The 288,358-nt window shown below is 40.0% G+C and overlaps 2 protein-coding genes, 1 long non-coding RNA gene and 1 pseudogene across 33 annotated transcripts; 2 read left to right on the plus strand and 2 right to left on the minus strand.

Moving 5' to 3' along the window:
- Window positions 287-243,582, minus strand: MLLT10 (myeloid/lymphoid or mixed-lineage leukemia; translocated to, 10). 29 transcript variants are annotated; one of them, XM_021064934.1, is made up of 25 exons: window positions 243,227-243,579; window positions 242,934-243,093; window positions 239,290-239,369; window positions 229,145-229,359; window positions 174,043-174,097; window positions 155,523-155,632; window positions 155,377-155,427; window positions 131,021-131,124; window positions 128,306-128,399; window positions 126,034-126,129; window positions 97,918-98,013; window positions 77,080-77,332; window positions 73,200-73,769; window positions 65,355-65,399; window positions 64,504-64,536; window positions 32,200-32,378; window positions 19,272-19,389; window positions 17,843-17,915; window positions 13,735-13,889; window positions 11,326-11,514; window positions 10,820-10,908; window positions 10,323-10,684; window positions 9,194-9,290; window positions 4,168-4,377; window positions 287-2,038 (listed from the first exon to the last, which is right to left on the minus strand). In XM_021064934.1, exons 6-25 carry the CDS (start codon window positions 155,568-155,570, stop codon window positions 1,994-1,996), a joined length of 2,907 nt encoding a protein of 968 aa, XP_020920593.1. In that variant the 5' UTR covers window positions 155,571-155,632; window positions 174,043-174,097; window positions 229,145-229,359; window positions 239,290-239,369; window positions 242,934-243,093; window positions 243,227-243,579; the 3' UTR covers window positions 287-1,993. The 29 variants fall into 29 exon arrangements, 26 of the variants coding, with proteins under 26 accessions (XP_020920593.1, XP_020920581.1, XP_020920596.1 ...); XR_002336387.1 differs by lacking the exon at window positions 229,145-229,359 and adding an exon at window positions 3,377-3,503 and having other exon boundaries at window positions 1,904-2,038; window positions 243,227-243,580; XM_021064922.1 differs by lacking the exon at window positions 229,145-229,359 and having other exon boundaries at window positions 243,349-243,580.
- On the plus strand, window positions 139,534-140,369 carry LOC100521145 (annotated as a pseudogene).
- LOC102158457 lies at window positions 254,205-258,192 on the minus strand. The gene is made up of 3 exons (XR_001299330.2): window positions 258,043-258,192; window positions 255,627-255,700; window positions 254,205-254,344 (listed from the first exon to the last, which is right to left on the minus strand). It is a non-coding gene; the product is annotated as an uncharacterized LOC102158457 (long non-coding RNA).
- SKIDA1 (SKI/DACH domain containing 1) lies at window positions 258,372-266,590 on the plus strand. 3 transcript variants are annotated; one of them, XM_021064948.1, is made up of 2 exons: window positions 258,372-259,264; window positions 260,153-266,590. In XM_021064948.1, exon 2 carries the CDS (start codon window positions 260,266-260,268, stop codon window positions 262,987-262,989), a length of 2,724 nt encoding a protein of 907 aa, XP_020920607.1. In that variant the 5' UTR covers window positions 258,372-259,264; window positions 260,153-260,265; the 3' UTR covers window positions 262,990-266,590. The 3 variants fall into 3 exon arrangements, with proteins under 3 accessions (XP_020920607.1, XP_020920606.1, XP_013835725.2); XM_021064947.1 differs by having other exon boundaries at window positions 259,135-259,264; window positions 260,156-266,590; XM_013980271.2 differs by lacking the exon at window positions 258,372-259,264 and adding an exon at window positions 259,593-260,058 and having other exon boundaries at window positions 260,156-266,590.

Raw genomic sequence — 288,358 nt, forward strand, 5'->3', positions numbered from 1 at the left:
ACAAATTTCCAATTATAAATTAAGTACTGGGGCTGGAATGTACAATTTGATGACTACAGTTAATCTGCTGTACATGGTACAAAGGAAAGTTAAGAGAGTAAATTCTAAGACTTCTTTTCTCATCTCTAGAAAAAACCTTTCTTGTCTGAGATGATGGATACTAACTTATTGTGGCAATCAGTTCACAATATATGCAAGTCAAATTATTAGGCTCTACACTTTAAACTTACACAGTGCTGTATGTCAACTGTAGATTAATAAAACCGGAAGAAAGAATGGCACAGAGTTATAAACATTATTAAATTTTATTAACAAAAACTTTGTACATTTTCTTTAATACATGTGGAATTTTACATCTAAGTAAAATAACAACACATTCAAAATTTACCATTTATACAAATTGTTACAGAATAACAACCAGCGGGTTAAATAAGTAAAATAAACCACACCGATTTTTTTTAATTATCTACAAAACATCTGATTTTCTTTAAAATTCCCCTGAACATATAAAAATAAATTAATTTTACTTTTCAATTAAATCTACCAATTAGAAATATTACAAATCAAAATATCAATGTTATCTTATGAATTTTTCACAATACAAAACAGATTCACAAAACCTTATTTACAGAAATGAGGTAAGAACTGTGCAATGTTTAACCAAGAGACATATTGCAGAATTAACATGTTCTTCCAGCTAAGTACACAGTGGAGGTCTAATTACAGCTGGGTCTTTTCCACTAATAATTCACACATTTAAGAATAGTTCAATGATTACATCCCCAATTGTTTAATTCATACTCTGCCGTACTGTCACACCAGGAGTGAGGCTCCCCAACGTGGAAGGGCTGTAATACAGATTTCACCTGTTTCAGGAACTGTAGTGGCGGGTTTATTGTCTTTTGTTTGCTTGAAATCATTGTCAATAATGGGAAGTTGTCTAACTTAAGAAAAAAAAGAAAATGCTTACCAAATCCACTCGTTTTTCTTGTGACTCATTAGTGGATAAATACCCAGAAACAGTTTTGCCTGAGCTATCTAGAGTGGCATAGAATGTTTTTTAATAAAGGCAGAACCATGGGGAAGGCTGCGGGTGCAACACTGACTACTCCTACTACTTACAAGGACTGACTAGCACAGGCTCAGCCGTCCAGAGCCATTTCAGCACAAGGCAGGTACTAACAGGCACTTGATTCAGGCCAAACCCTACCAGCAGTTTCACTTTGAACTGATCTGGTTCCCCCAGCAGCCTCAGAACTCACTTAACTCAAGGTTTCTTTAAAATATGAGTACGTCTTAACACTAAAGAAAAGGCATTTTAGCAAAAGAAAATTACCTTTAACAGAAGCAGAAATCTGTCATCCTAACTGGATTACCAAAATTGGCCAAATCCCATTAGAAAGGAAATTTTTATAACAAAGATTGCCAAGTCCCAGTGGATGACCTATTTATTTGTAATATTTAACCAACAAAACTCCAGTAGAAGAAATTAGACAGTTCCTTGAAATTTGTTTTAAGATCTGACTCACAGAGCAAGCATACTGTAACCCAAACGAAAGATCACAGTTCATATTCCAACTTGTACAATAAAATCAAATAGTTTATAAATGGTTAACAAGTCTTTAGTTTTGCTATTCACCTCTCCGATTTATAACAAAATTAGTTGTGCACCAACTATATTAAATTTCTCTTAGGTTGATAAACTCATTGCATGTAAATTATTTCATTGACAAAAGTTAGTTATTAAATTTTCTTTCAAAGTTCAAAAAACCTAGGTGAGGGGTAGGGGATAAAGGAATTCCGTTTCAGTGCAACAAAGCAACAAGAAAATCAATCAAAGCCTCACAAGAATGTTCTTGTGGCGATTCACCCTTTGTCGTGCAGCTAGTTTCTTGTTGCATTTCTTCATAGCTGTGGTTGAAGACTGCCAGGGCAGCAGCCAGATGAAGTGCTAGAACAGCAGGATAGGCAATTTCTAGACGTTTCTCAAATGTCAACTTTTCTCTTGAGCAACAGGCCCAGTTTTATCACTAAGTCTCTGCAGTTAAAACAAAATCAGATGCACATGAGCTAAGTCAATTTCTGGCCCACATTTGAGGAAACCCTCTTAACTGAATTTAAAACTGAGATAAAAGGTGGCAGATATAGTTATTCCTTTTTTCTACAAGTCAGCACGGCTACTTCCAGCATAAGCTAAAGGCATGAATTTACTGGTAAACATTCAGTTGGTTTATTTTAAATTCAGCAGCATAAAGGGACAGAAGTGCCCCTCTGAGGGAAGACTCATCAAGAATGAATGTAGCAATCATCCCCCAAACTGACTTTTCCACCACAGTAATAACACAGTGGTAGTGTGGAAAATAAACTAAGAAAGTCACTGGCGTTCCCTCTGTGGCACAGTGGGTTAAGAATCCGACCGCAGTGGCTCGGGTTGCTGCGGAGGCGAGGGTTTGATCCCTGGCCCGGCGCAGTGGGTTAAAGGATCCAGCGCTGCTGCAGCTGCAGTGGGGATTGCAGCTGTGGTCTGGATTCAGTCCTTGGCCCGGGAACTTCCACGTGCCATGAATACAGCCAAAAAAACAATAACACAAAACAAAAAGCAACAACAACTAACGAAGTCATGGGTTCTGATCCCACATGTGCTATCTGTCCTTGGAGCTTTAACCTCTTTGAATCCCCTTTTACTAATCTATTTCTAAAAATGGGGTTACAGCCTATCATTACTTTAAAAGTCGGAACCACACATACTATTGTAGCTAACAAAGATGCCTGCCACATAGCCGGGTACTCATAAATGTTATTTCCCCGCCTTGCTTTTTTCCATTAGTTGATTAATATTGTTTAATGTTTACTTCTGTGTTTTTCCATTAAAAATACATTTCATATTGTATAACTTAGAAAGGTTAGCTTGGAATTAACTCCCTGTTTTTGGCCGTGCCCATGGCACGTGAAAATTCCCCAGGCCAGTGACTGAACCTGTGCCACTGCAGTGACAATGCTATGTCCTTAAAAGCTGCTATGCCACAGGAGAACTCCTTAATTCATTTTATAACACAAGAAAAAAACCCGAGGAAAAAATGGCAACAACAGCAAAAAAAGTTTCTAAATTAATACAGAATCACTGAAATTTCCCATGTCAGCAAACGTAGGTTTGTGATAACAACAGTCTTCACAATCAGAAGTCAGAGGAACAGCAGGGTAAACAAAAAGCACTGAAAAGTTAATGAAAATCAGTAATTATAGTTTAAACAAATTCTTGTTACTAAATACAATCTTAAGTTTCTGAAAATCAAAAGCACAATAAACAGTAAGCTTTCAAAGTAAAGGAAAGAGCAAACACTGTGCCTTGAGCACCATTACTGGCCAAGTCTCCCACCTCATTCTTTCCCTTCTTCCTTTTCCTGACGTCCAGTCTCCATTTTATATCCCAATAGCCTTCCTCTAACAGGGTTCTGCCCTGAACTGGAATTTAGGGGAAACATTTATACGCCAGTAAAGTAGACCTAATTGAAGGGGAGAATTAATAGAAAGAAACAGCCTTAAGATGTGTGCTACTGTTTCTGCATCCATTTTCATTTATCTTAACTTGTAACTGAAAGGGTAAGATGCTATCTATCACTTACATGAAATTAGTAAAGAATTTAAAGTTCATTACAAATGTGATTATGACTTACTTTCTATCTGGTAGAATAACTGGACTCCGCTAAAGTTTACATATTAATTTTATTATAAATATAACTCAGTCTTAGCACTTCCGAGCAAAATAATAAAAATATTACTAAATTATCTAGACTATTTCTATAATTACACAAATTAAAGATTCTCAAAACACCAACTATCATCTTTTGACTGCACTGTCCTGTATCACTTACTGTAACTAAAAATTACTTTCATTTTGAAAAATCGCTGAATTATAAAACAGCCTTCCAACCTTATGTGCAAATTCAAACTGATATATATACTTAGAGGATATACACATTGGCTTAGGTCCTTTGTGTTTACAATATCCAGCTGTTGAAACAACTGGTTTTTAGAAAAAATTATCAGGGGGGTAATATATTTTGAGAGAGAGAGAGAGAGAGAAAGGCTGGAGAGACGGTCATCTCTGATTAACCGATCACACTCATTTCACTACTTCACTAGCCGTAGTAACGCACGGATACTTACTGTCACCTTCTGACTTGCGTTATCGCCATGGATGGTGAGGAATGGGTTGCTGGTGGCTGGGTGAAGCGGGGGCGCCTGCGTGCCTGCCAGCAGGTTGTTGATGGGTATCTGCGTGGGTCCCGGGATCTGCAGCTGCTGGAGGTCAGGCTGGTGGTGCTGCTGGTGGTGGTGCTGCTGCACCAGCTGATACAGAAGGGCCTGGTGCTGCTCCTGAGGGAAGACCACGAGGGGGAAGGTGAGTCCCGGTCACAGGCCCAGTGGTCAGTACAGTCGGCTTTCTCCCTGCTCTTCTTTACTTTGATATTAGGTATTTAAGTGACATCAAAGTCATACCACTAAGAAAGACAACAAAGATCTCTCCTGGAAAAACACGCTGCCCTAGATGACAACCATTGACTGTAAAATGTCAGGATCATCAGAAAATGGCTTTATCTTCAAAATGGGACAAACCAATTGCAGGAGACCCCTATTCAAGTAAGGTTACTCGTGGTAACCAAGGAGACGGGCAACTCAGAGAAGCCACAGTGGTCTGAGTTTGGCTTCAGAATGCACTGCATGGTGGAACCCTCCCATCATTCTGGGAACCTGAGATAACTGCCAAAGTTCTCGTTCGGGCCAACAGAGAGAGTGCTCTCCTCTTGTGGTTATGAGTCTTGAGACATTCCGGGGCGGGGTGGGGGGTTGCCCTTGTGTGGCTTACCCTGGGTTGGGGGCAGGGGGAAATGAGGACATGATTACTGCCAGGGGTCAGGGGAACTTGCGTGAGAGAGAGCGTGGCAGGGTAGGAGTTGGTCAGGGGGGTTCTTACTGGGACAGAGACGCAAGCAGACAAGGGGATCCTCTGTGTGGATTTGGGGTGGGGGGTTCTGGGCAGAGAGAATGCTAGCCAGTGCTAAGGGGCCCCACGGGCACGCACAGCATGGCAGAGGATGAGCAAGGAGCGCTGGAGTGTAGTGAGCAGGACAGAGGCTGGAGAAGGACGAGGGCCTGCAGCGTCAGTTGTGATCTTTGGCAACCTGGCCGAGGACTTCTTGATGGATTCCGTGTGATGTGTCAGGGAGAGAGAGGAGTGAAGGAGTAACTGAAGACCTCTGGCTTGAGCAGCTGGCGGGATGCAGCTGCCTCCGCTGAGGCGGGGAAAGCTGTGAGGAGGACCACAGTTCAGGCCGGACACGTTTTTGCCTGACCTGCCTGTTCAGGTAGCCAAGGGGTGGCCCTGGGTAAGCAGCAGACACAGGAGTTGGACATTCCAGAGCGAGGCCTAGGCTAGAGACATCAGTATCTGCCCAGGACAGGAAGTATTTAAGGCTGTGTGGCTGGAGGAGACCCTGAATTCGAGGACACGCTCAAGTGATGAAGAGGACCCTGGAAAGGAAGCTAAAAAGCAGAACCAGTTAAGTTACTGTGGCATCCTGGAGCTGAGGGAAGAAGGCGTTTCCAGGAGGAAGAAGCTGCTGCCAAGTCAGGTGAGCTGGGAGATGGACACGGGCAGGCTGAGCACCTGCGGCAGCTGGTGGGGAAGGAGAGAGGAGGAGGGCCACTCCAGCCAGGAGGAGAGCTGCCGCTGCCTTGGACAACGCTTGCCCTTGTGAAGTTTGATGTCTGTAAAGGAACAACCTCACCCCTGCCACCCTGGCTGGCAAAGGAACATGTCCAGCTTAAACCACTCAGTCTTTCTGGTCTCTGGGCAACAATCTGCACTAAAAATTCCTTAATCAACCATATTCTAGAAGGGAGACATCTATATGTGCTATTATTAGAGTGAAATCTTAACAGGAAGGACCCCAAATAAACTGAATTTTTCGTATTGGGATGAGGCAATAGATAAGAAAACAAGATCTCATTTTAGTGTAAACACTTATGAATTTATATACAATCTCTGTTTTTTCCTCCCTCTTTTTTGGCTGCCCCGAGGCATATGGAGTTCCTGGGCCAGGGATCCAATTTGAGCTGGAGTTGCAACCTACTGCCACCAATGTGCAACCCTTAACCCACTGCACCAGGCTGGGAATTGAACCCGAGTTCTGGCACTGCAGAGACACTGCCAATCCCACTGCACCACTGTGGGAACTCTATACCACTGTAAGATCAGTGACAGTGAAAATGATGACCCAGAATCAAGACAAACATTTTCAATATGTTTTTGACTAAAGCAAGAAAATAGGTGGATGTATTTTAGAAAAAACTTACAAAGCCCAACTGAATAATAGAGTGTTCTCCTAGCGGTCTAAGCCAGTGAGGTGTGCTCGAGGCATGGGGCTGGGGCAAGGACACCTATTGACCTGCTCTCCCTTTGAGATGACTTGGGTGGTGGTGGGGGGGCACACTGCTGTGCTGGAATGCAAGCCATTCACCCCACAGGGCTCTCAGTGCTCCCCCTTCTCTGAGCTCTCTGCTCCCCACCTTTTCTCTCTCCTCTGACCACAATATCCCTACCTCCCTCAGCTGATTTATTTATTCATTTGTCTTTTTGCCTTTTCATATGGAGGTTCCCAGGCTAGGGTAGGGGTCTGATTGGTGCTGTAGCCACCGACCCCACACCACAGCTCACAGCAATGCCGGATCCTCAACCCACTGAGCAAGGCCAGGGATCGAACCCACCACCTCATGGTTCCTAGTCAGATTCGTTAACCACTGTGCCATGACAGGAACTCCCTCAGCTGACTTAAAAGCCACCGGCAATAAAAAAATTTAAAAAGGGAGTTCCTGGAGTTCCCGTCGTGGCGCAGTGGTTAACGAATCCGACTAGGAACCATGAGGTCGCGGGTTCGGTCCCTGCCCTTGCTCAGTGGGTTAACGATCCGGCGTTGCCGTGAGCTGTGGTGTAGGTCGCAGACGCGGCTCGGATCCCGCGTTGCTGTGGCTCTGGCGTAGGCCGGTGGCTACAGCTCCGATTCGATCCCTAGCCTGGGAACCTCCATATGCCGCGGGAGCGGCCCAAGAAATAGCAACAACAACAACAACAGACAAAAAGAGGCAAAAAGACAAAAAAAAAAAAAAAAAAGGGAGTTCCTGTGAGCTGTGGTGTGGGTCACAGACGCAACTCGGATCCCACGTTGCTGTGGCTGTGGTGTAGGTCGGCGGCTACAGCTCTAATTCGACCCCTAGCCTGGGAAGCTCCATATGCCACGGCCCAAAAGCGGCCCAAGAAATGGCAAAAAGAAAAAAAGAAAGAAAGAAAAAAAAAAAAAAAAGCCACTGGCAGCCTCTCTGCCTTCCTCTCATCCCAGGAGACGCTGCTGGCTGCTACCGCCTGCTACCTCCCTCTCTCTTGCACCAGAAAATTCCCACTGATGTATACAGATGCTGTCATTTTCAAATTGAACAGAAACCGCCCCCTTAGAATATGGCTTTCTGACATTAGCTGCCCACTGCTCTGCTTTTCACAGTAAAATATTGCCCGTACCCCATCTTCCCTTCCTTTCCTCCTGTTTTCTTCTGAACCACTCTATGTGGCTCTTCATTTCTCACCCAAACCGCATTCTCAAAAAGCTCCAGACACCCATATTCAATGGGCAGTTCTTACTTATCCAACCAGAAGCATTTCACTCAGCTGAGTCCTTCCTTTCTTGAAACATCTCTTCACATGGATCCTAGGCCACCTAACTCTGTTTTCCCAACTCACTCCTAACTCAGATTCCCCTCTTCTTCCAGGGTGTCCAGGGCTCAACCCTCAGACACCAGTCTTCATTCCCTCTGACCTCATGGAATCCTGTGAATCTAAACATCACATATGCAGCAAATTCCTACTTCCAGCTGCCTCCTTCCCTCGAACTCAGACTGTGTAACTGCTTAGCACACATCCACCTGAACATCTAAACAGACATCTTAACCTAGTATGTCCATAACAGAACTCCCATTTTCTCTCCAAAACATGGTGACCCTCCCAGTCCTCTGAATCTCAGTGGAAGTCAACATCCACGTGAATGTCTGACAAACCAGTCTTGCCGGTGGTTCACCTGCAAAAGAAACAGGTTTTCCCTACTTCCGTCGTGCTATCTTAAGATCCAAGCACCCCGACCTGGACCACTCCAACAGCATCCTTCTTGTACTTCTGCCACCATCTCTCCTCCCAACACATGCATTATTCCCCACAAGCAGCTAAACTAATCTATTAAAATGTGATTTACTGTCACGGTAAAACTCTCCAATTAATTCTTTAAAATACTCCTGAAAGAAAAAATAAGTACACATGAATGAGATTTTTTTTTTCTTTGTAGGGCCACACCCACGGCATATGGAAGATCCCAGGATAGGGGCTGAATCGGAGCCACAGCTGCCAGCCTATGCCATGGCAACACAGGATCCAAGCTGTGTCGGTGACCTATAGCACAGCTCATGGCAATGCTGGATCCTTAACCCACTGAGTGAGGCCAGGGATCAAACCCACAACCTCGTGGTTCCTAGTCGGCTTCGTTTCCGTTACACCACAACAGGAACTCCAAGATAAATTTAAATTCTGTATCACACACAGCACAATATGTGCCTGCACATCTGCCCACTCCCCTCCTCCCCAGCCCCATCTCATCCTGTGGTCACAAAGCACACGTGCCCAGCTGAGGGCTTGGACAACTGCTCGTGCCTCCAGCTTGAATGCATTTTCTCTCCCATCCCCTGTGTCAGAAAGTCATGCCCCTTCCACTTTTATCCAGGTCTATGCTCAAAAGTTACCTGTTCTGAGGCTGGACTATCCCACCTACAACAGCTCTCTATCCCCTTATCCTGCTTCATCTTCCTTCTCAGTACTCATCACTGCCGACGAGGATGGACTCATCATCCATCCACCCCATCAGAATGACGCTCCATGACAACACGAAGACTTGTTCACCAGAGGCTACAAGAGCCGCACAGCACATGTTCTAATATTTGTCAATGAATCAACACAATGTCACTGCAGGTATCACAGACTACACCATGATGTCATTTTACAAAGTGACCGTGATCGATGCCCACACTGAATTATCTGTTACAGCGTAGATCACTTGCTCCTAAGAAAGATCAAATATTATCAAAAGGAAGAACTTACTGGTGTGAGCTGTTGCGAATTTAACAATTGCTGAAATTGCTGTTGATGAAGAAATATCTGTCTTTGCTGGTCAGAAAGTAATCCTAGTCCTGAGGCACTGAAAAACAATGAAAATTCTTACTTTCTGCTATATGCCTTTAATGCTTTTTTTTTTTAATGTAGAGTGACTTCTCAATTTGACGCTTCATAAGCTAGCAAGTCAAGTTTCTAACCTTAACACTTTCTGAAAACAACAAAGTACAAATTTCTTATTTCTCTCTCTGCACATATATAGGTAACAAGAATTCACACTGTCAGGAAATGTTTTATTTTCCTTCTAACCTAAACCAAGAAGGCAGTAAGTCATTTTACGAAATAGAAATTTACATGTGTTTAGAACATGCACATGTAATAATTTAGTTTTACTTATTCAAGGATAATTTAACCCACACTAAGTAATACCTATTTAAAACAAAGAAAGAATCCAAATACACTACTAATTGATTTGACTTATTAACCTTTTTTTAACAGTCCCAATGACCAGTAAAATTAAGCTCTAATGAAAAGAGAGCCAGTAGAGACAGTTTACTAGTATTCACTTCAAATACATTTTAAATGATTTATTCCTCCAAAGTATGTGCAATAACACATGGCTTTGTCATTCAACTGAAATTCCGGTGCAATGAAACACTAAGTCTCACTCCCTGAAAACTCAAGATAAATGTTTGACCTTCATCTTACACCAAAATCTTTGATTATAAAGCTAACAAGATTACACAGTAGAATTGTAAGAAACCAACACTCATGTGTGATCTCCATTATAATACTACTTCTCAGAATTTGTGATACGTGAAGGCAATATAGAAGGGAATAAGAAAAATTACAATTTAAAACAGACATCACAGATTAAGACTGAAATTTTTAGTACAGAATATATTTAATGCTTTGCTTACTAAAAGTGATTTGTTTTAATTTGAATTACTTAAATTTCAAAAACAAATGGCTCTTGGTACAGTATACTTGGTTTAGTAGGTTTTAATTTTGGAGTACATCTACAAGGAACATAATAAAGCTCCCAGTCTAAAGTGTGAACAGCATTGGTGCCACGCTGGACTAAAAAACCCACAAGCTATTTAAGTAAGTTTCTTACCTGTTAGTCAGTGTAGCTGGCATTGGATGTGTTGCATTAGGTGGTACAGTTGTGTGGGTAAGGGGGGTAGGGTTCTGGGATATTGTGACAGGGGTCTGAATAACCCCATTTAAAGCTCCTACAATGCCATTAATTGCCAGTTGGTTACCTGGCAAAGCTCCAATTATTCCACCCACTCCAGGCACGGCAGGAATGGTGGATGTTACAGTCTGCATTCCACTAGCCAGTGCCCCCACTGTCACACCATTGACCTGCTGAACTCCGCTAACGCCTGGGCCCTGCTGAGCTGGACTCTGCCCAGCAGGAGGTGGAGTAGAAAGAGCCGATGAGCTGCTGGTGCTTTGTCCACTGGAGGTTAAGTCCTAACATAAGACAGAAGAGGAACTAAGCTGTAAACAACACAACAAAACTGTTTAAAATAATTTTATACCATTTAATACAATATACTATTGTCCGGAAGTAAAACGCACAAATAAAACTAACCACACCAAAATTACCTGATTTAATATAGGAAGAGAATTATCAGGTAAAAAGCTGTTTCCTAGATGAGGGCTCTTACTGCTGTTCAAGGAATCAGTAGTAGGAGCTAGAATAAAAAGACAAAAAGAAACCTATTTACCCTATTAAATTATATTATGAGTAAGATTAAAAGCTTGTCTAAAAGCTTACTCTGAAGCCCACATTAAAAATACTTAAATATTAGGTCTTGCTAGTCTTCAGGCCAATTTAAATGGAAAAATCTATATCTCTATTGAATATCATAGCTTTAAATCAATAAAACAATCATTACATATTTAGATTTCATCATTAAATTCTGTACTAAAGAAGTGAGAGCAAATTCAAATTGAACACTTAACAGGATTATTTATGTTCCTCAGAAATAACCTATCATCCACTTTCTACCTCTTCATATAACTTGTGACCAGTTACTATTCACTTACTATGAAAAAGATATTGAAAGTCTATCCTACTTTCCTTAGAGCCACAATAAATCCATACTTACCATTCTGTGCTGAAAATGCATGAATTTGATGAGATGGGCTGGGATTTGTTGTTATTGTTGGAAAAGGCACTGAAAGCTGTGCATTCAATAATTGAAGGCGCTCCTTTTTGGCAGTCAAGTTTTTAATCTGTTCCTCTAATCTTCGATTTTCTACTTGAAGTTGGTGCAATGACTTCAGCATTCCTAAAACTAACAAACATTTGGATGGTTTGCAATAAAGACAAGTTCACACAGAGACTATGTATTTCATGGATTTAGTGTCAATAACTTTAGAAATAAAATGGCAAAGTAGAAATTCGGTAAAGCATTACTAAATGACTAGGTTTTATTCCTAAATTTATGTGTAGATATAAATACACCACTATTTTATAACTATATAAGCATAAAGGGATACTGTTCCTAGATGTACCGTCCAGAAATTAGGCTGCAAACAACACAGTAAAACTGTTTAAAATAATTTTAAACCATTTAATATGGTTGCCACATACCAAAAAAAAAAACCTCACCTGGTTCAGGTAATTTCCATCCTCAAAGAAAGATCATGAGAACATTTTATGTTCGTCAAAATTAAAACTTAAAAATTCAAAGTGCTTGCAATGATTTTTTATTAAAATCATATTTAAAATGATGAAGAATCAAACCAATATCCTTCACCATAATAAAGCACACAAGCGTGGGATGCTTGGTTAAGCTAACTAAGCAAGCCGCTCACTCCAGAAGAGGAACATTGGGAGCCAGCAGCCAGGCCTGCGGATCCACACACCCCCAGCAGGGGGCAGTGTGTGCGCACCACAGCCCCAATCCCTGCTCATCCTCCGCAAAGAGGCTCAGCTTCTGTCCTGCCTCATCACCTCAAAGAGTTCCCACTCCTCCCACAGCTCAGACCTCTCTAGACTGACAGAGAAAGGGATGTGTGATGGTGCAATGATGGACACTTTAAAAGTTCTATGTATTAAAAAGTTGTATTTGTTTAACATGCCCTCAGGGCCTTCAAAAGACACAATTCTACTGGTACAAACACATACGGTCATTTCCCAAGGATTTAACTTTTATCCCTCCTCTTCAAGATCCCACAAAGAAACCCTTAGTGTACTCAAATGAGATGCAATAAGACTAAGCTAAATCTGTCCTCCAGCTATGATGTTTAAAGGATTATCCTGGCATAAATTTCCTCACAATTAGCATTTTTGGTCAGAGCACCATTCATAAAAATACCAATTTATGGCACCTGTCTAATAACAAGCAAAATATATTGTTTTGTTTTTAAAAGTAAAGCAGTAAAGCTTAAACTCTCAAGTGATAAAACACACACACACACACACACACACACACACACACAATTATTTCCCTCAAATACATATCCTTAACACTAGACTACTTCTCTAGCTAACACCACCTGAAGTAATTGTTTGTTTGTTTGTTTATTTATTTTTCCTTTTCTAGGGCAACTCCTGCGGTATATGGAGGTTTCCAGGCTAGGGGTCGAATTGGAGCTGTAGCCGCCGGCCTATGCCAGAGCCACAGTAACGCGGGATCCGAGCTGTGTCTGTGACCTACACCACAGCTCACGGCAGCAATGCCAGATCCTCAACCCACTGAGCAAGGCCAGGGATCGAACCTGCCACCTCATGGTTCCTAGTCGGATTCGTTAACCACTGCGCCACGACGGGAGCTCCTGATGTAATAGTTTTTTAGTTTTGGCATTTTACCCCTGGCCCTCTCTAATACTTAAAATTGTAAAGATACTAAAAATACGTATGTGTAATATATACGATATAACTTAGCAAGTAAATGACAGAGTGTATATACATATAAATTATATGTGTAATTTATTATTATTCTTTCTCATCCTAATTACAAAATAGAGTTGGCCATACCTAAGGCATTTTAAAAAATAAATTTTCCAGGTGAGCAAATAAGCTAAAAGAAGCTATAACTCATGTATTTTGGTAAAATTTAAAAACTGATTAAAACAAAGGACAATAGAGAAACAAAGTATAATGTTCAATAATTATAAACAGTAGCAAGAGCCAGTGAAGTCTACGAGCCAGGCAATGTTCTTTACATCTTTGACGTCGTTCAACTCTCAAAACAACACTGTTATATAGGTACATGATTATTCCCACTCTACACCTGGAAAACTAAAGCACACTGACTTTAAGAAACTTGCCCAAGAGCACAGTGTTAACAACAGGTAAAAACAGGATTCCAGTTCGAGCAGTAAAACTTGCAGCATTTGTTCTATTAAGCCAATACATCACACTCTCTCACCGTATTACACAAAACGTGTATCAATGTTTCAATGCTACTCTTAATGAAGTGTGATTCTACATCTATCCACCTATCTGCTTTTTCATTCATCCATCCGTCTACTGATCTTTCTTTAAAAGACAAGAAGAGAATACTTACTGTCACTAGGGGTGCCCTGTTCTAGTAAAAACTGTTGTCCTTCACTCCACTGCCTCTCCAGAAGCTGCTCTATGCTGGCTGCTACTGGAGGCAGGTTTTCCAAACCGCTGTTGCCCGGTTGATCATAGCGGATCTGTAAGCTGCTTACCGGGGATCTGTTGGAAACATTAATCCTCAGGTTAAACAGAAGGAAGACCCTTTAAAGGAGGTGCATTCACATTTCTCATCTTATACTGACCCTTCACCTGTACAAGTTTTCTAGCACCTGGCTGCCTATGCTAGAACAATAAAACCATAACCAACCCTAAAATTTAGTAATTACCATCCTTTTTCCTCAAATGGTAAAAATCAAGGGATTTATTTTATTTATTTATTTACTTATTGTCTTTTTAGGGCCACACCCAAGGCATATGGAGGTTCCCAAGCTAGGGGTCGAACTAGAGCTGTCACTGCTGGCCTACGCCACAGCCACAGCCACAGCCACACCAGATCAGAGCAGCTTCTGCAACCTACACCACAGCTCACAGCAACGCTGGATCCTTAACCCACTGAGCGGGGCCAGGGATCAAACCTGCGTCCTCATGGATACTAGTCAGATTCGTTTCTGCTGAGCCACGACGGGAACTCCTCAAGGGAATCCTGGCCATACTCAATAATTAAAAATGACTAGAAAATATAAACACATCACCAATAATCTGAAATGGGCTGTAAAGTAACTTGCTTCGGCTTTATAAGACAAAAGGGAGAAAGACAAAATTAGAAAGATTTACACTGCATAATTATAATTATGTAGAGAGTATTTTAACTTACAACCACAAAATATCTAATATCAGTACAAGGAATATTTAACAATTTTGAAGGAATCTTTTGTTATAAAATAAAAAATATTTATTTTCAAGTATTTTCAGTAGTAGGGAACATCATCAAGACAAAGCAATTTTTATTTGAGCCCTTTACACAAATTTTTTCTAAAATGTCTTAGATTGGTACTTGAAATAACAACTCTTTCAAAACAAAAACTGCTTACATTAAGATGAACACTGTATTTTCTCTCATCCACTCTTTGTTATAAATTAGTAAATGTGGCAATTTTTGGTCTCCAGCCTCCGCACTAACCTAATACATTCGTAAAGGGCTTCAGAGTTTCCAAAGTGTTTCCACATAATTATCTCCTATGATCTTTACCACAAGCCTAGTGAGAAGTCAAAACCTGCCTTGCTGGCTCCATTTCTATCTGAGGAAACGAGATGGGGCATTAATGACTTGTCCAAAGACATGAGGCTGCTAAGTGACAGAGCTGGGTGAGCACTCTGCCATGGCCCTAACACACTTCTCCGCAAAAATCTCTTTAAATAAGTTAAACAAATGAGGCTTTTTATTCCATATGTAAACATCGTGTGCTACATATAGTGTATGTGCTGCATCCTTTTCCAAAGAGTACATTATTGTCAGGATAATTTAGGCCATTACAGTTCAGGCTGATTTTTAAAGAGAAATATAAAGACGGAAATATGTGCTAAAAATAGGTCAGTGCCATTTAGTGTGTTAAATCCCATTCAGCTAATGAAACACAAAGAACTATATACATAATACAAAATAGCACTAAGGAACCTTGAGTAATTTCTGGGTAGCTTGTATGATATTAAGGGGAACACAGAGCTGCTTTCTCCACTAAACATGAGCCAAAAAACCCATAAACTTTCTTCTTTCAAAAAAACAATACAACAGCACAGAGGTAACAGAGCACAAATTACATATTGGTCAGATGGTGTTATCTTTGCGTACTTCGTATTCCTAGTTTTAAAAGAAGAATATTTAATTTTCTGTAGGTTTAAATTAGGAAAAATAATAATAGTATTATTTTTCATTCACCTAGGAACGGTACAGGAAAGTCACTACTGACACACCACTAGCAAATAGCAAAATTAAAGGTTACTGGACAAATTGCTCTAATGTTAAAGACATTCTCGCAGTTCCTGTCGTGGTGCAGTGGTTAACGAATCCAACTAGGAACCATGAGGTTGCAGGTTCGGTCCCTGGCCTTGCTCAGTGGGTTAAGGATCCGGCGTTGCCGTGAGCTGTGGTATAGGTTGCAGACGCAGCTCGATCCTGCGTTGCTGCGGCTCTGGCATAGGCCAGGGGCTACAGCTCCAATTCGACCGCTAGCCTGGGAACCTCCATATGCCGCGGGAGCAGCCCAAAGAAATAGCAAAAAGACAAAAAAAAAAAAAAAAAAGACATTCCCAAAGGTACCAGCAACAGAGCAACACTGATATTCATGGCAGTCACCACATAAAATTTTTAATTTTTAATATAATTTTTAAATTCCCAAAGTTGAAAACAGATTCTTTTTTGTTGTTGTTGTCTTTTTACCTTTTCTAGGGCCACTTCCCACGGCATATGGAGGTTCCCAGGCTAGGGGTCGAAGTGGAGCTGTAGCTGCCGGCCTATGCCAGAGCCACAGCAACGTGGGATTCGAGCTGTGTCTGCAACCTACACCGTAGCTCACAGCAATGCTGGATCCTTAACCCACTGAGCAAGGCCAGGGATTGAACCTGCAACTTTATGGTTCCTAGTTGGATTCGTTAATAACCACTGCGCCACGACGGGAACTCCAAAAACAGATTCTTGAATGGGCTTCATTCTCTTTCTGCTCCATTCTCACCCAATCTAATACCATGCTTGAGGCAGTTTACAAAATTAGAAGACAGAAAATAAACTAAAAAAAGGTATAGAAGTTGAGAGTGAAATAAGATTAATAAAAAGATAGGAGTTCCTGTCTTGGTACAGCAGAAACAAATCTGACTAGGAACCATGAGGTTGTGAGTTCGATTCCTGGCTTCGCTCAGTGGGTTATGAATCTGGCATTGCCATGAGCTGTGTGGTGTAGGTTGCAGACATGGCTCAGATCCCGAGCTGCTGTGGCTGTGGCGTAGGCCAGCAGCTGTAGCTCCGATTAGACCCCTAGCCTGGGAACCTCCATATGCCACAGGTATGGCCCTAAAAATATAAAAAAACAAAACAAGACAAAAAAGATAGCCATAGCCTAAAGTTCCATTCTGCTCCATAAGTGACTCAGTAATCCCCACTACTCTTCCCGTATCAAGAGGAGAAGACGTGAGGCACATAGACTGTGCTCAGAGAATTTCAACCCTCTCAATCGAACTCTGGCTAATGTCCAGCTAGAAAGAATAACCGCACATAAATGATATATCAATACATGGTTTACGAACTCTTTCATATAATACCTAAGATAATACCACAGAACAATGTAATATATATTTGCTATACCTTACTTCAAACAATTTTTTCCTCTTTTGGCTGCCTCCAGGGCATATGGAGTTACTGTGCCAGGGATCAGATCCAAGCCACAGTTTCAACTCGTATTGCACCTGCGGCAACAGCGGATCTCTTAACCAAACTGTGCCAGGCAGGGGACTGAACCTCCAGCCCAGTGCTCCAGAAGATACCACGGACCCTGTTGTACCACAGCAGGGACTCCTCAAACAATTTTTTTTTGGCCCTACCCATGCAAAGTTCCCAGACCAGGTCTAGAAACCAGACCACAACAGTGACCAGAGCCACAGCAGTGACAGCACCAGATCCTTAACCCACTGAACCACCATGGAACGCCCTGCTTCAAACAATTTTAAAATCTAGAGGAATTTTAGAGATAAGCTACAAGAGCTTAATTTACTGAATTAGAAACTAGAGACTAAAAGATTACTTGCATTGCCCCCCAACAGAGCTAAAATTGGAACCCAAAGCCGAAAGCCTGGAGTCTACAGCCTTAAGAGACTTTATGCCTGTTATATGACCGAAAGTAATTATCCAAATTAATGCATTAATTGTACTAAATAGCAGCTAAATATACGCTAGAGCTTAAAATAATTAGAAACCCAAGAAAAGGTGTGTCTTTCACAACGCTTACGAATCTAACCGTATGTTTAAATTAATATTCAAATTAATTTAAAACCACTTTTCTTGACTGTCCAGACACGCCTCTTATCTACAGAATGCTTTTATAGCCTCACAAATATACTGTTATGAGATAAAGGAGTTTCCAAATGTTTCCTCTGCAGTACTCTGCAGTGCAAATAACGCTTACCTTGGTGAGAGACTTCCTCGGGGTGAGCTTCCTCTGCCAACAAGGCTGCGGCTATTGTCTCCAAGATCTTGATCTGCAGTGTAAATATTTCATAGCTGATAAAGCGACTCTCACTAGATAAGAGGTTTTAAGCTTTTGCCCTGTTTTTTTCTAGAATGTACATAAAACCTTTACCATTATCTCTGCAGTTACCACAAAAGTGGAAGATCTAGTATGTTGTTAGTTTAGGATTGCTGAACTGTGGCATGTAAGGCGTTGTCCCTACACGTTTTTTTTGTGGGTGTAGAAGGCCATGGATTATGTTCTGTTCTTTCATTCCATTCAATTTTACAGCACAGAAGCGTGGTTTGCATTTGCAGTACCCTCCCCTCAGCCACTTTTAATTTCTACGGTTAAAGTAATGAATCACAGCTGTGGACAGCTAATCTGTATGCTTATCACAGCAAATCCTTATGCTTTGTATATTTTAACACTTTGCAGCCCAAGACAAGTCATAAGATACATATGTATTACATAGAGCCACACACCAAAGTTAAATTACATATATTACATGGATCTTCATACCAAGAATAAAGCTATACATAATACTAAATATTCAAATTGACAAAAACAAGTAGGCATACAGAATTCTGTATGTAAAGGGAAAAAGAAATTAATTTCTTCAAAATAGTCCTTAGGTAATACCAAATATCCCTGCTTGAAAAATTACTTGCATTTCCTTAGAGTTTGTTCCTTATAAAATCACCCTACCTAGCCTCTTTCAAGGTTATCCTCCCCTTATTTTGAAGCAGCTAACCTCTGACCCTTAAAGGGTAAAGACATGACTGATCCATTCTTGGTACACTGCTAAACCCATTCCCTTCCCCCAAACAAGCATGACTACTTGGACATGTCAACAAATCCTTAAGGATAGAATGAAACAAAGCAAATCCAGTGGCTCATTAAAATGGTACAAGAGGCATATACTACAAAATGTCAACTGGTAAAAATTCACAGGATTACTAAAAACTGTAGAAATTCTCTAATAGGATTTTTTTAAAACCAAGTTTGTGTAATGCAATTTCATGAATTATGCAAATAAAGGTTGCGGCTATTCACAGAAAAGCCCAGTGTTATGTTACTTTCATTGCACAGAACTGAGCACTGAACACATCAATCACAAAAGTCACAGGAGACACTAGCATTCCTGCCTGCTGATGGCTCTGCTTAAACATTTACATTTCAGACAGTAAAAAAGCACATTACTATTTTGCAGCACAGCATACTATTTACTTCCAACTGTGATTCTTTTGATTTTAAAAAAGGCGGGGGCAGAATCTTGTATTAAACACACCTTTAGATTTTTCAAATGAAATGAGCTGATGGGGATAAAAATTACACTGTGGGAGAGGAAAAGAATTTTAGACTTTAAAAATTCTTTAAAACATACCTGTTTGATTGTTTTCAGACTGAGCTATGAGAGCTGCCATTGATGAATTTGGATTTAATCTACTGCCATAGATATGAGATGGTGCCTGACTAAGAGAAGATCCAGATAGGGTATTTGCCTAAATGAAAAGAAAAGACAAATGAGTTATATTTTAATACCATAATATTTTCTTCATAAATAGACCTGCTAACTATTTTCTCCAACCTAAGAATATAAGCAAAAATTTCCGACTTTCTGAAGAGCAAACCTCATGCTTACTTGTTTTACCATTCCAACACTCTAGCTTCTGAAAATTTATATACCTCTAAATAGAAAGAAAGAAAGGAAGGAAGGAAGGGAGGGAGGGAGGAGAAGAATTGGCACAAAGTTAACTATTTATGCTTTAATTTCAACGTATCTAGTTGATACTAAATCAGTGGCATGGTAACCATATGAACATATGACTCGTTATTTAATCTTATTAAACCATTTACAAAATAAGGGCAGGTAGACAACAGATGTCTAACAAATGCCTCAGTCTCTTACATCACAGGCTGGCTGAGGAGGTCCAAAGGTCCAACCTCTACTTTCAGTATTTTAACTACAGAGAGCTATATTTCCATTGCTTAACTCTGTCATTAGTAAAACCTGCACACTATTCTGTTACTTCCTATTTTGATAGACTTGGAAGCCTGCTGCTTTTTCTGTTTTGTTTTGTTTTTATTTTAAAAGAAAGCAAACAGGCATCACAAGTATGTTTTCTATACAATGCAGGGCTCAGCGAATCACAGCTTTGCCCTGACCCCACATAAGGCACTGTCTTTTTGGCAGTAAGCCAGCTCTAGGAACTGAAGAGCTGGTCCACAGTTTGTAATTCATTCATGTTGCTAACCACAATTCTGAAGGCCTCTACTGGGACCTGTGCCAAACAAGCGAAAATGAACCCTTAAACAGATGAAGCTAAGGAGGCTGGCCAAAGTCTTGCGTAATCCAATGTAATAAAAATGCCTTCTTTGATGTGAATACTTTCTCCCACTTTCCAAGAATATTGTAAGTTTAAAATGTGGCATTTTGGAAGCAAATCTCTTGTATACAAAACACTGTTACTCACAGAAGGCTATTACTAGCCTGAAATACTTTTCAGATTTAAAGAACCATAAATTTTAAAGTAGCTTTCTTTTTCTTTTTCATGAATGAAATCAAACTTAAGCGTTTATAAAATGAAATCATTGCAGAACAAAATTCTGGAAAACAGTTTCAAAGAATGGAAGCACTTTCAAAATAAAGAAGCTGAGTAACGGCAGAACAAAAGATGTGGGACATTTTGACAGGTGTAACTGCACACAAGAGACCAAGATGACATAGTAGTTCTAACAAGCAAAATATTACAGGGAATAAACTGTGTTTCTGGAAAGACTCAGACCTTGACATTATATTTGGCCTCTGGCCAACTTATTAAGCATAAAAACTGGACTTTACAATTCACAGAACAGTCCCCATGATATAGAATCCTGTCCTTGCTTTCCATTGTTTCAAAGGGTATATTTCATAGTTCATACTGTAATATCTAAGTTCAGTTGGTCAGCTTCTGCTTTTCATTTTTCCTCTTATTAAAGACATGTATACAGAGTCAATAAATTTGGATTATACAGTCCAGTTTAACAGTCAATTAGCCCTCAGTAAAATCTAAGTCATCACTTTAACCTGAAGACCACACCAGACACATACTATGTATAGAATATATTAAATGAGTCAAAAACAGAAATATGGGACTTTTTTTTTTTTAACCTCTCCAGAATTTCAACTACTTGGGAATCTTGGCTACTCATACACTAACTTAGAAGAAGGAATATTCAAACAGAAAGACCAGATGTTACCAGTCCGCCGTGTTAGTTAAAATCTTGCGCACCTTACACTTTAAAAATGCCCTTCTCAGAGCCAATTTACTCTTACTCTAGACGCAATTCTAAAAAGATCAACTAAGCATATAACAGATTAGAAGTGGAAAATTAATTAGGAAGAAGAAGAAAAAGTAATATCTTAAGACATTTTGTTGGCAGCAAGAAGTAACAGCTGACAGCAAGAAGGGACAGAGAAAAATATGAGCAAGATGGACTGCATTCCCGGGTGTGGGGGGCTGTGCTCCAAGCGCTCAGCCACTGCGGAGCCTCCACACCTGCATCTTGGCCTCTGACCCTCCGTGTCTGTGCAGTCATCCACTGGCTGAATCCAAACTATCCAAACTATTATTACACCAGGTGAACTGCTTTTTAGTTCCAATTATCAGTTTCATGAGCTGCCTTGTTCTCCTGATAAGAATCAAGGGTCCTATACTCTCCTCCAGAAAGGGTTCCTTCTGTCAAGGGCTTTATATTTATCCTTGTTAGCTTCCGATTTCTTGATGTAGTCTCCAAGTTGTCTTATTTCCCAATCACACACCATGCCCACTATACTAAAGGATCAAAATGCAAAGCAGCACAGCATCACTGATTTACGTAATGACTGTCATCAGGAAGGGGATAAATCACTGTTAGCATAATTACAAAGCAGGAAAATATATATATTATAAAGATGGCAGGCAAAGGTAAAATTAATAATAAAATAATAAATTAGAAATACATTTTCATTATCCTGAACAACAAACTTCCCAAATCTTCTAAATGTTTAAAACTTATCTGGTAGTTTTGGTTTTTTTGTTTGTTTGTTTTGTTTTGTTTTTAAGTACAGTATTTATCTAAACAATAAATTTCCAAAAGAGATTGAAAATAAGTTATTAATTTTACCAGGTAGGATTTTGCGGCATATGAAAACATAAAAACCACTCTACTTTAAAATCCAAATCATTACCATCATTTTAAGCAGGTAAGATGAGTTATCAGAGACTCCACATGTATCTTGACACTGCTTGGCCAACACTTCTGAAATGATACTTACAGTGGTTTGTGAACTCTTGATAACTCTGTTGGCACCTTAGGGCCAAGAGACTCCCAACATTTCAGTGAAAAGATTCTACATAAAGGGCACTGAAAACTTTTATATGAGAGAAATGTGGAACAAGGAATAAAGGAAACAATATATACACACTTCTTCCACAATATACTTTGGACATGGAGTTTTTTGCAGTGCACTAAAAGTAAGTTACTAATGTACCATAGGTCTGCTTCAGAAGACCTGGTATAAAAACTGGCAACTGTTTTTGGAAAGACAGTAACATTTTAATTCAATTTTTGCTCAGGTAAGCAGAATGTCTATGTGGGCAAAGAGTCTTCTTGGGTCTATTGGCACTATAAGAATATAAGCTGTTGGAGCTCCCATCGTGGCGCAGTGGTTAACGAATCCGACTAGGAACCATGAGGTTGCGGGTTCGATCCCTGCCCTTGCTCAGTGAGTTAACGATCCGGCGTTGCCGTGAGCTGTGGTGTAGGTTGCAGACGCGGCTCGGAGCCCGCACTGCTGTGGCTCTGGCATAGGCCAGTGGTTACAGCTCCGATTCAACCCCTAGCCTGGGAACCTCCATATGCCGTGGGAGCGGCCCAAAGAAACAGCAAAAAGACAAAAAAAAAATTAAAAAAAAAAAAGAATATAAGCTGTTAAATGCTGGGGAGTCTGAATAAAGGTATCTATAATACACCTGAATTCTGCACTGTTTTTGCAAATTTTCTATACACCTAAAATTACTGCAAAATAAGAAGCTAAAACAAAAAAGAATATGATTGCTTTACAGTGTCCTGCTGAAATTATCTAGTCGAAATGTAAAAACAGGAGTTCCCATTGAAGTGCAGTGGAAACGAATCCAACTAGTATCCATGAGGATGCGGGTTCAATCCCTGGCCTCGCTCAGTGGGTTGAGGATCCAGCCTTGCCGGGAGCTATGATATAGGTTATCCAGCAGCTACAGCTCTGATTGGACCCCTAGCCTGGGAATTTCCATATGCCGCAGGTGTGGCCCTTCAATGCCATAAATAAAAATTAAAAAAAAAAAAAATGTGAAAACGGGAGTTCCTGTTGTGGCGCAACAGAAACAAATCCGACTAGGAACCATGAAGTTGTGGGTTCGATGCCTGGCCTTGCTCAGTGGGTTAAGGATCCAGTGTTGCCATAAGCAGTGGTGCAGGTCACAGACGTGGTTCAGATCTGGCGTTGCTGTAACTATGGCGTAGGCTGGCAGCTCTATAGTAGCTTCGATTGGATCCCTAGCCTGGGAACCTCCATTTGCTGCAAGTGTGGCCCTAAAGAGAAAAGAGAAAAAAAAAAAAAAAAAAAAAAAAAAAAAAAAAAAAAAAAAGTAAAAAACAGGTGTGAGATCAAGATATCATCATCTTGGGAGTTCCCATTGTGGCTCAGCAGGTTAAGAACCCAACATAGTGTCCATGAGGATGCAGGTTCAATCCCTGGCATTGCTCAGTAGGTTAAGGATCTGGTGTTACCATGAGCTGCAGAATAGGTCACAGATGTGACTCAATCCAGCGTTGCTGTGGCTGTGGTGTAGGCCAGCAGCTGCAGCTTCAATTAGCCCCCTAGCCTGGGAATTTCCAATATGGCAATATTAACTTATAATTTCATACAAGTGGCTGTAAAAAGAACAAAAAGAAAGATAAAAAATATCCTATGAAATTTTAAGTTAATACTGCCATAATAAACCTCAGCTTTCACTTCCTAATGTATGATATCTTCAACAGTTTTTTTCCATCCCCCTCCCCAAGAGTAATAGTTGAAAGGAACCACTTCCATGCAAGATGTTATGTTATACCTATTCCAACACTCTAGCAAAAGCCTCATTAGGTATAATAATTATTTTACAAGATATACTCAAAGTCAAGTTGAATAAAAATAAACTAAATAAACTGAGGTAAATCTGAAGTCACTTTGAAGCAAAATATGCTCAGGTATCTGAGTCAAAGAATACCCTTAGCCAATTTAGAATAACTTACTATGTAAACATCTAGAAAGATATACAGGTTTCTACAAAGGTAGCATTCAAACTATAAATAAATCAAAGAAATTTAGTGTTTCCTCAGTAGACTGACATTCCTTATTAAGATATTAAAAAGATTAAAATTACATTTCAGAGTGAAATTTTCCATTGATAGGTAACTTCTTATATTTCAAATGTCTGCTCATGTCCAAAGAAAAGGTTTTAAAGAGCTGGAGTTGTAGAGGGAAGTCAGCCACCCAAACTCCTAGCCACTTGGTTCATTCTAAAAGAGTTAGTTATGGGAGTTCCCGTGGTGGCGCAGTGGTTAACGAATCCGACTAGGAACCATGAGGTTGCAGCAGGTTCGGTCCCTGCCCTTGCTCAGTGGGTTAACGATCCGGCGTTGCCGTGAGCTGTGGTGTAGGTTGCAGACGCGGCTTGGAGCCCGCGTCGCTGTGGCTCTGGCGTAGGCCGGTGGCTACAGCTCCAATTCGACCCCTAGCCTGGGAACCTCCATATGCCGCGGGAGCGGCCCAAGAAATAGCAAAAAGACAAAAAAATAAAAATAAAATAAAAGAGTTAATTATGGAGGAAAAAAATTTCAGGCTAAATCTACTCAATTATCGGAGTTCAGACTTAAAAGAGGGTAATGTATTGGTAGATTGTTTTTTCTCCCTTATGTTGGTAAAAGCAGAATAATAAAGTATAAGAAGAAAAATTAGGTTTGAAAGAATAGTACCCAACAAAATTTCACCTTTGCAAAGTTTCATAGCAATACATCATCTAGAGGCAGATATGAAACTTCCTATACTTCAATCATACAGGAAAAGTTATAGCAAGCATTTTTTAAATGCGCAATTCATCTGTCGATAAACATTAAAATCAAATGATTCAGACAAGATCTAAGATGCAGTAGCTTCTTCAAATTTTCCAACTGTGACACGATTTAAAAATACATTCTTTCAGGGAATTATACCCAGTCTCTTGGGATAGATCATGGTGGAAAATACTATAAGAGAGAATGTGTGTGTGGGGGGGGGGGGATATAAAAAAGCCAGGTCACTTTGTTGTACACCAAGGTTGACACAACTTCGTAAATCAACTATACTTTAATTTTAAAAAAGCACAAAAAAATAAAAATACATTCTTCCAAATCTTGGCAGACTCATTAAACTGAGTATTATTTTTAAAAATTCCTACTCCATACACACCATTAGAAGGAAATTATTTTTTTTTTCCTTTTTGGCCACACCTGAGGCATGTGGAAGTTCCTGAGACAGGGATCAAACCCATACCACAGCAAGAACCTGAGCCACAGCAGTGACAAACCAGATTCTTAACCTCCTGAGCCACAAAGGAACTCCAAAAAAAAACCCTTTTTATTATCACTATGTCTGCCATAAGCCAACTATCTCACTCTGGGTGAGGCACCAAAGCCCTGCATCTTCAGTTTCCATCTGTAAAAATGGAGATAGAAATAGCACCTACCTTGTTAGACATTTGTGAGAATTAATCGAGTTAATACATTAAGGGCTTAGTTGAATGTGCGGCACATGGTAAGCACTCAGATTTTATTTTGTTATTTTAAAAATAATTTTCATAAGCTATTATGATTTCCACTTTTCCAGTAACTTCATTAAAGAATATAATTCACCAATTATATTCTGATATTAACATGGTTACATTTCAAAGAGTAAAACATATTTCCCTAAGAAAAATTAGATGGAACCATTGTCTCATTATGCAAAGACACTTTAATCTATATATTCTATAATAACATAGCAATATTGCAAATATAATGTAAGGATTCAAATGTTTTAATGTCAACTTACACACGTTTGTTTGACTAGAAAAGTTTCCATGAAAAACTAGAGAACAACGGAAAATTTCACATATTCTCTAACTTTATTCAAACTTTGTACTATAAAACGTATCCTGATTACAGACCTATTTCTGTGTCAGCTACCACCTTCAGGCTTTAATACTCAGCGTGTGATGAGAGAAGAAACCAAGTGTGAACAACTTTCAGGTCCCATGAGTAGGCGGACTGTTAAAGCTGTCAGGTTCAATTGCATCATTCCACTTTATTCAATGCCCCAAACTGCTCACTAATTGTTAGGAGCTTAACATATTCAAAACCATTGTTTAGGTTAATACTGAAATGCCCCACAATTGAGTTTCTATAAAGTAGTGGGAGGGATTAAATTGTAGTTAAACCATCAATGAACATTCTTGATTGGACAACAGATTGTACAATCACCACAATTCTATGCAAGTTTCTTAATCGGTTAAGATCTAATCAATACATCACCTATCTTTGGGGGGGGGGGAAATTAAGTCCCTAGGACTAAAATGGCTATTAAAATAATTTAAGAATACAAAAGACCTTAGTCAAAAGCTAAATCTGAAATGACTAAAATTTATCTATGTTAAGATGGAATTCTGAGTTTTAACAGAAAATTTTAATACTGTTTTTAGTGCTTCTGTATAATTTTCTCACAGTAATCAGGCTGTTAGGTGAAATTAATAATGTCCTATAATAACTGTAACATCAGTGTAATAGCCACTAGTTTCAAAGTACTTCATGGTCTGCAAAGTACTTATTCTCAAATGAACTTCAAAAGATACCTGTAGAGCAAGTATTCCATTTCACGTATTAAAAAAAATGACATCCACAAAATAAAAGACCTACCTACCCACAGCCACACTAGTGAGTAGCAATGCTCCAGGAACCTACGATTTCTGACCCAAATTTCTGCTGTTTTGCACAGTGCCAGTAAGACGCCTAACAATGCTTTTTCCAAAGAGATAACCTCGACATAGGGGTTCATAATGGGAAATTCATTTGTAAGTCACTGATTAGTAAACCAGAGAGCAGGTGCAGGAGTCAGCCTCTCACTAGACACTGACCCTGCACAATCACTCAACCTCTTCAGCATCCAATAGTGACATTACAAAACCCTTATAAAAACTTATTCTGGGAGTTCCCATCATGGCACAGTGGTTAACAAATCCGACTAGGAACCATGAGGTTGCGGGTTTGATCCCTGGCCTCACTCAGCAGCTCGGATCCCGAGTTGCTGCAGCTCTGGCGTAGGCCAGCAAGCGGCTCTAGCTCCGATTATACCCCTAGCTTGGGAATCTCCATATGCTGTGGGAGCGGCCCTAGAAAAGACAAAAAAAACTTACTCTGCTCAGAATGTTAACTTCCTTAAAATTAGAAGTCATTATGTAATGATTTAGAATAGATGAAACTTTCATTCTGACCAGTCAAGTCAGAGATTCCCCCAAAGACAAGTGACTCTGCCTGGGAAACCGAAGCATTTTTCCAAAAGGGAATCAAAGTATCCTATCAGACATCATCTGAAAGGAAATCAAGGATAATATCTAAGACAACACCCCAAAGTTAGGATATTTGAAAGTTAAAGTCTCACAGCAAGACATCAGTCACTAAATTATACCTTTAAAATATTAAATTTATCTGCATTTACTAAATATCACATCAATAAACCTCGAAGTTTCCTTCATTTAAATTATTTTTAAACCTATATTATTTTTATTAGAGTAATACAGAGTAAAAAAGGAACCAAGATAATCTACCTGCAGACTAAAAGCAAAACTCAGAATTTAGGCTATATTAGACTACAATTATTTTCATTACATTTTTGTCTTAAATTCTTCTATTAAAGCAATCAATTCCCTTTACAAACAAAAACACTAGAATTCTGTCAAAGACAAAACAGAATGAATCTAGAACTAAGGAAAAGTGGAATTTTAAAGCCAAAATGAAAAATTAATAACACATCTACAGAAACTAATTTATACCTCTACTCATGATACAAAAAGACAGAGCACGTCATTAAAACATAGTAGACTAGTTTTATCTTCCAATAATGCTAAGGAACTACAACTGTAGCTATATTGCTAATATCCATGAAGGAATAGCTTCTCTAAAAACAAGTATATCAAATAAAACAAAAGGATTGGGAGTTCCCATTCTGGCGAGCGGAAACGAATCTGACTAGGAACCATGAAGTTGTGGGTTCTATCCCTGGCCTCGCTCAGTGGGTTAATAAAGATCTGGTGTTGCCATGAGCTGTGGTGTAGGTTGCAGACGTAGCTTGGATTTGGAGTTGAAGTGGCTGTGGCATAGGCCAGCAGGTACAGCTCCAATTCGACCCCTAGCCTGGTAACCCCCATATGCTGCGAGTGCAGCCCTAAAAAAGGGGGGAAAAAAGGATTGAAAATTAAACAATGTAAAAACTGGATTACCAAACAATTTTTAAAAGTTTTTTTTTTTCAAATCAGGGGTGCTAAGCATCAGATTCTCCCTCCAACCCCCCACCCCACATTTTTACAAGTGTCTCCTTTTTGCCCTATTAAAGGCACAAATCTACTTCCTGTTTTTTGGGTTTTTGTCTTTTTTTTTTTAGGGCCGCACCCACAGCATAGGGAAGTTCCCAGGCTAGGGGCTGAATTGGACCTACAGCTGCTGGTCTACACCACAGCTCACGGCAACGCTGGATCCTTAACCCTCTGAGCGAGGTCAGGGATGGAACCCACAACCTCATGGTTCCTAGTTGGATTTGTTTCCACTGCGCCACGATGGTAACTCCCAGTCCCTGCTTTAATCTCTATTAGCTCTTCCTGATCTTACTTTCCTGGGAACAATCCTTAAGACAGCAAATAAACCAAACAAGAGGCCTGTCTATCTTACTTAAAACCAAGGCCAGAAAGATCAAGAATGACCTCTGGATTTTAATCCCGCTGGCACCAAGCCCATCACTAAAAATTACTATTTTCATTAAATTGAGGGGAGGGTGGGGGAGAAGGAAGGCAAAACATCATTCAAATTAACAATTCTATTTTATGATTTATATTTTTTAAAACACTTGCGGTATGATAGCTTTCTCAATAAATAGTAACAAGGCTTCTACAATTACATTTTAAATATTGATAATTTTAGTTTACACATTTAGGCACTACTATTCATTTAAAAATCAACCATCTGGGAGTTCCCGTCGTGGCGCAGTGGTTAACGAATCTAACTAGGAACCATGAGGTTGCAGGTTCGGTCCCTGCCTTGCTCAGTGGGTTAAAGATCCGGCGTTGCGTGAGCTGTGGTGTAGGTTGCAGACGCGGCTCGGATCCCGAGTTGCTGTGGCTCTGGCATAGGCCGGTGGCTACAGCTCCGATTCAACCCCTGGCCTGGGAATCTCCATATGCCGAGGGAGTGGCCCAAGAAATAGCAAAAAAAAGACAAAAAAAAAGTAAAATAAAATAAATAAATAAACTTTAAAAAAATAAATAAATAAATAAAAAATAAAAATCAACCATCTGTAAAGAAACTAAATAAAATGTGATTATCTAAACAAACTGAATTGCATGATTGGAAAACAAGGCCTATATGAAAGTTCAACACAAACTTTTTGTTTTGAAAAGATTAAATTATAAGTGTATCACAAATTTTAGGAGTTCCATCTAAACATTCAATTTATTCTAAATATTTCTGAATCCGTTCCTTTGCACACCACCAAGAAAATTCACTTTGCACATTCAATACCGATACTATTGACTCAGACAGTGAAACTGAGTAATTTTGTACTCGGTTCAATTCAGAGGTCAACCTGCCTCAGTTGCCTGGAGACTGATGGTTGCTACAGCAGCACCAGATAAGCCAGGCTGAATAAGCTCCCGTGTGAAGGCAGAAAGCTACTGCTGGACAGAAATACAGATGCAGCTGTCTCAGCATGCAGCATATGCGTCTCACTGGATGATCATATTTAGAATAGACCCATCTTACTGAAACATGGAAGGAGGATACACAGTAAAGATTTTAATTGGACTGAATCCTGGATTACTTGTGACTATGATTTCTTTGTTCTTCAGCTGAGTCATATGTTAAGTGGAATTTCCCCTCTAGCTATAAATTTCTCTTCACCACCACTTCCACTTCCCCCATCCACCTCCCTAATGTTAACCCTCAAAACCACAAACATAATGAATGGGAAGAAATGAGATTTTTGTTTAATTCAGCCTGGAATTAACCAGAGAGTAATTAAAACAGACTTTTATAAAGAAAGGAAAGAAAAATGCACATTGAAAGTGTTCATGTGACTCTTTCCAAGGATATGAAGCTATCAACAGCATATGGTTACACTTAATTAAAAGAAATCAAACTATTTATAAGAGCCACCCTCTCATTTATTTCCTCACCCTCTCTAACCCCAAACCCCTATTATTGTGCCTACCTCACCATGTCTAGTGAAATGAACTAAAGAAAAACTCTCCTAAACTCCTCTTATTCAGGTTGAGAAGTTCACCAAATTGTTAACTTTCATTTTCAAAGACAATACCACTAATCATGCCATTGATTTTCTGGGCTGAACTGTTTATTCTAATTCTTAACCCAATTATAATGATGATGATCTTCACTGCACCATTACATACTTTAAAAATAACTTAATGTGGAGTTCCCGTTGTGGTGCAGAGAAAACGAATCCGACTAGGAATCATGGGGTTGTGGGTTCGATCCCTGGCCTCGCTCAGTGGGTTAAGGATCTGGCGTTGGTCACAGACACGGCTCAAATCTGATGTTGCTGTGGCTGCGGCATAGGCCAGGGACTACAGCTCCAATTCAACCCCTTGCCTGGGAACTTCCATATGCCGCAGGTAAGGCCCTAAAATGCCCCAAAAAACACAAAAAACAAAAACAAAAACAACCCCCCCCAAAAAAAACCTTAATGCTATGCTTTGATACAGAAAATGCTGGAGAAGTGTAAATATATTCTAAAGGCCTGTACAATGGAAATTACGAACACATATGTAAAGCATACGTTTATAGCAACGTACATCAACTACCTGACTGGCCGTTTATAATTAGACATTTGTCATTGTTATAATTTTCTCAAAATGTTGAGAGATTTACTATTAGAGCTTCAGGTAAAATAAAAATAAAATTATACAGAATTGCAAATAAAATAAGATATACATACTTTAGGAATTTTAAATTATTACCTTTGGGGAAATGCGGGGCTTGGGGATGAGGGTGAGAGGGGTGCAGGGTGAGTACGGGTATATATACAGCTTTGCCCATTCACTGCCCTATTGATAGAATTCAAGATTATGGTTTCTCTGGTTTGACTCTGGCTCTTAGAACATTCCTATAGACTAGCTCACCTATCAAGTTCCAGACCTAAAATAAAAGAAGGGGAAAAATAAAGGCAAAACCACCAATGCAGTCACCATTATTTATAATATTTATAAATATTCCTTCTTTCCAACAAGGAAGAAAATCATATAGTACTTAAATAAATCATCTACTCTTAATCCTATATCTCTCCTTCACAGTTTTTTTAGACTATAGATATTCATATATTACTTCTATGATTTTTAAAATTAAAAACTATAAAAGGAATTTTTAAAACCATAGCAGTTCAAAACTGGTTCATACTTTGTTAAGTCCTGCCTTTAAAAGAAAGAATAAACGCTCTTCCAAACTACTATTTTACACCATTAGGACAAGATCAAAAACTCAGAAATTGAAAAGAATCAGTTGGCGCCAACATATTCTTTTGAGTTCTCTCATGAGTATCACGTAAAAATGTGTGAGATTACTTCCACTCACGCCAGTACAAGTTGAGATGTTTCATAAATTCCTATAGGAAGCCCTTTTTCATTTCTCTCCCCTCCAATCAAACTTTCTTTCAAAAAATGACAAAATACTGGAGTTCCCGTCATGGTGCAGTGGTTAACAAATCTGACTAGGAACCATGAGGTTGCAGGTTTGATCCCTGGCCTTGCTCAGTGGGTTAAGGACCCAGCGTTGTCATGAGCTGTGGTGTAGGTTGCAGACGCGGCTCGGATCCCGAGTTGCTGTGGTTCTGGCGTAGGCCGGTGGCTACAGCTCCGATTCAACCCCTAGCCTGGTAACCTTCATATGCCACGAGAGCGGTCCAAGAAACGGCAAAAAAAAAAGACAAAAAAAAAAAAGACAAAATATCAATGTTACTTGATAACACTGTCATAATTTACCTGAGTTGTTGCAACAGCGGAGGGTGCAGATGATACTGCTGATGGGGAGAGTGCTCCCACTTGCTGTAAATGCCCAGAAGACTGCTGAGGTAAATGAGAACTGGAGACAGGGGTACTAGATCCTGAGCCAGATACTACATTTGGAAATGATACTGCTACATCACTGCTGTTATAAATACCTACAAGAAAAAAATAAGGATCTTATTTAAATATTGCATAACTCAGGAGTCAAATTTGTCACAGACCCACAATATTAATCAATTAAGTTAAAATACCCACCTTTCCTCCCAGATCCCTCCCCCAATGATGAATTTAGTGGTGGCAAAAAAAAAAAAAAAAGGACCAGTAACTAAATAAATAAATACTGACCTTTCATAAAGCACCATCAAAGATAGTTTGTTAAAAGACAGAGATCAAGAAGTGCTTTGTAAAATAATTGTAAGAATTTTAGGAATTCACAAGAGCAATGAAATGTTTCTTAAACAAAAAGAATAAAGCAATAAAAATCACTTGGAAAGCCTTTCAAAAATGCAGATATTCGGGCTCCAGAACTCATGACTGAGAAGGTCTATAATGGGAAGTGGCTTTGTTTTACAAAGGTAATCCAGGTTACAGTGCAGAAAATGAAACAGATCTAGACTTGATATTCTGAGACCAGTAAGGAGCCTTCTGCCATTGTTAGACACTAAAGTGACAATAAAGGATACAGGATTCTACAAAAATTCAAGAGGCAGAATAAACAGAACTTTATGACTGACAGGATGGGGTATCTAAGTAGGTGCTGGGGTGGGCCAGGGGACAGAGGGTTAAGAAGATGACGAGGATGTGGTATACTAGGTGGTGGTAGATTCACTTCAAATAACATAGGAAAAGAGGATGGAGACTTCAACGCCTTTTCAGTGGCACCATGGGAGTAAAAGCCCTAAGGAGAGAGAGTGGAAGCAATTCATTTTAGAAAAGTGGATGCGAAGAGGACAGAGAGAGAAAATGAGCAGAAGTTAAAAGCAAACAGGAGTTACTTTATACCCATGGCATATGGAGGATCCCAGGGTAGGGGCGAATCAGAGTTACAGCTACTGGCCTATGCCACAGCCACAGCAACAACAGATCCAAGCCACATCTGCGACCTACACCACAGCTCAAGGCAATGCCAGATCCTTAACTCACTGAGTGAGGCCAGGGATCAAACCTGCATCCTCATGGATACTAATCAGATTCACTTCCACTGAACCATAATGGGAACTCCTGGAGTCATTTTTGGTTGTCAAAATTAGGAGGTGCTAATGGTATCTAGTAGGAGGAGGCCAGAGATGCTGCTAAACATTCTACAATGCACAGGACAGCCCCTCACAACTAGCAGTTACATGGTCCATAGAGTCCCCAGCAGTGGAAGCTGAGAAATCTTGTATTAAACCGGGGCTCTTGGGAAAGTAGGAGGGAATAAGATCCTAAGAACTTGACACTATAAACAGGACGAAAGCAGGAAAAAAGAACCTAAGTGAGTTGCAGTCATAAATTTTTTTGAGAAAATATAGCTCTTGAAGGCAACAATAATTTTATATTTATTTTGATATCAGTAATACAATTTTCTTTGTTCTAAAGAACACAAGCATAACTGATTCATAATAAAAGTACCCATAATCTTCAAACAAGGGGAATAAAAGAACTGGGACATTTTTAAAGGCTTTACAACTATAACTGAGGCTCCTAAGGTCCTTTTTATATCTATAATTTCTTCAGAAAAAAAGGTAATTTATTCATTCAACAAATGCATTCATTCCACGACCATGTGAGAGCTCACCATTTACCAGACATTATTCTAAGCCCTGGAAATACAAAGCCATTCAAGGTATGTGGTCTTCCCCTTCAAGAAGCTCAGTGGAAAAAAGAGACAATTACAAAAGAGTGTGGCAGAGCACTAAGACAGAGACATCGGTGAGAGGCTATGCATGAAGAGAGGTATCTAAACAGGACCTGGAGGGACAGAAGGTGGGGTCAAAAAGCTTACTGGGAGAGATAGGTGCCGTATAAAGCTAATTTCCTTTTCTTTTTGTCTTTTTGCCTTTTCTAGCGCTGCTCCCGCGGCATATGGAGGTTCCCAAGCTAGGGGTTCTAATCAGAGCTATAGCCGCTGGCCTACACCACAGCCACAGCAACGCAGGATACAAGCTGCGTCTGCGACCACACCACAGCTCACGGCAATGCCGGATCCTTAACCCACTGAGCAAGGCTAGGGATCAAACCAGAAACTTCATGGTTCCTAGTTGGATTTGTTAACCACTGAGCCACGACGGGAACTCCACAAAGCTAATTTCTAAGGGAGCTGCAGAACAGAGGTGAAAGGCGTCTGAGGAAGAAACATGCAACAGAGAGCAGGGTAGATTCTGAAAACTTAAAAAAGTACTGTCTGTGTAGCTTAAGCAAGAAATGAGGCCATAAAATAAGCAGGATCAGATCAAGAATACTAAAAGTTAAAATGTTAACCAAAGTTAGAAATTTAGAGATAACAGGAAGCCACTAAAGGATTCTAACTAGAAGTTTAGTGTGATCAGATTGGTGCTTAGGCAAAACCAATCTCTGGCACAAGGCTGAGAACAGACTGGGGAGGGATTTCAACAGAGACTGAGAAAGCTGCTAAGGGCTGCTACAAGGATACTGATAAGCAAAAATAATATCATTTTTAACAAAAACAAACTTAAGGTAGCAAGTGTGAAGATATTATAAAGACAATGCTCATAGGAATGGTAACTAATGAGACTCAAAGAATAAAAGAGAAGGAAGAGTCAAGAATGACTCTCCAAGTGTGAGAGTGGTGACAGCACTCGCTGAGGCAGGAACAGCGACAGATTATGTAGTATCTGTTACTGTGTGTAGGTCACTGAGAACATCCACCTGTTACTGTGTGTTGGTCACGCAGGCAGAGCAGACAATGAGGTAACTACTGCTCCCCTTTTACATATGAGCAAAAAGAAGCCTGAAGAAAGTAACCTATTTAGTGACCTAGAAGATGGTGAAAACCAAGAATCAAACTCATAGCTATCTGACTTTATAACTGAAATCATCTCCTAATTACATGTTTGAGGTTCAGCTTGATCATCCTGGTCTTTGAGACACCTGCGGGACACAGAACTCAGATCATTTACAACAAATTGAATGAGCCAGGAGCCCAGCAGAAAAAATCAGGCCTGGAGATACACAAATCAGGAGCCAGAAGAATATCAAAGTTAAGAATAAGCAAATGGGAAAACTCAAAAAGGCTTCCTCTTGGACTGTTAATAACTAGTTCATATTTAGAAACATGGAAACTTCTCATTAAAAAGTCTAGATGCTAATTTCTTCTGAAAAGCCTGAAGTTCTGTCAACAGCAACAATTCAGTGGAGCTCTGGACACAGCATTGCTTCTTTTTTTTTGGTCTTTTTGCTATTTCTTTGGGCCGCTTCTGCGGCATATGGAGATTCCCAGGCTAGGAGTCGAATCGGAGCTATAGCCACCGGCCTACACCAGAGCCACAGCAAGGTGGGATCCGAGCCACCTCTGCAACCTACACCACAGCTCACGGCAACGCCGGATCGTTAACCCACTGAGCAAGGGCAGGGACCGAACCCGCAACCTCATGTTCCTAGTCCGATTCGTTAATCACTGCGCCACAACGGGAACTCCCAGCATTGATTCTTTACTTCACCAGGTTCCCACTATTCCCAACTCTGCACCTCTTTTTCACTCATTTATGTTGGCCATCTTGCCCCTGTGAGTATCTGATCAACAACCTGTGATACGGAGGCTAGTCAAAGGCAAGAAATGGAAAAAGAAGATCACCCAAGGAAGTTCTCAGTATGATCAAGAGAAGAGGACTAAAAACAGAACCTGGGGAACATTACCATTTAAAGGGTAATCAAAGAAAGACCACAAAGAACAAAATAAGGAAATTAAGAGAGAGAATCCTGGAAACCACTTAAGAGAATTTCAAAGGAAAAGATCACATGATTCTATTGGTCATTTAAGGCTGGGCTAAAAAAAAAAGGCTGGGCTAGAAAAAGGAGGCAGGAAATATGACAAGCAATGTTGGCAAGACAACCCTTCTAGGAGGACAGAAAAGAGCACATAAATAAAATGAACATTTATAAACCTTATATTCCAAAGGACAGGCACATAGATGAGAAAAAATTTTAGGTTGTTTACTTCATAGTTCATTCAACAAATATTTATTGAGGTTCTTATTATAAAAAAGGCAGTGAAGATGGCAAAGAAGGGAAAGGAATTCTACCTTCAAAGAATTTATAGTCTCAAAGCAGAGCTAATAAGTATTCATAAGCTACTAGGATACAAGAGGGAAATGCCAGGTACCATAAGAAGGACTTAGGACATGAATAACAATTTAAGTTCAGAGAAGAGACTGGGCTGGAGGAGTTCCAGAGAGAAGTACTTGAACTCAGCTTTTTCAAAGTACATTAAAAGGTAGACTGCTGATTTTTTTTTAGGTGAAAAGCGTATTATACATGGAATCTCCAATTCCTAAAACTAAAAGACAAAAGAGAGCTGGAGGCAGCAGGCTGAAATCACAACAGCCCAAGTTTTTGACTCAGAAAAGTCCTGGCTCTCCCAACCATGTGATCTTACTTTTAGCCTTTCCGAGCCTCCATACTGTTCTTTCCGTACCTTAAACGCTTTCATTTGAGAATACCCGTGTAAAGGCTCTAACAATGCCTAATACACAGTAAGTTTCCATAAATAGTAGCAAGAGCTATTTTGGAGTTAGTGCTCTAGTTAAAAATTATCTCTAAGTCAGGAAAATATAGTATTTTAATTGTCAGATCCTCTAATGTCTCTACTATGCTTTGAAAAATATAAATACCATTACCACATGCAATAATATGCCATGAAAGTATAATACTGATAAGCAAAACTGGTGATTGAGGACTTTCAATCTCTAAACCTGAATCTGTTTTTATACCGCATTAATGTGTACTTAAATGGGAAATTGCACAGCTAAACAAATAGGCAGCAATCACACTTTGAAACTGTGGTTCTCAGGTTACTGCAGTAAAACAGAAGAAATCAAAATTCTCCTTTTCTATCACGGTAAGAAAACATTAAATTCTAAATATTTTTGAAAATGAAGATCATTGGCTCACCTCAACTCCCTCAGACCTCAGGTATGACTGGTATAGCATGAACCGTTCACTAAGATCTCTAGATCTTTTTTTCACAAGTCAAATAATCCTCCTTAGATTGTTCTGTACCTGCTTGCTATTTATTTTTGCTCTGTTTCCATCTTTTACAGTTATATGTTATTTTAATCCAAATTAAGGTGCCATTCATCATATTAAACAGAACTGAATCCTCTAATGCACAAGCTCTAGGAAAATACCCTGAAATTCACCTGTTCAGGAAAGAGTAGAAATAAAGATGCAGAGTGATACAGAGGGTGGCAGTGACACACTGATTCATTTATCAATCCACCCAAGACATATTTATTTCATATCTACTGAAAAACAGGCACTGCGCTAGGAACAGGGAATAGAGTAGGGAACAAGACAGAAAAGATCTCTACTCTCCAAGAATTTACAATTTAACTAGGGAGGCAAACAGTAAAATAAACACATGACTATAAATTGTGGCAAGTGCTATGATAGAAGAGAAAAGAGTGTCATGAGAGTAAAAAATTAAGAAGCAGAAAAGACCTGTCTGAACAAATGATATACCAAGACCTAAAGGTTAGGTTAACCAAACAAGTAAAAAAGCTTGTTCAAAGGACAAGGGGGTGGCGGGTAAAGGTAATATGGTTAAAGCATAGTGCAGGGAGTGTTGGAAGACAAGGTTAGAGGGGAAGGAGCAGACCTTAAAGGCCTTGTAGGCCATGCAGAGCTGCTTAGAATTTATGTTAAGATCAACAGAGAGACACCAAAGGCAAATAGCAAGAACCAGTTTTTAAAAATATCACCCCTTTAACTGCTTTGTAGCAAATGAATAGGAAGAGGGGAAAAGGAGAAACAGAAAGATCATTCAGGAGGCTATAATCTACATGAAAATCATGATCCTCTGAACTAAGGTAGTTGTGTAACTGACCAAGGAGACAGATGAACCTGAAGTGCATTTAGAAGTTAGAATCACCTAAACTTGGTAACCTGTATTTGGTAGATAAAGTAAAGTATTATGCATCAATCCCAGCTTCTGGGTAGTGCCACTTACTGATGTGGCAACTGGAACAGGAAGAGTGAACTTATTTAAAAAAAAAAAAAAAAAAAAAAAAAAAAGCTGGCCTAGGACTAAGTCCTGAAGCTTCAGCACTTCAAGGATAGCAAGTGGGAGAGTTCCCGTCGTGGCTCAGCAGAAATGAATCCAACTAGGAACCATGAGATTGTGGGTTTGAACCTTGGCCTCGCTCAGCGGGTTAAGGATCCGGCGTTGCAGTGAGCTGTGGTGTAGGTTGCAGACGCAGTTCAGATCTGGCATTGCTGTGGCTGTGGCGTAGGCCGGCAGCTGTAGCTCTGATTGGATCCCTAGCCTGGAAACCTCTATATGCCACAGGTGCGGCCCTAAAAAGAAAAAAGAAAAAAAAAAAAAAAAAAGATGGCTAGTGGAAGAGGAATTTGTAAAGAAAATTGAGATGGGTAAAGTAAGAAGAAAACCCTGAGTGCAGCATCACTGAAGCCAAGAAAAGAAAGTCCAAATATTGGGGGGGAGACTATCAACTGTATCAAATGATGCTGAAAGACTAATTAAGACACAGAATGATAGGAGTTCCCTTGTGGTGCAGCAGGTTAACAATCCAGTGCTGTCACTGCTGTGGCTCAGGTTTGATCCCTGGCCTAGGAACTTCCATGTGCTGCAGGCGCAAAAACAAACCCAAAAGACAAAACAAAAGAAAAAAACACAAAATGAAAATGCTCACTGCATTTAGTAACACAGAGACAGATGATGACCTTAGGAAGAACAGGATAGTGTGGGCAGAGCCAAGAAATCATTGTTTAGATCTAAGCTTTTATTAGTGCGCCCAACACAGTTATATGAAATTGAGACAGAAGATACAAGTGCAACTGTCCAGGGACAGAAATACTAGTGTTCACCAACCAGAGTTCCTGCTTTGCAGTTTCAGTCTAAGAGGCCAAATCAATACCACACTGAGATACTTGTTCAGCAAAGAACCAGATTAAATGAATAGGATAACCTTGAGGAATATTAGACCAAGTAAATAATTAAGTCTGTTAAATTATCCCTAAACCACATCCCAAGAGACTTCATATTCTTTTCTAGAGGTTAAGACAGTATGAAAGTAGTTAAAAGTCCAAACCTAGCTCCCTCATACAAATAACTTAACCTCTGAATCTAATATACACCTCATTATAAAGTGAGAATGGTACTAATGATTTCATAGGGCTGGTGTAAGGATTCACTAATACACACACACACACACACACACACACACACAAAGCAAATTACTAGTATGCTGCCTACCACATAGTAAGCATTTGATAAACAGTAGCCATATTATATAAAGGAGTAATAATATCTATTATTGTTAAAAGAAACGGGATAATATATACAGTAAGAGAAAGTTTTCGTTTTCTTTTTAGGGCCACACTTGTGGCATATGGAAGTTCCCGGAGACTTGGAGCTGCAACTGCTGGCCCACACCACAGCAATAGCAACTCGGGGTCTGAGCTGCAGACCTACATCTGCGAGCTGTACCACAGCCCACTGAGTGAGGCCAGGGATTGAACCCACATCCTTATGGATACTAGTCAGATTTGTTTCTGCTGTGCCACAATAGGAACTTGTTGTTAATGTTGCCTCTATGTTTCTACCCTTTGGTAGAAACTAATGAATAAACACTTAGGCTATTCCTTTTTATTTATTTATTTATTTAATTTTGGCTTCCCCGAAGCATATAGAGTTCCCAGGCCAGGGATCATCAGATCAGAGCTGAGAAATAAGCGGCAGCTGTGGCAATGCCAGATCCTAACCCACTGGGCTGGGCTGGAGATCAAACCCATGTCTCAGTGTTCCCAAGACACTGCTGATGCAGTTGTGCCACAGCAGGAGCTCCAGATATTATTTTGGCTTTTCCTTCCTAGATTGTGGAATATATCCCCAAATGATTAACACATTCATTACTTAGAGAGGGTAAAAAATTTAGAGAAAATAAAGTGAACATTTTGATGTAAAACAGGCATTCCCAAATCTCTTCAGGCATGTATTAACTACTGCTCAGGCTGTTCTATTTTTACACAGAGATGAACAACTTTGTTCATTATGTATTGTTTCTTTTGAATTTACCTATAAAAACAACACAGATTTGTTATTAAAAATTTTAAATAGATGAAAAGGTAAGAGAAAATCAACCATAAACACTTCATATTTTTACATATTTTCAAACTTTTTTGGTGCACAGTTTCTGGTTTTGCTTCATATAGCTGCCTATATAGTGGGTATAAATTTTTTAATACTCTTACACCATACGTATTTTCTGCTTTCATTATAAAATATTTTAATATCATTTTGATATCAACTGAATATTGTAGAGCCAACCTGATTTTACAATATTCTATAAATATCTATGTGCCTATTATGCCCAGACACAAGAAAATAGCATCCTTGTACTCATGGAGCTTAAAAAGTGAAAGAGCCACACATTAACAATCACAAGGATCAGTGCTAGGCTGAAAAAGTACAATGTGCTATGGCAGAGTATGAGGGGGAACTTATTACGATCAGCACTACAGGGTAGGCCTTTGGGAACTGACACATAAACTAAAAATTCTTTTTTTTTTTTTTTTTTTTTTTTTGTCTTTTTGCTATTTCTTGGGCCACTCCCGCGGCATATGGAAGTTCCCAGGCTAGGGGTCAAATTGGAGATGTAGCTGCCAGCCTATGCCAGAGCCACAGCAACGTGGGATCCGAGCTGCGTCTGCAACCTACACCACAGCTCATGGCAACGCCGGATCCTTAACCCACTGAGCAAGGCCAGGGACCGAACCTGCAACCTCATGGTTCCTAGTCAGATTCGTTAACCACTGCGCCACGACGGGAACTCCTTTTTTTTTTTTTTGGTTAAACTAAAAATTCTTAGGGGCCATTTCTGTTTTTTACCTGCCTAGCACTTTCCCATTTCTTTTCTTTCTTTCTTTTTTTTTTTTTTGTCTTTTTGCCATTTCTTGCGCCACTGTCGAGGCATATGGAGGTTCCCAGGCTAGAGGTCCAAATGGAGCCGTAGCCACCGGCCTACGCCAGAGCCACAGCAACGCGGGATCCGAGCCACCTCTGCGACCTACACCACAGCTCACAGCAACACCGGATCATCAACCCACTGAGCAATGCCAGGGATCAAACCCGCAACTTCATGGTTCCTAGTTGGATTCATTAACCACTGCGCCATGAGGGGAACTCCCCATTTCTTTTCTAATAGCACCTTATTTTCTATCGGGGAAGCACTCCCTTTTCCATTTCATGCACTCTTGGCCCAGGCATGAACATGTGATCCAACGTGAGGTGAAGTTTTTCTCCTAGGAGCTTACACCTTGAATATATGCTCACAAGGGCAGAGAACGGTCAGACCTAAGTCAGTCTAATGGTAATAATACTAGGAGTCTCTTAGTTCTTGATCACCGGGCCCTTGAAACTATCCTTCTCTCCTCCCAGAGGTTTAGAATAAGGCTTTTTTATTAATTCTCCAAAATAACTGTATATGGAAATTCCCTTGCAGTGCAGTGGGTTAAGGGGTCTGGCATTGTGGCCTGTGTCACAGCTGTGGCTTAGGTTTGATCCCTGTCCCAAGAATTTCCACATGCCACAAGCTCAGGCATGCATGCATGCATAAATAAATAAAATGACTTTACATAGCCAATAAATTATTTTTTTTTACTTAAATCTGACAGAATCTACTTCTGTGGCTTATGTATAATGAGTGCTAACTGATACAGCCAATGTGTTATAATAAGCAAAGAAAGAAGATGCTCAGAAATGAAGCTAGAAGTCAGTGCAAGAGCCAGTTCTGGCAGAACTTTGTAGGCCATAAATGACTTACCAATTTCATAGTAATGGAAAGCCATTAGAGCATTTTTTTAAAACCACGCCAACAACATGCAGAAGTTCCAGGACCATGGATCAAACCTGCATCACAGCAGAAACCAGAGGCATTGCAGTGACAATGCCAAATCCTTAACCTACTGCACCAGGGAACTCCTACTGCAATACTTTAGACAAAAGATTTTAAGCAGCTAATTTGGTGAGAAAAGCAGATGCTCAGGACTGAGCCCCAGGGAATTTCAACACTAAATAAGGATAAAGGAGAAGCCACAAGAACACTAAAAGAAATGGTCAAAACACTAGGACAACCAAGTTAGGGGGGGGGAAAGAAGTCATGTAAGGAGTTCCCGTCGTGGCTCAGCGGTAATGAACTAGACTAGTATCTATGAGGACCGGGGCTCGATCCCTGGCCTTGCTCTGTGGGTTCAGGATCCAATGTTGCCATGATCTGTGGTGTAGGTCACAGACGTGGCTCAGCTCCCACACTGCTGTAGCTGTGGGGTAGGCTGGCGGCTACTGCTCTGATTTGACCCATAGCTTGGGAACTTGTATATGCTGTGGGTACGGCCCTAAAAAGACCAAAAAAAAAAAAAAAAAAAAAAAAAAAAAAAAAAAAAAAAAAGATGGTCATGTAAGATGAAACCTGAGAAATACCCACTTGGACTTGGCAATGTGAAAGCTATTCCTGACCTGAGTGGAGTAAGCATTGGTTTAAAGAAAAAAAAAAAACCAATCAACGGGGAATTTCTGTTTTTGACAATGAGGAAGACTGGACAACGTAAAAACCTTCCTAAGTTAAAAATTACCTAAAATGAATAGCTGAGCCCACAAGAAAGTCAGAAAAAACCTTAGGGGTCAAAGTGAAGTGGAAAAGCTTTAACAGCTACTCTAGAGCAGCCAGCATGTGTCAGAAATCTAGAAGCCAAATCTGTGTCATTGGCTTTAATGCCCAGGAGGAAAAGAGACAAAACCTTGGGTATCCAGTGGAGGGACAGTTGAAACTGATGACACCTTTTTCATATAGTTTAAACTTTCCAAAGACTACACTTTTAGGGAAAGCTTAATCATCTTTCCCCATTCCACCCCCAAAGACCCCACAAAGGGGAAAGGGGAAGAACAGTTGGGAAAAAAAAAAACAACTGCGGCAAAAAGTCAGCAAGTTTCCGAGAGACATGTATTAACACTACCAATCAATTTAAATATAGTCAATGCTAATATCATTAATCTATAATGATAAACATCTGTACGTGGTGCAATTTTCTCTCTAGAAACACTAGAATAAAAAAATAGGTGGTCACGTTAATGAAGGAGAGTACTTCACTAAGAAGGGATAAGACACACCTAAATTAGTATCAATCATAAGCCTAGATGAGAAACATCATCAAGTTCATGACATGATTTTTTTTCTTGTTTCTTTAGCTTAAGGAAATTAAAGGGAAAAAATTGCCAATTAAAACGAAGAACACAATCTTATTAGATGTGGCAGCTATTAAAACAAACCTGCCATTCTTGGTTTATTTTCCCTTTTCTAGGGCCGCACCCATAGCACGTGGCGGTTCCCAGGCCAGGGGTCCAATAGGAGCTGTAGCTGCCAGCCTACGCCAGAGCCACCGCAACACGGGATCTGAGCCGCGCCTGCGACCTACACCATAGCTCATGGCAACGCCGGATCCTTAACCCACTGAGCAAGGCCAGGGATCGAACCCTCAACCTCATGGTTCCTAGTTGGATTCGTTAACCACTGCGCCACGATGGGAACTCCCTGCCATTCTTCATTAAAGATTTTTTTTGTGATTTAAATAAAGATATAAAAGTAATGACCATGTTAAGTTTTAGAAAATGAAGATAAAAACTCTTAAATTTACAATTTAACATAACCACTATGATCATTTTGTCTAACATTTTATTCTGTAATTATTCATTTTTGACTCTTCCAACAAGAATCTGAGCACCATAAACACAAGGAAATTCTTTCCTTGTCTTTGGTATTCCTCAATTCCCCTGTAATGCATCCAGATGAGGATTTTTCCCTCACTCTCTTTCCTTTGGCACTCTATGGACTATTTCAATCCAAGATCTTTCTTTTTTGCACATACTTGGAGGTGGGGGGTGGGCTGCAGCATGCAGCTGTTTGATATGGGGTCTCAGTTCCCAGACAGGGATTGAATCTGGGTCGTAGTAGTCAAAATGCTGAGTCCTAAACACTACGCCACCAAGGAACTCCCTAAGATCTATCTTGTTTTTTAAAAAAGAAATTTACCTCCAGTATTTCCTCCTCTCCATTTCTCTCTCTCTCCCTTTCTGGAGCTCCTGTTATTTGAATTCTACTTCTATCTTTCATGTTACATAGTTTTTATTTTTTATATATAGATCCTCTCCTCTCTAGGGATTTTCTTAAACTGACCTACTCATTAATTATCTTCTTCCTCAACTATATGCACAGTGTTATAGTGTTATTTATCCCATACACTGAGTTCTTTACTTCAACCATTACAATCTTCCACACCTGAGCCTTCCATACTTACTTCTATTTTGGTTTTTGTTTGTTTGTTTGTTTGTGTTTTTGTCTTTTTAGATCCGCACTTGAGGCATATGGAGGTTCCTAGGCTAGGGGTCGAATCCCTGCTGTAGCTGCTGGTCTATGCCACACCACAGCAACGCTGGATCCAAGCAATGTCTTGACCTACACCACAGCTCAGAGCGAAACCAGATCCTAAACCCACTGAGCAAGGCCAGGGATCAAACCCACATCCTCATGGATACTAGTTGGGTTTGTTAACCACTGAGCCATGACGGGAACTGCCATACTTACTTCTTTATAATATTTTATTTCAAATTATTGTTTTCCCTCATGTCTTTTATATATTTATTACACTGATTTCTTTTCTCTCCATAGTTCCTATAGGATTGATCTGGGTAGTAGATCATATTTTCTATTGTTGCCAAAGTGGATTAAGGATTTTTTGGCTCTACATTCTTTTTGTTGTTGTTGTTGTCTTGTCTTTTGTCTTTTTAGGGCTGCACCTGCAGCATATGGAGGTTCCGAGGTCACGGGTCCAATTGGAGCTGTTGCTGCCGGCCTACACCAGAGCCACAGCAATGCCAGATCCGAGCTGCATCTTCGACCTACACCACAGCTCACAGCAACCACCGATCATTAACCGACTGAGTGAGGCCAAGGATCGAACCCACAACCTCATGGTTCCTAGTTGGATTTGTTTCTGCTGTGCCACGACGGGAACTCCAGGCTCTAAATCTTGATAAACCCAGAAACAATTTTCAAAGTAAGTTTCCTAATACATATTTTGAATAAAAATATTAGTTGCTCCTAATATTAGGATGGAGAAAAATCTGAGAAGCATAATTCCAAATACTAAGTTGTTATTGTATAAATATACCATCCTGTTGGGAATAGGTACATACATAAATTCAGATATCCTAAAATAAAATGCCATCTAAATGTAAAACAAGTAATATCAGCCATCTATAGAAATAGCTCATCATAAGACATGGTCTTTTAACTCCAGGTTTAACCAAGAAGATGAGTTTGGATTCACAGTTTCAGTAACACATGACTAGATATTAATGTGAAAGAAAGCTACAAAGTAAAAAGCTGCATTATAAAGAAAAAGAATGTTATTAACATGATGATCATCTTTAAAAATGTTCTAACTCCTTATTCTATTATCAGATTCAGTAAGCAAGTAATTCCTCAATTGTGACCTGTTTCCCCAAGATTACTTGAAAGAAGAATAAGATAAGCAACATTTGGCATTCTTGACAGTTTATACTTTTATCATTCATGATTAAATGACATTCTTTCCCACCTTCAATTCCGAGATATTGCCTTGGGTCAGCCCACCTGACCAATTCTAGGTATATTGACAAAACCAAAAGGAGGTTAATATGATAATCTGAAAGAAGTAAGGATCTGAACCAACCTAGAGCCATGAAGAAGAAAGATGGGATGTGAAAATAATAAATTAGATATAAAAGTCATGTCCAGGAAGTTTCAAATTAATTAATTAGACAAAATATTGCCTTTGGAGTGGATAAGCAGTGAGATCCTGCTATATAGCACAGGGAACTATATATAGTCACTTGTGATGGACCATCATGGAGAATAATGTGAGAAAAAGAACATGTATATGTGTGTGTGTGTGTGTGTGTGTGTATGTGTATGTATGACTGGGTCACTCTGTTGTACAACAGAAATTGACAAGACATTATAAATCAACTACAACAGAAAAAATAAAAACCTTAAAAAAAAGAAAAAATATTTAGAAGATATCAATTCATAGATAAAACATTTTCTGACATAAAATGTTTTCTTAGATCAGTCTCCCAAGGCCATAGAAATAAAAACACAATAAAGACATGGGACTTAATCAAACTTACAAGCTTTTGCACAGCAAAAGAAACCATCAACAAAATTAAAGGACTACCTATAGAATGGGAAAAAATATTTGCAAACGATGCAACCCATAACGGCCTAATCTCCAAAATATACAAATAGCTCATGTAACTCAAAAACAATACCAAAAAAACAAACAGTCCGAGTGAAAAATGGGCAGAAGGCTTAAATAGACGTTTTTCCAAGAAGACATACACATGACCAATAGGCACATGAAAAGATGCTCAACATCACTAATTATCAGAGAAAAGCAAAACAAAATGTACTACCTCACACCAGTCAGTATGGCCATCAACAAAAAGTCTACAAATAACAAATGCTAGAGAAACTGTGGAGAAAAGGGAACCTTCCTACACTGTCAGTGGGCATGTAAGTTGATAAAACCACTATGGAAAACGGAACAGAGGTTGTTCAGAAAACTAAAAAGAGAATTATCATATGATCCAGCAATCCCACTACTGGGCACATATTTGGACAAAACTACACTTCAAAAATACATATGCACCCATATGTTCACAGCAGCACTATTCACAATAGCCAAGACTTGGAAAAAACTGAAATGTCCATCAGTAGATAAATGGAATATGAAGATGTGGTACACCCATACATAATGGAATTATTACTCAGCTATACAAAAAGAACATAAATGCAACTAGAGATTATAATACTAAGTGAAGTCACACAGAGAAAGACAAATACCATGACTATCACTTATATGTGGAATCTAAAATATGGCACAGATGAACCTATCTACAAAACAGAAACAAACTCACAGACACAGATAACAAACTTATGGCTGCCAAGCAGAAAGGGGGAGGGAGAGGGATGGACTAGAGTTTGAAGTCAGTAAATACAAACTATTACATTTATTTTTTACAGCTACAGTTGGGGGAATGTGTAAGTTCCCAGGCCAGGAGTCCTACTGGAGCTGTAGCTGTGGCCTATACCATAGCCATGGCAACAATGTATCCAAGCCACATCTGTGACCTATGCTGCAGCTTGGGGCAATGCCAGATCCTTAACCCACCGAGTGAGGCTGGGGGTCAAACCCACATCCTCATAGAGACAACATCAGGTACTTAGCCTGCTGAGCCACACTGGAAATTCCAACCACTACATTTAGAATGGATAAACAACAAGGTCCTACTGAGAGTCTGGGGTTAGGAGATGCAAACTACTACATTAAAAATGGATAAACAACAAAGTCTTACTGCAAGGCACAGTGAACTATATCCAATCTCCTGGGCAATACCATAATGGAAAAGAATATTAAAACAAATTTGTATGTGTATATGTGTACATATATTTACGTGTGTGTGTGTTTGAGTCACTTTGCTGTGCAGCAGGAATTTATTAAACAACACTGTAAATCAACTATACTTAATATGAATAAACGGACAAAGGTATCACTTGGTGACTGATTTAGTTAGAGGCCAGAAAATACAATGAAAGATAGACAGTACTCTTGACAAAGGAGAGATAACTTCTTAGGAGACAATGAGAACTACAAAAAAGAAAGAAAATACTATAGCTCAGAAGCATAATCTTTACATATATAGGTATCATTATTAATTTATTATTCCTACAATAATCAGTAAATCATTATTCTGAAGTACACTAAAAGGACAGTGCTTTTCTAGTAAACATGTTCAAGTTATTACATATACCTAAAAGTAACAATCATTTCGTTTGGGTGGAAAGAGCCACCTTCATCAAATGAGACTTGTTTAATGAGCATGGTTCTGACAAACTATAAGCCTCATAACTAAAGGAAATTTAAAAGCACAGTAAATGGGGCACAGAAATCAATTAGCAATATACTTCAGTGAAACATGGATCTAAGCTCTTTAGCCACGTTGATCCACTATTTCAAAAGTATATTAAAAGTGAGAATTGTCAAGATGAACCCATGAAGGAACTCCATTACTGCAGCAAGGAACTAAGTTACTACTCTGACAGAAACAAGACTGCCTAATACAAACTTTAATTCCCAAAGAAAATAAACACACTACTAGGAATACATAAAACCTATTCAAGGACTGTGTGGCAACTAACAGCAACTTATTCATTCAACATTTATGGAGAGTCAGAGTTCTCTTGTGGCACAGCAGGTTAAGGAACTGGCACTGTCACTTCAGCGGCTTGGGTCACTCCTACAGCAGAAGTTCCATGACTAGCTGGGGAACTTGTGAATGCTGGGGGTGTGGCAAAAAAAAAAAAAAAAAAAAAAAAAAGGAGTTCCCGTCGTGGCTCATTGTTTAACGAACACAGCGAGTGTCCATGAGGAAAGGGGTTCCATCCCTGGCCTCGCTCAGTGGGTTAAAGATCCAGCATTGTCGTGAGCTGTGGTGTAGGTCACAGAAGGGGCTCAGATCCAGCATTGCTGTGGCTTTGGTGTAGGCTGGCAGCTACAGCTCCAATTGGACCCCTAGGCTAGGAACCTCCATATGCGTCAGGTGCAGCCCTAAAAACACACACACACAAAAATTTATGGAGAGTATATTAGATGATAAACTAAAATACCAGTGAAATGAAGAATAAAACCCAAGGCTTAAGATAAATGGCCTTGTAATCTAGTGAGAAAGAAAAACTACAAAGAAATGGCATAAATTATTAAACCACCTAGAAAGCACTAGAGCAAAATCATACCTGAAACAGGATGATGAAAAACCAAGCTGATGATATGCTAGTTTTCAAACGAATTATAAAACTAAACTGCAATACCTGTCTACCTGTTTCACAATTTTTTAAAAGGATTTTAAATGCACCAACTAAATGAAACAGATAAGTTAAACTTACACTGTAGTAATATCATGAATTCTAAATACTCTTACTCAAGCTGGCTAGTCCCAAGGTACTGCTACAAAACAAAATGTTATGAAATGCAAGGCACTTCACTTCACAGATATCTATTTAAAGGTTAATCTCCACATATTGTTTTTAAGTAGTCAAATGACTTCTGTGCCTTTCCAAATTGCCTTAAAAGTATCCAAAATTTTCTAGGAGATGGGACTAAGATGGCAGAATAGAATGACTAGAGCTCAACTTCTCTCCTAAAAACAGCAAAATTTACAACCAAAAGCTGTGCAATCTTCAGCCAAATGGACCGGAAACCTTCAAAACAATATCCTCCTCCAGAAGACAAAGAGGAGGCCACATCAAGAGGTAAGAGGGGCGATTACATGATATAAACAACCCTATACCTCCTGGGTGGAAAGCCCCACAGACTGGAAAGTAACTGGTTCACAGAGACTCACCTATAGGAGTGAGAGGTGTGAGCCCCACATCAACCTCCCACGTGTGGGGATCTGGCACTGGAAGAAAGAGCCCCTGGAGCATCTGGCACTGAAGGCCAGCAGGGCTTGTGTGCAGGAGCTCCACAGGACTCGGGGAAACAGAGACCCCATTCTTAAAAGGCGCACACGGACTTTCACATGCACTGGGTCCCAGGGCAGAGCGAGGTCTCCGCAGGAATCTGGGTCAAACCTGACTGCAGTTCTTGGAGGACCTCCTGGGAAAACAGGGGTGAATGTGGCTTGTTGGGGGGGAAGGACATTGGAAGCAAAGCTCTCCGGAATATTCAGCAGCAAGCCTTTCTCTGGAGGTGGCCATTTTGGGAAAATCTGGCCCCACCCATCAGTCAGCTCTGAGAAGCCCCAGGCCAAACAACAATCCAGGTGGGATCACAGCCCTGCCCCTCAGTAAACAGGCAGCCTAAAGACACCCCCCCCCAGGAACACAACCACCTCTAATCTCAACCAGAGATAAAGCCCCCCACCCACCCCACCAGAGGGATAGGAATCAGCTCCACCTACCAGTGGGCAGGCATCAGTCCCTCCCATCAGGTAGCCTACAGCAAGCCCCCCTACCAACTTCAGCCACAAGGGGGGCCAACACCAGAAGGAACAGAGGCTACAACTCTATTACCTGTAGAAAGGTCACCACACCAAAAACCGATAAAAATGAAAACACAGAGAACTATAACTCAGATGAGGGAGAAAGAAAAGTCCCCAGAAAATCAGCTAAGTGAGCAGGAGATTCTCAGCCTCCAGGAAAAAGACTTTAGACTGTTGATGCTAAAGAGGATGCAAGACATTGGAAATAAACGGGAGGCAAACATGGACAACGTACAGGAAACACTGAGCAAAGAGATATAAAACTTAAGCAAGAAGAGATGCAACGTACAATAACTGAAATAAAAAATTCTTTAGAAGCAGCAAACAACAGAATACGGGAGGCAGAAGAAAGAGTAAGCAAGGTGGAGGACAGATTAGTGGAATATACGGATGCAGAACAGAAAAGAGAAAAAAGATTGAAAACGAATCAAGAGAGTCTCAGAGAACTCTGGGACAATGTTAAACGCACCAACATCTGGGGAGCTCCCGTCGTGGCTCAGTGGTTAACAAATCCAACTAGGAACCATGAGGGTTCGATCCCTGCCCTTGCTCAGTGGGTTAAGGATCCGGCATTGCCAGCGAGCTGTGGTGTGGGTCGCAGACGCAGCTCGGGTCCCGCCTTGCTGTGGCTCTGGCGTAGGCCGGCAGCTACAGCTCCAATTCGACCCCTAGCCTGAGAACCTCCATATGCTGCCGGAGTGGCCCAAGAAAATGGCAAAGAGACAAAAAAAAAGACACACCAACATCCCTATTATAGGGGTGCCAGAAGGAGAAGAGAGAGAGAAGGGGACAGAAAAAACATTTGAGGAGGCAATAGCCAAAAACTTCCCTAACATGGGAAAGGAACCACTCACCCAAATCCAGGAAGCACAACGAGTACCATGTAAAATAAACCCAAGGAGGAATACCCCGAGGCACATGTTAATCACACTGACCAAAATTAAAGACAAACAGAAACTATTGAAAGCAGCTAGGGAAAAGAAACAAGTAACATACAAGGGAACCCCGATAAGGTTACTGGCAGATTTTTCAGCAGAAACTCTGCAGGCCAGAAGGGAGTGGCATGATATACTTAGCGTGATGAAAGGAAAAAACCTCCAACCAAGATTGCTTTACCCAGCAAGGCTCTCATCCGAATTTGAAGGAGAATGCAAAACCTTCACAGATAAGCAAAAGCTGAGAGAACTCAGCAACACTCAACCAGCTTTACAGCAAATACTAAAGGAACTTCTCTAGGCAGAAAAGAAAAGGCTGCAACAGGAAACAAAAACACCACAAACGACAAGGCTCACCAGTAAAGGTATATATATATATACAGTACAGATGTGAAATCATCCATGCACAATTATGCCAACAAAATCAGAAATCATGACAAGAGGAGGGTACAAATGCAGGACACTGGAGATGAACTTGCAATTAAGAGAACAACAACTGCAAACAATCTCGTGTGTGTGTATATGTATATATATATATATACTCCTATATCAAAACTTCAGAATAACTGCAAACCAAAAATCTACAATTGACACACAAACTAATAAGAAAAATCAACCCAAATACAACACTAAGGAGAGTCATCAAACCACAACAGGACAGAACAAGAGAAGAAGGGAAGAAAAAAGAGCAACACAAACAAATCCAAAGCAATTAATTATTGATATGTATGTTCTTATTGCAATTTAATTATCTTCAATGTTAATGGACTAAACGCCCCAACCAAAAGACATAGACTGGCTGAATGGATACAAAAACAAGACCCATGTATACGCTGTCTTCAAGAGACCCACTTCCCTTCTAGGGACACATACAAATTGAAAGTGAGAGGATGGAAGAAAATATTCCATGCGAACAGGAATCAAAAGAAAGCTGGAATAGCAATACTCATATCAGACAAAATAGTCTTTATGACAAAAAATATTTTAAGGGACGGTGAAGGTCACTACCTAATGATCAAAGGATCAATCCAAGAAGAAGATATAACAATTTTAAATATCTACGCACCCAACATAGGTTCACCACAACATATACGGCAACTGCTAACAACCTTAAAAGGACAAATTGACAATAACACAATAATAGTGGGGGACTTTAACACCCCACTCACAGCAATGGACAGATCATTCAGACAGAAAATCAATAAGGAAATACAGGCCCTGAATGAAGCATTAGACAAGATGGACTTAATAGATATTTATAGGACATTCCATCCAAAAGCAACAGAATACACATTCTTCTCAAGTGCACATGGAACATTCTCTAAGAATGATCACATCCTGGCCGAGAGCTGTGGAGTAGGTCGCAGACACGGCTCGGATCCTGCGTTGCTATGGCTCTGGTGTAGGCCGGCAGCTACAGCTCCAATTCAACCCCTAGCCTGGGAACCTCCATATGCCGTGGGAGTGGCCCAAGAAATGGCAAAAAGACAAAAAAGTGGTGCTGGGAAAACAGGACAGCCACATGGAAAAGAAGGAAATGAGAACACTCCCTAACACCATACACAAAAATAAACTCCAAATGGATTAAAGATCTAAATATAAGACCAGATAGTATAATACTCTTAGAGGAAAGCACAGACCAAACACTCTCTGACATAAACGACAGCAACATCTTCTTAGATAACCTCTTAGAGAAATGACAGTAAAAACAAAAATAAACAAATGGGACTTAATTAAACTTAAAGTTTCTGCACAGCAAAGGAAACCCTAAACAAAACCAAAAGACAGCCCACAGAATGGAAGAAAATCTTTGCAAGTGAATCAACTAACAAGAAATTAATCACCAAAATTTATAAACACCTTCTGCAGCTCCATATCAAAAAACAAACAGGAGTTCCCATCGTGGCGCAGTGGTTAACGAATCCGACTAGGAACCATGAGGTAGCGGGTTCGGTCCCTGCCCTTGCTCAGTGGGTTAACGATCCGGCGTTGCCGTGAGCTGTGGTGTAGGTTGCAGACGTGGCTCGGATCCCGAGTTGCTGTGGCTCTGGCGTAGGCCGGTGGCTACAGCTCCGATTCGATCCCTAGCCTGGGAACTCCATATGCCGCAGAAGCGGCCCAAAGAAATAGCAAAAAGACCAAAAAAAAAACCCATCAAAAAATGGGCAGAAGATCTAAACAGACAGTTCTCCAAAGAACACATACGCATGGCCAAAAAATACATGAAAACATGTTCAACATCACTCATTATTAGAGAAATGCAAATCAAAACCACTATGAGGGACCAGCTTACAACAGCCAGAATGGCCAGCATCCAAAAGTCTACAAACAAGAAGTGCTGGAGAGGGTGTGGAGAAAAAGGAACCCTACGACACTGTTGGTGGGATTGTAAAGTGGTGCAACCACTGTGGAAAACCGTATGGAGAGTCCTTAGAAAACTAAACACAGAACTCCCATTTGATCCAGAAATCCCACTCCTGGGCATCTACCCAGAGAAAAGCACGACTCGCAAAGACACATGTACTCCGATGTTCATTGCAGCACTATTTTCAATAGCCAAGATGTGGAAACAACCTAACTGTCCGTCGACAAAGGGGTGGATCAAGATGAGGTGATACAGATACGCAATGGAATATTACTCAGCCATTAAAAGGAAAGAAATAACAGCATTTGCAGCAACATGGATGGACCTAGAAATTATCATGCTAAGTGAAGTCAGTCAGACAGTGAGACACCAACATCAAATGCTATCACTTACAGGTGGAATCTGGAAAAAGAACACAATGAATTTCTTTGCAGAACAGATATTGCCTCACAGACTAAAAAACTTATGGTTCCCAAAGGTTACAGTTTAGGGGGTGAGGGATAGGCTGGGGTTGTGGGATGGAAATCCTATAAAATTGGATTGTGATGAATATTGTACAACTCTAAATGTAATAAATTCATTGAGGAATTAAACAAATGAAAAAAAAAAAAGGTTCCAAAATTTTCTAAAAGATTTTTACATTATATCCTTCTCTCATCTGTTCTGTTTCTCTTTCCTCTGTCAGATCAATAATTTTAATATTACTTCTTCAACTCTTAAGTTTCCTAAATTTCTCTGCTCATCTCACTGGGGCTATTTTTAAAAAAATATATTGGTGAGGAGTTTCCACTGTGGCTCAGTGGAAACAAATCTGACTAGCATCCATGAGGATGCAGGTTTGATCCTTGGCCTCACTCAGTTGGTTAAGAATCTGGCATTGCCGTGAGCTGTGGTGGAGGTCACAGATGTGGCTTGGAGGACGCTCTGACCTGCTGATCCTGTGGCTTATGTGGCCAGCGGAAACCTTACAAGCTGCTGATTCCAACCCCCTAGCCTGGTAACCTCCATCTATACTATTAATAGAATATTCTTTGGTCTTAAATTCATTAGTTTTGCAACAATCTCAATGAAACGGTAAATTTAATAAAGTTCTGTAATAAAACATTTGAGATGTACAGATACTAGAGATAAATAATGAAATAACAGTCGTAACTTCAGAATCTCAGCTTTTTATGAAGTTTTTTTTTTTTTTTATGTTTCACGAATGTGAGACAAATATGATAAATACAGATCATGAAACAAAAAAACTTCAAAAAAAAAAAAAAAAAACATCAACAATGTAAAAACCAAATTTTGTTGTCTCAGTTAAATTATCAAATGTGTCAGAAAATAACAGAAGTAAATTAAGTTACTTATAAAAAAAGAAAGTCACATCGGCAGATACAACCAAAATCTAAATAACAGATTTTGCAGATAACAGTTTATCAGAAGACTGTGAGTAAATTATACAACAAGAAGTGAGAAAGAACAGGGAGTTCCCGTCATGGCTCAGTGGTTAACAAATCCGACTAGGAACCATGATGTTGCGGGATCCATTCCTGGCCTTGCTCAGTGGGTTAAGGATCCGGCGTTGCCGTGAGCTGTGGAGGAGATTGCAGACGTGGCTCGGATCCCGCGTAGGCCATCGGCTACAGCTCCCATTTGATCCCTTGCCTGGGAACCTCCATATGCCGTGGGAATGGCCCAAGAAATGGCAAAAAGACAAAAAAAAAAAGAAAAAAAGAAGTGAGAGAGAACAAATGAGACTAGAGAGGCAGGTGGGTGCCTGAAAAACTTACGCCTTCCTAAGGAATACGAATTTACCCCATAAATACCAGAAAATCCTTAATCAATTTAAGCAAAACAGTGACACAGTCTTATCTGTATCTTTTCTTTTTCTTGGCCACTCCTGTGGCACGTGGAAGTTCCTGGGCCAGGAATTGAACCCAAGCAGAATCTTTAACCTGTTGAACCACCAAGGAACTCCTCATTTGCATTTTTTAAAAAGACCACAGATTCTGATAGCATCTAGAGAACAAACTAGATAATAGAACGAAGGTTAGGAGGTGGAGCCTGTTGTGGCTCTGTGGGAATGAATCTGACCAGCATCTATGAGGTTGGATCCCTGGCCTCGCTCAGTGAGTTAAGGATCTGGCGTTGCTGTGAGCTGTGATATAGGTCTCAGGGGCGGCTCGGATCTGACGTGGCTGTGGCTGTGGCGTAGGCCTGGGGTGACAGCTCCAATTCGACCCCTAGCCTGGGAACCTCCATATGCCACAGGGGCGGCCCTAAAAAGAAAAAAAAGAAGAAAAAAAAATCTACAAACAGTGCTGGAGTTCCTTCATGGCACAGTGGGTTAAGGATCTGGCACTGTCGCTTTTGTGGCTCAGGTTTGCTCTCTGGCCACAGAATGTCCATATGCTGCAGACATGACAAAAAAACCGGGGGGGGGGGGGGAGAACTAATATACAGCATAAATATACCTTTCCAAAGAAATGAAACTCATGGACTTGGAGAACAGACTTGTGGTTGCCAGGAGGAAGGCAGAGGGGGAGGGAGTGAGATGGACTGGGAGCATGGGGTTAATAGATGCAAACTACTGCCTTTGGAATGGATAAGCAATGAGATCCTGCTGTATAGCACTGGGAACTATATCTAGTCACTTATGAGGAAGCACAATAATGTGAGAAAAAGGAATGTGTATGTGTGATTGGGTCACCTTGCTGTACAGTAGACAATAGAGAGAACACTGTAAACCAGCTATAATGGAAAAAAATAAAAGTCATTAAAAAAATGTTTTCATAATAAAATTTGAAAAGTATCTATGAAAATATGGTTCTCTCTCTCTCTATACACACACACACACACACATTCTTTTATTTATTTATTTATTTATTTATTTTTTGGCTGCACCCATAGCCTATGGAAGTTCCCAGCCAGGGATCAAAACTGAGTTGCGGCTGTGACCTATACCACAGCTGTGGCAACACCAGATCCTTAACCTGCTGTGCCTCAGCGGGAACTCTGAAATATGGTACAATATTACAAAAGTTATGAATTCATGATGTCTATAAATTTCAAGTATTTTAAGATTGTAAAAAAAAGAATGCTTTAATGAAATATAAAAAAAGTTTCAAAATAGAGTGGCCAACAATTTCTCTGCAATAAAATCAACTAAGCTCAATACCTGACTATCTCCTGAAACTGGCAAGGAGAACTAGCCACTAGTAATTTAAGAGGGGAAAATGAACAAAAAAGGTGTTAAACCCAAAATTATTCGATTAATATATGTGTTAATGAAGTCTACTCCTGGAAATGATTTAAGTAATACTGTCCTTAAGTACAGCAGTTAGAACAGTTTTGAGTAGATGTGGTGTGCACAGTAATGCCCCCCACGTCCCCAAAGTGTCCATGCCTTAATGTCCAGAACCTGTGGATATGTTACCTTAAATGGCAAAAGAGACTGCACGAGTGCATCTGAGCTAAGCACCCAGAGAAGGATAGCTTACTGTGAAATGTCAGTAATAAATCTGTATTGTTTTAAGTTTGTGATAATTTGTTAGAGCAGTCATAGAAATCAAACACAGAGAATAAGATGAAGTGTAAATTCTTTTTCTATCCTCCAGTGAAAAGTCTCAAGCTTTTGATTGCCTGATGCTCAATATGATGAAGAATGAAAAATTTTAAAGCTAACACCTGACACACCTAACACACATTAGGATGGTTACTATCAAAAAAGCAAAAAAGGAGATCCTGTTGTGGCAAAAAGGAAACAAATCTGACTAGTATCCATAAGGATGCAGGTTCAATACCTAGCCTTGCGAGTGGGTTAAACATCCGGTGTTGCCAGGAGCTGTGGTCTAGGTTGCAGACATGGCTTGGATCACCTTGCTGTTTTGTGGCTGTGGCATAGGCCAGCAGCTACAGCTCCACAGCTCCACTCTAATCCCTAGCCTGGGAACTTCTATATGCTGCAGGTACAGCCCTAAAAAAGCAAAAAACAAAAAACAAGGCAAAAAATAATTGCTGGTAACGATATTGAGAAACTGGAACCCTGGTACACTCTTGGTGGGAATGTAAAATGGTGCAACCACTATGGAAAACAATATAATACTTCCTCAAACATTAAAAACCTAACAATGTATAAAATAAATAAGCTACAAGGACCTATGGGACAGCACAGGGAATACAGGCAATAATGTACAATAACTTTAAGTGGAGTATAATTTCTAAAATTTTTGAATCACCATGTTGTACACCTGAAACTAATGTAATAATCAACTATACCTCAATTAAAAATAGAACTACCATATATGATCCCGCAATTGTGCTTCTGGATAAAACGGAGATTCAAAAAGATATTTGAACATCCCATGTTCAGAGTTGCTTATTCATAACAGCCAAAAGGTGAAAACATTCCAATTGTCCCTTAACAGATAAATGGATAAGATGTGATAGATACATACATACACTACAATATTGATATTTTCAGCCTTAAAAAGGAAGAAAATTCCGGAGTTCCCATCGTGGCGCAGTGGTTAACGAATCCGACTAGGAACCATGAGGTTGCGGGTTCGGTCCCTGCCCTTGCTCAGTGGGTTAACGATCCGGCGTTGCCATGAGCTGTGGTGTAGGCTGCAGACGCGGCTCGGATCCCACGTTGCTGTGGCTCTGGCGTAGGCCGGTGGCTACAGCTCCGATTCGATCCCTAGCCTGGGAACCTCCATATGCCGAGGGAGCGGCCCAAGAAATAGCAAAAAGACAAAAAAAAAAAAAAAAAAAAAAGGGAAGAAAATTCCGACACACGCTATATAACATGGATGAAGCTTGACAACATGCTAAGTGAAATAAGCCAGTCAAAAAAGGACAAACACTGTATGATTCTACTCATATGAGGCAGCTAAAGTAGTTAAATTCATATAATCAAATTAAAATGATGTTTGCGAGGGACTAAGGGGAGGGAAAAATGGAGAGCTGTTATTTAATAACAAAATTCTGGAGATTGGTTGTAAAACAATGTGAATATGTTTAACACTACTGAACTGTATGCTTAATTTTATGGTTAAAATGGTAAATTTTGTTTAAAAAAAAAACTTTATTTTTTAATTAAAAAAAATTTTTTTAGGGCCGTACCTGTGGCATATGCAGCTTCCCAGGGTTGGGGTCAAATTGGAGCTACAGCTGCCAGCCTATGCCACAGACACAGCCACGCAGGATCTGAGACACGTCTGTAACCTATGCCATAGCTCAAGGCAGCACTGGATCCTTAACTTACTGAGCAAGGCCAGGGATCAAACCCACAACGTTATGGACTAGTCAGGTTCGTTGCTACTGGGCCACGATAAGAACTCCTGAGATCCTAGTGTATAGCACAGGGAACTATGTCTAGTCACTTACGATGGAACATGATGGACAATAATGTGAGAAAAAGAATGTATGTATATATACACGTGTGTGTGTGTGTGTGTGTGTGTGTGAGTGACTGGGTCACTTTGCTGTACAGTAGAAACCGAAAGAACAATGTAAACCAACTATAATGGAAAAAATAAAAATTATTATAAAAAATTTTTTAAGTAAAAATTAAATGGTAAATTTTATGTTATGTGTATTTTACACCGTTTTTTAAAAAAGGACACTTGGAGTTCCCGTCATGCTGCAGTGGATAACGAATCGACTAGGAACCATGAGGTTGCGGGATCCATCCCTGGCCTCGCTCAGGGGGTTAACGATCCGGCATTGCCATGAGCTGTGGTGTAGGTTGTAGGCTGCAGACGTGGCTCAGATCCCGTGCTGCCGTGGCTCTGGCATAGGCTGGCAGCTACAGCTCTGATTAGACCCCTAGCCTGGGAACCTCCATATGCCGCAGGAGTGGCCCTAGAAAAGGCAAAAAGACAAAAAAAAAGAGACACTTCAGGGAGTTTCCTTTGTGGCCCAGCAGTTAAGAAACCCAAACTGTATCCATGAGGATGTGGGTTCTATCCCTGGCCTCACTCAGTGCGTTAAGGATCTGGTGTTGTTGTCAGTTGTGGTGTAGGTTGCAGACACAGCTCCGATCCAGAGTCACTGTGGCTGTGGCATAGGCCCAGCAGCTATAGCTCTGATTCAACCCCTAGCCTGGTAACTTCCATATGCCATGGGTACTGCCCTAAAAAGCAAAAAAAATATAAAAAAAAAAAGGACACTTAAACAAAGAGAAAACACAAACATGGATTTTTTTAACTAAGCCCATGCAACTCTCCTTCAACCCCTCATAGCCTAATATCATGTCACCAGGTGCCAATTTGTCTTTGCAACAGAAGATATAAGTCCAGAGCAAATAGGCAAAAAAAACAAAAATAAAAGACATCAAATTGTAAGGGAAGAAGTGAAACTGTCACTATCTATAGATGACATGACATTATATATAGAAAACTCTAAAGAATACACAAAAAAATGTTAAAACTAATACATTCAGTAAAGTTGTAGGATACAAAATAGATACACAAAAATCTGTTGCATTTCTATATACTAATAACAAACTATCAGAAAAAGAAATTAATTAAACAATCCTATTAATAACTGTATCAAAAAGAACAAGAAAAACACACAGGAATAATTTTAGCCAAGGAGGTGAAAGACTTCTATACTAAAAACTACTAGACACTGAAAAAAGAAACTGAAGGCTCAAACAATAGAAAGATAGTCTGTGTTCATGGATTTGAAGAATTAACATTGTTAAAATGTCCATCCTACCCAAAGTAAGCTACAGATTCATTGTAATCCATATCAAGATTCCAAAGGCATTTTTCATAGAAATAGAAAGAAGTAATCTTAAAATTTGTATGGAACCACCAAAGACCCCAAAGAGCCAAACCAATCATGAGAAAGAACAATAAAGCTAGCATCATGCTCCCTGATTTCAACCATATTACAAAGCTACTGTAGTCAAAACAGTAAGGTATTAGCATAAAAAAAAAACAGACACACAGATCAATGGAACAGAACAGAGACCTCAGAAATAAACCCAAGCATATGTGGTCAATTTATGACAAAAGAGCCAAGAATATACATGGAAAAGGACAGTCTCTGCAATGAATGGTAATGTGAAAATTGGCCATAGGCAAAAGGATGAAACTGAACCACTGTCTTACAGTATACACAAAAATCAACTCAAAATGGATTAAAGACTTTAATGTAAGACATGAAACCATAAAACTCTTAGAAGAAAACACAAGCAATAAGACCCTTGACACGGTCCTGGTGAAGATTTTTTGGATTTAATACCAAAAATAAAATAAGTGGAAGTACATCAAACTAAAAAGCTACCACACAGAAAAGGAAAGCATCAATAAAATGAAAAGGCAACCTATCAAAAGGGAGAAAATATTTGCAAATTATAGGAATGACCCTTGAAAAACATGGGTTTGAACTGCACAGGTATATTGATAGGTGGATTTTTTCTCAATAAATATATTCCTGTATTTTCATTTTACAGATCTTTAAGTGGGGGAAAAGTCTGTATTCACTTAGAGATCATAATATGTGGACTCAAATAAACCAGGGACGTTTGAGTCTTAAGTCAATCTAAACTGCTTCTGCTTCCTGCTTTGGGTGAACCATTTGTCAGTTCCTTTGTTTCAGAGGCAGAGATAGCAGTGCTGAACTTAAAAACTGCTCAGGGGTCAGCATCCCTAACTCCCAGCTGTTTCAACTGTTCAAGGGTCAATTATATCTGATAAGGAGTAAATATCCAAAATACATAAAGAACTCCTACAATTCAGGAGGGAGAAAAAAAATATAAGTAAAAAATGGGCATCGGCTCTCAACAGACATTTTTCCAAAAAGATACACAGATTGTCAACAAACATATGAAAAGATTCTCAACATCATTAATCATCAGGGAAATGGAAATCAAAATCCAGTGAGTGTCACCTCACATGGGCCAGAATGGCTATTATCAAAAACACAAGAAATAGAGGTGCTCTTGTGGTGTATCAGGATAAGGATTCAGTGTTATCACTGTAGCAGTTCAGGTTGCTGCTATGGGGTGGGTTCCATCCCTGGCCACCAACACCCATATGTCAGAGACATGGCCAAGAACAAACAAACAAAACAAATAACAACAACGAAACACAAGAAGTAAGTACTGAAGTTCCCTGGTGTCTCAGCTGGTTAAAGATCCAGTGCTGTTACTGCTATGGTTCGGTTCAGTCCCTGGCCCAGGAACTATCACATGCCATGGGCACAGCCAAAAGGAGTATTAAGTATTGGTGACAGTGTGGAGAAAAAGGAACCCTTGCTGGTGGGAATGTAAACTGGTGCAGCCACTCTGGAAAACTGAATGGAGATTCCTTAAAACAGAAAACAAAAAACCCTACCCACATGGATCCACTTATGGATATTTATCCGAAGAAGATGAAAACACAAATCCAAAAAGATGTATGTACCTTCATGTTCACTGCAGCATTATTTTTAATAACCAAGACATGGAAACAACCTAAATGTCCATCAGTGAAAGGGGTGGAATGGGTGATGGAGATCAAAAGATACAAACTTGCAGTTATAAGACAAGTAAGAAGAAAGGAAGGGAGTTCATGTTGCCACACAGCGCAAACAATCTGACTGGTATCCATGAGGATGCAGATTCAATCCCTGGCCTCACCCAGTGTGTTGGGGATCTGGCATTGCCGAGAGCTGTGGTGTAGGTCACAGACAGGGCTCGGATCCCACACTGCTGTGGCTGTGGTGTAGGCCAGCAGCCATAGCTCTGATTTAACCCCTAACCTGGGTACTTCCATATGCCATGGGAGCAGCCCTAAAAAGGAAGGAAGGGAGGGAGGGAAGGAGGAGGGTAGGGAGGAAGGCAGGCAGGCAGGAAGGAAGGAAAGAAGGACGGGGTATGTAAATCCATTATTTATTGTTTCTCTATATTACGTGACTAGGAATACCGAAGTTATCTAACTACACTACTACATAGAGTTTTCTCTCAAACACAATCTTGTAAAAGCAAAGATTTTAAAGATAACCTGAGCTGGAGTTCCCATTATGGTGCAGTGAAAACGAACCGGATTAGGAACCCTGAGGTTGTGGGTTCAATCCCTGGCCTCGCTCAGTAGGTTAAGGATCCGGCGTTGCTGTGAGCTGTGGTGTAGGTCGCAGATGCACTTGGATCTGGCATTGCTGTGGCTCTGGTGTAGGCCGGCAGCTGTAGCTCTGATTAGACCCCTAGCCCGGGAACCCCATATGCCATGGGTGCGGCCCTATAAAGACAAAAGACCAAAAAAAAAAAAAAAAAAAAGACAACCTGTGTTCATTATATTAATACCATGACCTTAATTTCATTCGTTCATGAATAGAAACATGACAATTGTCCCATAAAATTAACAGGATCCAGTACTTTGTCAGTTAATAATGGCAAAGGATTTATGTGGCTTCCCAGAGTATCAACTTTCCCAAGTATACGCTTTTCAAACTTCAGTATGCCTCCAAATTCGAATATTCCAAAATTAAAGAGCAAGTCTAAATCTACCTATGCAAACTGAAAACAATGGTCAGTTTTATACTTTCCTATCAAATAATGGGAACATGTTTGGTTTATCCTTAAGAATGCTTCTAATCCCTTTTCCTCTGGGTACCTAACTTCAAGAGTTCCTTGTTATTTAGAGTATGTGTTCTAAAACTTTTCCAGGTTACACAGGGACACAAGAGTTTAAAAAAATGTACTCATTAATAAAATGCTCATTGTGGGCTTCCCATTCCAACCACCCCTGCCTTCAAATCAACACAGCATCTATGCCTGCTCATCATGCCATTAGTTTCTTGCTGGCTATAGATTTGTAAACATCTGACAATATAATCCAAACACAATGCAAATTGACTGCAAATTAAACTACATTAACGAAATATGCAAGATTTCATTAAGTTAATGAAAATGTGTTGGGAAAACTGCTTGGGATCATATAAACAGTCATGAATAAATAAGAGGTATGTCAGTTAATGACTAAAAAGGAAAGTCAACAAAGATGACACTAGATTCAAGAGTTTTTTTGAACATCAAGGAATTAAAGAAAGATCCTTGGAACTGAAGAAACTCTCAAACATTTTTGCCAAAATAACTTCCATTATAATTACATCTTAAAGTTAAAAAATGATAGAATTTGCCTTATATCCTAATTTCAGAACCCGCCCCTGTAGAAGATGCAAGTCCCTTGTAAAAACCTGGTCCCAAATTAGCCATAATCTAAAAGGCAGTCTTATGTTTATTCACTAAATGGAACAGAGAGGTAGATAATAAAACTATTCTATATATTATTATTTTTCAATCCTAAAAATAAAATTCACATTCCCAGCTGAGGAAAAAACAGCAAATTCCTGATGTAGGTACCAATCACTAACTGCCCTGGTAAGAAAAAGCTCAAAAGAACTAGAATAAACTATTTGCAAAAACAGAAAAAAATTTCATGAAGTTACAACAACACTTTCACCATTTTGACTTACAAAGAGACAATAAAAGCCAAACTGATGAACTCTATTGACTTATTATCTTTGTATAGGGAATCTACAAAAAGTTATCACTAAGCTGTTGAAAAATTGACTCAGAGCTAGATTTCACCTCATCAATAGAACATGCAAGCTTTCAATTGGAATTCTCTATAAAAGGCAATCTTTGTAATGAATGAACGACTAGAGAAGATTCTAATAAAACTTACCATTGTGTATTGCATTCAGCAACTCTGAGAAAGCTTTTAAGTAAGGAAAAAAGGACTTTAGGTTAAGATCATTCTCAAACACACAAAAGAAATACATATACTGAATTAGTATAATAAAATCTCAATAAGTCCATCATGCATCATTGCTTAAATCATTAAAACTGCAAGCTTGGCTCACTTTTTACATGGTATAAATTTCTAGAAATTGCATTTCATTTGCCAATATTATTACCTACTAAATTTAAATATGTCAGATATACTGTCATAATGATGACAAATTTCCTTAGTAATAAATATATAGGTAAAGCTACTTTAAAAAAGAGGTTTAGTAGTCTACCTATATAATATCTTCCTTGTCGAAATCAGTATCTATAAGAGGCAATGGTATATAGACAGATCCACCTTCAGTCATACTTAACATTTATTATAAATGAAAAACCTCATTTTATCACCTGATTGTTTTCATTTCCTAGACTTTAGTATAAAGTCTCAGCATATGTAGAAGTCTAAGCAAAAAAGCTATCTAATGCCAACAAATATTAACATTGATTAATGAAAACCAAAATATTGAAAATATTACTTCATTGGGGAACAGAAGTCACAATTCTGCAATGAAAGCACCATATTAAAAGGCCAGCAATCATCAAAATTTGGTCACAATTTGACTATAATATGCATGAACCCTGGACAAAGCAGCAAGTTACTATCTTTGTAAGAGAAGAAATCTATTCAACTAAGAATCCACTGCATTTTAGAAAATTAAAATAAAGGTTCAGAGGTGGTATCATATAAGAAAAAGCACTAGAGCAAGAGTCAAAAAGCCTGGGTTACCAACCAGTTTGACAACTTACTAGTTGTTGGACAAGCTCCATCATGCCGATACTGCATGGAAATTTCTGTTGGGAAGGAAGAGAAAGGAAATCAGCAAAGAAGTTGCCAGTGACTCAAGAGTAGAAAAGAAACAGGCCAGAAAAACAGGAAAACATTTACCTAAAAGTCTAGCTGAGAAGAGCAAACAGAATTGCAGGAACAGAAATTATAAGCCAGTTTGGGAAGTGAGGGATGGGAGGACCAAACATGACAGAATCCTCACAAATCTTAATGGGATAGTGTGGAAATGTGTGGGCAACCATGTGTGTGCAAAGAATGAGGAAAAGACATAGGGCTTACAAATAAATCTGTGTAACAAGTGTCTAGGAATAAATAGATTCACCACTATGAGGAAGGCAATGTGATAAAACTTGTATGTTGTATATAATTCACCAGATGAGAACAGTATGTCAAAAACATCTGAATGCTGTGCTCAATTAGAAGTTACAGTTTAAGTATGAAAATTATTTAATTTACATCTGAGCAGAAATCGATTATGACTCATATAACAGTATAAAACTCATTAAACTACACTCAGCTTACTTTCTTATACCTTTCATTTTTGATGATGACAATGAATGAATAAGCCATTACTCTTATTCTTTTATTCCACCCAAATGAGGGGAACAAGCAGAGGGTGACATGAGGCATAAAACACTGCCAAAAGCAAAATCTGCTCAGAAAATGGGAAATAAATTTCTATATGACACTCCAAAGGAAAAACTAATTGATGAAACCAGGACTAAGGCTATGACTCCAAAGACCTTGCCTGTTCATCTTGGAAACAACTGGTATTCCCTTGTGATTAACATTACTGGCCACTTTTTTTTTTAAGAAGGGATATCTGGGAATCCTCTGGACATTACTTAACCAAAAATGGGACCTCGGGAACCATACATACAATAAGCTTCCCAGGCAACCATCATTCACACATACACCTCTGAAATCAAGTTTAATCATGGGCCCACTCCAAATAACTGGAAATTAAGAAGAAAGACAAAGCGAGGTGGAGCAAGACAAGCACTCACTTTTTTATCACTGCAAAGTTAAAAGAATCTGACATTAGATAGTGTTTAAAAAATCAAACACTTAGGCCAGGTTAGTGTATGTCCTTTCCAGATGACCCTCCAAAATGAGGTGAAGAAGACTTTGTCACTTTAATGCTTCATTAACAAATGCGATACAGGTGAGATTTAAGAAAGGAGTTAAAGAGATTGACAAGTTACATTACAGAGAAACAGTAGCTGTTTGGAAAGGTGCTGAAAAATAATCAAGGGACACTCATGCAGAATGATTTTCTCAATGGGGGAAAAAACTCAGAATATGGCTATTCTGGCCTTTTATAGAAAGTACTAGTACTTTTATAGAAAGATAGCCATGATATACTGCCAGCAACTGTTCTGATCCTCAAAGACAAAAAACAAAATCAGGGGATTTTCTAAGAAAGCAAATTCCAAAGTATATCCTGGTCTTAGCAGCATCCAATAACCTTTATAACCCAATATAATCAATGTATATAAAATTATGAACTTGAGTAATTAAAATAAATGTGATATATGTTTACTAATTGTATCTGCGCCTTGGTCTACAGGACTCTATTAGTAACTCTACTCTTGGGAGTTTAAGGGATTAGTATTTTATCTTTATGATTCCCTTATTTGTTTACAGAATCAGTCTATTTCTTCTCTTCTTCTTTCTTTTTTTTTCTTTTTAGGGCCACACTAGCATCATATGGAGGTTCCCAGGCTAGGGGTCGAATCAGAGCCACAGCCACCGGCCTACACCACAGCCACAGCAATGCCAGATCTGAGCTGTGTCTGTGACCTACACCACAACTACGGTAATGCCAGATCCTTAACCCACTGAGGGAGGGCTGGTTTCGAACCTTCGCCCTCATGGATCCTAGTCAGATTCGTTTCTGCTGAGCCATGACAGGAACTCCCAGGATCAGTCTATTTCTAATTAAAACATTTTACCAGAAAGGTACTTCTCAGTTTCACTTTATCATCATAAGTAGACATTACATAAAATGGGATATATTGGGAGTTCCCGTTGTGGTGCAGTGGTTAATGAATCTGACTAGAAACTATGAGGTTGCAGGATCGATCCCTGGCCTTGCTCAGTGGGTTAAGGATCCAGTGTTACCATGAGCTGTGGTGTAGGTTGCAGACGCGGCTCAGATCCGGCGTTGCTGTGGCTCTGGCGCAGGCCAGTGGCTACAGCTCCGATTGGACCCTTAGCCTGGGAACCTTCATATGCCACGGGTGCAGCCCTAGGAAAGGCAAAAAAAAACAAACACCCCCCCCCAAAAAAAAAAGAATATATTTAACAAGATCCCTTTCATAGCTACACAGGCTCAAGTTAAACTTTCGTAACTTTCATATTGTCATAGAAGCCAGAAGAAACTTCTATTGAGATGATCAGTACTTGTCTTTGTGAAATCTTTAAGAATTTAAGATAAAGTTCATAGTATCACAACCAAAGGAGTGCCTTTCCAGAATCTCCTTTTGTACCATTTATTGCCACTAAAGCATTCCATCACTGAAATAGATTTCAGGTATCTTAACTGATAAAGGTATGGCAGCATTCCATTAAAGAACTAGAGACTAAGACATTAACAAAAAAACGAACCAAAAAAAAAACACCAGAAGACCATATACTTTGAAAAAAACAGAGCAAGCCCAAAGAAAAGAAATTAATGATAAACCAGTAACTCCTTATCATTTAATAAATACCAGACTTCTTTTTTCAGAGAAAATAACAAGATGTTGATTTTTGAAAAAAAAATATGCTAACTTGCAGTATAGTAAAGCATAAACTCTCCTAATGTGGTTGTGATAAACAGGAAAATGGAAAAGGACAAAATGGCATGTTGACTCTTGCAAAATTTTCAATGTCCTAATTTTCAGCATCTCAAAAGACCAGATGCTTACTTGTAAAGATCTCAAAAGTATTTATGTAGGAAAGAATTCAATCAAAAGTTCAATAATATAATTCAAAATATGTAACCTTAAGTAGCCACTTAAAACCTTTTGTACCAGTCACTATAAAACAGTATGTCAGGAGTTCCCACCATGGCGCAGTGGTTAACGAATCCGACTAGGAACCGTGAGGTTGCAGGTTCGATCCCTGCCCTTGCTCAGTGGGTTAACGATCTGGTGTTGCCATGAACTGTGGTGTAGGTTGCAGACGCGGCTCGGATCCCGCGTTGCTGTGGCTCTGGCGTAGGCTGGCAGCTACAGCTCCGATTCGACCCCTAGCCTGGGAACCTCCATATGCCGCAGGAGCGGCCCAAGAAATGGCAAAAAGACAAAAAAAAAAAAAAAAAAAAAAAAAAAAAAAGTTCTTTTAGAAACTGTTAGGTGCTCTCAAATACAAAATATTATCAGTACTATAAGCTTGTGGAAGCAATATTATTTTTTATGTTAATAAAATTCTTTTAATAGTAATTTGCTAGAATTAAGTCCAGGATGCTAATTCTAGGAGAAAGACCAGTCTGATTTCTTCAGCCTGCGAACTCTCCATAAATCCATCCTACCCTATATAACCAACGTTACGTCTAACTATCTCGCAAACACAAGCTTCCTGTTTCTATGAAGTTTATCTTTCAAATGTACCTTTACTTTCTTTTCTGATAATAATGTTGGCCTTCTTTTCCTGCCTTCTCCAAAGTACAATTCAAATTTCATCTTCTCCTTGGTCTTTTCCAACTAATTATATATCCTAAAGTGGCCTGTAATACTACATGAAAAGCTCTACAGTACATAATTTCAATTGCAACCTGGGAAAAACACTTAGAAGACAAGTACAAAATCACACAGGATACTACTAAACACACAATACATTCTCAGTGATTACTAATAGGATTCATTCCTTCTTCTTTTAATGTTAGCATTTATTATGTTCAGAGCACTGTGCTGGCAGTGAGGAGACAGTGCTGAACATGACAAACATGGCCCCTAACCTACTGGAGCTATGATTACAGTACATGTTATAGCTGGGACTTACAAGATCAGCTGCGTTGTTACTTGCACATGAATCTTTTTAAGAGGCATCATGAAAATCAACTTTTGATAATGTAGTACACAGAATACATTTTCTCCTTCCTAGTTATTTATATGAGAGAGTTTTCTGCTTTTACAATTACTAAATGACTTCTCAATCTAAATTTAGTTCAAAGGAAAGACTAACATTTTCATACTAGTAGGAGGCACAAGTGTTGCAAGTTAAATTATTGGTTCAAATTCTCTCATTGATCTTAAAGTGTGACCAACAGTACACTAGTGTGGTTTTAGACCCTCATCAGCAAATATCCTTTAAATTATAAGTGTCTCTGGAATCAAGGAAAATGCATAGCTCCGCCACTTAAGAGTTTCGAGAATCCTGTCTCTGTTTCTTCTTCTATGAGTAATAATAATTGATGCTTGTCAAGTACTTAAGACAGTGTGTAGCCCATGCTAAGTTTCAACCGTAATTATCAATTATTAATTTATGATAAGAAGGCATAATTAACTACTAAATAATTAACTACTAAATATTCAAGGCATTTAGCCAGTTTCTTCTAAGTTAAGAATAGACTTTTTAGTAATAAGTTTATCAATAAGATAGTGCTCTAAAAAAAATTAAAATTAAAATAAACAAACAAAAAAACCTGAGTTCCCGTCATGGCACAATGGTGAACGAACCCAACTAGGATCCATGAGGATGCAGGTTTGATCCCTGGCCTCACTCAGTGGGTTAAGGACCCAGCGTTGATGTGAGCTGTGGTGTAGGTCACAGATGCAGCCTGGATCTGGCATTGCTGTGGCTGTGGCATAGGCCAGCAGCTACAGCTTCAATTATACCCCTAGCCTGGGAACCTCCACATCTTGTGGGGTGTGGCCCTAAAAAGACCAAAAAAAAAAAAAAAAAAAAAAAAGTGAAAGATTAAATATATTACCTCAAAGTTTTAAACGATAAATCTTATTCCATTGTATAGCTTAAAATGGAATTATAGCTTTAACAAGATGTATATAATCTTCAGAGTGAATTTAAAACACAAGTTTAAGAAAAAAAATCCTGACAAATCTAAATTTAAGTCATTTATTTTTGTCAAATAGTATTTATGAGAATTTCTCCCTAAATTTTGTTTACCTAATGGTCAGATAAAAGGGATACAAACTTACATTTTTCTGCCACAGATACACTACAAACATTGCCTTCTCAAAGTAATCATTGTGTAAAGAACACTATAGCCTATGCCTAAAATTTCCCTAAATCAGTAACAGATAGGAAAATCTTTTCAAGAATGTAAATCAATATTTTAAATTCATTAATTTGAGGATATGTGTTTCAAACGGTGTCCAAATGCATTTTCTAAAATTCAGCGATTCTCAGGTTACCTAGAGATAGGAAACTGGTGAGGATCTCTTCACAAGAGCAAAACTTAGGCCTAATTTTCTCAGATATTATTCAGCTAATTTTTATGTCTCTTGCTAAAAATAAATATGAATCAAATTTTTTTCTGAAGAAATTTGTGTAAATTTACTTTTTGTAACTGGGCTCTATGGCAACTGCTAAGCTCTTCTAGTCTCGAAAGAAACGTATTACGTAAATTAAAATATATATTCGAGTGTGCAAGCTATATATTAAAAGCTTTTCAAAGGACATGTTTCTCACACCAATTTATTATTTTTTCTCTCTAAAACAGTTTCTCAACCAAGGGCAATTTTGTAACCCCACTGCCAAATCTGAACATCTTCTGACTGTCACCATGGGTGGGGGAAATCCCTGGTGCTATTGGCATCTAGTGAGTAGAGTCTGCAGATCCTGATAAACATCCTACAAGGCACAGGACAGCAATGCACAACAGAGAATTATCCCAACCAGAATGTCAACAGAGCCAAGACTGAGGAAACCTGCTCTAAAGCATCCTTAATGCTCCTGATGAAACAATTCTTCCATAGAAACTCTACTCATTTCTCAAAAAAACCTGTCAGAGGTCTACCATAACCACTGAAGCTAGTTACGAGATATAAGAAGAGAAAGAAGTACCAGGCTATGTGATCTTGGGCTACTTATTTTACCTAAGTCTCACTTTTGGGTTTTTTTTTTTTGTTTTGTCTTTTTAGGGCCGCACCAATGGCATATGGAAGTTCTCAGGCTAAGGGTCAAATTGGATCTGTAGCTGCCAGTCTACACCAGCGCCGCAGCAGCATGGGATCCAAGCCTGCATGTGCAACCTAGACCTCAGCTCATGGCAACGTCAGACCCTTAACCCACTGATGGAGGCCAGGGATTGAACCCACATCCTCAGGGATACTAGCCATGTTCATTACCGTTGAGCCACAACAGCAACTCCTACGCCTCATCTATGAAATACAGGCATAAATAGCCCTTACTTCATAAAACTGTTCTGAAGATTAAATAATATAATAAATATAGAGATAATAAATCAAAGCTCTTAATAGACACCAGCACAAAACAAATGGTAGTTAATAGTTACTATTTTTCACATCTGACCTTTACACATACTTTTTCTCACATATAATGGTCTTTCTTATGTTTCCTTACTAAAATTAATGTCTGCGCAACTACAAAAACAATCCAAAATTCTGTAATTATAAAATATACATGAACATTCTTAATTTAAATTCTATTTATTATTTTTCCATACCATTTGCTATGTATCCTCTCTATCAACTAACAAAACTGATGAAATCTGTAACAGTTTATTTTAGCCAAAATTTCATCATTTCTATAATCAGAAATCCAAAATCAAAACATGCGTAAGATTTATAAACAACACATTTAAAATATGTACCTCAAATTGAAGATAATATTTGAAAGATTAATGCTGACATTAGCTAATATGTATACTGTTAAATTTGTCTAAAAATACACATCTTTTAAAATTTTAAAAACTGAAAATAATATCCATAATACAAAGTACAAGCTAAAGAAGCATCCCAATGTTGTGAATATAAATTTCATTTATAGTAAAGATAATGGTAAAAAACAAACTGGTAAACACAGTTGAAAACAAAAATGATATAAATCATTTCAGATTTATCTTCCGAAATAAAATGTGATTCTTAAAGTCCATAAATTTAAATCATTTAGGAGTTCCCACTGTAGCTTAGCAGGTTAAGAATACGACTAGTATCCATGAGGATGAGGGTTTGATCCCTGGCCTTGTTCAGTGAGTTAAGGATATGGCGCTGTGGTAAGCTGCGGTGTAGGTCGCAGATGCAGCTTGGATCCGGTGTTGATGTGGCTGTGGTATAGGCTGCAAGCCGTGGCTCTGATTCAACGCCTAGCCCAGGAACTTCCATATGCCACAGATTCAGCCATAAAAGAAAAAAAAATTTAAATGATTTATCACTGACTGAAAAATATTCCAGATGGAGTTAATTCAAGTAGAATTTGTGAGGATTGTTGAGAAAATGAAGACTAACTAAAGTTTAGAGATTCAGGAAGCCTGAAAACAAATCATAAAACAGTGCAAAAACTCTAACATCTTAAATGTGAATTCTGAGTTGATTTTTAAAATACTATGCAAGGAAAGCAAAAACAAAAAAGGGAAATTAATTCTAGGTGTTCATAAGAAATGAGTAACAAATAAACTATTCAGTCTATATTTAGTTACATAAAACTGGATCAGTGCCAAACATCTTTTCCAAACATCAAATTGTCTTCCTAAGATCATAACACTTTTCATTAAGATAATTTAATGTCACTTAGCAACCCACAGTATTATCCTAATGACAGTTGACACTAAGTTTATTTTTTAAGGTGAAAGAAGGGTGGTGGTGGGAGGAAATGAGAAAACAAGGGTCTGAGCCTACCTGAACCAAGCGGAGAGGAGCCCACGCTAAGACTCTGCACACTCCCATTCCTGAGCGGCGTGGGGGATTTCTGAAGACTAGAGCTGGTTACACTTCCTGCAGCTGATGCTACAGATGACGTTGGTGAAGCAGAAGAAACTGAGAGATGAGAAACATTCTCTTGATTTTTGTTTCCTTTGGGTCTACCAGGCCCATGCTTACTTTGCTTATTTCCTTTTCTTTTCTTTTCTTTTACAGTTTCTTCTTCTATGCCAGAAGTTTGAGCCCGTTTATATCCTGCTGTGGGAAGGCTGGAATTACCCAAATCTCCAGGTGAATTTTCAAAGCTTTTAGGCTGTGAAATAACAGCTGAGGTTGAAGGGAGACCAATTATGGAACTAAAACTATTTACCCCCCCTTCCTGGCTTCCAGACTCTCCTTTATGTACATCTTTGGTTGATGATGACTGTTGGGAGTGAGTATAACTGTCATTACGCAGATCTGAGTCTGTAAAGCTCAAGTAATCCTGGGGAGACTGCACTGAACTTCCCGAAGATGATTTTACACTGCCTGGAGTTCCTGAAAAACTGCCTGTAGTGGAAAAAAAAAAGGGGGGGGGTTGGAAAAGAAAAAATTGGATGCAAAAGTTCCCACGAGTAATAGAAATTATATAATAATCAAAAAAGAGGGTTAAAAAAACCTAAAAAGCTAGATTTTTGAAAGGTTAATACTGAAAATCAAGTTCACCTATAAAATTATCTTTAAAAAGTACTTGTCATTTATAATTATTAAACTGAATATAATTACTAGCTATCATGTATACAATTACCAAGATATAAGATATGCTTTGTTTAACCTACCTTTTGCCATGCGGCATCTCTCAATTCTCCCTCAAATGCCTTGTGTATGCTTGAGGAAGTACTAAAGAACAGCAAAGTCTCAAGGAGACTTCAAAAAGACTATGATTGAACGCTAAATGGCCTGGGGAACTTCTTCTTCTTTTTTTTTTTTTCCCCCAATTATTAAAGACAGGATCAAATATGTTCCCAACATATAATAAAAACCTAAAGATGTTGGTTAGGTCATTAAGTTCTGAGTTTTAACTTTAAGATAATGTTGGTGAGTGTCATCACTCAGTTATATCTACCCCACCAAAACATGAATTTGATAAAACAATAATGATTACATGAGCCTGATCGATATGACTCACATTCTCCCAATTCACTTCCCATGGAGCTACATAAAGACAAGCCACTTACATTCTGCTATTTTTCTCATGAAAGTAAAATCATAGGAATCTTTCTTTAACAATTTCTTACTATCGCCCCACTCTTTAGTTAAAGAATACTAGTAGCCCACCATGTCATTATGAGATATAAGAACTTCAAGGTTCTTATTTACCTGTTAAAAAAAAATAATATGGCTGACATGAAACAACAGTTTGGTGCACCATCCCACTTCATCAAACCCTCTTGCCACACTTGCCAAAGTAGTAAGTGTTTATTAGATTCAGTTTTGACCACATATCTATTGTATTTCATAAAACTAAACTAAATCATGTTTTAACTAATGTACTTAGAAACAAAATATCAAAACTGTTCTGTTGGCAGTGCAAAGGCAATTTTAAGCTAAGTGTTAAATTTTATTGCAGAGCATATTCATAAGCAGTCATACATAAATCCACCTAAATATTTACAAAGTTTTTTTTTTATACACAAGATGTAATTTCTTTTTAACTAATGTCTAAAAGTTTTGGTTTTTAAATTATAAGCACTTCTAAAATGGCTTATGAAAAAATCAACTTATGTGTACCTATGTGAGTATTTTAGGTCGTGTCTATACAGAAAAATACCTATTAAGAAGCCATTTACATTACATCAATCATTTAAGGATAACTGCAGTTCGCCACTTAATTAGCAGCTATAAAGAAGTTCTTTATTATCCATTCTGATCTGTCACCATCTGTCTTTTTTTCTTCACATTTTTGTTTTTACAGCTGGTGTTAAACTTTAAAAGCTCACTACAGCGTAGCAAATACTTTAGAACATTTATAAGCAATATTTTAAATGTGTATTTTCCAAAAGTCACATACTACCTGCAATTTAAAAAATTACCCTATATGCCCTACCTTTAAATTTCAACTTTTAAAACTTAAAAATTATCTCAGATATGAAAACATAGCACATTCTCATATCTTAACAGAGGCAGGGAAAGACTCTCCAATGTTGTTAAGAAAATGAGAGATTTCTTTTCTAAATGGATTAGTATTTCAAAGACAAGGTTGAAAACTCTAAAATGCAGCTTTAACAATACAAAACAAGGTCTTGAGAAGAGCTGACTGAATTCTGCCAATTGCATTCAAGGTGTGAATGAAGTTACATGAAAAAATAGTTTTATTATTTTCCAAGGTAGCATAAAAATAATATAATGTAAATTTATTAAAAATAAAACAACAAATTTTATTTCTTTTTAATTTGTCTAATGTTTTTGTGATATAAGGCAAAGAAAAAAGAAAAAAAAACTAGGACTTGAAAATCTTCAAGCCCCCAATAACCTAATTTTAAAATATATGAATATAGATTTTAGTGAGAGATTAGCACACTAAGCAATCTCTCTACATATTCAAATTATATCTTGGTACATTTGGGATATAACTTTTATTATCAGCAAAAGCTTGAGGAGAGTATAGAAAAAGACAAGTTTTTCCCTCATTTATTCCTAAGGAATGGGGAGGGGAAGAGAGAGTGAAAAGGGGAGACATTTATTCTATGCTTTAGTAACATGAGTGTCTCCAACAATTTTAACATTTACATTTCTCAAAATATTTCTGTTCACATTAAAAATTAAACAAAGCAAAAAAACTAGAACACTGGGCTAATATATTCTCAAGTTTAGCTGAAGTATTCTATTCTCCACAAAAGAGTTGCCATAGAAAACACAACAAGCCTAGTTAATTTTTGAATTTTAGTTAAACAACAAATTATTTTTCAGTATAAGTATGTCCCAAATAAATGCACAGGACATATAATAATTTGTTGGGAGTTCCCGTCATTCAGTGTAAACAAATTCAACTAGTATCTGTGAGGTTGCAGGTTTGATCCCTGGCCTTGCTCAGTGGGTTAAGGGTCCAGCACTGCTGTGAGCTGTGGTATAGGTTGCAGACATGGCTCAGATCCCACAATGCTGTGGCTGTGATGTAAGCCAGCAGCTGTAGCTCCAATTCTACCCTTAGCCTGGGAATTTCTATATGCTGCAGGTGTGGCCCTAAAATTAAAAAAAAAAAAAAAAAAGACAGAAAAAGAAAAAGAAAAAAATTTGTTGATTAACTAAAATTCAAAATTAACTGGGCATCCTATACATACAGCAGCCATAATTACCAAAAGACACGTAGGCTGAGCAAAATTCTACTTTAAACTTCAAGCCTTATAATAAATGCCTTAATAATCAAAAACTATTATTTACTGAGAACTATTTGGCTCCCCTAAAAATTATTCAGTACTGTTCACTTACTAAAAGTATACACATTAATAATTCTACTGTTTAAGTGGGAAAGATAAATTAAAAACAGTTTATAAAATAATAACTTTTCTATTGAGCAGAAAGGAAAGGAAAACTCCAGCTTTTATTGTTTTTCTCCCCAAACTTAAACTTTATTCCATATCTATTTAAACATTAAAAAAATTACAGTTATAACTTTGGAAGCACAGGACATAACACAAAAAGAAAGCAAAGGTCCCAGAAACATTTTAAGAAGTCTTTGAACTAATCTTACTACAGCAGCCAAAAAAATAGTCTCCAATTATTCATTAGTTTTAAGTAAAAAATAAATTATTTTACAAAATTTAACTACTACTGATCATTGCAAGAACAAATACTTTAACTAAAACATGGTAATTAATACCTTGCTGGAAAGGACTAGCTGCTGACACAGCCGTTCCTGGATTTCTTCCACCAGGCTTTCTTCCCCTTTGACCTGAGCTGTGTGCTGAAGATTTCTTCCCTTTGCCCTCTGACCCTCTAGCCTCTGAAACATCTTTTGCACTAGTTGTGTGCGCAGAAACTTCCTGGAAATTTGCATTTGTAAATCGTGCTGAAGTGTCTTCCAAGCGCTTCAAAGATCCAGGTATAGAGTTGCTGCTAGTGCTTGTATAAGTCTAACATTTTGAGTGAGAAAAGAAGTAAAAGGAAAAAGAACTGATTACATTTTGGCTATGGGGGAAAAAGATGGCACATTAATAATAATTATTATTGGACTTGTAAGATAAACATACGAAAGTTTCAGTTATAAGTTAGTCTACCTAAAAAACATGTAAGAACAATTTATAAGTCTAGTATAAATTTTTTTTAAATGTAGGTAATTTATAGTATGGCTGTTTGAGCATCAAATTACAGCAATTAGCAAAAGTACACATTAGCGGTTATTTGTTCAGTGACACATAGTAAGCAACAAAGAAGAAACTTCTTTTTCAAGCATTGACATTTTCAAGAAGAACATACTACTTCCCAGGTATGAAATTAAAGTCAGCTTCCTATGTTCAGCATAGGAAGGCAACAACTGGAGAGAAAGAACTACAATTTTATTAGAGGACTATATCCACAAGATCATGAGGATCTAGCGCAGGTTAGAGCAAGAATTTTTAAAACTGAGGTAAAGGCTGCTTTTCAAAAGGGAAAGACTAAAAGCCTTGAAATAGAAATCATCTCTTCCAAGTATTAAGTTGAGTAAAACAGTTACATTTTGCAGTTAAGATTTCTAAAAATTAAAAGCAAATTATACCCTAAGATTATCCTCAATTATCCCCTATATTTAGTTATGTTAGGGAAAAAAAGCAAGATGAAGACTGATTTTAAAAGTTTCCAGTTTTTAATAATCATTTTAATATGAGGTGTGTGCAAATAATAACAAAGTGTGATGCATATTGTAAATTAATCAACATACTTTGAAATGATAAGTTTGTATGGTCTGCAGGGTCAGGGGGTTTTATTCCTATTATTGAACTGGTGCCTGGAATATAAGTAAGCCCTAAATTTCTGTTGAACAAATAAGTAATTATTTTTAGTACACCTATCTGAAATCTCTGATGTAATACAAATGCAAAAATATGAAAATCTGCAAAATTAAAACTTCCCATATATAACAACCACTCAATACAAAAATCAGATAAACTTGAAAAGTGAGAAAGCGATGGTAAAAATCAGGTTTGTTAGCAAATTTTTAGCAATCATTTTAGCAAACCAGTGTTCAAAAAAGGACTAAGAGAAAACTACAAATGTTTTGAAAACCAAATACTTTTTACTACTATTTTTCTGCTACTTGCCCCCCTGGTGCTGCTCCCATCTCAAAACATCTCACAGCCAAGAACAGATTTTCATCATCAAAAATATAAGAGACAGGATTTCTCTTGTGATGCAGTGTGTTAAGGATCTGGTGTTGTCACTGCAGCAGTTCAGGTTGCTGCTATGACATGGGTTTGATCCCTAGCCTAGGAACATCCACATGGCATGGGCACATCCAAAAAACAAACAAGGAACATTATTACGTCATTAATAACTAATTATTATTGTAATAACTATAACCCACAAATAAGAACAAAAGTTCCAAAATAAATTTCAAGACAAAACAAACTCCCATTTAACAAAACAGTGAGGGAATTCCCTTTGTGGTTCGGTAGGTTATAAACCCGACTAGCATCAAAGAGGATTCAGGTTTGATCCCTGGCCTCACTCCATGGGTTAAGGATACCCAAGTGTGTAGGCCAGCAGGTGCAGCTCTGATTCAACACCTAGCCTGGGAAGTTCCATACACATGGGTGTGGCCATAAAAAGGGGGGGGGGGAGAGACAGAAAAACAAAACATTTTAGACTCAATATCAAAGACAACCATAGCTAACAAAAGAAATAGCAGTTATTATTTTAAAGGTATAAGTTGCCTTAGGTTTTATTCTACAAGGCTCAGTATTCCATGTTTAGGAGAAAGAGTTCAAGAAGGAAAACAACCAATAGCTGTGCCTTCCACCAACATGATGGAACAGAATAATGTTGGTTAAATATTCAAGTCTCTCATAAGAGTCACAAATTTTTTACTACCCCAATTCTTATAATATAGCACAGAAACTATCAAACAAGAAGCACAGAAAGAAGACTCCCCCCGCCTCGGCATTGGGGGGGGGGGTCAAAGAGCAGTGAGACAACATTCAGCAGCCTAATTTACATGTCACTGGAGTACCCAAAAAAAGGAGGTGGGAGAAAGGCTAGATGGACCTAAAAATAATAGCAGGGGAAAAAATACTTTGAAGAAATAATTTGCTGAAAACTATAAACCTACAGATCACCTAACCCCAAGTACAATACACATGAAGAATACTCCATGAATGCACATCCTAATCATATGGCTTATCACTAAACACCAACAATTAAAAGAACAAGTGATAAAAGCAAGTGGAGGTTTTCAAAAAAAAAAAAGAAGAAGAAGGAAAAAAAAAAGCCCATGTGCTAAGAAACAAAGATAAAGGTGAAAACAGATTTCTCAAGAAAAACATACAAGCTATAAAACAGAAGAGTAAAATCTTCAACGGACTAAAGAAACAAACTATTATTACCCTGAGAATTCTATAGCAAGCTAAAACATCTTTCAAAAACACAGGCAAAACAACTGCTTTTCAGATTAAAAAGCTGAAAGAACTAATCACCAGTAGTTAACACTGCAGTAAATGCTAAAAGCTGTCTTTTAGGCAGGGGAAAAACAAAACAAGAAATGTGAATGTACACAAAGTAATTAAGAGCACTAGAAACAGTAATTACATGGATAAATATAAAAGAGTTTTAACTTATTTTAGTCCCTTTATAAGATAATTGATGATCTGGAGCAAAAATAATAACAATTGAAAGGTTTATAAGATACATAAAAAATGTTATTAAATATGACAAAACTTAGGCCCAAAGCTGAAAGGGTAGGAATCAAAATCTGTAGTCGCAAGGTTCTTAGATATAACACATGAAATTGCGTATCACTTGAAGGCAGACTCTGACAAGTTAAAGATATATAAATCCTAAAGAAACTAATAAAATACAAAAAAGTTATTACTAATCAGCCAAAACGGAATCATAAAAAATACTCAATGAGAAAAAGAAATAAGAAGATGAACATGATGGGCAAATTTAAAAGGATCAGCAAATGACAGATTTAAATACAATCATACCAACAATCACTTTATATGTAAATTACCTAAACACCTTCATTAAAAGGCAGAGATTACAACAGTGAAAAAAGTAACTCAAGACTTTATGCTGCCTACAAGAAACCCATCTAAAACATAAATACAGAAAGATATCAAAAGTAAACGTTTTGGGAAGAAATAGCAATCTAACACTTATCCAAAGAAAACAATTCACAATATTTATATTAGACAAACTACATTTTAGAACAAGGAATATTATCAGAATAAAGAGGTCTATTTATCAAGAGGATATAAAAATCCTAAATGTTTCTGCAACTAGTAAGAGACCTTCAAAATAAATGAAACAAAAACTGACAGAATAGAGAAAACAAAAAAATAGCAAAATGCAAAGTTACAATAAGCGAAGTTCATATCTTCTTCTTAATAACTGACTCAACAAATAGACAAAAAAAATTAAGGACATAAAGAACTTTAATATATACATCAGGGAGTTCCCGTCGTGGTGCAGTGGTTAACGAATCCAACTAGGAGCTATGAGGTTGTGGGTTCGGTCCCTGCCCTTGCTCAGTGGGTTAATGATCCGGCGTTGCCATGAGCTGTGGTGTAGGTTGCAGACGCGGCTCGGATCCCGCGTTGCTGTGGCTCTGGCGTAGGCTGGCAGCTACAGCTCCGATTCGACCCTTAGCCTGGGAACCTCCATATGCCGCGGGAGCGGCCCAGAAATGGCAAAAAAAGACAAAAAAATAAAAATAAAATAATATATACATCAACTTGACCTAATTAACATTTATAAGGAAAACTTTATACCATAAGAGTGGAATGAACACATATTTTCTGAAATCAGCACACGTAATATTGAACAAGATAATCCATCTTCCGTGTGATTAAAAAAAATCAAAAGGAATTACATAACACAAAGATAGTAAATGAGAACTCAACAATAAGATATGAGAAACATTCCTAAATATTTCAAAAGTCAATAAAACACTTCTAAGTAACCTATGGTCAGAAAAGATATCAAAAGGAAACCAGAAGATATTTGTTCAACTAAAATGAAAATACAACATATAATTCTTAAGTGGTGCTTAGAACAAAGTTTTATTTCTAGTATTAAGTATCCATATTAACACTTTTAGATTCTGGTCAGCGTATAAGTCTTCATTCCATCCTGAAATTAAAAGCCTAACAAACTGAAAAATCAATAACTTTTTCTTAGATCCATCAGAGGTCACTGAACAAACCACTGCATCCCAAACTAAAGAGATTGACAGATGTAGAGAATCACAGCATACCCAAGCAGAAATCTCCATGAGAACCAGTATCAGGGTAGGAAAACCTCAAATGTAATTGAGAAACTACTGAAGGCTCAACATGGACAAGCCTGAGAGATAAAGACTCCAAGGAGGACCCGGTCACAGGAGAGCCCTCAAACTTTCTTCCTTTTTAGGGCAGCCCCCCCCACCCCCCTCTCCCAGCATATGGAAGTTCCCAGGCTAGGGGCTGAATTGGAGCCACAGCTGCCATCCTATGCCATAGCCTCAGCAACGCAGGATCCCAGTCACATCTGCAAACCTACACCACAGCTCACAGCAACACCGGATCCCCGACCGGTGAGCCAGGGATCAAACCCACATCTGCATGGACACTAGCTGGATTCATTTCTGCTGCACCACAACAGGAACTCCCCTCAAACTTTTCAAGTTTACCTCCAGAAGCACTATCAGGTCTTGACAATGAATATCAGAAGAAAAAATACACTCAGCCTTTTAGTAGGGGAGGGGTAAAGGAACGATTCTGAAATAGGCCAAGGCAAGGTATTGTTTTCCTTAATAAGGCTTCTCACTGTGAGAATCTATCCTACCAAAGCATAATCTGACTACGGTTATATCGAAGCCTAAAATACCAGAAGCAAGGGAAATACCCAACTATAACCCCCACCAGCATCGTGTCCACTAAAGCAGGGTAGAGGGTGAGAATCACCTGTGAAGTTCAAAGTCCAGGGGCAAAGGCTCACCAAAATATTGAGAACTGCCCAGAGGATGATCCAATGCTTCCTGTCCACCTTACCATCACATTATTAAATGCCTATTTAACATAGTTCCTTTAATCCAGTACATCACATACAACTCTTAAAAAAAAAATTATAAGGAGTTCCCATCATGGCTCAGTGGTTAACGAATCTGACTAGGAACCAAGGTTGCGGGTTTGATCCCTGGCCTTGCTCAGTGGGTTAAGGATTCGGCATTGCCGTGAGCTGTGGTGTAGGTTGCAGACGCGGCTCGGATCCCACGTTGCTGTGGCTCTGGTGTAGGCCGGAGGCTACAGCTCCAATTAGACCCCTAGCCTGGGAATCTCCATATGCCTCGGGAGCGGCCCAAGAAAAGGCAAAAAAAAAAAAAAAAAAAAAAAAAAAAAAAATTACAAGACATTAAAAGGCAAATACACAGTTTGAAAAGAATGAACAAACATCAGAACCAGAGACAGAGATGGCAGGACTGCTGTAATTACCAAACCAGGAGTTTTTTAAACTATGATTAGTATGCTAATGATCTTAATGTAAAAAAAAGACACCATGTAAAAACAGACAGATATTGTAAGCAGAGAAAGGAAATTCTAATAGAAAGTAAAAAAGGAATATTTTAGACCAAAACCTGTATAATAAAAACGAAGAATTCCTTTGACTCACTCATTAGTAGACTGCACATGGCTAAGTAAAGCATCTCAGAGCTTGAAGATATGAAAATAGAAACTTCCCAAAAAACAAAAAGGAAATAAACTAAGAACCACAGAACAAAATCCAAGAACCACAGGACAACTACCAAATGTGTAACATAGGGATATAGGAATACCAGAAGGAGAAGGAACAGATGCAATATTTGAAACAATAATGACTAAAAAATTGAAAAAAAAATAACAGAATATGTATAAAGTTTATATGAGGAAATAAATTTTGATGAACAAAATTAAAAAGGAACTAAATAAATGGAGATATTCCAACTTCATAAATGAGCTGCCAGTATCACCAATATGTCAGTTCCTCCCAACTTAATCTACAGATTCTGTGCAATCTCAATGAAAATTCTAGCTTTTTTCTGTGTGTGTGTGTGTGTGTGGATATAGACAAACTGATTCTATACGTGAAGAGGCAAAAGACCCCAAACAATACTGAAGAATAAAGTTGGAGTCCTGACATTACTAAATTTCAGACTTATTATAAAGCTACAATAATTAAGACATTATAGGAGTTCCTACTGTGGCAGAATGGGATTGGAATTGCAACTTGGATCTGCTCTCTAGTCTGGGAACTCCACATGCTACACAGTGGCCAAAAAAAGAAAATAAACACACACTCACAGGAGTTCCCTATGTGGCTCAGTGGTTAACGAATCCAGCTAGGAACCATGAGGTTGCCGGTTCGATTTCTAGCCTTGCTCAGTGGGTTAAGGATCTGGCACTGCCGTGAGCTGTGGTGTAGGTCGCAGACTCGGCTTCGATCCTGCATTGCTGTGGCTATGGTGCAGGCCAGTGGCTACAGCTCCAATTAGACCCCTAGTCTGGGAACCTCCATATGCCTCAGGAGCAGCCCTAGAAAAGGCAAAAAGACAGAAAGACCAAACCCCCCCCCCCCACACAGAACAGAATGAACAACATCAAAAGTGAACCCTAGGAGTCCCTTGGGCTCAGTGGGTTAAGGATCCAGCATTATTACTCCTGTAGTATAAATTCCATTCCTGGCCCAGGAATGGCCAAAAAAAGGACTCTTCATCTGCACTGAATGGATAATATACAAATTATTTTTTCAAAAGAAGTGAATCCTAACATCAATTAGGGACTTTAAGCAATAATGATGTGCCAATATCAGTTCACAGACTATAACAAATATATCACTATGGTATAGGATGGCTATAGTGGGGGAAAATTTATGTGTAAAGGGAAAGGGGAGATATAGGAAATATCTGTACTTTCCACTCAATTTTTCTCTAAATCTAAAACTGCTCTAAAAATAGTTTTTTTTAAAGCTGACTATATTAGAAAAAAGAAAAGTTTTAAATAAATTTTATATTATACCTTAAGAAATTAGAAAAGAGAAAAAGAAACTCAAAATAAGCAGTAAAAAGGAAAAAATAAAATTAGAACTGAAATCATTAAAATACAAAAACAATAGAGAAAAACCACTGGATCCAAAAAAGCTAAAAATTTAAGATTGATAAAATTCATAAACATCTGGCCAATCTGGTAAGAAAAAGGAGAAAAGATACAAACTGCCAAAGCTCACTCAAGAAGAAATCAATAACCTGAATAGCCCTATATCTATTTTTTGAATGAAATTAATTAAAAATCTTCTAAAGAAAAATTCTAAGCCCAGATGGCTTTAAAAGAGAATTCCAGAAACATCAGAAATAATATCAAATTTAGATATATTCATCCAGAAAAATTAACAAGAGTGAATACCTGCAACTCATTCTATGAGGCCAGCATTCCTTTGGTCACCAAAACCAGACATTATAAGAAAAGAAAACTATGGGCCACATCCCTCAAGAATACATATGCAAAAATGCTTCTACAATTTCTTCCTTCCTTCCTTTTTTTTTTTTTTTTTTTAATTTTTTAAGGCCACATGTGCAACATGTTGAAGTTCCCAAACTAAGGGTCAAATTAGAGCTGTAGCCACCAGCCTACACCATAGCCCTAGCAAAGTCAGCTCCAAGCTGCATCTGCAACCTACACCACAGCTTACAGCAACCCACTGAGCAAGGCGAATCAGAGCTATAGCTGCCAGCCTACGGCAATACCAGGTCCAAGCCATGTCTGCAACCTACACCACAGCTCACAGCAATGTCGGATCCTTAGCCCACCGAGCAAGGCCAGGGATCGAATCTACGTCCTCATGGATACCTGTCAGGTTCGTTACTCCTGTGCCACAATAGGAACTCCTGTCTTACAATTTCTTTTTTTCTTTTTTTTGCTTTTTAGGGCCACTCTCATGGCACATGAAGGTTTCCAGGCTAGGGGGTTGAAACACAGCTATTAGAGCTGTAGCCACTGGCCTACACCACAGCCACAGCAAGGTCAGATCCAAGCTGCATCTGCAACCTACACCACAGCTTGCAGCAACGGGGAGATCCTTAACCCACTGAGCAAGGCCAGGGATCGAACCTGCATCCTCATGGATGCTAGTCAGATTCGTTAACTGAGCCATGACGGGAACTGCCATCTTTTACAATTTCAATTTTAATTAGCATATAAAAATGGTAATACATCGAGAACAAGTGGCATTTATCCCAAGAATGCAATGGTTTTTTTTCAACACTGGAAAACCAACTGGTGTACTTCATCATATTAATAGATTTTGAAAGGGGGGTAAAATCATATCAATATATCCATTAAAAATAGTCTTTTTAACAAATGGTTCTGGGAACTCCCCAAGTCAGTCAATGAAATTAGAACACTTCCTGACATCATGTACAAAAATAAAATGGTTTAAAGACCTAAATATAAAATATAACACTATAAAAACTCCTAGAAGAAAACACAGGCAAAGCATTGTTGGACATGGATTGTAGCAAAATTTTCTTAGAACAGGCTCCCAAGGCAAAAGAAATAAAACCAAAAATAAACAAAAGGGACCAAATCAGACTTAAAAGCTTTTACACAGCAAAATAAACAAATAACAAAATGAAAAGACAAGCTACAGAATGGAAGAAAATATTTGCAAATGATATGACCAACAGTGGATTAATTTCCAAAATATACCAAGAGCGCATGCAACTTAATATCAGAAAAACAAACAACATAACCAAAAAGTGGGCAGAAGACCTAGACAGACCTTTCTCCAAAGAAAACATGCAGATGGTCAAAACTCATATGAAAAAAATGTTTAACATCGCTAATTATAAGAGAAATGCAAATCAAAACCACAACAAGGTATCGCCTCACACTGGTCAGAATGGCCATCAACAAAAAGTCTATAAATAAATACTGGAGAAGGTATGGAGAAAAGAGAACCGCCTTACACTGCCAACGGGAATATAAGTTTGTGCAACTACTATGGAAAACAGTATGGAGGTTCCTCAGAAAACAAAAATAGAATTACCATATGATCCAGCAATCTCACTCCTGCGCATATATCTGGAAAAGACAAAAACTCTAATTCAAAAAGATACATGCACCCCTATGTTTGTAACAGCACTATTTACAGTAGCCAAGACATGGAAGCAACGTAAATGTCCACTGACAGATGAACGGATAAAGCCGATAGTATATATACACTATGGAATTTTTAATGACTGAGCTTTATTTCTAAATATTTTTTTTCATGCTGTTATAGTCTTTTAAATAGATATCCGGTATAGCACAGAGAACTATATCTAATCGCTTGCAATGAACATGGTGAAGGATAATGTGAGAGAAAGAATGTGTGTACACACACACACACACATATATATGTATAACTGGGTCTCTGCTGTACAGAAGACATTGACAGAACATTATAAATCAACTATAATGAAAAAATTAAAAAATAAAGAGATAAAGCTCAGTCATAAAAAAGAATGAAATAATGCTATTTGTAGCAACATGGATATACATAGAGATTATCATACTAAGTGAAGAAAGTCAGAAAGAGAAACACAAATACCATATGATATCTCTTACACGTGGAATCTAAAATATGGCACAGGTGAACCTACCTACAAAGCAGAAACAGACCCTACAGACATAGAGAACAGACTTGTGGTTGCCAAGACAGAGAGAGAGGGAAGGAAGAGGGATGGACATGGAGTTTTGGGTTAGCAGATGCAAACTATGACATTTAGAATGGATAAGCAATGAGGTCCTATTGTACACCACAGGGAACTATATATTCAGTCTCCTGGGATAGAACATGATGGAAAACAATATAAGAAAGGGAATGTATAACTGAATCACTTTGCTATACACCTTGAAACTAACAATAATATAAATCGACTGTACTCCAATAAAATAAAATAAATATATAGAAAAATTAGGAGTTCCCGTCGTGGCGCAGTGGTTAACGAATCCGACTAGGAACCATGAGGTAGCGGGTTCGGTCCCTGCCCTTGCTCAGTGGGTTAACGATCCGGCGTTGCCGTGAGCTGTGGTGTAGGTTGCAGATGCGGCTTGGATCCCACGTTGCTGTGGCTCTGGCGTAGGCCGGTGGCTACAGCTCCGATTGGACCCCTAGCCTGGGAACCTCCATATGCCGCGGGAGCGGCCCAAGAAATAGCAACAACAACAACAACAAAAAAAGACAAAAGACAAAAAAAAAAAAAAAAAAAGAAAAATTATTTCACAAATCTAATATCCACGGTGGATAAAAACTCTCAGCATAATAGGAGTAGAAGGAAACTTCCTCAACATCATATGTAATGTTAATAGATTAAAAATTTCTCCCCGGAGTTCCAGTCATGGCTCAGTGGTTAACAAACCTGACTAGCATCCATGAGGATTTGGGTTCAATCCCTGGCCTTGCTCAGTGGGTTAAGGATCCGGCATTGCTGTGAGCTGTGGTGGAGGTCATAGACACGGCTTGGATTTGGTACTGCCGTAGGCCAGCAGCTACAGCTCTGATTTGCTCCCTAGCCTGGGAACCTTCATATGCCACGAGTGCAGGCCTAAAAAGACATAAATACATACATACATACACACATACTTCTCCCCAAATATCAAGAACAAAGCAAAGATGTCCCATCTCACCACTTCTATTCAACACTGCACTAGGGATTCTATGAGGAATTTAAAAAAAAAAAAAAAAAAAGACATGTAGATTAGAAAGGATGAAGTAAAACTGTTATTCATTGTTGGCATGATTATACCTGAAAAAAATCTTTTGGAATCAATAAGTAACTAGAAATAATAAAAAAATTTTTAAGAAAGCTGCAGGATGCCTGAGCAACAGACAAAAACATAAAAATGTTAGTTCTGTATACTAACAAGGAACAATCAGAAATTGAAATTTTTAAAAAGACTTTAACGACATCAGAAAACATAAAATAGGGAGTTCCCATCGTGGTGCAGCAGAAACAAATCTGACCAGGAACCATGAGGTTGCGGGTTCGATCCCTGGCCTTGCTCAGTGGGTTAAGGATCTGGCATTGCTATGGCTATGGCAGAGGCTGGCAGCTACAGCTCCTATTTGATCGCTAGCCTGGGAACCTCCATATGCTGGAAGTGTGGCCCTTAAAAAAAAATTAGAGATAAAGCTGGGAAAACATGTACAGAACCTGCACACTCACTGCTGAGATAAATTCTAAAGACATAAAAAAGGAGATACACTGTGGTAAGAGACAAAAGACTCAATATTGTTAAAGTATCAATTTTCCTCCAAAACAGTCGGTAGATTCATTGCAGTTTGAGTCAAAACACCAGTAGTTTTATTTCGACAAAATGACAATCTGATTCCAAAATTCATTTAAAAATGCCAAGAACCTAGAATAATCCAAACAACTTTGAAAGGAAGAACAAACTGGAAGAACAAAGTCGGAAGGTAGACCCTACCTGACCCTAAGGGTCATTATAAAGCTACAGTAATCCAAAGACTGTTGTATGGAACAGAAGAGAGCCCAGAAATAGATCCATACATACATGGTCAATTGGTTTTGCAACAAATGGGGGTAAGGTAATTCAGTGGAGAAAGGACAGTCTGTTCCACAAATAGCTCTGGAAAAACGGCTATCTGGAGACCCCTGGTGGCTGAGCGGGTTAATAATCTGGCACAGTTAGTGCAGTGGCTCTGGTTACTAAGTGGTGTGGCGGGTTCAATCCCTGGCCTGAGAACTTCCACATGTTGCAGGTGTGGCCAACACCTCCCCCAGGATATCTATATTTAAACAAGTGGACTTTGACGCATAACTCACATAAATATGCAAAAATTAACTCAAAATGGATCATCGACCTAAATATAAAACATAAAAATACTAAACTTCTCAACGAAAACACTAAAAATTCACAAAACAAACATAATTAACAATGTCTGCTCAAGCCACTGAGTGGGAAAAATATCTGCAAACAAACATATCTGATAAAAGACTTGCATCCGGTACATAAAAAGTCTCACAAAACTCAGTAATAAGAAAACCAACTGGAGTTCCCGTCGTGGCGCAGTGGTTAACGAATCCGACTAGGAACCATGAGGTTGCGGGTTCGATCCCTGCCCTTGCTCAGTGGGTTAACGATCCGGCGTTGCCGTGAGCTGTGGTGTAGGTTGCAGACGCGGCTCGGATCCCAAGTTGCTGTGGCTCTGGTGTAGGCCGGTGGCTACAGCTCCAATTCAACCCCTGGCCTGGGAACCTCCATATGCCGCGGGAGCGGCCCAAGAAATAGCAACAACAACAACAACAACAACAAAAGACAAAAAAAAAAAAAAAGAAACCAACCAACTAATAAAATGGGGAAGATGGTGAATAGATGTAAACAGACATTTCACCAAATAAAATAAATAGCAAATATTCACATAAAAAGACATTCAACGTAATTTAGGGCATTAAGGCAATGTAAATTAAAACCACAATGAGGAAGTTCCCATTGTTGTTCAATAGATTAAGAACCTAACACAGTATCCATTAGGATGCAGGTTCTACTCAACCCCTGGCCTTGCTCGGCATTGCTGCAAGTGGCAGTGTAGGTGGCAGATGCAGCTTGGATCCCATGTTGCTGTGGTTGTGGCGCAGGCTGGCAGCTGTAGCTCCGATTCAAACCCCTAGCCCTGGAACTTCCACATGCCCCAGGTATGCATAAAAATAAAAATAATACAAAGAATAAAACCACAATGAGTTCTCTGGTCACTTCAGTGGTTTAGGTGGCTGCTGTGATGCTTCTTCAATCCCTGGCTGGGGGACTTTCACATACCACAGGCACGCCAATCAAGGAATAACCACAATGTGGAGTTTCCATTGTGGCTCAGCAGTTAACAAACACGACCAGTATCCAGGTTTGATCCCTGGCCCTACTCAGTGGATGAAGGATCTGGCATTGCCATCAGCTGCAGTGCAGATCACAGACAGACACGGTTTGGATCTGGCATTGCTGTGGCTGTGGCACAGGCCAGCAGCAGCAGCTCCAATTCAACCCCTAGTCTGGAAACTTCCATGTGCCACAGGCGCAGCCCTTAAAAAAAAACCCACAATAATTCACCACTACATACCCAACTAGAAAGGCTAAAATTAATCTTATACACTGCTGGTGGAATTGTTAAATGGTATAATCACTTTGGAAAATAGTCTGACAGCATTTAAATAATTAAGGATACACCTCCCATGTGACCCGGCTATTCCAGTCCTTGGTATTTATGCAAGAAAAATTAAAGTATATATCCTTACAAACACCGTACAATGTTCTAGCAGCTTTATTCATAATAACCCAAAACTAGAAACATGTGCATCAACTGCTGAATGGATAAACAAATGGTGGTATGTCCATACAACAGAGTAGTAGTCCACGGTAAAAAGGAATGAACTCTTCATACATATATAGATGAGTCTCAAAATAACTACGTTGAGTGAAGGAAGGGAGATAAAAGAATGTACATACTATATGTTTCCTCATTTTTAACATTTTAGAAGATTCAAACTAATTTTACAGTGACAGAAAGCAGAACAATAGTTGCCTGGGGAAGGGTAGTGGTGGGAAGAAAGAAGGGGATTACATTGGGATTACATTGTGGTTAAGGATTTCACAAATTTATCAGATTTTCATACACAAACACACACACAGCTTTTTAGGGCCACATAGCGGCATATGGAAGTTCCCAGGCTAGGGGTTGAATGAGAACTGTAGCTGCCGGCCTACACTTCAGCCACACCAGATCCTAGCCGCATCTGCAGCGAACACCACAGCTTATGGCAATGCTGGACCCTAAACCCACTGAGGAAGGCCAGGGATCAACCTGCATCTTCCTGAATACTAGTTCGGTTTGGTACCACTGAGCCACAATGGGAACTCCCTTATTTATATATTTTTTTGCCACATGTCAAAGTTCCTGGGCCAGGGAATGTACCTCGAAAAAGCTAACAGAAGGTTTTATGTATTTGATGCAATAAATTCTTTAATACCTTTATTATCCTAAGATTATTGTGTTTCCTTAAAAATTAGGTTTCAAAAAAAAAATCTGTTTAAGGATAATCAGTATTCAAGCATATTGTGTTGCTGAATAATACAAGAAAAAAAATAGACTGGTATCTACTAAAAGCAGAGTGGATTTCTTAGTAACCTAAAAGTTCTAAAGATTTCTTTAAAAGTAAATCTTTAAAGACCTAAACCTCCAAGTGACAGAAACAACAAGCTATGTTTCCCAGGATGGACACATATGTACAGGCTTAATGATTAAAATGAAATCCTACTTTGTTCCTAGCCACTTTTCTTTTAGTTTTGGGGTTTTATTTTTTTTTTCTAGCAATTTTTATGTATGTATCACCGGTAGTCCACTACCATGGTTATCAATGAATTATTTGAAAATATTACACTGATAAATTATAACCACAGTGTTTAAAAGATTACAATAATACCATACTGACATGATACTGACATGATAATGACTTGCCGCGAACTTCTAGTAGACGATTGGTCAATGGGGACCTGCTGGATAGCACAGAGAACTCCACCCAAAATTCTGTGATAATCTGTGTAGGAAAAGAATCTGAACCACTTTGTTCTATAGCAGAAATTATTACAACCTTGTACATGAACTATACCTCAAGAAAACATAAAAAATGAAAAAAAAATTTCAGTTTGAAAACTGTTTAGAATCAAAAAAGGAGTTAAAAACTAGTCAAAGAAAAAGTATAATTAAAAATTTTAAGATGAGCAGAGTCAATTCTAAGTTAGTAAAGAAATAGAATGGGATTTTGTCTTAAGGTATAAGAAACAGAAAATACAAAGTTCAAAAATGTACAATCAAAACTGGCTATGCAGTACAGGTATTTAAAAATTGCAACAGTGAATTAAAGTTCCCTGTGACTCTCAATTTAAATGTGCTCTAATTTTAACCACAGCATCTAAAAGGAGCCTTGGAGCTCAGAATAAAACTCACGCTTGCATTCCTTGATCTATTCCTAAATTTCCATCAACTGAAGGCAAAAAAGGAGTGGTGAACCAACAGTAAAGTAACACTGTCCTAAAAGGAATCTACGGCCCATATCTTCCACCATCCATCCACAGGGTCAATTACCTGTTTTAAATCTATGACGGTTATGGAGTTCCCATCATGGCGCAGTGGTTAACTAATTTGACTAGGAACCATGAGGTTGCAGATTCGATCCCTGGCCTTGCTCAGTGGGTTAAGGATCCGGCGTTGCCGTGATCTGGAGTGTAGGTGGCTAGGATCCAGTGTTGCTGTGGCTCTGGTGTAGGCTGGCAGCTACAGCTCTGATTCAACCCCTAGCCTGGGAACCTCCGTATGCCCCGGGTGCGGCCCTAGAAAAGGCAAAAAAAGAAATAAAATAAATCTATGTGGGTTAATCGGATTATGATTTTATCAAAAGACAGTTACCGACAGAAAGCCCAGACTCCAGGTTGATCTTCACCTGCTTCTTTCCCACTCAGCCATGAATACTTTGTCCGTACCTTCTCCTCCCTCAACCCCAACAGCTAAAACCCTTTCCAATGTACTCTCTGGAACTCCGCATTTTCAGGAAAAGCTGCTATATATTAAACTCAACCTTTTCTCAGAACATTCCCTGCAAATTCTTGCTCTAACAAAATCCTAGGTCACTCTGAACATCCTGTCTACCCCATAGCTATTTCAAAGTAATGGCCACTCTATTCCAGCAGCTCTGGTTTTACTGGGTATGCAGGTGGAGTGGGTGTTCTTGCTCTTCGATGCTGATTCTAAATCACTTTCTCTCACACCAGTCAGAATGGCTATCATTAATAAGTCCACAAATAACAAATGCTGGAGAGGGTATGGAGAAAAAGGAACCCTCCTGAACTGTTGGTGGGAATGTAAACTGGTACAATCACTATGGAAAACAGTATGGAGGTACCTTAGAAAGCTAAATATAGAACTACCACATGACCCAGCAATCCCACTCTTGGGCATATACCCAGACAAAACCTTCCTTGAAGAAGACACATGCACCCACATGTTCATTGCATCACTATTCACAATAGCCAAGACATGGAAACAACCTAAATGTTCATCAAGAGATGAATGCATTAAGAAGATGTGGTATATATACACAATGGAATACTACTCAGCCATAAAAAAGAACAAAATAATGCCTGTGCAGCAACACAGACAGAACTAGAGACTCTCATACTAAGTGAACTAAGAAAGAGAAAGACAAATACCATATGGTATCACTTATATCTGGAATCTAAAGTACTGCACAAATGAACCTTTCCACAGAAAAGAAACTCATGGACATGGAGAACAGACTTGTGGCTGCCAAGAGGGAAGGGGAGGGAGTAGGAGGGACTGGGAATTTGGGGTTAATAGATGCAAACTATAGTCTTTGGAATGAATAAGCAACGAGATCCTGCTGTATAGCACTGGGAACTATGTCTGGTCACTTGTGATGAAGCATGATAATGTAAGAAAAAGAATGATATATGTGCGACTGGGTCACCTTGCTGTATAGTAGAAAACTGACAGAACACTGTAAACCAGCTATGATGGAAATCATTAAAAGAAAAGAAAAGAAAGAAAACAATAACAAAAAAAAAAAAAAAACTCTCTTTCAAGCCCTCCAAGTATAAAATCTCAAAATACTAGATCTTATCACTAGATCTCACTGTTAAAATTATCATCAATCCCTTAGGGCAGAATTTGGCAAAGTATGAGCTCTCTAGTCATCCACCTATTTTTGTAAGGCTCTAGAGTGAAGAATGATTTTAATATCTTCAAATGGTTGAAAAAAAAGGAATATTTCATGACGTGAAAATTACATAAAATTCAAATTTCGGTGTCCATGATAAAGCTTTATGGGAACACTGCCACATTCATTTGTTTTACAAACTGTCTATGGCTATTTTTGTGCTATAACAGCACAGAGTTGAATACTAGACAGAGCCAATGTGGCCCACAAACCCTAAAATATTTACTACCTTGTCCTTGACAGAAAAAGTTTGCCATTTAGTGTCTTAGGACTTACATTAATGTCAGCCACCAATACTCCTCCATCTTATTTTTCAGAGATTTCAATATATATCTATACGATTTTTTTATAACCTCTAATCTCCGAGATGGCTTCACCTGCAATGATCTGATCTTCTACCTCTCACACCTACACTCTGACATTACCAAATAGTTACAACCTTCAATAATCTCTACTTCATACATCTAGTCTCTGACCACCACTCAAATTTCTCATTTACCACTACTCTAGCAAACCCTTAATTCCAGAAGAAACTACAAATATTTGACCATTAATTATTAGTATCTTTCATTATTCCCTATTGTCCTCACCTCCCTATCTATTGAGCTTAAATATGATGCATCTTTATAACTTCTTTTGCTCTCAAATCCTTCACTGTACTCATATCACACAATAATGACCTGATTAAATCCTACTCTGTATCCACATCTTTCACAGATGGACGTGACTGGGAAAAAATACAAAGCTGGGCAAGCTCGTCACAGTAAGTTCTTGACTAGGAACTTACAGTGAAATCTTGTGGCTACCTAGCAATCATACCACATTTCCCTATCAATTTTCTTTTCCATTATTTTAGTTAACTGTATCAGTCCCTTCTTTTCTCCAATCTCTTTATCACCCCGCTCTCATCCTCACATCTGTTAACTCTGTTCTCCACTGAGAAAATCTGAAATTATCAGAAGAGATTTCCACAAATTCCCGCCACATCTGTCCATGCCCAGCGCACAATTCCTGATCTTCTGCCTTCCCTTCTGTTACAAAAGCCAATTTTCCTACTTACCAATAGCTCCCATCCCTTCTCACATTCTTAAGGACATCGATCCAGCAATTTTCCTGTGTTCTATATTATTACTTCCTCCTCTCTATTAGATCATTCCCACTAACACAAAAAACATGCTATTATTTATTTCATTTAAAAAAATACCCTTTTATCTCCACTTCCTGATCAATTATCACTGATTTCTCTGCTCTTCTTTACAGCAAAGCTCCTCAAAGAAATTACTTATACTCTCTGACTTTCCTTGTATTCTCTCTCACACTCACTCTAATCAGACATTTGTCTTCACTAGTACATTAAAACTGTTCGTCAAGGTTGCTAATGATCACCATATGACTAAATACAATGGCTAGTCCCCATATTATTAAATGACACAGTTAGCTTATTCCTTTTCCTTAAATTTGCTTCCAACATATCACTCTCTTGGGTTTCTTTCCTCACGATGGCCTCCTCTTCTCAGTCTTCATTGCTGGTTGTACCTCTTCTTCCAAATCTCTCAACATTGGAGCCTCCAGGACCTCCTAAAAACTCTTCCCCTCTCTACCCTGCACTCACTCCTCTACTGATAACTTCATCCACTCTCATGGCTTTAAATAACTCTATATGCATATAATTCCCAAATTTATATCCAAAGTTTGAACCTCCTTCCTGAATATCAGACTATGATAATTAACTGGATAATCAACATTTCTACCCGGATGTCTAATAAATATCTCAACTGCAGCATAGGCAGAACAGCCCTGAAAATGTCCACATTCGAATTCCTGAAACCTGTGCTATGTTATGTTACATTGCAAAAGGGACTATTTTTTTTTCCTTCTTTTTAGGGCCACATCCGTGGCACATCAAAGTTTCCAGGATAGGGCCCAAACCCGAGCTGCAGCTGCCAGCCCACACCACAGCCATATAGCCACAGCAATACCAGATCCGAGCCACATCTATGACTAGACCACAGCTCATGTTAATCCCGAATCCTTAACCCACTGAGTGAGGCCAGGGATCGAACCTGCATCTTCATGGAAACCAGTCAGGTTTGTTACTGCTGAGCCACAATGGGAACTCCCCAAAGGGACTATTTTAATGTAATTAAAGTTACAAACTTTAAAACAGGCAGATTTCCCAGATTTTCCAGGTAGGCCTAATCTAATCACATAAGCCCTTAAAAGAAGAAAGTTTTCTCTGGCCAGAAACAGAGAGATATTGCAGAGATGTCAGAAAGATTCGAAGGGTACGAAGGATTCAACATGCCTTTGATGGCTCTGAGATGGAAGGACATATGTGCAAGGACTGATGAGAGCCCCAAGAAGCCAAGAGGGGAACCCAGCTGACAGCTATCAAGGAAATAGGCAGCTCAGTCCTATGAACACAAATCCAACCATCTGACTCTCCCAGATAAAAACTCAGGCCAGCCATTATCTGCACTTTAGCTGTGAGAGACCCAGAACAGAGAAATGAGCTGAGCCCATCCACACTTTCAGCCTACAGAATGGTTAGATAATAAGTTTACGTTACTTTAAATGGCTAAATTTGTGGTAAAATTTTCAGGCAGCAATAGAACATAAATATCACATCCCAAAGTGAATTCCTCATATTCCCCTCAATCTACCATGCCCATAGTTTTTCATATATGTTTTCTCTTACACCTTTCTCATCTATATCTTATCTTATGCTATGTGAGTTCAACTTCTAAATGTATTCAAAATCTATCACTTCTCACCACCCTCCCTCTGTCTCTGGATTATTGCAATAACCTCTTTCATTCTTGACTCTCTGTAGTCCATCTCAATGAAGTAGCCACAGGTCCTTACAAAACCCAACTAAGACCATGTTACAACTCAGTTCAGAACTCTCCAATGGCTCACTTTTCACTCTGACTAAAAACTAAGTCCTTCCATTGGCTTGTACAGCCCTACGTGAGTGGTCTCTCACCTGGGCCTCATCTCCTACTGCACTCCCTCCTCCCTTTCTTACTCTGTCCCAGTCACCTGTCTTTGTCTACACTTGATTTCATGTTAACCATGGGGTGATTTTTTTTTTTTTTTTTTTAGCTGTACACTTGACATATAGAAGTTCCCAGACCAGGAATCAAACTCACACCAGAGCAGCGACCTAAGCTGCTTCAGTGACAATGCCAGATCCTTAATCCCCTTAACCCGCTCTGCCACAAGAGAGCTCCGATAATAATCTCAATATAACATTTACTAAATAATACCCTCTCTACTATGAACCATACACAGTTCTTACTGCTTTACATGTATCATCTCGTTCAATTCCAACAATTACCTCCCCCTCTACTCATTTTCATTGTGATGAAAATGAGTCACAAAGAAGTTAACTGACCTAAGAGCTTGGCCAGTAAGTGGTAAACCCAGAATCTGAAATCATAGATGGACCAAGCCCACTGAAGAGCTCAAGGTCTTCATCTCAATGAGGTCCCCTACTTGATATCCTCACATTCTTCAGAAATAAGCACAGAATAAACAGAAGGTAGGATAAAGGACTAAGAATGGGAAAGCTAAAGTGCATAACATAGTTAGAGAGGTGGATATAGTTACAAGGAACCAGGACCCTTCCTCCAGTAACTTCAGGATTTAGCACCTAACTAGTTAAAGGCGAAAAGTCAACATATAGCTAGTTGTCATGTAAAACAAAACGTGACACTTAAAACTTACTTTTTCTGTAGTAACAGTCAAGGAAGGAACCAATGCAGGTGATGGTTCTGGCTGCTTCTTGTGTTTCTGTTTGTGTTTGTCCTTTTCTTTATATTTCTACAAATGAAAAAAAGTAAAATCCAATTTAAATAAATTTATTTATTTTGGTCTTTTCAAGGCCACACCTGCAGCATATGGAAGTTTCCAGGTTAGGGGTCGAATCGGAGCTACAGCTGCCAGCCCATACCACAGTCACAGCAATACAGGATCCGAGCCGCATCTGTGACCTATGTCACAGCTCATGGCAATGCCAAATCCTTAACCCACTCAGCAAGGCCAGGACTCGAACCCACATCCTCATGGATACTAGTTGGGTTCATTAACCACTGAGCCATTATGGGAACTCCCAATTTTAATTTAAATCATAAACCATATATACACAATAAAGATAAGGTTGCTTTACAATTATATTTAATTTAAAATGTCCACAAATACTTTTCAAAAATAACTAAATCACTTCTAACCATACTATTGTATATAAAAACAATACTAGTAAAATTCCTACAGTATTACTATATATACTACTATACATTTAATACTAATATAAGGTACTTTATGGTGACTGCAGTTCCCTTATCCTTGACCAACGTAAAATACTATATAAACAACTGATTTCTACAATTATTTGCTACATCTGGCAAACTTTATATTTGTTCTATTAAAAAATGCCTAATGATCTTGTATGCATTTTATAAACAGCAATTTAAGGTTTACACAGTACTCTGACATGCACTGTCGCACTATAATGGTGTGGGAGTCTCCATCACCAAGCATTAAATTTTATGGCCCACAAACTACAATACAATCCAGGGCAGAGAAACTTGGTCAAGAAATTCTTTCTGAGGTTTACTCAAAAAATAGATGAATTAGTTATCTCTGCTAAAACTGATGGACTGAAATATAAAAAGGAATTCAATTAAGAAGAAATTAATTAAAGGAGTTCCCGTCGTAGCTCAGTGGTTAACGAATCCGACTGAGAACCATGAAATTGCAGGTTTGATTCCTGGCCATGCTCAGTGGGTTAAGGATCTGGCATTGCCATGAGATGTGTAGGTCGCAGATGCGGCTTGGATCCAACGTTGCTGTGGCTCTGGTGTAAGCTGGCAGCTACAGCTCCGATTCGACCCCTAGCCGGGGAACCTCCATGTGCCTTGGGAGCAGTCCTAGAAAAGGCAAAAAAAATAAATAAATAAATAATCATTATATATTAGGAGGCCAATTTTATTTAATGTCAAAAAATTTTAACCACTTTGTTCTCAATTGTTTGAATCAGTAGCTAAGAGTCAGTACTAAGAGTGAAGTTTACCACTATTTAAAGAATTAATTCAACTTACTTCCCACAGTACTTAAATTTAACCATTCAGAGCACTTAATCTATTCAAGGCATGAAAGAATAATATCACTGACCTTGCTCTAAAAGAAATTATATACCAGCAAAACAAAAAGCATAAAAATTAGGGATAGACATTTTACTGTAATACCCAAGAACTGCCAATTTTTGCTTTTAATTCCTGATTTAAGTAGATAAGCTATTTCTTGACTGCAGTCTTTAATACATAAGTGAAAAGAAAACATGAAATAACAGAGTTATAGTTTTTATTCCAACTTAATATGAAATTTTGTTACCATGAAGTGATTTTAACTGTGACAGATCATATTAACAACCACAAAGGAAAAAAAAAAAAAAAAAAAAAGCCTCCATGTCTTTGAAATAGGATGTCATGTCCAAGTTCAGGAGCCTTAGAGCCTTGAGAAGTCTTGTACAGCTTTCACCTTTGCCCCTTTAGATCCCAGTCATCATGTAAAGAGTAAGTTTGATTCTCTCCTGATAGAGAAGCCAAGTGGAGAAAGAGGCCATATGGAGAAGAACTGATGTACCCCAGCCACAGCCAGCATCATCTCACTCCAGATATGTAAATAACACTATCTTGGATCACCCAGCCAGACACCAGCTGAGTGCAGCCTCATGAGCAACCCAGTTGATATCATGTGGAAGAAAGATGAATTGTTTGTGCTGAGCCCTGCCTGTTATAAGCCACTAAAAGTTGTCAGGTAGTTTATCAAGTAACACAGATAACTGACAGGAGTTCCCATCATGGTGCAGAGGAAACAAACCCGACTAGGAACCATAAGGTTTCAGGGTTTGATCCCTGACCTCGATCAGTGGGTTAAGGATCCGGCGTTGCCATGAGCTGTGGTGTAGGCCAGCAGCTGTAGCTCCAATTCAATCCCTAGCCTGGGAACCTCCATATGCCATGGGTGGAGCCCTGAAAAGACACAAAACAAAACAAAACAAAAAAATTTTTAATTAAAAAAAATTAAAAAAACATAGATAACTGAAACAAGACTAGAATTTACAATTGAGCTGTGGGCATTAAAGAAAGTACAAATTTAAAGCAACACACATTGGATTTTTAAAAATCCATCAAAATAGGAGTTCCCATGCTAGCTCAGTGGGTTACGGATCCAGCGTTGCCATAAGCTGCGGTGTAGATCACAGACATGGCTCCGATCCGGTGCTGCCATGGCTGTGGTATAGGCCACAGCTGTAGCTCTGATTCAACCACTGGCCCGGGAACTTCCATATGCTACAGGTGTGGCTGTAAAAAGAAGATCATAAGACATACAGATGGCCAACAGGCACATGAAAAGATGTTTGATATTGCTAATTACTAGAAAAATGCAAATCAGAACTATACTAATGTACCACCTCACTCTAGTGAGAAGGGACATCATGAAAAAGTCTACAAGTTGCTGAAGAGGGTATGGGGGAAAGGGGACCCTCTTACATTGTTTGTGAGAAATGTAAATTGATACAGCCACTATCAAAAACAGCATGGAGGTTCCTTAAACTAAAAATAGAGTTATCGTATGATCCAGGAGTCCCACTCCTGAGCATATACCCAAACAAAACTATAATTTGAAGTGTCCTACAATTCCTGGTGCCCCCTGTTCATAGCAGCACTATTCACAATAGACAAGACATGCAAAACACTTAAAATGTTCATCGACAGAGGAGTGGATTAAGAAGATGTGGGGTGGGTGTATGTGTGCATATGCGTAAGCATGTGTGTGTATACACATACACACACAACTGAATACTACTCAGTCATCAAAAATATGAAATAATGCTATTTGCAGCAACATGGATAGATGTAGAGATTATCATACTAAGCAAAGTAGGTCAGTAAGAGAAAAACAACACCACTTATATGTGGAATCTAAAATACGACACAAATGAACATATTTAGGAGACAAAAATGGATGCACAGATAAAGCAGAACAGACTTGCGGCTGTCAAGGGAAATGGGGGAGGGGAGAAAAGGGCTGGGAGTTTGGGATTAGCAGAGGCAAATTATTATAAATAGGATGGACAAACAAAAAGATCCTACTGCATAACACAGAGAACTATATTCAATATCCTGTGACAAAGCATAATAGAAAAGAATATAAAATATATATATATATTCACTTTTCTGTATAACAGAAATTAAAATATTATAAATCAATTATACTTCAATGAAAATTCTTAAATGAGCAGAGAAACTGAACAGCCATTTTTTCCAAAGACGACATATAGATTGGTCAACAGACACATAAAAAGATGGTCAGCATCACTAATCATCAGGCAAATGCAGATCAAAACCACAATGAGATACCACCTCACACCTGTCAGAATGGCTATCATCAAAAAGACAAGTAACAAGTGTTGGTAAGGACGTGGAAAAAGAGAGAACCTTTGTAAACTGCTGGTGGGACTGTAAATTGGTGCAGGCACTACAGAAAACAAGGTGTGGAGTTCCTGCTGTGGCGCAGCAGAAACAAATCCAACTAGTAACCATGAGGTTGTAGGTTCGATCCCTGGCCTTGCTCAGTGGGATAAGGATCCAGCATTGCCATGACCTGTGGTGTAGGTCACAGACGTGGCTCGGATCCTGTTCCTGTGGCTGTGGCATAGGCCAGCAGCTGTAGCTCCGATTCACCCCTAGTCTGGGACACCTCTATATGCCTCAGGGGCAGCCCTAAAAAGCAAAAAAAAACAAAAACACCCAAAGAAAACAAAGTGGACACTCCTCAAAAAATTAAAAACAGAACTAGAACTGCAATACGATTCGGCAATTTCACTAATGAATATTTACCTAAAGAATACAATTACACTAATTCAAAAACACATATACACAATGTTCACCGCAGCATTATTTGCAAGAGCCAAGATACAGAAGCAACCTAAGTGGTCATCAACAGATAAATGAATAAAGCAGAGGCACGTGAGGTGTGGGTATGTGTAGGTGCATGTGTACAATGGAATATTACCCACCCATTTAAAAAGTGAAACCTTGCCATTTTACATGGATGGATCTAGACTGTATTATGCTATGCTAAGTAAGTCCAACAGAGAAAGACAAGTAAGCATGAACTTGTTTTACGTGGAATCTAAAAACTAAAACTAAAATGAACTCAGATGCGGAGAATAAACAGAACAGGGTGGGTAACAAAACTTCACCATAACATAAATAAGCAAAGAGGGTATCATATACAGTGTAAGGAATATGGTCAATAATAGTGTTGAGAGTAGTTCCCTTGTGGCACAGTGTGTTGGGGATCCAGTGTTGTTACTGCAGCATCCTGGCTCACTGCTATGGCATGGGTTTGATTCCTGGTCCTGTCACAGGAGCAGCAAAAAATAAAAATTAAAAATATTAAAAAACTAAATATATATATACATACGGTGAGGAATTTTGTATGGGGACAGATGGTTACTAGACTTTTCATGGTGATCCTTTCATAATGTACATAAATGTCAAATCACTATGAACTACACTCAGAACTAATATAATACTATAGAGTCAACTATATTATTTTCATGGCTCAGCAGGTTAAGGATTCAGCACTGTCACTGCTGTGGCCTCTGGTTATAGCTATGGTGCAGGTTTGATCCCTGGCCTAGGAACTTCTGCATGCTGCAGGTGTGGCCAATAAATAAATAAATTTAGTAAATAAATGAATAAATTGTATACAACCAGTGGAAATAAACAAATACTGGATATTTTTACATAAAGCCATAGGTCAAGACAATCAGGGTCACTCTCAAATAAATTACTGTGTGTAATCAATAATTAGAACTGGAGTTCCTGCTGTGGCATAGTGGGTTAATGATTCAGCTTGTCTCTGTGGTTCTATCCCTGGCCTGGCAAAGTGGGTTAATAATCTGGCATTGATACAGCTGTGGAGTGGGTCACAGCTGCAGCTGGGATTTAATCTCTGGCCTAGGAACTTCCATATGCCATGGGTGTGGCTGATAAAAATAAGAAGAAGGGGGAGATGGGATTAAGATGGTGGAATATAAGGACTGGAGCTCAATTTCTCTCCTAAAAACAACAAAATTCACAACTAAAGGCTCAGCAATCTTCACCCAAATGGACCGGAAACCTTAAAAAAGATATCCTACTCCAGAAGAAAAAGAGGAGGCCACATCAAGAGATACTCAACTATTTTTGAATAATATACAATAAACTTAGCATATGGAAAATCAGAGAAAAAAAAAAGAAAAAGAAGAAGAAGAGGAATTATAGCTGTTTGCAGTTTATAAATATATATTATCTCATTGAATCCTTAAAAACAGCCCTGTGATAATCTATGGACATTTGAAAGAGTAGGGGAAGGAAGAGATAAAGAGATAAGAAAAATTAAGGAAAAAAGGGGGGCAACAAAAAATTTGTTTTTACAGTTGCTTTAGATCTCTGCCTGACTGCTGAGTTGAGAGATACATCTTTTACCCTTGGACTGGAACTAGAATCTACACCATTGATTCTCCTGGTTTTCAGGCCTTTGGACTCAGAATGGAACTACAACACTGACTTTCTTGGCTATCTAGCTTACAGACAGCAGATGTAGAACTTAGCCTCCATAATCATGTGAACAAGTTTTCCATAATAAATTGTATCTATATGCAAAAAAATTAAATAAATAAAGTAGCTTTAGTTTGAGAATGAACTATTTTCCATGTAGAAGCTAGGGACAACATAGGAGTTTTTAACGTAAGTTTAGAGCAAGATAAACAACTAAGAGACGTCCAACATTTCTAGCATTCAAAATAGAATGGGTAAAGAAACTGTCCAAGGAAAACTGAAGTACAAGACAGTAGAAATAATACTTAGAATAAGTTCATGTCCTCAGACCCAGAGAAAGTAGATATTTGAGAGTTTTACAGAGTACACACATAACCACTGACTACTCATAGAAATGTTTGGGGTAAATTAGAAAGTGAATTCTAAAACCAGTATCGGATTTCCATATAAAATTTCCTATAAAATTGGATTATGATGATCACTGTACAATCATAAATGTAACAAATTCATTGAGCAATTAAAAAATAAAGTAAAAAACAAACAAACAAAAAAACCAATATCAGGCTTGAGGTTACTTCCCCAGAAAAATTCTAAATTATCAGCAAAGGTTTGTTCATGTATAGGAAAGAATTCCATTGTCTCTAAATGTGAAGAAGAATTCACCAGGAAGCCAAATATTATAATTTAAATTTCTAGTAAGGAAGAGCGCCTACATTCAATAACTCCCAGTGCTTTAAAGTCACATCAGGGAGTTCCCGTTGTGGCACAGTGGAAACGAATCCGACTAGGAACCATGAAGTTGTGGGTTTGATCCCTGGCCTTGGTCAGTGGGTTAAGTATCTGGCATTGCCATGAACTATGGCGTAGGTTGGAGACATGGCTTAGATCCCACGTTGCTGTGGCTGTGGTGTAGGCCCACAGCTACAGCTCCGATTCAAACCCTAGCCTGGGAAGCTCCATATGCCGTGGGTGTGGCCCTAAAAAGCAAAAATAAAAAAAATAATAATGGAGTTCCCGTCGTGCCGCAGTGGTGATTAAGGAATCCGACCAGGAACCATGAGGTTGCGGGTTCAATCCCTGGCCTTGCTCAGTGGGTTAAGGATCTGGCGTTGCCGTGAGCTGTGGTATAGGTTACAGACGTGGCTCCGATCCTGCACTGCTGTGGCTGTAGTATAGGCCGGCAGCTGTAGCTCTGATTTGACCCCTAGCCTGGGAACTTCCATATGCCACAGGTGTGGCCCTAGGAAAAAAAAAAAAAGGAAAAGAAAAACTCCCAAATCTGGAAAGAAGCAATCTTTTCTTTTTGTTTTCCTGCTTAATTTGTTCTTTCTCTGGCTAAATAGTACAGAAACAGGAAAAAACTGGGAGAGGGGACAAAGAGAGCAGACTCTTTGAAAGTAAAGTATCTAGGCTAGGAATGAATTATATAAAATCAGAGGTTATTTTCCCATAGGAATGAGATATCCCCATGCAGTTAAGAGATTAAAACCTAGTATTAAACATTTAATCAAGAAATTATAAAAGAGTGCTGAGCCAGAGGTTCTACCAAAAACTGCATACTACTCCAGCTGAGCTTTTATACTGTAGCCTTGTCATTCCCTCTGGCATCAAAGAGAGGCAAAGAGGCAAAACGAGCCCCCAAACCCTTGTTTCAAAAAAGATGAGAAGAGACTCAAAAATTACCTAAATTATAGAAGCAAATGTCTAAAAAGAGTCCCAATGGTATAATTTAATCACTTTGCTGTATACCTCAAAGTAATACAACATTGTACATCAACTGTAATATAAAACGAAAATTTTTAAAAAGGAGTTCCCAGGTGGCACAGTAGGTTAAGGATCCCACATTGTCACTGCTGTGGCTCAAGTTGCTACTGTGGCATGGGCTTGATCCCTCGCCCAGGAACTTCCACATGCTACAGAAGCAGCAAAAAAGACTTAAAAACAAAAAAAAAAACAAAAACCATACAGCCAAAAGAGAAACAACATAAAGAGCGTAACATGCATAAGAGAACCAAAAATCTCAACCTAGGAATAAATGTAACTCAGCATAAATACTTTTCTCAAAACTGCTTGATACTAAATAAAACCTCATTCTAACATAAGTTCAAAGTTCAAGAATCAGATGATGAAACAAAAAAAAGTTTAAAAAAATCTGAGATTATAGAACAAAAGTAATTAAAAACTAAAGCAGAACTGGTAAATAGAATAAGCAAGGGAAAAAAAAACATTCTTGAGAATAAAAATACTGCTTTAAAAAAAAGGCATTGGAGTTCCCATTGTGGCTCAGCAGCAACGAACCTGACTAGTATCCATAAGGATGGTGCGTTCAATCCCTGGCTCTGCTCAGTTGGTTAAGGATTTAGCATTGCCATGAGCTGTAGTATATAGGTCACAGATGCAGCTTGCATCTGTTATTGCTGTAGCTGTGGCTGTAGCACAGGCCACCAGCTGCAGCTATGATTTGACCCCTCTCCTGGGAACTTCCATATGCCGCACCCGCAGCCTTAAAAAGCAAAAAATAAATAAATTTTAAAAGGCGTTATTAAGGACCAACTGCATAGCACAGGATAATCTACTCAACAATGTGTGATAACCTATATGGGAAACCAATCTGAAAAGGAATGGATTTATGTTTAACTGGCTTTGCTGTACACCTGAAACTAACACAACTTTCTAAATCAACTATACTCCAATAAAATTAATTTTTAAAAATTTTGAAAAAATAAAAATTATAGGTTAAAATTTTTTAAAGGGGTATTAAATAATCACAGCAATGCAAATGAAAAACTAGTAGATACTAAAGTAGTTAGAGAGGAACCAATAGCTACAGAACACAAAAATAATTAAACGTTAAGTATAACTTGTGTCCCTAAAATAGAGAATTCAGTGAGGAACAGAGGGTGTAGTCAAACACAAGAGCCCACAAAATAAAAACTGAAAAAAATGCATTCTGAAAATTTTAGTTATAAAATGTTTAATAGCAAGACTTACTATAGAATTAAATTTAGTAGACTGCAAGGGGGGATTGGGGTAGGACTGTCCCTAGTCCTCCCCACAGCAATGCTCCAAGTCCACTGCTTGAATTCTTAGAGGAAAGAAAGTATGACCCAATGATATTATATACAGTCACGATAAAGTAGGACAAGAAGGAATACTTTCTATTAAGAATAATCTCAGAGAATACAGATCTGAAGAACTTATTCTTTGAAAAAAGTTTCTAGGCAATAAAATTCTGCCTGTTTAAGCAATGATATAAGGAACTCACTGGAGAAGCTGTGGTGAAAGGACTGACAGTGACCACCAAACAAATTTAAATTAAATACAGAACAAATTCATAAAACAACTCTGAGGATTGCGTTTACAGAAGAGAATGTCTCAGACAGACATGAAAAATACAAAGATCTTTAAAAACAAATAAACCAGATGACAGGAAATGAGAGGAGCATGGGAGTACTGTTAGTACTCAATATAGATTATGAAACAAAACATAATGATTTGCCACCAAGCAGTAATTATACATAAATCCCCTTCTGGTAGACAAAGTCTGGGGTTTTTCTGGCTAATCACCATCTCACACCCTTCTCATACTCCAGCCCAGAGATCGACACAGTGTACCTAAGTAGATTTAGATAAATCTACCCTTTCTAGCTACAGACTCCTTTAGGTCTGAACAATAAGAGAGGGTTAAATCTTCTGTGAGAAGGCTGGGAATGTTCCCTCTTTTAAAAAAATATTCCCTTCCTACCTTCAGATGCTCAAGTCTAAGTTAGGCTATGACCCTTGGAACAACTGCAGTGATCTGGCAGCCATGTCTAAAAAAGCCAAGAAAACCACAGAATAGACAACAATGCTTGCCACCACTGAATTTGGCTATTATTACATTAATCAATCTTAGAAAAGCCCCTGAATGTCTTACACAAAACAATAAATTTTCTTTTGCTTTAGCAATACTTTGTTACAGCTAAAAGCATCTGAACTGGAAAGACAAACTTACCTCTCAATGTTTTTGTTTTATAACTCTATTTTTAAATTTAAAGGTATAAATTTAAGGTAATATCTTCTGTAATTAATTTTTTTTTTTTTTTTTTTTGTCTTTTTGCTATTTCTTGGGCTGCTCCCGCGGCATATGGAGGTTCCCAGGCTAGGGGCCTAATTGGAACTACAGCCGATGGCCTATGCCACAGCCACAACAACGCGGGATCCGAGCCATATCTGCAACCCACACCACAGCTCACGGCAATGCCAGATCCTTAACCCACTGAGCAAGGGCGGGGACCAAACCCACAACCTCATGGTTCCTAGTCAGATTCGTTAACCACTGCGCCATGACGAGTACTCCTGTAATGAAATTTTATATGAAGTTCATTGTTACCTATTCTATTTCACTTTTTCTTCTATATAGCCAAGTAAATCTGACTTTAATATTTTTTTAAAAAATTAACAGTATTACGTCATTTTAATATTTTTTATTGCTATAACCACCCTTTTTATCTATCCATATATTTAAAAAACATCTAGAATGTTTACTTAGCATTGACAGCTATTTCTAGATGGTGGATTCTGGGATGGGTTTGTTTGTTTTGTTTTGTTTTTTTCAATTAACTTGCATATTGTTAAATGTTTTGCCTTGTTTGGATTTTTTATTTTACATATGGCTTAAGAAAAAGAATGGGCTAAAATGAGGTAGAGATGGCTAGCAACTCATTAAACCCATTTCTTTTTCCTTTTTTTTTTTTCTTTTTAGGACCACACCCGTGGCATACGGAGATTAGCAGGCTAGGGGTCAAACTGGAGCTAGAGCTGCCAGCCTACACCACAGCCACAGCAACAGCAGATCCAAGTCGCATCTGTGACCTACACCACAGCTCATGCAAATGCCAGATCCTTAACCCACTGAGTGGGGCCTGGGATCTAACCCATGTCCTTATGGATACTAGAAGAGTTTGTTACCACTGAGCCACGAAGGGAACTTCCGTTTCTTTTTCAAACTCAGAGTATAACTAGACATTTCCCAGTTTCCTTTGCAGTTAGATGTGGCATTTGGGTTCAAGTCAAATGAAATCTGAATGAAAAATGATGTGTGTCACCTCTAGGCCTGGTCCTTAATAGCCGCAAATGTCGAGTGTTTATGCCCCTTCATCTCCCAGAGATTAATACAAGTGAATGCAGCAGTCACAGAAACAACACTGAAAAGACAGCTGAGTCACAAGATGAAAGGAACCTAAATTCCTGATTCGTGTCTTTTAAGAAAACTGCCTGCCATTCAAGAACATCTGTTTTGGACTTAGTTGTGAATGAAAAATAAAGTGTATTAATCCTCATAATCTGAGGATTATTATGTATTAGGAGAAAATTCTACATTAGTCTCTACTGTTTCTGCATGTTTTACAAGTGAGGCAACGACTTGCGCACTGTTCTAAACTATCTTTTCAAGGTTTTTACGTGTAATGATCACACTTAGAAAGACAGAATGCCTACCTTAGGAGCAAAGGGCAACCACGCTTACTGAACATTTAGAAAGATTCAGGCGTCCTAAGGTCAGTGTTTCTCTCACACAATGCAACAACCTGTATGAGCAGATGCCACCTGGCCCATTTTGCATTGCCAGATGGAAACTGGGTCTTGGGGGAACAGTGCAAAAATACTGAGACTCTGACTACTTCTATTGCTTTAAGTAATTAACTGGAAAAAAAAAGTAATAAATTGTACCTCACCTCTGACCAAGAATTCTCTTATCTCCTAATCATAAGTAGGGTAAAATCACAGACTCTTCCACACCTCTTGATAGTTTGGTGATAGGAATGTGATGCTGGTAGAGACAAGACTTTCTAGAAAAGGAAGGATAAGGAGCTCAAGGGCCGATTAATGGATGTAAAGGAAGTCTCTGCAAATCTGGAAATGTGTAACAAACATATTGAGCAAATGTATATTCAATCAAGGAGTAAATGGTCCTTTATTTTATCACCTGATAATGAGGAAGAACTGAGGAGGCAGCTGCTAAAACTCCTCCAGGTTACAAGGATATACTGCACAACATGTAGAATATAGCCAATATTTTACAACTATCAGTGGTGTATAACCTTTAAAAATTATGCAACACTATGTTGTACACCTGCAACATATACAATACTGTACATCAACTATACTTGAATTTAAAAAAAAAAAAAAAGCTCTCCTTCAGGTAGGAGGATCTCCTCACCAATCTGGCAGTCAGCTTCAATTTCACCCTTGCATAATAATGGAGTACTAAGATTCATCCTCAGTGGACAGAAGGTTCTAACCCTTTGCAGATAACAGTTATAGAACTGTTCACCTACAGTGAGCATGAAAGCAGGGAAACTCGCAAGCAACCACTATAAGCAGACACAAGGTGAATAGCAAGAACCCTGGTTTGCTTGGAAAATAGCAAAGGGGGGAGCTGAAGGTATGTTAAGGAAGAATGTCAATAGCTGGGCTGTCTCACAGCTCAACACTTCCTGTTATCTATCCTGCCAACTTTAAATTCATTAAGAGATGAAAAAAAAGACCTCATTTCTTTTTTTGCAGCAAATCCTGATTGCTGTAAGGCAGCTTTGGTCCTCTCAGGGAGATTTCTCATAGACAGACTAACACCCATGAGAACTTAAGAGTTGAGATTTTTAATAGTATTCAGGCTTTTAATATCTCAGGTTGAATTTACAATACTAATAAAGTATTTACAGTACAATAAAGGTGGAGAATGAGAAATCTAGATAAATCTTAACACCCTGAAAAACTCTCCCAGTTCTTATGAAACTAGCACCTTATTAAAACTAGGTGAAAACTTGAGAGGTTATCTTTGTATTTGGTAGCAAATGTCCCAGACTGAGAACTCTCCAGAGCAAGTCCCTACTGTATGAGCCAAGACAAGGTCAACCAGAGGATGCAAACTGGCTGATGGATCAAGGGGTTCCCACAGCTGAAATAAATGGTGTCACCCATGAGGACATCATAACATAGAGCATTGTGAGTGCTAGAAACATAGGAAATTTATTTGGTTAACTCACCAGCTGCCATCATGCCCCTTGAAACTAAAAGCAAATACAAAGGAGAATTTAATAGTGTAAAACCACTCTCTACCTCCACAACCTCTCACTCTTTACCAAACTCCTCAGCCTTTGAGGTGATCACAGTTACTTTAAGAAGAAAAACTACTGGAGATGGGGATAAGATTTTCCGGTCCCTAAGGAGAAATCAATCAATAGCCACAGGCGCCTGTCCAAGCATGCTGGGGAATTTAAATAGGGGAGAGACATAAAATTTTCATGATTTTGTCACAAAGAGATACCCAGATCACTATCCTACCTGGACCTATGGAAAGGGCACCAGCGTCAGTGGAAAGATTCACAGGGGGATGAGGGAGCTAACACTCTCGACCCTTAGGGCCCCACAATCCTCATTAAACATTTGAGCTACAAGTTTCTGTGACTGATGATTTTGCTATTTTGAGACTCTGGCAAAAAGCGCCTCCACCTTGAGGCATCCACCTGGTGCATCCCTTTTTGATCCCTTTTTGCCAGTGGGCTCCTGTCAAACCGAACACCTGACCCCTGGAACAATATGACTCTCCAGTCTCTGACTCCTAATATCAAGACAGACTTAACAACCAACAACGTGGGAAGAGTCCAAAATTCCTCACTTGTCAGATGGAAATGGTATATTCAAGAACACAACTGGAGGGAAAAAAAAAACCACACAACTGGATTGGCCCCAGCAGCAGCTCATATTTACATTAAAAAGTAGCAGCTACCTCCATTTTGTTGTCTGATACAAAGCTGTTGGCTTCATATATATCTCAGTTCAGAGCTTCCCTTCAAAACTATGCAACTGACAAGGGCTTAATCTCCAAAATAAACAGCTCAGGCAACTCAAAAACAAAAAACCCAATTAATTAAAAAACAGGCAGAAGACCTAAAAAAACATTTCTCCAAAGAAGACATACAGATAACCAGTAGGCACATGGAAAGATGCTCAATATCTATTACTAGGTCAGATCCCAGCCTTACAGATTTTATTGCTTCAGCCCCTTGAGTATCATTTCCCACATCTTCCCATTCATACTGCTATCAAACTCAGTTTAGACTCCATTACTTTTACCCTGATCCTGGCTAACATACTTAAACAGCATAATACAGTGGTTAGAGCATGGATTCAGTAGCCAGATTATGTGAGTTCACATTCGGCTCAATGTTTTTAACTACTCATTTGCACAGGCAGTTAAACTTTTATACCATAGTTTTTACTTCTGTTAAAAATAGGACTGTACAGGAGTTCCTGTTGTGGCTCAGTGGTTAATGAATCTGACTAGGAATCATGAGGTTGCAGGTTTGATCCCTGGCCTTGCTCAGTGGGTTAAGGATCCAGCATTGCCGTGAGCTGTGGTGTAAGTCTCAGACGCAGCTCAGATCTGGCATTGCTGTGGCTCTGGTGCAGGCCGGTGGCTACAGCTCCAATTGGACCCCTAGGCTGGGAACCTCCATATGCTGTGGGTACGGCCCTAGAAAAGGCAAAAAGACACACACACAAAAAAAAGGACTGTACACAATTTAGTAAGTAAAAAATGACAACTGAGTGACTGAAATCATAATAGGTAACGCTCCTCTAAGCAGATTCACCTAATAGTTCATCGATTAAGAATAAACTATTAGGAGTTCCTGTTGGGGTTGTCGCGGAAACAAATCCAACTAGGAACCATGAGGTTTCATGTTTGATCCCTGGCCTCGCTTGGGGGGGTTAAGGATCCAGCATTGCTGAGAGCTGTGGTGTAAGTCTCAGACACAGCTCAGATCTGACACTGCTGTGGCTGTGGGTGGTACAGGCTGGCAGCTGCAGCTCCGATTGGACCCTTAGCCTGAGAACCTCCATATGCCTCAGGTGTGGCCCTAAAAATAAAAAAATAAAAATTAAAAAAAAGAATAAAAAATAATTATTAGACCCATAATTTTTAATCACAAAAACTTTCTAGTCTACTGGTTACTTGGAAGACTTAGTACAAAGTAATTCATTATCTATTACCGGTTGAACCTCAAACTTTAGTGCCCATTAGATTCCCATATTTGAGAGTTATTCACTTCATGATGAAGTAAATGAGTTCACAAAATAACTGAATAAAAAATACTTCATAACTTATACAAAACAACACTGATACTTATCCAAAATTCATTAACAGAACAACCAGGCTCTCATTTTTTTCTAGGGCCATGCTGTCCAATATGGTATTGTCACATGTGGTTATTTAAACTTAATTAAATTAAATACTCATTATTGGAGCTCCTGTCAGGGCTCAGTGGAAACGAATATGACTAATAACCATGAGGACGCAGGTTCTATCCTTTGCCTCGCTTAGTAGGCTAAGGATCCAGTGATGCCGTGAGCTGTGGTATAGGTCACAGACAGGGCTCAGATCTGGCGTTGCTGTGGCTGTGATGTAGGCGAGTGGCTACAGCTCGGATTCAACCCCTAGCCTGGGAACCTCCATATGCTGCAGATGCGGCCCTAAAAAGACTAAATAAATAAATCAATAAATATTCATTGCCTAAGGCTAACACATTTCAAGTGCTCAATAGGTGGTGTGTCTAGCAGCTACTGTATTAAACACACAGTTACAGAACATTTCCATCAATGCAGAAAGTCTTACTGCACAGTAAGGTCTAGTCTAGAACTTCAATAAAAATTTACATCAATAAAAATTTACATTTCAATACTCCATTTTTCCTCTACTGTAACTACAAGACAATAATTGGTACGCAAAGCTTATCTGACAAAAAGATAAAAAGAGTCAAAGACCAAATAACTTACCATAATGAAAGAATGCTGAGAAGAGCAAAAATAGGGGAAAAAAAGTGTTCGTAAGGATGTGGAGAAAATGGAACCCTTGTTAGGTGGAAATGTAAAATGGTGCAGTGTTGGAGAAAATATTATAGCAGTTCCTCAGAAATTAAACACAGAATCACCCTGTGATCCAGCAATTCCACTTCTGGGTATATACGCAAAAGAATTTAAAAGCAGGGTTTGAAGAGATACTTGTATGCTCACCCATATTCAAAGCAGCATAATTCATTCACAACAGCTGGAACATGCAGGCAACTGTGTCCATCAACAGATAAATGAATAAGCAAAATGTAGCATAGACATACAACAGACTATTCCACTTATATGAGGAATCTAGCATAGTTGCATTCCTAAAAACAGAAGTAGAATGGTGACTGCCAGGGGTGGGGGGGTATAGGGGATGGGGGAGTTATTACTTAATGGCTACAGAGTTTGGGATATGCAAGATAAAAAGAGTTCTGCATATGGATGACAGTGATGGGTACACAATAATATAAATGTATTTAATGCCACTGAAACTACACACTTAAAAATGGTTAAGAGGAGTTCCTAGAGTTCCCATTATGGCACAGTGGTTAACGAATACGACTAGGAACCATGAGGTTGCGGGTTCGATCCCTGGCCTTGCTCAGTGGGTTTAGGATCCGGCATTGCCGTGAGCTGTGGTGTGGGTTGCAGATATGGCTCGGATCCCGTGTTGTTGTGGCTGTGGCATAGGCCATCGGCTGTAGTTCCAATTAGGCCCCTAGCCTGGGAACCTCCATGTGCCGTGGTCACGGCCCTAGAAAAGGCAAAAAGACCAAAAAAAAAAAAAAAAAAAGAGGAGTTCCCAATGTGGCACAGCAGCTTAAGAACCCAACATTGTCTTTGTGAGGATGCAGCCATTGTCCGTAACCTCATTCAGTGGGTTAAGGATCTGGAGTTGCCATAAGCTGTGGTATAGGTTGCAAATGTAGCTCGGATTCAGTGTTGCCATGGCTGTGGCATAGGCTCCAACTATAGCATTAATTCAATGCCTAGCCAAGAAACTTCCATATGTTGCAGGTGTGGCTGTTTTTAAAAAAAAAATGATTAAGGGAGTTCCCTGGTGGCCTAGAAGTTAAGGATTCAGCATTGCAACTGATGACTCAGGTTAGATCCCTGGCTGGACAATTTCTGCAGCTGCAGTAAATCCCTTTTAAATAATAAGGAAGAAATTAACACAGTAAGAAAGAGAAGATGGTGGCAACAGAGTATTTTCTCAATCTCTCTGAATCCCCATATAAAAACAGACAACTTAGGAAAACCAAATACACACAGAATAACATTTTACAACAAAACTAAGTGTCAAAGTATTTCCATGAACCCCAAAATACAAGAAGGTTGAACAAAAAACTACAAGATCTGTGTGGTAACAGCATTTGTGACACCAGAAGGACGCAACAAGAAAACCCAAAATCATCAATAGCAGAAAACTACAAGGCACTAAAGGCCAATCTGAGAACAGCAGCTGAAACAAGAATGAGTTTTACACTGGCCAATACTAAATAAATGCAAGAGGCCCACTCTAAGGACTGAGGTGATGTCTCAAATTAACCCTTCAGGCGAGGGTCTGTTCTAGGGTAAGAGAGTCACACCAAAGAGAAATGGTTTCTAAACGCCAGCCTTACTAAAAGAATATGGTATGATGATAGAAAAAAAAAAAAAATTTATGATGATGCACTGCATACAATACACAACACATGATATTTCTATCAAGTATAATTAATATAAATCTAATCAAGGCAAATTCCTGTTGAGGCACAACTAGTAAGGAATCTTCAAAAATGTCAATGTCATGAAAAGTAGAAAGCCTGAGGATTGATTAAAAGAAGAGTAAAGAGGGGTTCCTTTGTGGTGTAGCAACTTAAGGATCCAGCATTGTCACTGCAGCGGCTCAGCTTGCTGCTGTGGCGTGGGTTCAACCCCTGGCCTTGGAACTTGCACATGCCCCACATGCAACCAAAAACAAAAACAAACTCTGAAACATATTTAGAAAAAGCAATTAAAAAAATAAATATGGTACGACCATGATTATTAACCTTGAACTTTCTCCCAACATTTTATATAGAAATCTTAAGTAAAAATAGGAGTATACCGGAATTCCTATCATGGCTCAGAGGTTAAGGAATCCAACTAGTATCCATGAGGATGCAGGTTCAATCCCTGCCTTTGCTCAGTGGTTAGGGATCCCATGTTGCCATGAGCTGTGGTGTAGGTCACAGACGAGGCTCAGATCCTGGAGTGCTGTGGCTGTGATGTAGGCTGGGGCTACAGCTCTGATTTAACCCCTAGCCTGGGAAACTCCATATGCCACAGATACAGCCCTAAAAAGACAAAAAAAAAAAAAAAAAAAAAAGAGTATACTAAGTACATACTTTTGTATACTGCATCTTTCACTTATATTGAAAAGCTCTTGATCATGATCTTAAATGTACAATTAATAACATTAACACTAAGATGCTATTCTGTCTAAACAACTGGATTTTCAGTTAGCATTTTAATATATGCCAAAGCATTTTACATGTATTAATTCATTTGATTTTTACAACCTTATGAGGTTGAGCCATTATATCATCTTGATGCAATGAGAAAACTGAGGCACAAAATAATAATACTTACTAGGTAAAAAGATATGAATTTCAAGCAGTTCTTTTGCCCCTTTCTTGTTTGCCTATTTCTGTTCCCATCTAACCTCAAAGGAATGTATTATAGGAATGAGATCACTAAGCAAATGAAACTAACTCCTGAATTATGCTCTCCTGAATGTCTAATCTGGTGATTCCTTTTTCAGGGGGATGGGGGGCCATACCTACCCAGGCCAAGGATTGAAGCCATACCACAGCAGCAACCTGAGCAACTGCGTGACAATGCTGAATCCTTAACAGGAATTCCTAACCTGTTGATTTTTTTTCATGCAAATTAAGAAAGAAGAAAGAATGAAGAATTAACCAGCTAAAAAATGACTAGCTCTCTATCCTCAATAGCCCCCTTATCAATCCTGCAGGAAGACGGAGGCAAGGTAGCGTCTAAAGGAAGAGTCAGCCAGTCTGCACTCAACGGACAATGATGCAGAACCCTACCCCCTACCTCCATGATTCACTGAGATTCTTCCCCCATTTTTCCTTTTAAAAACTACCATGGCCGAGAAAAATCTTTGGAGTTTGCCTCTGGACTTGAGTGCACCGTCTCCTCAGATTGCCGGTTTTTCTGATTAAAGCACCTTTCCTTTTTACTGATACTTGCCTCTCAAATTATTGGCATATGAGCAGCAAGCAGCGAAACCTGGGTTCGCTTATACCTTGACATGCTTTATATAGTAGCTTCTCAAAAACTTACTTAAATCTCTAAATTTGGGGTATATATTATAATAATCCTATGTCATAGTTAATTTGGCATCCTTTTTCTTAATGGTGTGTAAAATAAAGATCAATTTTACAAATCAGTAACGAATCAGATTAGATGAAATACAGTAGTTAAATAGTTTTTTGGAGAAGGCACACATATTTACTTACTATAAACACACTCACAAAAAAGTAAAGTAAAAAGAACAAAAGAAGTTAAAAAACACAAACTGGGCTCTCTCACTATTATGCCTCCAAATAACTCTGGACAAACTAACTTCAAAGGGACCCTTCCTATTTTTAAACTATTTTCCTTGAAGCATGGTGTCTTGAATTCAAGAGATACTTCATAAACATTTATTAAATTCAATTAAACGTTCAGTTCTGTATTTCTTCATCTATGGAAAAGGAAATTAAACCACATACTGTAGGAATTCCCATCGTGGCACAGCGGAAATGAAACTGACTAGGAACCATGAGGTTGCAGGTTCAATCCCTGGTCTTGCTCTGAGTTAAGGATCTGGCGTTGCCATGAGCATGAGTATAGGTCGCAGACGAGGCTCGGATCTGCTGTGGCTATGGCTGTGGCTGTGGTGTAGGCTGGCAGCTGTAGCTCCAATTTGACCCCTAGCCTGGGAACCTCCATGTGCCACGGGTGCTGCCCTAAAAAACGCCCAAAAAACCATGGATTTTGGAGTCAGGCACACTTGGTCGTAAATCCTAGCTCCATCATTTACTAATATGTATCCCTTGTTTTTGTCTGACCATTATTTTTCTTTGGGTAACTCCCTCCCTACTCCATGTGACCTTGCTAAGACCTTCAACCATAGCATCCCAACAGTCCTGACAAAAAGACGGTGTGTTAAACAGATAAGGCCAATCCTACGTGGACAAACTTCAGAGTCACCAAATATGCTCATTTCAAATGGCTTTCACTTAGATTCTCCTTGACAATGCCTTAAATTCCATCTTGTGCCAAAAATTATGAAAGGTCTAGTATCTTCCAGTACTGGAGAGACAGGATTAAGATGGCAAAATAGAAGGACTAGAGCTCAACTTCTCTCCTAAAAACAGCAAAATTTACAACCAAATGCTGAGCTACCTTCAAGCAAATGGACTGGAAACTTTCAAAAAGATATCCTACTCCAGAAGACACAGAAGAGGCCACATCAAGAGGTAGGAGGGGTGACTACATGATATAAGCAACCCCATACCTCCTGGGTGGGAAACCCCACAGACTGGAAAGTAACTGGTTCAGAGAGGCTCACCTAGAGGAGTGAGAGGTCTGAGCCCCACATCAAGTCCCCACGCCTGGGGATCAGGCACTGGGAGAAAGAGCCCCCAGAGCATCTGGCATTGAAGGTCAGTGGGGCTTCTGCACAGGAGCTCCACGGGACTGGGGGAAACAGAGACCCCATTCTTAAAAGGCGCATACAGATTTTCACGAGGACTGGGTCCCAGGGCAAAGCAAAGCCCCCTAGGAATCTGAGTCGGACCTGACTACAGTTCTTGGAGGATCTCCTGGGAAATCAGGGGTGAATGTGGCTTGTTGTGGGTGAAGGGCCTTGGAGGCAAAGCTCTTGGGAATATTCATCAAGCTGTGTTTCTCTGGAGGTGGCCATTTTGGGAAAATCTGGCCCCACCCATCAGTCTGCAAAGCCCCAGGCCAAACAATAATCCAGATAGGATCACAACCCCACCCATCAGTAAACTGACTGCCTAAAGGACCCCCCAACCCCACCCCCCACACACAGCCCCTCCAATCTCACCCAGAAACAAAGCCCCACCCACCAAAGGGTTAGGAATCAGCTCCATCTACCAGTGGGCAGGCATTAGTCCCTCCCATCAGGAAGTCTACAGCAAGCCCCCCTACCAACTTCAGCCACAAGGGGGGCAGACACCAGAAGGAACAGAGGCTACAACTCTATTACCTGTAAAAAGGTCACCACACCAAAAACCGATAAAAATGAAAACACAGAGAACTATAACTCAGATGAGGGAGAAAGAAAAGTCCCCAGAAAATCAGCTAAGTGAGCAGGAGATTCTCAGCCTCCAGGAAAAAGACTTTAGACTGTTGATGCTGAAGAGGATGCAAGACATTGGAAATAAACGGGAGGCAAAGATGGACAACATACAGGAAACACTGAGCAAAGAGATATAAAACTTAAGCAAGAAGAGATGCAAAATACATATAACCGAAATAAAAAATTCTTTAGAAGCAGCAAACAACAGAATACGGGAGGCAGAAGAAACAGTAAGCAAGGTGGAGGACAGATTAGTGGAAATCACTGATGTAGAACAGAAAAGAGAAAAAAGATGGAAAAGAAATGAAGACAGTCTCAGAGAACTCTGGGACAATGTTAAACACACCAACATCTGTATTATAGGGGTGCCAGAAGGAGAAGAGAGAGAGAAAGGGACAGAAAAAAATATTCAAAGGGATAATAGCCAGAAGTGTCCCTAACATGGGAAAGGAATCACTCACTCAAATCCAGGAAGTGCAACAAGTACCATATAAAATAAACCCAAGGAGGAACTCCCCACGACACATATTAAACCAAAATTAAAGATGGAGAGAAAATACGGAAAACAGCTAGGGAAAAGAAACAAATGACATACAAGGGAAACCAGGTAAGGTTATCAGCAGATTTTTCAACAGAAACTCTGCAGGCCAGAAGGGAGTGGCATGATATGCTTAACATGATGAAAGGAAAAAACCTCCAACCAAGATTACTTTACCCAGCAAGGCTTTCATTGAGATGTGAAGGAGAAATCAAAAGCTTTACAGATAACTACAGACTAAGAAAATTTATCACCACGAAACCAGCTTTACAACAATACTAAAGGAACTTCTCTAAGCAGAAAAGAGAAGGCTGCAACCAGAAACAAAACACAACAAATGAACCAGTAAAGGCAGATGTACAGTAAAGATATGAAATCATCCACACACAATTATGCTATCAAAATCAGAAGTTGAGAAGAGGGATTTCCCGTCGTGGCTCAGTGGTTAACAAATCCGACTAGGAACCACGAGGTTGCAGGTTCCATCCCTGGCCTTGCTCAGTGGGTTAAGGATCCGACGTTGCCGTGAGCTGTGGTATAGGATGCAGATGAGGCTCGGATCCCACGTTGCTGTGGCTCTGGCATAGGCCAGTGGCTATAGCTCCGATTAGACGCCTAGATCCTCCATATGCCGCAGGAGCAGCCCTAGAAAAAAAGGCAAAAAAAGACAAAAAAAAAAAGAAAAGAAAAGAAATTGAGAGAAGAGAGGATACAAATTCAGGACATTGGAGATGCACTTGCAATTAAGAGACCAACAACTAACAATCTTATATATATATATAGACTCCTATATCAAAACTTCAGAGCAACTGCAAATCAAAAATCTACAATTGACAAACTAATAAGAAAAATTAACTCAAATATAACACAACTCAAATATAGTCATCAAACTACAACAACTCAAATATAGTCATCAAACCACAACAGGACAGAACAAGCAAAGAAGAGAAGAAAAAAGAGCAACATAAACAAATCCAAAACAGTTACTAAAATGGCAGTAAGAACATACATATCAATAATTATCTTCAATGTTAACAGACTAAATGCTCCAATCAAAAGACACAGACTGGCCAAGTGGATACAAAAACAAGACCCATATATATGCTGTCTTCAAGAGACCCACTTCCGTTCTAAGGACACACACAAATTGAAAGTGAGAGGATGGAAGAAAATATTCCATGCATACGGGAATCAGAGGAAAGCTGGAGTAGCAATACTCATATCAGACAAAATAGACCTTAAAATGAAGAGTATTTTAAGAGACAAGGAAGGACACTACATAATGATCAAAGGATCAATCCAAGAAGAAGATATAACAATTTTAAACATCTATGCACCCAACATAGGTTCACCACAATATATAAAGCTAACAACCCCAAAAGGAGAAATAGACAATAACACAATAATAGTGGGGGACTTTAACACCCCACTTACAGCAATGGACAGAGCATCCAGACAGAAAATCAATAAGGAAATACAGGCCCTGAATGAAGCATTAGACCAGATGGACTTAATAGATATTTATAGGGGAGTTCCCCTCGTAGCACACTGGAAACGAATCTGACTAGGAACCATGAGGATGCAGGTTCGATCCCTGGCCTCACTCAGTGAGTTAAGGGATCTGGCATTGCCGTGAGCTGTGGTATAGGTCTCAGATGTGACTCAGATCTGGCATTGCTGTGGCTCTAGTGTAGGCTGGCAGCAACAGCTCCAATTTGACCCCTAGCCTGGGAACCTCCACATGCTGTGGGTGCAACCCTAAAAAAAAGACAAAAGACAAAAAAAAAAAAAAAAAAAGATATTTATAGGACATTCCATCCAAAAGTAACAGAATACACACTCTTCTCAAGTGCACACAGAACATTCTCTAAGACTGATCACATCCTCAGCTACAAATCAAGCCTCGGTAACTTTAATATCTTCCAGTACTTGTAAGCTAACAATTAACTTGCCAATTTCATGGGTGCTGGAAGAAGACACAAGACTCCTGGGTTGGATATAAAGGGTTTTATTACTCATGGCAACAACAATAGCTAGAGTGTCAGCATTTTACATTGGTTCCCAAAGCTCCAATTCTGACAGAACAACCTGAAAGGGGCCAGGGGACACTTGCACACACAACTTGGGTTTAGGGAACCCAATTCTGAACAGTAAGCATGCCTGCCAATTACCCTAGAAAGAGATATTATCTCTCTACTCCCAAGGCTATACACAAATCTGCTATTGCTCTAGATGGTGCATCTACTTCCCAAGGGTGGTCATTATATAAAAACTTTGAAAAGAATCTGGAATAAAAGTAGTGCAAGATGTGTACAAATGTGAGTGACCCATGGAGAACTGTCTTCCAACAACTGATGTCAAAAGAATCAATGAAATATTAAACCACTATGATCTAGTCTTTCTTCACAACTTTGTAGATGACTCACTCTCTTACTTGTTCTTGGATTCTCACTGAGTTCCTCCAGGCTCTTGCCCCAAGAGTTCCTCCAAATCTGTATGCCCTTATTCCCTAATTTCAACACTTTTGAAAACAATTTATCTGCTTATAATAATACCCAACATGCCTAATAAAATCTCCCCTAGAATTCTGCCCACATCTATTTTCTCTGCTTCATTATCCAGATGAGCAAGTTGTTAACAGAAAGGGTAGGGGGTCCCCAGAGAAAGAGCGCCAGGTATAGCTTTTTTGACATAAGAGAAATCATTTTTGGCTGAAGTCATTTTGTGATCTAAGCCTGGCTGCAATGCTTGTCACTGAACAGGTCTACATAATTGATGCTCTTAATACCTAGGAATAAATGTGACCAAAGAGATGAAAGACTGATACTCTGAGAACTATAAAACATTAAATAAGGAAACTGAGGAGGACTTGAAGAAATGGAAAGATATTCCATGCTCCTGAACTGGAAGAAATAATATCACTAAAAAATGGTCATACTAACCAAAGCAGTCTACAGTTTTAATGCGATCCCTGTCAAATTACCCATGACATTTTTCATAGAACTAGAACAAATAATCCAAATGTTTATATGGAACCATAAAAGACACAGAATTGCCAAAGCAATCCTTAGGAAAAGAAAAACAAAGCAGGAAGCATATCACTCCCAGACTTCAGACATTACAAAGCTACAGTAATCAAGACAGTGTGTTACTGGTACAAAAACAAACATACACACCAATGGAACAGAATAGAGAACCCAGAAATTAACCCACACATCTATAGTCCATCTTCAACAAAGGAGGCAAGAATACAAAATGGGAAAAAGACAAGACTCCTCAGCAAGTGGTGCTGGCAAAACTGGACAGCTGCATGTAAATGAGTGAAACTAGAACACACCCTCACAACATGCACAAAAATAAATTCAAAATGGCCTAAAGACTTAAACTAAGACATGACACCAAAAAACTCCTACGAGAGAACAAGGGCAAAACATTCTCTGACATAAACCTTACAAATGTTTTCTTAGGTCAGTCTCACAAGGCAACAGAAATAAAAACAAACAAACGGATCCTAATCAAACTTACAAGATTTTCACAGTAAAGGAAACCATTAAAAAAAAACAAAAACATAACCTATGGAATGGGAAAAAATAGTTGCAAACGGTACAAATGACAAGGGCTTAATCTCCAAAATATACAAACAACTCATACAACTCAACAACAAAAACCAGGAGTTCCCATCATGGCTCTGACTAGCATCCATGAGTACTGGGGTTCAATCCTTGACCTTGCTCAATGGGTTAAGTATCCAGCATTGCTGTGAGTTGTGGTGTAGGTCACAGACACGGTTCAGATCCCATGTTACTGTGGCTGTGTTGTAGGCTGGCGGCTTCAGTTCTGACTGAACCCCTAGCCTGGGAACCTCCATATGCCCAAGTGTGGCCCTAAAAAAGAAAAAAAGAAAGAAAAAAGAAAAAAAAAGGCCAAAAATCCAATAAGAAAACCAAACAGTCTAATCAAAAGATGTGCAGAAAACCTAAATAGACATTTCTCCAAAGAAGACATATGGATGGCCAGGAGACATGTGAAAAAATGCTCAACATCACTAAATACTAGAGAAATGCAAATCAAAACTACAATGAGGTACCACCTCACATTGGTCAGAATGTCAATCATTAGTAAGTCTACAAATTAGAAATGCTGGAGAGGGTGTGCAGAAAAGGGAACCACCCCCCTACACTGTTGGTGGGAATGTCAACTGCTACAACCACCATGGAAAACAGTATGGAAGTACCTCAGAAAACAAAATATAGAACTACCATATGATCCAGCAATCCCACTCCTGGGCATATATCCAGACAGAACTTTCATTCAAAAAGACACATGCACTTGCATGTCATAGCAGTACTATTCACAACAGCCAAGACATGGAAACAATCTAAATGTCTATTGACAGATGAACGGATTAAGAAGATGTGGTACATATATACAAGGGAATACTACTCAGCCATAGAAAGAACAAAATCATGCCATTTGCAACAATCAACATGGATGCAGCTAGAGATTCTCATACTAAATGAAGAGAAAGAGAAAGACACATACCATATGTTATTACTTATATGTGGAATCTAAATTATGGCACAAACGAACCTATCTACAGAGAAGAAACAGACACACAGACAGAAGAACAGATTTGCGGCTGCCAGAGGGGAGAGGAGAAAGAATGGGATGGACTGGGAGTTTGGGGTTAGTAGATACAAACTATTACATTTAGATTGGATAGGCAATGAGGCCCCACTAAACAGCGCAGGGATCTATAGCCAATCTCTAGGGGTACACCATGACGGAAAATAATCTAAGAAAAGAAATGTGTATATATGGGTGTATGTTTGTATATATAAGTATATGACCGGGTCACTTAACTATATAGCAGAAATTGGCATAATATTATGAAATAAATATACCTTAATAAAAAGATAAGTAATTATATATTAAAAAGGACCATCATTGGTATGATTTCCATCTTCACAATTTAAAAGCCCTACTAAGAATTCTTCATTCACGGATTTAAAAGCTTAAATAAAATCTCAAGATGTTTGTTATAAACAGTGCTAATTACACCAAACCTGCCCTTTTTCCATCAACAATCCAAACAATAGACAGTCACTCTACCTTTCTCACTCTCACAAAACCATTTCATTAAAGAATGTAAAATGAATGTATGTACTTGCTGCCTAAGCCTAAGATCTACCAAAAATATGTAAATGTAACAAATGTTCTAAAGAATATAAAGTTATAATTATTTCAGCCATAATTGGAAAATTAATCTCAAAACAAAAAACTAAAGCTTTTAAAACACTTATCGTGGAGTTCCCCGTCATGGCGCAGTGGTTAACAAATCCGACTAGGAACCATGAGGTTGCGGGTTCGATCCCTGCCCTTGCTCAGTGGGTTAACAATCCGGCGTTGCCATGAGCTGTGGTGTAGGTTGCAGACGTGGCTCGGATCCCGCGTTGCTGTGGCTCTGGAGTAGGCGGTGGCTACAGCTACGATTCAACTCCTAGCCTGGGAACTTCCATATGCCGCGGGAGCGACCCAAGAAATGGCAAAAAGACCAAAAAAAAAAAAAAAAAAAAAGTTTATCTTGAAAAACAAATTCTAACCAAATTCAAATTTTTTAAATAACATTAGCATTTCAATCATGCTCCTAAATTCTAAGTATTTACGAACATGAAAATGCTAAAAGATTTGGTTTTCAATAAAAACTGTAGAAATAGTCTCCAAACTAGTTTATACCCACTGTTTAATATTCTTTTCAAATTAAAAATGTCCTTTTTATCTTCACTTTATTAAAAAAAATTCATAGTAGTATCCTTTTCCTATGTGGGCAATATGTCCTATGAACGATTCTACAGTACTTATAATTAGCTTACTAAAAATTATTCATATCCTTTACAATAAGTAAAAATGTAAGCAGAAAACAGGTAAGTCAGAAGAAGACAGATTAGTATTAGGTAAACTTTTAGTGTTTTAATTAAAAAACAAAATATTCTCAAATAGTATGACATTTTGTTGTTAAAAAGTAATAATAAACCATTAGCACCTTTGGGGGGAAAAACAGTAAAGAATTTATAGAACTTCAAAATTACAAAGAGGAAAGGCTGATAGGATTTTTACTTACATGTGAAATAATCAGTTACTAATATATAGCAACAAACCATTACTGCTAAAATCACTTAAAGATTTCAAAAGATGACCACATGCAAGAAATCCCTCTCAGGCTTTCAATCAAGTTTTCAATATTTCAGATTTTCAGTTGAAATGGGTACAATCATATTCACAAATATGGCATATTATTTTAAACCTACTCTTTGACTTAATACACTGTATTAGTCAATTTTCTCAGTATTTCAATGTCTTCATTCAGCTATCAAGAACTTAATTTTATCTAAAAAAGGAAAAAAAAATCTATTAAGTAGATGTGCTACATATTTAGCAACAACAAATCCACTTACTTTTTTCTCTTTCTCATGATGTTTATCCTGAGAGTGAGAGGAAGAATCACTTAAACTTTGATCATATGACCTATTAGATCCCCGTTTGCTCTTTTTCTAAAAAAGAAAATATATATACATATAGGTATATGTATATAAAATTTTTTAAATAATCTTTTTGTCAGGTTTAAACCAATTCAAGTGTGAAGTATTTAAAAATGTCCACCGAAGGAAAAAAAAGGCTATTTCAAATTATATAATCCAATTCAGACACCATCCATATATTATCTACTTCATTGTAAAGGAAAATCTAACCCTAACTTTAACCTTAATGCCATATTTTTGTACATTTACTAAAATATGTGAAAATAAACTATATTTTCAAATAAGCAGTAGCTTATTTGTCATTTTATCACAAAACCACCTCATTAAAGAGATCAACTATAATTTTCAATGCGTGCTTTAAAAAAAACAAAAGATGTTTCAACCAAAAACAGAGAATGCCATATTGAAGAAGGATGACAAGTCTACAAGAAAAGAAAATATCTGAAGAGCTACTTCATGCCATGAAGAAAAGCTAGAAGCCTTTCAATCTCATACTTTCAGCATTAAGGCATACAGTTTTCTAAATATTTGTCTCTGCAGTTCATATGGAAAAAGAATGAAAGGAAATGTCAGTATTAGACCCATGCATTTTTCAAAGCATTACATATTTCTATTTAGAATACTTACACGGTTTCATAATAAAGACAGTGAGAGTTATCTGAGAGGTTAAAACTTGATGATATCATAACTAGTTTTAACTAGATAAAAATGACTATAAAAAGATGTTCAAATCCCATGCAAACATACAGCTTATACAATCTTATAAAATTATTAAACAGGAGTCCCGGTTGTGGCACAGTGGAAATGAATCCGACTAGAAATCATGAGGTTGAGGGTTTGATCCCTGGCCTCGTTCAGTGGATTGAGGATCCAGTGTTGCCAAAAGCTGTGGTGTAGGTCACAGATGTGGCTCAGATCTGGCATCGCTGTGGCTGTGGCGTAGGCAGGCAACTGTAGCTCCAATTGGACCCCTAGCCTGGGAATTTCCATATGCCGCAGGTGTGGCCCTAAAAAGACAAAGAAAGACAAAAATTATTAAACGGACTTTTTTCCCAATTAGCAAAAGAGAAAACAGCATATTAATAGCTAACAATGAAAAAATATTGTTTATATAAAACTTCAAATTCCATTTTTGTTATTTCTAGATTTTATCTATTACCATCTCTCATTTAAAAAATGAAGATTCCAATATGCTTTTAACTTCCAAAAGCAAATTTTCAATTTTACTTTTTCAAAATTTCTTAGAACACTTCTAGGTTCTTTGTCAGTCATTAAAATCAAAGTCTTCAGTATCAAACTACACATACATGCACACACACACACACTCTTAAATATTTCATATGAATGAACCAGATTATTGGAGTAATGAGCTGCTCATTTCATAAGAAAAGGGCCCCTAATGATAAAAAGAAAGAAAAAGCCCTACTCACAAAGGAAAGGTAACAATAAAAATAATAATAAGACACTAAAGAAAAACAAAGAAGAATTAAACTTTCAGTCTACAAATCTGATTGTTAGCACAAATGCTGAGAAACAGACACCTGGGGCATTAAAGAAATACTGATCTTTCAAAGAAATAGGAACACAAAATATATAATGGTTGATCAAATATTGCTGCCTTAATCATCCATGCTACTGTGTAACAATAAAGACTGATGAAACTAAAATAGTCCCAAAGTCATATTTAAATATATTTTTCTCAAGATCTTTAACCAAGAAGTTAACAAGGGTCTTATTTCAGTGCTACTTATCTCCAAGTAAATAAAAAATGAAAATAAATAATAAAATGGATAATACTAATAAAGCAAAAAATGAGAAACAAATGATAGAAAATCACAAAATATATAATCAAATGTCAAAATTCAAATTACCTGAAAGCAATGGAAAATTATAAATTCTTTACACTTTCTTTCTGCTAAACATATAACCAACATTTACTATTAACTAGTAACATATATTCTAAATTAAAATGTTTTGGAATATTCACCTTTATAAATGAACCCAAGCAAAACAAAATATTTTAAAATTGCTAGAGCTTTTAATTCCCAATAAAGAACATGATAAGCAAACAATCTCAAGCAAAAGCAACCCCAAAAAAAGAATGGCTATTGATTGTGCCCTTTCCATAAAAGACTCAACTCTATTGTCAAAACTAATTATCATTTTTAAAGTAAAAACAAATTCTTACCAGCTTACTAAAATGGTATTTACAGTAGCCACAGTATTGGACATTATCTGCACCATTACCTTCCTCTTCACAAAGTAGTCCAGCAAACTGAGCACTGAAAAGAAAAACCAAGTATATCAATAAAATTTGAAACCACAATGTATATATGTAAAAAAATTAAGGAGTTCCCTATGGCTCAGTGGGTTAAGGATCTAGCACTGTCACCTCTCTGGCTTGGGTAACTGCTGTGGCATGGGTTTGATAACTGGCCCAAGAACTTCCACATGTAGAAGGCACAGCCAAAAAAATAAATAAAAATTCACTTCCAAGCCCGTAAAGTTTCTAAGAAGACTTTACACCTAAGAGAAAAGGAAAAAATAAATGCTTTATTCTAGGCTTTATTCTTTCCTTGAGACCAAGAAAATTTCACCCCATGGTGTGACTGATATATTTTTTAAGTTATATATATGTTTTAAAATAAACTGTTAATCTATCTCTAATAAGGATGAAGATTATTTCATGATTTAAGTAAACAAAGAGACATTAAATGTCTTTACGATATCACCACTGCCCCAAACTTAACACTTCATTTTACTTTTCAATCTATATCACAGATACAACTGGAAAAGTCAGGCCTCTAAAGGGCTGATATGACATGTGATGATACTTATCCATGAAGATTACACATTGTTAGAAAGAAAATGTTTCAAGTCATAGCACAGTACAGCAGTTAAGAAAACCATAAGCTGTTCTTTCCAGTCAAAAACAATGGAAGAGGGAGTTCCATCGTGGCGCAGTGGAAAAGAATCCGACAAGTATCCATGAGGATGGATTCCAGTTCAACCCTAACCTGGGAACTTCCATATGCCACAGACACAGCCCTAAAAAGTAAAAAACAAACAAACAAACAACAACAACAACAAAACAGGGAGTTCCCATCATGGCGCAGCAGAAACAAGTCCAAGAAGGAACCATAAGGTTACAGGTTCAATCCCAGGCCTTGTTCAGTGGGTTATGGATCTGGCATTGCCATGAGCTGTGGTGTAGGTTGCAGATGCAGCTCAGGATCCTGCGTTGCTCTGGCTATGATGTAGGCCGGTAGGGGTCCATAGCTCCGATTGGACCCCTAGCGTGGGAACTTCCATATGCCACAGGTACAGCCCTAAAAAGAAAAAAGAAAAAAAACAAAAACAAACAAACAAACAAACAAACAAAAAAAAACAATGGAAGAAATGGAATTGAAACCTCAGCGTTCCTGCCAGCTCAGGTCACGGTAGGGGTGCTTAGGTTCAATCCCTGACCCAGGAACTTCCATATGCTGTGGATGTAGCCATAAAATTTAAGAGAGAGAGACAAAGGGAGATAAAGGAGGGAGGAAGGAACAAAGAAAGAAGGCAAGGAAGGGAAACTAAAGCTACGATGTTCATATATTTAAAAAACACAAAGTGCTGAGGAGTTCCCTGTGATGCAGGTTCGGTCCCTGGCCCAGAACTTCCACATGCCCCAAATGTGGCTAAGGAAAACACAAAAACAAAACAAAAGTGCTAAAGTTTATAATCATCTTGTCAATCTGACTTTCCAATTTTAATATTACAAAATTACAGTACTAGTATATATATCATACATAAGAAAGGCCTTTCATCATTAGAAAATTTACAACATTAAGAGAATTCATAAAAAGCAAAAATCTTTTTCATTCCCCAAAAGTAATCTAAAATAGGCTTGATAAATCCACATACTAAAAGTTCAGGAAATACAAAAAAAAAGTCATTTTGGCTGCTAAATGTAGAACAGTCCTTAAAATTTATAAATACATGAATTATTCCCCTTTTATTTTTAGCTGCTGTCTATTATGATGAATGTTGGTTTTAGAATAATTTTTGCTCTTGAAATTTTAAGCTCAAAAAAAAAAAAAAAATCTAAGTAACATTTTTTTTTTCTTTTTAGAGCCACAACTGAGCATATGGAAGTTCCCAGGGTGGGGGCGAATCGGAGTTACAGCTGCCAGCCTATGCCACAGCCACAGCCACAGCCACGCCAGATCGAAGCTGCGTCTGCGACCTACACCACAGCTCACATCAACGCCAGATGTTTAACCCACTGAGCAAGGCCAAGGATCGAACTCACATCGTCACGGATCCTAGTCAGGTTCACTACCACTAAGCCATGACAGGAACTCCAAATCTAAGTAACTTTTTTAAGGAATAACCACTGTACCACTGATGATGGCAACTGCTGCTTTCTTCCCTCTTGAAATACAGACAGTGTAAAAACACTATCATTCATTAAATCCTTGCTAGTATTTCAGGCACTAAGTTTATCTACATTAACTCTTTTAATCCTAATAAATCAAATGGTAGGTAACAAACACATTTTTTGTTTGTTTGTTTTGGTCGTGCCTGCTGCACACGGAAGCTCCTGAGCCAGGGATTAAACCCATGTCACAGCAGTGACACCAGATCCTTAAACTCCTGTTAAGGAGGCCACCACAGGACTCCTAAGCACAAATATTTTAAACAAAACGTAACAGAATAAGACACTAGAACCAGGGTCCATCTACTGGAAATGCACTCTGGCAAATATTCTCAATTATTAGAAATATCTTCATCATAAATAAGTAAAAACAAACATAGAATCTACCCCAGTAGAATTTACTTTAAATATTTGGGTACCTAAGTATTTAACTTAGAAGGTATTTCCAATTTAAGTTCTGTACAATGATGGAAACATATTTACCAGGTCACATGGAAAGCCTGTCGACATCCATGTTTATTACATGTCATGCAAGCACCAGTGGCTGCCTTGCTTTCTCTTCCTTGTTCATCACAAATGTAGCAAGTCTTAGGGTAGAGAAACAAAACAAAACAAAAAACAAAAATGAAATGAAACAAAACCTTGCAAGTACTTTACACAAATCTGGATTTTATAGTTATCTTCAGAAGTCAAGATCAAGTTTACTATCTAACCTACCTTACTTCAAAACATGAACTGATATTTTTCTTAATGTAATCTAATTTTTACAAACAATACAAACATGAAAACATCAACAAAGACCTCAATAGTCCTAGTAGGATTTCCCCTTAGATTCAAAATTCCCAGAAGATAGGAAGAATCTCCAAGGACACTGAGGCCAGGGGGCAAGAAAAAGCAGATTCCACTTCAGTCTTAAAATCTCCTCACCAATATTTAACTGATTCCTGTAACAAAAGTGTAAAAAGAGATTTGTCTTCCTTTTCTACTGAAAATAAACATATCTTAAGGAATGTGATGCAGGAGCTGGGATGTAAAAGGTAAAGGACAATCCTACATGAGTTAGTGAGCTTTGGGCCATTCTAACTGTCCACAAGAACATCACATGGACTATCATTCAGCCCTGCCAACATGACACAGTAGGCCTTGAAAAGGACACTTTAGGAGAGCAGATGTGCCCTCAAGAAGTATCAGCCAATGAACACTCCCAGCAACTTTGACATCTATCTGGTCCTTTTCCCAGATGAAAATAGCTGATAAGACAGTACCACTTTTTCATGAAAGACTAAATTACATAAATGGCAATCTACAAGTGTATAATGAATAAAATTATCAACTAACTAGAAATTGAGTGCATAAAACATATCATCAGATAATACAATTCTAAAAAGAAATTAATGTCTGAACCATAATAAAGTATGACCCAAGCCAACTTCAACAGGACATGTATTTTTAAGACTTGGAGAGGTTTCCCCAAAATACACTATGGTGTCAAATAAGACCATTTAACAATATTTTTAAGAACAAAGATCCAAAAAAGCCTAATATCTATTCAGACAAACAAGTTTCAATTTCTCTGCTGAAAGACAAGGATTCAGGCTGAATTGAAAGACAAAAATCTATACCTCTAAAAAGTAAAATTCACAAGCTACAAAACTAACCTAGACACGGTGAATAAAACCATCTCTAACTATTTAAATTACCAGAAGGCAGTGTCAAACAAAATATACAATGGAAGAATTTAAAATGTTTTAGCCTATAAATGTTCAGTAAGATTTTAAAAAGAACAGAGCAGATTGAAACAGTAACATTTTATACAGCAAAATTCAGGGAATAAAATGGAAACTGGCCTCAAAGAAGTATCTCAGTAACTTCCAAAAGAGCTGACAGTGAAAAGATACCATCATATGACCATTTGATAAAAGTAAAACTATGATGGACATTAAAAAGAAAAAGATGCAGGCCTTCTAGACTTCTGGACTGGCAGAGTAAAGAGGTCCATGGATTCTCTCCTCGGTGAATGAACCATTTCACAGATGAAAATGAATCATTTAAAATCTCTGTATCAGGCATTCTTAAAAAAAGAAGAAAAATCTCAAATCGACAGCTTAACCAACCACCTAAATGACTTAGAAAAAGAAAAACAAACAAAACTTAAAATCAGCAGAAGTAGGAAAACATAAAGATCAGAGCAGAAATCAATAAAATAGAGATTCAAAAAACAATAGAAAAAAATCAATAAAACCAAGAGCAGATTCTTTGAAAAGGTAAACAAAATTGACAAACCGCTGGCCAGAATCACCAGGAAGAGGAGAGAAAAAAACCCAAATAAACACAATAGGAAATGAAAAAGGAGAAATCACAACGAATACTGCAGAAATACAAAAAACCATAAGAGAATGTTATGAACAATTGTAGGCCAACGAATCTGACAACCTAGAAGAAATGGACAACTTTCTAGAAACTTACAGCCTGCCAAAACTGATCAAGAAGAAACAGATCAACTGAACAGACTGATCACTAGAAATGAAATTGAATGTCATAAAAATACTCCCTACAAATAAAAGTCCAGGACCAGATGGCTTCACAAGCAAATTCTGCCAAACATGCAAAGTTGAAGAAGAAGGAACACACCCAAAGACATTCTTTGGTGCCACCATCACCCTAATACCAAAACCATACAAAGATACCACAAAAAAAGAAAACTAAAGGCCAATGTCTCTGATGAATATAGACTCAAAAATTCTCAACAAAAATTTAGCAAACCAAATCCAACAACATATAAAAAAGATCATACACCACGACCAAGTGGGATTCATCACAGGTTCACAAGAATGGTAAAACGTGAGCAAATCGACCAGCGTCATACACCACATTAATGAAAGAAAAATCAAAAACCACATGATCATCTCAATAGATGCAGAAAAAGCATTTGACAAAGTCCAACATCCATTCATGATCAAAACTCTTACCAAAGTGGGTTTAGAGGGAACATACCTTAACAAAATAAAAGCCATTTATGACAAACCCATAGCAAATATAATATTCAATGGAGAAAAGCTGAAAGCCTTCCCACTAAAATCTGGAACAAGACAAGGATGCCCACTCTCACCACTTTTCTTCAACATAGTATTGGAAGTCCTCACCACAGCAATCAGACAAACAAAAGAAATAAAAGGTATCCAAATTGGAAGAGAAGAGGTAAAATTGTCACTGTATGCAGATGACAAGATACTATATATAGAAAACCCTAAGGACTAAACCCAAAAACTACTCAAACTGATCAACAAATTCAGAAAAGTAGCAGGGTAGAAGATTAACATTCAGAAATCAGACGCATTTCCATATACTAACAATGAAAATATCAGGAAAGGAATACAAAAATACAGTACCTCTTAAAATTGCACCCCAAAAAATCAAATACCTGGGAATACACCTGACCAAGGAGGTAAAGGACTTATATGCTAAGAACTATAAAACAATAATCAAGGAAATTAAAGAGAATGCAAAGAAATGTAAAGATATTCCATGCTCCTACATTGGAAAAATTAATATTGTAAAAATGGCCATACTACCCAAAGCAATCTAAGATTCAATGCAATCCCTAACAAATTACCCATGCCATTTTTCACAGAGCTGTTTGGAACAAACAATCCAAAATTTTTATGAAACCACAAAAGACCCAGAATTGCCAAAGCAATTCTGAGGAACAAAAACAAAGCAGAAGGCATAACTCTCCCAGGCTTCAGGCAATATTAAAAAGCCACAGTCATCAAGACAGTGTGGTACTGGTACCAAAACAGACATATAGACCAATGGAACAGAATAGAGAACTCAGAAATAAACCCAGACATCTACAGTGAATTAATCTTCAGCAAAGGCGGCAAGAATATAAAATGGGAAAAAGACAGTCTGTTCAGCAAGTGTTGCTGGGAAAATTGGACTGCTGCATATACATTAATGAAACTGGAACACACCTTCACACCATGCACAAAAATAAACTCAAAATGGCTTAGACTTGAACATAAGACAAGACACCATTAAACTCCTAGAAGAAAATATAGGCAAAACATTCTCTGATATCAACCTTACAAATGTTTTCTCGGGTCAGTCTTCCAAGGCAGCAGAAATAAAAGCAAAAATAAACCAATGGGACCTAATCAAATGGACAAGCTTTTGCACAGCAAAGGAAACCATTAAAAAAAAAAAAAAAAAAAAAGGCAATTTACAGAATGGGAGAAAATAGTTTCTTTCAAAAGATGCAACAGACAAGGGCTTAATCTCTAAAACATACAAACAACTTGTACAACTCAATAGCGAAAAAGGCAACAACCCAATTGAAAAATGGGCAAAATACCTGATTAGACATATCTACAAAGAAGATATACAGATGGCCAACAAGCACATGAAAAAATTCTCCACATCACTAATTACTAGAAAAATCAAAACTACCATGAGGCACCACCTCACACCAGTCAGAATGGCCATCATTGGAGTTCCCGTTGTGGTGCAGTGGAAGCAAATCCGGCTAGGAACCATGAGGTTGTGGGTTCAATCCCTGGCCTTGCTCAGTGGGTTGAGGATGTGGCATTGCCATGAGCTGTGGTTTAGGTCACAGATGCGGCTTGGATCCCATGTTGTTAAGACTCTGGCTTAGGCCGGCGGCTACAGCTCCGATTGGACCCCTAGCCTGGGGACTTCCATATGCCGCAGGTACAATCCTAGAAAGACAAAAAAAGAAAAAAAGAAAAAAAAAAAAAAAAAAAAAAAAAAAAAAAAAAAAAAAAAAACGGCCATCATTAACAAGTCCACAATATACAAATGCTGAAGAGGGTGTGGAGAAAAGGGAACCCTCCTCAACTGTGGAAGGAATGTAAATTGGTACAACTGCTATAGAAAACAGTATGGAGGTACCTTAGAAAACTATGCATAGAACCACATGACCCAGCAATCCCACTCTTGGGCACATATTTGGACACGACTTTTCTTGAAAAAGACATGTGCACCCACATGTTTACTGAGGCACTATACACAATAGCAAAGACATGGAAACAACCTGAATGTCCATTGACAGATAACCGAATTAAGATGTGGTATATACATACAGAAAAAAAAATACACACACACACATATATAAAGGCATACTACTCAGCCGTAAAAAAGAACAAAATAGGAGTTCCCGTCGTGGCGCAGTGGTTAACGAATCCAACTAGGAACCATGAGGTTGCGGGTTCGGTCCCTGCCCTTGCTCAGTGGGTTAACGATCCGACGTTGCCGTGAGCTGTGGTATAGGTTGCAGACACGGCTCGGATCCTGCGTTGCTGTGGCTCTGGCGTAGGCCGGTGGCTACAGCTCCGATTCGACCCCTGGCCTGGGAACCTCCATATGCCATGGGAGCGGCCCAAGAAATAGCAAAAAAAAAAAAAAAAAAAAAGAACAAAATAATGCCATCTGCAGCAACATGGATGGAACTACAGACTCTCATACTAACTGAAGCAAGGCAGGAAGAGAAAGACAAACACCATATGATATCAATTATATCTGGAATCTAATACAGGGCACAAATGAACTTTCCCAAAGAAAAGAAACTCATGGACATGGAGAATAGACTTGTGGTTGCCAAGAGGGAAGGGGAGGTAGTGGGATGGACTGGGAATTTGGGGTTACTAAATGCAAACTATTGCCTTTGGAATGGTTAAGCAACAAGATCCTGGTGTGTAGCACTGGGAACTATATCTAGTCAATTATGATGGAACATGATAATGTGATAAAAAAGAATGTATACATGCATGTATAACTGGGTCACCTTGCTATATAATAGAAAATTGAAAGAACACTGTAAACCACCTATAATGGAAGTAATAAAAATCATTATAAAAAATAAAAATGAAAAAATAAATCTCTGTATAGGAGTTCCTGTCATAGCTCAGCAGAAACAAATCTGACTAGCATCCATTAGGACGCAGGTTCGATCCTGCACTGCTCGTATCCCACATTGCTGTGGCTGTGGTGTAGGCCAGTACCTACACCTCTGATTCAATCCCTAGCCTGGGAACCTCCATACGCCACAGGTGCAGCCCTGAAAAGACAAAAAAATTTAAAAAAATTAAATAAAGTCTCTATAAAATAAGCTACAAGGATATATATGCTTTACAACAAAGGAAATACAGCCAATATTTTATAAAACTATAAATGGAATAGAACATTTAAAAACTGTGAATCGCTATACTGTACAACTGTCAAGCCCAACACATCAAATAATAAACAACAGTAATCTACCAATAATGGGGGGGGTGGGGGGGTAGGAAAAAAGCATGGTAAAAGGAAGAGCAAAGAGAGAAACCAACCTCTGTGGCACCAAACCACCCAATACTCTAGGCCTCAACCTAAACACAGGGTATCATTAAAGGATGCCCAAGGGACAAGACAATCCCAATGGGCTCAGGAGACAGATTATCAGACTACAGAGAAGTATTCTCAGGTCTTGGAGCATAACAGAATTTTTCATCCTGTTGTTATAAACCTGCTTTACAGGAAGTTGCTCCTTTACCCCTTCCAAATCCTCCCTTAACGGAATGAGAATGTCTATCCTATATCTGTCCCACTACTGTGTCTAGGATGCAGATAACTTTCTATATATAACAGATGAAAAGAAATTTTGCCACAGGATGGGACCACACCCAGAGTATCATAGTCTCATTGGTAGGTCACTGACATGATTCAGAACATGGGATTTTGAAGTTCTGAGATTCTTATATTTAGACAACATTTTGAATTTAAGTTGATGCTGAAATGAATTAAGACTTTGGGAGATGCCGAGAAAGAACAGGAATATGACAAGAACATGACTTTAGAGGGGGGCGGGGCAGAGGTAAGACTATCATGTATTAGATTGTGTCCCCCTCAGAAAGTATATGAAGTCCTAATAATCAGAATGTGATCTCATTTGGAAAGGGGGTCACCAGACATATAACAAGTCAGGATGAGGTCACAGTGGGAAGAGTAAGCCCCTAATCCAAGATCACCAGTGTTCTTATGAGACAGTCACATGAGGGTATAGAGAAAAAGAACACCAACTGGATGGAGGCAGAGACTCAGGTGATAAATACATAACCCAGAGTTCCGTCGCGGCTCAGTGGTTAACAAATCTGAATAGGAACCATGAGGTTGCAGATTCGATCCCTAGCCTTGCTCAGTGGGTTAAGGATCCAACGTTGCTGCGAGCTGTGGTATAGGTTGCAGACACAGCTCAGATCCCACGCTGCTATGGATCTGGTGTAGGCCAGCAGCTACAGCTCCAATTAGACCCCTAACCTGGGAACCTCCATATGCTGTGGAAGTGGGCCTAGAAAAGGCAAAAAGACAAAAAATAAATAAATAAATACATAAGCCAAGAAATACTGTATACTCCTATATAACCTAATGAATTTTCTTTTTAACCCACCTGTGGCACATCGAATTTGCAAGACTAGCAGGCAAATCAGAGCTGCACCTAAGGCCTAACCACAGCCACAGCATCACTGGATCCTAGCTGCAACTGAGACCTACACTGAAACTTGGAGCAATGCAGGATCCTTAACCCACTAAATGAGGCCAGGGATTGAAACCACATCCTCACAATTTCGGGTCCTTAAGCCACTGAGCCACAAACAGAACTGCAACTAATAATTTTCAAAATTTTCAAACTTTTAATCACCCTGTTAAACGCCATCCCCTTCCCTGCCCAAAAAATTACAATTAATTTGTGTCTGTGAGTATTTTAAGTAACCAAAACCAAAAGACAAAGTGAAAAACTATCTGTACTATATACAGGCAAAAATTACTATCATTACTAAATGCTTTATAACTTAAATTATAACAGTTTAATAAGACATAAGTGGAGGACGGGATTAAGATGGCAGAGTAGAAGGCCTGGAGCTCAACTTCTCTCATAAAAGCAACAAAATTATAACCAATGGCTGAACAACCTTCAAGCAAATAAACTACAAACTATCAAAAAAGATATTCTCTCAACCAAATACTAGCAAAGCGAATTCAACACGAAATTAAAAGGACTGTACATCATGATGAAGTGGGATTTATCCCAGGGATGGAAGGATTCGTCAATATCTGCAAATCAATCAGTGTGATACACATTAAAAAACTGAAAAATAAAAACCAAATGATCCTTCAATAGATACAGAAAAAGGCTTTGACAAAATCCAACAGGCATTTCTGATAAAAACCTAAAAATCCTTCAGAAAGTGGACATAAAAGGAACCTACCTCAACATAATAAAGGCCATACATGACAAACCTAGAACTAACATGAGTCTCAATGGTGAAAAGCTGAAAGAACTCTCGCCGAGATCAGGAACAAGACAATGATGTCCGCTCTCACTACAACTATTCAGCATAGATTTGGAAATCCTGGCCACAGCAATCAGAGAAGAAAAATAAACAAAAGGAGAGTTCATATCATGGCTCAGTGGTTAATATATCCGACTAGGAACCATGAGGTTGTGGGTTCAATCCCTGGCCTTGCTCAGTGGGTTAAAGATCCGGTGTTGCCATGAGCTGTGGGGTAGGTCACAGATGCAGCTCGGATACCACGTTGCAGTGGCTCTGGCATAGGCTGGCAGCTACAGCTCCAATTGGACCCCTAGCCTGGGAACTTCCATATACCGTGGATGTGGCCCTAGAAAAGTCAGACAGACAGACAGACAGACAGACATAAATGGAATCCAAATGGGAAAGGAAGAAGTATAACTATCACTATGTGCAGATGACATGATACTAAACCTAGAGAATCCTAAAGATGCTACCAGAAAATTGTTAGAGCTCATCCATGAACTTGGCAAAGTCGAATGATACAAAATTAATACACAGAAATCGACAGCATTTCTATATCCCAACAACAAAAGATAAGAAAGAGAAATTGGGGAAACTATCCCATTTACCATTGCATTGAAAAGAATAAAATACTTAGGAATAAATCTACCTAAAGAGACAAAAGACCTGTACTCTGAAAACTATAAGAGGCTGATGAGGGCAGCAGTGGTGACAGCCTCGCGGACGTGGCGCCGTTACTCGTAGTTGGGTGGTGGCTTAGGCGGCATAGCGCTCAGCGCACCCCTAGCAGCAGCAGTAGCGGCAGTAGCAGAGGCACCCCTGCGGTCACAGCCCTGCACTGGTGCAGCCACCTTTGCTCTCTCTGCTCTTCCTCCCTTTGTTCACACCATGGCTGATCAACTGACCGAAGAACAGACTGCTGAATTCAAGGAAGCTTTCTCCCTATTTGACAAAGATGGAGATGGCACCATCACAACAAAGGAACTTGGAACTGTCACAAGGTCATTGGGTCAGAACCCGACAGAAGCTGAGTTGCAGGATATGATCAATGAGGTGGACGCTGATGGTAATGGTACCACTGACTTCCCTGAATTTTTTACTATGATGGCTAGAAAAATTAAAGACAGACAGCAAAGAAGAAATCCACGAGGCATTCTGAGTCTTTGACAAGGATGGCAATGGCTACATCAGTGCTGCAGAACTATGTCACGTCATGACAAACTTAGGAGAAAAACTAACAGACGAAGAAGTAGATGAAATGATCAGAGAAGCAGATATGGATGGAGATGGACGAGTCAACTACGAAGAATTTGTACAGATGATGACTGCAAAATGAAGACCTACTTTCAACTCCTTTTCCCCCCGCTAGAAGAATCAAATTAATCTTTTACTTACCTCTTAAAAAAAAAAGAAAAAGAAAAGAAAAAAAGAGGCTGATGAAAGAAATCAAAGATGGCACAAATAGATGGAAGACAAACCAATCATGCTCTTGGATTGAAAGAGTCCATATTATCAAAATGACTATTCTATCCAAGACGATCTACAGATTCAATGCAAACCCCATTAAAACACCAAGGACATTTTTCATCAAACTAGAAAAAAAAAATTTTTTTTTTTCTCTTTTTGTCTTTTTGCCATTCCTAGGACCACTCTCGAGGCATATGGAGGTTCCTAGGCTAGGGGCTAAATCGGAGCTGTAGCTGCCGGCCTATGCCACAGCCACAGCAATGTGGTATCTGAGCCGCAACTGCAACCTACACCACAGCTCACGGCAACACCAGATCCTTAACCCACTGAGCAAGGGCAGGGATCGAACTCAAAACATCATGTTCCTAGTCAGATTTGTTAACCACTGAGCCATCATGGGAACTCCTAGAACAAAATATTTTAAAGTTTGTTTGGAAGCACGAAAGACTCAGAATACCCAAAGACATCCTGAGAAAGAAAAATACAGATGGAGGAATCAGGCTCCCTGACTTCAGACAAAGCAACAGTCATCAAAACCATATCATACTGGCACAAAGACAGAAAGATATATCAGTGGAACAGGATAGAAAGCCCAGAATTCAACCCACTTACCTACAATCAACTAATGTATGACAAAGGAAGCAAGAATATACAATGGAGAAAAGACAGTCCCTTCAATAGGTGGTGCTGGGAAAATAGGACAGCCACATGTAAAAGAATGAAATTAGAACACTCCCTAACACCATACACAAAAATAAACTCCAAATGGATTAAAGATCTAAATATAAGACCAGATACTATAAAACTCTTAGAGGAAAGCACAGGCCAAACACTCTCCCACATAAAACACAACATCTTCTCAGATCCACCTCTTAGAGTAATGACAAAAACAAAAGTAAACAAATGGGAGTTAATTAAATTTAACAGTTTCTGCACAGCAAAGGAAACCCTAAACAAAATGAAAAGACAACCCACAGAATGGGAGAAAATCTTTGCAAATGAAGCAACTGACAAGAAATTAATCACCAAAATTTATAAACATCTTCCGCAGCTCAATACCAAAAAAAAAAAGACAAACCCATCAAAAAATGGGCAGAAGATCTAAACAGACAGTTCTCCAAAGAACACATATGCATGGCCAAAAAACACATGAAAACATGTTCAACATCACTCATTATTAGAGAAATGCAAATCAAAACCACTATGAGGGACCAGCTTACACCAGCCAGAATGGCCAGCATCCAAAAGTCTACAAACAAGAAGTGCTGGAGAGGGTGTGGAGAAAAAGGAACCCTATGACACTGTTGGTGGGATTGTAAAGTGGTGCAACCACTGTGGAAAACCGTATGGAGAGTCCTCAGAAAACTAAACACAGAACTCCCATTTGATCCAGAAATCCCACTCCTGGGCATCTACCCAGAGAAAACCATGACACAAAAAGACACATGTACTCGATGTTCATTGCAGCACTATTTTCAACAGCCAAGACGTGGAAACAATCTAACTGTCGGTCGACAGAGGGGTGGATCAAGATGAGGTGATACAGATACACAATGGAATATTACTCAGCCATTAAAAGGAAAGAAATAACAGCATTTGCAGCAACATGGATGGACCTTGAAATTAGCTAAGTGAAGTCAGTTCAGACAGTGAGACACCAACATCAAATGCTATCACTTACAGGTGGAATCTGAAAAAAGAACACAATGAACTTCTTTGCAGAACAGATACTGACTCACAGACTTTGAAAAACTGATGGTTTCCAAATGAGACAGATTGGGGGGTGGGGGGATGCACTGAAGGTTCGGAATGGAAATGCTACAAAAGTTGGTTGTAATGATCACTGTACAACCACAAATGAAATAAAATTCATTGATTAAAAAAAAAAAAAAAAAAGCTATCCTACTCCAGAAGACAAAGAGGAGGTCACATCAAGATAGTAGGAGGGGTGATTATGCAGTATAAGCAACCCCATGACCATGGGGTAGGCAGCCCACAGACTAGAAAGTAACTATCACAAAGACTCACCTATGAGAGTAAGAGTTCTGAGCCCCATGTCAGGTCCCCATGCCTGGGAATCTGGCATTGGGAAAGGGAGTCCACGGAGCATTTGGCAAGAAGGCCAGTGGGACTTGTGGCAAGGAGCTCCAATGGAGTGGGTGAAATGGAGACCCAGTTCTTGAAAGGCGTACACAGGCTTTCATGTGCACTAGGTCCCAGGACAAAGCAGAGACTCCATAGGAATATAAGTCGGACCTGAGTGCAGTTCTTGGAGAATCTCCTGAGAAAACAGGGGGAGACGTGGCTCATTGTGGGGGAAGGACACTGGAGGCAAAGCTCTCAGCATGTGTTCCTCTAGAGGTGGCCATTTTGGAAAAATCTTGCCCCACCCATCAGCACTAAGAAGCCCCAGGCTAAACAATAACCAGGTGGGATCACAGCCCCACCCATCAGCAAACAGGCTGCCTAAAGACCCCCCCAGGCACACAACCATCTCTAATCTCAGCCAGATACAAACCCTCACCCAAAAGAGGTAGAAGAATCAGCTTCAGCTACCAATGGAGAGGCACCAGTCTCTCCCATCAGGAAGCCTACAGTAAGCCCTTGTAACAGTTTCAGCCACAAGAGGGGTGGACATCAGAAGGAAGAGAGGCTTCTCTACAAAAAGGAGACTACACCAAAATTCTGTACAAAATGAAAAGGCAGAGAATTGTGACTCAGATAACAAAGAAAGAACATACCCCAGAAAAACAGCTAAGTAACCAAGAGATAATCAACCTCCATGAAAGACTTGAGAATGATGATAGTGAAGATGATTCAAGACATCTGAAATAACCTGGAGTCAAAGATGGATAAATTACAGGAAACACTGAGCAAAGAAATACAAGATTTAAGAATTAAGCAGAGATGCAAAATACAGTAACTGAAATAAAAAATTCACTAGAGGCAACCAACAGCAGAATACAGGAGGCTGAACAACGAATAAGCAAGGTAGAAGACAGACTAGTGGAAATCATAGTTGTGAAACAGAAAAGAGAAAAACGATTGAAATGAAGACAGTCTCAGAGAACGCTGGGACAATGTTAAACACACCAACATCCGTATTATAGGGGTGCCAGAAGGAGAAGAGAGAGAGAAAGGGACAGAAAAAATATTCAAAGAGATAATAGCCAAAAACGTCCCTAACATGGGAAAGGAATCACTCACTCAAATCCAGGAAGCGCAACAAGTACCATATAAAATAAACCCAAGGAGGAATACCCCAAGACACATATTAAACCAAAATTAAAGACGGAGAGAAAATATTGAAAACAGCTAGGGAAAAGAAACAAATAACATACAAGGGAACCCCAATAAAGTTATCGGCAGATTTTTCAACAGAAATTCTGCAGGCCAGAAGGGAGTGGCATGATATACTTAACGTGATGAAAGGAAAAAACCTCCAACCAAGATTACTCTATGCAGCAAGGCTCTCATTCAGATTTGAAGGAGAAATCAAAAGCTTTACAGACAAGCAAAAGCCAAGAGAATTTAGCACCACTAAACCAGCTTTACAACAAATACTAAGGGAACTTGTTGGGGTGGAAAAGAAAAGGTCACAACTAGAAACAAAAATATCACAAATGATAAGGCCTCACCAGTAAAGGCATACGTAAATGTAGGAAATCATCCACCCACAAACAGGCTACCCAAACCAGAAATCGTGAGGAGGGTACAAATGCAAGACACTGGAAATACACTCGCAACCAAGAGACCAACAACTTAAAACAATCTTGTATATATAGAGAGACTCCTATATTAAAATCTCAGGGTAACTGCAAACCAAAAATCTACAGCTGACACACAGACAAATAAGAAAAAGCAATCCAAACATAACACTAAAGAAAGTCATCAAGCCACAAGAGAAGAGAGCAAGAGAAGAAGGGAAGAAAAAAGAGCAACAAAAACAAATTGAAAACAGTTAATAAAATAGCAATGAGAACATACATATTTATAATCGCCTTAAATGTAAATGGACTAAATGTCCCAACCAAAAGACATAGACTGGCTGAATGGATACAAAAACAAGACCCATATATTTGCTATCCTCAAAAGATCCACTTAACTTCTAGGGACACATATAAGTGAGAGAATGGAAGAATATATTCCATGCAAACAGGACTCAAAAGTACATTTGAGTAGCAATACTCATATCAGACAAAACAGACCTTAAATTAAAGAATATTATAAGAGGCAGCGAGTTCTCATTGTGGCTCAGTGGAAACAAATCTGCCTACCATCCATAAGGATGCGGGTTTAATCCCTGCCCTTGCTCAGTGCATTAAGGATCCCAAGATGCAGAAAGCTGTGATGTAGGTCACAGATGTGACTCAGATCCTGCGTTGCTGTGGCTATGGTGTAGACAGGCAGCTGTAGCTCCAATTCAACCCCTAGTTTGTGAATCTCCATATGCTGTGGGTGCAGACCTAAAATTTAAAAAAATACTGTAAGAGACAAAGAAGGACATTACATAATGATCAAGGATCACTTCACAAAGAAGATATAACAATTGTGAATATATACACACCCAACATAGGATCACCTCAATATAAAAGGCAAGAGCTAACAATGGTTGTTGACAATAACACAATAACACTGGTGACTTTAACACTTCACTTACAGCAATGGACAGATCATCCAGGCAGAAAATCAACAAGGAAACACAGGCCCTAAATGAAGAATTAGACCAGATGGACTTAACACATATTTATAAAACATTCCATCTAAAAAGCAGCAGAATATACATTCTTCTCAAGTGTACATGGAACATTCTTTAGGATTAATAACATGCTGGGCCACACATCAAGCCTTGGTAACTCTGAGAAAACTGAAATCATATCAAGCATCTTCTCTGACCACAATGCTATACGACTGGAAATCAACAACAAGAAAAAAACACAAATACGTGGAGACTCAACAACATGCTACTAAACAACCAATGGATCACTGAAGAAGTCAAAGAGGAAATTTAAAAATACCTAGAAGCAAATGACAACAAAGATATGACACTCCAAAACCTACGGGATGCAGCAAAAGCCATTCTAAGAGGGACTTTTATAGCAATACAAGCCTACCTAGGGAAACAAGAAAAAGCTCAAACCAACAACCTAACTTTACATATAAAGCAACTAGCAAGAGAAGAACAGACAAGACATAAAGTTAGCAGAAGGAAAGAAATCATAATGATCGGAGCAGAAATAAATGAGATAGAAATGAAGAAAATCATAGAAAAGATCAATGAAAGGAAAGCTGGTTCTTTGAAAAGATCAACAAAATTGATAAACCCTTAGCCAGACTCATCAAGAAAAAAAGAGGACTCAGATTTCCTATGGAAGCACAGTGGAAATGAATCCAACTAGGAACTATGAGGTTGCGGGTTTGATCCCTGGCCTCGTTCAGTGGGTTAAGGATCTGGTGTTGCTGTGAGCTGTGGTGTAGGTCGCAGACACAGTTCGGATCTGGCATTGCTGTGGCTGTGGCTGTGGCATATGCTGGCAGCTGTAGCTCCAATTAGACTCCTAGCCTGGGATCTCCATATGCCATGGGTGCATCCCTAAAAAAAGAAGACAAAAAGACAAGAAAAGATAAAAGGACTCAAATCAATAAAATTAAAAATGAAAAGGGAAAAGTTACAACAGACATTACAGAAATACAAAGGATCATAAGAGACTACTATAAGCAACTATATGCCAATAAAATGGACAACCTAGAAGAAATGGACAAATTCTTAGAAAAGTACTATCTTCCAAGACTAAACCAAGATGAAATAGAAAAAATGAACAGACGAATCCCAAGTACTGAAATTGAATCTGTGGTTAAAAAACTTTCAAGAAACAAAAGTCCAGGACCAGATGGTTTCACAGGCAAATTCTATCTAACATATAGAGAAGAGCTAACGCCTATCCTTCTGAAACTATTCCAAAAAACTGCAGAGGAAGGAACACTCCCAAACTCATTCTGTAAGGCCACCATCACCCTGATACCAAAACCAGACAAAGACACCCCCCAAAAACCAAAATTACAGGCTAGTATCACTGATAAACATAGATGCAAAGATCCTCAACAAGATACTAAAAAACCAAATCCAGCAATATATTAAAAGGATCATACACCATGATCAAGAAGGATTTCTCCCAGGATGCAAGGATTCTTCAATATCCACAAATCGTTCAGTGTGATACACCACATTAACAAAGTGAAGAATAAAAATCACATGATCCTCTCAATAGATGCAGAAAAAGCTTCTCACAAAATCCAACACCCATTTCTAATTAAAACCCTCCAGAAAAGTGGGCATAGAGAGAACCTACCTCAACATAATAAAGGCCATATATGACAAACCCAGAACTAACATGATTCCCAATGGTGAAAAGGTGAAAGAATTCCTGCCAAGATGAGCAACAAGTCAAGTACGTCTGATCTCACCAATACTATTCAACACAGTTTTGGAAGTCCTAGCCACAGCAATCAGAGAAGAAAAATAAATAAAAGGAATCCGAATTGGAAAGGAAGACATAAAACTATTACTTGTTTGCAGATGACATGATACCATACCTAGAAAATCCTAAAGAAACTACCAGAAAACTGTTAGAGCTCATGCACGAATTTGACAAAGTCGAAGGATACAAAATTAATACACAGAAATCGACGGCCCTTCTATATCCTAACAACAAAAGATAAGAAAGGGAAATTGGGGAAATAATCTCATTTACCATTGCATCAAAAAAGAATAAAATACTTAGAAATAAACCTACCTAAAGAGACAAAAGACCTGTACTCTGAAAACTATAAGATGCTGATGAAAGACATCAAAGATGACACAAACAGATGGAAAGACATGGCTGGACCTAGAAATTATCATGCTAAGTGAAGTATACAGTGAGACAGCCACATCACATGCTATCACTTACATGTGGAATCTACAAAAAGGACACAATGAACTTCTTTGCAGCACAGAAGCTGACTCACAGACTTTGAAAAACTTATGGTTTCCAAAGGATAGAGGCTGGGACTTTGGGATGGAAATGCTATAAAATTTGGTTGTGATGATCACTGTACAACTATAAATGTAATAAAACTCACTGAGAGGGGAAAAAAAAAAACATAAATTAAAAAAAAAAAAAAGAAAATAAAAGTCCACTAACACATAAATGGATAAAGATGTGGATATATCTAAAAACAAGGGAATATTATTTACTCAGCCAATAAAATGAATGAAATAATGCCATCTGCAGCAACATGAATGGACAAAGGGATTATCATATTAAGTCAAGAGCAAAGACAAATAACATATGGTATCACTTACATGTTGAATCTAAAAGAAATGATACAAATGAATTTATTTACACAAAAGACTAATAGACCTGGAACACAAACTTTTGGTTACCACAGGAGAAAAGAGGAGGATAAATCTGGAATATGGGATTAATATTACACATACTACTACCTATAAAATAGATAAACAACAAGGCCCTACTGTAAGGCATAGGGAACTATATTCAATATTATCGTTTTGTTTTTTGTTTTTGTCTTTTTGCCATTTCTTGGGCCTCTCCTGCGGCATATGGAGGTTCCCAGGCTAGAGGTCCAATCAGAGCTGTAGCCGCCGGCCTACGCCAGGGCCACAGCAATGTGGGATCCGAGCCGCATCTGCAACCTACACCACAGCTCACGGCAAAGCTGGATCCTTAACCCACTGAGCAAGGCCAGGGATCGAGCCCGCATTCTCATGGATCCTACCCAGGTTAGTCAACCACTGAGCAACAAAGGGAACTCCTCAATATTTTCTAATAAAGTATAATAACAAAGACTCTGAAAAAGAAATTATATACATAAATATAATATATATAAAATTGGATCACTTTGCTGTACCTGAAACCAATAGAACTTTGTAAATCTTCTATACTTCCAAAAAAAAAAAAAAAAGAAAAAGAGAGAGAGAGAGAACAAAAACAGAACTTCTCCTAATACCTACGTACCACTCTTCATCTAGGAAAAAAAATGAATTTGGGGTAGTAATTTCTAAGTCTTCCTCTACTGTAAAGCTTTACAATGGCACCATATTTTACCGTGTTTTTTGTTTGTTTGCTTGGTCTATTATGATTCTTCCTATAACACTCATTCCTTCATGGCCACCCACTAAATAAAAGCTTACCAAAAGGAAAAATTCAGGATATGTACATCAAATGCCAACTACTCTCTATGGAAACTGGAGCTTTCTAAACTAAATGCTTTCTTAAGTCTAATGAACACAAGAAAAGTCCCCAAATCTCTATGTTGCCCCAATCTTCCCACTTCTCAAAGATTATTGAAAGGCAACTTAAAGGTAACATACACCATTCCAGTTTATTAACATGAGGTATATACGTCAGTGAAATGAGGAACTGATATGAAAGGTCAAAAAATAAAAACAAGAATCTGATGACAAATGCTACAGAAATTGGCCACTGTATATTTAATGACATGGAAAATTTAACAATATGAGTCAAAGTGAATTCTCTGCAACTCAACTGGATATGTTATACAGATGTTCTGGAAATTTTCCTTGTTTTAATCCCTAAATCTCCAAATGTCCCAGCCACACAAGATTATTTATTCTGTAAACTGCCTACCACTTTTCCTTTGCACATATTTCTCTAGTTTATGTTACCTTCTCTATCTAGAATTATTAGATTCTTTCTCAAACAGGTCAAATTCCACATTGCTGTGCAAAGCCCTTAGAATATCTTTGAGTGACTTATTCAATTCCTTGATAAAAATAATCCTTCCTTTTGGGAGTTCCCGTTGTGGCACAGTGGAAACGAATCCAACTAGGAACCATTAAGTTGCGTGTTCAATCCAGCCTTGCTCAGTAGGTTAAGGATCCAGCATTGCCGTGAGCTGTGGTGTAGGTCGAAGAGGCGGCTCAGATCTGGCATTGCTATGGCTCTGGTGTAGGCCAGCAGCTACAGCCCCGATTCCATTCTTAGCCTGGGAACCTCCATATGCCATGGGTGCGGCCTTAAAAAGACAAAATAATAATAATAATAATAATAATCCTTCCTTTCATTATCGTCCATAGTACTCCATTCAGTTTTTTTTTTATTATTATCATGTTCGCACACTGTAATTATACATTTATTACTTGACAGTCTAACAAAGTGCCAAATGGAGATAAATCCTATATTTTACGCATCTTTGAATTCCAAGTGTCCAACACAACGCTTGCTGCAAAGGAGGTCCATAGTAACTGCCCAACACATTAACCAATCGTCCCCCACATTATCCTTTACTATCACCAATAAAGGACTGATTTATTCCAAAATTCAGCAATTCATTTTTCTAAGTGTTCCTATCATTTCAGAATTACATGTCCCTTATTAGCCATACTGAACATTCATGAACAGAATATTAAGTTTTTAAGGTTAACTATACAGACCAACAATCGTAAAAAAAAAAAAAAAATCAAGAATCATATATACCAACCACATATAAGGAAAACTACAAAGAGGAAAAAAAAATTTGATGGAGAGATACATTAAGTTTCTGGAAGGGGAAATTTAATACTGCAAAACGGTTAATTCTTCCCCCAAATAATATTTCACTATTATACCAGTAAAATCAAAATTGTATTCTATTAGTCCTAATTTTCATCTTAAAAAACAAATACATGAGAATATCTGTCCTACCATGTACCAAAATGTATTTAAAACCATAATAATTTAAAATAGTGTGGTATAAAAATAGACAGACACATTAATGGAACAGAAAAGTGTCAAGAATGCCCAAGAATTTAATGATTCAAATAGTATTTCCAATCACTCTGCAAGGAGTTCCCATTGTGGCTCAGAGGGTTATGGACCTGACATTGTGTCCGTCAGGAAGCGGGTTCAATCCCTGGCCTCAATGGGTTAAGGATATGGTGTTGCCATAAGCTACAACAGGGAAGGTCACAGATGCAGCTCAGATTCAATGTTGCTGTGGCTGTGGAGCAGCTCCAATTCAACCCCCAGCCTGGAAACTTCCATCTGCCGCAGGTGAGGCCATAAAAAGAAAAAAGGAAAAAAAAAAATCACTGTGCAAAACATATATTATTCAATAATACTGTTGAAAAGTGGACTAAAACATGTGGGAGAGGAAAAGTTACACATACCTTACCATACTCTAAAATTAACTCTAAATGGATAAGATTTATATCCAAATAATTCATACTCCTGTACTCCTCTGAATACTTTAGTCTTAAAGCCATGAGGTGGGGGCAAAACATGGTATCCTCCTTCCTAGGATGGATGGCAGCCCAACTCAAGGCTCAGAGCCCCAGTAGGGTTGTCTCTCATGACCATGTTGTGGGTGGGGTGGAGGCAGTAGTGCCAAGAGGTGTCAGAACCTGAGCAAGGTGAGAAGACCAACCCTGGAGGGAGGAAGGGGTAGTGTCAAACTGAAGCTGGATGTCAAATCCCCAAAATAGTTAAAAAAAAAAAAAAAAGGCAGACATGTAGAGAAGCAGCAGCAACCTAAAGTGAGATGTGGAGCCTGAATGAGGTTAGGATGGCCTCTGTGTTAGGGGACAGCAGCAATAAAAGTTTGGTTGAGACTGGTCAAACAGATAAATATATTGAGGATAATGGGAGTCAGATTTCTCACTATCCAGCATCAGACTCCTAAACACTGGAAAGAAAAATTACAATAAACCTTATGTTGTTGGATTATGTTTAAGGAAATTACTAAGAAATTCTTTGACACAATGGAATACTACTCAGCCATAAAAAAGGATGACATAATGCCATTTGCAGCAACATGGATGGAACTAGAGAATCTCATACTGAGTGAAATGAGCCAGAAAAACAAAGACAAATACCATATGATATCACTTATAACTGGAATCTAATATCCAGCACAAATGAACATCTCAGAAAAGAAAATCATGGACTTGGAGAAGAGACTTGTGGTTGCCTGATGGGAGGGGGAGGGAGTGGGAGGGATCGGAAGCTTGGGCTTATCAGACACAACTTAGAATAGATTTACAAGGAGATCCTGCTGAATAGCATTGAGAACTATGTCTAGATACTCATGTTGCAACAGAAGAAAGGATGGGGGAAAAACTGTAATTGTAATGTATACATGTAAGGATAACCTGACCCCTTTGCTGTACAGTGGGAAAATAAAAAAATAAATAAAAATAAAAATAAAAAATAAAAAAAAAGAAATTCTTTGGAGTTAGTTCTCTAAATAGAAAGATAGGCAATAAATACACGTATATATACATATAGATAGACAGATATAGAAATACACATAGATATCTGTGTATGTGTATATACATCCATGTATTACATTGGAATTATCCTTGTGAGGAGTTTCCGTCATGGCTCAGCAGAAACGACTGACTAGTACCCATGGGGACGCAGGTTCAATCCCTGGCCTTGCTCAGTGGGTTAAGGATCTGGCGTTGTCCTGAGCTGTGGTGCAGGTCGCAGACACAGCCCGATCTGGTGTTGCTGTGGCTGTGGCACAGGCCAGCGGCTACAGCTCTGATTCTACCCCTAGCCTGGAAACCTCCATATGCCATGGGTACAACCTTAAAAAAAAAATTATCCTTGTGACCTCACTGACTTCCAAGTATAGAGAAGAAATAGATGTGAATGTGTGTATCTCTCTGTATCCATACACACTGAGAGGGCCTGGAAGTAGCAACACGCCAATAACAATGAGCATACCTAGTGTCCACTTTGATTTCTAAATACCTTTCTCACCTAAAAGGAATCCAGGCTCCTTGGAGAAATGGCTATTCTAGGGCTAAGACAGGAATGATACAAGATGAAGCTGGGACATAATGTTTTGTCCAAAGTAAAGAAATATTCAAAGAGTGATAAAAACATCTCAAAAGACACAAGAACCAGCTTGAAGGCATCCAACTGGCCAAACCTGAGACAATATGAGCATAACAATAAGTGACAGTAATGAGGAATAACCATTAAACTAAAATAATAACACATTGGTCCATATTAGTCCATTATAACACATATGATTGGGGAGTGGAGAAAGCTTTTCCTTAAAGTAGACTGCCAACTAATGAGTGTAAAAGAAGGAATTAGAAAACCATCATTTGCCATCAATCATAGTAATAGATTAATTCAGCAAAGAAACAATAATGGATGCTAATATTAACAGGTAGCACAAGAAACAAGACATTTACATACAAAGCACTACTCTATAATATGCTTGTTGACTACAAAGGGAAAAAAGATTAACCTCCCAGTGGAGAAATCCTGCAGACACCACCTTAACCAAGTGATCAAGGAAAAACCACCAGTAATGAGAAAACTGAAATCATGTACCACATGATAGGATGCTATGAGAAGAACAAAGTATCACTTCTGCAGTATTCCTGCCCAAAATATATAATCTGAATTTAATCACGAAGAAACATTATAAAAACCAAAATAGAGGGACATTCTACAAATAATTGGCCTATAATATTCAGAAGTATCAAAGTTATTGAAGTCAGAGAAAGACTGAGCTACCATTTAAGATTTCAGCAGAGGGAGTTCCTGCTGGTGCAGTGGATTAAAAATCTGACTGCATCAGCGAGGGTCACTGTGGAGGTGCGGGTATGATCCTTGGCCTGGTACAGTGGGTTAAAGGGTCCAGTGTTTCTGTAGCTGCGGCATAGACTGCAGATGTGGCTCAGATTCATTCAATGGTCCAGGAACTTCCATATGCAGTAGGTGTGGCCATAGAATTTTTTAAAAATTTCAGGAGACTTAAGAGAGAAAACGCAATCTGTGATCTTTTTTGCTATTGAAAAACATTACTGAAAAAACATGAATGAAAATTAGGGAAACAGTGGTGAAGTATCTGGAGTAGAAAATAATAGTACATAAATGGTAATATCCTGATTTTGATGAGTATAGTCCGGTCATGTAGAAAAAAGTCCTTTTTTATAGGAAATACATACTAAAGCATTCAGGGGTGTCAGTGTTATCTTGATAAATTATTCTCATGGTTTAGAAGAGGAAGAGTTTGTACTATTAATGCAACTTTTTGTGAAAGTTTGAAATTAATTCAAAACTGAAAAAACAGTATTTTTAGAAATGAATTTTGAAAGTACCAAGAAAACAGTTATGCATTTATGTAGAGAAAGCTTTTTTTTTTTGCATGACAACGAAGGCAGAAACAGTAAGGAGTAGTTAAGTAAATTACATAAGAATTTTACACCTCTGAACTAGAAAAAAAATAACCTGCTAGAATACCAACAATAAAAACCACAAAGACATAATGAACATTAAAAAGCAAACATTAAATTATGGGCAAAAGCATTCATAGGAAGTATATAAGAGAAAAGAATAGAATCTCCAAAATAGAAAAACACTCTAAAATAAAACAAAAACATTACAATATTAAAATGAACAAAGAGCTATTCAAGATCAATTAACAAATAAGAATAACCATTTAAAAAAACTTTAAGATATTTAACCTTACTAGTACTCAAAGAAAATCAAACACTGTAATATTTTTCACTAAAAAGAAAAGCCAAGATTGTTTTAACGGTAATAAACAGTGCACTTAACAGGATATAAGATTATCCACAATCTCACATACCAGTACTCTGATTATTAAATTAAAAATTGCATTCTAGGACAATTTCACACAATGTATTGAAGCTTCAAAAATGTTCATACCTTGTTACACAGAAATTCACCCAGTACATACATCTTTGGACACCAGATGAGGCCCTTCAACAATAAGGGGCTCCTTGAGTTCCCGATGTGGTGCAGTGGGTTAAGAATCCGACTGCAGTAGCTCAGGTCAATGTGGAGGTGCAGGTTCCATCTCCAGCCTGGTACAGTGGGTAAAGGATTTGGCACTGCCACAGCTCTGGCTCAGATTCAAACCCTGTCCTGGCAACTTTCATATGCTACAGGTGTGGCCATTAAAAAGGGGGAGGGGGTTCCTAAAATAAATTATATTTTATCAAAACTAGTAATACTTTGTATTAGATGCTAAATACCCACTAAAAATAATGGAAAAATATTAACTTATTGACACAAAAATATGTCAGGATTAATAAATTTCAAAACCAGAACAGTACAAGCAACATGATCCCAATTTTTTACCACTATATATGTAAAAATGCATACACAAAAATATAGGAGGATCTCAATGGGAAGATTTTGAATGATTTTTGTCTTGTGTTTTATATTCTCCATATTTTCCAATTTTTAGAATAATATTAAATATTTTGAAATTTTATAATTGGCGGCAATGACACTTTCTCCACAGAATAAATCAACATGTACTTTCTGTTAAATGGTAACACTATGTTTAAAGGCACAGCTAATATGCAAAAGAGAATGAAGCAATAATATAAATGTACTAAATCAAGAAAAAGATATAGGAAAAAAAGCAAATTTAACTAAGGTTTTTTTTATAAAGGTAACAACAAAAAATCCTCTCTTGGGGGAAAAAAACAATTTGAAGAGGTGAGATGAGCAAATACTCTAAGACAGGACTATTTTTTAAGACAGGATGTATACTCTCATAATGAATATTATACCAAATAATGATTAATTCAAATTTAATACAGCTTTAATGTCTGAAAGAACATAAAGGTTAGTAATTCTTAAAGAACGTCAGAGTTCCCGTCAAGACTCAGCGTTAACGAACCCAACTAGATACCCTGAAGACGCAAGTTCAATCCCTGGCCTCGCTCAGTGGATTAAAGATCCGGCACTGCCATGAGCTGTGGTATAGGTCACAGACACAGCAGATCCCACATTGCTGTGGCTGTAGTGTATGCCAGCAGCGGCAGCTCTGATTCGACCCTTAGCCTGGGAACTTGCATACGCCATGGGTGCTGCTCTAAAAAGACAAAAAAAAAAAAAAAAAAGTCTATAGAATTTAAATATTAGAATATTAAATACCTAGGTTAGTATAAAAACTTATATGGTTTTCTCTATGTATGTATGTTTTGTGCTCCTGTGACCTTAGTAACATATTTTAATACTTGTAGTTTAACATAGTAATTACACTTTTTCCAAATCGATGGAGGCCTGTTAATTTAAATTTTTTCATGAAGGCCTGTAATAAAACAAAAAAAAATAAATAAATTCCTTTACACTTTCCAATTTTAAAACAAAAATTGTATTCAAACATCGATAATATATCCACTGTACCTTATTATAACGATCATGCGGGACAGACTGTAAAACAATTGGTTCCATTGTAGAAACATTGGCAAACTGGACCTCTGGAATATACAGGGCACAAACGACATGAGCCCAACCTAAAAATAAACAAAAATAATGTCATTTTTCCAATTTCCAGTAAACTTTTTCAAAAATAACTTTCTGTGTACACCTGAAACAAATACAACCTTTTAAGTCAACTATACTCCAGTAAAATTTATTCTAAAAAACCCACTAACTTTCTGAAGAGATCCTTTAAATGCCTATTTAAGCAAATGTACTGCATAAACAAATCCTTGCTACTGACTGATAATCAAACCACTAGTGATAAGGAGTTCTCTTATGGCTCAGAAGCTTAAGGATCCAGTTTTGTCACTGCAGCAGCTTGGGTTGTTGCAGTGGCAGGGCTTTGATCCCTGGCCCGGGAACTTCTGCATGCCATGTGTGTGGCCAAAAAACAAAAGAAAACAAAAAAAAAAAACCCACTACTGATAAAAGGCTCTTAATCATTTCTCCAGTTATTAAGTACAGTAACAAATAAAGGGAAAATTTTTAAATTCAGATGACGGCGCTGACGCTGAATTTTTATAAGAGAAAATTAAATTATTCAGATCAATAATTCCTCTGAGAACCACTATAAAGGTATGAAGTTTTACAGCATCACACCTAAAGTAAAAACTTTAAAACTTTAAATCTTAAATGTCAACATTAAACTTTTCACTATTATATTACTGTTGATATTTTAAATACTAATACTAATTGCTTTGCTATTTTAATTTCACTTAAAATAAATTAACAATTCATATTAAATGCTGTTTCTTTTAATATTCAAAATGTGACTAAAGGTATCAAAGAGATGATGTGATTGTACGGAATTGCTAGGCCAAAAACTGGAAAAGGATGAAAGTTCAGGGAGTTAAGTACAACTTTTGGCCACTTTGCTGCCCAGAGGACATTTGCCTATTTGAAAGAAAGCAGGTGAGATAGTGGATAGTGCTTTTGACAAGTTTAGAAGGCTGAAAGTGCAGGGATTTATGTCCACAGACAACTAAGGGAGAAGAGAACACCACTAGTAAACCCCTCACCCTCTTTCAGCTGTAACATTGCAGGACTGGCAAGCCAAAAATGACAACAAACTTAAAATACATAAGTCCTCCCCAGAGACTGCAGCTGGGCTCTGATCATCTTACACTCTGAAATTTGACTCATGTAATACTAAACTACAAGTGCCCCCAAACACCAGACAGAAACTAATATACACCCTCTCTAGAGAAAAACAATGTCATTCTGGCTACAAATACTTCCTACTTACTAGTTCATTATTATTTTCAGCACAATGAGAACTACCAAATACGAGAGAGCAATGACAACATGAATGAAACCATCAGAAACATGAAAATCAAAACGGATTTGTATTTTGGAGTTTTACACATACACATTTTTTAAAGTATGTTTATTATATTCAAATACACAAAACACAAAATTAAAAGTTTCTTGAAAGAACTAGAGTTCCTATTGTGGCTCAATGGTTAACGAACCCGACTAGTATCCATAAGGATATGCGTTCAATCCCTGGCCTGCTCAGTGGGTTAAGGATCCGGCGTTGCCGTGAGCTGTGGTGTAGGTCACAGACAGGGTTCAGATCCTGCATTGTGAGGGCTGTGGTTTAGGTCAGCAGCAATAGCTCCAATTCGACCCCTAGCTTAGGAACCTCCATATGCCAAAGGTGTGGCCCTAAAAAGACAAAAAGACAAAAAAAAAAATCAGCCAATTTTTAAAAAAATTTCTTAAAAGAACTGAAAATTCTAACACTAAGACCAAAATTACAAAAGGAAAACAAAATTTTTTTAAATAAATGGATGGACTAATATTGGCTTAGATATATAACCAAAAACAGAATTACAGGAACAACAAAAAAGGTCGGAAGAACATATTCAAAACATTAGCACAAAAGTATGAAAAAAAAAAGGACAGGAGACATAACATAATAACTAGGCCTAACGCACATATAATTAGAGTACTGGAAAAACACAAGAGAAAAGCACAAAAGCAATATTTGAAATGATGATAACTAAAAATTTCCAAAAACAGAAGAAAGATGGCAAGTCACAGACTGAAGAACCATAATAAATCCCAGGATAAATAAACATAAACCTGCAAATAGGCACATTGTAAAACTACAGAAAACCAAAAATAAAAATCTTGAAACAACCAAAAGGCAAGTTATCACCAAAAGAACTGGATAAATGGAGTCCCCACTCTAGTACAATGGGTTAGGAATCCAACTGCAGCGGCTCATGTCACTGTGGAGGCTTGGTTTCAATCCCTAGCCCAGTGCAGTGGGTTGATCCAGTGTTGCCAGACAAAGAGCAACAAAGATTGGGAAAGGAGCAAGTAGAAGTGATTTAAACAGTTTCAAGGTTTCTACATTTTGTGTGACGTGGTACACAGCAAATTAAATTTATTAGCATGCAACTTGTAATCCCTGCAGCAACCGCTACAAAAATAAATATTAATACTTGCCTCTCTCTTCAGCAAGGGTGCTAGCAAAAAACTAGACAGTTGCATGTAAAACCAGAACATACCCTCACACCATGTACAAAAGTAAACTCAAAACGGCTTAAAGATTTCAATATAAGACAGATACCACTAAACTCCTAGAAAATTACATAGGCAAAACATTCTCTGACATAAACCATAAGAATGCCTTGCCTTAGTCAGCTTCCCAAGACAATAGAAATAAAAACATGACTAAACAAATGGAGCCTAATAAAACTTACAAGCTTTTGCACAGCAAAGCAAATAATAAAAAAAAAAAAAATGATAAAAGCTACATAAGGGGTAAAAAAACAGCTGAAAACAGTGCAACTGACAAGGACTTTATCTCCAAAATATACAAACAACTCATACAACTCAACAACAAAAAAACAAACAGCCCAATCGAAAAAATGGGCAGGGAATTCCCATCATGGCACAGTGGAAATGAATTCGACTAGGAACCATGAGGTTTCAGGTTCAATCCCTGGCCTTACTCAGTGGGTTAAGGATCCAGCGTTGCTGTGAGCTGTGGTGTAAGTCGCAGACACGGCTCGGATCTGTCATTGCTGTGGCTGTGGTGTAGGCCAGCGGCAAAAACAGCTCCATTGGACCCCTAACCTGGGAACTTCCATATGCCACGGGTGTGGCCCTCAAAAGACAAAAAAAAAAAAAAGAAATTGTCTGTTTGGAAGGCAATGCAAAAAAGAAAAAAGAAAAAAAAAAAGAGAAAAAGAAAAGAACAAATGGACAGAAAATCTAAAGAGACATTTCTCCAAAGAAAACATACAGATAGCCAGGAGGCATGTGAAAAAATGTTCAACATCAATAATTATTAGAGAAATACAAATCAAAACTACAATGAAGTACCACCTCACACAGTTCAGAATGGCCACCATTAATAAATCTACGAATAACAAATGATGGAGAGGGTATGGAGAAAAGGGAACCGTCCTTCACTGTTGGTGGGAATGACAACCGCTACAACCACAATGGAGAACAGTATGGAGGTACCTCTGAAAACTGAATATAGAACTACTATATGATCTAGTAATCCCACTTATGGGCATATATATCTGGATAAAACTATAATTCAAAAAGATACATGCACCCCTTTGTTCACTGCAGCACTATTCACAACAGCCAAGACATGGAAACAACCTAAAAGTCCAATGACAGATGAATGGATTAAGAAAATGTGGTACATACATGGAATGAAATATACTACTCAGCCATAAAAAAGAACAAAATCATGCCATTTGCAGCAACATGGATGCAACTAAAGATTCTCATACTAATGAAGCAAGTCAGAAAGAGAGACAAATACCATATAATATCACTTATATGTGGAATCTAAATTATGACACAAATGAACCTATCTACAGAACAGAAACAGACTCAGAGACATAGAGAACAGACTGTGGTTGCCAAGGGGAAGAGGAGAAGGAGTGGGATGGACTGGGAATTTGGAGTTAGTAGATACAAACAATTACATTCATAATGGATGGGCAATGAAGTCCTACTGTACAGCACAGGACACTGTGTCCAATCTCTTGGAACATGATGGAGATGGGATGATATGAGACAAAGAATGTGTATATGTACGTGTGTGTGTGTGTTGTATGACTGGGACACTTTACTGTACAGCAAAAATTGACACAACATTGTAAATCAACTACACTTTAATTAAAAAAAAATGTAAACAACAAAAATAGTCTAACACAGAAAAAGCAGTCCAAAAGGTAATTTAATACAATTACGTTTAAATGCACTATTAATTGCATTATTAAACTGATTAAAATGCAGAGCTAAAAATATTCATATAATCAAAATAAGGAAGGAAAGAGGGAACAGAAGAAGAATAAAATAAGAGAGAAAAATCAAGGTTAAGAAGGAATAGTAGGAGACTGGTCAAGACGGAATAACAAGGACCAAATTTAGCCTCCTGCATGAAACAATGCATACCAACGCCTCCAAAAAAAAAAAATGGAGAAAATAACTTAAGACAATGGTTCTAAAGACACTGGATATCAGCTACGGAAGGACAGCAATCACGAAGACATAAGATACAAATAAGGTGAGCCTCAGTGTGGCCCAGTTTAATATCCTGAGAGATCTTCCAGGCCAAGACTCAGAAAGAGACACTGAGGCCAAGCCCTTACACTCTAAAAGTTACAGAGATCTGGTGAGACCAAGAAAACTAAAACTGACAAAACAAAGTACCAGAAATGAAAGCGCTTCAGAAAAAGAGAGGGGAGTTCCTGTTGGAGCACAGTGGAAACAAATCCGACTAGGAACCATGAGGTTGCAGGTTCGATCCCTGGCCTCGTCCATTGGGTTAAGGATCCGGCGTTGCCATGAGCTGTGGTGTAGGTCACAGACGCAGCTCAGATCCTGCGTTGCTGTGGCCCTGGCGTAGGCCAGTGGCTACAGCTCGGATTAGACCCCTAGCCTGGAAACCTCCACATGCTGAGGGTGCAGCCCTCAAAAGACAAAAAAAAAAGGAAAGAAAGAAAGAAAAAGAGAGAGAGATGGGAACAGCACCACTTGAGTATTAAGCAGAGAACATGTGAGTAGAGAAATTACCTGAGGTTGGGAAAAAAAAAAAAAAAACCCATCCAGAAAGATTAGAGGCAACACTAGCCAGCTGGCACAAAGGGCCAAGAACAGTGCCTATTCCCCAAGCTGGAATGGAATAATTCAGAACTCACAGGGCATTCATTGGATAAAAGACCCATAAAGCTCTTGCCTCAGTAGTGGGAATAAGTACCCCTAGACTAAGCACTGCTCTGGATTCACCTAATAAATTATAAGAGCAGGACTTGAGAGGATCAAACTGTTTCAACGAACGTAACTGTATTTCAGAACAAAACTCAAGACTTTCAGGATCCAAAAAATCCAGATTTATGTTAGCAAAAATGGGGGAGTAGGCAGTTCCAAGGGCACATTCCACCACAGAAAGATCAAAAAGTCAAGCAGGACCTATCAGAACCAATTTTTTTTGAGGACTCTGGAAAAGAGAGTGAAAGGTTTGCAACAACCAAACAAATACTAAGCCAGAAAAAATGGTAGGGAAGCTTTGGGAATTTTTACTTTCCCTTGACCCACACCACCCTGGATTTAGCAGAGGTCTTGAAGATAGCACCAAGCAATCTCAATGAAGAATCTTGGCTCCTGGTTTGAGACGGAGCAGAGCAGATTTTATTTGCAAAGAATTGTGTTTCTCTGTTCTAAAGTATCTGTAGGTTATTGAAGAACTACCACAACATACATATTCTTTTGACAAGCTCAAAAACTTAGGGCAGCTAAGTGTTGAGTATTCCTGTAAGGCAGACAAAACCCCACAGATGTCCGGGGCAAAAGATCATGGTACATGCATATAATCTAATACACAAGAGCCTAAAGTGAAAAGCTAGGAGCAAGTTTTTCTAGGAAACTGGGGCACTCAAAAGTGTCTGTGCTGGAGTTTGTATCATGGCGCATCAGGTTAAGAATCCAACTGCAGTGGCTCAGGTCACTGCAGAGTTGCAGGTTAAATCCCCATCCCAGCATAGTGGGTGAAAGGATCCAATGTTGCCACAGGCGTGGCTCAGATTCAATTCAATTCTTGGCCTGGGAACTTCGATACGCCATGGGTGTGGCCAGAAAAAAAGAAAAAGAGGAAGAGCCAGAGAGAATATTTTAAGAAATACTGGATAAAAAGTTTCCAATTAGATAAAGATATGAATCATCAAGAAACCACAAGAAGAATAAACACAAAGAGATCCACACAGAGATAACGTGATCACTTTTAAAACCTAAAGAATCTTTAAAGAATTAAGAGAAAAGTAATCTATCACATACAAGGAATCCTCTATTAGAGTAAACCACAATCTCAGCAACATTGATAGACCTAGAAATTATCATACTTAATGAAGTGAGTCAGTGAGACACAAACATATGCTATCACTTATATGTGGAATCTTAAAAAAAAAAAAAAGGATATAAATGAACTTATTTGCAAAATAGAAACAGACTTACAGACTTTGAAAAAACCTGGTTACTAAAAGGGATGTGCAGGGCGGGGGGGGGGGGGGGGTCGGGTGAGGGTGGGGAATGGACTGCGGGTGTGGGATTGGCATATGCACACTGAGGTATATGGAATAACTGTCCAACAGGAACCTGCTGTATAGCGCAGGGAACACTGTCCACTATTCTGTGATAATCTATGTGGGAAAAGAATCTGAAAAAGAAGAGATGTGTATACATGTATAACTAAATCACTGCTGTACAGCAGAAATTATCCCAACATTGGAAATCAACTATATACTTCAATAGAACTTAAAAAAACAAAGGATTAAACTGTAGATTCCTCATCAAATTCAAGAGGGGGCATTAGGGTGTATACAATGATATCTTTAAATTTCTGAAAGAAAAACACTTATCACCCAAGAATTCCAAATCAAGCAAAGGTATCCTATCCTTCAAATATGGAAAAAGACAGACATTACAATGAAACAAAAGGTGAGGGAATATGTTGCTAAGAGACCTGCCCTACAAGAAACAGGATAGAGAGTCTTTGAGGCTAACATGAACAAACACTAGACAGTAACTAAAAGCCACAAAGACCCCCCAAAAGAAATTAAACTCCAGTAAAGGTTAACTATAGGTAAAAATTAACTCCTCTTTATCTTTCCTACATGGTTGAAAGACAAATGTATGAAAAAATAATTACAGACCTCTGTTTAATGGGCATGTGATACGTATACAGACATACATTTTCATAAAAACAACATAAAAGTAGAGGAATGTAGATGCATAGGAACAAAATTTTTGTGACCACTGAAGCTAAGTTGGTATCAATTCAAAGTTATTAAAATTTAGGATGTTACTATAACTGTATTCCTCATGGAAACCAGCAAGGAAAAACAGCTGGCCCTTGATCAACACAGGTTTGAACTACACAGGTCGAATTATACACAGTTTTTCCATAGTAAATATTATGGTGCTACATGATCTACAGTTGGTTGAATCTGTGAATGTGGAACCTCAGATACAGAGGAATCATGTATATACAGAGGGCCAACTATACGTTATACTTGGGTATTTTGACTAAAAGGTGGTCAGTGCCCCTAAGCACATGTTATACCTTAAAGGTATACAGAAAAAGGAAGGGAATCCAAAGGGCACAACACCAAAAAAGTCAATTTAAGAAAAAAGAAGCGGTACTGGAAAAACTGAAAAACAAAAAGGGCATAAAACATACAGAAAACAGTACAAAAGGCATAAGTTCTTATTAGTAACTACTTTAAATGGAAATGTGTTCAACTATCCAATCAAAAGCAGAGAGGAGTCACCATTGTGGCTCTGTGGTAAACAAACTAGTATCCATAAGGATGCAGGTTTGATCCCTGGCCCTGCTCAGTGGGTTAAGGATCTGGCATTGCCATGAGCTGTGGTGCAGGTCGCAGACATAGCTCAGATCCTGCATTCCTGTGACTGTGGTACAGGCCAGCAGCTGCAGCTCTGATTTACCCCCTAGCCTGGAAACTTCCATATGTCACAGATGCAACTCCTAAAAAAAAAAAAAAGAAAGAAAAAAAGAAAGAAGCAAAGAGACTGGCTGACTGAATTAAGAACATAATCCAACTATACAAGCATACCTCACTTTATCGCTCTTCACAGATGTTGCATTTTTAATAATCTGAAGGTTTCTGGCAGCCCTACATCAAGCAAGTCTACTAATACCATTTTTCCAACATTTGCTCACTTCATATCTCTTTCTCACATTTACAATTCTCACAATATCTCAAGCTTTGTCATTATTATGTTTGTTATGGTAGCTGTGATCGGTAATCTCTGAGATGACAATTTTAATTATTTTAAAAGCCATGCCATGTAAGTCAGCAAATTTAATTAACAAATGCCTGTTCTGACTGCTCTACTGACCAGCTGTACCCCCATCTCTCTCCCTCTCCATAGGCCTCCCTACTCCCCAAGATACAACAATATTGAAATTCTGTTCAAGTAGTGTTTAAGTGAAAGGAAGAGCTGTACATCTCTCTCTTTAAATCAAAACCTAATGATTTGATTTAAAGTAATGATTAAGCTCAGTGAGGAACTATGTCAAAAGCCAAGACAGGTTGAAAGCTAGACCTCAGGCACCAAACACCCCAGTTGCAAATACAAATGAAACGTTGCTAAAGAAAATTTATAATGCCACTACATACAAATGGTAAGAAAATGAAACAACCTTATTGCTAATATGGAGGAAGTTTTAGAAGTCTGGATATGAGACCAAACCAGCCACAAAAGCCTAATCCACAGCAAGGCCTTAACTCTCTTCAATTCTAAAAAGTCTGAGAGAGGTGAGGAAGCTACAGAAGAAACAAATGAAGACGCGAACTGAGGTTGGTTCATGATGTTTAAGGAAAGAAGCTGCCTCCATAACATCACAGTGCAAGGTGAAGTAGCAAGACCTGATACAAAAGCTAGAAGGTGGGATTAAGATGGCGGAACAGAAGGACAGGAGGCCAACTTCTCTCTAAAAACAACAAAACTCACAACCAAAGGCTGAGCAATTTTCAGCCAAATGGACCGGAAACCTTCAAAACAATATCCTCCTCCAGAAGACAAAGAGGAGGCCACATCAAGAGGTAAGAGGGGCGATTACATGATATAAACAACCCTATACCTCCTGGGTGGAAAGCCCCACAGACTGGAAAGTAACTGGTTCACAGAGACTCACCTACAGGAGTGAGAGGTGTGAGCCCCACATCAACCTCCCACGTGTGGGGATCTGGCACTGGAAGAAAGAGCCCCTGGAGCATCTGGCACTGAAGGCCAGTGGGCTTGTGTGCAGGAGCTCCACAGGACTCGGGGAAACAGAGACCCCATTCTTAAAAGGCGCACACGGACTTTCACATGCACTGGGTCCCAGGGCAGAGCGAGGTCTCCACAGGAATCTGGGTCAAACCTGACTGCAGTTCTTGGAGGACCTCCTGGGAAAACAGGGGTGAATGTGGCTTGTTGGGGAGGAAGGACATTGGAAGCAAAGCTCTCCGGAATATTCAGCAGCAAGCCTTTCTCTGGAGGTGGCCATTTTGGGAAAATCTGGCCCCACCCATCAGTCTGCGAAGCCCCAGGCCAAACAACAACCCAGATAGGATCACAGCCCCGCCCCTCAGTAAACAGGCAGCCTAAAGACCCCGACCCAGCACACAACCACCTCCAATCTCAACCAGAGATAAAGCCCCCCCCCCCAACCGGAAGAAAAGGAATCAGCTCCACCTACCAGTGGGCAGGCATCAGTCCCTCCCATCAGGAAGTCTACAGCAAGCCCCCCTACCAACTTCAGCCACAAGGGGGGCAGACACCAGAAGGAACAGAGGCTACAACTCTATTACCTGTAAAAAGGTCACCACACCAAAAACCGGTAAAAATGAAAACACAGAGAACTATAACTCAGATGAGGGAGAAAGAAAAGTCCCCAGAAAATCAGCTAAGTGAGCAGGAGATTCTCAGCCTCCAGGAAAAAGACTTTAGACTGTTGATGCTGAAGAGGATGCAAGACATTGGAAATAAACGGGAGGCAAACATGGACAACGTACAGGAAACACTGAGCAAAGAGATATAAAACTTAAGCAAGAAGAGATGCAACATACAATAACTGAAATAAAAAATTCTTTAGAAGCAGCAAACAACAGAATACGGGAGGCAGAAGAAAGAGTAAGCAAGGTGGAGGACAGATTAGTGGAAATCACTGATGTAGAACAGAAAAGAGAAAAAAGATTGAAAACGAATCAAGAGAGTCTCAGGAACTCTGGGACAATGTTAAACGCACCAACATTCGGGGAGCTCCCGTCGTGGCTCAGTGGTTAACAAATCCAACTAGGAACCATGAGGGTTCAATCCCTGCCCTTGCTCAGTGGGTTAAGGATCCGGCATTGCCAGCGAGCTGTGGTGTGGGTCGCAGACGCAGCTCGGATCCCGCCTTGCTGTGGCTCTGGCGTAGGCCGGCAGCTACAGCTCCAATTCGACCCCTAGCCTGAGAACCTCCATATGCTGCCGGAGTGGCCCAAGAAAATGGCAAAGAGACAAAAAAAAAAAAAAAAAAGACACACCAACATCCCTATTATAGGGGTGCCAGAAGGAGAAGAGAGAGAGAAGGGGACAGAAAAAACATTTGAGGAGGCAATAGCCAAAAACTTCCCTAACATGGGAAAGGAACCACTCACCCAAATCCAGGAAGCACAACGAGTACCATGTAAAATAAACCCAAGGAGGAATACCCCGAGGCACATGTTAATCACACTGACCAAAATTAAAGACAAACAGAAACTATTGAAAGCAGCTAGGGAAAAGAAACAAGTAACATACAAGGGAACCCCGATAAGGTTACTGGCAGATTTTTCAGCAGAAACTCTGCAGGCCAGAAGGGAGTGGCATGATATACTTAGCGTGATGAAAGGAAAAAACCTCCAACCAAGATTGCTTTACCCAGCAAGGCTCTCATCCGAATTTGAAGGAGAATGCAAAACCTTCACAGATAAGCAAAAGCTGAGAGAACTCAGCAACACTCAACCAGCTTTACAGCAAATACTAAAGGAACTTCTCTAGGCAGAAAAGAAAAGGCTGCAACAGGAAACAAAAACACCACAAACGACAAGGCTCACCAGTAAAGGTATATATATATATACAGTAAAGATGTGAAATCATCCACGCACAATTATGCCAACAAAATCAGAAATCATGACAAGAGGAGGGTACAAATGCAGGACACTGGAGATGAACTTGCAATTAAGAGAACAACAACTGCAAATAATCTCATGTGTGTATGTATATGTATATATACATATATATATATATATATAGAGAGAGAGAGAGAGAGAGAGACTCCTATATCAAAACTTCAAAATAACTGTAAACCAAAAATCTACAGTTGACACACAAACAAGGAATCTCTGAAAAAGAAATGTATCTCACAGTAAATAAGTGCATAATCCACCATGAAGGGGGTCATTTGACATCATTCTTGGAATGCCGAAGTCTTCTTAGAACTGATTCTGATTTCCTCTCCATCAAAAAACTTATGATAATTATAATTAAATAATGTAACTGTACAATTAAATAATATGGTTCTACAACTGTATAATTAATAACCATTTCTCCCCACGGTACAATGTAAGGTCTATAATGTCTTCTTTATCACATCACCTAGAATGGTGTAATGCCTATACTGAAGCATCAATAAGATGTAACAAATTGTGAGGATATATTTATATAGTTACACTGTTTTTTAACCAATTTATGCAATTTATATTTTACTTATTTTCAGAGGGTGTATTATTTTTGTTATTCTTACCAGTTAAGCTATTCTTTTTATTATGTTGTACAAAATATTTAATGGTATATAATAAGGCTTTCTTCTTTATAAATTTTAGTTTCATAATATACACAATTTTAATATAATGCTAATTTTTAAAGAAAAATTGTAACATAATAGATAATACTAAATAGTAAATATGAAAGCCATACAAAATGGGATAAACTATAGAATAAATTTCCTATTTGTCTCAAAAAAAAAAAAAAGAGAGAAAAGAAAAACAAACTCACCTCACAAAAATAAAAAAAAAAATTGAAGTATAGGTGATTTATAATGGTGTGTTAGTTCCTGGTGTACAGCAAAGTGATATACATACATACACACACACACTCCAGATTCTTCCCATTACACTTCTTTATGCTGAATATAGTTGCCTGTATATATATATATATAATACAGCAAAGACATCCTGAAAAAGGAAAACGGAGCTGGAGGAATCAGGCTCCCGGACTTAAGACTATACTACAAAGCAACAATCATCAAAACTGCATGGTACTGGCACAAAGACAGAAATATAGATCAGTGGAACAGGATAGAAAGCCCAGAATTAAACTCATGCACCTACAGGCAACTAATCTATGACAAAGGAGGCAAGACTATACAATGGAGAAACGACAGCCTGTTCAATAAGTGGTGCTGGGAAAACTGGACAGCCACATGGAAAAGAAGGAAATTAGAACATTCCCTAACACCATACACAAAAATAATCTCAAAATGGATCAAAGACCTAGATATAAGAACAAATTACTATAAAACTCTTAGAGGAACCCATAATCAAACTTCAGAATTTCTGCACAGCAAAGGAACCCTAAACAAAACCAAAAGACAGCCCACAGAATGGAAGAAAATCTTTGCAAGTGAATCAACTGACAAGAAATTAATCACCAAAATTTATAAACACCTTCTGCAGCTCCATATCAAAAAAACAAACAAACCCATCAAAAAATGGGCAGAAGATCTAAACAGACAGTTCTCCAAAGAACACATACGCATGGCCAAAAAAACACATGAAAACATGTTCAACATCACTCATTATTAGAGAAATGCAAATCAAAACCACTATGAGGGACCAGCTTACAACAGCCAGAATGGCCAGCATCCAAAAGTCTACAAACAAGAAGTGCTGGAGAGGGTGTGGAGAAAAAGGAACCCTATGACACTGTTGGTGGGATTGTAAAGTGGTGCAACCACTGTGGAAAACCGTATGGAGAGTCCTTAGAAAACTAAACACACAAACTCCCATTTGATCCAGAAATCCCACTCCTGGGCATCTACCCAGAGAAAAGCATGACTCGCAAAGACACATGTACTCCGATGTTCATTGCAGCACTATTTTCAATAGCCAAGATGTGGAAACAACCTAACTGTCCGTCGACAGAGGGGTGGATCAAGATGAGGTGATACAGATACACAATGGAATATTACTCAGCCATTAAAAGGAAAGAAATAACAGCATTTGCAGCAACATGGGTGGACCTAGAAATTATCATGCTAAGTAAAGTCAGTCAGACAGTGAGACACCAACATCAAATGCTATCACTTATAGGTGGAATCTGAAAAAAGAACACAATGAACTTCTTTGCAGAACAGATACTGACTCACAGACATTGAAAAACTTATCGTCTCTGGAGGAGACAGTTTGGGCGGTCGGGGTTTGGGATGGTAATGCTATAAAATTTGGTTGTGATGATTGTTGTACAACTATAAATGTAATAAATTCATTGAGTGATATAAAAATAAAATTACAGTAAATTTAAAAAAATACAAGGTTTCTTTCTGAAGTGATAAAAATGTTCTAAAATTGACTGTGGTGTACTGCACATATTAGTAAGTATTGAAAGGAAATATAAGTTGAACACTTGAAATGAGTGAGATATATGACATAAACTATATCCCAATAAAGCTGCTTAAAAAAAGCAAAGACCTTCTCAAATCAATAAACTAATTATATACCTACCTTAAAGAAGCAGGAAAAAAGAAAACTAAACCCAAAGCCAGCAGAAGGAAGAAAAGGGTGTAGTGGAGATAAAATAGAAAAACAAAAATAACAGGGACAATCAACAAAACCAAAAGTTCTTTGACAACATCAACAAAGTTGACCAAATTTTTTTTGGGCCACACCCATGGTATACACAGGTTCCCACGCCAAGGATCAAACCCACAGTACAGCAGTGACATGACCAGATCCTTACCCTGATGAGCCACCAGGGAACTCTAAAACTGATAAACTAAGAAAAAAAAGAATCAAATTACTAAAATCAAAAATCAGAGTGGAGATATTATCATTAACCTTAACAAAAATAAAAAGAATTTTAAGAGAATAACATGAGCAAATGCCACAAATTGGATAACCTATATGAAATGGACAAATTCCTAGAAACACATAAGCTAACAAAACTGACTCAAGAAAAAGAAACATATCTATAACAAGAGACTGAATCAATCAACAAGCAAAAACCTCCAAACAAAGAAAAGCCCAGGACTAGATGCCTTCATAAGTGAATTCTACCAAATATTTAAAGCACCAATAATACAAATCCTTCTCAAACTCTTCCAAAGGAAATTGAAGAGGGTACACTTAGGGAGTTCCCGTTGTATCTCACTAGAAATGAACCCGACTAGTATCCATGAAGATATGGGTTTGATCCTTGGCCTTGCTCAGTGGGTTAAGGATCCAGCAGTGTTGCTGCAAGCTGTGGTATAGGTCACAGATGCGACTTGGATCCCATGTTGCTCTGGCTGTAGGGTAGGCCAGCAGCTACAGCTCCAATTGACCCCTAGCCTGGGAACTTCCATATGCTGTGGGTGCAGACCTAAAAAGACACACACACACACACACACACACACACACACACACACACAAAACAAACAGGGGCACTCTTCCTAACTCATTCTATGAGGCCAGTATGATATCAAATACCCCCAAAGTAAGAAAACAGAAGAAAACAAAATAACAGTACAATGAATGTAACTGTAATTATTCTCAAGTATATCAGTGTCCTAGAGCAGCTATAAAAAACTGCAACAGGACTTCCTGCTGTGTCACACTGGCTTAAGAATCTGACTGCAGGGAGTTCCCAACATGGTTTGATGGAAACGAACCCAACTAGTATCCGTGGGGTTGCAAGTTTGATCCCTGACCTCGCTCAGTGGGTTAAGGATCCGGCACGGCCATGATCTAGGGTGTATGTCACAGACTCAGCTCAGATCCTGAGTGGCTGTGGCGTAGGTGGGCAGCTAAAGCTCCAATTCGACCCCTAGCCTGGGAACTTCCATAAGACCAAAAAAAAAAAAAAAAAAAAAAGCCTGTAAAAATTTACCACTTCTAGTAACTCACTTTTATCCCTCCTACTTCTTCTGTCTCAAATAGTTCCTCAATCTCTCCTTTGGACCTACTGTCTTATCTATGTGGACTAAAGATTCCAACATCAGGAGTTAGAATTGTAGCACAGCAGAAACGAATCCAACTAGGAACCGTGAGGTTGTGGGTTTGATCCCTGGCCTCACTGAGTGAGTTAAGGATCTGGAGTTGCCATGAGCTGTGGAGTAGGTCACAGATGCTGCTCAGATCCTGCACTGCTGTGGCTGTGGCATAGGCCAGCAGGTGTAGCTCTGATTCAACCCCTAGCCTGGGAATCTCTATATGCCACAGGTGCAACCCCAAAAAGGAAAAAAAAAAGAAATTTAGACTCTAACATCAGAGCATAAAGCCAAAAAACGTATATATAAACAAAACTATCCATAAAAACCCTTTAAAATTCTAGTAGAGAAAGTACATTATACTATACAGAGTTGTGAATATACAACCCTGCTGTATTCGAGTTCTTCTAACTGTTCAGATAGTGTCTATCAATGGCCCTCAACTCATGTTAAAAGTTCCTCTTCGGAGTTCCCTGCTGGTCTAGTGGTTAGGACTCAACAATTCCACTGCTGCACCCTGGGTTTAATCTCTGGTCTGGGAACTAAGATCCCAAATCAAGCCAATGTGGGCTGCAGCCAAAAAAATAATAATAATAAAATAACATAAAATTCTCTCTTCAAAATATAAGTAAGCAGACCACCTCTTGGCCCCCTTGATAGTACACTTCAATTCTTTGTTAATGATGGTTGGGAAAGTCTTACAATCATTCACAAGGCAATCCCACATAGGCATGCCTAGAATATCAGCTCAGTGAATAAAACAGCGAACTGAATTACCTATATAATTTAAATTGTTGTTTTTTTTCTCTCTCTCAACCCTCTAGACCATATAGCTGACTTTAAGTATACTAAATGCACTATGATCCTGCTCCACCTTTCTTTTCTATACTTGGTCTGGTCTCATTCGCTTCCAATTCATAAACCACAATGCTGCCAAAAGTTATCTTTCTAAAATAGAAAACTCATGTTATTCCTCAACTTCAATGGCTCCCTACAACCAAGAGGATTAAGTCCTAAGTATAAGAAAAAGGGAGGAAGGGGGAGAAGAGAGGAGTGAGAGGGAGGGGAAGGAGGAGGGTGGAAAAGGGAGAGAAGGAGAAGAACAAAGTCAAGGCAAGGAAGAAGGGAAGGAAAGGGAAAAGACAGGAGAGAAGGAAAGCAAAGAAAATCTTGCTAAACCATAAGCTCCACCTCTCAGAAGGCCTACCATTCAAACTTTACAAAGCAAATTCCTGATATACCTGTGTCTGCTTCCCCCTTTGCCTATTATAACCCAATGTTATTCCAACTCATCTAAAAAGCCTAATATATGAGGTGCTCCTACGAAAGCTCCAACAAATCAAAGAGAAAAAAATCAACAACCAAACACAAAAAGCATATGAAGAGATCAACTACAGAAGGGACAATACAAATTGACTTGCTCTTAAAAACATAAAAAGATGCTCAACTTCACTCATAATGAGAGAAATGCAGAATGACTGCTCTGAGATACCAACGTTCATCAAAGGTATGAAGAATAGGTTTTTTGTTCACTGCTGCTGGGAACACAAATTAGTATAACCACCAAGGAGAATAATTTGGGAATATCTACCAAAATAATTGCAAAATCTCCTTGGCACAACAGTTACACTTCTGGGGATAAAAATAATCCTATAGATGTCCTTGCATACAAGCAAAATGACATATATACAAGCATTAGTCATAAAAGCAAAAGATTAGAAAGTCCATCAACAGGTGACTGACTACATAACATAGTGAAAAAGAAAGTTCTGTATCACTAACAGATAAACTGTTCAGGGAAAAAAACTTAAGACATAAGAGAGTATGTGTAATAGTCATCAATTCACACACAAGTTACAGAAAATATTTCTCTATTCATATTTATCTGTATATGCAAAAATTAATAGTAACTATGTTGGTCGCAGAAAAGTTGCTGAAAAACTAGACAGATGGTGAACAGGAACAGGAGGGATGGTTAATATTTGAAATTTTGGATAATATGACAGTCTAAACATTAAATTTTAAAATATACATAAAGTGCTAGCGAGAAACATTGCATTTTTCCCTTTTATTTACTCATGCCACGACTTTTTTCTATACCAAAATATACAGAGTTGGTGGTCTAAAATGGACGCATATACTAATAGTAGTTTTAGCTCTAGTTTTTTGAGTTTCTTCATTAATTACTTAATTTTCATAGTATATCACAGTTTAATAAATTAATATCTACATATTTAAGGATGGTACTGAAATATCAAGTAGAATTTGTAGTAGATTTCTTAAGAAAGGTAATTGAAAATGGGAAATACAAAAGGGTCCTCAGGAAAGCACACCAAAATTTAAAACCCAGAATTTCTACATAATCAAGCAACGAAGAACTGCATGCAAGTGTTAAAATTAACATTCATGAGAAACGTCATTTGTCTAACGACACACAAAAGAGAAGGAATCAAAATAGCTGATTTTATCTCTACAACAACAACAACAAGTGGCTTCTTTTCCCAACAATAATTTTTTTTCCACTGCATTCCCAGCATATGAAAGTTCTCAGGTCAGGGATCGAACCCATGCCACAGCAGTCACAATGCTGAACTCTTAACCCATTGCAACAGAAGAGAACGCCAATAATTTCTAAAATAAGAAGATGCATCCATTAAAACAAATAAAGATTTTAATTAGAAGTTTGTGGATTATTCTGAAGTTAAAAAAAGAAAAAAAAAAACCTTAAGTCTGTCCAAAACAGAAAAATTGTATTTCAGTTAAAAAAAGACTTCGTTAGGAGTTCCCGTTGTGGCACAGTGGTTAATGAATCCAATTAGGAACCATGAGGTTGCAGATATGATCCCTGGCCTTGCTCAGTGGGTTAAGGATCCGGCGTTGCCATGAGCTGTGGTGTAGGTCACAGACACAGCTCTGATCCCGCATTGCTGTGGCTCTGGCATAGGCCGGTGGCTACAGCTCCAATTAGACCCCTATCCTGGGAACCTCCATATGTTGCAGGTGCGGCACTAGAAAAGACAAAAAGACCAAAAAGGAAAAAAAAAAAGACTTCATAAATTACATGCAGTACTGTTAAAAGTATTTGAGTGGCAAACACTATTTGCTAGAATATGAACTCCCAGATATTTTTTAAATACTTTCCCACTTCAGTTTTCAGCAAAAATTTTTTTCAAAATTCTCTGCACTTACCGCCATTATCTGTTCTTTTTAAAGCTCCATCCTTATGAGGACACAGTTCACATCTCTATTAAAAAAGGGAGGGGGAAACAAAAAGATTTTTCAGATTATCAAACTACAACGTCTTCCCTGTAACTACAAAACCATTAAAAACGTGGAAGCAGCCATTTGTAGTAGTTTCCACCAAGACTATTTCAAATAATCCTCACCCAGTAATTTTCCTTGACATGCGATATTCCTCAGAGTGCCATGTAATAACAACTTTTTTAAAAAGTAAATTTTACTTAAAATTTAAATTCCTGCCATGATTCCTTTTCTAAAGGTTACATTAATAAAAACAAAAAGATTTGCTCAACATAGGACTGGGAAACAGTTTTAAATACTTGTGTCTATCCCTTTAGTTTCTGTCTAGAATCAAAAAAGATAACTATATAGACAGTTGGATGTGGTTTCTTCTAAAATAAACAGCCAAACTCAACCTTTGAATTTTTTTTTTTTTACCTGCACCCATGGCATGCAACCTGAGCCACTGCAGTGGCAGACAACACTGAATCCTTAACGCATTGAGCCACAAAGGTACTCCCTAATTCAGAAATGTGATTTACTGATTTAGGGGGAAGGCCTGGTCTCACATTTACTGACCAGCCTCTGGAAGGAACTGCTATAATAATTCTACTTACTCTTATGATTCAACCACAGTGGTACTCAGAAGTTATTCTGGATCCCTCTCCCCACCACTCCCACAATTTAAAACCAGAAATAAATATCAAGCCAGTATTGCCATTTCCTTTCACTACTGACAAGTTGACTAATTATAAAAATCAAAAAGAGTTTCAATAAAACTATCTAACCATGACGACTATACTCCTGGACGTCATATATGACTACTCTTTACACCTTCCTTGCTCTCCAAAGAGTTTGAAGCATATAACATAGCAATACAAATGAGTTACAAAGGAAAATACGAGCAGAAAATTAAAATAGGGAATAAGTACACAATGAGCTACTAGGAAGATTAAAAGACAAAACTAGTAAAATTATCTATATCCACAATAAGTAGGTAAGAGTTACACAGAACAATTGAATGTAAAATAGCAAAACAGTAATCATGAGGGGAGGAAAGTACAAATGCAGAATATCCACAATGCATTTGATATTAAGAGATCAAGAGTTCCCATCATGGCACAGCAGAAACAAATCCTACTAGGAGCCAGGAGGTTGCAGGTTCAATCCCTGGCCTTGCTCAGTGGGTTATGGATCCGGCATTGCTGTGAGCTATGGCATAGGCCAGCAGCAATAGCTCAATAAGTCGCAGACACAGCTTGGATCTGGCATTGCTGTGGCTGTGGCATAGGCCAGCAGCAATAGCTCCAATTAAATTCCTAGCCTGGGAACCTGGGAACATCCATATGCTGTGGGTGTGGACCTAAAAAACCAAAAAAAAAAAAAGAAAGAAAGAAAGAAAAAGAAATTAAGAGATCAGGAACTTAAAACAATCAAACATAAACAAGAGCATATATGTATGAACCACTATTCAAAACCTCATGGTGGAGTTCCCATTGTGGTGTAGCAGAAATGAATCCAACTAGGAACCATAAGTTTGCAATCCCTGGCATTGCTTAGTGGGTCAAAGGATATGGCACTGCCGTGAACTATATAGGTTGCAGATACAGCTTAGATACAACATTGCTGTGGCTGTGGTAAAGGCTGGCAGCTGTAGCTCTGACTTAGCCCCTAGCCTGGGAACGTTCATATCCCAGGGGTACAGTCCTAAAATGCAAAAAAAAACAAAAGAAAGAAAACCTCATGGTAACTGCAAACTAAAAATCCATAACAGATACATACACAAAAAAGAAAAAGGAATCCAAACCCAAACATAGCCCTAAAGAAAGAAAAGAAAACAAAGTAAGAAGAAATTGGGGGCAGGGTGCCTGGCTACAAAAACAAATCCAAAACAACTAACAAAAGGTCCAAAATCAAATGCTGTCACTGACATGTGAAATCTAAAAAAAGGACACAATGAACGTCTTTGCAGAACAGATACTGACTCACAGACTTTGAAAAACTTATGGTTTCCAAATGAGACAGGTTGGGGGTGGAGGATGAGCTGTGTGTTTGGGATGGAAATGCTATAAAATTGGGTTGTGATGATCATTGTGTAACTATAAATGCAAACAAAAGGTAATAAGAATACATGTCAAAAATGACTTTAAATATAGGCATTCCCGTCGTGGCGCAGTGGTTAATGAATCCGACTAGGGGTTGCGGGTTCGATCCCTGGCCTTACTCAGTGGGTTGGGGAATCTGGCGTTGCCGTGAGCTGTGGTGTGGGTTGCAGATGCGGCTTGGATCCTGCGTAGCTGTGGCTCTGGTGTAGGCCAGCGGCTACAGCTCTGATATACCCCTAGCCTGGGAGCCTCCATGTGCCAAGGGAGCGGCCCTAGAAAAGGCAAAAAAAAAAAAAAAAAAAAAAGACTTTAAATATAAATGAACCAAATGCTCCAAACAAAAGACTAGCTAAATGGAAAGAGAAATAAGACCTATGTATGTACTGCCGATTAAGTAAGATACACACTGCAGACCTAGAGACATACACACGCAGTCTGAAAGTGAGGGATGGAAAAGGTATCCCACACAAAGAGAAATTCAAACAAAGCTGGAATATAAACATTTATGTCAGACAAAAAGGACTTTAGGAGATGTGCTGGGGTTGCGGGGTGGAAATCCTGTGAAATTGTATTGTGATGATCATTATACAACTACAGATGTGATTAAAAAAATAAAATAAAATCAAAAAAAGGAAAAGACAAAAAGGACTTTAATACAAAGACTAACAAGAGATATAGAAGGACACTACATAATGATCGAGGGATCAATCCAAGAAGATATATAATGATAAATGTGTATGAACTCAACATAGAGGCACCACAATATATAAAGCAAATGTTAACAAACATAGAAGGAATAATTGACAGTAACACAGTAATAGTGGAGGACTCTCACACCCCACTTTTATCAATGGACAGATCATCTCAACAAAATCACAAGGAAACATGGGCCTTAAATGACACATTAGACAAGATAGAATTAATTGATATTTATAATGCATTCCATTTGAAAGCAGAATACACACTGTTTTCAAGTACACCTAGAACATTCTCCAGGACAGATCACATGCTAGGCCACAAACAAGCCTTGGTAAATTTTACGAAAGAGAAATGATATTAAGAATCTTCCGGAGTTCCCATCGTGGCGCAGTGGTTAACGAAGCCGACTAGGAACCATGAGGTTGCGGGTTCGGTCCCTGCCCTTGCTCAGTGGGTTAACGATCTGGCGTTGCCGTGAGCTGTGGTGTAGGTTGCAGACGCGGCTCGGATCCCACGTTGCTGTGGCTCTGGCGTAGGCCCGTGGCTACAGCTCCGATTCAACCCCTAGCCTGGGAACCTCCATATGCCGCGGGAGCGGCCCAAGAAAGAGCAACAACAACAACAACAACAAAAAAAAAAAAAAAAGAATCTTTTCCTATACTATGAGACTAGAAACCAACTACAAGAAAAAAACTGCAAACACATGGAGACTAAACAATATGCCACTAAACAATCAATGGATCACAGAACTAATCAAAGAGAAAATAAAAAATACCCAGACAAATGGTAACAAAAACTTCACAACCCAACACCAACGGCACTCAGCAAAAGCAATTTTAAGAGGAAAGTTTACAGCAATAAAAGCTTGCCTCAGTGTGAAAAAAATCTCAAATAAACAACATAACCTAGAAGTTCCTGCTGTCAGAGTGAGCTAAGAATCCAACTGCAGCAGCTCAGGTGGCTGGGAAGGCACAGGTTTGATCCCCAGCCTGGCACAGTGGGTTAAAGGATTCAGCATTGCTGCAGTGACAGCATAGGTTGCAGCTGCAGCTCAAATTCCATCTCTGGCCCAGGCACTTCCATATGGGTGCTACCACTAAAAAAAAAAAAAAAAAAAAAAAAAAAAAAAATTAACCTTACATCTAAAAAAGCTACAGAAACAAGAATAGACAAAACCAACAGTTAGTGCAATGAAAGAAGTCATGAAGATCAGAGTAAAAATAATATAAATCTAGTTCCAATTGTGGCTCAGAAGTTTAAGCTAGGATCCATGAGGACGAGGGTTCCACCCCTGGCCTTGCTCAGCGGATTAAGGATCTGGTGTTGCTGCAAGCTGCAGCATAGATCGTGGGTGCACCTTGGATCTGGCATTGCTGTGGCGGTGGTGTAGGCAGCTATGGCTCCAATTCAACCCTGTTGTCTGGGAATTTCCTTATGCCACAGGTACAGCCCTAAAAAGACAAAAGCAAACAACAAACAAACAAATAAATGAAATGGAAACTAAAAGAAAAAACAGATAAGCTCAATGAAACTAAATGCTGGTTCTTAGAAAAGATAAACAAAATTGATAAACTGTTACGCAGATTTACCAAGAAAAAAAGAGAGAAGACTCGAATAAATAAAACCAGAAATGAAAAAAAGAAGTTACAAAGGAAGTACAAAGGCTCATAAGTGACTACTAGAAGCAACTATATGCCAATAAAATGGAAAACTTAGAAAAAAGGACAAATTCTTAAAAGGTATCTATCATCTCCCAAGAATGAATCAGGAAGAAAAAGGAAAAGTTGAATCAATAATTTTAAAACATTCCCAACAAACAAAAGTCCCCAGGAGCAGATGGATTCACAGGTTCCACCTAACATTTAGAGTTAACACCTATCCTCCTCAAAGTATTCCCAAAAAATTGTCAAGAAAAAAGACTTCCCTATTTATTCTGAGGCCATCAGCCTGATACCAAAACCACACAAAGTTATCACACACAGGAGTTCCCATCGTGGCTCAGTGGAAATGAATCTGACTAGCATCCACGAGGTCGAACATTTGATCCCTGGCCTTGCTTAGCAGGTTAAAGGATCTGACACTGCTGTGAGCTATGGTGTAGGTTACAGACAGGGCTTGGATCCTGCGTTGCTGTGGCTGTGGCATAGGCCAGTAGCTATAGCTCCAATTCGACCCCTAGCCTGGGAACCTCCATGTGCCTCAGATGTGGCCCTAAAAAGACAAAAAAAAAAAAAAAAAAAAAAAGATAACACACAAAGAAAATTACAGGCCAGTATCACTGATGAACATAGATGCAAAAATTCTGAACAAAATACAGCAAAAGAAATTCAACAATAATTTTTTCTTTTTTCTTTTGCTTTTCAGAGCCGCATCCACGGCATATGGAAATTCCTAACTAGGGGTCGAATCAGAGCTACAGCTGCTGGCCTAACCACAGCTACAGCAACATGGGAACCGAGGTGCATCTGTGACCTACACCACAACTCACGGCAATGCCAGATCCCAGACCCACTGAGTGAGGCCAGGGATCAAACCCCCATCTTCAAAGACACTAATTGGATTCACTTCCCCTCCCCCAACAATAAATTAAACACACCAGAGACCATGATCAAGTGGAATTTAACAAAGATGCAAGATTTTTTAACATCCACATATCAATGTGATACATCACATTAACAACCTTAAGAATAAAAACCATATGATCACCTCAATTTTAATTAAGCTTTTTTATTCCTTTTTATGGCTCACCTCTGACATATCGAAGTTCCCAGGTTAGGGGCCGAATTGGAGCTGTAACTGTAGGCCCACACCACAGCCACAAGAACACCAGATCTGAGACACATCTGTGACCTATGGCACAGTCTGCGGCAACACTGGACCCTTAACCCACTGAGTGAAGCCAAGGATCCCTAAACTCGTCCTCATGGACACTATGTTGGATCTTAAACGGCTGAGTCACAACAGGTACTCTCATCTAGCTTTTGATAAAATTCAACACTCATTTATGATAAAAACTCTCCAGAAAACTGGCATAGAGGGAATATAGCTCAACATAAAGAAAACCATGTACAACAAACCCACAGCTAAAATCATACTCAATGGTGAAAGTTGAAAGCATTTCCTCTAAGATTAGGAACAAAACAAGGATGCCCACTATCACCACTTTTAATCAATATAGTTTAAGAAGTCCTAGCCACAGCAATCAGGGAAGAAAAAAAATACAGAAATTCAGGGGAGTTCCCTTGTGGTCTAATGGTTAGGATTTGGTGCTTTTTCTGCTGTGGCCCAGGATCGATCCCTGGTCTGAGAACTGAGATCCCACATCAAGCCACTGCACACCATGGCCAGAAAAAGGAAAGAAAAAGAAATGAAAGCTGGAAAGGAAGAAATAAAACTGTCACTGTTTGCAGGTGGTACGATACTATACATAGAAAATCCTTAAAATGCCACCAGAAAACTACTAAAGCTCATCAATGAATTCGGTAAAGTTGCAGAATACAAAATAAATTCACAGAAATCTGTTGCATTTTTATACATTAACAAGGAACTATCAAAAGCAGAAATTATGGAAGTTCCCACTGTGGCACAGTGAGTGAGAATCAGACTGCAGCAGCATGAATGGCTGCAGGGCACAGATTCAATCCCTGGCCCAGTACACTGGGTTCGAGGTTCTGGCACTGCCACAGCTGTAACACAGGTTGCAGCTGAGGCTTGGACTCAACCCCTAGCATGGGGACTTCATATGCTGAGGGTGCAGCCATAAAAAAAAAAAGAGAGAAAAGGAGAGAAATTAAGGAAACGATCCCATTTATCATCACATCAAAAAGAATCAAATACCTAGGAATAAGCTTACCTAAGTAGGTAAAAAACCTATATTCTGAAAACACTAATGAAAAAACCTGAAGAGTAGACAAGCAGATGAAAAGATACACTGTGTTCCTGGATTGGAAGAATCAATATTATTAAAATGATCATACTACCCAGAGCAATCAACAGATTCAATGCAAATGCTATCAAAATACTACTGGCATTTTTCACAAAACCAGAACAAATAATTTAAAAATTTGTATAGAAACATAAAAGACCCCAAATAGCCAAAACAATCTTTAAAAAAAAAAAAAAAAACAGAGTTGGAGGAAACACATGCCCTGATATCAGATTATACTACAAAGCTACAGTCATCAAAACAGTGTAACACTGGTACAAAAAACTGACACACAGATCAATAGAACAGAATAGAAAGCCCAGAAATATAACCACATGCTTTTGGCCAATCAATCTATGACAAAGGAGTCAAGAATATAACAGAATGGAGCTCTTTCTCTTCTGGCCCCAGGCACTTCAGGATTAACCTGCCCTAGTGCAAACATGGTTAAGTCCAAGAACCACACCACACATACTGGTACCAGAAATGGTACAGAAGAAACTCTGATCACAACGATATGAATCCCTTTAATGGGATGGACCCCAAGTTCTTAAGGAACATGCACTTTGCCAAGAAACACGAGAAGGGCCTGAAGAATAATGAAGATGCAGGGAGTTCCTGTTGTGGCTCAGTGGTAATGAACCCAGCTAGTATCCATGAGGACATGGATTCAATCCCTGGCCCTGCTCAGTGGGTTAAGGACTCAGCGTTGCCGTGAGCTGCGTTGTATGTCACAGATGTGTCTCAGATTCCACATCACTGTGGCTGTGGCTATGGCATAGACTGGCAGCTTCAGCTTCCATGTGACCACTAGCCTGGGAACTTCCATATGTCTTTGTGTGGCCCTAAAAATTAAAAAAAAAAAAAGAAGCAGCCGGCCAACAACACTAAGGCCATGAGTGCATGTGCTGAGACTATTAAGGCTCCTGTAAAGGCCAAGGAGGTCAAGTCCAAGATTCCAAAGGGTGGCAGGTGCTCAATCTGCCTACACTGCTCACCCCAAGCTTGGGAAATGTGCTCATGCTCATATCACCAAGGGTCTCAGGCTCTGCCAGCCAAAGGATGCAGATGAAGGTATAGCCAGCTCAGGCTCCCAAAGGTGCTAGGCCCCCACAAAGGCTGTAGAGTAACGGCTTTTATCTACCAATGTAAGAAAAGAATGAATAGTATCAGGCCTGGGCTGCTGTCTATATGGGGCTGGTAGACAGCATGGGGTTTTAAAAGTAAACCTGAGGCAGGATCTGTCAAAACAAAACAAAACAAAACAAAAAAAAAAAACAAAAAAACAAAAAAAAACTACAAACACACACACACAATGGGAAAATGGCAGTCTCTTCAATAAATGGTGCTGAGAAAACTGGACCACTACATGTAAAAGAATGAAATTACAACATCCTCTAACACTATACACAAAAATAAACTAAAAGTGGATTAAAGACCTAAATGTAAGACTGGATACTATAAAATTCCTAAAGGGAAACATAGGCAGAACACCATTTGACATAAACCACATTGATACTTTTTTTTATCCATCTCCTAGAGTAACGGAAACTAAAGCAAAAATAAATAAATGAGACCTAATCAAATTCAAAAGCTTTTGCACAGAAAGGAAACCATGGACAAAATGAAAAGACAATCTATAGAATAGGAGAAAATATTTGCGAATGATATGATCAATGGGGGCTTAATATCTAACATAAATAAATGGCTCATACAAATGAACATCAAAAACACAAACAACCCAGAGTTCCCTTGAGGTGTAGCAGGTTAAGGATCGTCTGTTGTCACAGCAGCGGGGCTTGAGTTTCTGCTGTGGGGCACATCGATCCCTGGCCTGGGAACTTCTGCACACTGTGGGTGATGCCAATTAATCAATCAATCAAACAATCTGATTAAAAAATGGACAGGACCTTTTTTTCCCCCATGGCCGCACCTGCGGCAAACTGAAGTTCCAGGGCCAGGGGCTGAATACGAACCTCATCTGTGACAATGCCGGTTCTTTTAACCCACTGTGCTGAGACAGTGATCAAACTTTGTACCTCTGCAGTGACCTAAGAGAGGGGGAACTCCTGAGCAAATATTTTTCCAAAAAGAAAATGCAAACAGCCAACAGGCACATGAAAAGATGCTCAATATCACTACAATAAGGAGTTCCCATTGTGGCGCAGTGGAAAGGAATCTGACTAGTATCCATGAGCATGCAGGTTTGATCCCTGGCCTCACTCAGTGGGTTGGGGATCTGGCGTTGCCATGAGGTGTGGTATAAGTCATAGATGTGGCTCGGATCCTGAGTTGCCATGGCTGTGGTATAGGCTGGCAGCTTCAGCTCTGATTCAGCCCCTAGCCTGGGAACTTTCATATGCCACAAATGGGCCCTAAAACAAACAAACAAAAAAAAAACTACAATGAGGTATCACCTTATACCAGAGTGACAATCATCAAAAAGTCTATAAATAGGAGTTCCTGCTGTGGCACAGTGGGTTAATGACCTGGCTTGTTTCTGTGGAGGCAATAGTTTGATCCCCACTGTATCGGGTTAAGGATCCAGCATTGCTGTAGCTATAGTGTAGGACACAGCTCCAGCTTGGCCAGGAATTGCCCCTTGCTTCAGGGGCAGCAGAAGGGAAAAAAAAATCTAAAAATAATAAATGCTGGAGAGGGTGTGGAGGCAAAAGGAATTCTCCTACACCTCTGATAGGAATGTAAATTGGTACAGTCACCTAGTCAGAATGGCCATCAATAAAAAACTACAAATAACAAATGCTGGAAAAGGTGGCAGAAAAAGAACCCTTCTGCACTGTTTGTGGGAATATTAGTTGGTACAACTACTATGGAAAACAGTATGGAGATTTTTCAGAAAACTAAATATAGAAATACCATATGATCCAACAGTCCCACTCCTGGGCATATACGACACATAACCTTCATTCAAAAAGATATATGCATCAAAAAAAAACAAAAAACAAAGGAGTTCCTGTCGTGGCTCAGCAGTTAACGACTCCCACTAGGAACCATGAGGTTTCGGGTTCGATCCCTGCCCTTGCTCAGTGGGTTAACGATCCGGCGCGCCCTGAGCTGTGGTGTAGGTTGCAGACGCAGCTCGGATCCCGAGTTGCTGTGGCCCTGGTGAAGGCCAGCGGCTACAGCTCTGATTAGACCCCTAGCCTGGGAACCTCCATATGCCACGGGAGAGGCCCTAGAAATAGCAAAAAGACAAAAGAAAAAAAAAAAAAAAAGAAAAAAAGATACATGCACCCCTGTGTTCAATGCAGCACTATTCACAATAGGCCAAGACATGGAAACAATCTAAATGTCCACTGACAGATGAGTGGATTAAGAAGAGGTGGCACATATACACAATGGAATACTACTCAGTCATAAAATGAACAAAATCATGCCATTTGCAGCATCATGGATGGAACTAGAGATTCGCATACTAAGTCAGAAAGAGAAACATAGATATCGTGATATCACTAATATGTGGAATCTAAACTATGGCACGGATGAACCTATTTACAGAACAGAAACAGACTCACAGACATGCACAGCAGACTTATGGTTGCCAAGGGAGAGAGGGAGGGAGTGGGATGGACTGGGAGTTTAGGGTTAATAGCTGCAAAGTGTTACATTAAGAATGGGTAGACAGGAGTTTCCATTGTAGCTCAGTGGTTAATGAATCTGACAAGGAACCATGAGATTTCGGGTTCAATCCCTGGCCTCACTCAGTGGGTTAAGGATCCGGCATTGCCATGAGCTGTGGTATAGGTCGCAGACACAGCTTGGATCCCATGTTGCTGGTCTCTGGCTTAGGCCAGCAGCTACAGCTCCAATTAGACCCCTAGCCTGGCAACCTCCATATGCTGCAAGTGCGGCCCTAGAAAAGACACACACACACAAAAAGACTTCGTAAATACACATACACACATATAGGTGAATTATTTTGTTATACACTTTAAACACAATATTGTAAGTTAACTGTACTTCAATTTAAAGAGAAGTATATGCAGCAATTTATGAGAATTTAGCCTTACTCATATCCAAAAAAAATCAATATAAAAATCATAAAGAAAAGGCATTTTTGCCCACTATGTTAGTAAAGCTTGTCTTAAAAAAAATAATCCCTAATGTTCAGAGTGCAGTGAATACCTTCATATACCAATAATGGCATTATAATCTAATTCTTTTAGAGATCCATTTAGCAATATGATTCAAAGGAAATACGACAGAAATGGAGGGCCAAAGGAAATATGACAGAAATGGTATTTCACTTCTAGAGAGTCAAAGGAAATATGATAGAAATGATATTTAATAAGTACTATGTGTCATCTTTATATCACTCATATACTTTCATGACATGCAAGAATACGTGTACAAAAATATCTTACATGGCTGTTTATAATAAAAATTGTATTAAAAGTCTAACTGTATAACAATGAGGGAACTAATGATGTATTTTAAAAGATTTAAAATGAGTTTAAAAATGCAGAGAAGTTCTCTTGTAGCAGAGGGGGTTGTCACTACAGACTTGGGCTGCTGCTGTGGGGCAGAATTGACGCCTGGCCTGAACTTCCACCTGCCATAGGCCCAGTACAAAGAAAAAAAAAAAAAAAAAAAATGCACAGAAGAAAATTCTAAAAGAAAACTATGTGCTAAGTAAAATACTATGTCTTCTGGAGTTCCCGCAATGGCGCAGTGGTTAACGAATCCAACTAGGAACCATGAGGTTGTGGGTTCGGTCCCTGCCCTTGCTCAGTGGGTTAAGGATCCGGTATTGCCGTGAGCTGTGGTGTAGGTTGCAGACGCGGCTCGGATCCCGTGTTGCTGTGGCTCTGGCATAGGCTGGCAGCTACTGCTCCAATTAGACCCCTAGCCTGGGAACCTCCATATGCCGCGGGAGCGGCCCTAGAAAAGGCAAAAACACAAAAAACAAAAAAACAAAAACAAACAGAAAAACCCACATATTACAGATCTTACTGCCTTTTTATTTCCATTGTATACATAATAGTTTGTTATCTCTTAATCCCATATTCCCATCTTAACCTTTCTCCCTTTCTTCTCCCCTAGTAAACACTTAATTGTTCTATCTCTGAGTCTGTTTCTGTTTTGTTACATATATTCGTTTGTTTTTTGGATTCCAAGATCTTATGTTTTAATAAGAAAAAAGAAACCCTTTAAGTGAAATAGTCCAAAAAGTAGAAGTTAGACAAAGTGGTTCTCTTCTCTACGTCATGTACTATTTTAAGAAAACACGAAACTACTTTCTGTCCTAATAACATAGGCATTAATTTTCAAATACATTTTCTAGCTTATATTAGATTCTTTTTCCAAAGTATAAAACTATACCTCACTAAATCAAGTTCACTCAAAATAATGACCTTTAGGAGACTGTGGCTATGTAAACAATCCATTCAGCTATACTGGCTTCCCCAGACTGTGAATACTATTATATTACAAAACACAACAATATAATAACTGAAAAAAGAGGCTATAATAAGAAGGATAAATTCAAGTTTTTAAGTTTGACCTTCCTCATATCATATAAAAGATGTGTCTATGGCATGAAAAAATACCTGTAGGATGAAACACTTACCATTGTTATCTCTTCTTCTTTTAAGCAAAAGATAAAAATACATCTAAATTAACCTATTGTTTCTTGTATTTTAGAATGACTCATGACTATCAGTAGAAATAAGCACCACTAGCACTCAGGCTGGGTTCTCTGCACGGCACTTCTCAAAGGAACCAGGGGCTCCTGAAAGAAGTGGTTGATTTCAAGTCTAGATCAAGTAAACTTGGAATACCCTGTTCTATCAAATAGCTAAAGACTGCTTTAGTCATGTCGAACGGACTTAGGGACCAATCTAAAGAGGTTCCTGAAGGCCAAAGATGAAATCACTTAATGCTAATAGAGATAATAGCTGCAATGAATTGAAACACCACACCAAAGACAATTTTTTTTTTGACCTCAGAATTCATGAGCTTAATCTTGGTTCCCAGAACAGCGACTGAAACTGGGCCACAGTGGTGAAAAGCGCCAAATCCTAACCACTAGACAAGGGAACGCCATTGCCCATTTTAAAATCCATGATAGAGTGAATTTCTACTTCTAAAATGACTAAATAAGCTTATAAAAGACAAACCCTGACACAGAGTAAGCACCTAGATTCTGGTTTCCCATCAGCAGTCAAAACTTGAAAGTGACTAGCACAAAAAGAGTCTCTCCTTCTCTAGGACTTCTAGCCTGAAGACAAGCCACAGTCAGTCCATAATGGCTCCTGCAGTGTTAATATTTAAGAACCAAAAGATAAACTTCAGAACAAACAGGAAAGTGAAGTCTGAATCCAAATGGGGGGAGAACCAGAGGGGGGAACCCCTAAATTTCTATGTATAGAATCTGCCCATATCTCTCAGTGACCTTGGATCGACCTTTCCATGCCCAGTTAAGAAAGAAAATAAAATGAGATTTAAATAACTGCTCAAAATATGTAATAGGTAGCTTGAGTTCAACCAAATTAACTGCCTAATAAAAACAGCATCAATTTCTTCAAAAGAATATAACAGAAACCATGCAAACTATTGCCTTTGGAATGGATAAGAAATGAGATCCTGCTGTACAGCACTGGGAACTTTGTCTAGTCATTTATGATGGAGCATGATAATGTAAGAAAAAAGAATGTATACATGTATGTGTAACTGAATCACCTTGTTGTACAGTAGAAAATTGACAGAACACTGTAAACCAGCTTTAATGGAAAAATAAAAATCATTATAAATGAAAAAAAAAAAAAAGAATATCACAGAAACCAGACTTTCCACATAAAACATTCACAATGTCTAGGAAATACCCCAAATTACCTGATCTATGAAGAAGCAGAAAATTGTTAATCATACTCAAAATAAAAGATAATCAATGAAAATCAACTTCAAAATGACCTAGACACTGGAGTTAGGCCTTAAAATAGTTATTATACTGAATCCAAGGAGATAAATGAAAATGTATGTAATGTAAATGAAATAGGATATCTCAACAGAGGAAAAGAAACTATTGAAAATAACTAAATAAAAATGTTAGAAGTTAAAAATATAATACATAGGAATTCCCTGATGGCCTAGCAGGTTAAGAATCCAGTGTTGTCACCATTGTGGCTTGGGTTGCTGCTGTGGTGCAGGTTCAATCCCTGGCCAGAAACTTCTGCATGATGCAGGTATAGCCAAAAAATAATAACACACGAAGTGAAAAATTCATTATGTGGGCTTAACCACAGAATCAAGACGACAAAGGAAAAAGTCAGTGAGCTTAAAGCTGTATCAATAGATAGGATCTAGGAGTTCCCCATCGTGGCTCAGTGGTTAACAAATCCGACTAGGAACCATGAGGTTGCGCGTTCGACCTCTGGCCTTGCTCAGTGGGTTAAGGATCCAGCGTTGCCTTGAGCTGTGGTGTAGGTTGCAGACGTAGCTCAGATCCCGTGTTGCTGTGGCTCTGGCATAGGCCAGTGGCTACAGCTCCGATTCGACCCCTAGCCTGGGAACCTCCATACGCCAAAGGAGCAGCCCAAGAAATGGCAAAAAGACCAAAAAAAAAAAAAAAAAAAAAAAAAAAAATACATAGGATCTAATCTGAAAAAGAGAAAACAGTCAAAAAAATGAAGAGAGAGGTTCAACGACATACTGAAGATTATCAAGAAGTCTAAAATGTATGACTAAAGGACTGGAAGAGGAAGGGAGGAAAGGAATATGAATATGAGAATATGGCAGGAAAGAAAATTTTGAACAAATAATGAAAATTTCCTCTATTTTAAGACAAATTTATGGATTTAAGAAGCTTGGGGGAGTTCCTGGTATGGTTCAGTGGTAACGAACCAAACTAGTAGCCATGAGGACATGGGCTCAATCCCTGGCCTCATTCAGTAGGTTAAGGATCCAGTGTTGCTGTGAACTATGGTTTAGGTTGCAGATGCAGCTCAGATCTGGCGTTTCTCTGACTGTGGCTTCTGCCAGCAGCAATAGCTGTAATTGGACCACTAGCCTGGGAACTTCCATATTTTGAAGGTGTGGCCCTAAAAAGACCAAAAAAAAAAGAACAAGCTTGGTGAGTTCACGCATGGCTCTGTAGTGCAGGTTCAATCCCTGGCCCAGGAACTTCTACATGCCATGGGGCATGGCCCGAAAAAACCACCAAAAAAAAAAAAAACTCAGTGAATTCTAACAAGCAAACAAAGAAATGTCTTGAAGCAGCCAAGAGAAAATGACACATCAAATACAGGGAAACAGTGACCGAATAAACAGTTAATTACTCATCATAAACTATGGAAGCCAAAAAAGTAAAACAAACATCTTTAAAGTGCTACTGTCAGTCCAGGATACTATATCTAATTTATCCTCAAAATGAAGGTGAAATTGGAGTTCCCATCGTGGTGCAGCAGAAATGAATCGGACTAGGAACCATGAGGTTGCGGGTTTGATCCCGGGCCTCACTCAGGGGGTTAAGGATCTGGCGTTACAGTAAGCTGTGGTGTAGGTCGCAGACACAGCTCAGATCCCCAGTTGCTGTGGCTCTGGCGTAGGCTGGCAGCAATAGCTCCAAATGGACCCCTAGCCAGGGAACCTCCATATGCTGCAGGTGAGGCCCTAGAAAAGACAAATATATATATATATATATATGATTATTGAAAATGAAAACTGTGACGCTGAATTTTGGAATTTATAATATATGTAAGTCTAAAATATATTACAACAGCATAAGTGACAACGGACAGAGGTGATGTAAAAGAACCTATCATTTCAAGATTTCTACACTTAACAAGAAGTGATACAATATAATGTGAGAAAAAGAATATGTATATATGAATGACTGGGTCACTTTGTTGTACAGAAGAAATTGACAGAACATTGTAAATCAACTATAATGGAAAAAATTAAAATCTTATTAAAAAAGAAGTGATACAATATTAATTATATAAGTGGGTACGCTAAATAAGTAGACTGCAAAAATGTAAGGAAATATATTGAAATCACTGAAGGAACACTAAGAAACCAATGCAAACAGAGTTTTATAAAAATGATATACTACTCTGGGTCTTTTGTTTGGAAGCACTAAAGACCCAGAAGAGCCAAAGACATCCTGAAAAAAAAAAATGGAGCTGGAGGAATCAGGCTCCCGGACTTAAGACTATACTACAAAGTAACAATCATCAAAACTGCATGGTACTGGCACAAAGACAGAAATATAGATCAGTGGAACAGGATAGAAAGCCCAGAATTAAACTCATGCACCTACAGGCAACTAATCTATGACAAAGGAGGCAAGACTATACAATGGAGAAACGACAGCCTGTTCAATAAGTGGTGCTGGGAAAACTGGACAGCCACATGGAAAAGAAGGAAATTAGAACACTCCCTAACACCATACACAAAAATAATCTCAAAATGGATCAAAGACCTAGATATATAAGACCAAACACTATAAAACTCTTAGAAGAAAACATAGGCCAAACACTCTCCAACCTAAACAACAGCAACATCTTCTCAGATCCACCTCTCAGAGTATTGACAACAAAAACAAAAATAAATGGGACCTAATCAAACTTCAGAGTTTCTGCACAGCAAAGGAAACCCTAAACAAAACCAAAAGACAGCCCACAGAATGGAAGAAAATCTTTGCAAGTGAATCAACTGACAAGAAATTAATCACCAAAATTTATAAACACCTTCTGCAGCTCCATATCAAAAAAACAAACAAACCCATCAAAAATGGGCAGAAGATCTAAACAGACAGTTCTCCAAAGAACACATACGCATGGCCAAAAAAACACATGAAAACATGTTCAACATCACTCATTATTAGAGAAATGCAAATCAAAACCACTATGAGGGACCAGCTTACACCAGCCAGAATGGCCAGCATCCAAAGTCTACAAACAAGAAGTGCTGGAGAGGGTGTGGAGAAAAAGGAACCCTATGACACTGTTGGTGGGATTGTAAAGTGGTGCAACCACTGTGGAAAACCGTATGGAGAGTCCTTAGAAAACTAAACACAGAACTCCCATTTGATCCAGAAATCCCACTCCTGGGCATCTACCCAGAGAAAAGCATGACTCGCAAAGACACATGTACTCCGATGTTCATTGCAGCACTATTTTCAATAGCCAAGATGTGGAAACAACCTAACTGTCCGTCGACAGAGGGTGGATCAAGATGAGGTGATACAGATACACAATGGAATATTACTCAGCCATTAAAAGGAAAGAAATAACAGCATTTGCAGCAACATGGATGGACCTAGAAATTATCATGCTAAGTGAAGTCAGCCATACAATGAGACACCAACATCAAATGCTTTCACTGACATGTGGAATCTGAAAAAAGGACAGACTGAACTTTGCAGAACAGATACTGACTCACAGACACTGAAAAACTTATGGTCTCCAGAGGAGACAGTTTGGGTGGTCGGGGATGTGCTTGGGCTGCGGGATGGAAATCCTGTGAAATCAGATTGTTATGATCATTATACAACTACAGATGTGATAAATTCATTTGAGTAATAAAAAAATAAAAATAAATAAGTAAAATAAAAAATGTAAAGATTTCAAAAAAAAAGCTGGTTAAAGAAATATTTTCTTAACTGAGATCACAAAGACTTTTTTTTTTTTTTTTTGTCTTTTTGCCATTTCTTGGGTCGCTCCCATGGCATATGGAGGTTCCCAGGCTAGGGTCTAATTGGAGCTGTAGCTGCCAGCCTATGCCAGAGCCACAGCAACGCAGGATCCGAGCCGCGTCTGCAACCTACACCACAGCTCACAGCAACGCCGGATCCTTAACCCACTGAGCAAGGGCAGGGACCGAACCCGCAACCTCATGGTTCCTAGTCGGATTCATTAACCACTGCGCCACGACGGGAACTCCTCACAAAGACATTTTATATTATTTCAGAAAATTTTTTAAATTTTGACTTCTAGGAGTTCCCATCGTGGCGCAGTGGTTAACGAATCCGACTAGGAACCATGAGGTTGCGGGTTCGGTCCCTGCCCTTGCTCAGTGGGTTAAGGATCCGGCGTTGCTGTGAGCTGTGGTGTAGGTTGCAGACGCGGCTCGGATCCTGCGTTGCTGTGGCTCTGGTGTAGGCCGGTGCCTACAGCTCCGATTCAACCCCTAGCCTGGGAACCTCCATATGCCGCGGGAGCGGCCCAAGAAATAGCAACAACAACAACAACAAAAGACAAAAAAAAAAAAAAAAATTTGACTTCTACATTTAAGTTTCTAATTTGCATGAAATTCATTTTGTGCATCTTATATAATAAAGATCAGCCTTTGTCTCAAAAAAATGATATACTAAAAATTCTTCTTTATATATTCACATGATACATAAAAGTAACTCAAAATGGATCATATATTTAAATATAAGCACTTATCACTATAAAATTCTTTTTCTTTTTTTCTTTTTAGGGCTACACCCGTGGCATATGGAGATTCCCAGGCTAGGGATTGAGTCAGAGCTATAGCCGCCAGCCTACACCAGAGCCACAGCAACGTGGGATCCAAGCCACATCTGTGACCTACACCACAGCTCAAGGAAATGCCAGATCATTAACTCACTAAGGAAGAGCAGGGATCAAACCTGCATCCTCCTGGATACTAGTCAGATTTGTTTCTGCTGAGCCATGACAGGAACTCCCTATAAAATTATTAGAATGAAACCAGAGTAAATTCTTCATGACTTAAGGTTGAATAATGGTTTCTTAGACATGAAACCGAAAGCAGAGTCAAGAAGAGAAATAATAGATAAATTGGAATTTTCCACACCTTAAAACTTTTGTCCTGCAAATGATATTGTCAAGTAAAAAAACCCCACAGAATAGAAGAAATACATACAAATTACAAAGATAAGGGACTTATACCCAAAATATACATACAGAGTTTCACAACTCAATAATAAAAAGATATACAGATCTTAATTAAAAACTGGGCCAAGGATCTGAATATCAGTCAATTTTTTTTCTTTTTTTGGCTGCAGCTTGTGGTGGCTTAATGTGGGATCTCAGTTCCCAGACCAGGGATTGAACCCAGGCTACAGCAGTGAAAATGCCAAATCCTAACCAGTGCCAAATCCTAACCAGGGAACTCCCAAAGTTCTTACTTATGTATTTATTTTAGAAATTTTCAGGAGCTCCCTGGTGGTTCTAATGTTTAAAATTCAACACCTTCACTGTTTAAATGTTTAAAATTTAATGTTTAAAATTCAACACCTTCACTTTTTAACATCTTCAAAAATGTTAAAAAGAACAAAATAAGATGAGACAAAAGAAAATAACTTAATGATAAAATGTTATAGATGTAGGAGTTCCCTGGTGGCTCAGACAGCCTTGTTATTGCTGTGGCTCAAGTTCAATCCCTGACCCTGGAACTTTTCCATATTGCAGGTGCTGCCAAAAAAAATAAGTTTAAAAAAAAAAAAAAAAAAAAAGCCAAGTCTTCGGGGGTAAAGAAATCAATTAATTTTACACATAAAATAAATTAATTAAATGGCAGATGTAAACTCAATCATACAATTACATTAAACATGAAGAAAATGGGAGTTCCCTTAGATTGCAGCAGGGTAAGGACATGGTGTTGTCACTGCAGCAGCCTGGGTCACTGCTATGGAATGGGTTCAATCCAGGGCCCAGGAAATTCCACATGCTGTGGGCACATTCAAAGAAAAAACAGTGATGAGACTAAACTTAAGAGATTAGTTAAAAGATAGAGTCTGCTGACACAGATATAAAAGTAAAACCCAATTATACAGCATCTTTAAGAGACATGCTCTTGGAGTTCCCGTCGTGGCTCAGTGGTTAAACGAATCCGACTAGGAACCATGAGGTTGCAGGTTCAATCCCTGGCCTTGCTCAGTGGGTTAAGGATGCGGCATTGCCGTGAGCTGTGGTGTGGGTCGCAGACGCGGCTCGGATCCCAAGTAGCTGTGGCTGTGGTGTAGGCCAGCAGCTACAGCTCCGATTAGACCCCTAGTCTGAGAACCTCCATATGCCACAGGCATGGCCATAGAAAAGGCAAAAAGACAAAAAAGAAAATTAGTGAAGATAAAGCAGGACATTTTACAGTGATAAGTGTGAAACAATGAAGACATAATAATCATAAACGTGTACCTAATAATAAATGCTTCAAAATACATAGAGCAAAAACCATCCCAAGTAAAGGGATGACATCTCTGTCTCAATAACTGACAAAATTAGACTCGCCTCCCCCCCCAAAATAATAAAAACATGGATAATCTAAGCAAGACTGAAACCACCATACACATTCTTTTCAGGTGAACATGGTATATTTACCACAGAAGACTAACTACTAGGCCACAAAACAAGACACAATGAATTTAAAAGAAATGAAATCATATGAAGTATGCTCCCTGAGCACATTAGGGAAAAAAGCTATAAAATTAATGACCTACGATTTCATCTAAAGAATGTACATAAGTGCAAAATACACCCAAGGTGAGAAGAAAGGAAATAGTAAAGATAAGAGTAGGAAAAATTAAATAGAAAAGAAACAGTAAGGAAAATTGAAATCAAAGCTAGTCCTCTGGAAAGATCAACAAAGTTGATAAACCTCTAAGCTAGACTGAGTTAAAACACATGCATAAAAATTACCAATATCAGCAATAAAGGAAGAATTATCACAATAGGACCCACAAATATTAAAAATACAAAAGATTACAAAGTTCTCTTGTGGCACAGCAGGTGTTGTCACTGCAGGGGCTTGAGTCTCTGTGGTACAGATTTGACCTCTAGCCTAGGAACTTCTACACGCCACAGGCACAGCCAAACTGTATACTAACCAATTAACTTTATGCTAACCAATTCAACAACTGAGATGAAATGGAAAGATCCCTCAAAAAATACAAATTACCAAAATTGACAAGACAAAACAAAATCTGAAAAGCCCTTTAAGTTGAGTTCATTACCAAAATCCCTCCCCCAAATAAAACTCTAGGCTCAGATTTTTTTCACTAGTAAATTCTATCAAACAACAATGAAGAAACTGCATCAATCTCACACAAACACTTCAAGAAAATAGAGACTACCTCTGAAATCACTAAGTTCAGCACAAATTACACTAACGAATATACCAAAACCACCAAAATCTGAAAACTAAAAAAAAAAAAAAAATTACAGACTAACATCTCTCAAACACACAGATATAAAAATACTTAATAAAAAATTAGCCATTTAAATTCAGCAATATAAAAAAGGATAATACACCAGGATCAAGTGAAGTTTATCCCAGGAATACAAGGTTGATATAACAGGTGAAAATAAAACAATGAAATTCACCATATTAATTTTGTAAAAACAGCATATAATCATCTCAATAAACACAGAAAAAGCATCTGACAAAACTCAACATCCATCCATTCATGCCATAAGCTATCACAAAACTAGGCACAGAAAAGACCTCACTCAACCTGTTAATCCTACCTTTCTATTCTATATTTTTGATACTTTGGAGACTTTCTGAGCCCTTCCCCAAGGCTACCTAATTTCTGGAGATAGCAAACAACTCTTCAAGTTAGCTTTCATGTGCAAACCAACCAGCCCAGAGCTCCAACCATCTTTATCTATTTCACAGTGGCTACTACATTCCTTTGCTCTAAGCACCCCAAAGCCGAGTACCAGACAACTAGGGGCAGCCCCCAAGCCCCAGAGCTCCTGGTATTATTCAAGGTAGACAATCCTAAACCTGATTACCACTCCTTCACTATTCCTTCCCACAAAAACCAATATAAAGGCTTTTGCCTTTACTCTTCCCTTTGACAACCTCTCCATCCTGCACAGGGTGCTTCCCAGTGTGCTTTCCTGTGTCCTGGTATACGTGCCCTTCTCTGGGGAATCTGTGAGTAGAACAAATTACCTTTTCAATGTCCATCCTCTCCTTATCTGTTAGCCACCCCTGCCATACTTAAGAAATAATACTACCTGTATTTTATTTATTTTTCCTTTTTTTGTTTTGTTTTGTTGTTGTTGTTGTTGTTGTTTTCCCACTGTACAGCATGGGGATCAAGTTATTCTTACGTGCATACATTTTTTCCCCCATCCTTTGTTCTGTTGCAATATGAGTATCTAGACATAGTTGTCACTACCTGTATTTTAAAATAACCTGAGAGTGGTCATCAATAAAAATCCTACACTAAGTAAAGTCAGACAGAGAAAGATAATCATGTGGTATCACTTACATGTGGAATCTAAAAAGATACAAATGAACTTATTTACAAAACAGAAACAGACTCACTGACTTTCAAAACAAATTTACTTATTTGGTTACCAAAGAGGACAGGTCGGGTAGTGGAGAGGGATGGATTGGGGATTTGGGATTGGCATATGCACACTATTGCACATGGAATGGAGGGCAAACGGGGACCCACTATATAGCATAGGAAATTCTACCCAACATTCTGTAATAACTCATACAGGAAAAGAATCTGAAAAAAAAAATGGATATGTGTATGCGTATAACTTTGTTGGACAGCAGAAAAAATCACAATATTGTAAATCAACTATACTTCAATAAAACTTTAAAAAATGAAAATTAAATAAAATAAAATATTATAATTAATGGTATAAAACTGAATGCTTTTCCCCAAAAAAATGGGATCTAGACTTAAGTACATGCAATAAGGGAAGAAAAAAAGAATACAAATTAGAAAGATTAAGTTTTATGACATGATCACTTTTAGAAAAATCAATTATCTACAAAAAACTAAGATTAAATGTGAGTTAAGAAAGGCTGTAAGACACAAATCAGTAAACAAAAATCAATTCTATTTCCATATAATAAGAATTAGAAACAGAGTTCTTTAAAATACCACCTACAATAACATCAAATAACATGAAATATATTTTTTTAATAATTTTTAAAACAAAAAAGGACGTGCAAAGAGTTCCTGCAAGTGGCGCAGTGGGTTAATTTTTTGGCTTGTCTCCGTGGCAGCGCCAGTTTGATCCACACTCCAGCACAGTGGGTTAAGGATCCAGCTATGGCATGGGCTGCACCTGCAACTCAGATTCATCCCTGGCCTGTGAACTGCCATATGCCATAGGTGAGGCCAAAAAAAAAAAAAAAAAAAAGACATGCAAAACCATAAACAAAATACTGCTCAGAAAAACACAAAAATGACAACCTAAATAAATGGAGATATATCATGCTAATGAAAAGGAATTGTTAATATGCCAATTTTATTCAAACTGATCTACAGATTCAAAGCAATTACAATCATAATCCCATCAGCCTTTTAGAAAAATGAAAAAACTATTAAGGTCTATATGGAAGTGCTAAGGACTTCCAAAGCAATCTTGAAAAAGATAAAAAGATTGAAGTACTTGCAAATCTCATTTCAAGACTTTCTAGGAGTTCCTGTCTTGACTCTGAGGAGATGAATCTGATTAGTATCCATGAGGATGCAGGTTCGATCCCTGGCCTCTCTCAGTGGGTTAAGGATCTGGCATTGCCATGAGCTTTGGTGCAGGTCGCAGATACGGCTTGAATCTGGAGGTGCTCTGACTATGGCGTAGGCCAGTGGCGACAGCTCCAATTCAACCTCTAGCCTGGGAACCTCTATATGCTGTGAGTGCAGCCCTAAAAAATACAAAAAAAAAAAAAAAAAAAAAGCAACAAAAAACGACTTTCTAGGAGTTCCCTGGTGGCCTAGTGATTATGGATTCAGCGTTGTCACTGCTGTGGCTTGGATTCAATCCCTGGCCTAGGAACATCAACATGCCATGGGCACAGCCAAAACAAAAGACTTTCTATAAAGTTATATTTATAAATAATCAAAACAGTATGGTATTGATATAAGAACAGACAAAAAGATCAATGGAACAGAATAAAGATTTCTAAAATAGACCCCATTACTGCAGCCATGAGATGTTTCATCAAAGCAATCCAGTAAGGAAAGGAGAGTCTTCTCAATAAACGTTGCAGAAACAACTGGATATCGATCCATGTGTAAAAAACAAAACTTAATTTGAAATGCATGACAGACCTAAATATAAATAAGCAAAAACAAAAAGTTTTAGAGGAAATGAAAGAAATTACCTTCATGACTTCAGGGTTAGGCAAAAGTGTCAGAGTAAGCAATAACTATAAAAGAAAAAACTGATAAATTAGACTTCATCAGACTTAGATATTTCTGCTCATCAAAAGGTAACAGTTAAGAAAATAAATAGGAAACCACAGACTCGAAGGAAGTATTCACAAAACATTTACCTAACAAAGGACTGGTATCCAAGACACATAAGGACTGTCAGCAATGCAAAACAAAAAAAAAAAAAAAAAAAAAAAGAGAGAGAGAGAGAAGAAAGTAGACAAAGAATAAATTTTAAAAATAAGGGAAGAGGAGTTCCCGTCATGGCGCAGTGGTTAACGAATCCAACTAGGAACCATGAGGTTGCGGGTTCGGTCCCTGCCCTTGCTCAGTGGGTTAACGATACGGCGTTGCCGTGAGCTGTGGTGTAGGTTGCAGACGTGGCTCGGATCCCGCGTTGCTGTGGCTCTGGCGTAGGCCGGTGGCTGCAGCTCCGATTCGACCCCTAGCCTGGGAACCTCCATATGCCACGGGAGCGGCCCAAGAAATAGCAACAACAACAACAACAAAAAAAAGACAAAAAAAAAAATAATAATAAGGGAAGAAAGAAGGAAAAAAGCTAAAACTTTAAACAAACTCTTCACAAAGGAAACATGAATGGTCAATAAGCAAATTAAAATTCAGTATCTCTGGTTATTATGAAAATGCGCAATACCACCAATTCCAGTCAAGATGGAATGAAAAAGACCAGATTTAGCCTTCTCCATGAAATAATAAAAACCTAACAAAATGTACGAAACAATAGTACTGAGGACTGTTTGACAACAAGTAACGAAGACAGTGATCCCTGGGAGACAAGAAACAAACAACACAAGCCACACATTTGCCCAGCTTACTGCCTTGGGAGTTTCCAAGCCGTGGACCAGGGAGAAGGAACTCGGACAGAGCCTGTGGGCTCCCCAAGTTGAGGAAATGAAGCTGGGAGTCCAAGGAAGCCAAGGTGGCTAGAGTTCACAAGGGAGACCAGCAGTGAGTAGAAAGCTGGAGAGAGAGAGAGAAATGAAGAGATCTCCAGAGGGTTGCCCTAGAATATGTTGAGTAACTAATCAGTGCTTGCATGGGAGACAACTATTTGAGGCCAGGGAAAGAACTATCAAAATATTTAGAAGTGACAGCACCCAGAATTCACACAAGGATGCAAATAACGGCTGTCCTCAAAAGCCAGAATGGAAAACCTACTACTTCATACTGCATCACAGTACTAAGAAGGGTAATGCCTCAGAAGGAAGGAAAAATTAACCTAGACTAAACCTAGCTCTGGTCCATCCAAACAAAACATAAAAGACCCAAAAGCAACAAACTCTTTTCCAGTAACTTAACCATGTCATAGAATAAAGTCCCAAATTATTTTTAGGCATATTTTAAATGTCAATCTTGAAGGGACACAAAGAGAATTAGTACACAAGTCCTTTCAAACAATTATTATGAATATGTTTAAGCTAGACACATTAAACATGTTCAGTAGAAACATCCAAGAATACAAAAAAGTGAACTTCTAGAGATGCAAATTACAAAGTCTAAGATGAAAAATATACTGTATGAGCTTTACAGCACATGAAACCAAGTAATAGTTACTAACCAAAATGAAGCAGAGAAAAAAATACTTTTAAAAAATTAAAAGAGCATAAATTAACTGAGGTAACTTCAAGAAGCCAAATACACTTGTAATTGAAGCCTTAGAGAAAATACAAAAAAATATATTTGAAGAAATAATGTCAATCATTTGCCATATTTGATGAAAATTATAAACACCTAGAACAAAGCGCTCTTTAAATAAACACAAAGCAATAGAAACATGAAGAAATGTAAACCAAAATGTATTGTGATTAAATTGCCTAAAAGCAGAAATAAAGATCTGTAAAGCAGACAAATAAAAAGGTCAAGTTATATACCACAGAATCAAAGAAAGCTGAAACGGTAATATTAATATCATATAAAGTAGATTTAAAATTCAACAATATTATCAGGGAAAAAAAGAGCTTCATTTCATAAAGGTAAAGAGTTTAATTCATCAAGAAGATACCAACCAGAATAATATCATCAACCAAACTGATGTTAAGTGACATTTAAAGAACACTAACATAAACTAGGAGAATCTTCTGTTCAAGGACCTAGGGAACATTTACCAAGATCAATCATATTCAGATCATGAAACAACTCTTAAAAGACTTTAAGTCATAAAAAGAATTCTCTGACTACAATGCAACCAATTTAGAAATCGATGACAGAAAAAAAAATCCACAGAAAAATCTCCATATTTACAATCTAAATATACTTCTAAATAACCAATGTGTCAAAGAAGAACTCAAAAGACTCAAACTCTGCTTTTCTTTTTTTTTGCCGCCCTGCAGCATGTGGAGTTCCTGGGCCAGGGATAAGATCCCAGCAGCAGTTGTGACCTATGCCACAGCTACGGCAGTGCTAGATCCTTCAACCCACTGTGCCAGGCCAGGGAAGAAACCTGGGTCCTAGAGCTGCAGAGACAGCTCTGCTGATCCCATTGTGCCACAGCAGGAACTCCTAGAGAGTATTTTTAAATAAATGAAAAGGAATAAAACTTACCAAAATTCGTGGAAGGCAGTTAAAAGCAATTTTTATTTATTTATTTATTTATTTATTATTTATTTATTGTCTTTTTAGGACTGCAACCACAGCATGTGGAAGTAAATTCCCAGGCTAGGGGCAGAATCAGAGCTGTACCTTCCAGCCTACACCACAGTCACAGCAATGCCAGATCCAAGCTGCATCTGTGACCTACGCCACAGTTCACGGCAATGTTGGATCCTTAACTAACACTGAGCAAGGGCAGGGATCGACCTGCGTTCTCATGGATACTAGTCAGATTCGTTTCTGCTGAGCCAGGACGGGAACTCCTAAAGCAATAATTGAGAGGGAAATTTATAGCACTAAATGCCTATTTAACAGAAAAGAAACAACTCAAATCAGTGACTTCACCTTGCACCTTACAAATCTAGAAGAGTAAAAAATAAAGATCAGAGCAAAAATCAATGAAATATAAAACAGAAAAAAACAATAGCATAAACAATGAAATCAAAGGCTAGGCCTCCTCTCTTTCTGGAAGGCGGGAGTAGAAAGAAGTACTTTTTCCTATACCTCCTACTAATAAGTACAAACAAAAACTGTGGACATTTTAAGTAAATATACTCTGACAGACTATGAGAAAGCAAATTAACTGGGGATGATAGGATCCAAGGAACAACGTGGTAGTGAGTTCCCTGGGTTTTCTTTTTCTTCCTGGAATGGAAGGAGTCTGCAACCACCAAGCTCAGTCCCCAAAAAAGAGTCCCAAGAAAAGGCTTCTCGCTCTAGACAAAGAAGCAGGAAGAGGTAATATAGAGAGAAAATTTATAGACAGTAGCTACTTTACTCCAGCAAAACATCACAGAAAAAAACTGGCCCTACCCACTCCTGCAACGGTCAAGTGGGGAACAACCTAGACATCCACCCTTGTGAGACCATAAATCATCCCAAGACTCTCATTAGGGTGGTGTGTAAGCAGGTCAAGTAGGGAAACGAATTTTCATCCTCACTGGTGGGTAATGAGCACCTGTCTTGATGGTATCAATGCAGACAACACTGGAAGTCTAGATTTCCACCTCCATCTGGCAGTGACAACAGATCTCACCCTCTCCCAGTGGGGATGGTGTCAAGTGAAGGCATAGCAGAGTCAGGACTTTCACCAATACACAGTGTTAAATGAGGCCACATCCATTGTAGATACCAGGTACAGAGTCTTAACTCCCAATGCTGTTTGGCATTAATAAGCAGCTACCCTCAAACATCAACAGAGGCCAAGTAGGAAGCTTGAACTTCATACCTACCTGGTATAAGGAGATGGTGCCCAAACTTTTCCTCTGTCAGATAAGCGTCAGAGAAAGCCAAGTAAAATGGGTTTATAATAGATAAAAGTCCCAGAATTCTTGTCGTGGCTCTGTGGAAATGAATCTGACTAGTATCTATGAGGACGCACATTCGATCCCTGGCCTTGCTCAGTGGGTTAAAGGATCCAACGTTGCCGAGAGCTGTGGTGTAGGTCACAGATGTGGCTCAGATCTGGCTTTGCTGTGGCTGTGGCTTAGGTCAGCGGCTAACAGCTCTGATTCAGCCCCTAGCCTGAGAATTTCCATATGCCGCAGGTGCGGCCCTAAGACAAAAAAAAAGAAAGAAAGAATTATCTGAAGATTTTTAAAGCAGCCCTGATAACAAAATTATTCAGCATGCAATTATGAACACAGAAATGAAAAACAGAAAACCTCAGCAAAAAACTGCAAATTTAAAAAAAACCACAACACTGAAAATTAACTAGAACGAGAGGGAGGGTGGGAAGGAGGGAGAAAGGAAGGAACCAAATGGAACTTTTATTATTTTTTTTGGCCACCCTGTGGCATATGGAATACCTGGACCAGGGATCAGATGCAACCCACAGCTGCAACCTATGCCGTAGCTAGAGCAACGCCAGATTGTTTAATCCACTGTGCAAGGCCAAAGATGGAACCCAAGTCCTGGAGCTGAGAGAGGCTGCCCATCCCATTGTGCTCCAGTGGCAACTCCCCAAATGGAAATTTTAGAACTGCGAAGTAAAGTAAGCAAAATAAAGAGCTCAATGGATGACCTCAAGAGCAGAATGAAGCAAAGAGAGGAAGAGAATCAGTAAACTGAAGATATTACAATGAAAATCACTCAATGTAAACAAGAGAGAAAAGAGACTGCAAAAAATAAAAAGAGCCTCAAGAATTTTGGGGAGCATTACAGAAAAATCTGATATTCATGTCATCAGTGTCTAAAGAAGAAGAGAAATAAGGAGGGACTGAAAAAATAAGCAAATAAAAGAGCTCCCATTATGGCTCAGCAGAAACTAATTTGATTAGCATCTATGAGGATGCAGGTACTATCCCTGGCCTGGCTGTGGCTGTGGATCCCACATCGCTGTGGCTGTGGTGCAGGCCAGCAGCTAGAGGTCCAATTCTACCCCTAGCCTGGGAACCTCTGTATGCTGCTGGTGTAGTCCTAAAAAGCCACACACACACACAAAAAAAAGTGGAGTTCCCATTTTGGTGCAGTGGAAACGAATCCAACCAGGAACCATGAGGTTGCGGGTTCGATCCCTGGCCTCATTCAGTGGATTATGGATCCGGCATTGCCATGAGCTGTGGTGTAGGTCGCAGACACGGCTCGGATCTGATGTTGCTGTGGCTGTGGTGTAGGCTGGCAGCTGTAGCTCCGATTTGACCCCTAGCCTGGGAATCTCCATATGCCACGGGTGCAGCCCTAAAAAGCAAAAAAGAAAAAGTATGCAAATAAATGACTGAAAAATTCCCAAATTTGGCAAGACATAAAACTACAGGTCTAAGAAACTGAGAAAATCTCAAACAGGATAATCCCAAATGGAATTCCCACTGTGGCTCTCCAAAGACAACCATATTTAAACACATCCTAAACTTCTGAACTCTAAAGATACAGAAAATATTTTGCAGGCAAACAGAGAAAAATAATACCTTATGTACAGTCCTACCTCATGAGATATTGTGGGTTTGATTCTAGAGCACTGCAATAAAGTGAGTCACATAAATTTTTTTGGTTTCCCAGTGCATATGAAAATTATGCTATGGAAAAATGGGCAAAAGACCTAAATAGGAGTTCCCGTCGTGGCGCAGTGGTTAACGAATCCGACTAGGAACCATGAGGTTGCGGGTTTGATCCCTGCCCTTGCTCAGTGGGTTAACGATCCGGCGTTGCCGTGAGCTGTGGTGTAGGTTGCAGACGCGGCTCGGATCCTGCGTTGCTGTGCCTCTGGCGTAGGCCGGTGGCTACAGCTCCGATTCGACCCCTAGCCTGGGAACCTCCATATGCCGCGGGAGCGGCCCAAGAAATAGCAACAACAACAACAAAAGACAAAAAAAAAAAAAAAAAAAAAGACCTGAATAGACTCTTCTCCAAGGAAGATATACAAATGGCCAACAAGCAGATGAAAAAATGCTCAACATCCCTGTTAGAGAGATGTAAATCAAAACTACCATGAGATACCACCTCACACCGGTCAGAATGGCCATCATTAATAAGTCCACAAATAACAAGTGCTGGAGGGGGTGTGGAGAAAAGGGAACCCTCCTGCACTGCTGGTGGGAATATAAGCTGGCACAGCCACTATGGAGAACAGTTTGGAGATACCTTAGAAATCTATACATAGAACTACCATATGACCCAGCAATCCCACTCTTGGGCATATATCCAGACAAAACTCTCCTTAAAAGAGACATAGGCACCTGCATGTTCATTGCCGCACTATTCACAATAGCCAAGACAAGGAAACAACCCAAATGTCCATCAACAGACAATTGGATTAGGAAGATGTGGTATATATACACAATGGAATACTACTCAGCCATAAAAAAGAACAAAATAATGCCATTTGCACCAACATGGATGGAACTTGAGACTCTCATACTGAGTGAAATAAGTCAGAAAAAGACAAAGACAAATACCGTATGATATCACTTATAGCTGGAATCTAATATACAGCACAAATGAACATTTTCACAGAAAAGAAAATCACAGACTTGGAGAACAGACTTGTGGCTGCCTGGGGGGAGAGGGAGGGAGTGGGAGGGATTGGGAGCTTGGGGTTAATGGATGCAAACTATTGCTCTTGGAATGGATTTACAATGAGATCCTGCTGTGTAGCATTGAGAACTATGTCTGGATACTTACATCGCAACAGAACAATGGGAGGAAAAAAAATGTATACATGTGTGTATAACTTGGTCCCCATGCTGTACAGCGGAAAAAATAAATAAATAATTTTTTTAAAATTATGTTTATAGTATACTGTAGCCTGCAGTGTGCAACAGCATTATATCTAAAAAAAATTGAACATACTTTAATTTTAAAATGCTTTATTGCTAAAAAAATGCTAATCATCACCTGAGTCTTTGATGAGTCAAAAATATAATGAAAAAGTTCAAAATACTTCAAGAATTACCAAAATGTGACAGAGATGTATGAAGTGAGCAAATGCAGTTAGAAAAATGGCCCAGATGGGCTTGCTTGACAGACCAAGAAAAACGTAGTATCTGCAAAATGCAATGAAGTGAAGCTCGATAAAACAAGACGAGGTGTACCAATACAGTGAAAAAATCATTTTTATTTTTTGAGGTCCCACTGTGGCATCCCTGGAGTGCTGGGATGCTGGTTTGATCTCCAGCTCTACACAGTGGGTTAAAGGACCCAGTGTTGCTGCAGTTCCAACTACAGGTTGCAACCATAGCTCAAATCTGAATCCTGGAATAGGAACTCCATATGCTGCAAGGTGGTCAAAAATGAAGGAAAAAAACATTTATTTTTGGCCATAGCTACAGCATGTGGAAGTTCCTAGTCCAACACCCAAATCCTTAAACTGCTGTACCATGAAGGAACTCCTCCTTTTTTTGTTGGGAGTGGGAGGTGGGGGACAATTTGAACGAGAGCAGTTTTCTCATGAGAAACCAGAGACCAGAATGACATGGCACAATAATAAAAGAGGAAGCCTCAAAGAAAATGTAAAAAATATATTAAACTGAATGAAAATGAAATTACAACATTCCAAAATGTGTGGGACACAGCTAAACCAGTGGTGAGAGGGAAATTTATAATAATGCATAGAAAAGAGAAAAGTCTCAAATCAAATTTAAGATTCCATCTCAGGAGACATAAAAAATAAATAAATAAACCCAAAGCAAGTAGAAGGAAGGAAGGAAATAAATAAATAAATATAAGAGCAGAAATTACTGAAATGTATAATAGAACAAAAAGAAGAAAATTCAACAAAACTAGGAGGTGGTTTTTGAAAAGATTAATAAAACTGACAAGTTCCAAGAATCGAGACTTGACAAGCATCAGGAATGAGACAAGGGATATCAATACAGATCATCAAAAGCATGAGGGAATGCTACCAACAACTTTATATACATAAACATTACAGCTGAGACCACATGGATCCCTTCCTGGAAAAACACACTACTCCAACTCACCAATCATGAAACTGATTTAAATAGCCCTATGTTTTAATTTTTTTTTTTTTTTTTTTTGGTCTTTTCGTCTTTTTGCCTTTTCTAGGGCCGCTCCCTCAGCAATATAGAGGTTCCCAGGCTAGGGATCTAATCAGAGCTGTAGCCGCCGGTCTATGCCACAGCCTCAGCAATGACAGATCCAGCCACGTCTGCAACCTACACCACAGCTCACAGCAACGCAGGATCCTTAACCCACTGAGCAAGGCCAGGGATCGAACCTACAACTTCATGGTTCCTAGTCAGATTTGTTAATCACTGCACCACGATGGGAACTCCCATAAATTTTTTTTTTTTTTTTTTTTTGCCATTTCTTGGGCCGCTCCTGCGGCATGTGGAGGTTCCCAGGCTAGGGGTCGAATCGGAGCTGTAGCCACCGGCCTACACCAGAGCCACAGCAACGCGGGATTCGAGCCGCGTCTGCGACCTACAACACAGCTCACAGCAACACCGGATCGTTAACCCACTGAGCAAGGGCAGGGATCGAACCCGCAACCTCATGGTTCCTAGTCGGATTCGTTAACCACTGCGCCACAACGGGAACTCCCCTCCCATAAATTTTTAATTTGTACTTTAGAAACTACCAAAAAATATGAAGGCTCAGACAGTTTCATAGGAGAACTGTAGCAAATGTTTCAAGTACTAACACCAATTCTATGCAATCTCTTCTAGAGAACATAAAGTGAGGGAGCATTTCCCAGCTCATTTTAGGAAGGTAGCATTACTCCAATATCAAAACCAGACAAACAGTATGAACAGAGATAACTACAGACAATCTCTCTTATGAACAGAAATACAAAAGTCCTTAACAAAATATAAATAGAACCCCATAATATATAAAAGGAATTATGGAATTCCCTGGTGGCCTAGCAATTAAGGATCTAGCACTGTCACTGCTGCAACTTGGGTCACTGCTGTGACACAGGTTTAATCCCTTCCCAGGAACTTGCAAATGCCATCAGCATGGCCAAATGATAAAAAATTTTAAATTAAAAATAAATAAAAGGAATTATAAATGAACTTGCCATTCCTCAGCTAACTAAGGACCCAATGTTGTCTCTGTGAGGATGGGGGTTTAATTCCTGGCCTGACTCACTTGGTGAATGATCCAGTGTTGCAGTAAGCTGTGGTACAGGCCACAACTGCAACTCTAATTCAACCCCCGGCCCAGCAACTTCCATATGCCGCAGGCGCAGCAGATAAAGAAAATAAATACATAAATAAGTGGAATTACATGCCTCGATCAAGTGGGGCTCATTCCAAGACTGGTTAAATATTTGAAATCAGTAAACAGTCTACCATATTAACAAGATAAAAAAAATACATATATCAATTGATGCAGAATAAGTAATTGACAAAAATTTCACACCCACACACGATTTTTCATAAAGTGAGAAACATAGGAATACAGGTAAACTTCCTCAACTTCATACAGAATAGCTACAAAAAACCTACAACTGACACCCTACTTAGTGGTTTTGATTACTGAATAAATGCTTTCCCCCTAAGGTCAAAAACAAGTACATTCACTCTCATCCATCTTAATCAACACAATGCTGAAATTTCTAGCCAGAACAATTAGGCAAGCATAAAAGGCATACAAATTGGAAAGGAGGAAATAAAAATAACCCTGTTTGCAGATGACACAATAATCTACACAAAAAAAGTCCAAGCAATTTGCATCAAAACTCCCAGAATCCATGAATTCAGCAAGTTCACATGATACAGGATAAAAATAAAAATCAGTTGTTATTCCTATATACTACCACAAATACACGGACACTAAAATTAAACATACAATATCATACACAATTGCTTCTCCCAAAAGTAAATACTTTGGTATCAATTCACAAAATATAAACAAGATTTATAGGCTGAAAACTATGCAAAATTGACAAAAGCAAGGAAGATCTAAATAAAATGGTATTCCTATCAGAATCCTAGCAAGATTTCTAGACAGATAAAGACAGGTAATTCTTAAATAAATATATCTTTAAAATTCAACAAAGTAGAGTTCCCACTGCAGTGTGGGTTAAGAATCTGACTGCAGTAGCTCAGGTCACTGCAGAGGTGCAGGTTCAATCCCCAGCCTGGTGCAGTGGGTTAAAGGATCTAGTGTTGCCACAGCTGTGGCACAGGATGCAGCTGTGCCTCATATTCAATCCCTGGTCCAGGAACTTTCATATGCCAACGGTGTGGCCATTTAAAAAAAAAAAAAAAAAATGAAAAGAATAAAGTAGAATGAATCGTTTGCCTGATTTCAAGAGTTATTAGGAGTTCCCATCGTGCCGCAGTGGTTAACAAATCCGACTAGGAACCATGAGGTTGTGGGTTCGGTCCCTGCCCTTGCTCAGTGGGTTAACTATCCGGCGTTGCCGTGAGCTGTGGTGTAGGTTGCAGACGCGGCTCAGATCCCCAGTTGCTGTGGCTGTGGCGTAGGCCGGAGGCTACAGCTCCGATTCAACCCCTAGCCTGGGAACCTCCACATGCCGAGGGAGCGGCCCAAGAAATAGCAAAAAGACAAAAAAAAAATAAAAAACACACATTGAAGAGTTCCCTTGTGACTCAGGTGGTTAAGGATCCAGTCTTGTCACTGCTGTGGCTTTAATTGCTAAAGTGGTGGAGGTTCAATCTTTGGCCACATGCTGATCCACTTCCACATGCCACAGGTACAGCCGAAAAAAAAAACAACAACAAAAAACCGTAAACATGGGCGTTCCCGTCATGGCTCAGTGGTTAAGGAATCCTACTAGGAACCATGAGGCGGCAGGTTCAATCCCTGGCCTTGCTCAGTGAGTTAAAGATCCGGCGTTACCATGAGCTGTGGTGCAGGTTGCAGATCCTGTGTTGCTATGGCTGTGGCATAGGCCGGTGGCTACAGCTCTGATTCAACCCTTAGCCTGGGAACCTCCATATGCCGAGGGTGCAGCCCTAAAAAGCAAAACAAAAAAAAAACAAAAAACCAAACATGGAGTAATGATACAACTCAACAATTCTACAATTGGACATTCATCCCAGAGAAATGAAAACCCATGTTCACACAAAAATCTGTACATCAATTTTTATTGTACAACAGTTTTATTCATAATGGCCCCAAACTATAAATACCTGAGATACCTTGCAGCAGCTGAAACGTTAAACAAACTGTGATATACCCTAACACAGAATATTGAGCAATGAAAAAGGATGTAACTACTGATATATTCAACAATCTGAATGAATCTCCAGAGAATTATGCTGAACGGGAAAAAAAAAGGCAATCCCCAAAAGTTGTATGACTTCATATGCTTTACCATTCCATTTATGTAACATTCTTGAAATTACAAAATTACAGAACTGAAGAACACATTATTGGGCAGAAGACCTGAATGGACATTTATCCAAAGAAGACATGCAGATGGCTAGCAGGCACATGAAAAGGTACTCAACATGATTAATCAGTAAGGAAATACAAATAAAAACCACAATGAGATACCAGCTCACACCTCTCAGAATGGCTATCATCAAAAAGAATACAAATAGGGAGTTCCCACTGTGGCACAGTGGGTTAATGATCTGGCTTGTCTCTGTGGAGGTGCCAGTTTGATCCCTGGCCCAGGAACTGCCATATGCTGCCGTAGGTTCAGCCAAAAAAGAAAAAAAAAAAAAAAAGAGAGAGAGAGAGAGAGATACAAAGGACAAGTGCTGAAGAGAATGCAGAGAAAAGTGACTCTCATACATTACTGACAGAAACATAAATTGATGCAGCCACTGTAGAAACAAGTATGGAGGTTTTTCAAAAAACTAAAAATAGAACTACCAGAGTTCCCGTCATGGCACAGCAGAAACAAATCCAACTAGGAACCATGAGGTTGAGGGTTCGATCTCTGGTCTCCCTCAGTGGGTTAAGGATCCAGCGTTGCCGTGAGCTGTAGTGTAGGTCACAGATGTGGCTTGGATCCCAAGTTGCTGTGGCTCTGGCATAGGCTGGCAGCTGCAGCTTCAATGAGACCCCTAACCTGGGAACCTCCATGTGCCGCAAATACAGCCCTAAAAAGCAAAATAATAATAAAATAAAATAAAAATAGAACTACCATACGACCCAGCAATTTCACTCTTATACTTGAAGTAAACAAAAACACTAATTTGAAAAAATAACATGTAACCCAACATTCACCGCAGCATTGTTTACAACTGCCAATATATGAAAACAGCCTAAGTGCCCATCAACAGATGAATGGATAAAGAAGATGTGGAGGGTATTATGCTAAGTGAAATAAGTCAGACAAAGAAAAATATTGTGGTATGATATTACTTATATGTGGACTCTAAAAAATTAAATAAACTAGTGAATATAATAAAAAACACACTCTTAGATACAGAGAAAAAACTACTGGTTACCAGTGGGGAGAGGAAAGGTGGGGAAGGGCAGGATAAGAGTAGGGGATTAGGAGGTTCAATATTATGTATAAAATAAATAAGCTTCAACGATATACTGTACAACAGAGGTAATACAGACAATATTTTATAGTAACTATAAATGGAATATAACCTTTAAAAATTGTGAATCACTATGTTAAACACCTGTACCTTCCATAATATAGTGTACATATACTACACCTCAACAAAAAATAATAAATTTTTGGCCACACTCAGAGCATGCATAAATTCCCCGACTGGGGATTGAACCCATGCCATAGCAGCAAATCGAGCCACAGCAGTGACAATGCCAGAACCCTAACCTACTAGGCCACCAAGGAACTCACAAAAATATTTTACTTTTTACCTTTTTCGCAGAGGAGCAAGCCCAGTGTGTAGAAATTCCCGGTTTAGGGGTAGAATTCGCACCATAGCAGTAACCCAAGTCCCTGCAGTCACAACACTGGATCCCTAACCTACTAAACCACATAACTCCTTTTTTTTTTTCTTTTTAGGGCCACACACACAGCAGATCGAAGTTCCCAGGCTAGGGGTTGAATCAGAGCTGCAGCTGCTGGCCTACACCACAGTCACAGCAACATGAGATCCAAGCCACCTCCTCGACCAATACCACAGCTCACAGCAACCCAGGATCCTTAACCCACTGAGCAAGGCCAGGGATCAAACCCGCATCCTCATGGATACTAGTCAGATTCATTTCCACTACGCCACAACAGGATCTCCTGCAAAACTCCTTTTTTAAAAGAATACATTAGTAGTTAGAGGGACTAAGCCTGGGGGCAGAAAGGAAGCAGGTGTTGTTTCAGAAAAGGGTACCATTAAGGATCCTTGTGGTAATGGAATTATTCTGGGTTTTGTTTTTTTTGGGGGGGTTACTTTTTAGGGTCACGCCTGCAGCATGTGGAAATTCCCAGGCTAGAGGCTGAATTGGAGCTGCAGATGCCAACCTATGCCACAGCAACACCAGATCCAATCTACATCTGTGACCCACACCACAGCTCATGGCAATGCCATATCCTTAACCCACTAAGCAAGGCCAGAGATCAAACCCTCATCCTCATGGATACTAATTGGGTTCGTTACCAATGAGCCATGACAGGAACTCCTACTCTGTTTTTTAACTACAGCAATTTCAATATCCTGGTGAGAATACCATCCTACATTCGAGATGTTAGCATCAGGCAAAGTGGGTAAATGGTAACTGGGTAAAAGGTAATTGTATTATTTCTCACACCTGTGTATGACTCCATATTTGACTCAAAATAAAAGGTCTGGGAGTCCCCATCATGGCACAGTGGTTAACGAATCCAACTAGGAACCATGAGGTTGAGGGTTCGATCCCTGGCCTTGCTCAGTGGGTTAAGGATCTGGTGTTGCCATGAGCTGTAGGTCGCAAACATGGCTCAGATCTGGCATTGCTGTGGCTGTGGCGTAGGCCGGCAGCTCCAGTTCCAATTTGACCCCTAGCCTGGGAATCTCCATGTGCCGCAGGCGCGGCCCTAGAAAAGACAATAAAATAAAATAAAATAAAAAATAAAAGGTCTATTAAAAAATAATTATAGGAGTTCCCTGGTGGCTCAGTGTGTTAAGGACCTGGTGCGGTCACTGCCGCAGCTTGGGTCACTGCTATGGCACAGGTTCAATCCCTGACCTAGGAATTTCCACACACTGAGGATGTGGCCAAAAAAAAAAAAAAATGTAGATGAACAATCCAAAAAAAACTAAGATAACAATTAACAATTAACTGCATACATAAAGGCCTCAAAAGAAAAACAGCTCCTGCTGTGCTGCAGTGCATTAAGAATCCAACTGCAGAGTTCCCATTGTGGCTCAGCAGGTTAAGAACACAATACAGTGTCTGTGAGAATGGTGGTTTGATCCCTGGCCTCACTCAGTGAGTTAAGGATCCAGCGTTGCCACCAGCTGCAGCTCAGATCTGGAGGTGCTACAGCTGTGTGTGGCACAGGCCAGCAGCTGCAGCTCCGATTTGACTTTGGCCTAGGAACTTCCATATGCCACAGGTGTGGCCCTAGAAAAACAACAACAAAAAAAAATGTGTACGCTCAATCCCTGGCCCAGGGTAGGGGCTTAAAGGATCTGGCATTGCCACAGCTGCAGCATGGATTCAATTCCTAGCCCAGGAAATTCCATATGCCCGAGGGAGGGTGGAAGCAAGGAAAGAAAAAAAGAAAACCAAGGGAATAAACTAATCCAGAGGCAAAGAACCTGTACACCGGAAACTACAAAATGCTGCTCAAAGAAATTAAAGACAACACAAATAAATGTAAAGACATACTATGTCTATTCTATCTTCACACACTGGAAGAATGTTGTTAAGATATATTACTATCCAAAATAATCTATGGATTCAATGCATTTGCTACCAAAATCCCGAAAACATTTTATGCAGAAATAGAAAAATGCATTCCTAAAATTCTTTTGGAATCTCAAGGAACCCTGAATGGACAAAACAATTATGAAAATGAAGAAGGGACAGAAGTCAGAGGACTCACATTCTGATTTCAAAACTTACTAAAGGAGTTCCACTGTGGCTCAGCAGAAACAAATCTGACAAGCATCCATGAGGACACAGGTTCAATCCCTGGCCCTCAAACTGATACTTGTACACCAATATTCACAGTAGCATTATTACAATAGTCAAAAGGTAGAAACAATTCAAGTGGTCATCAAAGGATGAATATATAAACAAAATGTGATATATACATACAATGGAATATTAGTCATAAAAAGTAAATTCTGACACATCTACAAGATGGATTAACGCTAAAAACATAAAGCTAAGTGAAATAAGCTGGATACAAAGAATAAATTTTGTATGATCTCACTTATACGAGGCATCTATAGTAGAAAAGTTTGGTAAAGATAGAAAGTAGAATACTAGAAGTTACCAGGGGCTGAGAAGGTGGATGGGGTGTTACTGTTTACTGGGTACAGAATTCCTATTTGAGATAATGAAAAAGTTCTGGAAACAGATACTGATGATGGTTATACAACATTATGAATGCACTTAATGCCATGAAATTGCATACTTAAAAAATGGTTAGGGAGTCTGCTGATGGTCTAGTGGTTAGGATTCAGCATTTTCACAGCTGCAGCTTGGGTTCATTCCCTGGTCTGGGAACTGAGATCCCATATCAAGCAACTGAATGCCACAGACCAAAAAATAAAAAATAAAAAAAGGTTAAAATGGTAAATTTTATGTTGTATAAATTTTAGCAGAATTAAAAAAGAAAACCTAATTACTGGAGAATACTGTGTTCATACACTGAAAGATTCAAAACTGTAAAGCATCTCAAACTGATTTATAGAATCAATTCAGAGCTAATCAAAATGCTAAATGGATTTTTCATGGAAAAATATGACTATTTATTTATTTTATTGTCTTTTTAGGGCTACACCTGCAGCATATGGAGGTTCCCAGGCTAGGGGTCGAATTGGAGCTGGAGCTGCTGGCCTTCACCACAGCCACAGGAATGCAGGATCCGAGTCACATCTGTGACCTACACCACAAATCACAGCAACGCCAGATCCTTAACCCACTGAGCGAGGCCAGGGATCGAACCTGCAACCTCATGGTTCCTAGTCGGATTCACTTCCGCTGCGCCATGATGGGAACTCCGAAAAATATGATTCTATGTGATTATCAAATACAAAGAGCAATAGACAAGATATTAAAAATAAGAGATATTAAAAATAAGACAGTGGAGTTCCTGTCATGGCATAGCAGAAATGAAACTGACTAGGAACCATGAGGTTGCAGGTTCAATCCCTGGCCTCGCTCAGTGGGTTAAGGATCCCACACTGCCATAAGCTGAGGTGTAGGTCGCAGACGTGGCTCAGATCCAGCACTGCTGTGGCTATGGTGGAGGCCAGCGGCTGCAGCTCCCATTCAACCCCTAGCCTGGGAACCTCCATATGCCGTGTGTGTCCCCCCAAAAAAAAACAAGAGGAAGAAAGATGAGAAAGACCAATTTTGTCTGATATTTCATGTCCAGACTTAGAAAGCTAGAAAAATGTAAAAACTGTATTAGCACAAAGATAAGATGAATCGAAAGAACAGAACAGAGGAGTTCCCTGGTGAACCTAGTAGGTTAAGGATCCAGAATTGCCACTGCTGTGGCTTGCTCACTGCTGGGGTTTAGGTTTGATCCCTGACCAGGAAACTTCCAACATGCCACAGGCATGGCCAAAAAGAAAAGAACAGAAAGTCCAGAAACAAATCTCTATATATGTGAACTGCTGATTCATGATACAGTGCCAAAGTACAGGAGAAGAGCAAAGAATGGTGTAAAGGTAACTAGATGTTCCTACCTAATAAGTAATATATTTATAAAATAATGTATAGAAAATAAACATTTTCCCCCTTTTATTGTACATAAAATCAATCCACAGATGGCCAACAAACACATAAAAAAAAAATGCTCAAACATCAGTGATTATTAGAGAAATGCAAATCAAAACTACCATGAGATACCACCTCACACCAGTCAGAATGGCCATCATTAATAAGTCCACAAATAACAAGTGCTGGAAGGGGTGTGGAGAAAAAGGAACCTTCCTGCACTGTTGGTGGGAATGTAAGTTGGTACAACCACTATGGAAAACAATATGGAGGTACCTTAGAAAACTATACACAGAACTACCACATGACCCAGCAATCCCACCCTTGGGCATATATCCAGACAAAACTTTCCTTGGAAAAGACACATGCATGTTCATTGCAGCCCTATTCACAATAGCTAAGACATGGAAACAACCCAAATGTCCACTGACAGATGATTGGATTAGGAAGATGTGGTATATATACACAATGGAATACTACTCAGCCATAAAAAAGAACAAAATAATGTCATTTGCAGCAACATGGATGAACTAGAGATTCTCATACTGAATGAAGTAAGTCAGAAAGAGAAAGACATACCATATGATATCACTTATATTTGGAATCTAATAAACAGGCACAAATGAACCTTTCTACAGAAAAGAAAATCATGGAGTTGGAGAACAGACTTGTGGTTGTCAAGGGGGAGGAGGAGGGAGTGGGATGGATTTGGAACTTGGGGCTGACAGATGCAGACTATTGCCTCTGGAATGGATTTACAATAAGATCCTGCTGTGCAGCACTGGGAACTATGTCTAGTCACTTATGATGGAGCCTGATAATGTGAGAAAAAAGAATCTATACACGTACGTATAACTATGTCACCATGCTGTATAATAGAAAATTGACAAAACACTGTAACCCAGCTATAATGAAAAAAGTAAAAATCATTATATAATAAAAAATTTAAAAAACCAATCCAGATGGGCTGGCTAGACCTAAACGTAAAAAGCAGCACAAAAAAATAGGCAAGTAATTTCATGACCTCAAGTTAAGAAAAGATTTTTACCAGATTGCAAAAAACACTAACCACCAAAAAACAAAATTTGACTACAGTGAAATTAATAACTCTTCATTAAAATAAGAAAATGAACCACAACATAGAAAGGCCATCTGCAAGTCAGAAAATCCAAATGGCTTATAAGTCTATGTAAAGGGGTTCACCATCATTAGTAATCAGGGAATTGCTAAATAAAAGCCACAATAAGATAGTTCCATAAGACTATGAAAATGACTAAAGCTAAAAAGATGAATATACTAAACACTGGGTAAGGTACAGAGCAAAGAAGCCATTCACCAGTGGGAATGTAAAGTGAAATAGCCACTTCTGAAAAAGGAGTGACCCTCCCAACAACCTAACAACTCCATCTCCTTAGGACACACATTAGAGTATTTCTCAAGCCTGTTCTGACCATGAATCACTCTAAGAAATAAGTTTTATACTGCAACCCCACATACATATAGGATCCTGAAAACATACTGTATTTTTCTGTTCTCGTTCATTTTTGAATGCTTATTGATCCCAACTAAACTGATTTTATGACCCTTTTGGGAGCAACTCCAGTAGTTTGATTGGTAGTAACCTAGAGAACTTCCTGCAAGTGTACAAGAATATTCTCAAGTGTTCATCAACAGTGACAAAAAATCTCTATGTGCATCGACAGCAGAACGGATAGTGGTGTAATTCACACACTGAAATATTACAGAACAAAGAAAATGAATCAACTATAATACATAGTTATATGCATCAAATAAATGAATCTCAAAAAACATTCTGGGCTTAAAAAAAAAAATCAATACAGCGTTACTTCATTTACATGAAATTCAAAACAGCCACAGTAAATAAAACATTGCTTAGAAATAAAACTGAAAAGAACAATTAACACAAAGCTCAGAGAAGTGTTTCCTTCAGATGAAGAGGGAAATGCAACCACAGAGCAGGACAAAGAGAGTTCCCGTCTTGGCGCAGTGGTTAAGGAATCCGACTAGGAACCATGAGGTTAAGGGTTCGATCCCTGGCCTTGATCAGTGGGTTAAGGATCTGGTGTTGCTGTGAGCTGTGGAGTAGGTCGCAGACACGGCTTGGACCCTGAGTTGCTGTGGCTATGGTGAAAGCCAGTGGCTACAGCTCCTAATAGACCCTTAGCCTGGGAACCTCCATATGCCGTGGGTGGGGCCCTAGAAAAGACAAAAAAAAAAAAAACAAAAAAAAAAAAACAGAGACACAAAGGAGTCAAAGGTATGGGCAACGCTCTCCTTATTAAGTTAGTTGCTACCTATAAGGATATTCACCTTATTAATTTTCCATATACTGGTTACACCCTCTTTTCTTTACATCGCAGATCTTACAACTGAAAATAAGTTATGAAAATTCTACAGAAAAACACATCCAAGTGAGTAAAGTGAATTAAAATGTGTAAGTTCGTCCAAAGAAACTAGATGACTTTGATGGAATACTTTTATGACTTAAAAATACATGGCTATTTGTTCAAATGACAAAAGAAATAGAGTCTGACATACATTATCCATACATCAAAGAAATGCAAAGGATAGAGCGTTTGGGAGAGAAAACTAGCATGTACCCCAAAAAATCAGTTACCAAAAGCAGTCAAACTTTCATAAATACTAATCACATGTTGCCAAAGAAGTACAGATTTAAAAAAAAAAAACTTTTGGAGGCGCTCCTGCTGTGGCACAGAGGGTTAAGGATCTGGCATTGCCACAGTTTAAAGGTGGCAGTTACAGCTCAGAATCAATCCCTGATGCAGGAACTTACAGTATGCCACAGTTATGGCCAAAAAAGAAGAAAAAAAACTTCTGAAAAAAAGTAAAGTAAAAAAAATGATAAATAAAACTTTTATAAAGTCTTTTTTTTTTTTTTTTTGCCACACCACAGCATGCAAAGTTCCTGAGACAGGGATCAAACCCACACCACAGCAGTGACCTAAGCCACTGCACTGGTAACACTGGATCAACTCAACAGACACAGGGAATTCCCACAAGGTCTTAAGTATGAGGCAGTCAAATACAGAGATAAATCTTATCTAAATTACTCCATTCTAATTTTTTTTTTTGCTTTTTAGAGCCACACTCATGGCATACGGAAGTTCCCCAGGCTAGGGGTCGAATTGGAGCTTCAGCTGCCAGCCTACGCCACAGCCACAGCCACTTGGGATCCAAGCCAAGTTTGCGACCCACACCACAGCTTGAAGCAACACTGGATCCTTAATCCACTGAGCAAAGCCAGGGATCCAACCCGCACCCTCAAAAGATCCTAGTCAGGATAGTTACTGCTGAGCCACGACGGGAACTCCCATTCTAACTTTAAAAACAAAAGGAGAGGAGTTCCCATCGTGGCTCAGCCGAAATGGATCTGACTGGCATCCATGAGGATGCAGGTTTGATCCCTGGCCTCACTCAGTGAGTTAACGATCCAGCGCTGCCGTGAGCTGTATGGTGTGGGTCGAAGATTCAGCTTGGATCCCACCTTGCTGTGGCTGTGGCACAAGCCAGTGGCGACAGCTCTGATTTGACCGCTAGCCTGGGAACCTCCACGTGCCGTGGGCGGAGCCCTAAAAATCAAAAAAGAAGAAAAAAAAAAAAGACAAAAGGAGGGAGTTATCTTGTGGCACAGCAGGTTAAGCATCTGCCATTGTCACTGCAGTGGCTTGGGTCACTGCTGTGGCACAGGTTTGATCCCTGGCCCAGGAACTTTCACATGCCACAGGCTAGGCCCAAAAATAATCCAAAAAAAATTTTTAATTAAAAAATGAAGACAAAAGGAATAAGATAGGAACCAGGGGGGCTAAAGCACACATACAATAGGAGAAACTAATGAACCTCTGAAACGATCCAAACATGAAGGAAAAGTGTCCTAATAACTGCTAATATAGCCAGTCCAGAGAGCAAGTGTTCCCGAGTTCCCCTGGGGACAGCAGGAGCACACTCCTTTTGCTGGGTCCCAAGTGTGTCTGTAAGCGGATGGATGATGCTGCTGCAAACCTTTAGTCAGGCACAATACAATCTGTAGGGCCAGAAGAAAAGCTCTCTGCATTCGTTCCTGCTTGAGAAGTAGAGAATCAAATGCGTACCTGGTGATCTGCAGAGCCCTAATCAGAGAGCAGTAATAACGTATTGTTACTGCTCTTCTAAAATCCCTTTCAGAGACTGGATTTAGATGGAGGAGTACAAGGACTGGAGTTCATCTTCCCTCAGGAAAACAACAAAATTACAACCAACTGCTCAACAACCTTCACCAAAATAGACTGGAAACTATCAAATAAGACATCCTACTCCAAAGGACAAAGAGGAATACCACATCAAGACAGCAAGAGGGACAGTTACAAAATATAAGCAACAACATACACCTGGATGGGCAGCCCACAGACTGGAAAGTAACTATATTGCAGAGGTTCAGCCACAAGAGTGAGAGTTCCAAGCCCCACATCAGATTCCCAGGCCTGGAGATCTGGAATTGGGAGGAGCCCCCAGAGCATTTGGTGTTGAGGGGCAGCGGGGCTTGTGCACAGAAGTGCCACAAAACTGGGGGAAACAGAGACTCCGCACTTGAAAGGTGCACACAAGCATTTATGTGCACTGGGTCCCAGGACAAAGCAAAGAATCCATAGCCATCTGGGTCAGACCTGAGTGCAGTTCTTGGAGGATCTCCTGGGAAAACAGGGAGACTGTGGCTTATTGAGGAGACAAGAACAACGGAGGCAAAGGTCATAGGAATAATCATTAGGCAGAACAATGAATAAGCAAGGAGAAAGACAGATGATGGAAGTCCTGATGTGATATAGAAAAAAGGGGTTAAAAAGAAGAGAAGACTAAGAGAACTCTAGGACAACTCTGAACACACCACATCCGTATTACAAGGGTGCCAGAAGGAGAAGAGAGAAAGAGCCAGAGAAAATATCTGAAGAGATAATAGCTGAATACCACCTGAACATGGGAAAGGAATCACTCACTCAAATCAAGGAAGCACAGTGAATACCTTTAAAAATAAACCCAGGAGTTACTGTCATGGCACAGTGGAAATGAGTCAGACTAGTAACCATGAGGATGCAGGTTCAATCCCTGGCTTTGTTCAGTGGGTAGGGGATCCAGCACTGCCATGAGCTGTGGTGTATGTCACAGATGCAGCTCTGATCCCGCATTGCTGTAGCTGTGGCGTAGGCTGGCAGCTGTAGTTCCAATTCGACCCCCCAGCCTGGAAACTTCCATATGTGGGTGTGGCCCTAAAAAGCAAAAAAATAAAATAAAATAAAATAAACCCAAAGAGGAAGATCACGAGACACATATTAATCAAACTGACCAAAATTAAAGACAAAGAGAAAATACTGAACACATCTAGGAAAAAGATACAAATAACATACAAGGGAATCCCGATAAGGTTATCAGCTGATTTTCCAGCAGAAACTCTGCAGGCCAGAAAGGAGCGGCATGATATACTTAAAGTAATGAAAGGAAAAAAACTCTAAGACTACCCAGCAAGGCTCTCATTCAGACTTTAAGAGGAAATCAAAAGCTCTCAGACAAGCAAAAGCTAAGAGAATTCCAGACCACTAAACCAGCTTTACAACAAATACTAAAGGAACTTTTTAGGTCGGGGGAAAAAAAGGCTACAACTAGAAACAAAAATATTACAAATGACAAGACCCACCAGTAAAGTCATATATATACATATATATCTATATACATATATATATCTATATACATATATATCTATATACATATATATACATATACATATATACATATACACATATATATACATATACATAGTAAAGATAGGAAATCATCCACACACAAATATGCTACCAAAACTAGAAATTGTGAAGAGGGTACAAGTGCACAATACTAGAGATGCACTTGCAATTAAAAGACCAACAACTTAAAACAATCCTGTGTGTATACACACACACACACACACACACACAAACTTAGGTATACACACATATGTATATCTATAAATATATATAGAGAGAGACTTCTATATCAAAACTTCATGGTAACTGCAAACCAAAACTCTACAATAGATACACACGCAAATAAAAAAAGCAATTTCGGGATTCCCATTGTGGCCCAGCGGAAACAAATCCAACAGGTAACCATGAGGTTACAGGTTCAATCCCTGGCCTCACTCAGTGGGTTAAGGATCAGGCGTTGCTGTGAGCTGGGATGTGGGTTGCAGACATGATTCGGACCCAGCGTTGCTGTGGTAGTATGGCTGTGGCATACGCCAGAAGCTACAGCTCTGATTCACCTGGGAACCTCCATATGCCGCAGGTGCAGCTCTAAAAAGATCAAAAAAAAAAAAAAGAACTTAACATATCAATAATTGCTGTAGGAGTTCCCATTGTGGCTTAGTGGAATCAAATCTATTATCCACGAGGACGAAGGTTCAATCCCTGGCCTCGCTCAGTGGGTTAAGGATCTGGTATTGCCAATAGCTGTGGTGTAGGTTGCAGACTTGGCTCAGATCTGGCGTTGCCATGGCTGTGGAATAGGCCAGTGGTTTCAGCTCCAATTTGACCCTGAGCCTGGGAACTTCCCTATGCTGTGAGTGCGGTCATAATAATAATTACCTTACATGTAAATGGATAAAATGCCACAACCAAAAGACACAGACTAGATGAATGAATACAAAAACAAGACGCATATGTATGCTGCTTTCCTGAGACCCACTTCAGTTCTAAGAACACATACAAACTGAAAGTGAGAGGATGGAAGAAAAGATTCCATACAAATGGAAATCAAAGGAAAGGTGCAGTAACAAAACTCATATCACACAAAATAGACCTTAAAATAAATATTATAAGAGACAAAGAAGGACATTACAGAGTTCCCATTGTCGCACAGCGGAAAGGAATCTGTCTAGTATCCATCAGGATGTGGGTTCAATCCCCGGCCTCGCTCAGTGGGTCAGGGATCTGGTGTTGCCATGAGGTGTGGTGTAGGTCACAGATGCAGTTCAGATCCCACGTTGCTCTGGCTATGACGCAGGCCGGCAACTGCAGCTCCAATTCAGCCCCTAGCCTAGGAACCTCCATATGCCATGAATACAGCCCAAAAAAGAAAAAGAAAAAAAAAACAGATAAAGTTAACAGAAGGAAAGAAATCATAAAGATCAGAGAAGAAATAAGTGAAATACAAATGAAGAAAACCATAAAAAAGATGAATGAAACTAAAAGGTGGTTCTATAGAAAGATCAACAAAACTGATAAACCCTTACCCAGATGCATTAAGAGAAGACTCAAATCAATAAAATTAGAAATGAAGTCCATTCATGGCTCAGCGGTTAATGAACCCGACTAGGATCCATGAGGATGCGGGTTTGATCCCTGGCCTCACTCAGTGGGTTAAGGATCTGGCATTGCCATGAATTGCGGTGTAGGTCAAAGATGAGGCTCAGATCCTGAGTTGCGTGGCTGTGGTGCATACCAGCAGCTGTAGCTCCAATTCAAACCCTAGCCTGGGAACTTCCATATGCTGTAAGTGCTGCCCTAAAAAAAATTAAAATTAAAATTAAATTAAATTAAATAAACTCAGAAATGAAAAAGAAGAAGTTACAACAGATATCAGAGAAATACAAAGGATCATGAAAGACTACTACAAGCAACCATATGCCAATAAAAGCACAACCTAAAAGAAATGGACAAATTCTTAGAAAAGTACAATCCCAAAACTAAACCAAGACAAAATAGAAAAGAAGAATAGACTGAAATTGAAACTGATTTTAAAACTTTCAAAAAGTAGTTCCCATCATAGTTCAGCAGTTAGCGAACCCAACTAGCATCCACAAGGATGTGGGTTCAATCCCTGGCCTCACTCAGTGGGTTAAGGATCCGGCACTGCTGTGAGCTGTGGTGTAGGTCGCAGATATGGATCAGATCCCAAGTTGCTGTGGCTGTGGCATAGGCCAGCGGCTACAGTTCTGACTGGACCCCTAGCCCAGGCACTTCCATAAGCCGTGGGTGTGGTCCTAAAAGACAACGAAAGACCAAAAAAGAAACTGAAATTGTGATTTAAAATTTTTAACAAGGAATTCCCGTCCTGGCTCAGCAGAAACCAATCTGACTAGCATCCATGAGGACGCAGGTTCGATCCCTGGCCTCACTCAGTGGGTCAAGGATCCGGCACTGCCATAAGCGGTGGTATAGGTCGCAGATACGGCTCAGATCCTGAGTTGCTGTGGCTGTGGCAAAGGCTATTGGTTACAGCTCCGATTCGCCCCCTAGCCTGGAAACCTCCATATGCCACAGGTATGGCCCTAAAAATGCAAAAAAAAAACAAATAAATAAAACTTTAAACAAAAAAAAAAGTCCAGGACCAGATGGCTTCACAGGAGAATTCTATCAAGCCATTCAGTGAAAAGCTAACACCTATCCTTCTGAAACTATTCCAAAAAATTGCAGAGAAACACTCCCAAACCCATACTATGAGCCCACTATCACCCTGATACCAAAACAAGACAAAGATACCACGAAAAAAGAAAACTACGCCAATTTCACTGATGAACATAGATGCAAAAACCTTCAACAAAATACTAGCAAACCAAATCCCAGCAATACATTAAAAGGATCATACACCATGATCAAGTGGGATTTCTCCCAGGATGCAAGGATTCTTCAATATCTGCAAATCAATCAGTGTGATACACCACATTAACAAACTGAAGAATAAAAACCATATGATCCTCTCAACAGATGCAGAAAAAGCTTCTCACAAAATCCAACACACATTTCTGATAAAAACCCTTCAGAAAATGGGCATAGAGGAAACCTACCTCAACATAATGAAGGCCATATATGACAAACCCATAGCTAACATTCTCAATAGTGAAAAGCTGAAAGAATTCCTATTGAGATCAGGAACAATACAAGGACGTCTGCTCTCGCCACTACTATTCAACATAGTTTTTGAAATCCTAGCCATAGCAATCAGAGAAGAAAAATAAATAAAAGGAACCCAAATTGGAGAAAAAGTAAAACTATCACTGTTTGCAGAAGATATGATACTAAACCTAGAAAATCCTAAAGATGCTACCAAAAAACTATTAGAATTCATCAATGAATTTGGTAAAGTTGCAGGACACAAAATTAACACACAGAAATCGACTGGATTTCTATGGACTAAAAATGAAAGATCAGAAAGAGAAATTAGGGAAACAATCCCATTTACCATCACATCAAAAACACACAAACATCACAAACACAGTTCCTGTCATGGCTCAGTGGTTAACAAACCTGACTAGCATCCATGAGGACAAGGATTCGATCCTTGGCCTTGCTCAGTGGGTTAAGGATCAGGCATTGCTATGAGCTGTGGTATAGGTCACAGGCGTGGCCTCAGATTCCATGTTGCTGTGGCTCTGGCATGTTCTGGCAGCTGTAGCTACAATTCGAACCCTAGCCTGGGAACCTCCATATGCCGCAGATGCAGCCCTAAGGAGATAAAAAACAAAAAAAGACACAAACATATAGGATGATATACCATGCTCTTGAATTGGAATAAACAATACTGTCAAAATGACTATATTACCCAAGGCAATCTACAGATTCAATGCAATCCCTATCAAATTGCCAATGGCATTTTTCACAGAACTAGAACAAAATATTTTCAAGTTCATTTGGAAGCACAAAAGACCCAGAATAGCCAAAGACATCGGAGAAAAATACAGCTGGAGGAATCAGGCTCCCTGGCTTCAGACTATACTGCAAAGCTACAGTCATCAAAACCAATGATACTGGCATAAACACAGAAACAAACATCAGTGGAACAGATAAAAATGCCCATAATTAAACCCACTCGCCTATGGTCAACTGATCTATGACAAAGAAGGCAAGAAAATACAATGGAGGAAAGATAGTCCCTTCAATAAGTGGTGCTGGGCCAACAGGATAGCTACATGTAAAAGAGTGAAATTAGAATATTTCCTACCACCATACACAAAAATAAGCAGTAAAAAGATTAAAGCCATATATATATATAAAACCAGATACTATAAATCTTTAAGGGGAAAACATAGGCTGAACACTCTCTGACATACCACAGCAATATCTTCCCAGATCCACCTCCCAAAGACAATGAAAACAAAATAAACAAATTGGACCTAATTAAACTTAAAAGCTTTGCACAGCAAAGGAAATCCTCAACAAATTGAAAAGAAAACCCACAGAATGGGAGAAAATATTTGCAAATGAAGCAACTGACAAGGGATTAGCCTCCAAAATATATAAACACCTCCTGCGGCTCAATACCAAACAACCCACCCCATCAATAAATGGGCAGAGGATCCAAAGAGACAATTCTCCAAAGAAGACATACAGATGGCTAATGAACACATGAAAAGATGTTCAACATCACTAATTATTAGAGAAATGCAAATCAAAACTACTATGGGGTACCACCTTACACCAGCCAGAATGACACTGTCAAAAAGCCTACCAACAATAAATGCTAGAAAGGGTGTGGAGAAAAGGGAACTATATTACACTGTTAGTGGGAAGGTAAACTGGTGCAACAACCATGGAAAACAGTATTGAGATTCCTCAAAAAGCTAAAAATAGAATTACCTTATGACCCAGCAATCCCATTCCTGGGCATCTATCGAGGGAAAAACTGCAACTAGAAAAGAAACATGTGTCCTAATGTTTACTGCAGCACTATATACAATAGCCAAGGCCTGGAAGCCACCTAAATGTCTATCAACAAAGGAGTAGATAAAGATGTGGTACATAAAAACAACAGAATATTAAGCAACCATAAAAAGGAATGAAATAATGCCATTTGCAGCAACATGGATAGACCTAGAAATTATCATGTTAAGTCAAGTCATTCAGACAATAAGACACCAACACCATATGAGATCACTCATATGTAGAATCTATGTGCAGAACAGATACTGACTCACAGACTTATGGTTACCCAAGGAAACAGGTTGCAGCGGGAAGGGATTGGCTAGGGGTTTGGGATGGAAATGGCGTAAAAACAGGTTGTCATGTTGGCTGTAGAATTATAATAAAATTCACTGAATTTTTTAAAACCCTGATAATATACTTCCTAATCCTATTACAACTGATGCTATTTCATTTTCTCCTATTCTAAAATAACATCAAAATAAATATATTCACATATACTTATGTATTAATTAGTAACACCTCTGGTTGCCTGCTTGAACTATAACCTGAAGCACAGCAGAGCATTTAAGAACACCATCTTTGGAGTGCCCAGTCTTTACACCTTAAAACCTGGCTTAGTTTTATGTGACTTTACACAAATTACTAAACCTCTCTATACCTCAAGTTACCTCATCATTAAAAAAAAAAAAAAAAAAGATTGAAAGAGTATCTATATTTCATCGTTCTGTTGAGAAGGTAAAATAATAATATTCCTCTGTGTCAAACATCTGACAATGCTTGGCACACTAATAGAGCTCCATATTTTACAGATGGGGCAACTGAGGCTTAGGAGATAAACTTGCCCAGTCATAAATCTAGTCCATCTGACTCCAAGGTATCTATCACCTTACACTACTACTATACTACCTGGATATCACTGCATGAGGTATCCATATGGGCTATGGATCTTTTTCTTTCTACTTAGCTTTCTTTCCCCAATTACCAAAAAAATAAGCATGGCTGCACACTGTACTAAAATCAAAGCAGGAGTTCCCGTCGTGGCACAGTGGTTAATGAATCCGACTAGGAACCATGAGGTTGCGGGTTCGATCCCAGCCCTTGCTCAGTGGGTTAACGATCCGGCGTTGCCATGAGCTGTGGTGTAGGTCGCAGACGCGGCTCGGATCCTGCGTTGCTGTGGCTCTGGTGTAGGCTGGCAGCTACAGCTCCGATTCGACCCCTAGCCTGGGAACCTCCATATGCCGCAAAAACGGCCCACGAAATAGCAAAAAGACAAAAAAATAAAATAAAATAAATAAAATAAAATCAAAGCAAAAAAATTTTTTTTCTTTTTTGCTTTTTTAGGGCAATACCTGCAGCATATGAAGGTTCCCAGGCTAAGGATCCAACTGGAGCTACAGTTGCCGGCCTAAACCACAGCCACAGCAATGCCAGATTCAACCGGCGTCTGCAACCTATACCGCAGCTCACAGCAACACCAGATCCTTAACCCACTGAACAAGTCCAGGGATTGTACTGGCACCAGCAACCTCATGGTTCCTAGTTGGATTCAATTCCACTGTGCCACGATGGGAACTCCACCGCAAAAAATTTTTAAGATACAAGACAGAAAATACTTTAAGCTTTGGAACTTAGAGAAGTGAAAAGCACTGGTAGCATCTGAGAATAGCAGGTAGAAAGTAATCTTTTGGGGTCATGTGTCTACTCATGGCTATGTAGAGGATATAGGACAGAAAGTGAAAACAGCGGTAGGGACAAGACAAATGGACAAAGATAATTTACATCACATTAGGGCAGCTGTAATTTCTACTTGGCTCTAGAGCATTATCACCAAAACCTTCTGACCCTACTATATAATTACAGAACAAATTTTTTATTGTTTGGGGCCAGGGGTTAGGAGCAGTTACCCAGCTATATACCCTGTACAAAAATTACACGTGAAATACTTTTAGTGAAAATATTGTGAACCAGAAAAAAAAAAATTTCACCACACAGTTAAGTATCACTACAGAAAACTGGGAAATAACAATCACATTTGCTTTGCAGAAGACAATCCTGAAATGCAGGGAGAATGTATAGGAAAGGAGAGAAGTAAAAAGAAGGGAGAAATTCACTCTAAGAAATTGTAAAACATTATCTTTTTGTAGAAAAAGAAGAAAAACAAGTCTAGATATGTATAAACATGTACATATATAACTTAACTAGGGAAATGAATTAAAAATTAGTAACAATAGAAAAATGGAAAGCAAAACTGGGCAAAAAAAAGACAGGTGTAGGAGAAAGAATTTTCACTGTATATCCTTTTTATGTTTTTAAAGCCATGTCAATGTATCATCTAACCCAAAGTGAAAAAATTTAAGCTGTTGAGGAGTTCCCATTATGGAGCAGCAGAAATGAATCCAAATAGTATCCATGAAGATACGGGTTCGATCCCTGGTCTCACTCAGTGGGTCAAGGATCTGGCATCGCCGTGAGCTGTGGTATAGGTCGCAGACACGGCTCGGATCCTGGCTCAGGTCCCGAGTTGCTGTGGCTATGGCGTAGGCCGGCAGCTATAGCACTGATTCAGCCCCTAGCCAGGGAACCTCCATATCCCGCAGACGAGGTCTTAAAAAGCAAACAAACAAACAAACAAATAAATAAATAAAATGTAAGCTATTGTAATAACCTAGACAAAAAAAAAATAGGGCTTATTATAATGTCAGTGACTATGCAAGGAAAGAAATTATACTTAAGATGCCTAAGATACCTAAATAGAAATATTCAGAAGGCAAATGCAAATATGAATCTGAAAATTGTTCAGGTGATACTGATGCCTTGATGCATCCATAAACACACATAATTTTACCTAGGGTGATATAATCAAATAAATAGACCAGAAAAACAACCATGAAACTTAAATTTTAATTAAGTAAAAAAAGTAATGCCAAATTGAAATCCAAAGGGAAATGTTTCAGGAGTTCCCGTCGTGGCGCAGTGGTTAACGAATCTGACTAGGAACCATGAGGTTGCGGGTTCGATCCCTGCCCTTGCTCAGTGGGTTAACGATCCGGCGTTGCCGTGAGCTGTGGTGTAGGTTGCAGACACGGCTCAGATCCCGCGTTGCTGTGGCTCTGGCGTAGGCCGGTGGCTACAGCTCTGATTCGATCCCTAGCCTGGGAACCTCCATATGCCTCGGGAGCGGCCCCGGCCCAAGAAATAGCAACAACAACAACAAAAACACACACACACACAAAAAAAAAAGGACAAATAAATAAATAAATAAACAAAGGGAAATGTTTCAAAAGGTAAAGAGAAGTATACCATTTCTCAGTAGTCCTGAGTAAAGAGAGTTGCAAGAAAGCTAGAGTGATCACAATTTTAAATGCTCAAAGTAGGTCAAATATAATGAGAACTGAAAACAAAATTTTGTATTTGGCCATAGCAAAATCAAGAGAGTTGACAGATTTAGGAGTCAAATGAATGATCTGAAGAATGAATGAATAAATAGGTATTTATGATATTTTATTTACTTAGTTATACCTAAACTTTTTTCAGAAAAGGATTTGAGGCAGCCTACAAATAAAGGACCTGTATTATAACAATAAAAAAAATAGAAAACTGAACATTGAAAGCCAGTATGAGGGACATACCCCTGATTTAGGGAAACTGCTCTTACCCCTGACTCCAACTATGTAGTTCTAGTGAGGGTTGTCATTCATAGTACCCTCCCCACTCCAGCCACAGGGATGGTGGGTACATGATCCAAGACAGGCAAATCAGAGTCCTTCCCAGGATTCTTCAAGAGAGCCCCTTCTTCTGGTAGAAGGGGCTAGGAAGATGAGAGCCAAGAGCTGCCAGCAGTCATGGTTCCAGCCTCATGAAGCAGAGAGTCTGTAGTACGAGAGAATGAAATCAACACGTAGAGAAACAGAGATAAGATGTGAAGTCCTAACCCCACAGAAAGAGGGGAAAAAAAATTACTAATAATCAGATTAAACCAACTGATGTTAACTCAAGACCAGATTTGGTTTTGGGCTGCCTGGTAGCCAGAAGTGAAAGAAAAACAGAATATGCATCACAGAGCTATCAAAAAGGAGGAAATATACCAGATCCTAAAGGGAGACAATTTTCCTTATGCTAAGTTATTACAAGAATTTCTTATACATTGATCTTTATATAAGGTTAACTGAAAGACAAATCGGGAGTGTCCATGACGAGGTATTACAGCAAAAGCATATTTCATATCCTATGAAAATGACAACTAATTTATATCTTAATCATTAAGCACAGCTAAGAGGCTAGACTACAGTAGGCAGATGAAGAAGCAGAGATATCAACTATGATTTTATTCTTCCAGGAAGCCTGCTAGTGAAACAGGAAAGGCCAAAAGGTGAAAAAAGTAAAATCCATAGGAAGATTCAAATTGATTGTGAGCTAAGTGGTATAAAAAAAAAATTAAAAAATAAAAAAAATTTAAAAAACAGACTAAAATATAAAACAAGACTCTGCAAGAAATGGGAAAAGATTATATCATTAACACAGGCAGTTAACTCCACTTAAAAACTATCTACTCTCCTTCCAAAAACTCCGCTGAATGACATAAAAGGGCATAAAGTCACAAATACAAAACAAATGTAAAGGAAAACAATAGTTATAAAATTTTGAAAGCTAGAAAGGATAAGCAGTAAATGAATTAACAGATCAGAAAAGGTTGCTGCAGTAAGACAAGCCCCAAAGCCATGTATCCTCAGACCACACAGAACCAAAAACTGGAGGAATCTTAGGTACCAAGCATCAAGGGGTAGGGAGTTGCCTAGGCATATACATCCAAATAAAACTTTCCTTCAAAAGATACATGCACCATGGAAACAACCTAAATGTTCACTGACAGATGAATGGATTAAGATATGGTGTGTGTGTGTGTGTGTGTATAAATATATACCTCACAGATATACTTTATATATGTGTATAATGGAACACTACTCAGCTGTTAAAAAACAAAAATAAAATAATGCTATTTGCAGCAACGCAGAAGCAACGAGAGATTCCATACTAAGTGAACTCAGAAAGTGAAAGACAAATACCCTATGATATCACTTATATGTAGAATCTAAAATATGGCACAAGTGAACCTATCTACAGAACAGAAATAGACTCACAGACATAGAGAACAGACTTGTGTTTGCCAAGGGGGTTGGGGGAGGAAGTAGGATGGACAGGGAGTTTGGGGTTGGTAGATGCAAACTATTACATTTTGAATGGATAAGCAATGAAGTCTGCTGTACAGCACAGGGAACTACATCCAATCTCTTGGGATAGAACATGATGAAAGAGCATGAAAAAAATAATATTTATCTAAAACTGATTATGTCAAGACTCAAGCAGCAAGGTACTGTGCTCATGACATACAGAAGTTCTCAGGCCAGAGACTGAATTGGGAGCTGCAACTGCACCAGATCCTCGAACCCACTGCACCAGGGCAGGGATCGAACCCACACCTTCACAGCAACCCAAGCCCCTACAGTCAGATTCTTAACCTACTGTGCTACAGCAGGAACTCCAACAAGGTACTATTTTAATGAGAGAGAATCTTTTGGTACTACTAACTTTTGCATTTTTCACTTTGATAAACATAAAAATTAAATCTAAACAAAAAATGGAATCGGTACAATAGGCAATGTATAATGTACCCCTATGTTTTCATTTCTCTTACTAGTTATTTCGGCAAGTTAGAAAAGGATACAAACAAGTATTAAGCACCTATTTCACATCAACTGTTTCACTAAGATTTTCTCACCCACGGTAAAAGGAATTCAAGAAGATGGAGATCCCATCATGGCTCAGCGGAAATGAATGTGACTAGTATCTATGAGGTTGCAGGTTCAATCCCTGGCCTCACTCACACATTGGGTTAAGGATTCAAGGTTGCCATAATCTGTGATGTAGGTTGCAGACTCAGCTCAGATCCAGTGTTGCTGTGGCTGTGGTGTAGGCCAGTGGCTACAGCTCTGATCTGACCCCAAGCCTGGGTACCTCCATACACAGTGGGTGTGGCCCTACCAAAAAAAAGAAAAAAAAAAAAAAGGCAAGAGTCAATGAAAATGGGCTATTTGCTATTCTACATATGGTGATAAGCACTAAATCTGTTTAACTTTTTTTTTGTTTTCAGCCATACCTGCTGCATGGGAAAGTTCCTAGGCCAGGGACTAAACCCTCACCACAGCAATGACCTGAGCCATAGCTGTGACAACACTGGACCTTTAGCCCACTGAGCCACCAGGAAACTCCATTGACTTTTTTTTCTTTCTTTTGGCTGCCCTGTGCCGCAAAGATCACATCCCAGGCCAGGCCACAATTGCAACCTATGTCACAGATGCAGCAACACAGGATCCTTAACCCATTGCGCTGGGCCAGGGATCAAACCTGCCTTCCAGAGCTCCAGAGACCCTGCCAATTCTATCGAACCACAGTGTTAACTCTTCTGTTAACATTTTTAAATCACTTCTTTCCAAGCTATAGAGACTTAGGATCCTATACTGAATTTAAAAGCAAATATTAGTAGTTTCAATTGTGGCTCAGTGGAAATGAATCTGACTAGTATCCATGAGGACACAGGTTCGATCCCTGGCCCTGCTCAGAAGGTTAAGGATCCAGCATTGCCACGAGCTGTGGTGTAGGTGGGCAGAGACAGCTTGGATTGCTGTGGCTATGGTGTAAGCCAGCAGCTATAGCTCCAATTCGACCCCCGGCCTGGGAACCTCCATATGCTGCAGGAGTGGTCCTAAAAAGACAAAATAAATAAATAAATAAAAGCAAATACTAAATATGAATCAGTAAGAGAAAATAATGTTAGCAAATGTTTAAATTTGAAAGCATTTTATTTAAAGTATATAGGCTAGGAGTTCCCATGGTGGCTCAGAGGTAACAAACCTGACTAGTGTCCAGGAGGATGTGGGCTCAATCCCTGGCCTCACTCAGTGGGTTAAGGATCCAGCATTGCTGTGGCTGTGGGTAGGCCAGCAGCTACTGCTCCAATTCAACTCCCAGCCTGAGAACTTCCATACGCCATGGGTGCGGCCTTAAAAAATACATAAATAAACAAAGTATACAGGCTAAAAATCTTATACAGAAATAAAAAGAAAAAAGTTCTATACAACATTTTTCATAAGTGCTACTGAAGACACACCCATCTTGGCCTGCTACACTGAGAAGTCAGAGATAAATATGTAATTTGAAAACAAATTTTTAATTATGTAGATAAAGGTAAATCTTGTGGCACAAATAAAGAACTTAAAAGCTAAGTTAAAAACTAACCGTGGCTCAGCAGTTAACAAACCCGACTAGGATCTATGAGGATGTAGGTTCGATCCCTGGCCTCACTCAGTGGGTTAAGGATCCAGTGTTGCCATGAGCTCTGGTGTAGGTCTCAGACGTGGCATGGATCCTGCTTTGCTGTGGCTGTGGGGTAGGCTGGCAGCTCTAGCTCTGATTTGACCCCGAGCCTGGGAATCTCCATATGCCTCAGGTGGGGCCATAAAAAGCCAAAAAAATAAAAAATAAAAGAATTTTAAAAAGCTAAAAGAACTGGAGTTCTCTTGTGGCTCAGTGGGTTAAGGATCCAGTGTTAACACTGCAGCTGCTTGGGTCACTGCTGTGGCATGGGTCTGATCCCTGGCCAGGGAACTTCCTCATGCCCCAAGTGTGGCCAAAAAAAAAAAAAAAAAAAAAAAAAAAAAAATCAACATTAGTTGAAGTTAAGGCACTCAATGAAGATATCAGATCAGGAGTTCCCGTCATGGAGCAGTAGTTAACGAATCCGACTAGGAACCATGAGGTTGCAGGTTCGATCCCTGGCCTTGCTCAGTGGGTTAAGGATCCAGCGTTGCCGTGAGCTGTGGTGTAGGTCACAGACTCGGCTCGGATCCCGCGTTGCTGTGCCTCTGGTGTAGGCCGGTGGCTACAGCTCCGATTCGATCCCTAGCCTAGGAACCTCCATATGCTGAGGGAGCAGCCCTAGAAAAGACAAAAAGACAAAAAAAAAAAAAAAAAAAAAAGATATCAGATCAAATATACACCTTAGAGACTGGGGTTGACTATGACTCCAGCATAGACCCTAGAGTGCTGAACAGCTCTAACCAAGTTTGCTGTGTAAGGACAGGAACTGGTAAGGGCCAATCCCAGTGAAGGGGAATCTATCCCCAAAAAACATGGCTTGGACCACTAAGACTAGAGAAAGTGCGCCAAAGTGGGATGCCTGATTTGGATGTAAGTAGGAGTCACCCTAAAAAAAAACCAGGTAACTCAAGCTTATGGTAAGAGACAGTGTGGGCCTGAAATCCATCATCTAAAGGTGATAGAATCCAAGCCAGGAAACAAATGATGGTCTGGAGCAATGAACCCCAGCAGGCAAACTGTGACAGTCTGCTGGTTACTAACCCTAAATTCATTTTCCCCCTTTCCCTACTAATAGAGCTCTAACTTTATTTAGCACATCAACAGCCCCATATTTTTCAGTCTAACAATTAAGAGCCAGCAAAATTAAACATAAATTCTTGACAGGAGCTTCCAGGAAAACGCATTTAAGAGGATAACTCATCTGAGAGGAGGACATTATCCTCCTTTCTTTCTGCCTGGAACATCTTTCTTCAATCACAATGACTGCAATTCCAGCTGCCCTGCTGTAAAAATGAAAACCATGTGCTAAGGTTGGTGTAGTAGGAAGACAGAAAAAGTCTTACCCCTAATGATTTCACAGAGCTGTCATAAAAGCCTTAAAATACCTCTCTGAACGCCTCTTAAATAAAGGAATTTGTAAATTTGTAAATTGCTAACTTGTAGAAGCCACTATAATCTAGTCTTTTTTACTAGCAGTCAAAAGCAATTATTAACAGATACAGAACAAATGCAAAAACTTCCATCAGTGACATACCACAAACCCAGGTCAGAGGACCAGGAATCCCAAGGAATAAAACTCCTAAAGAACAGCTCAGAGCCAATATATTAATACAGACATCCATCACTACAGTTAACAGACAAAACAAATGAAAGATTTCCAAAATCTCTGAGTAGTTTTAAATTATATATGTTTTAAATGTTCAAATAAATATAACCCTTAAGATAATTACAGCAAGATACTATAAAAAAGAAGCAGCAAACTGAACAATAAAAACAAAAATTCTAGACATGATTTACTTAGGAAATTTACTGATTGGATTAACAATAAGCATAAATTTGGGAGTTCCCTTGTGGCTCAGTGGGTTAAGGATCTGGCATTTTGCAGCAGCTCAGGTCACCACTACGGCACGGATGATCCCTGGCTAAGACTCCCATGTGCTTCAGGAGTGTCCCAAACCAAAAACAAAACAGTAAGCATAAATTTGAACACAGAGCTAAAAAGATTATCCATAATGCAGAGATGACAGAAAATATGAAGGAGAAATTAAAAGACATGAAGAAAAGAATGAGAATCCCAAGCATACACCTAAGTAACAGGACCAGGGAAAGAAAATATAATGGGAAGGTGACAATATTTGAAAAGATAGAGAATATTTTCCAAAATGGATGAAATTCATTGAATCCTTGGAATGAAAAAGCAGATCAACTCTCAAGCAGGATAAAGAGACTCAACAAAGTTCTTCTTAGCACAACTAGGTACCAGAAGACAAACTAAAATATTTAGTTCCAGGAAAACAACTGTTATCCTAGAATTCAAACTAGTATACAAGACAGCAAAATAATAGTATTCTTACAGACATAAAAAGATTAATAGATGGAGTTCCCCTCTGGCGCAGGAAATTAATCCCACTAGGAACTATGAGGTTGAGGGTTTGATCCCTGTCCTCTCTCAGTGGTTAAGGATCCGGCGTTGCCACAAGCTGTGGTATAGGTTGCAGACATGGCTCAGCTCTGATGTTGCTGTGGCTATGGTGTCGGCTGGCAGCTACAGCTCTGATTAGACCCCTAGCCTGGGAACCTCCATATGCCGAGGGTGTGGCCCTAGAAAAGACAGTAAATAAATAAATGAAGGAATTAAATAAATTGTAATACATTCTGTGACAGAAAACAAAAGAATGAACTAGATCAATATATAGCAGTTTAGTGATTCACAAGTAGCTATATCACGCATCACAGAACACATATATAGCATAATACAATTCCTGTAAAAAATATAATACTAGATGGTGTTTATGGATCTATTAGTAATAACTATTAAGACACAGATGTGCAGAGTTCCCAGGAGTTCCCATCGTGGCGCAGTGGAAACAAATCCAACTAGTATCCATGAGGATGCGGGTTTGATCCCTGGCCTCGCTCAGTGGGTTAAGGATCTGGCATTGCCATGAGCTGTGGTGTAGGTCGCAGACGTGGCTCAGATCTGGCATTGCTGTGGCTGTGGTCTAAGACAGCGGCTACAGCTCTGATTTGACCCCTAGCCTGGAAACCTCCATATGCTACGTGTGTGGCCCTAAAAAGACAAAAATAAATAAATAAATAAAATAAAACACAGACGGTGGGGTGTGTGTGTGTGTGTACACATATATACATATATATATATATATATAATGGAATATTATTCAGTCTTATAAAATAATAAGATCCTGCCATCTTTGACAATATAGATGGACCTCGAAGGTATTACATTAACTGAGGCAAATCAGACAGAAGAAGACAAATACTATATATGATCACATGTATACGTGGGATCTAAAACTATCAAACTCAGAAGAAACAGAGATTGGTGGTTGTCAGAGGCAGTGGCAAAAAAAATTTAAAAAGCCAAAAAATATGAAATATCCTCTCTCTGTATCTTAAACTACATAAGTAGATAAAATTTCTAATAAATCTCTTTGGCCTGTGGTACTTAAGAACAAATACATGTTAACTACAAAAATAATCACCAGTGAGTATTTCAACCTCTAACTACTATCATAATGATTAGTAAACAATGTAAATCTAATCAAAATACTTCAGTAAAAATACATATTCATTTGAGGTGAATAAAACAATTCAAGTGCTTCTTTTTTTTCTTTTTAGGGCCACACCTATGGCATGTGGAAGCTCCCAGCTAGGGGTCAAATTGGAGCTGCAGCTGCCAGCATATACCAACACTGCAGCAACAGGGGATCCAAGCCACATCTGTGACCGATACCACAGCTCTCAACAACACCAGATCCTTAATCCACTGATCGAGGCCAGGTTCATGGATACTAGTCAGGTTCTTAACCCACTGAGCCACAATAGGAACTCAACTGCTTTTTCTGAACAGTGAATGCCTATCTAACAAAAAGCTTCCCTTAAAAACCAAAAAGGAGTTTCTGGTGTGGCTCAGCAGTTAACAAAACTGACTAGCATCCATGAGGACATGGGTTCAATCCCTGGCCTCACTCAGTGGGTTAGACATCCAATGTTGCTGTGAGCTATGTTGTAGGTCTCAAACGCGGCTTGAATCTGGCATGGCTGTGGCATAGGCCGGCAGCTTGTAGCTCCAATTCAACCCTGAGCCTGGGAACTTCCATATGCCATGAGTGCGGCCCTAAAAAGAAAAAAAAAAAAAAATTTCTGTTGGAGTTCCCGCTGTGGTGCAGTGGGTTAAGAATCCGACTGCAGCAGCTCAGGTGGATATAGCCAGACTCTAATCCCCAGCCAGGGAACCTCTATATGCCAAAGACGCAACCATTTAAAACAAACAAACAAGCAATGATGTCCTCATCTATAAAATGAGGATAAAAGAATATCTATTTCATATATCTGATAGGATAATTAAGATAACTGGTGTAGAACACTTAGCATAGTATCTGACACTACACAATCAAAAAGTTAGCTACTGATTGAAGTGGCAGCGAAAATCTGCAGAAATAAAAAGAATGAAGTAGACACAGAGAGAAAAGCAGAAATAAGATTAATTCAATCCCCTTTCTAAGTCATGGATACATTTCCAAATTAGGCTTCTTGGCTACTAAATCCTTAAAATAAAATGTCCTTTCTTTGCCTATTTAAGCTTGGAATGAGTTTTTATTTTTTACAAATAACCCTACCTCTTATAATTATACACTGCAAGAACTTAGAGGAGGCTGTTCCTCTTTAATTAATGACCCCCCCACATGCCACCAAAGAAAGCCAAAATAAAATGTGTCCTCCAACACCTTTTAAGATAACTACCTTAATTCACCTGGATAGCATGACCATGCCCTCAGAGAAGAAAAAGGAATACAACAGGCAACAAGTGACATTTGAGGCAAATAATGCCGGCATCTTACCACTCCCCACTCACCTCTTTATCCTCCTCCCTCACTTGATACCCACACCTCCTATTCTCTAATCCTTCTCTGGCCATGAATCTACTTACTGTGACATCGCCTGGAAGAGTCTCACCTTACTTTCAGTGACTACTAATAAGTTAAAGCAGAATTTCCTTTACTTGTTGACCCATCATCCTTAAGTCTTAATATGGTACAAAGAGCAAAACAGAAACAAAAACAAGAGTAGGAGCTCCCTTGTGGCATAGTGGGTTAAGGACCTGGCATTGTCACTGCAGCAGCTCAGGTGGCTGCTATGACACGGGTTCAGTCCCCGGCCTGGGAACTTCACATGCCACAGGCACAGCCAAAACAAAACAAACAACAAAAGAGTAAACCACTTCTTCAAGTCCTAAAATTTTTTTGATTAATTGTATCCTCCACCTGCTGATTTCCATTACACTCTCACACAAACAAAACATATCAACAGAATATTGCTCTGAGTTTCACAATCCTATATAGGCTACTTAGCCATCATTTCTGCTGATCAAAAATTCCCCACTCAAATATAAAAGCTTCCATTTTTTTCAATCCATGTAGGTAGAAAAGTTGAAATATTTGTTTCCTACCTTCTGGCAAATTCTCTAGCCAACACCAAAAGGAAGAAACTATCACACTGCAAATGGTAATACTTTTATGTGATTAACGAACATTTCTCCCTCATATTTCTAGAGGTTCAACTGTAAAAATGCCTTGGATCATAAAGAATAAACATTCCTCCTCCATTCTTACAGATTTACGAAAGTATTCAGAAAGGTTAGCTTGATGAGTAAAACAAAAAAAAGGGACGTGAATATCTGAAAATACTGAACATTAAGTTAAACTATACATGTATAGATGTATTATTCATTTAATAATGTGAATTATTAAATCCTTGTGCATATTTTTTCACTTGTTAAGTAGAACTAGCAGAATTATCAGTATAAATTCCTTACGTCCTCCTGCCATTACACTATAACTATGATTAGCCAATTTAAACTTCAAGCCAATAGGCAGGGCTAATAAAGCCCAAATACAACTTTACATTTTATCCATTCAACCTATCAACATACAGTTATGTAGTTCAATTTGTTTCTCAGGTTTTATAAAACCAGATTAAAACTGTAAGTCAGGAGTTCCCGTCGTGGCTCAGTGGTTAACGAATCCGACTAGGAACCATGAGGTTGCGGGTTTGATCCCTGGCCTAGCTCAGTGGGTTAATGATCCGGTGTTGCCATGAGCTGTGGTGTAGGTTGCAGACGCGGCTCGGATCTGGCGTTGCTGTGGCTCTGGCGTAGGCCGGCAGCAACAGCTCTGATTAGACCCCTAGCCTGGGAGCCTCCATGTGCCACGGGTGCAGCCCTAAAAAGACAAAAAGACCAAATAAAAAAAAAAAAAAACCAACCAACAAAAAACTCTAAGTCAATATTTGGCCCAAATTCAGTATTTGAACAAAAGACTAAAAACCCTTCAAACTGAAACAAAGGGTATAGTATCCTAAGCCTCTCACTTAAGTATTTTAATGTTTTTGATAAACAGTCCTTACCACTCTGGCTGCTCTCTCCTGAGATTCACATTTCCTGCAAAACCATGGTCCAGTGGGTACTTGAACAATGCCATAGCAAGCTGTTGGGAAATAAAACGTTTTAAAATAAGTTAAGATCTGAATAATTATGGCAAATCAAATACTCTTTCAAAGCCCTATTAAACTAATTACCTCTCAAACTTCCCATAAACCACATGCTCTGTAAAGAATTAAAAAGTTATATTCACATTTATAATTTATCACCTTGTTAAAATTATACAACATTGTAATAAAAACACTAATCTTGCGCTATCTCATTTAAAAAGTATAAACATCACAAATGTTATTTGATAAAAAAGTATTACAAAGTTTAACTTTAAATTCATTAACTCATTCCAATACTCTGAAGTTTATATAAGCATATCAGATACATGAAAATATTTCCAAATCACTTTTCAAAACGAGCAAGATAGTGCAGAAAAAAATGAAATGTAATATTAAGTGAAACATTTCTATTTAAATAAAATGTCCAAGGAGCTCCACTGTGGCTCAGCAGGTTAAGAACCCGACGTAGCATCACCGAGGTTGCGAGTTTGATCCCTGCCCTTGGTTGGTGGGTTAAGGATCCAGCATTGCCCCAAGCTGTGGTGTAGATGGAAGATGTGGCTTAGATTCAGTGTTGCTGCGGCTGTGGGGTAGGCCAGTGCTACAGCTCCAATTCAACCTCTAGCCTGGGAACTTCCATATGCCATTGGTGCAGCCACTAAAAAAAAAGGAAGGGCGTTCCCGTCGTGGCACAGTGGTTAACAAATCCGACTAGGAACCATGAGTTGCAGGTTCGATCCCTGGCGTTGCTCAGTGGGTTAACGATCCGGCATCGCCCTGAGCTGTGGTGTAGGTCGCAGACGTGGCTCGGATCCCGAGTTGCTGGGGCTCTGGCGTAGACCCCTACCCTGGGAACCTCCATGTGCCGTGGGAGTGGCCCAAGAAATGGCAAAAAAAAAAAAAAAAAAGGAAGAAAAAAAGAAAGGAATAAAGGAATGAAGGGAGGGAAAAATAAATAAATAAAATGTTCAGAATTAACATCAATCTGTGTAGAGATAGAAAGTAGATTAGTGTTGCCTAGGGCTGGGAGAGTTGGGAAGAAACGTGGAGTTAATGGTTCCAATGTTTCTTATTAGAGTGATAAAAATGTCCTAAAATTGACTCTAGTAAACAAATCCAAAACTATGAATAAACTAAAAAACTGAACTGTACACTTTGAGTGAATTTTATGATATGTGTATTATGTATCAATAAAGCTGATACAAAAACTTCATAAACTACATGTTTATTTCTAAATATATATGTTAATTCTCTAACAAGTGATCTGAATATACATCATATATCAAAGTCAGACTGGTTGCTTAAAAAATTGCTGGAGTTCCTACTGTGGCACAAGGGGATCAGTGGTGTCTGGGAAAGGCTGGGATGCAGGTTCAATCCCCACCTAGAACAGTGGTTTAAGGATCTGGTGTTGCCACAGCTGTGGCTTAGATGGCAACTGTGGCTAGGATCTGATCTCTGGTCTGGAAACTCCATGTGCCACTGGGTGGGCAAAAAAAAAAAAAAAAAAAAAGTGTTTATATTGGAGTTCTCTTGTGGCACAGTAGGTTAATCCGGCCTTGTTACTCCAGCAGCTTGGGCTGCTGCTGTGGTGTGGGTTTGATCCCTGGCCCAGGAACTTCCACATGCCATGGGTGTGGCCAAAAAAAAATTTGCAAAAACCTGAATCATTAAAATCCTCTCAAATGAGCTTGCTTAGAGGAAACCTGAAAATATCTGAACTACTGGAAAACACTTCAAGAATATAAAAGCAACACAAATCTTTAAAATTCCAAAAACGAAACTTCTAATTCCTTTTAAAATGTCAGAGTAAAAATATCCTATCCGCCAAGAAAAACAGCAGCAGTGTTCAAAAACTTGCATTTTAATTTAGAAACACCTCTAGAAAAAAAATTTTAAGACTTAAATGAACAGTTTCTAAATTGGAAGATGAGACTACTGAGCATCATTTATCATCCAATTCATAAGAAATACCTCAGCAAAGGCCAATGTACACTGGAACTGAAATACAATATAACAGTTCTAAGACCCTGAAATCAGTACCTAGAGTTTCAACACACATTGTTTTTACTCCTCAGAAAAGGAAAGTGTACAACTGGTCTTCCTTATAAGAAACTGGGAAGGAGTTCCCATCATGGCGCAGCAGAAACAAATCTGACCAGGAACCGTGAGGTCTCAGGTTCGATGCCTAGCTTTGCTCAGCGGGTTAAGGATCCGTTGTTACCATGAGCTGTGGTGTAGGTCCAGACACCGCTGGGGATCTGGCGTTGCTGTGACTGTGGTGTAGGCCAGAGGCTACAGCTCTGATTCGACCCCTAGCCTGGGAACCTCCACAGGCCACCGGTGCAGCCCTAAAAAGACAAAAAGAAAAAAGAAAGAAAAAAGAAGCTGGAAATAACTGCATCCCCAGGTTTGGGTTTTTCACTCTCTCCTAAGTGTCCCTTCCCAGTTCTGACGTTCCATTCTATAAAGAACTCGTTTCATAGTGTCTGGTACACTACTGAACAACATCTGCATCCCTCAATCCAGGGTCAGAAATGGGCAAGGGAACAGGATGGTGAGTAACAGGGGGAGTACAAGAGTCACCAAAAGATTTCCTAGGTTTTTTCAGTCTCAATTCCTCACCACAAGAAATGGAAAAGGTCAGAAACTTCACCGGCTAAGAAACCTGTGTCCTCAGCTTTCCTGTTTACCTCTAAAACTCACCAGATGAGAACACCCAGAAATAAACTAAGATGCTCCCCAAGACACTGGCAGTACCACCACCTCCTCCTCCTCTCCAGTCACTTAACCTGAGGAAGATGAGTGGCCTGAAACAGCCTCTCAACAGCCTGAGCCACCGGCCCAAGGCAGCTCAGCCCAACCGCTCCTGCAGAAGAGCGACTGCGGCGACAACCTTCCCCCTCTTCGCGGGAAGCTCCAGTCCGCAGCGGCGGCGGCAGCAGCAGCAGCAGCAGCAGCAGCAGGGTCTCGGCCAGAAAGTGGGGTGCGGCAGCGGGCGCCCGCCTTCCCCGATCTAAAGCGGCAGGACAGCCCCGCCGGGCCCCCGACCCGCCCCGGCGCCGCGCGCGGCGTTCCCGAGCCCGACTCCATGGCACAGGAAGTCTCCAGACACTGCGGCAGACGGAGCGGCCGGGAGGGGGAGGGGGCTCCGCGCTCCCCACCCAAACCCACAGCAGCCCGGGCCCTACGGAGGGGCGCGCGCCCGGCCCCCTGCCCCCCGGCGAAGGCCGCAGCCCCGCAGCTCCTCGCCGCCGACCCCCGCCTGGCAAAGTCTGCAGACCCCGCGGCTCCGGGCGCAGGCGGCGGCCAAATGACACTTGAGAGAGTGAGCGCAGAATCACATGACAGGCCAGGCCACACGCACTTTCTCCCACATGCACAGCCCACACCCCCTCCGCCCCGCCGCGGACCCTCCGAGTCAATCCCGGGCCGCGGAACGGGGCGAGGGCGGGGCGGGGGGAGGGGCGGGCGGGGAACTGGCAGTTGCTGCCAAGGTGGGGGAAGCGGTGACGGTTGGGAGAGGCCGGGTTCGGCCCGACGGGCGGTTGGGTGTTTACCTTGATGCACCGCGACGCTGCAGCCGTGCCCGTCGCAATAAACCAGCGGGTTCTCGGCCCAGCCTCTCTCGTCTGAGCAAACGCAACAGCCTCCAATCATCTCCTTCATACTATGGGAGACCTCGTCCTCCAGTGACACGGGCCGGTCGCTAGAGACCATCTAAGAGGGAGTTGGGGGGGACCATTAAAAAACACATGCAAGCCAATTAGTGCTTCCCCCCTCACAGCCCCCCCGTGCTCCCGATCCCTTCCCGGCGCCCCGGCCCCCGCCCGCCGCTCGGCCGCTCGCTCACTCGGGCTTTGCCGCTCAGTCACTCACGTTCCGCACAGGAGTCAGGAGCCATGTCCTTGCTGACTCCCCCCACCTCCCCTCCACCGCCTCCTCCTCCTCCTCCTCGTCTTCTTCCCTCCCCACCTCCACCCGGCCGCTAACGCTGGAGCCCGGAGAGGGCACACATAATCAAGTAGGCCTCTGCACAGGCGCACTGGGGGGGCTCCCGCTGGGCCAGGGGCAGCGAGGGAGGGGAAGGGGGCTGCGCTTCCTCCTCCAAGCGTCACTCGGCGTGCGCGCCCGCCCTGCGGCCGGCGTGAGGGAGAAGGCCCGGGAGTGGCGAGGCCTGCGTGCGCGCCGCCGCGTCCAGCCGGCAGCCCAGGCCTGCCTCCCGGCCCCTTCCCCTCCCCCGCGCCGCTCGCAGACGCAGAGGAGTGCTGGGGGCGGGGGCGTGGGGAGCCGGCGGCGCGCCGAAGCCGGAACGAACCGACCGGAGGGCGCGGGGGCGCGCACGCGGGGGCGGAGACGGTAGGGCTGCCCTTCGCAGCGCCGGCCGCGCGGGCCGCGTGTGCACGTCGCGAAGAGGCCTTGGAGGAAGGGAGGTGGGTTTTGTGAGAGTAGCTGGAGGGGAATTCTCCGGGGGGGCACCTGAGAACCTACCTGCTGGCCTTTTCCTCAAGAACTGGCCCGTGGGTGACAAGGGTTGGGCAAGTCGGCCAGCTTCCATGAAGGGTGCAATGAAGCATGGCCCCTGCAGTTGGCCGCGCGAACTTCACTGTGTTGCCGCAGTCTCTCCACCCATTAAATTCACATCCTGGACTCTACCCAAAGTTCACCCAGTGGAAGTGCCACCAAATCTGCTGCCCATTTACAAACCACATTGGCCCCAGTGCCAACTGAAAATGTATCACAGACAAGGTCAAAACCCTAGGTTAAGGTTGTATTTGAAAAGGGAACACCAGGGCCACCTTCAGCTTGCTGTGTAGGAGTGCAAATAGTTGTTAACTAGGAACTAGCTAGCAATATGATGTGAGGATCTGGAAGATACAGTTTGGAGGAACCCAAGTGTTCCTGGTCAGTTACTAAATAATGGTTAACACCATGTAGGAATGGAGTCCAGTTTTGACTGAGGATTTCTCTGGTATGGCTCTGTACTCCAAATCTATTCTTGAAAACTTGTCACTTTTTTTAAGGTCACGTAAGCGGTTAGAAAGATGGAAGCTCTCTTCTCACAAACGGAAAATGGATCCTGCCTATCTGAACAGATTAATTAGCTGGATATTGAGCAGTTTTGAGCTGTAAAATCTTTCACTGTTGCCGTATCCCTTATGTATCCTTGTTAGCCCAATATTGATTTTAGGCCAAAAAAACCAAAAAACAAAAAAGTGTCTAATATTAAAAGTTTAGCAGGAAATAGGAAAAAAAGATAGATTGTTTAAATGACAAGAATAATTACAAGGCAAATTCATGACTTTGATAAATACCTTGCAGGTAAAAAATAGTTGTTTATCAGGAATTAGCAATATAATGTGAGGATTAGGAAAATTCAGTTACATACAGTCTAAAAGATGAAGGAACCCAAGTTCTCACAGTCCATCACCAAAAGATAATGGTTTAAGCTCTAAAAGCATTCCAAGTATTCTCACACACACAAAAAAAAGGTGGCATGGCTGCTTTTTCCATTTCAAAGTAATTGTTGGAAATCTTTAAGAATTAAAATAGATATAATGTTGGAGTTCTCTTGTGGCTTGGCAAGTGAAGGATCCAGCACTGGGTTCGATCCTTGGCCTGGGAACTTCAATATGCCTGGGCCCAGCCAAAAAATAAATATAATGCAATGCAAGCATATATCAGCAAATATATTCAAACACTCTAAAAGCTAAGTGAGATAGCTACAGTAAGGCAAACTTAGAAGTGTAAAGGGAAAAAATGTACACTAAAGAGAGATAAAAATGAGTTCGCTTTTAGTTATATTAGCGCATTTAAAAAACATGACAAATAAGATTGCATACTTAAAAATGTAAATTCTTCTGGGTATGGTAATAATAAATTTCCAAACATAATAATAATGATGTTCTTAAAATATCACTCTTATTTTTTTAAATAAAACCAAGTTCAAACAAATCTATAATGATGGGTGTTGTGGTCACTGCTGGGGCATGTGGAAGTTCACCTGGCCAGGGATCAGACCAGTGCCACAGCAGTGACAATGCCAGATCCTCAACTCACTGTGCCACAAGGAAACTCCCTAAATTGTTTTGCTTATCTCCACTCTATGTCTTATCTTCACCCTTTTGCAAGGGATACCAGGTCAACATTCAATTCCCGCTTAGGTTCATACTCTTATGAAAACTAATTTTTAGTTCAAATCAATGTGAAATTTCCCTTCCTAAACTCTGCAAATCTTAATGCACTAAATTATTTTTTAATTTTCATGCATTGGAGCTTAGTTTCTGTGATGGAATCAATTTATATGTAAAGAAAGATAAGTACTTTACCCTATTTTGTAACACTTAATAAAAGAAATGTAGGTAAACACTTGCTGTTTCCAAAACAAAACAAAAAATTCATCTTATGTAACACATTCTCAAAAGTTAGAAAAATAGAGAAAATACACTATTTCATAAAGACAGGCCTACATATAAGTAATAGCTTCTGAAGCAGAAATTTTATTAAAGATGTATGTAATTGTTGGCAAAATGTAAGTCAAATTATTTAAAACCGATGTTTACCATATTAAATGTTGAGTTTCGGAAATTGTAAGAAAAAAACATAATGAATATAAATAGGTCATTTCTAATTTTAACCCATTACCAGATATTGAACTTTTTCTTATGTTATACATCAGAACTATAATATATATTTCTGCAAAATATTAAGTGATAAGGAGGAATAGCAGACATTACAAAATAGTTCAGATATACAATTAACTATTCATTCAGTAAATATTTATTGAACATTTACTATGAGCTAGAGATCATTTACTACATACAGGAAATATAGCAGTGAGCAAGTTATATATATCCTTTGTGCGATATATATACATATCATATATATGGGTATATATATATATATGATGATTGGCTGAATATCCCAATTCTCATACCTCAGAATGGATAAAACATAATTAGACTGCCAGACCTGTTAAAATTCAAGTTGTTTTAAAAAATACATTGTAATATAAAAAAAAAAAGTTCATGGGATTTATAGAAGAGCTTCATAGACTAGTACAATTTCAAACCTTAAAATAATGTTATCGTTTAAATCTGATTCCACATTCTCAAAACATCCTTTGAGAAAGTACACCTAGTACCTGTAGAACAAAGCAAAAGCCTATATGGTCCCGTGTACTTCTTCGTGTAACACCACCTAATTCAATAGTGGCTCATCTATTTCTCAGAACTAATCATCTGAGGCAAACCACAAAAAAACTCAAGTAAAGTATTTTATGATGTAACCTCTAACCCTACTATAATGGGAAACTATATTTTTTTCTCTATGGGTAATATATCTTCTTATAATTTTCTTTATTCCTCAACCTAGACACCAAATTTTTGGATTTGCTTTTCCATAATCATTTATATTAGCAGATACTTAAGAATAAAATACTTAAAACCAAATTTGGTTCCTACGTTAGAATTGATTATATTCATCTCCCTTTGACGGTTTTATTTGCCTTCTGTTTGTGCATATAACATTTACTCTGTTACATCCATTGTTGAAATATATTTCTATAAAGAAGCATAGGAATTGAGGTATATTTCTATGTTAAGACCAGTGCACTTTCCTTAACTCAGATTCTTAACTTCCATTAAGTATTTAAAATTCTGTATTGACTCTGATACTAAGGTTTTTAAACAAAAGCAAATTATTAGAACTCTAAACCTCATCAGAAACTATAATTTTCTTTCTAAATAAATTGGCTTGAAAAAGCAATATGGCAATTTCTTATAATCTATACAAACTTTAAGACCTACCCTCTTTTACATAAAGCAATCTCTGAACAAAATTTTGTTTTGCTCATGAGTTTCCCATGGTTTCTTTCCTTTTACATGAAAAGTTTGTTATGAGCCATATATTTATGCTAATATGATTAGAATATTGAAGCATTTCTGAAACTAGTTTTGTTATTTATCTCACAGTAAGTGAATATTGTGTCTTTATAGGTACAGATTCACACATAGCACCTATATCATGAAGTACTATTAGAAATTTCATTAAACAGTATTCATTGCAATTATGTTTTCAATTGATGTTCCATTAATGGCTTTTGGAAAATTCCATTTAATGAAGCATATTAATCTTACTAGGTGATTTTTTTTTTACTCACTACCACCTAGCAAGTGTCTTACACATAGTAGGCCCACAATAAATATTGGTTTAATGTGCAGTGTTGATGTTTAAAAGCTAATTGCAGTCTGAGCTTTATTCTTCAGAGTAAAGCAAGGCTTTATTTTGTATGCACAACTGAACTAATTTCAAAGTAATGATTAAGAAATTTTCAGATAAATTGGATTCTTTAAAGATTTTCAATAGTTGAAATTAATATAGCTAAAGAGTATACTATACTGGGTACTTGAGAATTGTCTGTACTTAAATAGCCCTCAAATGTTAACCACCTTTCCATGTAAAAGTCATCATTTCTTACAAAATAGACTCTAACTTAGAATCAATCATAATAAATATTATTGTTAGACACACTGAATTGTTAAAAAGTTTAGTTAGGTAATTCTGAAATTTAAATTGTATGTAATCTAAATTTAAAAATTTTTTTAAGAATCAAGGCCTAATATTTACTCTAAAGGGTTTAGTTTGGTTAATCTTGCGTTTGCCTTCATAGCTACTTCATTTGCTATAAAATTGATATACACTGGCTGTATTTACATTTTGGGGAAAAGCACCACTTAATTACCAACAGAAAAATACCTAAAAGATGCTTTTAGATCCTCTAGGCATTACATAAACCTCAATGATGTTTCAAAATTGGACTATTTTTTTTCCATGATGCACAATACTTAAAGGTGTTACACTTTTGACTTTTCAGAGTATCATCAATATAATTGAAGGGCAGGAGTATAAGGTCCATGTTCCCATTTTTTAGCTGACACTGAAGATTTGCATTTCTGTTATAATTAAAGTGTGATTAAAGTGACATATTTAAGTGTCTGTTTATAGGATACAATAAGGTTATCTGAGTGAAAAGATTCTGGACATGGAAAAGAGGAAAATCAGTTTTTGAAATGGAAGAGGACCTTGCAAGAAATCAAACATACCTTAGATTCAAAAAAAAAGAAGAATCAGAAATTAAACTGAGTTGCTAAATACCATTAGGACCAAAGAAGATTACTTTTTAAGATTTAAATGTTTTCCTCTTTGAAAGGGGCCACTGCTGACCAAATTCAGAAACAAGCTCAAGAATATGTTAATTAACTGCATTGTGTCCCAGAAAGAATGAGATTGACAAATTCATTTTTTTATTCCTTCAATCTATAAACTGTTTGCCTAGTACATCTTGGATTTTTTGGATCTATAATGTATATATTTACCTCTTGATTGTACAGTAACAGTGCCAAGGACCACCATGGCCTCATAGGGTGAATCTTAGGAAGCTTAACATTCCTGGCGAATTAAACACACAAGCCTACGATCACTTTTTGTCAGTCCTCACTGTGGCACGTAAGAGCCAAACTGGAGGCAATTTTTATATGGTGGCAATTTACCCCAATTAAAAAAGCCATGATCTTTAATGCAGGCACAAGTGGAAAGTATAATGACAGAAAACTAAAGAAAGGTATTACAAAGGCTAACCTGGAATGTTACTTGTGCCTCTCCATCCCCACCCCCATTCATGCCCTTTTTTCCGCCCATTTGCTGTTTTTCTCACAAGTATATCATGACTTGTAACATATTTTTTAAATTTAAATGAAACCCCCCAAACGCTTGAAACACTAAAAGATGTAAAAAGATTCACCTTCTACAACCAACTACATAGCAGATAAACCTACAAAGCTATTCTAAATATTCAAAGGCTTATAAATAAAAAATGTAAATTGAATCCAAGTAGTTGGGGAGGGGGACTATGGGAGGATGAGTGTGGAAGGAATGAACAGATTGAGACTAATTTTCAACACCAATTTTTTTTCTGTTCAAACCTTTCCATAATTCCACCTCCAGTAATTCCTTATATAAGAATATCTCCCTATACTTCGAAATAACTGAATGATTTCCATGAGGAAATGCAAGTTTAGGAAGAAGATCCGCAAAATGAAAGTGTTAAAAATGCAAACCACTTCTATAGCATTTCAAATGCAAAATCACAACCACCACTACCTTTAACTCACTCTTAAGGGTTCTTTTCAAACAGATGCTATTTATGAACATCATCTGTTAACTTCTTTCTTGTAATTCAAAACTCTTGTCAAATGATGTTTTCATGATGACGCGTATATATAATATTCCATTAGAGATCAATTCTAATTGGTTTTTAAAAATCCACCTTGGGAAACAGTGCTGTATAATATACAGAGTAGTAATGGGTATTTTAGAAGGAATTTCCGCAAAGTCTATTATAAATCTAAGTCGAAATTACTCTCTTGCCCTAATAAGGTTTGGGCCAAAGGATTTGAAATTATTTCTTCATGAGTTTTCACGCACGATGACTTTGGTCTTGTCTTCAAGACTCTCGAGCACTTGTTGGAAATCTTCGTTTTTTAAAAACCGTGACGCTTGCCAGAAATATTTTTTCCACAAGCCTCACAAAGGAAAACAGGCAGAGTTTCGTAAGTGGCTTACAATTCTTTCTTTCCAAAACGTGATATAAAAGCAAATGACAAGTTTTTCCCTTTGAATTTCACTGTTATTTTGAAAATGCATTTCACGTTAAGAAACCATGCCTGTTTTTGTTAGGGGTAGCTCAAACCAGCCTTTTAAAATCAGACTCCTTGTATACAACAAAGAGCTGAATAATAACAAATAGAGACAGCGAAATGTGCTTTTCCGAACTCCTTTGAATCCCGACATTCATTTACGAATCTATACATTTAAAGAGATTTAAAATAGGTTACGATCGGCTCTAACTTTCCAGATCCAGAAAAAAATTTGCCCGCATTTGTCTCTATCTAGTCATCACTTTACAAACATCTATCTATGCTGCTTTCCCTCTTCTTTTCACGTGGAAGTCGCAGGCTTGCCCAGCTTCCTCCAATTTAGCAGCACGTTGTGAAGCCTCCTTCCTACGCGGTCTGGAGTTGGGAACCACTCGCGATCGGACACACTGATCATAAAACTTGCGGCGCCGACCAGACCCGGCCCGAGCGATGGAGTTCGGGGAGGCGGGGTGGGGGCCGAGCCCGCCCGCTGGACCCCTCCCTCGGGAAGGACGCGCTCGGCGAACAGCGGCGCGCGGGCCGAACAATGGGGGCGGCCGGGCGAACGCGGCCGGGATCCCGCTTCCTCTGTGGCGCCGGCCGCGCGCTCGGCCCCCGCCCACCACGGCCCTCCCCGCCCGCGGTTTCGCGCTAGCACTGCCCGCCGCTGCCTTCCTCCCAAGCTCCGCGGCTCGCGGCCCGGCCGGAACCGGCGCTCGCCCCGCCGCCGCCGCCGCGCGTCTCCTTCCTATCCCCGGCTGGCCTTCCTTCCTCCGGCTGCGACACCGAGGCTCTTCCTTCGGCGACTCCAGCTTTCGCTGCGGCCGCTTTCCCGCTATTTCCTTAACATATTTTCTGAATTTCTCCTTTATTTTCAGAAGTGATTGAGATGTCTCACTTCCACCTTACTTTTGATTTGCTCTTTCCCTCTGGAAAAGATTCCCCCAGGAAAGCCAAACTCTAGAAGGAAATACAGCAAATCCAGTGAAATCTTCAACTTTAAGTACATCTTGTATTCTTTTAATTTTAATGCGTTTATGTCGTCTAACCTGGCAAAAGAACTCTCCCCTCAGTTTTTATTTCCTCCTTTTAAATACTGTTATTTTCAACTTTCCATCAAATGCATTTTGACGAGGGCTGAGAATGTGTCCGGCAGCACGCAGCAAATCAGAGGTTTTATCTTACGCCTCCTGGGACGGTAAAAAAGTGGAACGCGGACGAGGGAGCTTCTAGGGAGGAAAAGCAACACAACTCGCTGAAGACGAAGCCGGGCCAGGCGGGGGGAGGCGCAGCGGGGGTGTCGAGGGCCCTCGGGCTCCGGGCAGGGGAGCTGGTCTGGGGAAGAGAGGAGGTTTTAAATAGCGGGGGCCGGGAGGGCGGTGGGCCCGCGCATGACAGTACTTTATGAGAAAGGATGGGGCAGCGGATGAGATTACTTTGCCTTCTCATCCCCCAAGAAAAAACTAAAGTTGGAGGGAGGCGGAGAGAACAGCCATCATTATTTCCTCCCCACGTTTCCGCGGAAGGGCCGGGGCTGCTGCGGGCAAGGAGAGGGCGCGGGTCGAGGCGGACCAATAGCAGTCAACAGGTCCAGGCCGCGGCCGGGCAACGGGGCCGGGCCGCCCGGCACCCCCCCCCCTCGTCTCCCCTTTCCCCCCTTTCCCCTCCCCTCCCCCGCAGGCCCGGCCCGGCAGGGGAGGCCGGCTCTGCACTCCCCGCCCCACTCGCCCCGACTGCGGCCTCCTCGGCCGGGACTCTCGGGGTGGGGGTGGGGCGGGGGTTCCCTGCCGGAGAATCCTCCCCCGGGGCTGGCGGCAGGGGGAGGGGATGGAAATCGGGGAATGGAGGATTAAGAAGGACTCGAGCTCGGCACGAGCGCGGCCCGCGCGAGGGATCCTGGGTAAAAAGTGGCCGCGCGGCACTGGGAGAGCGCGGAGAGGAGCCGGGGTCAGAGGTCAGGGCCCTGGAGCCCTGCGTGCGGAGCCCCCCACGTGAACGCTGCGAGCTGGAGGAACCTTTTTGTTTTCCACCGCGCCAGCATGCTCCCCTATTGACCGAGCTGCTTTTCCCGGGCCGCTGGAGAGAGAAGCTCCATCCCGGATCTCCAACCCCACCCCCCTTCCACCGCCAACACACAACCCAACTCTACCCTTCCTCTCAACTCACTTCCCAGCCCCCCGTACCGGGCTTGCAATAACGCAGTAAATTTGCTTTAACAACAAGTGGGGGTGGTTGCATTTACTCCTCCCTCTCCTCTCTCCTCCCCCTCCTCTAGCTGCGGCTCTTGACACTACTACAAACCAGGACTATAAACATAAACATGTGTCACTGTAACTGGGCAGGTAATATACGGATTTGGGAGTGGGGTGGAGGGGGGGCTTGGTCGCCGCTTGGGGGGCAGTTAAAATGTGTTTCACGTGCTCGCCGGCTTTGGGGGCTCCCCCACACACACCGATCCATTTATATAATGCCGATGGCACTCGGTCACTTACTCATTCAGCCACACAGACCCACAAAGGCGGACTTGCCGATAACCACCGTACCCAAAAGCAAATACATTTAAATACGCCTCTCCTTTCCCAGCCACCACTGCCATTTCTTCTTTTAGCAAGCAGTAGCGTCAATACTTGAATCCCCTTTCCTTTTAAAAAATTCTAGTCCACATTTAGCAATAGAGAACATTTTTCGAACTAAACAGGACGCCGCTCTCTTCCCATAGACAGTAACCTACACATTTTGTGCACAGAAATCCTTTCAAAAAGCAAGTCAGGCTATTTAAAAGTAAGGCTATTTAAATGACTGAGTTCGAAATCTGTAATGTAAAGCCTCTTTCTTGGGCTTTCCCTTCCTGCATTTAGCAACTTCTGCTCTAAGTTGCTGCGGCTGGAGCTGGAGATTCGCCACAGCCAGCCTTATTATTATTATTATTATTTAGTCTATATTTACTATATTTATTGCCGCCCATCTTTTTTCTCTTTCAGCAAGCCTAGCAACAACTGTTTACGGTAGAGTAAAGCGAATCCCCTCGCAAGCTTTTTGGCTTGAAACGGAGGGAGATTCAGAAAATGTTCAGATGGAGAAGTGGTTCCCTTTGTTCTTTCATTGTTTCTCTACGAACTGGTGGATACAAGGACAAACACTTACCTTCTCTTCTTTTTGCTCCCCAAACCAGACGTTCCCATCAGCCTTAAAATACACAATCCACCTTGAAAGTAACTACGAATGTCGGGAGAGTTTGTATTCCATTCTTTTTCGCTCTCTGCCCTCTTTTAGCGTAGGATTAAGTTGCCGAGCACGTTGCTGCAAGCTGTAGCCCCCCGCCTTAGTGAATCGGTCACGTTTAGGACCCTCTAAGTCCATCCTAATTCTGCCAGTAGAATTGAGGGTATTGGAGCTCTAAACTTTCAAAAAGAAAGGGGCCTGCAACTGTCCAGAAAACTTACGTATCCCTTGAAATTTTTTACACTGTGTGTTTGTACCACAACACCAAATAGAATTTGCCAAGAAATATTAGGTATTTCTTCAAGGAAAGTTTTTTGGGTTTTTTTTGTTTTGTTTTGTTTTGTTTTAAGTTTCTGCTTAGCAATGCGCTGCTTAGAGGAGTAAAAAGGCAGTTGTATGGACATTTAATGGAACGAGTGGGTTTTCCATGATGTTTGCTGTGCCATGTGTTTTTCAAAACACTACTGGCACTGAGAAAGGAAGCAAAGAGAAATTTGAATTATAACATTGCGGGAATGACTTAAAGAGAGGTGCTTACTTGAAATGTACTTGTGTAAAAACTGGCCTCAGAAGGGAAAAAGGAGCTTTTCAAAGTTGAAAGACAATTTTCACTCTATGATTCCATAATAAAAAAAGTGACTCTTCTGGTTAGCCTGTGATATGTGTCAATGTTTAGTGCCCAGGCTGGTGGGCATCACTGCCCAAACCTTGTTAAAATCTGATTATGATGTGATTTGTTGAAGTCATGAATATGAAATGATCCTTGTGTATCCATAAATGTGAACTTGGGGTTTTTTGATCTCCCGCTTTTTTGTGTGCGCCCAGTAGCTGCAGCCGTGGAAGGCGGTGATTGGCTCCAGTGCTCCTAGAAGGATTTGGGCTAAAGCCAGGGAACAGAACCAGAGGATTCCCCTTCCAGAGACCAGCAGGCCCCACATGTCTTATCTCTCCCTTCTCCCCTCATGGGTGCTCAGAATTTCACTGTGGCTCCAGCAGCCTGTAGGTAGGCCTCAGCACTTAGTGTCATCACTTCAGTTTCTACACATTTTATCCTGGTGGGAAATAAAGAAAAATTGGGGTAACCCAAATAAATTGCGGATCTTGAGATTTGTGTAGTATTTAATATACCAACGTTGAACTCTACTTTCTCAGATTTTTTTTTTTTTTCCTACATTCAGGATCAATTGTGAGAGGCCCTGATGTCTCAGAGGAAAATATTGCAACAAAACAAGATAATTGGGGGAAAGGCGGCTGCAGTAAGAAAAGTGGCTTTTCTTTGATAACGTTTAATTGGAATTAAAAGATTCTTGAGCTGTAAACATTCTTTGTTTATTCAGCACACATAAGCAGGCATTGTTTTATCACCATCATAATTATGGTGTCCTTTAAACTGGTTGATAGCAGGAAAGATAAGGGAATGTGCCTGTAGATTCACATCAGGTCTTGCTCCTTTCTTTCTTTTCCTTCCTCCCTCCCTCCCCTCTGTCTTTACTACCCTCCCCCCCATTCCTTCCTTGGTCACTAGGGTCCCCCACAGCCCTTGAGATGAGGAAAGCAGGGAAGATTGTGGCCTAACCATTTCTTACATCATGAAAGTGATTTGTACCACACCTAATTTGATGCCATCTATAACCTTCTTGTCTCCCATGTTTATAACTGCTTTTTAGCTTGCAATATGTGTTATCTGAAGAGTTGCCTATTGCTCACCTGTATAAAATCTTGTCCACTAGGGTTTGTTGCTTTACCTTTGTCTAATTTAGAAAGCATACTCTTAGGGCTTTTTCAGAACAAAGCCTCACAAAAACCCCTTTACCTCCAAGGATTTGCAAATTTATAAAGGCTGCATTGAATTGAAGATGGGTCAGGGGGCAAAAAAAGGGTAGAAGGTCACTGCATTTTGATTATGGGTCAGTAGACAACATGGCATATATTCTGTGTCCCAAATTTCTGTTAAAAACGGGATTTTTAAATGCCTAAGAACAGAAGGATGGGCCCTTTTGGAGACTTGCCCTGATTTGTTTGGATGAGACAAAAAAGAAAAAATTAAGGAACATGTACTAAGTTATAATTTAAGTTGTTCCTTAATTTAGCTCTTTCCTCCTCCTCCATTCTCATTTTCCCTTCCCCCCCCAAAACAGAGAACATGATATTACATAAATTTAGGTAAGGAACTGTCGCTCTCACACAAGATTTTATTGTCCTATATCCTCAATTAACTCAGCAGTATAAGAATTTAAATTATTATTATTTGAGACTTTGTTATGTCCTAAGTATTATAGTTACTTTTGGCTAACAGTACAAGGAGACTTCTTTCATTCTAACCAGTATACTTACATTGTTGAGGCCTTTGTGATGCTCCTTAGTCTCTTCTGTCTGAATTCACTTTGAACAAAATGTGCCAGCAATCACTGAAACAAATGTATATGGTGAAGAGTTAGGTGAGGGTGGTGGGGTTTGGGGGGCAGGGGGGTGATCCTCATTTAAATTATGCATGTATGGGTGAAGGCTGGGAAGGGAAAGGATTATTTTAATGCTCTTCAATACTTTAATTATATGACAGTTGTAGTGTAGAAATGCAAAAGTACTCTTAGGTTTTCCTTCAGGTTTTCAAAAGAACTTTCCCCATTAGTAAACTACTTCTGCAAATTGCTATTGCATTTCCCAGCTAACCATTTAAAAGACTGTAAATGCCGTGTGCATTACTTCGCTCCAGAGGAAAGAGGTCAGACTGAATTGCAGTGGTATTTAAACATAAAATACAGTGAAAATAAATCAAAGTAGAACATTTGAAGATAAATTTAGCACATTCATATAGGATAAGTAAAGACAAATATGTTCATATCTTCATAGCCCATCACTGTAAAAACTGAAAGTGCTGATTTTTTACAATAAATGCAGAAGTAAGTGGACATTAATGTATTTCTATCTCTGTTTGCCACAGAGCATTTTCCTTTAGCAAGCAGCTTTGTTTTCAAAGCTAAAATACTTTTTATGAAGGCGTGTAGATTACACATTCCTCACTGAGTAAATAATCACATTTAATTAACAAACTCAGTGCATATCCTATATATTCCTAAATTCTCAGTAAGTAACTCCCTGGACCCTCAGAGATAGATATACACATAAATGTTAATTTGGGCATATCCACCCACCTACGTATATGCATTCGAGAAACATAGAAGTTGATATATCTCTTCTTAAAAAAGAATTTGAATACAGTCCATCATCTGAATTGGGTTCATCTTTGATTGTAGAGGCGGCTGACATGGTCAACATATTTATCAAAGAAACCCCCTGGCTTTTGAAGAATTGTACTTTATACATCTGGATCTGCACATCCAGGCAAAGTAAGTAAATTATTGCATAACTTTAAGCATAATTGATAACAGACACCTTTAATTTTTCATCCCCATTCTTTTGGCCAGCTTTCACATTAATAATCTAAGCCATAAATGTTGGTAGCTATTGATCGAAATCCCCTGTGTGCATGCAAATCCATCTTAAAGTCCCCTGCCTTTCATGTGTGAGCGCTCAGGGGCCTCTGCTAGATCTTTTTATCGGGATCGACCCCCAATGTGCCTGGAGAAGACCCCGGATATGCAACGTGTGCTGATGGCTACAAGAAAGCTGTCTGTCACATTCTGGGTGTGTGTGTGTGTGTGTGTGTGTGTGTGTGTGTGTGTTAGCGTGCAGCACACTCACGCACGCGCGCGCTCACACCTTAACACACACACACACACACACACATGCAACGATAGGGAAGTTAAAGGAACAAAAGAATGTATTAGACAAGAAGAAAGATGTTTAATAGGAGTATTAAAAATGTATAAGTGTGAAGGTATCTGAGTGCACATACAAAGATACTCGTATAAATTGTATACACAGACCCAGTTCTCAAATCTCTTGGCCTTTATTTTTCTCTATTTGATCCAACAGATTATAACTTTAGTTGTTTTTTTTTAAATCTTAATATTCTACTAGTTTTAAGAATCACCCATATTGCCGGTATTTTAAAGGTGGAAGGGGAGGAAGGAGAGGAAAAGGTGATTTTTGAAATAGCTACTAAATAATGTTGTCTTGTGCAGGAGGAATAGGAGTGTGTGTGTGTGTGTGTGTGTGTGTGTGTGTGTGTGTAATTCTAAATAGGAATCAAGAACAACTAGAACTACCTGGCCCAAAGGGGGGGAAAAAAAAAAAGAGACGTTCTAGCCAACCTTTTGTAATATCTTCTCAAAGCGTTTTCTGAGTTTACTATTTCTTGGCTGTTTGGTGGAAATCTTAAAGCTGGGGGAGGGGAATTGGACGACTATGGGGTGGGGTGGGAGGAAGAGGGCTGGCAGCATAAAAGTGCATCAGGAGGAATTTTAAAACATTATTGTCATTGGCAATAGAAAGACACTGGTCATTCTACTTTAAAAAGCAAACACCAGCATCTGCTTTTCCTGGAAACTTTGCATTCTGCCAAAACCTTTTGCATTTTGCCTCCTGTGAAAGTGAAAGAGAAAAACGCGGTGTGATAGATCCAGATGCAAAAGAAAGCCAACTCGGTGGATGGTATTAGCTGTGACGAGGCATTGTTCATTGCTGCCTCTCGGTTACGTTTAAAGCCTGAAATATCACGAGATCCATTCAATGATCCTTCTCTCATTCAAGGGACAAAAATGTAATTTGCTGTAGCTCTGATTTCTTGGATGGAAATGCTAGCCTTAGATTTCAAAGGCAAGAACTAGACATCGCGGTTTGTACACACATTGATTAAGTTGAAGAGCGGCGATTACATCTGTGCGGAGTGCAACAGTAGTCCAGGGCTGACTTTTCAAATCCCAACCTCTGAGTTACAGACGCTCTTAAATAGACTTCCTTAATTTCCGGATGCACTTCTTGAAATTCCCAATTCTCTTCAAAATTCCTGGGAAATTACATGGAAGACGAGGGTGGGGGTAGGGAACTATGGCTGAGATTTCATGCAAACTACCTTTTTGTATGTCTGATTCCTCGGTTTTTAATCTCTCTCTCTCTCTCTCTCTCTCTCTCTCTCTCTCTCTCTCTCTCTCTCTCTCGCCATACCTGCTTATGCTAGCCAGAGCAGGGGAAGCTGGAACTTTTGAATGTGAAGGAAGAAATTACTGTACAATTTTTTTCTTGCAGGGTCAGAAATATCCGTTTATTCTTTTAACCACACGGATGTCTCTATTTTTGGAAGAGCAAGGAAATATATAAATGCCTGGGTTGTATTTGTGCTGTAGTTGCAAACACCGAGCAGTTAAGAAGATTTTGCCGAATTTTGCAAAGCAGCCAACAAACCGCCTTGGGATCGTGGTAATGCGACTGGGAAGACCTTTGCTCTCATTTGGCAATATTTTGGATATCCTTGAAAATGACACCAAAATATGCCTTAATTTGACTAAGAAGAGGTTAAACAATATTGGTATTCATCCAAAGTGATTTTTTTTTTTAAAGCAGATGCTTGGCTTTCATGGAAAAAATGGGAGTTGTGGAAGATTCATTTAAACTACCAACCAAAAGCATCCTAGACCACTGAAATAGTCTGCATCGTACATCAGCACTTTCTTTTCATCTTTATTACGTAAAACCTCTGGAAGCACCTTGGGCGGTTTACATTTTCTTTTCTTTGCTACAGAAGCAGTCCCTTCCATGGAATTCTGACCTGTGGTGAACAGGACCCTGGCAAAGGCTCTGCTGGGGACTCTAGGAAGATCCCGCCTCCGATCCAGCCTGGTTAATTGTGAAAAGTGTACACATTTCTGGCTTATCTATGCTTTGTTATGGGTCTGACGTGAAACTACCTCCTCCCCAGCCCACCCCCCAGCAGAGCACCAAAATCCAGTTGAATTGTTACAGTGTTTCGGAGCTGGAGCCTTGAACTGCTTCCTTGGTCAAATAACTTTGTTTCTGTGTAAAAAGGCATTTCAGGGGTGGAAAAAAAAGGAAAATCGAGAGAAATTCAAAACGTAAGTCTGTACTGGGGTGGTTCACCGCGCGGATTTAACTTTGGAGTTCCCAGTCAGGCTCCTTCCCCACTCCCAAAAGGGAAATACCAAGCTATTCTGCACGTTTACGCTTAAGCTTCATTTTCCAAAGGAAAAGGGGGAGGGGTGTATCTATTTAGGCTTGATAATGTCTTAAAAATGCTTTTCTTTGAGATGATAATAGCTATAGCGGTAAAATGCAAATAAAGCAAAAAATAGGCAATATTCCTTTAAAGGCGAATATACAGGTTTTTTTTTTTTTTTTTTTTTTTTTTTTTTAAAGCGTACACACACTGCTTCTGATGAAGTCTGTGAGTCAGGCTGTTTCTGAGCTTCGATAGTTTAATGGAAAGATTTATATACCGACTGTATTATTTACTTTGGGAGGGGAGGTGGCAGTATAAGGGTATGCTAATTAGTGGGAGATTTTGGGGGGAAGGGGTGGAATATCAATTTTTATTGCATCACCTGTCAGGAGTGTCCAATCAGCGCTGGCTTTAGGGGAATTAATTGATGAAGGTGTCTCCGGACGAGCTCACTTCACTCTGTCATTTTATTTGTAGCTAAAGCAGCGGCGGGAATAGCAGCTGCATTTCTTTTCTCTTTCTCCCTTCACATTCCATTATCATAGTGCTCCAATGGAGAAGGAAGGAATAGAGGGGCCCAGGTACTGATCTGCATCGGGGACTTAGACCAACACACTGGCAGATCAGAAACCGGATGGTTTTTTCCCTCTTTTTTAAAAAAACGAAAACCAAAAAAAAAGCAAGAATCAAGTCAGTGTAATTTCATGTTTTTTTTTCCCCAATAATTTCGCCAAGAGTTTGGCACTCCCTTCGCCGGGAATAACAGTCTTTGTTATTTTATTAGCAGGATGCCTTGAGACACACGCAGCATCTGGTGGAGGATTACCATACATACATGTGTATGTATGCGTCACGTATATATTTACTGCAAATGGTGGGGATCGCTTAGTGCCCGAGATGGGAGACCTGAAGTCAGGTTTTGAAGAGGTGGATGGCGTGAGGCTCGGCTACCTCATCATTAAAGGAAAGCAAATGTTTGCCCTCTCCCAAGTCTTCACGGATCTGCTGAAAAACATCCCGAGGACGACCGTGCACAAGCGCATGGATCATCTGAAAGTGAAAAAGCACCACTGCGATCTGGAGGAGTTGCGGAAACTCAAGGCAATCAACAGCATCGCCTTCCACGCCGCCAAATGCACGCTCATCTCCCGGGAAGACGTAGAAGCGCTCTACACCTCCTGCAAAACCGAGCGTGTCCTCAAGACCAAGCGCAGGAGGGTCGGCCGGGCCCTAGCCACAAAGGCGCCGCCGCCGGAGCGCGCCGCCGCCGCCGCCAGCCCCCGCCCGGGTTTTTGGAAGGACAAGCACCAACTTTGGCGGGGCCTGAGCGGAGCCGCGCGGCCCCTGCCAATCAGCGCGCAGTCCCCGCGCCCGGGCGCCGCCGCCGCGCGCCCTGCCGCCCATCTACCTCAGATTTTTAGCAAATACCCGGGCTCGCACTACCCGGAAATCGTGCGCTCGCCTTGCAAACCCCCTCTAAACTATGAAACTGCCCCGCTCCAGGGAAACTACGTCGCTTTCCACTCGGACCCTGCTTATTTTCGGAGCCTGCTGTGCAGCAAGCACCCGGCCGCCGCTGCCGCCGCCGCCGCCGCCGCCGCTGCCGCCGCTGCTGCCGCCGCCGCCGCCGCCGCCGCTTACTACCAGGCTTCGGCGGCCGGGCCCCAGCCCAAGGCATCGGCTGGTTCCGGAGGCCCGGTGAGCCTGACCTACCGGTGCAAGCGCAAGCGCGGGGGCGCCAAGGACTGCCTGCTCGCGCCCCACGCCGGCGCCCGCCGCCTGCTGCTGCTGCCCAGGTCCTACAAAGCCAAGGCGGCGGCGGCGGCCGCCGGGGCCACTTGCCTGGAGAGGTTTCATCTGGTTAACAGCTTCTGCCCGCCTCCCCACCACCATCACCACCACCACCACCACCACCACCATCACCACCACCACCATCACCGGGCCCAGCAGCCGCAGCAGAATCACCACCCCCCTCATCACCACCGGCCGCAGCCCCATCTGGGCAGCTTTCCCGAGAGTTGCAGCAGCGACTCCGAGTCCAGCTCCTACTCGGACCATGCAGCCAACGACTCAGATTTTGGCTCCAGTTTGTCCAGCTCCAGTAACTCTGTGTCCTCGGAGGAAGAGGAGGAGGAGGGAGAGGAGGAGGAGGAGGAAGAGGAGGAGGAAGAGGAGGAGGGGGGCAGTGGGGCCTCGGATTCCAGTGAAGTCAGCTCGGAGGAGGAGGACTCGTCCACGGAGTCGGACTCCAGCTCCGGCTCCAGCCAAGTGTCAGTGCAGAGCATCCGTTTCAGGCGCACCAGCTTCTGCAAGCCTCCCAGCGTGCAAGCGCAGGCCAACTTCTTGTACCATCTGGCCTCTGCCGCCGCTGCAACCAAACCCGCTGCTTTCGAGGATGCCGGCAGACTTCCCGACCTCAAGAGTAGTGTCAAAGCGGAGTCGCCGGAGGAGTGGAATCTGCAGAGCTGGGCCCCCAAAGCGTCTCCGGTGTACTGCCCGGCCAGCCTGGGGAGTTGTTTCACAGAGATAAGGAACGATAGGGTATCTGAAATTACATTCCCACACTCTGAAATTTCCAGTACTGTAAAGAGAACTGACCTGACAATTAACTGCCTGGCGGAGGGGGCCTCTTCACCTAGCCCAAAGACAAACAATGCATTTCCACAACAAAGAATACTCCGAGAGGCTAGGAAATGCCTACAAGCAACTCCTACTACACACTGTGCAGATAACAACACAATAGCTGCTAGGTTCTTAAGTAATGATTCTTCAGGAGCAGCAGCAAATTCAGAAAAAGATTCCAAAATCCCTCATTGTACTGAATTTGCTACGGATTTGCCCTCTTCGCCCACTGATCCCGAGGTGGATGCAGCAGCAGCAGCAGCAACTAAAGCCGAGAATCCCTGCACTGACACAGGCGACAAGACATTGCCATTTCTGCACAATATTAAAATCAAAGTAGAAGACAGTAGTGCTAATGAAGAATATGAACCTGACCTTATTACAAATAAGCTAAAGTGTGAGTGCAATGATACAAAGGGTGAGTTTTACAGTGTGACTGAAAGTAAAGAGGAGGACGCCTTGTTAACCACAGCCAAGGAAGGTTTTGCATGCCCTGAAAAAGAAACTCCTTCCTTAAACCCACTGGCTCAGAGTCAGGGCCTTTCATGCACTTTAGGTTCTCCAAAACCTGAGGATGGGGAATATAAATTTGGTGCCAGGGTAAGAAAAAATTACCGGACACTAGTACTGGGAAAGCGACCTGTACTTCAGACACCTCCAGTCAAACCAAATCTGAAATCAGCTAGAAGTCCTCGTCCTACAGGTAAAACTGAGACACATGAAGGAACACTGGATGATTTTACAGTCATAAACAGACGAAAAAAGGTAGCCAGCAATGTAGCATCAACAGTGAAAAGGCCATTTAATTTCATGGCAAATTTTCCTTGTCCACCATCACTCATTATTGGGAAGGATGGGGATTTGTGGCCGGCGTATTCCTTAAACACCACTAAGGATTCCCAACCTCCTCACAAGGCCCATCCTATATGGAAATGGCAGCTGGGCGGTTCTGCAATACCTCTTCCACCTAGTCACAAATTCAGGAAATTTAATTCATAAAAGCATTTTGGAAGATATTTTCTTGAACCATATTACCTTCCTTTTGTTGTAAACTGCACAGGATGGTTTGTACAAGTCCATTAATGTGTTACACCCCTTTTGGAGTCCTGGTTTATCGCATTTTGAAGACAGAAATCGGATTACTTTTTTTTTTCCATTGCGGGGTTGTTTTTTTTTTTTTTTTTTTTTTTTTTTTTTTGGAGTAGGGTGGGGGCGGGGTGGGAGAAGGGTTGGTTTACATTCCACAGACTATACTTCAGGCTAAAGACTCAAGTAAAACTCAGTTATTACGGTAGAGCTGGAACATTTTACTGTTTCAATGCTAATAATGCACCCGGTACCTCAATTCAACTGCTACAAATAAATGTCAAAAGGTTGAATAATAAATATTACAATGAGCCATTAAGTTTATGCACTAGATTTCAGACCTGAAAGTGTAACTGTTAATTCAGTGAAAGTTTGTTAGGTTACATGGTTACACAGTGAGGCAGCAAGAAGTTTCTGTGAGCCCAAAGTGTTCTTTTCTGGAGCTCTTGTTTGTGGGGTATCCTTTTCTTTTTCTCCCCCCATTTCCTCTCCAAGAATAGTTGCACTTATTTTTTTTTACTTTTTTTTTTTTTTTTTTTTTTTTGAGTGGAAAGACTGGGGAGTCTTGATTGAATGCTGGTAAAAGCTGCCTCATATATACTGAGTAAAGTAAATATGATAGTGTCTTTTTTTTATATATAAAGGGTGTGATTTTACTTTACAGCCACTCCTTGCAATTGGAAAAGTCCTTTTTGTGTTCTCACTCAAAGGTTTTAAATTAGGTGACTCTTACTATTGTCCTGCTTACCTTGTGGTCTGAACAAGACTCCTCAAACTTGCAAAACAATTAAAATATTTCTCTTACTGGCAGGATATTTTATGATCTGACTCTTCATAGTGACAAAGCAGTAAATATGACCAAGAAAAGGAAAATGGGTCAGAATTGTAAGAATACCCCGAATGAAAAATAACAGTTATTTCAGGGCTTTTTGGTACCAGAACTCAGGCACTTGGATTTTTATTACCTTTTACTTTCTCTGCATCTCTCTGAACTTCTGTTTTCAGACCATCCTGTGTATAGAGCAGGAGAGTTTCTACTGCAAGTGACAATCAGAGGTGACTATCTATATTTGCACTTAAAATCAAAGTAGTTCAACATGCAAATGGTTAGGGTCTAGCCCTTGGTAAGGGCCATGCTGGTGTACTATGTTGTGATGATGGAAGCAGTAAATCAAAATTATGGAAATTTGCACTGTTGAAAAGCATGCTTTAGCTTTATTTTCAATTAAAAACACTGTTTAAAATTCCTGGTTCCATACATTTCTACTTATTACAGACTGAAGAACAGTTAACAGGAATGAATGGTTTTGTTGACATTTTCACGTGTAATGTTTTTGCCTGAAAGAAATGCATTTATTTGGTGTAGTGTTTTGTTGTAATACCATGTGATGAGGCCAGTCAGGTTCTGTGCAAAACACTGGTGGATTTCTTCCTAAATAACAACAAAACTTTACAAACTTGTTACAGATCAAGTGCAGAAAGTTTCAGTTTAAAGACAGTGAAGCAGAAATCAACTGCTGTTTTGCTGAAAGTTAAATCCAGTAATTTTTGGTCCACCTCCCCTAGCCTGACAAAGCATATTCTCAGATCTTTGCCATCTTAAACCTAAGAAGTTTCATCTATAGATCATAAATCACAAAACAAAACATCAATGCAGTGTTTACTCTGTGAATTTAAGTCACTATTTCTCATGGAAATTCAGTCTTTTTTTTTTTTTTTTTCTTAACCTTTTAATTCCTAGTCCCTTTGAAAATTTCCTTTTGTCTATAAATGTTTCAGATAAATGTGGATGGCCTCAGCCCTAATTGCTGTATATGCTCTGTGGTTTTACTCTTATTGTAAAGGACAGAGGCTGAGAGTACCTGCATCCAAAAACATTTGGATGGAGTAAACAGATGCTTTGAACTGCCTCCCTTCCTCTCCTTCTTGAATGTTGCCAGATGTAGGTTCACTGGATCCTTTTTTATTGGGATGATAGATATGGTCAAAGCAAAAATTGGGGGATTTATCCTTGAATTCATGTTTGTACATAATTCCAAAGACCAGTACTAGTTACATTTAAAGCCCCAGAAAGCTGAACCATTGGTTTCTCAGTCAGTTCTTTCCTCTTTGGAAGGCAACACAGAATTTGGGTGCAGTGAGTTGTCTTGCAAAATCAATCTGTAAAAAGTGTGACATACACACACTGGAAGTCTGTAATTTCTGCTCTTTAATTACTGCTAAGTCAAGAAAGTTCAAAGTATGATGACTACTACATTTAGACTAGTATTTTTCTTGTTGATTATGGAATTATTGTGCCTAAATTATAAATTGAGAATATATTTGAAGCCTGCAGATCTTGGGTGTGGGAGGACTGTGAGATGGAATAAGCACAATTTAAAACAAATATACCCTATGGAATTTCTGACATAAAATATCGGCCTACAGCTTTGACACTTGGTCTCCAGCCCTCAGAGAATCAATAGTTTCAGTTTATAGGGACTGGAGAATGAGCAGCATGGAGGCCGAGGCATTCCTGAGTGATACCATCAAAAGGAAAGAAATTAAATAGTCAACACAAATTTCACCCCATAGTACTACTATACTCCAGCCAACCACAGCAAAACCTGAGTTGGGGCTTCTGTTAGGAAAGGGGAACCAAATAGTTCAGTAACTTGTAAATACAAGATATTCTTTCAATTTCTGGGAGCCCCTTAGCTGTTTTCCCTATCTGCAGTATTCTCAGTACAGTTTTCTTCATTTGGGTTGGTTTATGATGAATGACAATATCTAGATTTTCTAAGATGCTATAAAGCTCCCATTTCTTCAAAAAGCTAAGCCTTATTGACAGAAAAAGTTACCTCCATTGATTGCATTTTTACATTTAAATGTTTTCAGGTGATAAGAATTTTTTTTAAAAAGGTTCCAGGGTCACTGATTCCTGTGTCTAAAGCTCAACATTTACTGACATGAGAAAAATGCAGGAAAGGGCTCTTTTCTCTTTGAGAAAACAAGTTATTTTCCGTCTCCTGTAAAAGTAGTTTTTTGATAAGACTGTGAAATGAAGAGTTAATTATTTTTTAAAGCGATGTATGTACTCTGTCTTCCACAGTCAGGTTATCTGCCTTTTTAGAAAATGCAGCTTGCTCTTTTTCAACTATTTACTTTTTAAAGTGGGTATTCTTTTGTACTGGCTTACTTGATTACAGTGGAGTAATCTCAATAATGGTTGTTTATTTTAAAATCAACAACAAGGAGCCACCACTAAACAGCAATAACATAAACTAGATGGGCTGGTGTGTGGATTTTTATCTTATCCATGTCTGGGTGACTTTCAATGGTCTAGAAATTCCTCAAAGTTCCAGTCACAAGATTTGGAAGTTTCTGCTGATAGTTTTGTTTGCATGCAGGAAGAGATGTAGACTAATTCCTCAAAAGCATTTTTTTTCTTTCAAAGAAAACAAAAATCCTCTATGGTTTAAAAAAAAAAATCAATCATTAAAAATAAATAAATAAAGCATTAGCATCTACAAAAGACAGAAAATGTGAGTTTTGCTTCACCTTGAAAATAACTTCCTGCAGAAAAGAATGTGAAAAAGGGAGTTCCCAGAGCCAAACTGGGGGGGGGGGTATTTAAAGCCTCCTCCCCCGCCCCCTGCAATCAACTAACCTCAGGAAATTGGCCAGGAGGAACAGGGCGTCCACCTTAGGGAGTCCTCCCGGTCACCCTGGCCTTCCCCAGGATTTTCCCCTTCCCTGGACGGAAGCACTATTTTTAATGCTAGTTCGGTTTGGGTTCGCTCCCTAGGCCAGAGGGCATTTTGCAAACTAGCCTGGGGGTGGGGACGTAGGGCAGATCTAGGAGGTGGTGGGGGAAGGCTGCATTTTACCTGTTTGGCAGGCCCTCTTTTGCTGGGGGAAAAAAAAAAAGGGGGAAGGGGGCCCAGCTATCATTCTTTGCCCATGCCCTAGGCCCCCGCTCCTCTCTCGCTCCTTTTCAAACTGTGGCGGCCTCACAAGCTCCTACTTTAAAAGGCCTGAGATGTTTTGCATGAAGCCCTCACAATAGGGGTTGAGGGAATTGACAGTTTCAAAAACAAGGCGTTCAGTCCTTTCCAGCTGCCGGGACCGCTCTCTCGCACCAACTCCCCGTCCCTCTCTGCTGGTGGCGTCCTCGGGAGCCGGCCGCCTCCCCCACTCCGCCAGCCCGCGTTCCGGCCGGCCCCACCCCGCCCCCAGGCTGTGTTTGTAAACAGGGGTCAGTGTCCAGGGGCTGCAGGCCCGGGCCTGGGGACTGGCGGGCTGGGAGGGAAGGCAGGGGACGGCCGAGCGGGCGAAGGGCCGGCCCGGGGGCCTAAGGGGCATCGGGGTCCCTTTCCCCCTCGCCTGTTCCCTGGGCGCCGCGCTCTGACCACGGCGCTGACCCAGGGCAGCTCCCAGCTCTCTGGCCTGGGCCACCGCCACCACCAGAAAGATGTGCAAATGACGCCATTTTGCACAGTGGCAAAGAAATTTCTTTGTGACTTTTTTCCCGCGCAGATCTTGCTCGCCTCCGAAAGAAACAACCCGCTCCCGGGGCGGAAGGGTCCGCACCCCGGTCTGCGCGGTCCCCAGCGCCTCTCGCGCGGCCTCACGGCCGGGCGGCCTCGTGGTCAGGCCCACCCGGAGCCAAGCAGGGGCGCCGGGGCGCCGGGGCGCGCGGCCCGCCTGGCCCCCTCCCCCGGGCCGGCCCTCGGGGCTGGACCGCCTCCCGCCTCTCAGCGCTCCTTTTGTGTGGCCTGGGGTCATCTCCCACCCCCGCACACGCACACGCAGCCTGGCCATTTCTCACCTTCTCCACCCAGCCTCAGCTCTCCTCCCCAGGCAAAGGGGGCCCAGCTCTGCCTTGGGCGGAGGGCTGGGAAGGCCTCCAAAGTGCGTGTGCGGAAGGCAAGTGGCAGAGATGGGGTTCACACTGGGCTGGCCGGCGGGGCTGGGAGTGCCCCCTCCCCGGCAAGTGACCCAAGAGCCGAGCCCGCGGTCTGGGAGGGCGAGCCCTGGCGGATCCCCCAAGTCTGGGAAACGCGATGGGGCCAGGCCTGCTTCCTTTGGCGCCGGGTTCCTGTCCCTTGGAACCTCTCAGTGCATCCGAAAGTGGAATGATGACCTGGAAACGGGAAACGCGGGACAGTGACCTGGAAAACCACCCTTGGTCGGGAGGTTGGAGTGCAGCAGTGCAAACAAAGCTGCTTCTAGAGGAAGAGGGGAAACAGAGGTGCACCGCAGACAGGTCACAGGGAAGTGCAACAAGCTTGTTTTCCCGGGTGTTTAAAATGCAGCCCCAGTTGTAAAGTGTGTGAAATTACGCACTGGTCTCTTAAAGAGTGCCTAATTTATAGTAAATAGCAAGGTCTTTGTAAATGGCTTTATTATGTTGTTTCTTGTTAATTGTTGAGAAAATCCCCATTGTTGAGTGTGAAAGGCTTTATGAGCTAACCTGGTCCTCGGCGCAATCAGAGGGCAGTAAATGGCCGCTTGGCCTCCGAGGCCCAGCGCGGAAGCGGACGCCGGCCGGCAGCGCCGCCGCGACCCCTGGAGCCGCGGCCCAGCCTGGGAGGAAAGCGGCGAGGGGGCCCAGGCTTTTACGAATCAGAAGGCGTGTTTTGAACTCGCGGGTTCCCCAGAGCAGCTTGCTGAGTGCTGCGAGGAGAACCGGGTGGGCCAGGGCAACCCAGGCGGCGAGGCCGGGGACTCGGCGCCCCTCTCCGGTCACAGCCTGGACCACAGGCCGCCGGCCCCAGGCGCCGGCCCGAGCCGCGCCGGTGGGAGATCCGAGGGGAACTGGTTCTCGGGCTTTGTCTCCAGTTCGCCGGCTGCCTAGAGCGCGGGCTCGGGCCGGTTCGGCCACACCCGCCGAACCCCCGAAAATGCAGGGCCGAGGGACAGGAGAGGCTCCAGGCCCAGAGGTCCCTGAAGAAGGGCTCCAGACCCCTACCTGCGCCTCCTCGTCTTTTGTTTAAAGCTTTCTTTCTCCTTTTCTCTGTCTCTCTCTCTCTCTCTCCACTAGGAACCTGAAATGGACAGAGAAGACAGGAGAAATGAGAGGAACCGGTTTGGGTTTTGTGGGTTTGTTTGTAACCAGGGAAAGGATTTCTTTTTTAGTCTAAGGATATTCCTATCTCCTTTTCCCATATCCTCCAGTTCTCTTGCCAGCCTACTGGGACCTGGGCAGGGAAGGGTATGGGCAAAACCGGGCAGGCGCTGGCTTCATTTGATTAACTTGGAGCCGAGGACCCTGCCCGGCCCTGCAGGCCTGGAGAGGGCAGGCGGAGAGCGCCTCCCTGGGCTCGGCCCTGCGGCCTCTCCTGGACTCAAGACCCGGGGGGTCAGGGGGGAAAAGCAGCAGCAGCCTCTCCGCAGACCCAGAGCTCTGGCAGTGCAGCTGGAAGGAAGAGAATTTCTTCGCGAACCTACGCTGGGGGGAATGGAAAACCTGGGGTTAGGTGGACAGTACATAAGGGCTTGGACGTTAGCAAATGCAAATCAGAAGGAAATGTTAATTCCAGTCAGAAAAACCTATATTCAGCTACCTTCCTTCCCTTCTAAGATGGCCCTCTGCTTGCGCACTCTCGCTCTCACCAAATTAGCTATTATGTGAAATCCCCCTGGGTTTAAAGCACTTGTTTCGCGGATTCGCGTACAACCCATATTAACTATGCACTTTCTGCTATTCCTCTTGTGACTGTCCCTGCCTCTTCCTTCTTTGCAGAGAGTATGATGCATTTTATTTTAGCCCAATCGATGCGTGCAAATACTGGGATAACACAGCCCACACTCCTGCAATTGAGGCTGTTTTCAAAATTGAGTTTAGGGATCAATACTAAGTTGAAATGCTCCAAATTGCACGAATTCACCAAATTCAAGCCTTGGGCTCCCAAGCCCCTTTCCTGATTAACGCACTCTTGGGCAGTTCACTGCAGTTCCACCATTTCTACTTCTCAAAACGGGATGTTTTCATCATGTGTCTTTGGCTTTCCCTAAAGATCACTCCAGTTTGTTTAGAAAAACACAATCTCAAAACGTGTGAGGTTAAACCCTTGTCAGTGACTTCCATTCGGGCATTGCTGGCTGCCATTCCTTGTCTTTCTCTGCCTAGGACCTAACTGCAGCATCTAAAATTGCCAGAGTGGGTGCTTGCAAAATGAGTGCCTGGTTGAATAAATGTTTCACTGGTCAGGGAGCAGCCCTCTCCTGGGCCACTACTTGACTCCCACGACTTCTCCCAGAGCAGAGCTCTTTGGGCTGCAGCACAGCGAGCTCTCTATTCTTCTGCAGCTGCAGCCAAGGCTTCAGAGCAGATTGGTGCCTAACTGGGGGAAGGGCACTGGTTGTCCCCTGGCAAGGGACGTTAAGGCCAGAGAGGTGGAGGGAGAGGGATTTCAAAAGGGAATTAGGAGAGCTTGCTGCCCGTAGATGTGTGTGTGTGTGTGTGTGTGTGTGTGTGTGTCTATGTAGTCTGAAAAGAACATCTATGGGGAAACAGGCCAAGTACCTGGGAACCTGGGGTATTCCTGATTCCTTAGCTTAGGCTGCCAGAAGCTTCCTTCAGTTGAGAGCAAGACAGGAGGAGGTGGAGAGAGAATGGCAGGCAGCCTAGAGGCTCTCCAGTAAGATCTAGTTATTCATCTAATCAGTGCCATCAATATGTTTGTGTTTGACCCTTTTGGATGGAAGAGGCTTAGCAGTCAATACACTTAGACCCTAAAATATTGCCAGTGTAGGGGAGAACAACTGCTTATGGGTCTGCAAGGCCCTCCCCAGCCAGGATGCTCAGAAGGAAGAGAGGGAAACAGAGGGGAAACCATCTGAATGGCTGCCTGCCCTCTTCCCCAACCCATCAAAACAAACAAACTCAATTTTCCTGGAGACTAGGCCATTGGACAGCACATGTGGGGCATGGAAAGGCTGGAATATAATTTCCATTGTTAGTGCTTGCCCTCTTTAAGATCAGTTTAAGTTAGGAACAACACAATACTTGTGATAAGTGATGAACGGCAGCAAGGAAAAACAGTAGGGAAGAGAGACTGCCCTAAGCTTAGGCAGAAGCCTGCCCTCCTTCCTCTGAAAGTTAGACATGACACAAATCTGTAAGAGATCTTGAGGCTGCAATTTGGTCAGCAGGCAAGAGTTTCAGTCTGAAATGACTGGAATGGACCTAAATTCTTGGATCTCCCAGGAATAAAGGCATATTTTACATTCATTCTCCCTCAACACATCTCTCTCAATTTCTTTCTTTTCCCCTCCCTTTCAAATGAATACCCTGATTGTCAGTGGTGCAAATGTGCAAGATTAGTTTTCTTCCTCTATGCTGAATTGAAGAAATATGCAAACCAGGGGATGGTTAAGCTTTCAAATGCCTAGTTATTAGATCCACTGAAAGTAAAACCTGCATGATAGAGTAGAAACTGCCAAACCCAGGTTTATTTTCCCTTTTCCTTTATCATCTCCTATTTATCTCCTCCCACCTTCTCAGCTTGTCCTTCTTCTTCTCCTCCCCCTACCTAACCCTTGCAACCAGGTGCAGGCTTCAGGGGGGAATACCAATAGTTAGCAGTGCTTTCTCCAGAGGTGGAAAGAGGGTAAGACCAGACTTAAACCAATGCTGATAAATGCAGTGTGGGAGCCTGTGGTGACCCTGAGCTTCCTTGCTGGGGTGAGGGGCCAGAGCTTCCTAGCCTCTTGTCCTGCATGTGCTGAGCTATTCCAGTTAGGCTATAAAAAACAGTGTGGAGGAGGGCTCAACTCCATAAACACACAGCTATGGTTCTAACATGGAGTACAGTGCCAGATGCAAATGCAATAGATACTTTTAATTTTGTTCCAAATGTTATATACATCATGTGGCAAAGTGGTCTTTAGAAAGCCAAACTTGATTTTTATCTGTTATTATAAAGGCTTTAAAAAAACCATAAACATATGTGATTGACAATTAAAAGAGTGTGATATCACTACTACCAGAGTGTTTCTCACCTAAGTTTAACAAGAGAGGTAAAACAAACAAACAAACAAACAAACAAAACAACGAGAGAGAGAGAGAGAGAGAGAGAGAGAGAGAGAGAGAGAGAGAGAGAGAGAGAGAGAGAGAGAGAGAGAGAGAGAGATGGTACTCTCCCTCGCCCTCTCCCCCACCTAAACAAGGAAAAATTTTAAGAAGAACTTGGTTAACATCTGAATGGTTCAATTGCTTTGCTGCTCATATAATTTCAGGAAAATCAAATTATTTTCATCCTTGTGTTTAAAAAAGATTGTTACATCATCTTTATGTTTGTAAATTCAAAAGTAAATCAGGGAATCAGTCATACACGCCTATAATCTTCTTTGGAAAAACGTCAGAAACATCTACTTTTCCTGAAATATCAACATTTCGTATGATATTATACATTTCAGTCCATGGTTTGTAATTTAACATCATTACTGAGTAGGGAAAAAATAGTATTTATTTCGTATCATTTAAGTGGGAGGAAAACATACCTTATTATGTAGACTTAGGGAGGTTGCCAAGGGCTTCTAAAGTCTTGTTCTTTGTATCAATCTCTAGCTGGTTTATTTGAATAGATTCCAATCCTCTGTAACATGTGGCTACATATAATATTCTGATACAATGGAAGGATTTCTAGATGAATTGGAAGCATCCTGATGGTGGATTTCCTATCTCTTCCTGTTCTGAACCATTACTTTAGTGTATGTTCCAAGGCTGATTCTAATCGTGATTTCCTTCACAGGAAAAAAAAGTGCAAAAATGATAATTAAAAAGAAAAACGGGAAGTCTTTTATAAATACTGTTAGGACCATTGATCCAGTTACCTGCTATAATGTGAATGGAATCATTATGGCTGTTCCATTGATACGGTTCCTTCATTCAGGATCCTGGCCAAAGGAATAGCATGTCAATGTGTAAAATTCTAGCAAAGATAAGCCATTACAATGGAAATCGCGATGTGCAAAGTCTCATTGAAGCCAATGAAATTGAGTGTAATATCCATACTGCATTCTCATCTGCTTGCCCCAGGATTTAGTATGCGGCTCTGCATTGAAATGAGATTATGCATATAAAATGCCAATATAGAATACAATGCCCAATAAAACATTAGAAAAGCAACTTACAGCCCATATACATGGGCTTTACTTAAATGTGAACTTCATGTGCAAAATAAACCACAGCACCTTCAGAACACTAAATCTATACAATGTCCTCGCTCTGGTTTTTCCTGCTGCTTTCTGTGTGATTCCCCCACCCCATGCCCCCTCCTATCCAAACACAATTCTTTTAAGGGCACTCTTCAAATCATCTAACAATTCCCAAAGGGTATTCCGGGAGTCTCTTAAAGTGTCTTTCTAAATTAAAAGGCCCCAAACAATTTAAGTGCATTTTTGAATCAAAAATATCAGAAAGTATTTGGACTCCCAAACCTATGGGGGTGTGTGTGTGTAAAAAAAGAAGAAAGGGACCAAAGAGAAAACGCCCCCACAGTGGATTACAAGGTTATGGGACAGGTCACTAGGAAAGGGAAATAAAACCCAATGTTAGGTTGGGCTTGTAAATTATGCACCTTTCAGGGAAAGCGGTTTTAAGGTCTCTTCACTCAAGGGTTTTTTCCCATCCATTTCGCTATTAATTCTTAACTCTTGGTAGGCAGCTCTTTAATGAGGTTGTTTGTGGCAGGTTAATTTTCTTCAATCTACTGAGCTCCTCATTTTCCCTTTTAAGTGCAGTGCTGCCTAGAGCTTTCAGTATTTTCCATACCAGAAAACAAAATAAACGTGAAGTTGCCGGGGCTGGGCTGAGAATTAAAGGCGTTACATGGACAGAAAACCAGAGGGCCTGGACAGATGGGAGTGGGAGGGTAGAAATCAGGCTGAGTTGAGGGCATGAGGGAGAGAGAATTCGGTCTTGGGAGAGCGATGACCCTGGGAGTGTAATATATTAAATATTGCAGCGATCGATTTCAATATCCCAAGTGGACACGGGAATAAAAATTCACCAACAAGCTGAAGTGATTAGGAATGCTTTGTTGAGGGGGAAAAAATGTGATTTTCTTTAGATCCTTTTTGTTCAGGTTAGAAGAGGCAGAGACAATCCAGGTCTAAGCTCTGGACTCCCAGTTTGGGATATAACTCTAAAGGTTAGTCCTATCTCAATGGGGCTTCTGCCTCGTGAAAAGATGGGCCTTTGTACTAACAAGGATTAAATATCAACCACAATTATGGGCTAGTGCCTCTAGGAGCTTTCCTCCAAAATCAGAGAAGGGTACACTTTGGGAAGGCTGCTCCTTTTCTGTGTATTAGTCTTTGTTTCAGTTGCTCTGGGACAAAGCACTTGCTTTTGCACAGCTCTTTCACTAAAATCCACGGGAAAATGCACAATATGGTTTACAGAGGGTTGATTCACAATAGAAGGACATAAAAACAGCCGTTGGTGCTATGTAAGGGAGAAATATTTTTAAAATGTCATTCCGGAGCCAAAAGTATGTAACTGCCATATATACAGGCACAAATACCCCCTGGTGCATATGATTTTGGTAGCGATTTCAGAATTGGGTGGGATTTTCTGTTTCTTTTTCCACCAAATCCAGCTCTTAGACCTTCATACTATGAGCTATATTTCTCTCAGTCCAGGAATCTGTTTAGGGATTTGGGGTAGTCACTGCAGTGGCTGCTTGGGGCAGGGGGTGTTATTTTCGGTCACAGACTAATGGGCAAGGCCTGGGCTCTTCACACTGGGGACACCGAGTCTGCTGCTAGGGGTACCCTGCTGGATGCCTGCACGGAGCAGCGGCGGCAGCCACCACAGCTGCTTGCTGCCTCCTCCTTCAGTGTGGTCGCTACAAATCTGGGAAAGAAATGCAGCATCATACAAAGGATTTCTTTAATGAGGATGAGTTTCTCAGAGTGGCTGGGGGGCTGTGGCTGTCGCTCAGGCCCTCTTTCCCTCTGCCAGGTCTTTCTCCACACTATTATATGCTTCCTTATACACCAGCCTGAGGTTGGAAGACAACCCCCCTCAACTCCTTGATAACCCAGAGGCTGATGTCTACTTTACCCTGGTAGCTGAGGAAGGATGGACTGGAAGGTCTGAGTAAGCTGGAATCCCTGAGGAGCGCAAAACCATAGATGTCGATAGACGTCTATCTCCCCCTCCCTTATCAGTCTTCTAGTCTTATGATCATCTTCCTCCTCCCTAGTTAGAATGACTAGCTCCCACTTGGAGCATGGTCCTAGGGACTGGTCATACGAAGCTTTTCTTACCAGGAAATGGTCAAGGTAGTAGAAGGAACCCTGAGGCTCCTATTTCCTTTGACCCTAACTGGGGTCAACCATGGCTGGGTTAAGACGGAGGCTGGTTGTGCAGCAGAGCACTTAGGCTTCTGTGGAAAGACTATAGGATGCCAATTCTTCCCTGTCAAGCTGTAATTTCCCTAGAGCTACATAGCTCCTTTCTCTCTTGAGGCTGGTTCTGGGAGCAAACTACCATTCAAAAAAGTTGCTTTGAGAAGCTAGAGTTCTTGAAATCAGTTGTCTCTCTTCTTGAGGGTGGGAAAGACTGAGATAGGGACAACTGGATAAGAAATTACTCTGTTTTGCTGTGGTTACCCTTTGGCCTACTTTTATTTTGCATTTCTTCTCTTCTCCTCCTTTTTCTTCATCATCGACATCAGTGTCCATGTCAGGAGGAATAGCAGATTGAAAGTATCAGTAGACTTGCCCTGTGAGGAGCTGCCGAAGCTGTCCTGAGACCTGGCCGTGTCTGGGCAGGTGGCTCTGAGGGCAGAGCTCTCCACTCTTGTGTGAGGAGAGGAAATCTGGAGAGAAGGAATCTTCTGGGTAGGGACTCTGTCCCAGGTCACCAAGGAGCAGGCTCTACATCCAGGCCCTAAGCTCTGGGATCCTGAAAACCTGCCCTGCTGTAGGATACCTGTTGCTTAAAGCTGCTTGGGGAGCCCTTGGGCCCCTGCCCTATTGTAGGTCTTAGGGGTTAGGTTTGGCTTCCCCAGGGGCTGCTGGATTCACCTGTCATTACGCTCACTGCCCAAGGACCCTGACGAACCTCCACAATGTGGGTCTGAAAAAGGGTGCTTAAGGTTCACTGATCTGTGTGTAGAACTTTGCAAAACTGCAAATAAGCGAGAAAACTTGTCTATTCTTGGGAGGGGAAATACAAGTTTGCACTTCACATGGAAGCATGAGAAAAAGAGGGGGAAAAAAACTTCTGGCTAAAAGCCCCACTGTAATCTCCAGAACAATTTCATTTCCTCTGCAGCACCCTGACTACCCTAGCCGAGGCCTCCAAGAGGTCAGGGATGAGAAGGAGCTTAAAAGCGGGGGTGGGGAAGAAGAGAGGTGGCTAGGCCCTTGGCAAGGCCTCAGGTGAGGGCCAGGCCGGGTGGTGAGGAGGGGCTGGAAGGCCGCAGGAGGGGGGAGGGGCAGGGCCTCGTCATTCCGAAGGTTTTGGCGTTTTCGAGAGGGGTTTTTCGCAGGAATTCGCACGGCCTGCCTCCGGGGCAGCGCACCCCCGCCCCTTCTTGCCGAGCAGGTCGCAGGGAGCTCGAGTTTCCGCCGAGGCCCTGCGCCGGGGCCGCTCGCGCTCCTCCAGCCTCGGAGCGCAGGCCTTTCCCGCTTGCTGAGAAAGGGAAAAGCGCGCGCCGGGTCACGCGGGTGGAGATCGTGCCTGTGCGGAGCCAGAGCTGTTCTTCTCGGAAGCCACACTGACGCCGGCCAGCCCTATACACTCGGCCGGATTGGCGGGCGGGAGAGGGGGTCGCCGGGCAGTAGCTCCTGCGAAGGGCGGCCGAGATTCCCGGGTGTCGTGGGGCTGCTGGGAACCGGCGGGCTGCAGAGAGAAGCAGGCCCCAGGCGGCTCGTTCTCTCCCTTCCAAAGGGTTTCTTGGAACTTTTGAACCCTTTACTTTAAAGTGATTGATCGTGTCCCACCAGAGAGCGGCTCCACCCCCCATCCCCATCTCCGCTGCCTCCCCTGATCACCGCGGCTCCTAGGGTGCGGGGAGGCCCGCGGGGGCCGGGGTCGCAGTATTCGGAGATGCGAGCCGCGAGCACCAGCATTTGTGTATGAATGCATGTCAAGCAGGCTGGGCCAGAGCGGATGTGGCGATTTTGGATGAGTCCTGGCGTAAGAGCCCATTAGGGGAGGGTCGGATCGCGTCTCTGCACCCAGAACCCTCTATAAGTGAAAGACGCAAGCGCCAGCTTTTCCCAGGAAACCAACCCGGCACGGCTGCCTCCCTCAATGGAACTCCTCGCAGGAGCCGGGGTCCGCACTGGGAGCTTTCAGGGAACACGGGATGAAGGCTCATAGACTCCACGTGAAGTTGATCATTAATTTGGGCAGCTCTGAGCCAGTAACAAACTTAACGCGTCTGGCTTTGGGAATGTCCCGGAGCTGCGACCCAGGCGTGGATGACCCAGGACTGCGGATGGGAAATTCGAGTCTCGGAGGCTCCCGGACGTGTCTGAGGGGTTGGGCAGCGCCCCCCCCCCCCAGGGGCAAAGGTTGGCTCTTCCTCGTCCCCAAATAAATTCTTGGTTAACTAGTGTAGACTAAACACATTAGTGTTATTAAATGGGGTAAAACAGACGGGGTTGAAAGCGGGGGCATGCCAACTGGACCCACACCCGGTCATACTTCTCTTCCGGTGACAAGTCAGGGTGCTTCCAACACGAAAATAGAAATGTAACATTCAACTGGACGAATTAATTTTTGACGGATTTACGGTATGATTTTCTTTCAAGCGGTATTCATTGGTTCTTTCCATCCATAGTGTGGTCCAAAGACAGAAATATAAACAAGCACTTTCTGCTTTGCGGAAACCCCTTAACAGTATCTCCCAAAGAAAGATCAAGACACTTTGTGAATTCTCCCCAGATAATGCCTCATATTCCGAATGACTGATCAGAGAACTCTGGTATTGTTAAATAAAATGAGAGGAAGGCGAGTGACGTGGGAGTCGAACAATGGCATTTCTGAATCAGTTTGCTTGATTGACGTTTGGGAGCTTCATGACCCCAGGGAATAGGACTCATTACGGTGAATACACCAAAACATCAACCAAGATTAGAACTCTAGATCCTGTTTTAATCCCATTTCAGTCTAAATTATAGTGGGAAATTATAAAATCCAAGAGGAGAGAATTATTCCATCATATATTGACCTAAAGTTTTAATTGCTCCAAGGGGGGGAATAAAAGTGGAAAGCCAATATTCTTTCCATCACTTTAGGACTCGCACTGACAATTAAGTAAAGGGTAAGAATTTGGAAGGGTAGGTACTAAGAATATTTATGTGGTATAAAACAGTTTATATTTATTTGGGGAGACAGGCTGGAGAAATGTATAGGGAGCTTTTGTGCGTGTGTAAGAGAAAATATATAATCCTCCTCTACTGGATAAAAAGTGAGGATCATCAGTGAATTGATGCTAAGAAATGATTAAATGCCTTAAAGCTGGGGTCTAAATTTCCATTATTATTTAGAAGACTTCTCTGTTTCTCAGGAGGGGATTTTTTTTTTTAATGTCAAAATTGTTAAATGTGAATTTAATCCAGGAAATCGGTGAGAGCTGATGTTCAAGTTGGAAAAACAGAATGTGTTTGAGCAAAATCTCTTCTCAACCACAGAAAAGTGTGAAATAGAGTGGGCCCTGTGTTAGGTGGGAGTATAGTCCATTGCAACTTCACATTACAAAAAATGTTGATTCTTCAATGGACCTTATCCTCAAATCTCAAAAACTTGAAAGATTGGAAGTCTTAAGTATTATATATTAAATTTAACTGATAGAATACAGAAAGACAAAACTGTGGTTAAAGATGTTATTATGCTGTATTCTAATTTTCAGCATCTAATTACAGCAAAGGGAAATGTAACAGGAGTACATAAAAGTAGACCAAATATGTTATAAATTATGGAATAGAAAGGATTGTTGCACAATACAGGTTCACAATCTTATATTTTGAGGGGCAGATTTTAAAGAGAAGCCTCTCTGTTGCATGGGAACTGGGAATCATGAGAATTATTTATGCAAGGAACAAAAATTAATTATTAGGAATTCAGTAATCACCAAATAAACTCTGAGCTTTGAGGTTAAAAATAGAAGACTATCTTCATGTTCAATTATACAGTATCAATTACTAATACAACTGATGTTTCAGCATCTCCATGAGACCAGATACCATCTTCTATGGAGATATCTTGGTATTAATTAATGACTGCTTTATTCTCATTATTCACAAGGAAAAATAGGGGTCGTGTCACATTAAAATTAAGATTATCTTAGTTTATCTGGGCTCTTAAACAAAGATCATTCAAAGTAATTATATTTTGAATTAACAAAGGTAGGCAATTTATCTCGGGTTTTTTTTTTTTTTTGGTTCAAAGACAAAAAATAAAGATAAAAAATCAGCAAAATTTCATTTTGAAGATAGAAAGAACCAAACAAACATGTCTTGACTTTTGCAATATTTCCCTTGCTAAAGGGGGAATGAGGGAACTATAAAAGACGTGACTTTGCAAAGTCAAGTCCTTTTTAAAAGACTCAGATCGAAATTCTTGCTATGCAACAAGGATTCAGGTTTGATTAATTTTCTGCAAGCGACGTGACAGCGGTGTTTTAAAAGATTAATTAAAATTGAAGTGATACGGAGCAGGAATTCAACCTGCAGAGGCGTCCCAGGCGCCTTGGGGGGGCTTTGCAAGCGAGTCCCAAGCCCAAACTATGGGCTTTCCCGAGCCTGGGACGCAGCTCCCTGTCTCCTGGAGAGGAACGCGGAATTTGGCAAGGCGCCCGCCTGGCCGCCTGGCATCCCGAGCTGGCCGCCAGCTCTCGGGGGTGGAGACGGGGTGTGTCCCGGGGAACCCGCTGCCTTGAGAACTGCTGGCGCAGCTTTCGATCAGCCAGTGAGGTCCAGGGCCACTCCGAGAGGCCTGAGGAGACTCCAGGCAGCCTCGAGCTGACGGCCCCAGGCTGCGTCCAATTTCCGGGGGGAGGGGACACCGATTTTGTACCTGGGCTCACGTGGAGCCCCCTCCAGGGTCGTGAGCGTGGGAGGCGCGTGGATAGCGCTCTGCGAAGACGCATCCCCAGAGCTGAGGACGTGGAGGGCTCGGTCGTTGGGCTGCGGCTGCCGGGCCAGGGAACCGGCCTGCTGGGCTGTCCTGCCTCTTGGGCTCGGACTCGGGATTCCGGGAGGCCCTTCGCTGCTCTGCCGCCCAGCCACGTCCCCCTACCTTTTCGCTCACTTTCCCGCCCGGCTTCTCCCCTCCCCCCGCATCCCTGTGCCCTCGCTCCCCTCCGCGACGCTTCGCCCGAGTAAGGAATCAGCGGCGTGCAATTGTAACTACTCAAGGAGACACAATCGCGGGAGCTCTCGGGGTCGCGCGCGGCGGAGAGGCGATGCGGGTGGCGCCCCAGAGGGTGGGTGGGGGAAGCAGGGGGCGTTTGTTTGCAATTCGCCTCCCCTCGGCGCGAAGTACGGTGTCCCCTTCTCTCCACCTGGGGGCAGGGGTCCGGACCGTGAGGCCGAGCCGCGCGGGGCCCTCTCTTGGCTGCGTCGGCGGGATAGGTTCTGTGCCCGTGGGTCCCCGGCTGCGCGGTGGGGGCGCCGCCGGGCGGCCTCCCGGCTGGGTCAAGCCTCCGCCCAGCGGCGACGCGGGGAAACCCCTGCCCCTGCGGCGGGTCCTAGGGGACACATCCTGAAAGGATCCCTGGGGGTTCTCCGCGCTGCGGAGGCGACACGGTTTCTCCCACCCCTCCCGTCTGCCTCTCCCACCCTCGTCCCGGAGACCTCGGAGTGGCGAGAAGTGGGAGGGGAGGCGGGTAAACAGAAGGCGAAGGCCTGGGAGCCGGAGCTGGGGGAATCAGGGTCGGAAAGGAGGCACTGAGACGCGGAGAAGAGGCTGTGGGGCCAGGCGGGCTCGGCTTAAGAGGGCGGGGTGGGGGGCGAGGCGAGAGTCCCTTCCCTTCCCATCCGAGTGGCGCAAGGGCCCCTCTTCCCCGGGGAACCCCCACCCAGCAGCTTCCAACCTCGAGAACAAAGGGTCTGGGAAGCACGGTCGGGGTCGGGGAGCAGAGGTGGAGGGAGGCAGGAAGGCAGGCGGTGGGGGCAGGGGAGGGTGCCTCGCCACATTTCCTCTCGCGGCCGAATGACGGAAAGCTCCCTACAGCAAACGCCTCACCGAGGCCGCTTCAAAATCCGGAGGGCTCGGGTTCCTTACCTAACGGCTGCACTCGCTCCCTTCCTCCCCCAGCGTCCCCACCCCCTCCGGGGACTGCGGCCCGGGAGCTGCAAGGCCGGCGGCGCACCGCGACGCGGACGGAACAGCGGGGCAGCAGCGCCTCCTGCAGGTGCCGTGCGCCTCCGCAGCCGCCGCGCCGCACCGGCTCTTAAGGTGGAACCGGCCTCGTTTCCCACCCGCGCGTTCGGCTCTTCCGCAGCAGTGCTTCCACCCGCCGCAAGCCTCGCGCGAGAAGCTGGCCTGGCCACCCCGAACTGTCGGAGTCTGCTGGTTCCTGCTACTCTTTCCCTGATCCCTTGGTCTCACTACCTGCAGGTCTTCGTCCGTGGATGCCCCGGTATCGATTTCGACAACCACAATTGATAACTCCCTGCTGGTATAAAAGGATGCGTAAGTCACGCGTCCGGGCGTAAAGACCAAAACAGCGTTTCTTTAACTGAAGAGCAAACTTTTATTTTCGTTTATTAAAAGCAGAAGGCCAGCGGGAAAGGGTCGCCAAGGGTTGTTGACTTGTCCATGGGTCTTTCTACTCCAAATGTTCAGGATGAGACTGGCCGGTACGGGAATAGCATTTGACGCCCACAACTTGCAGACTCTTGGGAAGGTGCGGGTGCAAGGGGACGGAAAGGCGCTGGGGCCCCGTAGGAAACCCCTCCTTCTTTATCTCCAGGTTCAGCTTACTCTGGCTCCGATGCTTTGTTTATTTGGTGAAAGCAAGGAACCTGTAGAGTATCGAAGAGCAGATTTTCTTTCTTTTTTTTTAACTAAACGTGCCTGTGCGTGTAAACTCATCGTTTCTCGGGTATAAGTAACCTCAGCGAACTCGAGATTCTTGGGGAAAACCTACGAGCCCCGAGCGGGGCACAAACAAGCCAACTCTGGTTCCGGTGCCATCTGCAATAAATTCCTTTCCTCCGCTCTTCCTTCCATGCCCTGGAGAGGGTCCCCCCTGGGGTTGTCCCAGGATTCCTGCACACCCAGGATCCGGAGTCTCCAAGTTGGGTCCCAGAGCCGGTAGGGCGGGGGTGGGGGGGAGGGGAGGCAGCGAAGGCCGCGGGAGGGAAGTTTATGGGCACAGTGGGAACCTGCCAGTGCCCCCGCGCGCAGCCTAGGCCCCGCCCTGCTGGGTTCCGCCCCAGAGAAGCCGAGCCCTGGGTCGGGCCACAGCGGGAGATGCTCGCTCCGGCAGGTGCCTCGGGGTCACACCTACCCTGGGGGTTGCAAACCGCAAGCGAAAGTCGAGAAGGGCTAGAGCTTTCTCTCTAATCCGTTTTACACAGTGAAAACCGCAAAGCTGTCGCCTAGCCGGCCACTTTTTAATTGGGAGGCAAACAGACGAAAAGCCAAACAAACGCTCTGGAGCTGACTCTCTTTCTTGGTGTTTTTCCTTCTCAACGAGAAGCCCGCTCTCTGGTGAAGAGGGAAACGGATCTGCATGTTCGCTCCTTTTGGGGTCTGGACTGGCGGCGTCCCCAGCGCGTGGGGCGGCCTGGACTGAGCCCGCTCACCACCCTCTTCCCGCGACTCGTGGGTTTTCACGCGCACCCCGTCTCTTCACGGGTCACACCGAGGCCACACGCACCGTGCAAGCTCCATCCCGCGCTTTTTCGCTCGGGCTCAAGGGTCGGTGCTTGGGTATTGGGAGCTCTGAGTGCTTTGAATTGTTCCCAGACTCAGGTTCCCGCGCAGCCAGGGGCGGGAGGGGTATGGGTTTGGGCCGCCAGGCAGGGAGCTCGGAGATCCCCCCAAGCCGACCACAAGAAGCACTTGCAGACGCTCAGTTGTCCTTGGGGACACACTGCGCGGCACTGGAGCAAACTCTCAGCCTACCGCTAGTTGTGTGTGTGTGTGTGTACGCGCGCGCGCGCTCAGTCCCTAGGGAAACCCTCTAGAGAAAAGGAAGAGCAGAAGGGGGTGGGTAGGGTGGGGGTTCAGGTGGGCCGAGTCCCAGGAGAGTGGGTGTCCCCTTACCACGTTGATGTGTTAAGAAGGATCCTACGTGGAAAATACTGTTTAGTCAAACTTGTGGTCGTGGATGTACAAGGAGGGAAAGAAGGCAAAAGAAAGGAGACAGATCTTACTAAAAAAAAACAGTAACAAGAGTTTCCCTCGTGGCTCAGTGGTTAACGAATCCGACTAGGAACCATGAAGTTATGGGTTCCATCCCTGGCCTTGCTCAGTGGGTTAAGGATCCGGCGTTGCCGTGAGCTGCGGTGTGGGCTGCAGATGCAGCTGGGATCCCGCGTTGCTGTGGCTGTGGTGTAGGCCGGCGGCTATAGCTCCAATTAGACCCCTAGCCTGGGAACCTCCATATGCCGCAGGAGCGGCCCAAGAAACGGCAAAAAGACAAAACAAAAACAAACAAACAAAAAACAGTAACAGCAACAAAAAACTGGGGAAAACGGAGTGGTCAGATTTTGGAGAGGGACGGGGGTAAGGATGGAGGCTTTCTTTTTTTTGTTCCTTACAAGCCTGAGCACTTTCTTTCTAAATCAAAATACAGAGAGGCCATCCTTCTTGGAGCCTGGTTAGGTAACTGAGAGATAGTGCTCATTAGTTCATTTTTAAAGCATTTGCTGAGTTGAGCAAAATTTTTAGAAGGTTCTTTCTCACCAGCCTCTGCTTGAGCTCAGCTCATCTTGATTTAAAGCAGATTTGAGATAAAAATTTCAGAAGAGAAAATGTGTGTACATATATGCACATGCGACAGAGTTTATATTCCCTCTAGTCTATATCTAAGACAAGCAATTCTACAGTAAATTATAGATGATGGCTGATTTTTTTTTTTCCTCTAGTATTATACTGTCACCAGAGAGAAGCTCCTGGCTATCTTTCTCTCCACTCCCCATTAATAAGTCTAAGATAAATCTCATACCATTGTGGCTCTTTCCGGCTTGCTTTCCCACACATGAACACACACACAGAATATACATTATGTGCAGACTTTTCCCTAATCACTCTGTAATGTATCATTTATAAATCCATGTTTATTCAAGTTTCCATTGAAATTTGGAACATGTTGAGTACCTAACTTTTGTTCTTCGTGGTGTGTGCATTTGATCAAGGATCTTCCATAAACCAATAAAATGATTATCTTTACTTCGAATTTGTTTCTTTGTGATTAAATGGAAAATAGCTTAATGAACAGTTTAAATGGTTTTTTATATCAAATAATCAACAAATAATAAAAAACAAACTTTAGTTTCCACATGTTCAGAATGATGGCTTTCCATCTGCAGTTATATTTGGCAAGACTAATTTGTATTAATCAAAAATGACTAAAACTTGTATTCTGTGTAGAGAGGCTTATTCACTGAGCTTTAACTCCAACAACTTAAACTATCTGGTTCAAATTACTTAAGTCATCCCTACTGAAGAAGGGATTGGAAAATTAGAAACTGGAATAATTTGGGTTTTGGCCTTTTCATAAAGCTTTAATTAAATCTGATTTTTATAAAAAATAAAACTAAAATAGATTATCCCTTAAGTGGTCTTGTAGAATAAGAAGTGATCATTATTAAAAAATGAGTACCCAAAGTATATTTTAATGAAACTAGATGATACAAATATAAGTATTGTTGCTTTCCCAGTGATTTTTCTCTCAAATGTAAGACATGTAGGATGCCAGATCATATACTTTAATGTGTTCTGATACTAAAAAAACCATTGCTGCTTTTCTCAGAGGAGCACAGTTATCTAGAGGCAATGCCAAAATCATTAGATAGGTTTCATCTTTCCTATCACATCATTGTCTACATGAAATTCCATCTTAGGAAATATGCAAGAATATTATATTTGTTTCAGAAGCTTGAAAATACAATAAAATTTGAAATATTAAAAATATGACTCTCAATTGACAGTATCTTAAAAGTCACAGAGGTATCTCTCTCTTTTTGAGATGGCTTTAATAATGACCGACTTTAATAATGTTGGAAAATAAGGAAAGATTTCAATAGCGGGCAAGATTTGATGAATGGACACAAGGAACAATGAAGCTATTGACAAAACATGCTAACTTTTAGAATTCTATCTAAATTATTCTTTTTTCCTTCCAGTGCAGAGGAAGAAACCCAAGTACATCAATGTTCATCAGATGTAGGGTAAGAAAAATGTGTGTGGGTGACAGTCAATGGACTGTGACTGTAATATGGTTGTTAGTGTAGGTGAGTGAGTGCACTGAAACATTGGTTCCTATTTTAAAAAGCTCTCTGGTCCTCAGTGGAAACAGGGGAAGTTTGTAGAAAATTGGAGCCAAGAAGGAAAAGGGGGAAGGAAGGCTAAAAAAAGATTAAAGGAAATTCAAAAATTAAAAAACGATTTGTTTTCTGTTTTAGATTTGATTTTAGTCAATCTAAAATCCTGCTAGCTTTTTAGGTGAAATAAATGGAATGTTGCTGAATAGGCAGATGCTCTGGCACATTTTCTTCTTATAGGGTCTGATTCCTGGCATTCAAAGGAAACTAGGATTCAAGTTAGTATTAGAACTTGAATTTGTTCTGCGAGAGTGAAAATTGGTTCCATTAGGCATCAGTCACAGAACCCTTACAGACCTGGCTAGAGCTGTGGATATGATGTTACCAATAAGCTGAAATAATAAAGTCTTAAGTAATGCTGGATATGCTTTGGGAAGCTATCCATGGGGTTTTAATTTTTTTTTTAATGAAAGTTTCCTAATTTTATAGTTCTCATAAAACTGGGACAAATCTGATGAAGGTCATCAGGGCAAATGAAACCTTAATGCTTGAGCCTTTGGAGCGAACATAAGAATAACTTAAAATGCAAAATATTCAGTTGTGTGCAACCTTTAGCATGGATTCATTCCTGGACATTTTTCTTATATGCTTGCCCATTCACCGTAGATTTATAGTGTTCTTCGAAAGAAGTGATACATCAGACAGATATATCTAAAAACTTAAAAGTTAGTGTCTGACTATACAAATGAATATCTGAACAACAACAGACACTAAAAGGAAAATTAACCATAACTTAAATGAACAATTCTACCCAATATGTTAAGAGGAATGGGGAAAATAAAAATATGCATGTAATTAAAGAATTCATAATTTTTTAAATGTAGGAGGGCTTCAAATAAATTCAATTCACAAGACACATGTGGATTTATGTATATAAATATAATGATCATTCCTTAATAAAACTGAATAGAACCCCAGAGTCTTCCTCATATGAAAATATTTGATAGCTGTCATTAAATAATTAATTTACATTATAAATTTTTTTAAAAAAATTGCTTATAAGAAATAGAATATTACACGCAATAGAAAAATTAAAATAGGAGTTCCCATCGTGGCACAGTGGAAACAAATCTGACTGGGAACCATTAAGTTGGGTTTGATCCCTGGCCTTGCTCAGTGGGTTGAGGATTCGGCGTTGCCATGTGGTGTAGGTCACAGATGTGACTTGGATCCTGAGTTGCTGTGGCTGTGGCCGGCAGCTACAGCTCCGATTGGACCCCTAGCCTGGGAACCTCCATATGCCGTGGGTATGGCCCTGAAATGACAAAAAAATGAAAAAATAAAAAAAATAAATTTAAATTGTCTTAATTCATTATAGAAATTTGTTTTGTATTACTTTTTGAGCAGAAAATTTGTCCACTTATTGGCATCAATTTCTCCTATGTAGTTTGTTGTATTTACTTGTGAGCAAATGTTATGAGCTAAGTTTTAGTACTACATCCTGTAATCATAAAATCTCAGTGGTCATGTTTTGGTGTGAATATTAATTCAAACTTAAAAGCATTTATGGATAACTCAGAAAGCTTACTAACTTTAATTATTTTCTTATTCTGGACTCACTGCCACCAGATTCTTAACTTCTTTTGTCTACAATGTCTGATTTTCAAGACATTTAAAAACAAATGCTATCTTCAACAATTTTTTTTTTTTTTTTTTTTTTTTGGTCTTTTTGTCTTTTAAGCTGCACCCACAGCATATGGAGGTTCCCAGGCTAGGGGTCTAATTGGCGCTGTTGCTGCCAGCCTACACCACAGCCACAGCTACTCGGGATCCAAGCCGCATCTGTGACCTACACCACAGCTCACAGCAGCAACACAGGATCATTAACCCACTGAGTGAGGCCAAAGATCAAACCCGAAACCTCATGGTTCCTAGTCAGATTCGTTAACCACTGCGCCATGATGGGAACTCCTTCAACAATTTTTTTGAATTTGGAAGCTAAACTAAGCCTGTCCAAGTCTTTAGTTTTATTTATTTATTTTAAAATTTACCCTTTTTTGGAGAGAGGATTAAGATGGCGGAATAGAAGGACTGGAGCTCAACTTCTCTCCTAAAAACAACAAAATTCACAACTAAAGGCTCAGCAATCTCCACCCAAATGGACCAGAAACCTTAAAAAAGATACCCTACTCCGGAAGAAAAAGAGGAGGCCACATCAAGAGGTAGGAGGGGTGATTTTGCGATATAAACAACCCCATACCTACAAGGTGGGAAGCTCCACAGACTGAAAACTAACTGGTTCACAGAGACTCACCTGCAGGAGTGAGAGTTCTGAGCCCCACGTGTGGGGATCTGGCACTGGGAGAAAGAGCCCCTGGAGCATCTGGCATTGAAGGTCAGTGGGGCTTGTGCCCAGGAGCTCCACAGGACTGGGGGAAATGGAGACCCCATTCTTTTTTTTTTTTTTGAACAGAGATCTTTATTTATTTATTTATTTTTTAAATAATTTTTTTTATTTTCCCACTGTACAGCAAGGAGACCCCATTCTTAAAAGGCACACACGGACTTTCACATGCACTGGTTCCCAGGGCAGAGCGAGGTCTCCATAGGAATCTGGGTCAAACCTGACTGCAGTTCTTGGAGGACATCCTGGGAAAACAGGGGTGAATGTGGCTTGTTGGGGGGGAAGGACATTGGAAGCAAAGCTCTCGGGAATATTCAGCAGCAAGCCTTTCTCTGGAGGTGGCCATTCTGGGAAAATCTGGCCCCACCCATCAGTCAGCTCTGAGAAGCCCCAGGGCAAACAACAATCCAGGTGGGATCACAGCCC

The sequence above is a fragment of the Sus scrofa genome, chromosome 10 (assembly GCF_000003025.6).
Source record: "Sus scrofa isolate TJ Tabasco breed Duroc chromosome 10, Sscrofa11.1, whole genome shotgun sequence".
In the NCBI taxonomy this organism is placed as follows: Eukaryota; Metazoa; Chordata; class Mammalia; order Artiodactyla; family Suidae; genus Sus; species Sus scrofa.

Bases quoted from the DNA above. Each gene is read 5' to 3' on its own strand.
- MLLT10 (XM_021064922.1), bottom strand. From the start codon at position 243,093: ATGGTCTCTAGCGACCGGCCCGTGTCACTGGAGGACGAGGTCTCCCAT. The intron at 155,633-174,042 runs GTAAGTGCAGAG...GTTTATTTTTAG, and splicing joins AAAAAGAACAGATAATGGCG to GTTGGGCTCATGTCGTTTGT. The intron at 65,400-73,199 runs GTAGGCTCAGAC...CCTTCCCAACAG, and splicing joins CTCCTCTCCGCTTGGTTCAG to AAATTTCCATGCAGTATCGG.
- SKIDA1 (XM_021064948.1), top strand. From the start codon at position 260,266: ATGGGAGACCTGAAGTCAGGTTTTGAAGAGGTGGATGGCGTGAGGCTC.